The sequence below is a fragment of the Thunnus albacares genome, chromosome 5, assembly GCF_914725855.1.
Source record: "Thunnus albacares chromosome 5, fThuAlb1.1, whole genome shotgun sequence".
Classification (NCBI taxonomy): Eukaryota; Metazoa; Chordata; class Actinopteri; order Scombriformes; family Scombridae; genus Thunnus; species Thunnus albacares.
The window spans coordinates 19,776,623-20,064,980 of record NC_058110.1 but is presented as its reverse complement, the minus strand read 5'-3'; the positions used below and the strand labels follow the sequence as shown (position 1 = coordinate 20,064,980).

Sequence of the window (288,358 nt, the reverse complement as noted above, 5' to 3'; positions counted from 1 at the left end):
GTGAATTGACACTGGTAGGGATCAAAATCTACACAATTAAAGGAATAACTCATTACTATCAGAGTCTCAGTTACTATGGGACACTCCCTTGGCACTGGTGTCATCTGAATCCCTGTCTACTAGGAAAGGACTGAGGAGAGAGCAGGTGATCAGGTGTGCGACAGACTGTCATTCAAGTAAAACAACATGTAACCAGTGCACACAAACACGCATAAACAGACACAAAGAAACCCGTTTAGTTGCACAATTCAAAATAAACATGTACAATATACTTTTCTTAAAGGACACGGCTCCATGATTTTCAATATTTTACTTATTGTCAATACATCTCATGTGCAGAACCAAACCAACAATGAACTGATCCTACTTACAAGTATTGTGGGTGTATCCAAAGACTGATATATTGTATTCCTCTGTACCACAGACTAGGGCTGACTGATAAATCGTATTTTCATCGTCATCATGATATGAACATGTGTGATAAACACATTGCAAAAGACTGCCTGGAATGTGATGAATAAGAAGTCATTTTATTTACACGCGCCATGCATGCAGAAGAATGCTCTACTGTGTTATTAACATTATATCTCTAGAGGTGGAGAGCAGCCTCTCTCCTGCACCGTTAACTTCAGGGAAAGCCATTGTTGTCCAAGACGCTGAGGGGGCGCAGGGTTTTTAAGATGAAACAGACTGAGCACTGAGTTATTTTCTTCACCTCAGAGTTGGTTTAAGTTGTTTACTGCTGTAGTGTATGTTGGTCAGCTGATCTAATTTGTTACTGCTGGAGTTTGCTGCTCCTCTTCGCTAACATTAGTGTCTGAGTGACGGCATAGAAAGTTCAAATTATATTTCACATTCATCTTGCAAAGGGAATTGTTTAATTATTAAATCAAAAATGCTTGAATGCTTTTTCCTTTTTTCCTTATCTAATTTTCTCTTGATTTAGTGTTTCCGTATTTCACTTTTCCCTCTCACCCTAATAAATCTCTGCACCTTGTTGGGCAGAGTCGAGGGCCTTGATGATTGTAATGGGAGACATTACAGTCATTTTAAATTGCCATGTTTAATTTATATGTATTTAATTATTTAAATTGTTTTCTCACAGATATTTTTTTACTGCACGGTAAAAGAGGTTTTTGTTGAGTTTACAATAAATTGTTTTAAAAGGAGCAGGGGAAATTAAACTTTAATTTCTTATAGTTATAATGTTTTATTTAAATGAATGTTCTGTTTAATTGTTAAGGTATTCATGTACAATTTGTTAAAATAGCATGTTCGACATAATTTATTTAATCTCTGGGCTATTCAGTGTTTGGGGTCTATGTTAGCAATCTATCTATTGAAACAGAAAGAGAAAGGAACCGTATAGCTAACATGCACACTTCAATATTTGTCGCAAGTCATATCGTCATCGCAATATTGAACAATGTGATTGCACATAGCAGATTTTCCTCATATCATGCAGCCCTACCGTAGACCTCCGTTGCCAACCAAAAACTATTAAAAAGGCAGGCGCCAAAGCACATACATGGGAACATGGCTCTGTTTACAATGTTTTGCTAGCTTGTTGTACTACATATCACAACCTCGACTTTGTACTACATTGATCATTTCTCAAGGAACATCAGAACAAAGTCAAGAAGTTTTGATATGTAGCACAATAAACTAGCGAAGCATTGTAAGCAGAACTGCATTCTCACGCATGTGCAGTGGTGTCAGCCTTACATGGACCTACTCTATGATGACTGAAAATGTGATCGCTGCTATTAGTCTTTGGAGCCTGTTCTCAACAAACTAAAGTAACCTCTAACTTCATAGACGAAGGAACATGTCACCCAGTGCAACAGTGTGGCTAACTGACATGTTTTTAATAGTTTTTGGACAACATCAGAGGTCTGTGGCACAGAGCAATATGATATATCAGACTTTGGATACACATACAATACTTGTAAGAAGGATGAGTTCATGGTTGGTTTGGCTCTGCACCAGATTTGTTGACAAAAATATAGAAAATCGTCAGCCACATCACAAGTAAAGCGTAGACTGAAATGCATAGTCAGATAGATACAAAAGTCAAGGAAGAAAACATCTTTATTTTCAACAGTAGATGCCCTATATTGGTCTCAGCCCTCTCTTGTGTGGTGTCTCATACATTTGGCTGCTTTTAGACACAATCAAATCTAATTAGCTTTTTCAAATCTAATTAGCACTTTATATGGTAATGTCACTGATGTTGTGCATTAATTACTTGTGTGTGGCCTATGAAAAGTCAGCCAAGTTTCTGTTTACCAACTGGAAGCTGTTTAACAATCCCAGATATAGTCATTTTAATAAACAAGAATACAATGTTGGTTAATTAAATAGGTTAAAATGGTGGATATCGTACGCCTGGTTAATACTCACCACTTATGTGACACACAAGCATGCCAACTGTGCTCTAACATCCTTGGAGTACATCCACAGTTGTTTTTCAAAGCCCTTTGGAGAGGTTCACTATCACTGATGGCGTGATTAGCTACTAAAGGTGATATCACATCATATACACAAGGATTGGCAGGACAGCCTTGACAACAGACTATTGACTCTGTCGAGGCAAGGGGAGGCCACAGCCAAAAGTGCTGCATGCTGCTGCTGCTGAACTTCACAGACCACAATGCAGTGACCAGACTAACATATTGTTTTAGAGTCTGAAACAGCAAGTCAGGTGGTTTGTTGGACTAGAAGACAGGATGTAGGAGGTACATGAGAGGAAGAGAGCCAGGTACAAGAAGCTAGTAGTTGATGTGTCACATGCTATTAACACAATCAAAAGCTGACGGTGGTCGTGACTGCTCTGGTTCTCTCCATCTCATCCTGTAACACTGGCCTCATATTACGTGGGTTTTCTTATTTAACAATTTCTTTGCTTTCAAAAGTTAAAAGTGCGAGTTAAACACGGTGCCTTATGGTAATTATATTTTATATGTTAATATTATGCAGTGTCATATTTTAAGACCTAAAAACAATATTTTAGACATCTATAGCAGCAGCCCTTTTCTGATTTGGATTTGAATGTGGTGCAAAGAAAGTTTTGAAGTATTGCTCTACAAAAATCAATGGAAACGTGTTTTTGGCACTTCAGTGATGAGCTCAGGCTGCAGGATTAGTCTGCCATTAACATTGAAACTGCCTGCCTGTGTGGTTCACTGTGCTGTGGTCTGTTTCTGTGTGTGGGAGGAAGAAACAAGAGAACTATAGTAAGAGTGAGGTATAACAAGGAGAGATAGAGGACGCAGAATATGAAAATCAAGTCTGACAAGCCAGTCTGCCCAGCATGCCGACACCTGCTGAAGGAGCAGACACATGCCATGATGTACAAAAGCTGTGTTTTGAGCTGCATTTGTATCTTGCATTGACTGGCCAACAATAGGTTTGCCATTTAAAATGTAATTGACACCAGCCACTAACAAGTGCCTATGCCTACCTTCACTGTAAACACTAATTTGCTTTTCAATAATTTGCTTATCAAACCAAAAGGATGACCTTGTGCATGGAGAAACCCACTGATCAGGCAGAATCAGCCTGTAATGCAGAAATATCTCTTTTAATAACCTCTTTTAAAAATGACCTGCTACGTGCAGCCGTTTCTAAATTAATTCTTTTCTTCAGTTTTATACCTTTCTTCCTTAATTTTTTCTTTGTTTCTTTTCTTCTTACTTTCCGTGAAACCCACCTTTTTCCTGGCCTCCCTTTCTTTCCATTTTCCTTCTCTTTTCATCCCACTTTCCTTTCTTACCTCCTTTCTCTTTTTTCCTTTATCCTTACTTGCCACTATTTAGCAAAATCAGTCAGAAATATGGCCCTACCTGTGGCAAATCAACTGCCAAGACTGAAAGAATCGCCTCTCACACTAGAAATATCACCCTGCCTCTTGCAAAACAACTTGCAAATATTATAGCAATGCCCTTCTTGGAAATAAACGTCACCCTGCTTCTGGCAAGACAACCTACGGATCATTTGCTCTGTATGCCAGAAATATCTCTCTGCCTTTTGTCAAAACTTACCTGCCAACCTGCTATTCTCCCTCCCTTCCTTCTCTCTCTCTCTCTCTTTCCTTTTTTACTACTTCATTTCTTACCTTTCCTGGCTTTACTTCTTTAATTCTTCCATTCCTCCTTCCTATTTTTCTTCTCTGCTTTCATCCCTTTTTCTCTTTTTATCTTCTCTACCCATTTTCAACTTTCCCTAATCCTTCCTTACTTTTTGGGGCCCCAATTGACTCCCATTCAAAAAGTGTCAACTTCTCTCTAGAAATATGTCATAATTAAGTCAATAATTTCCTTCAAAGAGTCATTATGGTCTCAATCGCTAAATTTCGGCCCTCTAATAAGTGTGCTGGTGGTCATTTTAGAGATTATTGCTCCATTAATAAAATTTGGAGACTTACAGTAACCTTGATGTCTGCTGTGTGGGTGTTGATTGACAGCTGTGATTGACAGTTCACTCACCTGCTGTTCTCCCTGGCTCTGGAACTCGCACTGAGTGAGATTATTGTCACAATATGTCAACAAGTTAAATGTTACTTAATTATGATACCTGCCCTGTTAGCACAATTTAGCTAAAGTAGCTAACATTAGCCCAAGTGTGCTCTGCACGGTGTTCCCAGTAAGCCAATGTTCACTTCGGTCTGATGCAGCGGGGCGTGTTTCCAGAGCGTGAAAGGCAACAACCTGAACTCCCTATTTGGAGGGCCCTGACTCCAAACAGAAAAGATGGCGCCAACCTAAGCAACAACTCTGAGTTCCAAGCTGGCTCCAGTGCAAACAAACGAGTGATGTCACACCTCGCTACGTCCATCTTTATATACAGTCTATGGTCAGGTGATGCACTACAGTAGTGTGGCCACTACATCAAAATCACCTCACAGCCCAGCACTGTCCGTGAGGGCTTGGTAACCACCTGTCCCTCCTTTCTCCTCCCTCTCTCCACAGCTCCTCCTCATTCCTCCTCCTTCTCCTCTTGTCCTTTCTTGTTTTCTTCCTTTCTATGCAGGGCTTTGTATCTCTTTTAACATTTCTTTCTCAACTCGACTCAACCCTCCTGCATGCCAGATTTCCTATAGAGGGCACATGACCGACATGTGCACCCCCTACTGTGCTGGGTCAGTGCCCAAGTGCTGACCCAGCACGAGTCAATTCCTACTCCATACTTCAAAAAAAAACCCTCTTTTTCACTTGAGCCAACATTTTGACAGATAAAACAACAACTAATAAATATAAACCTCAGTAACTCATCTGAAATTGTTACATCACAGTCCTGAAAAGGCCTTTTTAGAGAGATATCCTGCAGAGTTTTTCATGTTATTTGAAAGAGCAACAGTATAACAGAACACAGCTTGAGTCCTGACAAGTGTTACGGGCCTGAGTCTACAGCTTCTTTGTGTATGTGCTGTGTTTCATCTCAAAGGTTTGATCCCTGAAGTCCACTGAATGCATTATAACTAATGATGTACTATTTTTTTGACATTTTACTTCAGCACAAGATAAATAAATGGAAAATTGTGTTCCACATTCATATTTATATGTACTTCCATTTCCCTGTGATGCCCTGTGATGAACATATCATGGTTGCTTATATGAAAGTATGTGATTTTTAATACTTACAACTTGCAGATGTTTTTTTTTATCAGTCTGATATATTTTGAGTAATCATATTCACCAAATATTTGATTATGGGACACTGAGGATTCAAAATTTGGGCAAATGATGGCTGAATTTTTGCAGCGTTTCAGGAGCCATTGAAAACTGGGCACAGCAACTGTCTTTCCCTCAGGAACTCTAGAGGGTGGAGTTCAGGGTCATCAGGAAGAATTCTGCTCACCTGGGGCCTCATTTATAACTTGTATATACACAAAATGGGGCTTGAAAGAGGTATACGCCACTTTCCATGAAAAACTTGTTTTTATAAAAACAAATTTGATGGGAGAATGTGCATACCTGTATGGAAACTCTGACTCATGCAAACAAACATTTGGGAGACGGGAAACTGATGCAGATGATGAGGTGGTGAATTAAAGCCAGACTGTATAATGATTCCTCTCACACAGTTAATTTCACTTCATATCACAGATTAATTATACATCCACTTTATCGTAAACATTCAAACCAGCAGTGTTATTTGTGCTTGTGCTAGTGAGCCATAACTATTCCATAAGCATCTTTCAATTTTAAAAGATATAAGCCAACTCAAATCTCAAATCAAATTCCGCTCAATATTTCATCAGCACTGTCTCACCATCACATTCCCAACCCCCAGAGCACAGAGGAGAGGGCCGGGCTGTATGGTGCTCACACTCTTGGTCAGCTGTGGAGCAGCACAGCTGTTGAAATGAATGATGCCAGGATGTGGCAGGTGGCAGGATTCTGGAAAGTCTGGCTCACGTTTCCCCAGTATTAAGCATGAATATACTGATTCCTTTTCACCTCAACCTTGTTAACTAACTGATGATATTATCATCATCATTTGTAGAAATCCAAGATCATATCAAATACCTTTAAAGGACGACTCCATCTGCTTTCCTTTCTGGGTTTTTCAAATGGAAATGCCCATTCAGCCGTTAGCAAACGGCTCACACACACATACACACATGAAGTTCGCTGCCAGTGTCTGTCTAACATACCTGCTCGCTGTAAGTTAGAGCGTGAAAAATTGTCCAGATGTACTACGAGCAATGTTGCAGCACTGAGTCTGAGTGTGTAAGATGTTTAAGGAGTGGAGGGACAGACAGCTGTTGAGTGCTGAGAGCTCTGGAGGAGAGAGCCGGGAGCAGTGCCAGAGCTTCAGGACAAATAACACCCGCTAGTCACACCAGATTCTGCTCTGATCCAGAGCCTTTTACTGGCGGGAGATGAGCTCAGAGTTTATTTTTTAAACTTTGAGCAGCAGCAACAGTGAGTGCTCAGTCTGTCTATGTGGCTACTAGCTAAGCAGGCTAGGGGTTTATATTGGTTTATATGTAGCAACATCATCATGCAGAAACCTACATCAGGTCACGGCACTCGATGCCTACTATGAATCCTCCATTTAGTGCCAAGAAATTGTATAAAAATTGTACATTCTTATGGATTGAGTTGTACAGCCCTCTAACCCAGGTTGTAGAGGTTGCAAAACAAGCCCATTCAATGGAGCTCATCTGCAGGCACTGTTATTCCACCCGATCTACTATGCACCTGAATTTGAAATCCAGAACTTGGCTGACCAGAGGACCCACTCAGAAATATTTTCCTCACTGTCAACGTGTTAAGGTTTTCTTTTAATGATATCATTAACATTTCTTCACACAAATACACGGAAGTGTCCTTGATAACTCAACAATACGATAGGTTCATGTTAAGGCCTTCAGTTTTAATTATTTCTCCTTCGGTTGTGAGAAAGATTTTTTTTTTTGTCAATTTTTGATAGCAGAGGGCTAGGGAAGTGTATTGTGTTGTGGGCGGACTCAAAAAGAACTCAAAAAATTATGTACCCGCCTTTTAAAGAATTGCAGAATAGAGCTTTTTAATATCTTCTAATACTGTGCATATATCACCATGTACGATTTTAGTTTTCATATAGTTTTTGTGCATAAAATCGCTGTAGTGAACACGACTGTGCTGTCAGGCGCAGAGTGCATTGGAGACACTATGATGACACACCTTCTCCAGTCACCGCACATCTTCACCACCTGCACTCATACATGGACTGTGTAAATGAGAGAATACAGTGTTTATTGTATTTTAGATACTGAGTGTGTGGTCTCATCAGTCATGCATGTGTCCATATAGCTACAGTAGATGTTTAACAAAATACCAAGCGGTGACCTTCGGTGTCCCTGTATCTCCATTAGTCCGTACCCTGACAGTTTGCAGCAATGCACTTCTTGGCATCTACTTCCATGTGTGACCATGTTGTTTAATTTCGAGAATTGTTTCATTTGTTGCACTGAAGGCATTAACAGCTGTTGCAGCCGTCAGCCTCTCAAACTCTCTTCTGTTTTAAATACTGTTGCTGTTCTCCACAAGAACAACGTACATTAATATTGAGGGCTTTTGCATCGACCATTTAAGGTCAATTGTGGGAGTAAAAGGGGTGTTGAGGTTTGTCCATGTGCGCACATTTTCAAGTTGACTTTTGGATATGGATCCAACACGCTGTTTTATAAATGAGGCCCCTGATCTGAGTGGCTGCTAACTAGACTCAGGGTCAGTCAGTTAGTCTCATTGCCTCTTCTGACTTCCATTATTTTTTTAAGTTTGTTAAGTTTGGTTATATTTTTCTTATTTTCCATACAACACAGTATCCTTCACTGTATGTATTGGATCACAGACACCACATATGTTATAATATCATTGCATCTTCTTCTAAATGATTAAATGTGTTCTTTGATAAATGATGAGTGATCTTTCCCCTTTTTGTTTTTCTTTTTTGGCAAGGTTGTGACAAACTATAAACTGATCATCTCTATCTATTTACTTTGTTCTACTTTTTAAAGATAATACAAGATAGAATTTGGTTCCTTCAGATTTTTTGGTTCTGGTAGAGTTATGTTGTGTGTATTTCTGCAATTTATAGAATTTGGAATAAAATTCCTGTTTGTTATTTATCTGCAGTTTGAACAGAGAACTGAAGACAATTCACAAGCACCCCACCTCGGAGCTAAAGGGTTTAAGAGGAGCTTAGGGACTTTTGACCTTGGATATTTTGTAAACCTCCTTGCTCTTGACAGTGATTAATTTCAGGTAGAAATACCAGGTCACAGAGGCAATAAAGATGTATGTTCACTGCACAAAACATGAAAAGACGGGTACAAGCCATTCAGCCTACCCACTGCTGATAATGGCAAAGTCTGTCAGAGTAAAAAAGATGTGAACACTATCATTGTATCATCAACACAATACAGTACATTATAAACAAGAGATATTAATCATTGTTAAGCACAATAAAATCACTTTGAGAGACAGGCAAGTAATTATCCAATAGACCATGTTTATGTTGTGGCTCTCTGACTTAATTCTCAAGAGAATGAAGGTTAATGATGCACTGCCTTGTTTACTCGCTTGCCTGTTTTAGATGAAAATTCTGCCCAAGTTAATTTTTCTATATTCTTACATGTTGACAAGAAGTTGGTAATAGCCTTTGAGGACATCCCAAAATGATAGGTCATACAGTATATGGGTATTCATCTTTTTTTCCTGCAGTGTATGTGAGTGTGTGAGTGTGCATACATGCATCTAACCTTTATCTGTGCATGTGAGGAAATATTTGGACAAATTGTACTTTGATACTTTGGCAACATTGTTCTTGAGACCTTCACGCTGACGAAGCCCTTTGAATTGAACTGATAATTAAATATGATATAAAGGGCACAAGAAGAGCCCCATTCCAAAATGAGAGAGCCGCCATTTGAAAAATGTGACACCCTCTCTGACACAATGATTGCTGGCATGAAAGTAAAACTCATTACAGAATATTAATGAAGATATTAGCCATCAAAATAGAATCATTTCTGATGAGGCTATCAATCATCTGTATTCTTTAAATATTTAGTAATACATTTCAGGTAACAAAAAGGATATGATGGTGTGGAATTACGTTTATAATCCCAGTTGTTCCATGACAAAATATCACTCTATTTGTGGACTTATGATCAATAATCACATATAGCTATGCTATGTATGGACTTGATAGATTATCACTGATCCTTTGATAGAAGGCTAGTGATGGCACCATTCATACCACTGTCATAGCATCCCTCCTGGCTAGAAATGTTTTGTTCTAAAAACAGTCTGACAATGTGACATGCAATGTTCTGGTAATGTTTTCAGCAGAAAGTTTTTTTTGTGTCTAGAATGTTCTACAATAATGATAATGTTTGCTGATAATCTTCTAAAATGTTTAGTGATAACATTGTTAGAACATTATGCCCTAACATTATTAAAACGTTTTCAGCAGCAGGTTTGTTTGTTGTTTTTTATTTTGTTTTTTTTTCAATGTTCTCAGAATGTTATTATTTTGGAATCTGATAACGTGCTTTACAAACATTATACAAATGAATAACATTATGACAACATTCCTGTAACTCTTTAAACTTTAAATTCCTGGGTAACTGGTCTGACCACTGTGGTCACTGTGGTCACTGTCAAAAGTCTTTCAACAGAATTACGTTTTTCATTCATTTATTTAGTATGTGCATGTGTGTAGGTGAGTGTGTGAGTGTGAAAACATACTAAACATACTGTCTCTGCATAAAAAAAGTCATGACTAGGTTTAACTCAACATTCTGCTGCTACAAAAACCTGGCAAAGCTCCCGAACAAATGCACTATTTATGTTCAATTTTTGGTATCATGGTACAAATCAATAAAATGATAAGAAAAAAAAAGATGTAAAAAAACCCAAACTTTGATCTGACGATGGTGTGTGTGTCATGGTGTGTTTATGTAGTTGAAAGGTGTTTGTGTTGCATATTTGTTGATTTAGTCAGAATCTGCAGACTGACAACAGTGAGGGGCTTCTGCTCCCCTCAAGTTCTGCTGCATATTTGTTAGTCTGAAGCATCGATGGACTTTCAATGTCCTCAGTCATGGGTGGTCCACCTGCATTATGACAAAAATATTAATTAAAATCAGAATAATTTCTGATTTATGAGAAGTCTTTTTTTAAACTGCAACCAGCAGCTAGTACAAGTCACTGCCCGATGGTTCTTTTATCCGTCTGTCTATCAGTCTCAAATCTGAATGGTGCGATAAAGATTTGTGCCACTAAGCATAAATAGTGGATGCTGTTGCCTTTCATGTATGTAACCTCACACAAACCTACTATAGCGATTGTGGTTGTTACAACAGGATAGCATCTGGACTAAGGCAGTTAATAATTCCTCACAAATTCTTCATTTTAATGCTATACAAATGATCAATTATTTATATTTATAACTAAAACAAGACAGAAAAATGAGCTTAACAGTGAAAACTGGTAACTCCATTCTAGTCACGGGCAAGGTGGCTTTGAGATCAATTTTTCTGACAAAGGAATAGTTTCTTTGGTTTTGACAAATGAAAAACTTCATTTGAAAATGTGCATTCTCATCTCCAGAGTCACCAAAATGCAATTTATACCTTGTAACTTCACAGGTAAGTGAGCAGCAATGACACTGCAAATTCACTCCAAACAAAGAACCCACCCTGCACCACTACACACATTCTTATTTGTTGCATATCAATATGCTCAAATATCATTTTATTGGAACTAGAATTCATACAATACTTGCCCAAACTTAAGCCTACCGACAATAAGCCATCACACTGTGCATCATAACTCACACATGCCATCTCTATGCAAGCATGCAATATCTGCTCACAGCTTATCACAAATTACTTGCTTTTTTTTTTCCAAAAGAAAAATGGGGTGACATCAGATTTTTTTAAGTATCTTTTTTGAACAAATGCTTAAACCTGCAGTGCAGGTTACAGCTTTGGAAGACTATTGTAGAGGAATAAAAATAGAGGAAAAACATCTCAGCTACGTTTTTTCACATGTCGACAGTCCCTCACCTGACGCCAAAACTTGTCATGATGCAGCGTGAGCAGCCAATCCAGGTCCTCTGATGAATTTGGCATGTTCCAAAAACTCCTCCACCTCAGCGGGAGAGCTATGTTCTGGCAGAGGCTTATAAGGCACAAAATATCGCTCCTTCCTTTCAGGTGCTAGTGTGGAAAAGATATCACAGGGTTTGATTCTAATAAACTGGTTTTCATGAGAGGGCTATTCCTGGAGCACCACAGGCTGCTGATTAGGGGTGTAAGAAAATATCAATACCCTTGAGTATCGTGATATTATGTTTTGTGATACTGTATCGATTCTCAAAAACACTGTAATCGATTTTTAATTAATCGTTTACATACAGAGATTCGCATCAGTAGTTCATTTTGTGTTGACAGCATGCTGATGATGTACAGCTAATGGAACGGCTAACGGCTAACATTAAACAAGTGGATGCCTCTCAACTCACTCTGGAGCAAGTTCTCATACTGAAGTTACCACCAACCTCAACTCATGCAACCAAAATAACTCAATAGTCAGTCAATACTTTCTTTCATTTGCAAAGATATGTGCCCTCTCAGTGTTGTAGAGAATGAAAGCTTCCAACATTCGGTGAATACAATGGAGCCTCATTACATCACACCCTCCAAACAATGCATCGCTAACATCACTGTGCCCAAGTTGTACCTGGAGGTAAAAATGAGTGTGCTTTGACATGCAACGCTTGGACATTGAGGGCCACTGAATCGTATGTAACCATAACAGCTCATCACATAAGGTGAGTGGAAGCTGGACTCGTATGTGTTACAAACAAGAGCGATGACTGACACCCACAAAGGAGAGAACATCGCAGGGTTACTAAAGGAGGCCGATACTGAATCAGGAGATCGGAAGCGAAAGATCCCATCATTGTAACAGACAATGCATCCAATATGAATGTCGGAGCTGGACTTACAAACATAATGATGTTTTGCACAGAAAGTACTGAAATTACCAAAAGTGGTGCAACTACTCAGCAGGATCAGACATGTTATAACCCTTTTCAGACGCAGCACCACAGCCAGCCACCAGCTAAAACACAAACAACACCTACTCCATCTAGCAAAACACAGGCTGATCACGGACGTTGTCACAAGGTGGAACTGCTCTTAAGACATGATAGAAAGATTTTTAGAACAACCAGCCATCGAGGCAGCACTCCTTTAACCAGAGGTCAGAAAGAGTGAAAAGGATATCTTCACACTGAACGAGGCTGACATCACATATGCCGAGGAAGTGCTCAAGGCACTCAAGCCAATGAAGGATGCCCAGGGTTTCCCATACATCATTTATTTGTGGTGGCCTGCCACAATATCAACATTGACCGCCACATATTGATTTTCTTTTTTTTTACTATTTAAAATGGGTCAAATCTTATTACATTGTAGAACTGCGCGCAGCGCATTGATTCGCTTAGCCCCTCGCTCTCTCTCTCTCAAACACAATGACAACAGACCCATCTGTGAATAGCCCCTCCTCTCCGTGCACACTCTGAATCAAAACATGACCATGCGCGGGAGTAAGGATTGTTGTTGACTTTTTCCCACAGAGAAGACGGCTGGCCAAATTCCTAAATAGAATCAAACCAGAGTTCATAAATGGTTAGTAGCATGAACACCTATATCCAAAACTGATCCATTCAAGTTATAAGTTTCTTTAGGTTCTTAACACAACACAGTCAAAATTCAGCTGGGTTGTTGAGGCTAGCATGCTGTTGTTGTTTAATGTTCACCATCTGACTGTATTTATTTTTTTGTTTCATTTGTTTGTTTTCCTGCAAGCACTTTTACTTGATTTTTTTACTGATATGTTAATTCCTTTGCTCAGATTGCACAAATATGTAGTGCTATGATGTTGGATGTTAGGGACTGTGATAAATACAAATGCAGATCTCACTGTTCTGATTTCAACTTTTTTTACTCAGATTTTATGGATATGGTGATTTGTTTTTTATATTGACAGTTTTCCTAAAATTAAATTTAAAAAATCTCATTATATTTCCTTACTTATTACAGTATCGCAATATGAATCTAACCCCTGTATCGTGATACGTATCATATTGTCAGATTCTTGCCAATTAACAGCCCTCTTGCTGATGAGGTGTAACAACATGAGCAGAGCTGACTCACCAGTGCAGTGTGCTTCTCTCCCAGCGGGTCAGACTTGGTCACCTGCTGCTCATCCAGTGGCACTCAAGCACAGGCCAAGGTGTCTGCTCCGCAAATGATTTCTGAAAGAAATCATACCAACAAAAAGACATTTAAAATATATTTTGGTACACAGGTGTAGTACACTCAGTTGGCATTTTATAGATACCCCTCGCTGAAACCAATGCAGTGCAATACAACATTTTATTTTACGGTCATTTAGTCAGTAGTTTGTGGTGTTGTTGAATTGTATTGTGTTATATTGATATAAATAGAGTGGACAACATATAAGAAACACCCCTCAGTATAATTCTTCACATCATCATAAACTACAACCTCCAAAATGACCACTAAGTTGAATCAACACTTATTTAAAACTGTTTCAACAAAAACACAGTGCCTAAGCGTTATTTCAGAGCACCTAGTCAAATGAACAGAAAAAAAAAACATGCTGAGAGTTTTCTACCACATTTTGATATCATTTATGGTCATGCTAGCTTCTCTGAACGGCACACACACCGCAGTGGAGACAGTGAACCAGGTGAAGATAATGTTTTACTCAAGTTGACGACAACTCGACACTTGTCACTGTAAGTGCAACAAAAACCCTGTGAGTAAAAAGCCAATAAGAGTAATTTATCAAACCACATGTTCAACAAGTCTGAGCATGTAGAAAAGTGATATTTCCACCTGCTTTGCCCACAGTCTCCCATCCAACGCTGGTATGTTTTACACAACCACAGCACACTTATTAAGTTAACAGCTAATTGTTATGAACAAGCTAAAACAAAAGCTGTATGTATGTCACTGTACAATATCTTAAACGTAGTCAAATTCTTCTAACTTAGCTACCGGTTGAGTCGGCAGCCCCACCTCCCAAACCAACCCCTCCTACCTCCACCAGTGGTACCTGTTGCAGTAAATCACATCAGCAGCAGAGGGAGGAGGACAGAGGACAGGAAAAGACTGATAGTGACTAATGTCTGTGTTCCTCATTTTTCTAAATTTCATTCAGTATTTTGATGCCTGAAATATTATTTATTTTATTGACATTTTAGATTTCTTTCCAGTGAGATATTGAGTTACAGTATATGGTGATTTTGCTGTGGTAAACATTACTGTTGCTGCTTTAGAAACAATATTTATTTATTTAAAAAATAAATCAATTCTAAGCCTCTTCTGAATTGATTCTTTTTTTTAAATAATAATTTAAAAACACCAATTCTTTAGTAATGAAAAAGAACCAGTAAGAGTGTTGATAAGGAACCAAACTGATGAGTGCATGGATAAGATAAAATTCTAACCATACCCTTCAGCTGGTTACTGGCTACACTCTGACTTCAAATCCCTTCACTATAAGCCTTGTTTTTACCAATGTCATTTTGTGATTATTGTTTTTTATGATGCACAGTGCAACTACTTACTTTTCAGGCCAACAGCACTTCATCAGTGAGTATATCTGTTTCACTTTTCTTCTTGATAATGTCTGAGTGTACTGCGAAAAACTACAACCTGGGTTTTTTTGTTTTTTTTTTAAATACTGTAATGATAATAGTCCAAAATTATGTAAAAATGCAGTTTTTAGTCAAATACCCCCCCATCACATCTACAGCACCTAAGCCCTCCAGAAACCTGGGGAAAACCCTATAATAAACTAGTAAATGAGTGTATTGTTATCCAAAACACTGTTGTAATATTGAACAGATGTTGCTGTCAGCTTGTGTTCAGCATCTGTATGTGAAAAAGAAAAACTATCAAGGACATTGGCTTGTCACATTTTCTTAGTAATCATTTTGGACATTTTGCTATTCTTTTCCCTTCATATGACAGTCAAGAAGGTGTCAACTAGCCCCAGTTTGTGCCTCACTTTGCATCAGAACTTAAACATGCAACATCTATGAAACCCCCCCCCCCCCCCCCCCCCCCCCCCCCCCCCCCACCCCCCACCCCCAAAGTTTTAACGAATGTAATCCAAAATCCAGCTGGACGGAATTAACAATTAAGAAAGCACAAAGATGGTCCGGTTAGAGGGAGAAAGCCCAGCTGGTGAAGGACCACAGAGAGCGGTGTTACAAATCAACTGGTTTTCCTGTTAACTTGTTACCTTTGTTTGTAAACATTAGGCGTTTCTCATAGCGACAGCAGATGTTCCAATCATGGAGAGGAAATGTTGCTGACCTTGCATATGCCTGATTGTGATATTATTGTTATATTATTACATCACTCATTATTCTGTCATTTTAAAACCTAAAGATAATATACAGTTGTTTTTGCTTTGAAACAGGCTGTTTGGGTATATCGGTAGTTCTCAAAGCCAGTCAGCCATTGCTCAGTGGTGTAGCACAATGTACCGTAAATTGTCCTTTAGATTTAACACCTGGTGTCGAAACCCGGGTAGGGAGTTTTTATTTTGAAGAAAATCATCAAAATATGGTTAAGAATATGTCTGATCCCAAAGTTTCATTGAACCCCATAAACCATAAGCTGAATTAATCAGATGGATAGTCTAGTCTATGAAATTATGAGTGATATAAAATCATAATCAGGCATTTACAAGGTCAGCAACGTTTCCCCTCCGTGATTTGAACATCTGCTGTTGCCATGAGAAACTCCTGATGTTTACAAACAAAGGTAACCAGTTAACAGGAAAACCAGTTGATTTATAACACCAACCTTCCTGAGTTAGTAAACAAACCGGGTTGGACGTGCAGGCCCGTCGGTACCTTTTAAAAACGGCGCCACAAACAACACACCTGCTTGCCTGTGCTTCATTCAAAATCAATATTAAAGAGCAGTAACGGCACAAGTTATTTGTATGGCATATTTTAAACATATTTATATTTATATAAATATAATAAATATATTTAAGTTTTTGAACAGCAGTGAATATGTTAAAAAATGTTCAGAATGACTAATTTTGTTTCCTACTGGCTGCAATGTGATCTTATTGTCATGGCTGTATTTTATGCTTTGATTTATGTTGTCCGAAACAGACATTCAACTTGGGCTAATTTTGGACCAAATCAGAAGGACTGCAGTCCAATTTTTAATGACTATTTTTAACAATAACAATTTTTATATTAATCATCTGTGCACAAAATTAAAATGCCCACTTCCAACAATACTTGTACAAAATAAATAAATAAATAAATTCACATCCAAATGAGTTTTAACCAAAACTAACAGTGTGTTCGGGAGCTCCAAATGAACACAATAAGTCAAATATTTGCAGGCTTTTACCAGGAAGTTGCCCTTGAACAAGATAAAACAAAAACAACAACATATTCAAATTATTAATGTGGGTTTAGGAGGACCGATCCCCTGAACTGAATCCAGTGCTTCACTCTCTGTGCATGTTCAAGAGTACAATACAAAAATAATAATAATAATAACAATATACACTATGTGAAAAGGAATACATAAATTTAGTGTTGCTGGTGTTGGCAAAAACACATCAAATAGCTACATTTATTCCTCCAGAGGAAGAAGCGTGTTTTCCAAGTTACTTTGTAAATACATGTCTGATACATGTCAATACTTCCAAAAAAGAACACAAAAAAACATCAGAAATAGATCTGACCAACATACACTCAATTGCCAGTTCGTAGGTCTGCCTAGCTACAAACTTCCAATAAACCCAACCTTAATGAGGGTTAATCATATTTAGTTTTTGTTGAGACAGTTTTAGAGAGGTGTTGATTCAACTTTATTGTCATTTTGACACTATAGATTTTGCTTTGTGCTTGTTGTAAAACTGTATTGGATTATACTGACCTGCTTCTGTTTAGTCCACCCCATTTATTTCAGTGAGGGAAGACTAAATATTGATAAAACCTCAATAGCACACAATACAGTTCAACATCACAAACTGCAGCCTCCAAAATGACCATCAAGTTAAACTAACACCCCTGTAAAACTGTCTCAAAAACATTGACAATTGTAACATTCATGCTGATTTATTGCAGTGCTGTTTTATTAAACTGCATTAGTTTTAGCTACCCAATAAAGTGCCAAGTGTCAACAGTACAGCTGCTGTATGTTGCACAACAAAACTTTACAAACACATAACAGCGCAAGATTTCCTGTTGAATTTGAGGACAGCCTAATTCCTCACATTTTTTATTTTTTTTAGAGACATTACCTTCAAACTGGCTTTCATCCAGCTCAAGAAATATCTTTTGAAACACTTCAAAAGTTTTTTACAGTTCTTTTGGGTAGCTGAGGTTGAATGTATATATCAGCTCCATTAATGAGGCACAGGCTCTGGGTACATCCAGGTCTTTCAGGACTTCTGTTCCCTCAATCACAATCTTTGCACTTGCTGGATCAGACATTATGGCACCTCTGGTTATGACAATCAGTTCATTGGTAATATCCCCACCATTATGGCATAAATAGGTCAGAATCAGTGTCAGTGTTTTAATATTTCAAAAGGAGACTAACACAAAGTATGGCATGCCTGAAATTAAGTGTCTGATTTGCCTACCGACTGCTCTTTGAAGAGATCTTTTCCCTTTTCTCTGAGATACACCACTAAGCCACAGATAGCAACCTCTCTCCTTCTTTCCATAGAATCATCCTGTGAATAAGAAAAAAAAAAGTTAAACTGCTGATGGGTTTTTAATAATTACATCACTGGGGAAAAAGACTGAAGGATGAGGTTTATGAGGCCTGGACTGTACTAATTACCGGTCTCTACTGTGCTTAATTATAATCAAATAACAAATTGATCATTTTAAAGAAAGCCATTGTAACTCAATTAATTAGTCCAAATTTTCAATTTTATTTATGTATTATAAAACTCCAGGTAAAAAAAGAAAAAAGAAAAACAGCAAAAAGTCATTACATTTACAATTAATACTCCACTATTCTGTTTCTTTGTCCTGTTGAGTTGGAACAACATTGATGACCCAATGTGGAAAAATGTAATAGCAAATTTAATTTCAAGAAAGTTGTTAAAGTTAACTTTGTTATTACATTTACTCTGCCTATCATGTTCCATCTCACAATTCATTTGTTTTCTGCTTTAGTATTTATAGTTTTGGTTTTAATTGAATTTTTTTTTTCTTTGCCACTTGGGAGCAGAGGATAATGCTGTAAAAAACATCTGACATATTATCCCCTTATAAGTGTCAGGGTTGCAAATAGTTGTCTTTTAACACATCCAGGAGACAATGAGCAATGTTAGTAATCAAATTGTATCTTTGGCCACCTGTCAAATTTAAGTCCAATATTCACTCTCCAGTGACACTGAGCCAGCACAGCACTACCCATAGCCTGAGATAATGTATAAATCATGATCAACTACCCCAACGTAAGCTATTAGAAAAGTGGATTATCCTATTTGAAACGAACTACATTACAAGGACATTATTTTCAGGGAGTATTCGTCCAGTTTTGCCATTACCAGTGTTGATCCTTCTGAATTCTTCATTTATCTGTATAAAAATAAAGGCACAAATACTTCATTCATTGATTCAAAACTGTAGTGCTTACAGCTTGTGCAGCATCAGTCTTACAGTAATCTACTGTATATAACTTACGTTGCCTTTGATGCTGCAAACAATATTGGCAAACTATACTGCAAGAAAAAAATCAAACCTTTTTAACTATAGTGTTTTTATGATCTGATAGTGAATCCTTTTAAAATAAATGTAAAGATTTTAAACTATATTTAAATTGAATTAATCTTGCTGTCTTAACATGTTGCTGATTAATGAATCTTTCCAAATGTCTGACAAATTGTGTTTGGATACTGACCAAAAATGTGAAATTAAGGAGAAAAAAAAAGTAATGAAAACGTTTCAAACAGAAGACTACAGACCCATTTTACTGATTGCCAACTTAACAAAATGAACTGCCTACCTATCACACATCATGCAGCAGATTGTTAAATGGAAAAAACATTTCTCACAAAAGTTGTAATGCCAATATGTGTAATTATAAAAATTGCCTCTAAAATGTTACAATATGGTTCAGTTGTGCAAAGTATCAGCACATAAAAATGGCACATACACAATGGCAATACTAGCATATTTTTACGTGCCAGTGTTAAGCAAATTAATGTGATTAAAATCACTAGCTTATTACTTAACTAAACCTTTTCCAATGGCATTTCTACAATGTGGTGTCGGCTTCCCAGTCCACGTTTTCAGATTGCACTTGGACACAGAATATTCTTTAGCTGTGGCTCCGTTAACCAACTTAAACGTCACATAATAATAACTCTAGGGCTTAAACATCAACATGCATCAATTTAAAATGAAACGTGTAGTAAGCTACATTTGTTACAGGTCTAACATTAGTCATGAATGTTGGCCCACGCAGCAGTTGTTGAACAAACTTTCATCATTTTAAATTAAGATGAAGCAAAACATGTTATTCTCTTACCTAACGCTACAGAAGTTCAGTGCCAATTAACATCAGTCTATAATTTCAATTTTAGTCTTGTGTAAAATCAATTTCTTGCACTGTGTGCTTATAAAGTTAGTAGCTTTTGCAAATAAAACAAAGCAAAAATAGTTATTCACAAAATGACTTAGCCTTAAAGGACCAGTGTGTAAGATTTAGGGGCATCTACTTGCAGAAATGAAATATGATATTCATAAGTATGTTTTAATCAGTGTATATTCACCTGAAAATAAGAATCGTTGTGTTTTCATTACCTTACAATCAGCCCTTTATATCCACACAGAGCGGGTCTTCCATGGTGCGCACCATGTTGCACCACCATGTTTCTACAGTAGCCCAGAATGGACAAACCAAACACTGGCTCTAGAGATGGCCTTTCATGTTTTTCACAGCTATCGTAGGTTCTTCTACACGCTTGAAAGGGAGGGGTTGAGGGGAGTGGTACTATGATGGTTGCAATTTGCAAACTAACCTCTAGATGCCACTAAATCTTCCACACTGTTCCTTTAAATGATATTCTATGCAAACCCCTGTTTCTCCCCCTCCTTTCTCTTGTGGCAGGCAAAACAAGTCCAGGCAAATTCAGCTTTGTTCTCTGTCTTTAAAGGATGCTCACTGGATATACAAGTTGCACTAACTTAATACTTTTCTGTTGTTAAGTGAAGGGAAAAATGTTTACTCAAAATCGAGTTAGAAAAGTTTTCTTTATTTTCATTTTGACCAATTTAAAATAAGTTGTCAACTGACTAAAACATGTACATGTACATTTTTTTTAATGCTGAAAAAGCTCTTGATTTTAAGCTACACTCACTAACCCCATGAATCATTTCTTAGAGTGTTCCTCAACTACATTGCATCTACAAGTCAACATGGATCATCTGCACAGAGTTTAGCATGTCATTCTTTCCAGTCACATTATGCCAAAACTATTGCCTTTGGTCAGCTTACCAGTATATTTCAGCCAGAGTACGAGGAGATAGGAGAATAAATAGGAGAGAGACTGTGCATTGAACATTATGGGAATGTTTTATAAAAGTAATCCAGTGGGTGAAGGTAATCAAACACACATCCAGTAAGTGAGGTGCTAGACTGAGAGAATTTGATCGCAAAACCATGAAAAAATACTTTTATTGAGCAAATACAACGTTTCAATCCCAAAAGGGATCTTTGTCAGGTCTCAAAGACACAATGCACAAAACCACCCCCATATATAAGATCAGGACAGACACCTGCACCTGATCTGATGGACTGATAATGAGGACATACATCTAATCTGATCTGACCTGACTTGATATTTTATTGATAGTTGTATGTTTGTATATATCTAAGAACTTATGTTTTATGATAACTTCTGCTTAATTCTGTTTGTTGTAAAGCACTTTAGCACAAACCTGATTTGTTTTTTTAAAGCGTTCTATAAATAAATTAGACCTTGACCTTGTCTTTGTTAATATATCACATTACAGGAACATTTTATAAGAAATGTTCTGTCATCTCAGGCCTCAATAGCACCTTCAAAACATTTTTACAAATGTTGCATTGAGAATGCTCTTCCTTTGTTATCATGTAACATTGTGCGATTGTTTTATAAAAGAACATTGTATAATCTGTTACCTCAACAATGTCCCCAAAACATCCTCAGAATGTTGCAGGCAAAATGCTCTAACGTTGTTAACATATCACATTACAGGAACGGTTGATAATAAACTTAATTAGAGCTTATAGGTAATATTAGCCAATGTTGTGGGAAGGTTCCCTGCTAGCTGGGCTATGATGCATCAAAGGTGATCTGAGGGGCAAAACCCAAACTCATCTTTATATTTAGATTAGATATTAGATATATGAACATACAGACATGCATTCACTTTAAATCAGTTTATCTTCAGTCAAGCATCACTGTGTGTGTGTGTGTGTGTGTGTGTGTGTTTGTCATGTTGTGGGAATCACAAAAAGCAAGTTCCCTTAAAATAAATCTTTAATTTTAGGATGAAGACTGGGTTTAAAGTTAAGGTAACTTTAAGGTTATGTTAAGGTTAGGGTTAGGCATGTGGTGGTTATGGTTAAGATTAGGATAAGTCTCCAGGAAATGATTGTAAGTCAATGTAATGTCCTCTAAAGTGATGAAAACACCACTCTGTGTGTGTGTGTGTGTGTGTGTGTGTGTGTGTGTGGGTATGGATATGCTGCACTACTGTAATCCAACAATCCTACCTCATCTGTCTCTGTCTGACACTGGATATCAAAGCCAATTGGCATTCACTAGATAGCAAACTAAAGCTATGGTGATCTCTTGCCACACATGTATCACCCAACCTCATTTGACCGTGGATTTACAGATAATAGAAAATATTGTGTGATATGTATGAACATACATATTTGTTGATTCTCTTTTTTGGATTGCTTGACAATGACCTCTACATGTGTCATCGGTGAAAGTCATTTAAATAAAGGAGTTTTAATGTTCACCGAGTACTTCAGATCTCTTTATTGCCAGGAATTCTACTTTCTTCACAAGGGTAAAAATAATTACCCTTAAATTATTATCACATCACTTTTTCGCCTGTATAATAAAATTAGTTTTAGCTAAAAGCAGCTGTTTTCATCATGTTTGTAGGATGAAACAGGTGCTCTCTTATTACAGCGTGTTTCAGTGCATTGTGTTGAGTGCTGTGCAGTGGGGGCTATTTTAACAGGGAGAATAAAAAAAACACAGTGCGGCGGCTTTCTCAGGCAGGAAAACGAGTGCTCTTCCCATCACTCTAATGAGGATGGATAGCATTCTGTTAAGCTTCGCAACCCTTTTGTCACAAACACAAACAGTGGCTTTATGAATCACAATCGCACAGGTCTGAATGGGAAACGGCAGAAATAAATCGCATGCATCACTGAGGGATGGTAAGTAGATGTATTGTCATCATTTGAATGCAACGAGAAAGAATAGCTTTGTTGTTGAGGAATCTGTGTGGTTCAAAGTTAGCTATATTTATGTTAGTGCTGCATGGATAAATGCTTACCTGTACCTCCAGGGGAGGTAATTTATGTAGGAAATGTGATTTATGAATAATATTTATGAAAATGGATTTTATTGGTTTGAAATATAGCCTTCATTTTTTCTAACACTTAAATAAACTGCAATTTATATATTTACAGAGAGGATATAAAACACTTTACATAAAGTATGACAATACACAAACATTCAGGCTAAAGGTCTAAATGTCTATTTAGACTTTTATTCTATTTTTCAAATTGCATATGTTTTTAATGGTTGTTTTTGTGTAATACTTCATGTATACACATAAGAAAATAGATGCAGCAGCAAGGAAAATTGTCTGGGAGCTTATTGATAGCAATGGCTTGGTGGTCTGTTTACTGGCATGTCAGTTGTCTGTCTAAAGGCCGACAACAATAGGGAAGAAATGTTTTAAGATCTGTCAAACAACTGAATCAAGAGTGTATAACAGCAAGGGATGATGTGCCCATATGAAATAGACTTGACGGGGCCAAGGCTTCCCACAATCATCCTTATTTTCTATTTGGTGATGCCAGCCTGCCCAACTATCACAAAACATTCCATGAAATATTTGTTATGAAGCAAGTTACAATCACATGGGAAGGAAGTTTGCCAAGAAACTTTGTTTGCTATTGCAAGTAGTCCATCTATGTTGCTGCTACTTTATGTGTAGGTGGGTCAGCTTCAGTAACAAATTGGGCTTTACAAGGGGTGAAGATTTTGGCTAAAGAAGACTGAATGGGCTGACTACTCAGCAGACTATTATCTATTGAGAGGATTAGAGCTTAGGACATTGATATAAAAGATATTGTTGAGGGTTTTGCACAATGCCGAGCTTATAAGATGCAGTTTTAAAAGGTGAGTGATTTCTTTTTCAAAGGGAACTGGGGTTTCTGATCAGCTGCTATATCAACCTGTTAAAGCTCATTTAAAATGGATTGTTGCTGACTGTGTTTGTGATAAGAATAAGCGTCATACAATAAGTGCATAATACTATGTCACCTGTGTACAACTTTATGTCTGATGTGTTTTGCTGTTCTTCTCTTACTGACATATAATTCTAACAACAAAGATGTTCATTTAATTAATGAGTGTATTTTGTGACTTTTACCTAATGCTTGTATTGGTAATTTTAATGAGACAGCCATGCTAGTAGCGCTGTCAGGCTGAACTGTGAAGCACAGCAGTGCTTTGAGCAAAATGCTGACATCAGCATGCTAGTATGCTCACAATGACAATGCTAACATGCTGATGTTACGAAGGTGTATTTATTTACCATGGTCACTATCTTAGCTTAGTGTTAACATGCTATTCTTTGCATAGCACTAAACAAGTACAGCTGAGGCTAAGATGAATGTCATCAGTTTTGCATTTGGTCATAAGGATTGGACAAATTAAAATTTTGACATTATGATGGCACCAAAGCTATTACAATTCATCCTGAGGGAGGCATGAATGTCTGTACCAAATTTTGTGCCAATGCATCCTGTAGATGTTGAGATATTTCACTGGTTAAATGAAAACTTCTACCTGCTGGGGGAGTTAGATTAAACAAAACTCAGGGGATCAGATTCATCCTCTGGGTATTTTGGGTCTTCGCACCAAATTTTATGACATCAAATAGTTGTCTAGACATTTTTCTAAGAACGTTGTTGAATACTAAGATGTCAACCTCAGTGGAGCGCTAGAGGACCACTCGGTCAGTAGGATCCCTCCTCTGGGGACTATGTATGTCTTTTTCCAATTCAAAAATTTATGGCAAACCATGCAACACTGTAGATGAGGAGTTGAGCAGTTTGGATCAAAGCAGTGACCCGACTGGCAGAACAACTGACAAACAGACTGACTGTTGCAGTGCATGCATGTGTGTTGTCTCAGGGCAAAAAGTGGAGGTCCCATTCAAAAATCTTGCACTGTGGCCCTTCATAGCCGAGCAACCGCCACCTACACACACACACCTCAGATATAAAGGACCTCTGTGTAACGGTGCAGCTTGAGCCGTGACCTCCTAAATCAGAAGTGTGTGTGTCAGCCACCGTTCTGGCAGTAGCCTATTTCACAGGGGATGTGAGGCTAATCTCACTGTAATGACTATTCTTGGCCATGGCATCACACATACATGTATTGGTGTGAGTGTGTGTGTAGCAGGTCAAAGGCTTCAGATAAATCAAATACCTCCATTCACTCTGTTTTTTTTAAATATTGCAGTTCTGACCATTTCCTTTTTATTTATTTTTCTTTTACCTTCTGAAATAGACCATAAATCTTGTCAGACACCCAGCTACTATATATTCTCTCTCCCTGTCTTATCTTTCCTCTAACTAATGAATGAAGAGCAATATTGATCAAAGCTGACGTCCAAAACTTCACAAACAGCAGGATTGGGGGCATCCATTCGTTCACATTTAACCACTTACAGAATAACAGGTGGCATCCAGGTGGTGTGCTGTTGGCAGCAGTCTTCCATTCGGAGGTCATACCAATGTCATGTGTCCTAAACGGTAACTGTAAAGATAGAAATCCGCTGTAAACATCCACATACATCTACTAAATGGCGATATCAAGTTAATGGTCAATTATTTATTTCCCGGAAGCTTTTTTAAGCATATGTGTGCACTCGAGCCACATGTTGAAAGTGCTTTGCCCCATGTACTCAGTATGCAACGCTGTGTGTGTGTGTGTGTGTGTGCATTAAACTCTGATACAATTTCAGCTGTCTGAAAATGAATTCCAGTGACACTACAGTCCCTGTTGTACAGCTCTGGCTGGCCATGGTATCCGTCTCAAATAGCATTACGTCTCAACATGCATATGACCTTCTCACAGAAATGTGAATTTTTAATAGGAATAAAATTGGCCTGTCGTGTCTGCTTGCTAATGCCCTGTATTATTCATGAATGAAGCAATAATGTTTCTTGAACTACAGTATTTCTTACTTTCTGTAGCAGCTTTTCATACTGCACGGCTGTGAGATATGAGCCTTAGCTTGGACTAGATATTCTCATTTATAAAAAGGCGCTTGTTGTCTCTCTAGTTTCCCTGCTAATAGGAGAACAATAGTTGATTTAAGATTTAACATTTGTTATTCTTAGAGTCTCTGACAGCCTGATCAATATTTTTGAGCATAAACAAATCTCTTCTGTAGCAGGAAAACATCCAAACTCTGATCTTGGAGAGAGACCAGCCCACTCACTGTCTTTCTCATCGGTCATTGTCACGAGTCACATAAATCAATGGTTTGATTGGCTTCTCTAGGGAATCACAGATTGTTCCAGCACATTTGTGCACACTTATATACACAAACACGTGTGCACACATACAGCAGAGTAGCAGACGCACTTGAACACACGCTCTCAGCTCTACATCAAAGCTTCACACTCTCATTAGTATGCAATACAGCCAATCTCCACTTAAGAAATGGGTTGGTAATTGATGACGTTATCAGTTCTGCAGCAGATGATGACGAATGCCATTACTAAAAGCACTCATTCAGTTGGAACACAGCAAGTCGGTTATTATTCTCCTATCTGTTTGGAGAGTTATTTTCTGTCAGAGACACCATGTCCCAACAGATCTTCAAGGAAAACAGCTATTAGGGTCTCACCATGCCATCCGAGGCTTTCACATCCACCCAATTTTCCCTGACAAGCAACTGCAAATACCCAAATTATTTAAAGCAGCGAGAGATTTTTTTTTAGCTTTTGAAGACACCCCACCCTCAATCAGCCCCCAACTTCCCCTAAAGCACAATCGATGCTTACCAACAAGGTTGCCTAGCACCAGTTGCTTAGTAACCACCAGCCCATTGCTTTCTACTACAGAACGTCTCACTAATTCTATGTCAGAGCTAAATTTAGAAGCGCCTTTGATTTATCCCCCTCACTGGATTGACAGAAGTTGGCTGCACAGAGGGAGTCTTTCTTGAACAGGAGCATGCTTGATTTTAACTCTCAGCGCTGTCTTCCCCATCAGAAATCAAAAAGCTGCCACCTATTATAAACAGGTACAATTTCAGTTTATCAGTAGCAAGATGGAAAAATGATTCAGTCCTGTCACGTGCAATTGAATGCTACTGATTACAACCATTCAGATGTCATTGCTGCTGATCGAGAGATAAAGAATAATAGCTGCCATTATGTCACTCAATAAGACAGACGGTTTTCTTTACTTTGTATACAGTAAACACAACAGCATCTTGATTTTCTTAGTTGATCAAAGCCCTCTGTGTGCCTAAAATTGTAATACTGATGCTGTCAAGTCTTCCTGGTAAGCTGCTTATTCAGATTTTTAAAGATGACACATGATTTGTTATATAAAAGCGGAACAGGGGAATATTTCAATTCAGAGAAGAACAGTAAATGTAGATGTATATCAACAATGTGAATAAAACATATCTAACACACAAGGTCAGCTTGAAAAAAATGTGATTTGTCCATTATTTTAAACACTGACGCACACACAGACACACAAAGCATTCGTTCTGATCCCTCAGTTGGATACCAGCTATTTCACCAATTGTCTTCCCAGGCCTTTGCCAACACAGTAGACTGACAAGTTAGAGCTGCTGACACATCCTACTCACTCCTCTAAATTCAGAGAGACAGAAAGGGAAAGTAAAGAGAGAGGGAGAGAGACTGAGGTAGAAAAACAAGTGGGGATGCCAAGTAATGAAACTGTAAATGTAATTGAGCAGAACTGAAAATGCAGAAGCAATGGCTCATCACGTCATTGTCTATGAGTCCTCCTTATGTTAATGAACTTTGAGCGAAGGGTGATGTCTGTTTTTTGTCTGTTTGCATAAATTGTATCTTTTTCTCTGTGTGTGTGCATGTGTGTGTGTGTTATCAAGACGTAGTAGCCTTCACCTTCTTGCTCTCTAGACATCCATCAGTGTTTTAATCATTTAGATAGGAGGCGGCGCCAGAAGTACCACTCAACAACCTGTATTACAACACACAGCAATCACCGTCGAAACACAGATTTACATACAGTGCTTCACCTCGCTTTGACTGTCACATACTCACAAAAGGTAAAGAGAATGTACAAGATGCCAAGCACGGCTTCTTATGAATATATGGAGCATGCACAAGAATTTAGTGGTGTGATGGAATTGTATTTTACAGCAGACAATGCAAATGTCTATTAAGTGCGGTACCTGAATGTAAACCATAACATTGGTCTCTTTGAGATTCTCTGATTATTCAGAAGCTCATGTAACTGTATTGATTCTTGGCCTGAGCTAAGACACAACGTGTTCTTTCTTTCTGTCTTTCTTTCTCGTATTTCCCTCATACTGTATGTGTTTATTACTTGATAACACATTCATAATCATTTTAAAACTCCTCCATATTCACCCTTTGTTTAGCACTTCAAAGAAATGATTTAAATAGTGTAATACCTAAATGCACTGCATCATTTTTCAGAACTTTAAGCTCAGTATGCAGCGTTGATCTCTTATTGTTTGTAGGGATATGAATTGCTATAGAAATGGTCCTTTCATATTGCTCTAAATGCTTGCAGTCTGTGTTATTTGGCCCTTTAGAAAGCTTTGCAGAGGCAAAATCCTCCCGCTATGCCAAGCTAATATGGCCAACCGTGCTGAGCTGCTGACTATAAGCCTTTGAATTAAAGACAGGGAAGCATTCATGCTCATTTATTTCCTAAACTATGCAGAGGACGCATCGTATCACTGCATTAAATGTTTTTTTTTTTCAAGACAGCTTCTTCAGCCATTACACCATTTTACCATCATTAGATTTCTATGCCACAATCAACATTTTCCTTTCAGTTGAGCTAAGTGTGGAGACCTTTTGCTAAATGTTATGATAATTATCTCCAGCTACCCATACTGAATGATAATGTTGCTGATTTGATTACAACACAGCTGTCATCTTCTTCAGAGACAGAGCCAGGGACACTCCAGATTGACAAACAAGCCAAAATTGAGGTAAATTGACAGTCACAGGCATTTACAGTTAACAAATATTACATTAGCAGAAGGTTGTGGAAGCATGTTGGATTAAAAGAGACAGGTCATCAGAATCTCAATCAGGACTGTGTGAACGTGTTCCCGCAGCGCTGATGGAGCAGTTAACAGGTTCGGTCTGTTTGTGCTCCTAAGGTGCAGTGACAGTTTTATCTACCATTTCTTTTCTGTGCAGGGGGAAATGAATGGCCTGCCTAGGACAACACATGCCATGTTCTCATTAGTAAGATAAAGCATGGTGTTTGATTTACTGACAGAGGTGGTGGTTGGCTTGACTATGTCATGATGTGATACTCAGGCTGATGTCATTGCAAACAACCCTCAAACATTAAATAAATCTGTTTTTTATGGTTGTGTTTGAAAGAGTGATGCTTTTCCCCTTCTGTTTTCCTTCCCTTTCTTCCAGAGGTGTTTGGTACATGCATAAACAAATTTTCAACACAGCATCTTCAAACTGAACTTACAAAACTGAATTAACATTGTCACTGACCAAATCATTAGCTTTTAGCAGTAGAGCTCCCCTAACTGGTGGCTGAGAGCACCATTATCAGTTCAGCATTACTTCCTGGTCAAAAGCCTATTAAAAGAGTTGGAAAGCCACCAAAACAATCCCAATGTGATAACAAATACACAGTTGCTGAGCTATTAACCTTATTACAGGACTAATTATCTACTGCAACGCTAGTGGCACTGTGAGGCTGTACTTAGGCCCAGTGGTGCTTTGAATTTAATGCTAACGTCACCATGCTAACATCCTCTCAATTACAAGAATAACATGATGATGTTTAGCAAGTATAATGTTTATCTTATTCATCATCTCCAATGTACTATTTAGCACAAAACATAAATGGCAAAGTCATTAGTTCTGCAGGTATTTTGTTTTGGACAAATACAAATTTTGACCTGATGATGACATTACATAAAAAGTTTATGGATGATCAAAGTTGTTCCAATTAATCCTGTTAAGAACATGAATGTCTGTACAAGATGTCATGGCAATCCATCCAACCGTTGTGGTGATTTTTCATTCAAAGGTAAAAATGTCAACCTCATGGTGGCTAGAAGAAAAGTCAGGGGATATCTCAAGTCATTAGGATATCTCGTGTGGGAACCATGAATGTGTGTGTGAAATATCATCATTGCTGAGATATTTCCATCTGGTCCAAAGACTGACAGACTGCTTGTATCAGCCTAGTTTTGTACTGAACTGAATACAATAGTTTAAATCTACAACAGACTGATTCTCTAAGCAGTAAGAATCAGTGCAGGGCTATTAACAGTGATATCTTAAGAAAAAATGAACAAAACACACAGTCACTATGAAACTGTGAACTGAAAAAGAAATTATTCAAATCAACAAGATGACCTGTAATGTCCACCTCAACTTTCTTCTTCTCTCTAACCTCTCCACACTACTTCCCTCTAATAAATGGAGAGGACAGCAGCAGAAGGACAGATACGTCAGATTCCCTCAGTGTTGTCCAGCACCCTACCAAACCATGACATGTCACTCTGGTCCGTGTTGCCATGGCACCAGGCCGCCCTGCTGTCAATGTGCACACGCCAGAGTTCTTTGACATATACTGTGACATGACAGAATGATTGTGGCGTATGAAGAAAAAAAATTGCCTCTGCTGAACAAGATAGATTTAAGAGAACGAGACAATATACTGTATTTTATTACATGACCTCTAAAGATGGTTCACTGACTCATGTCAGTCAGTTGTCACAGAGCAATAGACCTTTTTCACAGCAGGTATATCAACATGTCATAGCAGAAAAGCACAGGTGTAGCTAATAACATTAACGATGGCTAAGTTTCGCTAAGTGTCTTAGTAAAAGCAGCTTGCACTGGCTCATGTGAATGAAATCCAGCCACCATTAATGTTATTAATTACACCTGTGCTTTTGCTGCTATGACATGTTGATATACCTGCAAAAGGTTCGATTGCTCTGTGACATTAAGTCAAAATGTCTGCTGTGAAAATGTCTATACCCACCTCCGGTTCAGACATTCAGGGACTTGAGGTAATTAAGACAAGTGAGTTGAATTCAAATCAAGTGAATTCAATTGAATTAACAAATTAAATCAAACTGAAGTCACCTGAAATTAATTAAATGCCCTTCTGAACTGAACTCTGCTGACTCTATTTGAACTGAAACACCATTTGAGATAGCAGCAGTTTATCTGTTGTGATCTTCCTGCTCTGCTCTTCAGCTCTGTTTCCATAATGAGACCTTGAGAGGGCCGGTTAGGCTGTCTGTAGGTAATACAGATCAGTGCAGATATCTACACTCTTGGCTGATTGCTTTTCTTTAAATCAGTCTGGATGACTTTACCTCCTCTTTCCTCATGCTGTGATTTCCCATGAGTTCTACCTTTCCCTGAAAGATTGTGTGTGTGTGTGTGTGTGTGTGTGTGTGTGTGTGTGTGTGTTTGTGTGTGCTCAAGCGTGTATGTTTGCATGCGTAGGTATATGTGTTTCTTAGCACTATAGGGTTTTCCTCGAAAACTTGCTGAAAAGGCTGTCTAGGGTGCTATGAAAGAACACTAAGCCATGCAGCTGCTGTTTCAGTCGTTTTATGAAAACAATGACACAAAATAGTGATTGGTCAGTCAGCCACCACTCCTAACCTCTATACAGCAATGGTATTTTGTTAGTTTATACTTATTTGAACCACAAAACTGTCTGGCTGAGTTGTTTATATGCACTGCTCGAATCTGCTAGAATAAATGATATTCCTACTCAAATATTTTTCTTAAAAGCACAGTCTGTGACCCAAACGTAAACAAAAGTGTCATACCACCAATACCAGCTGAACACTATGGGTCTAAACTTTTTGATTGATCAAATTTTCCCATCGCATGCAGAAACACATGCTTTGTAAAAAATACCTCCATGACAGGCTTACATAGGTTAGTAGTTTTTTTTAATCACATAAAACCATTTGAAGCACACAGATCAGGTTCTACATATCATTTAATGTGATTTACAACCTGACTTGAAGGCTATACATCATTTAGAAGTTTCAGGGCAAGAGTTACAGGCTATGTTAGTACTGTGGTAACATCCATGTGGCTGCCTCAAACAGCCTTATGGTGGAGAGGAAAAAGAGCTGGAGGGTGGAAAGGTCTCAGTGGCGGAGCAGTGGGTTGAGAGCACCTTACAAAGGCTCGGTTCTCCACATGACACTTTATGGCATGACCTTCGATCACAGCATGACTGTGTCTTTTGTGCTGTACATTTTCGAGCACCAGCTAAAAGCTTTTCCAGGCTCCTTTGAGGAAATAGATTTGGTCATGGAGAGATGAGAGTGACACAGAAAAATAGAATCTATACTCTGAAATCTACAATCTCGCCCTCTTTTCCTCCCTCTCTCTCTCTCTCTCTCTCTCTCTCTCTCTCTCTCTCTCTCTCATAGTTTCTCTCATGCTAGTAAAAAATTGTGCGAAAAACACCCCTGTGCAGCAGATGGATGCAGCTGTAGAGAGCTATTTACGTTCCCTCAATTTTACGTTCCCCAGACCTGCCTCTATTCATTTCATTTTTCTCTCCATGTCATCCCTTGTGTTCTCATTTTCTATCTTTTTTCTCCCATACGTGGGTGAAAGAGAGCAGCAGAGTCAAGAATATAGGGTTTACTTGAGTTTATTTTTGCAGAAGACAGGCAGTCAACTCCATTGACCCCTTTGTTAAATCACTTTGACTTTTGAAGTTTTGTTGTGAATGGCATTTGCTTCCCTAGACTTTACTTTTACATTACCATTTTAAAATCTGATAATGAGTAAAAAAAAAAAAGTGTCAAACAACATGTGCACCCATTTACACATGAAGTGGGACAGATTGTTTGTAAAAATCGGGGTTACTGGGAGATAATTGCAATAACATGGCTGTGGGTCATTCACTGATTATATCTGCATATCATTTATTCCAGTCACGGAAGTACAGACTCTCCCCTGGGCTGGAAGAGAGTGATGTCTTTATAGAAAAGACAGCTTTTATCCTTTGATCCTCTTTATTGACAAGCAAGATGGATCAGATCAGAAACTATCCTGTTTGCTGCAACACTGTATGTGGAGACTAAACTTAGCAACACCTCTGCAAGCCTCCTACAGAGTCCTAGAAGTTACACACTGAAATACTCTGTGTGATCTGAGCATGTGTGCGTAAGCTTTCATGTGTTTGTATGAGTGATAGAGAGGTTTGCTAAGCAAGAGGCATAGTAATTAGTAATCATCTCACCGTATGTTACATGCAGGGCTGTGCGTGCCTGCAGTGGCAGCTCTAGAGTGATGCAATCGAAAAGAGCAGAGAGAAACAGTCAAGGAACGTGGCCGGACTGCGAAAATGCTGCTATGGAAACACATTAAAAAAACAAACTTCAGGTCATGCATGAGAATAAATAAAAAATCTAACAAAAGAAACAACAACAAAAGGGAAAAAAAACGGTTTTGAAAAGCAAAAGTAAAGAAAAAGACATTCAATTTGTGTTTTATACAATAATGAACCTCTCTATCTTCAGGTGGGTGGTCTCTCTTTTAGTGCCAATGTTCTCTTTGTCTGGATAAGGCAGTTGTACCAAAATGTCTTTTTATGTGTGCATCCCAAGTGAAAGCTCACTGTTTATATATACATAACATAAAAAGTAATTTTGCTGATTAACTCAGAGAGTTTGTGAATGTTTTGATCTGATGTTGGTACTAGATGGCAAGTCAGAGGATCGACATAATCTTGAAGAATCATCCCCTGGAAACTGTGAGTATCAACCAAGTTTACTGGCATGACTGGACAATTGTTGTCGGTATATCTTGTGGTATAATGTGTTGGATAGACAATATCGTAACAACAGATGCAATGACTGACATCATCATCCCTAGTCTGCACCGCTCCCTGCAGGAATGAGAACACCAAGGAGGCCAGCAGGCTGATTTACTGTCAAAATAAGAGACACAAAAAGTTTCAAATGTCAGAAATTGACACCCCCTAGCAGAGATTTATTTCTAAGTAAAATCATCACTTTTCCCTTCTGATAACAACTGAGTCATTCCAAAACCCAAAAGTCATTTCAATCAAAATCAATGAAAGTAGTTCATACTTTAAGGTGGATCCACTGCTTTTACTTTACACAGTAATCTCTGCAGAAGGGTACTTGAGATTTTACAAATATATTAGGTACATCTGTACACGTGTATTGAAAGTTGATACGGTTCTGTCCCAGTCTGGCTCTATGTCCCTCCACCAGTCAACTAGATGCCCTCAGGCTCTTCTGTCTGTTTAAGACTAGACTGAGTAGGAAGAAGGACAGATAAGAGAGCTTGCAGATTTTATTCAAGGGCCACTTGAGATACTGTTGCTTGCTAATTTGGCTCTCGTAGGTGTAAATGCTAAATGCTAAAGTGGACTGAAACACTAGTTATGTTATTCAGAGCTGCAGTTGTCCTTTAGTTTGATTTATGTCGTTACATGCAGCCTTAATATGCAATCCACTCCGCTTGACAGAATGATATTTTCATGTTTTTGTCACTAGCAGTGTATGCTGAAGTTTATTTTGCTGTGTGTACTCCTTGTGACTTGTGCACTTATTTAAGTTGTGTTCATGTGAGTTCTGGGACGGTTTGTGCATGGTTATATTGTGTTTTCTGGATTTTTTGGTTTTCTGTTTGCTCTGTGTTTCCCTTCTGTGTTCCTATGTTCCACACCTGCCCTGCATCAGTCTCGTTAGCCCTGCCCTGCTCCCTGTGTCTTCCCCAGCCAATCAGCTCCTGGCCTGCCCTTTTCTTCCCACCTGTTCCCTGTTATTTCATTAGTTCAGGTTGTATTTAAGTCCTGATTTTCAGTTTAGTGTTGTTGGATCCTTTGTTCTGCTCTGCTTTGTTCTGCATTCTGTTTTGCTCTGATCTGCCAGCTTTGTTTTTGCCTGCACAAGCCTAAAATAATGAAGTTATTCTTCAGCTTTGCTTAGCTCTTTGTCTCTATTTGACACAATATTATAAACAACTTTCATTATAATGCAGCCAAGTACAACACCACCACTGTATAGCCTTAAAAATTAGTAGATTTTAATCAAAACTTCTGCACAAAAAATGAACATTATAAGCTTCAAAGATAGGATCTATTGAAGGGTTGTTAGGCTGGATTGCGTGAGATTGTTCAAGTGTTCCTAATAACTCAGTAAACATGCTGTGTTGGGAACGTTTACAAAGGGGCGGCTTTATAAGAGAAAAAAACCCACATGAGCAATGTTGTCACCCTGGTGGGGTATTTCATCAGTGTGAGATTGTGCTCATGTACAAGTGTTCTCCTTTTATTGAAGTAAGTATAGCACATACAGAGAGAGATGTACATGGCTACCACCAATACACAGTTCAGTCAGAGACACTTGTGTCAAGGAATACAGTTAGACTGTTTTTTTTTGTTTTGTTTTGGTTTTTTTTTGAGCTCTCAAAGAATCTGAGCAGCAACAAGACTTCTGTTACTACTAACTAATCCCCCTTTCATGAAAATACATGGAATCTTAATTCAGTCAGTGAACTTAATCAATAGATTAAAAAAAAACAAAGTGTAAAAATTACTGTATTTATGGGACTGCCAGAGGTGCTGACAGGTGGAGTTTGTTACCTTTGGACAGAGCCAGACTAGATGTTTCCAGTCTGCTAAGCTAACCAGCTGCTGGCTGTAGCCTTACATTTGCTGGACAAATGACAGTAGTATCAATCATCTCATCTAACTCTTGGCAAGAAAGGGAATAAAATTATTCCCCTAAATGCAGAACTATTGCTTTAAGGTATTAATATCTCAAAACATAAATGTGTTACGTATCAACTGGTTCTTTCCTGGATTTCATCTGTTTGGTTTGCCATGTGTTGCTTTTTTATTGTGTAATTTTATGTGTGTGTCTAGTGTTGCAGCGTTCAATTATTTATGTGTTTGTTCTTATGTTCGCTCACATCTTGGGCTGTTCTAACAGGCAGCAGAGCAGTGTCAGAGAGGCATTAATAAGTCAACAACATGGCCTTATATCTGACACATAGACACACACATCGGTGATTGTCGCTGTGTTGTGCACTGTGTTCAACAGCAGCAAAGAGGATTTGCAAAGGCAATAAAAGCACACAGGTTCACACAGACAGAAACAAGACTCAACTAACATCACTGCATCAAGGACTGTCTGTCCAAACAGACAAACATACAGCAGCACTGGGTAAAACACACAAACACACACTCTCATCTGTGTGTATCTGGCAGATATTGGCCTTAAAATGAGATACAGGGTCATGCTGGATATGATGCAAATTTTTTTTGTTTAAATTTTTATCGTGTAAATCATTCAAATACACTAGACACTATCAGATTTTCGATCAGTGGTACCAGTTAAAAATATATTACTTCTCCCCTTCACATTGATCAAAACTTAATGTGCAAGCACCACTGCTTACATGTGTGTGTGTGTGGGGGGGGTGTGTACCGCTGCTACACATGTGTTCCCAGTGTGGCAATGGTGATGATGGATGGTGGGTCAGCATGGGAGACTGTGTGATCCATGAGCAGTGTGAGTCCATCACTACACTGACAGGCTAGGCTAGAGTATGATTAATCCCCGCTTCCTCTGGACATTTGTCATAAAGCTTTGATGTTATACGTATTTCCCATAATGCACTTCTTTCCATGCTGACGATAAGGGATTTGATGAGAATGGTATGTGAAACAGCTCAACAGGCATCCTTATAAGGGCATTTTGGAGTTATTAAAAAATAATTTCTGTTTATTACAACTTGGGTCTCATTTTCATAGTTTTGGCCATCATGTTTATCAGTTATGATTACATTGTGCACATAAAAGTAACTGCTGACATCTGGAACGGCAACATTGCTATGGCGAAGTCTGATGGAGCAGAAACAAGAGCAGTCAGATGTTCAGAAAGGCTGTATACAAGCCAACACTTTAGAGAGACTATCTGAACAACTTTATTGGGAAGTAAAATTGAAAGTGAGTGTATTGAAATGTCAATAATGATCCTTTATGGCTTAGAAAAACTATGTGTGTGCACACAACTAAAGCAAGAACAGTAGGTCAAAGTCGAACCAGGAAGTCAGTTTGTAGGTAAACTGTGATGAATGTTTCCAATGAACTGCTCATGTTTCTTTTTAGCAATGTCACAGCGTTCCCACCGTAGACTGTGTAAGAATAATAGACGTAGTCTCCGTGATGTCACCCACTGGTTTGTGGAGTCGCGTTTTGAAGCCTCAAGTTTGGCATTTTGACCATCGCCATCCTTGATTTTTGGAGCCAGAAGTGATGAGAAGTGGCCATATTTGGACTAGAGGGTGGAGCTGACCTTAACACTAGCAGGTAGCTTGGTTAGTAGGGATTTGAATATAATATAATTAGAATATCTATGTTTGTTGAGGCAGCAAAATTATTTACATTTGTATTCGTATAAAAGTGGAAAAAGTTGTAAAGTTTTTATTATGTACAGTTTTTATTGCGCTTTTAATTTTAAAATAAGTGTTTATGAATAAACTATTTTGCTAAGGAGGTCCCCACACTGGGTCTCAAACTCTAGTCTCCTAGATCATAGACAACTGCACTGACTACTGAGCTAATACGAAGTGCATCACAAATGCAATGACAGAGACAGCACAGTGTGTAAGAATTTCCTCACTTAACACTTTTCATTTATTGCCTGTTTTTTTTTTTTTACAACCTTTGTGGAAAGGAGAAGGGGAACAACTGGTCCCTTGACAGCACTTCGCTCATGTCAGCAGCTCAGCTTTATCTCTAGAGAACACCCCCAACTCCTGGAGTGATGTCCAAATAAAGAAATGTGTGTCATGTAGCAGGTGGATGTGACTCTCCTCATTGAGACCTGCTGATTGACGTAACAGCAGAGCAGAGGAGAGAGAGTGAGATAGCAATGTAACCGACCTGTGCACTGGTATTTAACATGTTTTTTTTTCGTCCTGAAAACAAATAAAATAATAATAAAAGTATTTGTATGAAATACATTAAATAAATCTGTGCTTTGCCGAATAACACATTTGTATTTGGGCCCACCACTATTGGTTAGCACGTTGCATTTACATTTTATGGTTAATTGTGATAATGCTAATCCTAATTTTCGCTAGCCAAAAACAGGCTTAAGACCATTAAAACAAAATGTACTTACCAGAAAAATTGAACATCCGATTCTTTATAGGTTTTTTTAATACAACCAAATGCTGAACAAGACCAAAATGCCACAATTAACTTTCATGAACTGAAAACACACTGGAATAGTGGCGGCTACAGCCATGCCTATAATCTGTCAATCTGGGGTTACGCCATGATTACATTACCCAACCAACATTGTTACCATGGTGGCAACTTGTCAATCACAATGTAGCCACGCATGTACCGCTTTATCATCTATTTTACTCTAAATGGGACCGTAATTTACAAAATGAACATCATGCTATATTCAAGAAGAATTGAAACTAGTGATTGAGACCATAAACGCATTAGGAAAGTGTTTACTGAGGTAATAAATCAAGTGAGAAGTAGGGTCATTTTCTCATAGACTTCTATACAATCTGACTTCTTTTTGGAGCCAGTGGAGTCGCCCCCTGTTGGCCATCAGAGAGAATGCAGGTTTAAGGCACTTCAGCATTGGCTTCACTTTTAAGACCCAGAGCTACTCGCTTGGTTCCCACCAATATATGTATATTTACGGTGGTATTATTATTATGAAGAAGAAGAACATAAATAAAAAATACATAAGATCAAAGTTGTAATGAGCCATTATTATCCTTTAAAACTACCTCAGTCTTGTTGGCTTTGATACAGGACTTACCCTTACAACTGTTCCACTCCTCTCATGCACTCTGACAGATGTAATTGACTCTAACATCAGAAGCTAACAAGGTAAGCCTGGTTGGTGGTGGACCGTCTCTAATCTGTTGTGTTTGCTGCTCTCTGGTTGTGAGGTTAAAGAAGGGAGAAGAGAGAATTACTAGATTTGCCATCAGAAAATCCATGTAGGGTTTGCACAAGCAACAGAGCACAAATCCAACTAATGCATGTTATAGGACCTTTCTGTTCCCTCCTTTGGGGATTAGAGAGTCTACCTCTGAGGGGCAATGTAAGATGAGTGTGACACACATCACAGATACACACACGTATGCAGACACATACAGGCACTCAGACATCAGATAAATCCATAGCGCATGTGTATGTGTGTGTCTTATATTTGAAAATCCCAAACTAGGATCAATGTCAGAATGACTGACACAGTTGGGGGCTTTGGTATGATAACAGTTGTGTCATCCTATACATCTCAATAAACCCCAGACTCAGTCATACACACCAGCTGCAGGCAAGATACAGAAACTCTCTCACACACACACACACACACACACATATAGAGAAGCAGGGAGAGCAAGGGAGAGAATCACAATGAAACACAGTGAGAGACAGACACATAAATAGACATTGTCTTTTATTAGATTCAATAGTGCAGTAAATGGGGAGGTGTGGTCAGACATTTGTGATGGCTGTCTGTTCAGGTAACCCCAGCCACTCCATGGACATCTGATTGTTTAAATTGGCACTGCAGATATCACATTGGGATAAAAGTGTCATCTGAATTGTGCTGGGTCTTGTAAAGATGTCTGTCATCCATATTGCTGCTTTGAGACAAAAGGATTAAGAGTCTAAAATTGAAATAGGAGGCATAGTTGTGTTCTTGCTGTTCTGCTTTGCATCAAAATGCATACATTGACAAATAACGTGTGCGAAATATTTAATCAATAAAACGATAGTGAAAGAAAAGGGGAGGAAAATATGCAACAAAAACTACTCACCCACCAAAAGAGATTGACAAACCTGGAGTCCATCCTGCAGACACAAACAGCAATAAAGTTTATTGTTTTATGGCCACAGCTATCATAGATCTCAGGTCATCAGGCAGTTTGTTCCAGGAAACAGGACAAAAGTAACTAAAGGCACCCTCATCAGAACTGGATCTTATTCTTGGTACAGTTAGACAAGCACCATTAAGTTCTTCATACAATGTTTTTAAAGTTGATTCTGTGTTATACTTGGAGCCAGTGATGTGATTTAAGTACTGGAAAAATATGTTCAGCTTTGCGTGTAAGCATGAGGAGTCAGTGTGCTGCATTGAGTGAGCTGAAACCTTGCTATTTCAGCAAAGAGAGCTTTACAGTAATCTAAGTTGAGATTAATGCATGAACCAATTTCTCGGAAATATAAATCCTCTAACTTTTTAATATGTTTTATTCAAGTGATAAAAAGCTGCCCTACTTATCTTGCTGTTGTGACTTTTCAAAGTTGAGAATCCAAACAATTCCAAGGTCCTTTAAAGGATAAGACTCAAACTGTATAAAATACCATTTATACTATTAACAAGTATTGCCTTTGTAGTCACATCCAAATATTGCTTATGCCTCTGTGACATACTGTAGACCTCTATTGTTATCCAAAACCTATTGAAATCACATGAAAGCATGATGTTCCATTTGGATGACACATACTTTCATGATAGAAAACATGTCAGTGGTATAATTCAGAATAACATCCAATAATATGGTGACATGGGCTGACATTTAAAAAAAAATGTGGTGCAAAGTTTAAAGTAAGAGAGAGACAAAATAAGAGAAGAGTGAGAGAAAATTAAAGAACATAATCTCCCACTTACAAGTGAGAAGTTGAATTCATGAGAAATAAGCATATCCTATTGTGAGGAAGCCTAATCAGAGTGGCTAGGAAGGTGATAGGAGGAGACTTGTTGAATGTGTATTTATTCTTTGCAAAACAAGTGTCTCAAAAAAGTAATGAATACAAGCAAATAAGTCTTAACTGTCTTAACTCAGGATAACTTAAATTTAGGCCTGTTCACATCCACAATTATCTATAACTCAAGAGACTCAGGACTTAAATTAATAAACAATAAGTTAACTTGTGTGTCTTGATTAAACCAGAAATACAGATGTAAATGTAACAACAATGCTAAACACAAACAAAAACTGGGATAGTATGTGGAAATAATTCTACATATAGCTACTAGCTAAACACTCAAATGACAAATATGGAAAGGAATACAAAGTGTAATGGGGACAAATGATGTAGTCTCACTCACTTTGTCACACCTATCTTTACTTACTCTTTAGTCAGTATGTTCCCTGACTTTGTCACTTTCTCTAATTTTCTCCTGTTACACTGCATTTTACTACACTACACGATGCCGTCTTGAAAGCAGCTGACTCAAGAGAATTGTGGGAAATGAAGGCAAATTCATTGTGCTTTGTACTTTGTAATTACCACTTGAGGCCACAGTGGCCACTGTTAAGCAAAAGTTAAGTCACTTTGAACATTTTCAACAGTTGTCCAAGTGATTGTACTTTGCCCTCACTTGCAGATCCTCATATGAGATTTTATGCATTTAGATTTTAAGATGTCAGAGTATGACTGTGCACTTTCTTCCGTGCATCTGTCTGCGTGCCTGTGATTTTGTTTTAGCATATCTGTGTGTGTGTGTGTGTGTATATATATATATATATTTGTGCTAATCTCGACCCTACTAGTGAGCAGTCAGACAACAAACACCACATCCTGAAGCCAGGCGCCTGTCCAACAAACCAACAAAACTCTAAACCCTTCAAAACAACCCAAAAATGGATTGAGAGATTAAGAATCCTCATCTCCAAGCAGCTTTCACACGTTCCAAAATGCCCTTGGTATTAGAGAGCAATCTGCAAATATGACCCTAAAAAGCCCTGGGTGTATACAGCTGCAAATGCAGCCAAAACACATATGCTGTTTTTGCCAGTCAGGCTCTATAACTGCTTAAATTTATTCTGAACAGACACACATATTATATGTGCTAAACTGAACAAGGAGGTTGATTCATATGTTGGTGCACATTCACTAATTCATTACTCAACCTTTTGGGCAGTGGTTCTCAACCTGGGGGTCAAGAACCCCCAAGGGGTCGCAAGATAAATCTGAGAAGTCACGTCATGATCAACAGGATATGAAAACAGAAAAAAAAAATTCAGCCACACACATTTTTTCATTTTCCTCTAATCTTTGCTCTTTTTCTTCTAAATTACTGCTAATTTTTTTAAGTTTTTGGTGGAGCTACACAGAACCTGCACTGTAAGCAACTAGATTTTAAGACCAAAAAAGTTGGAATCCTGCTTTAGGGCACAGAGTGAATACATCAGGTGACCAAATGGAGATACTGTTAGGTTTTGTGACCCCCAAACACTACAAAGAAGGTTAGATTAGAAAGGTTAAATGGTTGAATTTAGATATATAGGTTGATCAGTTTACCCATATCATGTGCCATTTTATTATGTAAATTCAGTGTTAAGCTAATTTTTTTTAAAAACTCCATAACTACTGCAATACTTGAGTGAAAGTGGTGAAATGATGGTTCTGTAAACGCTGCACTTGTAGAATTAACGGTGCCATAAAATAGCAGTCAGATAAGGACACAGCTCTGACCAAAGCTTTCTGCCCTCTGGCGGTGTCAAACATCAGCTTGGCACCACATGGAGCTGGGATTTAGAATCACTAGTAACTGGCTCTGGACCTCTGAGAAATCCTTCGGAAAGGCAGCCGAATGTGGAACAAGTGGATTTAGTGGATTCAGCGATTTAGCACATACCACTTATGGCAGTGATAGAGTCCTGGTCTTCATGGTCTTGCCCTTTACAGTGGAGATCTATGTAGGTTTCACTGCCCTCCCTGCTCACACTGCACTTTGCTCCGACTTCAAGTGTCAGACAGGAATCAATGTAATAGACTCTCAAGCTTTCCGGGCCCCAACACCAACAAAACTCTGGGCCAGTGTGAGCCCAGTGTCTGACTGGAGTAGGATCCTGCTTCATGTAGTGTACCAGTGTGTGTAATCAAGTGTTGTTGTGAGAGAGGGAACGACAGGCAATTTAGGAATGATTAAAAGCCACTAAATCACCCTGTCACTGTACTATATATGAGTGTGCTGTAAATCTGTGTATGTGCTTGCTTGTTTCTTGGTACGTTTTTTCCCTGCAAAGTTGCCTTTCATCACAACAGCTCGCTTGGACGAGCAGCCATAACTCACTGAAAGTGGCCGCCAGACGGAGAACATGATTTCCTGTCTAAATTAATGGGATAGATTGGACACCAGAGTTGGCATCGAGCAAGTAAACATTACACGCACACTCAGAAACTTGCATCAGTTATCTCTGTCATTCTTGCATACATATTTTCCATCTCTATCCCTCGCCCTGCCTCTCCTCCTTTTGTTTTTACCTTTTAACAGAGAAAAGAAACTGCACTCACATCCCCATTTTCCATCACATAAATACATGAAATATAAAGAGACAGACGGTCCAAACTCTGCGGTGTGCTGTCACAGTGATGCAGGTGTGTGACTTTGCAGTGGCAGAGTCGGGACGCAGTCACAATGTTACTCAGCTCCCTGGGGTAGGGGTTGAAGGGGGAGATCCCTGTACCTGCTGCTGCACAGACACATTGCACCAGCCTGACTGCCATTAGCTGCCCCCAAATCCCCCACCCCAACTCCAGTGGCTCCTCCTGTTAGAAACTGGCAGAGGTTATGCATCCGGACTGATGCTCAGGCGACTTAATTAATTGGCAAAAGGTGCATCAGCCTGCAGAGAAAAGCTACAGAGGTACAGGGTTATGAGCTACTAAAAGCTAAAGAAAACTGATTACAAAGTGCATACCCCATCATTTCATTTCATCTGGGCAAATTGTAATAGAGTTGGTGGATGTGTTGTGAAATTAATAAGGAACCATATTATATGACCTTTTGAAAAGGAGGAAAAGGTTATCTGAGAAAGACAAGCAGCTGTTTACATCTTACTTTTCAGCAACTCCCTGCTGCATGATGTTAAATGTTACCCTGCACTGCCCTCTGCTGGTACACCCAAGTCTCTCTGGACAGAGTAGGATGATAATCATATGTGAGTATTTGCTAAAAAAGCAGTCATAACAAAACATTTTAATTTTCACATACAGATATATAGACATACAGCTTCTGGCTGTGCCTCTAAGTTAGTGATTGTGCCATAAAGTGACTTTGCTTTCAAAACTATCAGGCTTTACCAGTCATCTGACTTCTCTCCATGTTGCACATTAAACATCACTTCCTCCTGTCCAACTGCTGCAACCAGACATTCTCACCTCTCCCCAGCATGACTCACCATGTAGTACTTATACATGCACAGCAATGGGAAAGACAGGGATACACATAAACACACACACATGCACACGCACACACTCCCTGGTTATAGAAGGTGACATTCACCAAGCTGCTCGCCAAATCACCAGGCAAGCCAGGGTGGTCACGGCTGACTGCACAAGGGCGCAATTAACTTCGGGAGCCTCCTGACAGTTCTACTACTGTATGTGTTTATTTGTGAGTGTCCTGAAAACATTTTTACACTGCTGTTCAAAGTTTGCACATCAAATTGACTCTCATTGAAGAAAATAAAACAGCCTGGTTTTATTAAATGGATCAACATGCACTTTAAAAGCAGGTTTTCACACATGTGTGCAGGCATACACATACGCATATGTGTGGTTTGGTGTGTGGGTCTGTTACAAATCAGGTTTGTCATCTGGTCAGATAGGCAGGTGTCCCTTCCAATGTCACAGACTCTCTGAGGCTCAGAGCTGACAGGCCTCTTCATTAGCAGGTCGATTAACATTTCCCAGACAACATCTGGAGGACACACCAGCCACCTAGTCGCTATTACACACCTCTTAACTTTCCCTCTCCTCAGAATAACATCAAAAACTATGTAACTGCAGTCTAATGACTCCATCTTCAACTTGTTCTGAATGTCAAACTGCATTAAAGCATATAATTGAATGCTGTGGGGCAAAGTACCCAGTAGCAACTTAAGAACAACCATCAGAAATGTTAGCTTTGGACTTTATATCAATCAGTCTGCAGTCTTTTATATATATATGCACATTATTCTCCGTCCCTCCTGCTGCTTTGTGTTTAGATCTCATCATCAGCTTTTTTCTGTTTCTTACGGCTTCTCATCAATACCTTATCTGTCTCTTGTGGCCTTCTCTCACCGCTACTTGGAAACTCATCTTTACAAGATTGATCTGAGCCAAACAGAGAGCAACGGCACTATTGCCACTCAGTGTAGTGCTGGAGGCACACAGGCGTTTGCAAAACTGTGGGCACAAACACAATGTGTTGACATTGATACATTCACATGGGATCACAGAAATACGAGAAAAGAAATGAGGAAAACAACTCTATTTATTCTCAACTGACCCAGCCACAGCCAAAGGCAGACTCTTCACATCACAATTTTTTTTTCTACCAACTCAGTTGACAGGTGAGGCTGTCTTTTTGTGATTTCTTGATGGATTTTTCTTTCTTTTGTTTTATTTATTTATTTCTATAATCACAGAAACAAAGACGTGAGCATGAAGCAAGGGAGACTGATTGTGTGGTTGACAGGAAACTAGAGAGTTAGAAGACACATTGACAGGTGAAATGATTTTCATATAGAAAAGACACTGCTACTTGATAATATGAATGTTGAATCTGTTTCAGAGTTTGCCTTGGTCCAGTAAAAGGCTGGTTGTTGTTTGTAGTGAAGAAGGACATGAAAGAAGATTTTATGGGTCCGTGCATAAATAATTTGAACAACCAGTCTGGCAGTGAAATGTCTTTCTATGCTTTGGCTGATATGACCTTCTTTTAGATACAGCTCCAGCAGGATTGTGGCCTTGGTTGTAAAGATGTCACCCATGTACATGGAGCTGATGGTATTTGATAATGTTGTACCTTTCACCTGCAGTCTGTCTCACTGTGCCTGAATCAGCAGGCAGAGAAGACACTTTTCTCTCCATTTGCAGGCTTGTACTCTGTTACTGATGTTTTTACTTTGGTTGATTTTATCAATCGTGATAAATCCTGTTATCATCCTCTGATACCACTGGGACTAGCTGGGAGATATGACAAATATTTATAATACATTACTTTTATTGGGGTTCACCGTTTTCACAAGGAGGCATGATCACATGCAGTATTCACATGCTGGTTTTGTGTGTGTGTGTGTGTCAGAGAAAGAGATTATTCTAAAATTTTTAGTTTTGCAGTACTTCAGAGCGCAATTCAGTTATTCATTCACAACCTAACTGAATACAATCTGCCTTTTGACTTCTGTTTTTATTTAAATTCAATTAGTCTGAAACTTTATCTAAATATTTTTTACTTTTTTCCAGTTTGTACTGTTGTGTAAAAAAGGCTGGTTTAATTTGATTATTTCAATGTGTTAATGTTGAGATAAACAGTATGTTGTATAATTGAGATATTTTCCGCCATATTGCCTGGCCTTACCACACATAATTTATGCTTTACTGACACAGGAATTACCTATAATCTTGAATATGAGCTTTTTCAGTCTTTGTTAACATTTGAGTGAGCGCCTTTTGAAGACTGTTATATTGTATATCCATTTGAAGATTGTAGATAAGATTGTAACATTTCCACACTCTGTCAATCAATGGGATTTAACCATTTCATGCACTTTCCTAGTAGTTCTCTTTTTACTTTATATAACATTTCTGGTCCTAAATAAAGTCCTCACATGAAACTGACTGACGCAAGAAACGGACAACAGCGATTACAGCCTGGTGTCGATGACTAAAGGTCGGCAGGTATTATTCTCTGACTTCAGATCTATTTGTCAGGTTTATCAGCAAATAGACCAAAGTTAAAAAGACTGTACTGTGAAACATGATGCAGTATAAAACTTGGTTGTCAAAGTGACAAAATGCATGGCCTTGACATTTGACCCCAAGCAAGTATTATTCACATGGTTGGGCAGGGTGGGTGAAAGATAAAAGCCAGAAAGAGGCTACGCCTAGATGAACCCACGTAACCAACAGATCAATAATAATAATCACGAATGAAAAATGTCATGATTGATGTATACTTTTTCCTTAAAAAAAAAAAAAAAAAAGATCATATGGTCCTATCTGAGCTAAGACCACTCATGAATTTATATCCATTTGCCACCCCTTTGGACTTCTGGTGTCAATTTTCTTACGGGGACATTTAATTAATGGGTGGCCCTTTTCACAGTTTGATATGTCACAGTAGGAAAAGTTAAAAGTGATGATGGCTAAATTCATGGCATACTGTCCCAGCTAATTGGGACACTTGAATAGAACAGAGTCATTGTTAAGGTTATTAGTAGCACCTGTGCTTTTTCTACAATGACAAGTCAAAATGTCTGCTGTGAAAAGGCCCCTTTAACAGCATGCCGTATTTCACATCACTCAGACGGGAATATCTGGTAAAAATACTTGTGTCTTTTATCATCATTTCTTGTCGTTGCTCTTCTTTCAGTCGTTGCCTTTGTTTGGAAGGAATAAAACACGTGGCCTCTACAGTACATCAAGTTATTTGACCTAAACCAACTTTCAGACCCTATCTGTGAAAAGAGAGAACAAAAAACATATTCAATCAAAGTTGGAGGTGGACATGGGGTCTCTACATGATTACATGAGAATGTGAAAGACTTTCTTCTTTTATTCCCATTGATAACTCCAACACTGATACACACAATGATTTCCAGTAAATCCAACATTGTTTCAACTCACCCAACATTTACTCAGGTGAGATCTTTTATTTAAATTTAATTTCCAAGTAATCCAATATCATAAGAGTGCTCTTTTAATAATTGATAATTAATATGAAGATGAAATTACATGTGGTATATAGACAGTAAACGCTCTTTTGGGAAACACACACCTGCTACCTATGAGTGTTACCAAGTAGGCTACACTAAAGGTAATTTAAGGTAATGGTCACTACACTACATAGACAATTCAGTAGCAGTACAGAAGTAGAAGTGATCCGACTGGACCAGATTTGGACTGATTGTCACGTTATTATGTTACGTAATTGCTTGTTACGTAACAATGTTTTTCACTGCAGTCCGGCCAGCCTCCACCTCGACAAAGACGGTCAAACTAGCTGAACTTCTTTTGCGGTACGTATATATACCAGACATTACGGTAAGAGCGTGTAAGAACTGATGTCAAAACTACAGTCATGCTCCGGTGAACATGATTTCACATTCATTCAGTAAATCAGTCAGTCAATCAATAATAAATAAATAAATAAACAAACATGAATTAATACTAAATAATAAATGAAATTGATAATAAAAATAATAATAATTACCGCCTGCAAACTGTATTTAGGGCTCTGTCATTTCAATTGTGTGAGTAATTAGTAAAACTCGGTAATAATGAATACATTTCCAAAGACCAATCTGAGTTTTAAGCACCAAAATGACAGACACTCATTGAGTAACTTCCTGTTTCCACAGACCAGTTTCACTTCATGATAGCAGAACACCTCAGGGTTTAATTTCTCATTTAGAGCCCTCTAAAATGTGTAATGTCATGTTCATACCTAGCCCCATATTGTTTGTTATACTATAACAACATCCTTTATTATTACAGGGACACAGATAGGAGGTGGAGTATGTCAGTGTGAAGCGTTACATGTGACACATGTCTGAGTAACAGGAATCACTGGGGAGTGAACTGGTTCGCCAACTGTTTGACCAAAAGTAACAGTGAGGAAACCTGAAACGCCCAAGTTGCAATAAAGAGTGATTATTTTTGTATTACTGTCTTGCACCCTTGAAATGTAAGTTCTTGGTTTTTCAGCAGAAGTAAGTGCTGAGTGCATTTTAAAGTAAGAATACGTTTCATGTAGGTGTATTGATAACTTTTAATCATTGTGCTTCCTTGTGAACACCAAACTTTTTTTTTCCAATATGTGCTTATTGGCTTTTAACATTTCTTTATTTGTTTTGTTTTGTTTTGTTTTGTTTTGTTTTTTAGATCTAATGTATTTCAGTTGAACTTTTGAATTCACAACACACAAATGTTTTCCTATTTGGTTATTGTCATGCAAGTGAGCGTGAATGTTAGGCAACGGAGAAATGCAGACAACCAAGGCAGACTGGGACAGTTCAATAATTTATTGCTGAGGAGTGATGACAAGGATGAAAAGGGATTTAAGGGCACAAGCAACAGTTCCAGCTGTCTGCCCCGGCTTGTTCCAGGTCCTCAGCGTCCTGTGTCATGGAACCATCATTCACATTTGTCACATTGGATTTATAAAATGACAAGGTGGAAATCTCACAGATGATTCTCAGGGTACTCTCACAAATTTAGACCTGTCAGTATTTTTGAACAAATGTTGCCCACTACGCAACTACAGTATATATACTTATTATTATTATTACTTATTACTATACTAATTTTCATGAATATTAACAGTGAACAAATTTAGTTTACTGTCAATATATCAATGTATCTAAATACTCAGCTTCACAGTTTACATTTTCTACTACTGTTCATCTTCAAATTCTGCTTTCACAGCACCTGCAAAAGCTACTACAAATGTTACTATCTTACAGTTTAAAGGCAATGGAACTAATATGATATGCAGCCTTTATCCCAGTTTAATCCAAGCCTATTTGTGCATTGCCCCCCTCAAATAAATGGAATAATAGTAAACCAAAAAAAAAAAAAAAACAACAACAAACAAAAGCAAAAAATCTTAACCAGTTTGTCACTGGAGGCCCAGATCCTGGAGGCGTTTCCATGGAACACGTGGCACAGTTATTGACCAGATTGAACACTTAAAATATAAGTGCAAATTAAAACCTTCAGCCCAGGTTGTGCATTAGCTGAACAACTAGCTTCCAGTACTTTTAGTAACTACTGCAAAGACTGCATTAGTTTCTGTTTTCTTTTCTTATTGAACAACAAATATCTATAAGTTCAAATAATTTCAAAACACACCATTTCAAGTTGTTCCAGTAATCATTTAAATCAGCCCTGGCTTCTTGTTCATTCCCACTCTGCTGTCGTGCTGCACCTCACCTCTGCCTCTCTGCACCGCTCCCCAGCTTAACATCCATTAGCCTTCTCCATTCACCTGCTCACCTGCTACACTTACCTCATAGATCACTTAGTATATAAACCCGTCTGTCGTTAGAATTTGGCAAAGTGGTTTACCTCTGTGTAATTCCAGCCTTTTTGGACATGTTCTACTGTCTACATGTCTACTGTTTTATGATCCTTGACTTCTCTGTGGATTTCTTTATTTTTGGCTCCTGTTTTTGGTACATTTGCCTGGATTGTTTGTTTTCTCTGGCTTTCAACTAGACTGTGTACAGGCTTTTGGATTTTTGGCCATTGGACTGTGTAGACAAAAATGTATTACCTAACAGTTTGTTTTCTTTTATCCTAATATTGTCTTTTCTGTGTCCTGATTAAGTTCCTGCTTTTTTTGTATGACATTAAGCTCTGTGCTGAGACAAAATATTTTACACTGATTAACAGATCTCTGTGTGTAAACTCTACTTATCCAGACTTTGACAAGCTTTCTTGAATTTTCATGCGACTTAAATTTATCAGACACCTTCCAACGCAGACAGAGATATTACACTGGCACAGGTGTTGAAGGGATTAGCCAAATAGATTGAATCAGATTGTACTGTTAATTAGCCTGTCCAGGATTTCCTGAGTTCTATCCACATTTGTTGTCACTCAGACCTCTTGATCAGCCCAGCCCACAACCCGCTGTTTTAGGCTTGACTTAATGTAATAGTATTAAACCTTGTTCTGACTGTTTATCTTCAGAAGAGATTTCATGATTACTGTGAACTCTCTCGCCGCTGCTCGGTGAAATGCTCATCATTACCATCTGTTTTCCTCTGAAGCTTAAGTAATGATTATTTTCTTCAAATTGGAACCTGAGTTTTCTTCTACAACTGATTTGCCTTATATCTGCCCGCTGCCTTGTGTGTTTGAGTCCTGACAAAGCTGCATTTAGGTAAGTATTCCTCCACACCACACACAAACACTATCCTTACAAACCTGATGCATTTAGTATCTGTAAAACCATTGTTTTTCTCTCATTTCCTTTTTGGATTCCCCAAAGCCGATGACTAGAACAGCTGGAAATGCCTTTATCACTGCTCTTGCCATCTAAACAAACAAATATTCAGAACATCACGTGTGCCTGACTGTTGCACAGTGCAGCTGTTCTAAGGCAGAATGACATTAACCAAAATAACTCTTATTCACTCATTCACAACTGTTCTTGTATCTGATTATCATATAGCAAAATATAATTGCACAGGTAAAACTAAGTTTAACAAAGACATGGACTTAATTTACAGACAACTGTGTGTACATTCAAAAGAACTTACCATAATGACAATGACACCACAGCTACTGTCATCCCACTGAACTGGATGGCTCAGAACTTCTTTACATTTTATGTCCACCCACTCCATTTTTCATGGCACTTTCTCCTTATTTTCAGGTACTCACTGTATGTGATTTATGATGACAAAGTTAATAAACTTTGGAACAAAGCAGACAAAGTTTGCTACATATGATCCAAATTGTAACTGGATCCAAACCATATTCTTATGCATATTACATTATGATTGATATTTAAAATGCACCCAAATAATCTTCTCAAACTCTTGAGTTCTCTCCTAAGTCCATATCTTCATTCTCCCCATCCTACAAGCACAAAGGATCACCTATTACCTGTTGAACAACCCTGAATGTAAACAAATGATCATTTATTTTGCTATGATACAAACTCTTTGTCATATTTTTGTGAATGAATGAATGAATGAAGTGTGAATTTATAAATGCAAAAACCAAGCATACCAGCAGTGGATTTGTCATTTGAAAACATAAAAACATAAAATACCAACTATATCTCTAAATTCCATGACTGTAAGCATAGCTATTGGGTTGCTACTGGGTGTACCTCACGTGTGCATGCTCATCACTGAAAGCTCTTCTTTACCACCCTCCTACTGAGGAGGGCCCCACCTATACATCCACACCTTGCACATAAGTGCCGTGCCAATATTGTTCTGCTCCCCAAAGCAACTTCAACTTCAAATTCAGGGAGCAGTTGGGGCCCCCCACCCTAACAGGCTCTGTCTACACTCCTTGAATCTGGAGACACAAATTGTATCTCACATTATATTTCATGAAGGGCTTCACCCTTTAGGGCTCTCACTATTGGTATAAAGGTTGAAGCTGGATGTTGGTGAATGTCCCACTGGCTCACTGGGACCATAAACATAACACCTCCAGCAGCCCATAAGGGAGGCACACACCTGACATGTGCACCTACCTACAGTCACACTGAACAGCACACAACCATTAAAACAAATAGCCCTAAATGATGTAATGCTGATTGATTAAATGAATAAATACCTGATTCGTCTGGCTCCAAGGTTATATTGGTGGTCTGCGGTCATTCTGAAGTTTCTAAATGACAGTCTGAGGTGGTGTACTGTCATTTTGAAATCAGATCGGTCTTTGGAAATTTAGTCTTTATCATTAACTAGGTTATCACTAACCTAATATTATTCACAAACCTGTGGTGACTGCAACTATAATTACTCTGTTTGTTTCTTTGTGTCTCCACACCCTGAAGAAGGCTTTAGGTGTTTTAATTACTTTAGCCCACTGAAATAAAGGCCTTTTATTTTTAAACCTACCTTGAGTGCCTGGACCTGGATTTTTTCTGCCATTTTTTTGGTCGTAATTTTCTTCAGCTCTTCTTAATTATTCACATAATTGGAATGACAATGCCTCAATTTTTCTCTAAAATACAGTTTGCATGCTGTATTTATTATTATTTTTTAATTATTATTATTGTATTTATCATTTCATTTTATTCATTTTGTTTTATTTACTCATTCATTTATTCATTCATTCATTCTTTATTGACAGACTGAATGACTGACTGATTTATTGAATGAATGTGAAATCATGTCCACGTTTCCTTTCTTTGGAAATCAGTTTTTACACGCTTTTACCGTCTGGTATATACACCTACCGCCAAACAACTTTGGTTTAGTTTGACTGGCCTGACTGCATTATGTTTTGTCTTTGAGGGACCGCCTTCACAGGGAACAGTCAGCTGTGGGAAGTGATCGACCGCAGTGGACGGAGGTGCGCACAAGAGGAAAGATGGGCTACTTTCCAGACTTTTCAATCGAGACCTGGACTTTAATAGTGATTGTCATCACTCTCATCGCAGTGTACGTATATCGTTTACCTCTGTCTTTTGAAATGCTTAAAAACGTTTTTTAAAAATGAACCAATTCCACCTTTAGATGGCCGAGGGCATAACTAATTAAATTGGCTGTTTACTTTTGTGACAATCCTCTCTGAGTGGAGGCTGTGTGTATTTATATATATACTTTCTAAAAGGTGAAATCGTAGCCAGAGTTGCTGAGTTGCAGAGATGAGGAGGGAACTATATAGATATAGATATATAAAATCTAATGAATCATCTTTCCATTGCAACATCAGTACGTAGCAGCAGAGCTACGTCATTTTGGACTGAAGGCGACTACCGTATTATCAAAGAACTTAATGGTAGAAACTCCTGCCTACAACGTGCCGTACAAAAGAAAACCTAGTTCTTTCTGCTGTCATGTGCCTCCACTGAAATGGCCTGTGTTGAACAATGAAAAAATATTATAAATATGCATACTATTAAAGTTATTTAATTATGAAAGACTCAGCAGAAATTTGTAAAACATTCATTCAGAATTTCATTTATTAAACAACAAAAACTGAAATCATGGGTTCAGATTTATATCATAACATAACATAACATAGCATAACTTTTTTCCCTGCTTCTCAGAGGAGCAAAAAGTGAGCAATGGACATAAATGGAAGCAATGTTTGTACATTGCATCATATGCAGCCTGTTGATCTTGCAATCAGCCGTAACAGTACAATGTACAAGGTCAAACTCAGTTGTACAGTTGTCACAGTGTCAGTGAATTCTATTTTAGGGTTTAATTTTGTCTTTCTCAGAAGCAGAACATGAGTTAATCTGTAGGTCAGCTTAAGCAGAAGTAGCTTTAATGACATTGTGATCTTTTATAGAACAGGAGGTTAGATTAAATGACATTTGTAATAACAGGTGGATTCTGTCCCCATTTTTTTAATCCTGCTTTTAATCCTCAGGTATGGATATGCTCCATATGGCTTTTTCAAGAAAATAGGCATCCATGGACCCAAACCTTTGCCCTTTATTGGGACATTTCTGGAGTACAAAAGGGTGAGACACATTTGTCAGATTAGTACAGTGATCTTACAGGCAGGACACGCTGCTGATAATGGTTCTGAGGGTTTTGATGACTTTGTCACTTTGTCTCTATTTTACTCCTCAGGGTGTCCACATTTTTGACACAGAATGCTATAAGAAGTATGGAAAGTTGTGGGGGTAAGTGAGTTTGCATATATTCTTTGATATTAATGAAGAACATATCATGCCATACATTTCTTATATCGTGCTCCAGGCTGTAACCGAGTTGCTAGAATGTCTGCTATTGCATTTCAAGGTTGTATGATGGCAGGCAGCCTCTATTGGCTGTTATGGACACAGCTATGATCAAAACAATCTTTGTTAAGGAGTGTTATTCTGTCTTCACCAATAGACGGGTAAGTAAAAAATACTGTAGGGGTTAAAATTCACAAGTTAATACCTCAATACTAATCCAAAAACATAATGTAAAGAAGGCTTTCTGTGTTTATGTTTGGTTTAGAATTTTGGCCTAAATGGACTATTAAGAGATGCTGTATCAGAAGTGGAAGATGAGGAATGGAGGAGGATTCGCAGTATACTCTCTCCATCATTTACCAGCGGACGACTGAAAGAGGTTGAAAAGCACACTGCAGACTTTTGTATTATGGATTATTAATTTTTGTCCTGTATTCGGAGATTTACACTTAAACTGCTTGATGTGTAAGCAAGTATTTAATGATTTAATGGTTTTGTTATTTACTTTTGGGCAGATGTACTCAATAATGTTGCAGCACTCAAACAATCTGATCAAGAGTCTTCAGAAGAAAGTAGAGGCGGACGAAGTCATTGAGGTTAAAGAGTGAGTAATGAAATGGGATTAGGGTGTAAACTCTTTTATGCCGTAAATAGAAAACAATATTGCTTAAACAAACATTTGGATGGTTTAACTTTTTTTGTTCCTTTTCTTATTCCAGAGTAAAAGGTGTTATTATAGTTCGTTGGAATTACATGTTTTCCTTTCGCTTTTGCAGAGTATTTGGACCTTACAGTATGGATGTAGTGACCAGCACTGCCTTCAGTGTCGACGTCGATTCCATCAACCATCCTTCTGATCCATTTGTATTGAACATTAAGCGAATGGTCAAGTTCAACTTCATGAATCCCTTGCTTGTGCTTGTTGGTATGTCATACATTATGCTGTAACCAGAACATCCATCTTGTCCTCTTGAGCCCTGCATTAACTGTATCTTCTCAATTCTCATTGATTTCAGTTCTGTTTCCATTTTTGGGGCCAATATTTGATAAGATGGATTTTTCCTTCTTCCCTGCTGACGTGGGCTATTTCTTCTACAACTTTCTGAAGACAATCAAATCAGACCGGAATAAGAATGAACACAAAGTAATTTACTGTTGCAACAATGGATTTGATGTTGGTTGTTGGGCAGTGTTTTTATTTTGGGTTTACAGTCTTTCCCTTGAACACAAAACGCAAAATCAAAATAGGATTTCTATTTGTTTTGTTTGGCAGAACCGAGTGGACTTCATGCAGTTGATGGTGGACTCTCAGATTTCAGAGAACGAGAAAGACAATACGAGCCCCCAAAAAGGTAGAGAAAGAAACCAGATGGAGAAATTAGTTTATTTATTTATTATTTTCTATGTAGTCATTGCTGAAGGAAAATACTTGCTGTTAAGTGGCTTCCTGTTTTTTTTTCAGTCATTGGCAATTAGAAGTTGAAGTTTAAACAAAAATACGAGTAACCTTTAAATGTTAATCTACAAATATTTTCATACGAATGCCCTCTTTGGGGCATCTTTGTTGGTGTTGACAAGTGAGGTCAAAAGTCGATGAGTGAAGTCAGGTAAGTATTGGACCAATCAATGAAACTATGGGGAGTGTATGACAGGATTTACTGTGTCTTAAAACTCTTGAACCTTGTGAACAACTATTTAAATTGTTTTGAAAAGCTTCATATTTATCCAGCTAAGTGCCAATGAAGAACCACTGAATACCATAATCATCCACTCAGATATCAAAAAGGCTCATGTTGACTGAATGATGGAAAGAACAGACAGTTTAACCTACTTGAAATGACTTTTGCCCCAAGCTAATGCTTGTTGTGTCTTTTCATAACACAAAGTTATGTGCTGGACTACCAGGCTACTAAAAATGTGAATCACACCCATGCCCTGCTTTTTGTTCCTACCATGTTAATGGTAATGTTTAAACTATTATCATGATGATGATATGTTTTTGAAATTTATGTATTGGTGTTGCAGGGCTAACTGATCGTGAGATCCTTTCTCAGGCCATGATATTCATTTTTGCTGGCTATGAAACCAGTAGCAGTACACTGTGCTTCATAGCCCACAACCTGGCAACCCACCCTCACATCCAAAAGACCCTGCAAGACGAGATTGATGAAACTTTTCCAGAGAAGGTTACTTGAGTATTTTTGCACTGTAACTGATTTTTTTTTATCAGCAACTGGTTCTGTGCTTCCAACTAAGAGCTACATTGTACTTGACATCCCTCTAGGGTCAGCCAACCTATGACAGCGTGATGCAGATGGAGTACCTGAACATGGTGGTGAATGAGTCAATGAGACTTTACCCTATTGCTAATCGCCTCGAAAGGATGGCAAAGGCTTCTGTGGAAGTTAATGGTGTGACTATCCCTAAGGGAACTACCATCATGGTACCAGTTTACACTCTCCACCGTGACCCTGCTTTATGGCCTGAACCTGAGGCCTTCAAACCTGAAAGGTACTACTAGATTAATGGCAGGTAAGGGTCAGATTTGACTAAAAATTAATTTGGCTAATTAACTAAATATATTTGTTCATGTTCTCTTCCAGGTTCAGCAAAGAGAACAAAGACAACATAGATCCATATGCCTTCCTACCATTTGGAACAGGACCAAGAAACTGTATTGGCATGCGATTTGCACTGTTGATGATGAAGTTAGCCCTAGTGGAGATCCTTCAGAACTTTAGCTTTGTCACCTGCAAGGAGACAATGGTGAGTTGACATTTGACAGTGGATTGACAATTGAACCTTTATAGGGCTTTATTTGTGAAACTTTTTTTTTGTTGTCCTAGATTCCATTGGAGCTGGGAAATGATGGATTTACGACACCAAAGACTCCCATCAAACTGAAGCTGAAGCTGAGAGAAACTGCCGCCGATTCTCCTTCAAGCTAACTCTGATTATCTGTAACCTGGAAATTCTCACTTAAATCTGCTTCTCTATCAAATCAGGCCACCAGTTTATGTTGCCTGAAGTACCTCTTTTAATCAAAATCACTTATATTCTTCTAAATTGAGATTGTCTGTACTACAAGTACACTAACTAACCTCTCACCTGCAGGCATGTACGCTGTACTGTTTAATATGGAGGACTAGTCAAAAAGGAGCATCTATCTATAGTCTAGACTCCACTTACAAAATGTAAGGGTAACTTTTATGTTTCACTTTAGACCATTCAAATATATTTCAGTATACAAAATGATTTTGAATACTACTGTAAGGGCCATGTGCATAACATATTACACAGCATTTTCTCCACACATAGTATCTCCTTTCATAGCATTCCTCCATGTAGATTGTCTGGGTTAATGCCACATGCAACACATCCCATTTACTGTGCTGGATGCAAAATCACAATGATGGATGTATTTGAAAGCAGTTCAATGTTATGCCTTATTATTATTCTTGTCTCTTTTTTACATGATTGTCAAGTTTCAACATTAAGACTGATGCTTGTAACCCACACCTTTCTTTCTGACACACAACTGAATGATAATTAGTTTACATCTAGTCAGGTTTCACAAAATTTGAGCACTGGCACTATCATTTTTACTGAGATTTTGAAATATTGAATTCAAGCACAGAATTGGTCATTATTTTTGCTGTATATATATATATAATAGAAAGCAAATACCAAATAACATTTCAATTTAAAACGAATTAACAACTCAAGAACACAGTTTATATATCTTGCATACTTTCAATAAGGAATTCAATTCCACATTCAACCACACGTTTGCATTTCTCAATTTCAATAAGAAAACTGTGAAGTGGAGCCAACCACTTGGCTCCAGAAGTTCATTTCTACTAAGCAGACCACTAGTGATGTTATTATCCAGATCTACTAACAGTTTTTTTTTCTACATGTATTTTAACACATTACACAATCTGTTGTAATCGTTTTGATATCTCGAATATTAAATCAATCAAGATCTGTGAAAATATCATGGCTTTTCTATAATTTCACACCTGGATGTCAACTGTTGTTGCTTTTACTTTTCCTTGGTTATTTTTAGAGGTTGAAGTCTTTTATAACATGATAAAGTTCTAAACAACTGTTAAAAAATGAGCAGTGTAGAGAGTTTTCGTTATCCAGTTTGGCCTGTTTCCATGTGATGTGTTTGGTGCTCTTTGATCCTCATTTCACTGATTAGAGAGGGTGGAGCTGAGAGCTTGACATGAAGTTCACCCTGAGTAGGTTGGGTTCAGCAAAGCAGGCCTACACTAAGAATAGATGATTATCTCATTCCCTTCCACTGGTCTTCCAACTGACATTGTTTGTTTGATTTATTTTGCATCTACGCACACTCACACACCACATTCTACTCACGACATCACTGATATGCTTACAATCACGTCGTGTGACTTAGTATTTAAATTATCAAATAAAAATGCTTCCACTTTATTTGGATAATAATGAGTCTCCCTGCTTTGTCAAATTTTTGAGAGTGGTGATGACAATCCTGTTTAGTGAATTGTAGTTTTAGTCAAACTAGATGTGCTTACTTTGAGAATGTAACAGCAGTGATGGAAATGCACTAAGTACATTTACTTAAGTATTGTAGTTAAGTACAATTATGAGGTACCTGTACTTTACCATTTCTATTCTTGCGTTACTATTTTACTTCTACTCCACTTCAGTTACTTTACAAAATTAGATTTTACATTCATATGTGATGTAAAATTGCATCATGTTAACAATATATGATGCAATGTTACAGATTAAATGATCTTAACCAGCTACAACTTTTAAATTCTACTAAGTTATAATGCATCAGAAATAATCATTCAATGCATTGATATTGTGAATGCAGGACTTGTAATTGAGTACATTAACGTCATTGTATTGCTCATTTTACATAAGGATCTAAATACCTCCTCCACAGAACTCCTTTCCATTTTATGTCTACCCACGCCATTTTGTCATTTTGGCACGTTCTCCTCATTGTCAGGTACTCACTCTATGTGATTTATGATGGAAGTTACTTAAATTTAAACAAAGCAGAGAAAGTTTGCAACATATGATCCAAATTGTAACTGGATCCAAACCATATTCTTATGCATATTACATTATGATTGATATTTAAAATGCACCCAAATAATCCTCTCAAACTCTTGAGTTCTCTCCTAAATCCATGCCTTCACTCTCCCCATCCTACAAGCACAAAGGATCATCTATTACCTGTTGAACAACCCTGAATGTAAACAAATGCATCATTTATTTTGCTATGATACAAACTCTTTGTCATATTTTTGTGAATGAATGAATGAAGTGTGAATTTATAAATGCAAAAATCAAGCATACCAGCAGTGGATTTGTCATTTGAAAACATAAAAAGATGAGATACTAACTATATCTCTAAATTCCATGACTGTAAGCATAGCTATTGGGTTCCTACTGGGTGTACCTCACGTGTGAATGCTCATCATTTTATTTATTATTTCATATTAATTCGTTTAGTTTTATTTGTTTGTTTGTTTGTTTGTTTATTCATTTTTTATTGACAGACTGAATGACTGACTGATTTATTGAATGAATGTGAAATCATGTCCATGTTTCTTTTCTTTCGACATCAGTTTTTACACGTTCTTACCGTAACGTCTGGTATATACACGTACCGCCAAACAACTTTGGTCTAGTTTGACCGTGTTGTTTCGAAGTGGAGGCTGGCCTGACTGCATTATGTTTTGTCTTTGAGGGACCGCCTTCATAAGGAACAGCCAGCTGTGGGAAGTGATCGACCGCATTGGACGGAGGTGCGCACAAGAGGAAAGATGGGCTACTTTCCAGACTTTTCCATCGAGACCTGGACTTTAATAGCGATTGTCATCACTCTCATCGCAGTGTACGTATATCGTTTATCTCTGTCTTTTGAAATGCTTAAAATTTAAAAATGAACCAATTCCACCTTTAGATGACCGAGGGCATAACTAATTAAACTGGCTGTTTATTTTTGTGGCAGTCCTCTCTGAGTGGAGGCTGTGTGTATTTATATAGGCCTATATACTTTCTAAAAGTGAGTAGAAACCAGGAAACCAGGGACTTGATTTGGGGGGCCTAAGCAAACTCAGGCCTGGGACCATATTTACACCTTTTTTGGTCGAAGATGTAGATCTATTTTCTTAAGTACAACTATTAATACAACAATATAAACATACTCTGTTAAAAGTCCTCCAATCAGAATTTGACTAAACATGCAGAAGATTTATCAAAAAAATGTACTTAAGGTTTGATGAAGAGGGAACTATATAGATATAGATATATAAAATCTAATGAATTATCTTTCCATTGCAACATCAGTGCGCAGCAGCAGAGCTACGTCGTTTTGGACTGAAGGCGACTACCGTATTATCGAAGAACTTCATGATGCTAGTTGAAACTCCTGCCTACAACGTACAAAAGAAAACCTAGTTCTTTCTGCTGTCATGTGCCTCCACTGAAATGCTGTAATAGGGACTTATTACAATGTACAAGGTAAAACTCAGTTGTACAGTGTCACAGTGTCGGTGAATTCTATTTTGGGGTTGATTTTTGTTTTTCTCAGAAGCAGAACATGAGTTAATCTGTAGGTCAGCTTAAGCAGAAGTAGCTTTAATGACATTGTGATCTTCTGAATGACTCTATAAGAATACAGGAAAAGAGTTAAACTTGATTTGGTTTCATTTTAATTTGATTCATAAGAAATAGAAAGGACAAAATAGAGAGCACAAAATAAATATTGTTTTGCTCAGGCGCAGACTTTACTACAAGGCAAGGAAGATAAGTGCCTATGAAACACATAAAAATAATAATAAAAATTCTAACTTACATATACCATGAAATGACTTACAGAAGGCCCCAACTTTTTCTTTTATTGTTTATGTTATATTATTTATCTGATATACATTTTACATTTTGTTATTTGGTGAGAGTAAAATTGTCTCTTTCACAGAGCATCATCAAGATAACAATGATCTTAGAGTGTGGAACAAAATTTACTCTCCCTCCCTCTCTCTCTCTCTCTCTGGGCGTGTTTTATCTTGTGCTGCTGCTGCATCCACTATGTTAGCCTAATGGCATTATGGTCAGACTTGTGCCATGCAGAAAGTGTTATGGAAATGTTATTTGGTCCAACCCAGTAAGATTGCCATTGTGACTTTGACATAAAAACTTAACTCAGGCACTTATTCAGATATAAAACCTACATGATAAATTGCCATCAGATTAACATAGAGGGGACATCTGAAAGGGGCTTTAGCCTGTACAACCCCACATCGTTCTGATAACAGGTCAATCAAACAGTAAGTGAAAATACCTGTGTGGGTGCACAAAGTGTGTCTAAGGGCTTTGGGTCAAGCTACTAGTCCTTTATCAAGTAGCATAGAGACAATGTGTCCAAAATTGTTTACTTAAAATCAATGTAATATAGCCCACATGTACTAATACATCTTTAGGCTTATTTTATAATATTTTTCCTCACACCCTGTGTAAGCTTGAAAGTTGGCTGTTAAAAGTTTTGGTAATGTGAGGTTAAATCAATCAGACCTTTTTATGAACCCGTTCCATACTTGTAGCAGACATTTTGACTAGTCAAGCACAGGCGTAGCTAATAATATATTAAGGCTGAATTCTAATTTAGTTACACCTGTGCTTTTTGAGTCACAATGGTAAGATTTTATGGTGCTAAAAAGTATCAAATCAGCCATAGAAACATCTCCATCAACCATTTCTGCCATCCATCCTGCGGTCAGCGTGTTAAAAAATATTCTAGCTGTCCACTGCTGCTTTCTACATGAAGGATGAAACTACTTTTAACAGCTCTTTCAAGCCTACAGGGGCTCCTTATTTAATAGAAAAAGATTTGGTTTGGAGTAGCAACATATGATCTCCGGAGAAGGGATAAACACCCTCTGTGTAGCTCGTTGAACCACCCTCACTCTGCTCGCCTACCATGATTCCTGTGACTGTATCACAGAAACACAACATGACTCACCACAGATAAAGTGGGAATTCACTGAGGCAAAATTACATAAGGGCTGTAAAACATGTCATAAAATGGTTGGGTTGAATGTTTACTACTGTAGTTTTACAGTTTAGCTGACAAAATAAGGAGAGTTTAAAAGTAGTTGACAATTTGAATAAAATGAGTAAAATAAAATAATGCAATAAAATAGACAGGACAATGACAGGAGGAGAGGACAATCTTTTTTTTGTGAGACAAGTATGATATCAAGTATATATAAGTGGGTATATAAAGTGAGTAGTCTTTGTAAAACAAACAAAACAAAGTCCATAGTTTTTATAATAAAAATACTTATATAAATTAGTTCATCCTTCTTACATTTATAATAAAAAAATAGGTAATACAATAGAAAATCTATACAAAAACAAAAGAACAGGAGGTTAGATTAAATGACATTTGTAATAACAGGTGGATTCTGTCTCTGTTTTTTTAATCCTGCTTTTAATCCTCAGGTATGGATATGCTCCATATGGCTTTTTCAAGAAAATAGGAATTCCTGGACCCAAACCTTTGCCCTTTATTGGGACATTTCTGGAGTACAGAAAGGTGAGACACATTTGTCAGATTAGTACAGTGATCTTACAGGCAGGACACACTGCTGATAATGGTTCTGAGGGTTTTGATGCCTTCGTCACTTTGTCTCTATTTTACTCCTCAGGGTGTCCACAATTTTGACACAGAATGCTATGAGAAGTATGGAAAGTTGTGGGGGTAAGTGTGTTTGTTTGCATATATTCTTTGATATTAATGAAGAAAGAACAAATCATGACATACATTTCTTATATCGTGCTGTAACCGAGTTGCTATAATGTCTGCTATTGCATTTCAAGGTTGTATGATGGCAGGCAGCCTCTATTGGCTGTTATGGACACAGCTATGATCAAAACAATCTTTGTTAAGGAGTGTTATTCTGTCTTCACCAACAGACGGGTAAGTAAAAAACACTGTAGGGGTTAAAATTCACAAGTTAATACCTCAATACTAAACCAAAAACATAAAGAAGGCTTTCTGTGTGTGTGTTCGGTTTAGGATGTGGGCCTAAATGGACCGTTAAGTGATGCTGTATCAGTAGTGGAAGATGAGGAATGGAAGAGGATGCGCAGTGTACTCTCTCCATCATTTACCAGCGGACGACTGAAAGAGGTTGAAAAGCACACTGCAGACTTTTGTATTGTGGATTATTCATTTTTGTCCTGTATTCAGAGATTTACACTTAAACTGGTTGATGTGTAAGCAAGTATTTAATGATTTAATGGTTTTGTTATTTACTTTTGGGCAGATGTACTCAATAATGTTGCAGCACTCAAACAATCTGATCAAGAGTCTTCAGAAGAAAGTAGAGGCGGACGAAGTCATTGAGGTTAAAGAGTGAGTAATGAAATGGGATTAGGGTGTAAACTCTTTTATGCCGTAAATAGAAAACAATATTGCTTAAACAAACATTTGGATGGTTTAACTTTTTTTGTTCCTTTTCTTATTCCAGAGTAAAAGGTGTTATTATATTTCGTTGGAATTACATGTTTTCCTTTTGCTTTTGCAGAGTATTTGGACCTTACAGTATGGATGTAGTGACCAGCACTGCCTTCAGTGTTGACATCGATTCCATCAACCATCCTTCTGATCCATTTGTATTGAACATTAAGCGAATGGTCAAGTTCAACTTCCTGAATCCCTTGCTTGTGCTTGTTGGTATGTCATACATTATGCTGTAACCAGAACATCCATCTTGTCCTCTTGAGCCCTGCATTAACTGTATCTTCTCAATTCTCATTGATTTCAGTTCTGTTTCCATTTTTGGGGCCAATATTTGATAAGATGAATTTTTCCTTCTTCCCTGCTGAAGTGATGGATTTCTTCTACAACTTTCTGAAGACAATCAAATCAGACCGGAATAAGAATGAACACAAAGTAATTTACTGTTGCAACAATGGATTTGATGTTGGTTGTTGGGCAGTGTTTTTATTTTGGGTTTACAGTCTTTCCCTTGAACACAAAACGCAAAATCAAAATAGGATTTCTATTTGTTTTGTTTGGCAGAACCGAGTGGACTTCATGCAGTTGATGGTGGACTCTCAGATTTCAGAGAACCAGAAAGACAATACGAGCCCCCAAAAAGGTAGAGAAAGAAACCAGATGGAGAAATTAGTTTATTTATTTATTATTTTCTATGTAGTCATTGCTGAAGGAAAATACTTGCTGTTAAGTGGCTTCCTGTTTTTTTTTTCAGTCATCGGCAATTAGAAGTTGAAGTTTGAACAAAAGTACGAGTAACCTTTAAATGTTAATCTACAAATATTTTCATACGAATGCCCTCTTTGGGGCATCTTTGTTAATGTTCACAAGTGAGGTCAAAAGTCGATGAGTGAAGTCAAGTAAGTGTTGGACCAATCAATGAAACTATGGGGAGTGTATGACAGGATTTACTGTGTCTTAAAACTCTTGAACCTTGTGAACAACTATTTAAAATTGTTTTAAAAAGCTTCATATTTATCCAGCTACTGATTTTGGCTGGTAGTTTAAGAGAAATTTGACAACATTTCCGGCACAGCTGCCATCTTTTTCCACTTTTAAAATTAGAATAAAATACCAGTGAAAAACCACTGAATGCCATAATCATCCACTCAGATATCAAAAAGGCTTATGTTGACTGAATGATGGAAAGAACAGACAGTTTAACCTACTTAAAATGACTTTTGCCCCAAGCTAATGCTTGTTGTGTCTTTTCATAACACAAAGTTATGTGATGGACTACCAGGCTACTAAAAATGTGAATCACACCCATGCCCTGCTTTTTGTTCCTACCATGTTAATGGTAATGTTTAAACTATTATCATGATGATGATATGTTTTTGAAATGTATGCATTTGTGTTGCAGGGCTAACTGATCATGAGATCCTTTCTCAGGCCATGATATTCATTTTTGCTGGCTATGAAACCAGTAGCAGTACACTGTGCTTCATAGCCCACAACCTGGCAACCCACCCTCACATCCAAAAGACCCTGCAAGACGAGATTGATGAAACTTTTCCAGAGAAGGTTACTTGAGTATTTTTGCACTGTAACTGATTTTTTTTATCAGCAACTGGTTCTGTGCTTCCAACTAAGAGCTACATTGTACTTGACATCCCTCTAGGGTCAGCCAACCTATGACAGCGTGATGCAGATGGAGTACCTGAACATGGTGGTGAATGAGTCAATGAGACTTTACCCTATTGCTAATCGCCTCGAAAGGATGGCAAAGGCTTCTGTGGAAGTTAATGGTGTGACCATCCCTAAGGGAACTACCATCATGGTACCAGTTTACACTCTCCACCGTGACCCTGCTTTATGGCCTGAACCTGAGGCCTTCAAACCTGAAAGGTACTACTAGATTAATGGCAGGTAAGGGTCAGATTTGACTAAACATTTATTTGGCTACTTAACTAAATGTATTCGTTCATGTTCTTCTTTTCCAGGTTCAGCAAAGAGAACAAAGACAACATAGATCCATATGCCTTCCTACCATTTGGAACAGGACCAAGAAACTGTATTGGCATGCGATTTGCACTGTTGATGATGAAGTTAGCCCTAGTGGAGATCCTTCAGAACTTTAGCTTTGTCACCTGCAAGGAGACAATGGTGAGTTGACATTTGACAGTGGATTGACAATTGAACCTTTATAGGGCTTTATTTGTGAAACTTTTTTTTTTTGTCCTAGATTCCATTGGAGCTGGGAAATGATGGATTTACGACACCAAAGACTCCCATCAAACTGAAGCTGAAGCTGAGAGAAACTGCCGCCGATTCTCCTTCAAGCTAACTCTGATTATCTGTAACCTGGAAATTCTCACTTAAATCTGATTCTCTATCAAATCAGGCCACCAGTTTATGTTGCCTGAAGTACCTCTTATAATCAAAATCATTTATATTCTTCTAAATTGAGATTGTCTGTACTACAAGTACACTAACTAACCTCTCACCTGCAGGCATGTACGCTGTACTGTTTAATATGGAGGACTAGTCAAAAAGGAGCATCTATCTATATTCTAGACTCCACTTACAAAATGTATGGGTTACTTTTATGTTTCACTTTAGACCATTCAAATATATTTCAGTATACAAAATGATTTTGAATACTACTGTAAGGGCCATGTGCATAACATATTACACAGCATTTTCTCCACACATAGTATCTGTTTTCATATCATTTCTCAATTTCAATAAGAAAACTGTGAAGTGGAGCCAACCACTTGGCTCCAGAAGTTCATTTCTACTAAGCAGACCACTAGTGATGTTATTATCCAGATCTACTAACAGTTTTTTTTCTACATGTATTTTAACACATTACACAATCTGTTGTAATCGTTTTGATATCTTGAATATTAAATCAATCAAAATCTGTGAAAATATCATGGCTTTTCTATAATTTCACACCTGGATGTCAACTGTTGTTGCTTTTACTTTTCCTTGGTTATTTTTAGAGGTTGAAGTCTTTTATAAGATGATAAAATTCTAAACAACTGTTAAAAAATGAGCAGTGTAGAGAGTTTTCGTTATCCAGTTTGGCCTGTTTCCATGTGATGTGTTTGGTGCTCTTTGATCCTCATTTCACTGATTAGAGAGGGTGGAGCTGAGAGCTTGATATGAAGTTCACCCTGAGTAGGTTGGGTTCAGCAAAGCAGGCCTACATTAAGAATAGATGATTATCTCATTCCCTTCCACTGGTCTTCCAACTGACATTGTTTGTTTGATTTATTTTGCATCTACGCACACTCACACACCACATTCTACTCACGGCATCACTGATATGCTTACAATCACGTCGTGTGACTTAGTATTTAAATGATCAAATAAAAATGCTTCCATTTTATTTGGATAATAATGAGTCTCCCTGCTTTGTCAAATTTTTGAGAGTGGTGATGACAATCCTGTTTAGTGAATTGTAGTTTTAGTCAAACTAGATGTGCTTACTTTGAGAATGTAACAGCAGTGATGGAAATGAACTAAGTACATTTACTTAAGTATTGTAGTTAAGTACAATTTTGAGGTACCTGTACTTTACTATTTCTATTTTTGCTTTACTATTTTACTTCTACTCCATTTCATTTCAGAGGTAAATACAGTACTATAGTACCCCACTACAATTATATGACACCTTCTATTAGTAGTTAGTTTACAGAATTAGGTTGTACATTCATATGTGATGTAAAATTGCATCATGTTAAGGATCTAAATACCTCCTCCACCAGCGTTTAACAGTAAGCTTAAGAGCATTGCCATTCATGCCATCATGTTACATCAGCTGTACCTGAAAAACACAAAGCCAGAAAAACAGAGACAAGCTCTGGCATGATGTGATATGTAACTGAAAACACCAGCAGGAAGTGGTACATAACAGATTGCACATAAAACCTGTTCGAGTCAACACTTCAGTTTTTTGTGCCAGTGCTTTCCATGTTTCCTAATTATTATGGGAATCCCCAGAGAACATGAGACTGAACTTTGACTGAAATGTGTTAGAGCCTCATGTGACCTGGGTTTACAAGTACTTTACTATGGAAGGAGAGGCGGGTGTGTACAGAGTTGAGAATGTCAGGTGTGTTGTGTAAGAACATTGGGAATCTCAACAACAATGACTGTGCACAATTTGGAACAGATCCTTTGACAAAACATCTTGTCTATCAGGTTTCTGTTCCCACATTTCAGTCAGACCAGGGTCATACTGTAAACAGGTAGAAGTCACAGAGAGACAAAAGAAGGAGAGGTAAAAAGCTAAGAGTATTCAGTGCCAGCATTTTTTAAATTCTATTTCACAGAATAAGTGGCCTACTTACTTTTAAAATGTCCATTTTTTCAAGGGTCTGTGACCTCTTTCTCCCACATTGTATGCCAAAAACAGCACTTCCTACTGCAAAATTTTACATTTCATAATCCCCTATCTCTGTGGCAAATGAGTAATATTACTGACACACAAATGGAGTGTTCATAAAGCATTTCCCCCCCCTACCCTAATTTATGAATGCATCATAGATCCCACTTTACATAAAATGTATTATCCACTAAATTAGACAGAGGGATTTGACTGACCCACATGAGCTGCAATATCCGATCAGTTGAGGCACAGTAAATTGTGAGAGCACGCTCAAATCATGTAATGGTTTCAAATGCGCATGCTCAAACGCCTAGATCTGATTATCAGCTACTGGTAGGCATGCGGAGCTCAGGGCACGGTTGTGATGCTGCCATTTGGCCATTAAGGGGAGTTGAAACACCATGTGAGACAGGCTCTTACCCATGATGCGTCACTTTTAAGGGTGATTTCAGATATAACCTGTTCTACGAGTTTTTGAAATAAGTTTAAGAATTGTCTGTGCAGGAGCAACAATTTTAAATCTATATTTTTATTAAGGCTCCTAGAAGACACAATTCATAGTCGGAGGGTATTCGTACACTTAAAACTGCCCATCAGATGTGGTAAACATGCACTTATATTGCGCCATTTGGCCGAATCTGCAGTAAGCTCACAGGACTCACACTGAGACACCGTGCGGGAGTCCACACTGGACGTCCGAAACAAAGAGGTTTATCACACGGACCCGGGAACGCCTTTATCCCCGCCCCCTAGCGACAAACCTGGCGGTCATTGGTCAGATCGCTGCACTACGCTTCTTTGATTGGCTGGCGGCGTCGTCACTGAACGTCTCCTGTTCACAGTCGTCTCAGAGCAGGAGCGCCTGTGACAGTGGGCTGCTTTGATTCATGCTGTCGAGGGGCCACATTTTTGGGATTAGCAGAACATTAATGCGGCCAGAACAGAGCGCATGAAGGTATGTTTACACGGAGGGTTGCGGGAATATTTACCTCTGGCTTTCAGAAAGTATACCTCTAATTTAATCGGGTTTTTTAGTAAGAAAGCAAAATGCAAAAGTCCTTAGACAGGTCTCTGACCAAATCTGGTATTTTGCTCGTACTGTGTGGGGCTTTGTCATTTCTGGTTAAGTGAAACTTAAATCCACAAACTATGTAGTATTATAATAATGCTAATAATCCAAAAGTGTTCTTTAGATAGTAGATAAGAGTAACAAATTGCTGTGATTCAGGTTTGTGTTGAGTTCATTTTCAGGCTAATGGGTGTGAGCACTAGAGTGATATTGATGCAGTATTGATTATGCCATTATCACTCCAGGCAATCTATATACATAATAGCTATTTTGATGTTTTTTTGTGATGTCTGTGACATTTAATTGAAGTGAATGTTGCCAAGATGAAAAATAATGACAGTCCCCTGTGTCAGACAAAGGGTTAGGACGGCAGGTGGATCCTCTGCTGTTTCTGAGCAACCACAGCAATCATGTATTGCTTTGAACACACTGAGCAGTCTGTTCTGCACATTGATCACAGCACAGATTCTTCCTGGCTTCTCAGCTAGTACAATACAGTTTAACCCAGACTTTTGTTTGCTACCTGAGACCGTATTAAGAAAGCAGAACGGTTTCTAAATGCACACAAGCAGGTGAACACACAGAAGCAGTGTGACACACAGGCATTTTTTGGGGGGGGTGTTATATGCTGCTGTTTTAACTTTTTCTGATTTGCATGACTATGACTTGAGTTGACCATTGTCACATAAAGATATGTGCCAGTGCTCACAAAGCTAAACTGCAACACTGCCACTTGAAACCTTGAAGGCTATAGAGTGGAGCTTAGGGATTTACTCTTGAGTGTCGACTCCCATGGTGTGGGCATCCCTGGAATGTTGGAATGATTTTTCATGGAAGCTGATCTACAGATATCGAGTGACACAGAGAGTTCGGCCTACATTGACAGCAGGCAGCTCAAACATACACCAATATCTAAACTAACAAATGTCAGTTTGTGTGTGTGTGTGTGTGTGTGTGTGTGAGTGTGTGTGTGTGTGTGTGTGTGTGTGTTTGTGTGTTTGTGGGCGGACAGGACTGGAAACCACCCTCGCAATAAATGTCAAGTTAGTAGCCAGTAAATAAATACTGATTCACACTTTGTTGCTGTGCTGTGAAAGCATGGTGAGCCACAGAATGAATGAGGAATTTTGGAGAGACAGTGAATCTTCTGGGATACTTTAGCCTGATAGTAAACAGTACTCTGGATATACAACGTTCACTGGCAGTGAGGAGGTGAGGAGACGTTTGTGTAAAGTGAATATACTGTAAGAACAGTTGCTTTAACTTATACAGATTAAAGGAAAAAACCTATGATAAGAATCATATGCTGTGCCCTTCACAGTCAGCAACCCAGTTGAACGCACATCTGGCCGACATGGTGGCCAGCACTCTCCACCATCATCAAGACACCAAATGAGGGAATATATTTCAGAGGAATGGTGTGCACCACTCTACTGGAATTATAGAGACTTGTAGAATCTGAGGAACATTGAAGTTGTTCTAGTAAAATGTGTTGGCCCAAGTTCCCAACACCTTAATAAGACATTGACTCCCTCTGTATACAGCATGTAGTAAACCAGTGGTCAGCAAGTAGGTTTTTCAGGGATTTCCATTACCCGGCATAGTAGAAACAGAGGCCGACATGTTTTGTTTATTTCTTTTAATTTATTTAAGAATAAACTTGATTTATAACAGGATTGTATCTGAGGGTGGATTTTATGTGAGGGCTAACAGAGTTACAGCTTATTTTAATTTGGCTAAAATGACTCATACGCAAATATACGTCTCTGTGTTGCACTTCCAGACTAGAGATGTACTTAACTGGTTATCCACCCATGACAAACAGTGGCCTCCTTTTATATATGGTTGATTCAAAATCTGTGGTTGTTGTTGCCTTCGAATTTCTGTTAGGCTGCCACATATTTGTTTTTGTGATAACACATCTGCTATGGTCAAATGGGCTTAAGTTGTGGAAATAAAACAGAATTTAGAATTCACACATTAAAATTTAATTTGGGGTAGGTTAAATAATTTAATTTTGGCTCCATGCTCTGTTCAAATAGCATGGTGCAACTTGGTTTTAATGCCTCTCTACGTGCAGGGGCAGTATTAGTAACAAGGTTCATTGGGATTTACACAAGCCTTGTATTTATTTTGTTATCTACAATAGATTTGTGAAAATTTTGACATAAAACTATGAAGGTTTAAACTTAAGCTTTCATCAAGGGGCCAAATATTGTTGCTTTTTACTCCGGATTTGGCCCACAGGTCGCTATTTTCATACAAGGGCGTCCTGCATTCTTATTTATCGTCTGTTAACTTATTCATGGAGTGTGAGTGTGAGACCCATTTGAGGTGTAAGAGAGAGACAGGCTGATCATTGTAGCCTCTGTTATCTGACTTGCCAGCTTGCACATACTCTGTCAAACACACAATTAACACCCTGAGGAGCAGCCGCACTATTATAAAGCACTGATCATAATCTGAAAGTGACTTCACCCTTTATTTAAAAGATGAAGTCAACTCTGAGATTGTGTATTTTGTCTTATTCTCAATTTTAAGCATGATGTCAGCTGTGTGAGGTGTGTTTATGTCTGGCCCTGATGACTAGAATAGACTAGGCTGATGACTCACAGGATACAGAGTGGAATGGCTAAGATGTTTCAAACAATCACATTCGCACAATAGTCTTGTGATTCGGAGTACACTGAACCTTCGCAGTGGGCATTTGGGACTGAATAAAGCAGACGACAGTCCCTCAGCAACTTAACATGCAGACATGCTAATGACTTCCTGTTTATAACCTCGAGCATAGCCCATTGAGGCCACAGATGGGACCCCAAGTCTCATCCTATATCAGCTCTGTGCTCTCACTGAAAAATGCACTCAGACAAGCCACCGTGTGTAATATTGAGAAGCAGTTTTATTTCTTAACTCTGCAGATCACTGTGATTCATTTTATATTCAGTTACTCCTTTTTGTAATGACACCAGGTTTGACAAGGCGGTATCATACAGTATTAATCTAAATCAATCTCTCTCTCTCTCTCTCTCTCTGTGTCTTTTTGTCTTTCTGTTCAGGAGGAGAAGATGAATGTGGAGGCTCTGAGCAGAGCAGAGCTGCTGACTCTCCTCAGTATTTTGGAGGGAGAGCTGGAAGCCCAGGATGTCGTCATACACGCCCTGAGGGTGAGTTAGCCATTACAGGCGACACACACTAATCCCTCCACAGACTGTGTCATACACACTGCAGGACACCTCACATATATTTAGGAGCAAACATGCAAAATTATAGCTTGAAAAAAATATATATTATAGCCATCCTTAAATTAAACAAAACACTCTGTGACTGTCCGTCTTTATTGAAGATGTCCTTAGGTGCTAAAATTAACCTGTTTCAGCATTACACCCCCAAAAAGAATGTCAGCCAACTGGGAGGGGATGTGTAAACAGGAAACTGCGGAAACAGAGCTAGTAAAGACAATAGCACAGGAGCCATTCTGGTTTCCCAGGACCTTTATTCCAACAGAGCATCAGCATATTGCTAGTCAGACAAGTCTTTTTTTCACTTGTTTTCCATTCAGGAGCTATTCAGACTTAGATATGTCCAAATTATATCTAGATCCAGTTCACTTGCAGTTCATGGTAACTCAAATGTGTCTTGAGTGACTATTTGTGCTCACATTTGTTTAAATCTGGGAAACTCCCCAAAACTGCCAGAAACAAAATTTGCCCTCAACCAAGGAGGAGGACTGTGGTTTCTGTTTAGTACTTTGACTCGGCTACATACTTCAAACCCTTGTAAGAGTTGTTTGGCTTTGGCATATTAGCCGTATCCAACTGTGTTTGAAAGCCTAAACACAGACTATGAAGGCAGTCCTTCATGGCAGTCAGACACGCATTTAGAGTCACACTATGCTTCATATGTGAACACAGGAACTCGGAAGATCTCTGAAAGTTTTGAGGTACAACGTGGATCACCCAGCTTCACACTGCGAACAGCTGCTCAGACATCACTCAACAACAACCTTGTCAGAGGCGTTTGAAGACTATTTCTTACTCAAGCTTGCTCAGTTGTTCCATTAATCCTCAGTTCCTCCGCTTTTTCTTTCCAGTGAAAGAGCATAGCTTTCCTTCAGCTACAATGCTTTGTAGTGTTTGAGCCTAGTCTGATTGGCTCTCTCTGTGTCCCTGATTGCTTTTCACACTCATGGCTGCAGCAGCTGCTCCATGCTTGGATGAAGCTGCTTAGACCCTGAATGCTTGATTCATTGTCCGAAATAGGGATTGGGGTTATAATGAGGACATGTAGCTGGCATGACTGTCTTGTGTTTCAATATTTAAGCCTTGATAGTGGAGTTTATCTAGAAGGCAAGCGAGGTTGTAATAATGAGAGGATTCTAGCGCTGGGGCCTGAAGGGAAGCTGTTGCAACCACACCAGCTCAGATGCATCTTAAAAGGCATTTGTCCAGATCTGATGCATACAGGGTTTGACCTGAAACTCAACGCGCACTCACAGTCATCCCCTCAGGACGAAGGTACAGTCGCCTGGCTGTCTGTACTTATTCCTCTTTCCGTATCTCTAGCTATACTGCTTTTTTTCCAGCCCCTTCCTTTCCTCCCTCTCTCTCTTCCTCACACACAGCCACATTACGGGGGGTCTTTCATGTTTGACCATGACCCGTGTCCTATTTGCCCACTCACACACACTCCGTTGGTCCCTGGTGGGCCAGTTAGAGGCTGCCGTGTTTATTGTGGAGAGGATGTACTGTATAGAGTTGTAGGCACAAATCACTGACTTCCCTTGTTTCCACTGGGGGCCTGTACACCATTTTTACTGACTGGTCGATGTTAGGGCTGATTGTGTGTAGACATGTGGCTGCAGAAGGGAGTGTCAGGGGGTGAGAGCAAGTTAATGTGCATCCAGGAGGCCAAATCGTGCACTGTCTGTCTTTCTCCATCTTGGCTGCTTTTCATTTTCCACTGATTTTAATATGCCACAAACTATAGTGTGTATAACAATATTATTGTGCAGTTGGAGTTCTCCTCCTAGTGTTGTCAGTCAACATGCCGCGTTAACCAAACTCACTGTGTGCCAATAATGTATAATTGCATGTGAGGATGAAAGGCAAAGAGGTCCTCAAATCCTCTCCACTCTTTACCAACTTTAAATATTTTCCCCTCTCAGCAGCAAGTACTTGGGATGCCTCCAGATTGCTCGGGACAACCGCACTGAGGCGCTTTTTAACCCTTCTTTCACCTTTGAAACTCCTGAAAACTTGGAACTGTCTCAGCGTTTGCTTACTCATAAAAATGGCGTCACCTACGGGACTTGTCTCTACAGATTCTCGATTGTGCTGCTCTTGTGCGCCAAGGACACAGATAGCAACAGTTTTACCAGAGAAAACATTCCTGAGAACATGACACCAGAAACAGGTCCTGCATTCCAACAGGAGTGGCATATCTGTTGAGTTGATGATTGTCAATATGTACTGTATAAGGAAAGTAAAGCTATTATTATTTTCTCTCTGTCAGTAATAAATAGAATAGAGCCAGTTCTCAGCTTAAAGGAATGCCGGTTAAAGAAATGAAAGTAGACGTTGGCCAGAGCCTTGACTACAGCTCCTGCACTTTGAAATACTCAATGAGGGAGCTCTTGAGTCTGTCCTTAGTTAAAAAAAAAAAAAAAAAGTGAACACAGTGGAAAACAAACTTACAACATTCAAACAAACCCCATCGGAATATGTGCCATCTGCGCTAAGGGACCGCTTCAACTTGTTTTGGACTTTGACACAAAAAGGCTTTGTGGTCACGAGTACCCGTAGCTGGGAAACAATTAATGTTATTTGGCAATGCATTTAACTGTTTTTGTTTACCCACCCCATCAGGTTTGTGTGGTTAAAATGTTGCGGTCAATCTCTGCAGGACTTGTTTTGTTTTTCATATTATGTCATATCCTGTAATCCTAAAATGCTTTGTCTATTTTTGCAGGGTGATGTGTTTTCCTAACTCCATAAACAATAGAGCCTGGCTAGAGTGTACTGTTTAGATAAGATTGTATATTCTGTTGCTCTACAAAAATCACTGCCCAATTTGGACATGTTGTCAAGACTAGTAGGTGAAAAATAAGATATAAAAAGAGTTTTTTGCAGAAACAACACAGAGGGTAGCCTTAAAAATAAGATAATACCTAATGTAACACTGTTCTATGATGTTAGTGAAGTGCTTTCATATCAACAGCCTGAGCCTGAGGCCTACGAGAGTAAAGCTCCCTGACCTGAAATTGCTCAGATGACATCAAAGCATCTAATGTAACTTTCTTGCTCTTATTGCACAAAATACACACACATACATACAGCACATCACACACACAATTCACAATAAGGATGCATCCGGGTAATGTTTTCTGTAGGATGCCTTTTTATGGCAGTCTCTCTAATCCATAAACTCGACTATAAAATAAATGGTCATATCTATAACAGTAATAAACTCACTTGCTTGGACAATTAATTGCCCAAGCAGTTTAATTTTTGACTCTGCAGTTACAAGAAATACTGGAGCACTTCCTTGTTGCACCTAATGACGTGTTATGCCTTTCCAAAAGCATTGCCTGTCCAAAGGGTGAGAGCACCTGCTTTCCGCATTCATCACTAACCACTGATGATAACATTTGAGGCAGTTAAACATTACTTGGAAGTTATTTTATTTGGCGTCCTCCAGTTATCTCAGTGCCATCTGTGGTTAGTGTGTGGGTGGGAGGTGTGGAGGATATGGCTTAAGCCTTAAGCACACACCTTAGCTTACACTTCAGAAAGCATACACTTAAAATCTCATCTCTCTTTCTCTCTCTTTGTTCTTTCTTTAGGAGAACAAAAGCATGCCACTGGGGCGGGTACCCTACACAAGTGAATTATCCTTTAAGTCTATTTTTGTAACCCTCGCAGTTTCTACATTACTGTTACCTCATAAATAATGTTATAACCAATATTGAGTAAATCAGTGTACTACCTTTCCACTACCTTGCAACAGTGGCATCATCCCTCACCAGCTTCCCACACTGCCAATATAGTGTTTGAAGGGGACAAGCTGCTGCAGGGGCTTGAATGCTGGTTTCTGTGACGCTTAGTGGGGCCTTTTCCTCTGCACCATCTGGGCAAACTAACCATTGTTACCTTATCTGACTGAAGTAAACATAGCATTAGGTTAGGCTGAATTTGGAACAGTTTTGCACCTTAGCTATTACATTTGGGCCCACTATGTGCTTATTATAGTAAATCTGTGAAAAAAGTACTTTTTAGTACAAAAATGTGTGTGTGTGCCTATTTTTGAGTGTCTTATTCCATTTCACACTGCTGTGTTCTCTGAACCGTCTGAACGTGCTACTAAATGACTTTTTAAGACTGATATGGTTTGCTTTGAACATATAATGTAAGCCCCGTTTTTTGCTTTTACGGTAGTGAAGTTCCTGGACAGTATTTCACTGCCAGTTTTGAATTTATTTGTTTCCCTTTAAACAAAGCATGCAATGACATAAATGATACAAAATATATGCAAATGGACAATATTCACCAGTTTTTCATTTCCCATAACGATTAACCACAGAGGACATTCTGTGCAATGTCAGTGAGTTCACAGTAACCGTTGATGGAGGCCCAGCTACTATGCAACAGTACAGCTGGTCAGTTTAGGACCCACAGGACAAATGTTCTCATCGTGGAGATCTTAGTTCATGGGAGTGCATTTTTATCCAAAGAGATGTCAGGACTTAAGGCTCTACTTATCAGTATTTTCTAAAATGATTAATGTGAAAATCATCATGAATCATCACCCAACTCTCTAGCACTACAGAGCTTCTCTTTCAGCCTCTTTTAGCTAATTGCTCACTGCTAACCGACCCTGTGCCCGATGTCAGAAGGCAGCTGGTTCAGTAAAACAAAACAAAAAAAAAACCTCTGATAACCCATGATATATGCTAATTGCTCTGCACAAACCTCTGGTCAAAATTAGTGACTATGTAGCTGGTGAAAGTTGAAAATCTAGCAAGCTCAGCTAGGTATGCTGTGTTTCTCAGGTTTCGGTAGCGACTAAAACAGAGTTAAAAGAGAAGTGAATATGGAAGTTACATTTGTCATGTAGCCTGAAACGCAACCTCTAAATAAATCCTAAAATTGTCCTGTGTCTCCTGGACGTGTAAGCAGCCAATTGTTTGCTAACACATTGTCCATAACGACTTTATGGGGTGATAATATGTCGGGTCATGTCAGCTTGTTGTACCGTTGTTGTTTTTTTCCCTCTAGTGGCCAAAAATCAATGAATGCAGCTTTAAGTAGTTACATTTGCTATTTGGTTTTCCCAAATCAATACTACAGACACTTCCCTGTCAAAGTGTTGTGTAGCTAATGATATGTTGTCCTTAGCTTGCTACTTAGCTTGTCATTTGTCCCCAGCACCCAAGGGGAGTAAAACACCAAACTCTTTTTCAAGTCTTCATCAAAACTACAGTACATACTGTTGGGTATGTTATTATTTCTTTATTCTTTATTTTTCATAACTAGTACTAGAGAAATAACTTCATAGTGCAGTTAAGGCACAATAGGTGTGTAGTGCTTATCTTAATACAAGAGATGAAATGATTAATTTGAATGTTGAGGATATTTTCTCACTTTACCATTTCTCATTTGCTATGAGTTTCCCCCAGCAGATTGTTGCTAATGTAGGTTTTGCATTGAGCTCTACTGACCAGCACCAACAAAGTGGGTCAGGGCCCTTTGTGTCTGTTTGAGTTAGCAGCCTCACCAACTCTGCTAAATTAAATTTGACTGCCAGTGGATTGATACCTCTGACCTGCCAAGGCCTGTTATTCAACACAGCTGACAAGTGGTTCATTTCATTCTCCACTATTTAGTAGAGCAGATTCTGTCCACTCCTCAGGAGAAAAAAACTGCATCACAAAAGTCATCATCTAGGAAAACACTAGAGGGTCCGCAGCTGACCTACTGTCCTCTTTTCTACTCCTTGTTCTTTGCTTAACATGAATCATATTAAGCATATCTGATTTTCTACTCTCAGACAAACAAATACACCGCATTGTGCTTTTCATGCACTGCAGGTTAATAATCACAATTCTGCATTAAAACAACTTATTTGTTTTGAAATAACCAAAAGTTGGAGCATCCCATTGCCTTCTTGTTGTGAAGACACTTGCATAGGGACTCCTTAAGTTTAAGTTCCATGAAAGAGGCTTTTCATATTTGACAGGTCCAGTCCTGCTGTCCTATTGTCTCTGTGTGTCTAACTGTTCTACCAAAGAGCGGACTAATTCACCAGGAATGCATACTTTTCCCATAACCCCCACTGCAAAGCTTCTGGACTTCAGATGTTACCTTGGAAACAGTTGGTTATGCTAAGAACCATATGCAGCATGGTGCACACACATAGGGCAAATGTACGCCGGCTGCATGCTCACAGATGCACGCAAATAACAGATACTCACATGCATATCCACTTATCCTGATTTTTATAGCAATTACATTTCTCTTTCCTTCTATCACAGTATTATTTAGGAGTCATATTAAAGGCTTAACTGTACATTTGTAACAGGAGATATGCACCCGACACCATTCAGAGCTGTAATGTTGTACATGCCAGCTGCTGGTTTCATTGTGTGACCGTCTTTACTGGGGCTTATTAAGGAAACAAGACTCCCTGGCTCTTTTCAGCTCACACAAGGGCATGATTGTGCCCCGAGGCTGTAGGTAACTGGCTGACAGAGAATTGGTACAGGTGAAAAGCATCAGGTTGTCTTTCACACCTTGTTACAGCTGCAGGAAGGCATTATAGGATACAGGCTGTTGAATGAAACTGTAATTGAAAAAGTCACAAATGTAGTACACCCGTTTTAGAAGCTAAACCGTTGCATGAAATTGTACAGGGATTCTTACATGCTTGATGCAAATTCAAAAACATATTTAATGATTATGAGACAGTGGACCAAAAAGGAAATTGAGAGCATATCATTTATTCCTTGCTGCTGCTTAGTTGTGGAGGCATTTGTCATCAGTGGTAGGGCAGAAATGAGAGCTTTGCAGTAGGGGGAATTTGCTTGTTGTGTCCTCTCATAAAGGAAAGCACACTCTGTCATTATGATCAGAACTATCCCGAGAAAACCAAGAGAGACCAGACCCTATAGGCTAAAACTGCTACACACTAACACACACACACACACACACACACACACAATTCAATCTAAGTCCGTCCCTTAATGATCTGTTATTACAGTTATTTAACTCAGGAAGCTGCAATTCTGTCTCCAGATAGATGAAGAAGCTTTACAGCTTAACTCCAAATCCCAGCACAAAAACAGCATGCACACCGCCACAGGTAAACATACACACAGTGGCTTACACACACATACACATCTATATTCACTTACTAAGGGAAACAGAGACACACACATTTGTACCCACTCTCACACATTGAAGCCTACTGGGTCAGACATGGAGACAATGCAAGAGACTGAAGGCATTGAGACAGTGTCTTTGTACGAGTCCTGTAATCTCTTCACTGAGGGTCACATTCTTTGTTCAGCCGGAGACAGAGCCTCAAATACAGCCTCCTTACTGATGTCCTCAGGGTGTGTGTGAGTGTGTGTGTGTGTGGTTTTGCACTACTGCATTCTAGTGGTGCATGTGAGAAAAAGAGGCTGACAGAAAGGCAGAAGTAGAGAGAGAGAGAGAAGCATTTTCTGAGAAATGATGATGAACCGGCAGAGGAATGCAGTGCAATGCATGTTTGGGCAGGGGGATGACGGGGGCCTGAGGAAAGGGGTGTCTGATGAGGACTGCATGGGGAGACAGCGATGGGTGTCCCGAAGGCACGTGGAGTGAACTCTGTGACATGTGCTTACATCACTAGCACCGCCAGCTGACCCCGCATGGCTCCAGAACTCAAACCTAGTCACCGCACGCAGTTAATAAGACCTACCGATGATATATCAGGGTGACCCGGATCGAGGTCAACAAGGCCGTATCACCTTTCACTTCATTTCATATCATCCCAGCCTCTTTCTCTCAAACAAGCTTGAATAATGTATGAGGTAAAGTGAAATCACTTAAGCTGCCTGCGATAATTGTCCCTCAGGATCTCATTTTAACCATTTAACTAGTGTAATCACTTTTCATTCACTTATTTTGTTTTAGTTGAGGTATAATCGAACTGCTTCATTAGAAACAGCTCTGTGTGTGTGTATATGTGTGTGTGTGTGTGTGTGTGTGTCTTATTTCATGGCCCCGTCCTTCATCCCTGCATCCCCAGGGAGGAGTTAACATCTGCCCCTGGTGGGGGTGGACAGCAGCGCCTCACCTCTTTGTGTTTGGGTTGAGGGGAAAGACCATCTGCTTGTGCTCACCCTGACAATAACATCACTGCACGCAGATGTCCTGCACACACTCACACACACTCCCCAGTCTATGTTTGATGGTGATACGGATCCCTAACGTCATTCACTACAAGTCAATCTTCTCTTCTGCATGACGTGCTAAAGTGTGTGTATCTATGCTTACATACAGTGTGTTTGTGATGAGTTACTGTGCTGATATATGTTTTTCTTGGCACGGGCAGTGAGGCCTCATTTTATCTTCTTTATGCATTTTTTTCCTGTGCTGAAAAAAAGATCTCATCCTATCAAATCCATGCACTGACATACACACTGTTCATTTTTTCTGCTCAGTCAGGACTGAACATGTTCAGCCCACAGGGACACATCTAACACCTCTGCTTTTCTTGTTACCACTGGGTTTTAGCTACACATGTGAATGTATATATGTGTTCATCATTTGGTATCATTTGGCATATAAGTACAAGTTAACGGAACAAAACAATATCTGTTTGTGTGTATCTTCTAGGCTCAGCACAGAGATGCTTTCGTCCAGGAGCGCTACGGCCAGTATGACCTCAGCGATCCATTTCTGGCCCTGCAGCGAGACAGCGAACCAGAGGAGCGCCAAAGCACACTCACCCAAACTCACACACACCTGCAGGGCCGGGCGGTGGGCCCAAACCCTCTGGCTGTGCTTAAACTGGTCATGGCTCATTGCAAGAGGATGCAGGAGAGGATGATGGGACAGTTGGCGGCTGCTGAGAACAGACACAGGAGGGTAAGAGTCAATGCATGCTCATACACAGTCATGAATAGACACTCTCACACATTCAGCCTCAACTCACCCCGTCTGCATTTCAGATTGCGTGTGGGGACAATTCTGCAGCCACTCAGGAAGTAACACTGGGGCTTACACTTATACAATAGGCTTGTTGTGTGTGTGTGTGTGTGTGTGTGTGTGTGTGTGTGTGTGTGTGTGTGTGTGTGAATATGTGCGTGTAGGTATTTGTCTCCATGCTTCAGCCACTGTAAAACTGGCTTTGGGGTGAGGCAGACAGAAGCCGCACCCAGGGCTTAGAGGGGTGATATGAAGCTTTATCACAGCAGAGCTCAAGGTCTGAGAGTTCATGTGAGTCTTAAACAGCCAACCCATCGAATTAGTCAGAGGCACAGAGGCAATACTGGTGGGCTAGGAACCCTCTTATAAGAAAAAAAAAGGTGTTATGTCAAATTCATGTGCCGAATCCTGCAACAACACACCTGTCTGCATGACGTGTCATCTAATCGTTTTATTTGTCTGTTCGTTTGACAGATGATAGCTGATCTAGAGGAGGAGAAACGACGGCGTGCCCAGGACTCCGCGCAGAGTGACGATTTCGCCTTCATGCTGCAGACAGAAAGAGACAAACTCTTGCAGCAGGTGTGACTGACACACAAAAAGCAGACAGTGTATTTGCTATGCTGTCGTACTGTGTGTTTATGTATTTCTATGTGTTTATGTTTGTCTCAGCAAAAGCAGTGCTCACAGTTCTACTTGCTGATAGATGAGCACATCAGGTGGAAGAGATTTTTTTTTTACTTCCACTTCTCTTATTTCCCTCTCCTCTGCTTCTCTGCACAGTGTGCTCTTTATACTGGTAGCTGTGATTTAAAACCCAGCGACTGAGCAGGAAAGCATCAGTGGAGCTCCATTGTGTAACTCTGTAGGGTGGAGAGGGCTTTGCCTGTTAAAGTACAGATGCACACACACACACACAGGCACTGCTATGCACAAGCACAGGGCTGTTTCATAGGAAACAGAGGAGGAAGAGGCCATTGTTTAGTTGTCCAGCAGTCATGGGGCTTTATGGCCTCAGGAAACCTGAGATAATGGATGTCCATGTCTAATGTAAGGTCAGCTCGCGCACACACACACACCGCGAGCACACCATCGGGCACTGTACAAACTTTGCATAGGGGCCTTATGTAAGACAGGGTTCCTGAGTGTCTCTCAGTCTTCCTCAGCCTTTCCTGCCTCTGTTGTTTTTTGTACACTAATCACACACACTATGATTGTATTTCATCACCTCCCATTTCCTTCTATTACTCATCAAAGCTTTTTAAGCAGCACAGTCACCCTCTTATGACCTCATGGCTAACTGAGGTTTCAATAAACATGCCTTGCGAGCAGATCATTCTTTAAAAAAGAGAAAAAAAAAAGAACAATTGCTGATTTAAATGTAGTTTATTAGACAGTATTGAGTGTGGATAGGGACCAGAAAATTGGGAGAGAAACAGGGATTGATATCCTACAAAGGATGTCAGCCATTGTCCAAGTGAGCTCAATTTTTATAAGCTTTGTGTCTATTAAACCAAATCCAAATAGAAAGAAATAATGTCCATTTGAACATATGCAAAAAGACACTGTTAGTTACTACCAAGTCAATTGTAGTATAGTTTTAATGGGTTTAGTGCAAAATATATATACATTTTATTATACCTTAAAACTGGGAATGTTTCTCATCCTGTGTTGTATAGGTGTTGCATATGTAACAAAGCAGTGTTCTTTTGCCTCCTTGTGGTCAAATTTGGAAAAACTGCTTTGCCTGACTTGTATCTTTCACCTTCTCTGTCCAGCTGGAAGTTGAGCGAGCAGCAGTGCGGAGGTTAGAGAAGGAACAGGCTCAGGCGGTGAGCCAGGTAGAGGAGTCACTTTCCCAGCAGCAGCAGCTTTCTTCAACTCTGAGTCTGGAGCTCCAGAAAGCCAGCAGCCAGGCCCAGGAGGAGGCTCAGAAGGTCTCCCAGCTCCACGCTTTGCTCCAAGAGGAGACCAGCACTGTGGAGAAGCTCCGGGGGATCCTTGAAGATGAAAAGAGGAGGGCAGCCCAGCTAGAGGCTATGTTTGAGAGGCAGCAGGCTGAGTTTCACACAGAACGAGAGCAGATGAAAGACAGGATCAGCAAAGAGGAGGAAAGGAGTAGGGAGCTTGAGAGACAAATTGGGGAGCTGAGTAAGAGGTTAGCTGAAACTGGAGGATGTAAAGAAGAGGTAAAGGAGGCTGTGGCAGATGTGAAAGAGTTGCCTTCCAAAATGATGGTGGTGTCCACCTCTGTTCAGACTGAGCCGGATGGAAAGATAACTGCCACTCCTAAAACCACCTCACTGTCAAAGGTCAATGGCCATCACATGCTCAAAGAGACAGAACTGACACAGGAAGGGAGAGGAGCAGAAAATATAGGGGTGGTGGAAAATGGGGGAGGAACAGCTTTGCATTCTCCTCTCCATCCTCACCCTCATCCTCCCTCTCCCTCCAGCACAGCCTCCTCTTCCCTCTCCTCTTCCCCCATTTCCTCACCTGTTCTGGCCAAACGTCTCGGCAGCCCAGGTTTCCATCAGTCCTCCTACCAGGCTGGAGTCAACCAGCGATTCCAGGCCGCCAGGCACAAGTTCCAGACCCAGGCTGAGCTGGAGCAGCAACATCAGGGCGGCCCTCTTTCCCCCAGGGACCTCTCACCCACCACCTCTTCCATCCCTCCTCCACCAGAGAACAGCACAGCTAAGCAGCTGGCCCGCAACACGGTAACACAGGTGCTGTCCCGGTTCACCAGCCAACAGGCTGGTGTCAAGCTTGCGCCAATCAGCAGCTCTCCGTTTGGTACAGACTACCGCAATATAGCAGTGTCTCCTACTGGGGGGAGATCACCTTCTTCAGGGCCTCTATCTCCGGGCATCCGCTCCCCCTTGACTCCTCGCTCAGAGAAGACCCATCCTCCTCCGATCCCTCCCAAGAGGCCAGGCATGAGTCCGACTCCAGGCTCCCCAAGTCACACTGCACGGACCAGCCTCTTCCCAGAGCTGACAGGGAACTGTGGGCAGAGTGGCCAGGAGGGAGCCAAGGAGCCAGACCTGGTTTTATCTTCTAGCAGCTAACAGCCAGGACATACAAACTGATAAATAAGTCAGGTCTAAATCAACAGCTACTGTAATATTCATTTACTAGCTCTTAAACCCACATCATAGCACTCATTATCAGTGGTAAAGGATCCAACTAAACACTTCAAAGCTAGCCTGTTTCAAACAGATGCATTTAAGAGTTTGTCAAATCCTACCTCTACACCACAACCTGAGAAACAATCGGAAAAGAACTAGAGAACTTCTATTAAGTTTGCTGTCTTTATTCCTTTATATAAAAAGTTTGAAATTTTAGAAGGAAACTATTTATCTGTTTTCCGCTTCAACCTTATGTAAAGGGTGTTGAGAAACATTTTTTTATAGAGACCAAGCTACAGATCTGTTTGTTTTGAAAAAGAAACATTAAGATGATAACATGAAGATTTCATAGTAGAACACTCCTTTTCTTTCCTCTGAATGCTTAAACTGAGAGTCCGGGAGCAATAAAGACAACTTAAGTCTGATTCAAAACCATGTACTTAGTATAAGGAAAATAATGAAAGTAGAGCATAGCAAATGTGTAGCTGACACCAATCCACAATAAAATAGTGAGTAGTTTAAATGTTTTTCTAATTCCTTCTTAGGTAGTTTAACAATATTATACTGTAAATAGATTAAAGAATTCACATTTGATTCTCTTTTAAGTCTATGAATGCACAGCTTTTGCATGTGTGTTGTTTTTTTCTACTACACTTGTCATGAGTACACTGAATCTTGTTCTTGAAAAGGGAGAGCACACTTTGCACTACATTACTGTAAGATATTGTATGTCTACAATTTTATTTTTTATTCAGGGACAGTTAATCTCTGCTTCATCCAAACCAAGATGGACCATGTGTCATGTTTATGTCATAACTCTTTGGGATATTCCGTCCATGAACATAATGGGGACTAAATGTTTGATTCTTGCTACTGTAACTGCTGTTTGTAGATCTGTCAAATAATTGACATAGTACTGTGTCTCGTCTTAACAGGTGTTAAACAGATTCTTTGTTTTCAATGATGGCTAATTACCTGGCTTCAAAACCGAGAAAGAAATGAAAGTGACTCATATTTTAGTCAATCAATTGAAATAAGTTGATTTATACACTACTGTTTGTCTGTGAGGGGCGATTCCCTCACATATTCATATCATGAACACCTGCAACATCCAGTGCTATTTTAAATAAACTGCCCAAGCCTTAAAACTTACAGTGTGTCAAAGCTTTTCTATTAAAAGTTTCCACAGGTGATCCTCTGAATCTTGACTTTTAGGCCATGTGACAGCATGAAATGAAAATAGCAATCTAGCCAAGATGTTCAGTCCATTTATTCGTACAACAGAATGGGGCAGTACAGTCTTGAACTTTACAGTATAACTGATCGGCACACAGTTGTAGTTTAGTGTGAGGGTTGAACACAGCACATAGTATAGCTAACAAGTAACTGATCCAAAGTCAGCCTGCTTAGACGTAATGTAACACAGACAGTATGATGTGGCCTTGCAGAAGTCATGTAACATATATATATATATATATACGATCTTGCCTTACATGGCGACTGCTTTGCGTTCACTTGGCATTGACCAATACACATATTGTTACAGTTAAGAGTGCAATATTCTAAGACTCCAACAAAAACCAACGTATTAAAATAGAAATTTGCATACATGGGTTGGAGGATGGAGTTCTTTACCATAGGAAAGAGATTTTGGCAAATAAATCTTGGTTAATATGAGTATGTTTCCTTTCACAAGGAAAAGCTGTACAGCAATGGAGGTGGTGATGCCAAAGAGAACAGAATGTATTTTACTGTAGATACAGAAGCGTAATAGTCGCTTTATCTTATTTCAGTCATCATAGCTTGCATGGGTGGATACACATACATCTGGGGAGCACAAACAAAAAAAAAAAAACAAACATTCCCTCAGCCCTGACAGACACAGACAAACATACAGGTCTACAGTGCAGGAACAGAGCTATGCTAAGGATCATGCTACTGCTAAATGTTAACAGCTGCAAAAACTATCAATTTAATTATCATAATATAACTGCATTCCATCTAAGTTATGTAATACTATAAGGTTGGGACAAGTTAAAATGTCAGTTGACTGCTATTGATTTTTCCTGTCAGTGTTACCGATACACCTGATTTCCAATTCCACCATACATGACGACCTCTAATGAAACAAAAACGTTCACAAAATTCATACCTCCCTGTTCAAAAATCAAACCCTGATATATAACGGTGTGCTTAATTTCTCTCATCAGCTGCCTTGTGCGGTCCTGGTTCCTGTCCCTGTGTGCTGTGATCACCACTTTGACATAATGATCACAGTTTGTTGCATCAATTTGATAAAGAAAAAAAATGTTATTTTAACTTCTGACATCTGAATTTATGAAGGTCTGTAATTTCTTGGATGGCCGAAGAAAGATTTACTTCTTCAATGTAGCAGTCCTGAGCACAGCCCTGCACACTGACCCAACACAACTCTTTCACAACACATTCAGAAGTAAACCACTTTCTCCAAACCATGATTATCTTCATAACCACAGCTTCCTTAGAGCAGACAGATACCTGTGCCTAGCAGTCTGCAAATCTTCAGTTTTGCTTCTTTTTTTTTCTTTTTTTTTAAATATTAATTCCTTGCCCCATACTGATATAGTTTTGCTTTGGTAAGTCCTTGCGCATGTATAGGTGGGTTGTGGGCCCAGTGGAGTGTGCATCTCCCTGGTCAGTCCCTGACCTTCCACTAGGCATTCTGCATCTCCTTGCCAATTTTGTAACTTAGGATCTTATTCCAATCGATCTTAGTGCGTGTGACAGGCAGCTGGCGACGCAGGGCTTTAAAGGTGGTGTCAGACATGGTCTGGTAGTTCTCACTGATTGCAGTCTGAGGGCAAAAGTGTAGGGAAACAAATAAATATTTAAAAATGTTCTTCTTTCAAAATGTTTCACCTGTTATCTTGAACATAAAAAAATGAAATGTATGGTCAATAAAAAGGTATCTTACCTGGTAGTCATTTTCAGCATTCTCGATAATGTCAACAAATTCCTTGGCTGTCTGGCTTTCATTCTGTTTCAAGAACACACAAAAAAATCAGTCACCTCCTTAGTACATAACAGGAGCTGACACAACCAGTCTAAGAGTACGTAACATTAAGTTCAAACCATGCTGAAAACTGCATTATTGTGCTCATGCATACATTTTTTTACTTACATTTACTGGTATTGATTCTTCTACTTCCTTATGGCTAACCAGCTGCACATTCCCATCTTCATAATAGTGTACCTGGAGACAGTGAATCTAAATTAGCTTGCGTTTTCCTCTTTGACTTATTTATCGTTCATGCACATTGACTTTAACTCACCTGGATTTTCAACACTCCCACCACCTGAGCAGTGGACTGGCCAATGGTAAGCTTCCACTCTGACCTACAGCGACCATTCCTGTGTTAGGGAAATGAGAAGAAACCCTGCATTATAATCAGACGGCAGCATCAGGAACCATTATGGAACTGAGAGAAAAATGTTCATCAATGTCCTTTGTGATATTTTAAATATTAGTAATGTATCCTATCAGAGATACATATTGTAGATTAAGATAAGTTTATGAACAGCTGTTTGCAGGAAAGACACTATACCAGAAGTTTTTGGGTTGAAACTGATGTCCCTCAATGCAGGCTATAATAGTTTGCTGACCGTCAACTGTTTTCCCATATACCTGCAACACACAAACGCATGTATGAGTAAAATGTAATCTTTATTGCTTAGATTATTTTCTAACAACCTTTTGCGACCCTCACCGTGCAGACTCCAGTAGGGTAGTGCTCTTTGACGTAGGCACTAAGGACAGTATCGCAGGCATCTCTCCAGCCTTTCAGGGCTGTCTCTCCTTCATATGGCTGCACGTCGCTCACCTCTTTCCTTAGGTGGTCGAAGCGGAATGAGAGACGGTTGCGGGGGTCCAGGAAACGTCCCTGACCCAAGTCACCATGCTCTGTAATCAGGACCTATTAAGTAGGGAAATTAAAGATTGAAAAAGGTCTGGCTCTGACACTGCTCTTCTGGAATAAACAAGGAAAACGTGAGGATGAAACTTGCCGGCTCATCGTAGCCTTCTAGTTTGGCAGGAGTAAACTGATCCATGTTGTACTGAGCGAAGGAGCTGGATGAATAGGATGGACACAAAGGTACAGTAGGCATTCATAACATGACACCAAAAATTCTTTCAACAAATGATTAACACTGACCATGTCAATATTACTCACTGCCCTCATCTAATAATAATAAATAAACCTCAATCTGAAAATATATCCCACTAAATAGATGTTAAGGGGTGTTGAACTGTGTAACTTAGGAGTATTCTGATGTTTGTCATAGTTGAGTGTTACTTACTGTGACGCCCCCTCCCTGAGGAGGTTGTCATTGTTGAGAAGAAGCCGCACATCTAGCAAGACAAAAAGAAACCACTGGTTGCATAGTACTCTTAAAAGACAAAACAATAAAGCATTACTATCATAAGAATAAAATACCATATTAAATGCTGTACAATTATCACAGGCATCTTTCCACAAACAGCTGCTTCTTACCATTGAAGACTTCGTTGAACTCTCCTGGAGGGGCGTGAGTCACAAAGTTGGCTGCTATGCGGACCTACGGAAGCATATTAAATGTGATCAGTTAATTCAGTCATCATGATAATATGACTTGCTATACAATCAGTACAAAGGACACTACAGACCAGTATTTAGCTATAATTAGTAAGATTTTCACTTTTCAATAAGAAAAGCAAATCTATACTCAATCTTCAACATGTCTATCATCAAAAATGTAAAGATTTGCTAATTTAAGGGCACCACTCAACTGTTTAAAGCCCCCTTCCGCTCAGAAATTAGTTTAGAAGAAGAAGGTTGTTTCAACCTTCATCTGCTGAGGGGATAAATTTTCTCTGTGCTCACCTTAAATCTCAGTTTAAAGAAGTTGCATACTGGACCACAACTGGCTCCAAACTAGTTTTATGATGTCATAAATCACCCTCCTAGGCACACGTCTTAAACTAAGATTTAAAGTGAGTCCAGAGACACCTCACACTCTTCAGCAGATGAATGTGTCAAACTCAAAACATTAAAGTGAAGGAACAATAAGCAAAACGCATTTATGAGTGGAGGGTAGTGTATGTACGAGCAGGACTTTATGACATTGCAACTAATAACTAACTAAAATAACTGAAAAGACAATCAGGGTCCAAATTAAACTCATACAAGTGCAATGCGGAAACTTGATGCCTGGTGTTCAACACTTTCAAAATTAAAAATTTGCTTATTCATGTATTCTGGATTTTAAAATGAGGAAGAAAGTGTAGACAGAATTTCAATGTCTATGTAGTAGGAGTAGATAATTACATTTTTTGTGGAAAAACCTCAGAAGACATAAATTATTATTCTAAGCAAAGTATTTTTATATACTTAAAACATGCCTGAAGAGCATATTTAATGAATACAGATTGGACACTGAGTTAGGAACGGCTACCTCGACTATGTGTCATGCCTGTAAAATCATGACATCATCTTGTCTTCAATGTTTTCGTTCAATAGACCTGTAACCTTAAAATGTCTCTTCATGTTATGAAAAGTATGTGGCCACCGTTGTTTCTAGCTTTGAAACCGCCCTGTTGGGTCATATAAGGTACACGGAACATTTAATAACCTTCCCTTGCAGACAAGACTATGCAAAGTTTGACAATCATAATAATTTGAGCTTGTAATGTGTCCACTGCCACTTGTATTACGGAGGGTGTCACTATCAGGCTCCATCTAAACTGTAGACACCCATATCCTGATCTCAAGTCATGTGAGGCCAACAAGTATTCGAGCTGCAACTGAATCTGTTTGACCCAGAAATCCAAAAGCAAAGTAACGTTAGCTGCTAATGTTAGCTGTAGGAGAAGAATACTGTGTAACACCGCTGCATTTACAGCAAACTAACATTGCAGCACAACTTTTGGGAAGTGCTTCTGTTAAAATTAATTTAAGCACAACTATTAAAAAGTTATGAAGTAAGAGTATCCAGTGTTCAACCCATCTATCAGCGTTATAAGCCTCAACTAGCATTGGCTAAATGGTTAGCTAATGGTAGCTTGAAAAACACAAGTTTATCTTTTCGATGCGTGACCTAATAATGCCATTATTCTTCTCGAAATTTAACCGTTAAATCGCGACAACATATAACAGTAGTAGCGCTCCACCAATAAGACAAAAGTGTGTTTAGCAAAGAATGAAATTGTCTTCAGACCTTCTCTTCATCTGACAGCGGCTCCTCAAAGTCAGCCATCTTGGCTCTTTGTGACCCCACCCACCCCGCAGCTGACTGACAGGACCAGCGCGAGCGCGGCGGTTGTAACTTGTGTCTCGTCAAAATATGTCTTACTGTGCTTAACCACAAAACACCACACTCTGATGTTTCAACAATTGTACATCAGCACAATCTAAAATAGCCCAAATACTAGAGGGCGTTAAAAGGTTTTTTGTCCTCTGCTTCCTGTTGGGCGTTGCGCAGGAGATTGTTCTACAAAATAAAAGCATAGGCGTAATGTGTTATTCATGTAATGTCGGAATAATCGGAAAAATGAGTTCCCATCTGGGAAAATTCACGTGAACGCCTCATGCGGGTAGCTCCGAGTCTGAAAAGTCATAGAAACCAGTGCAGAAGTGCCATGCACCTGCATTCTCTCTAATGGACAGCATGAGGCGGCTCCACTAACTCCAAAAAGAAGTTTGTTTGTATAGAAAATTACTAACTTCTCTCACTTGATTTATTACCCCAGTAAGCACTTTTTTAGTGAGTTTAAGGTCTCGATTGCTAGTTCCAAGTCTTCTTCAATACAGCATCATGTTCACTTTGTAAATCATGGTCCCATTTAGACTAAAATAGACGATGAAGCAGGGTATGCTGTAGGGCGTGGCTACCTTGTGATTGACAAGTCGCTACCATTGCGGTGCATGAGGTGCTGTAGTTGGACCCTGGGAGCTCCTCCCCAGCTCCATGTTCTTGTCCAAATATGGTCACTTTTCATCACTTCTGGCTCCAAAAAACAAGATGGAAATGGTCAAAATGCCAAACTCAAGGCTTCAAACTGGGAGTCCACAAACCAATGGGTGACATCACGGTAACTACATCCATTATTATTTTTACTGTCTATGGAAGGCCCCCTCAAGTTGGAACAACAACTCAGAAAGTCCAAAAAGATTTTGGCAGACGACTTGCCGAAAGTTCAGACATCATATATGCAGAAACATGGCGGATGAAAGTAAATGTTTGCATGATGGCAAGAAACATTTTACTAATTCATGTATTGCATATCAATTTTTTGCTCACATGTGATTTGTAATATGGTATTAGGTTGTAACCATTAGTTGCTGTCCACGTAGAGTGACCTAGATAAGTTAGAAAAGTCATTTATTAGCATTAACCCTGATAACAAGTCACGTAAAGCATTATTTTTTATTATTATTTTAGTAGTTCTAAGGAATGTACTGGTGCAGCAACAAGTCTGGGACAAAAAACAACACATCTTCTTTGTAGCATCCATGTTTTTTCCATATTACGACATAAAAACTCATGAATACACCAAAGTCGGAAAAACGACCTCCAAACTCAGGAAATGGGACCATGAATAGTAGTCATTATTCAATGATTCAATGATTCAAGGAAGGATTCAAGGATCATTTATTTGCCAAGTATATAAATGCTTGATTCAGCTTTCAAAACACCAAAAACATGTGTATTCAGTAAAAAAAATCTAACAAATACCATATGACATAGACACTGTTATGCTGGGAGGATTCAATAAATAAAAATCTAACAAATAAATGAAAATCTAACAAATAACAGCAGATAGCAGCAGGTCTGTAGGCTGAGGGGGTCCTTTTGTCTGACATTGTTCTGAGTTGTCTGATTGATGTTGTAGGTTACTATATTCTTATTCATCATTAATTCATTTAATTTGTGTTTTTTTTCCCTTGGGAACCATAGACTGTAATATTTATGGTTGTATTTTGCCATTCACAACAGGAAGCTGTAACAGGTCTTGTGTATATTTTTCACTACCTGTCCAGATAATTATAGGCCCATAGCGCTAACATCACATATATACAGGACCATGATAATAACAGAAAGAGTAACATACCATACAGAAAAAATGGCTTATTCTCACCATGTTAGAGTGGATTAAGAAGAGAGCGCAGTACTATAGACCCCATTAATATGCCTGGAATCTGACATTAGGAAAGCTCAAGCAAATAAAGAGGGAGTGGTAGCTGTTTTCTTTGATGTAGAAAAGGCATATGACATGATGTGAAAGGAAGGTCTTTTAATAAAATTAGATAATATGGATGTTAGTGGTAAAGTGTATAATTGGATAAAGGATTTCATATTTGGTAGGTATATTTGGGTTTGTGTTGGGAATTCATTTTCAGAGAAATATCTTGTCGAAAATGGAACACGTCAAGGCAGTGTAATTAGTCCTCTGCTATTCTCAATCATGATGAATGGTATATATAAGCAGTTAGTACAGATATTGGGAAGTCACTTTTTGCAGATGATGGGGCAATTTGGAAAAGAGGAAGAAATATAGAATATATCATAAAGAAAGTCCAGGAAGCTATCAATGAAGTTGAAAACTCGTCTCTGATGTGGGAATATAAATTATCTATAGAAAAATCCCAAATTGTCTTTTTTACAAGAAAGAAATGACGATATTTGCCTGAAACTTTATAATTAAAAATTAGGAAAAATAAAACTTTTAAAATGCATTTTTTTAGGATTGTGGTTCGATGTATTGCTCACACGGAAAGGTCATACTGGCAAAATAGAAGATAATAGAAGATAAGATGCTTGATGGGTACATTGCATTGCGGTTGTGTTGTGGGGCAGTCAAGTCAACGCCTCTGTCAGCACTTCAGGTGGGAAATACCTCTTCAGTTAAGAAGGAAACAATTAATGGCCAATTATTGGGCAAATCTGCAGAGCCATAAAGATTTACACCCTACAAAAAAGGTTATAGACACGTGTTAGGAAAGCAAAAAAAATCAAAAAGGACAGTTTTTGCACTGTAATTTCAGATATAACAAAGGAATTATAAGTCCGTGACTGGGTAATCAGTCAAACTGTTTTAATGTCAGCTGTTCCATCATGGTTACTGCCTCAACCAATAATTTGCAGGCTTATGTGAACACAATACTCCATGAGAGGTATACTAATGGGTCTAAAAAGCCAGAGAATGGAAAAATAAGTAGTGCATTTTATGTCCCAGAGTTGAAAGTTAAGATGACCAAGAGAACAACTGACCATCATTTGCAATCTTAATATATAATTATGAGGCTAGAAATTGATGCACAGATTTTATGGGTACCAGCTCACGTAGGCGTCCAAGGAAATGAAACATTAGACCTTGTGGCCAAAAATGGATTAAAAGCAAATCAAGTAGAGGTGGCAATGCCAATAAGTAAAGCAGAAACCAAAGTTTTCATATGGAAAAAAATCAAGATTCAAAGACAGAGGTTATAGGATAAAGATACTAAAGGAAGACATTTGTATCAGATCCAGCAAGAAGTCAGAGAGGGAAGGTCACTGGGGAAAAGAAGGAAAGAAGAGTGCCTGATTAGGAGGATTAGACTGGGACACACTAAATTAAATTCATCTCTACACCTCATTGGGAAGCATCCAAGCAGAACATGTAATGTCTGCAATCAGATGCAGAGTGTGGATCATGTAATTCGTCTCTGTCCTAAATATGCAAATGAAAGAGAGAACATAAAGGGATTAAACACATGGACATTAAAACAATCTTCTCAGATAGCTCTGGAAATTTGGTTTTAAAGCATGACTTCACCTATCTACAAAATACAGGACTGATAACAAGGATATAAGAACAATGTAATACGACAGTTGGTGGCAATAATGCTCCGCTCGGTTGCAATTCACCATTAAAAAGAAGAAGAAGATTATGTTTTATCCAACATCTGCAAAATAATGGGGAAAATGATAAATGAAAGGTTAACATATTATATAGAAAATGAAGGATATATATCTAAATACCAGAGTGGCTTTAGGAGAGGAAGAAATACTACAGTATGGATCCAGCTTTATGTTTAGAACATGAAATTAGAAAAGCACAGGTAAACAGAGAAAGTGTAGCGGCTGTCTTTTTTGATATAGAGAAGGCATATGATATGATGTGGGGAGAGGGATTATTAATCAGACTTTGTAAATTAGTTATCTAAGGTCGAATATATAGATGGATTAAGGACTTTTTATTAGCAAGATTAATACAAGTCAGACTAGGAAAGAACTATTCAGGAAAACTTGTTGAAAATGGAACACCTCAAGGAAGCATAGTAAGCCCTTTATTATTAACCACAATGATAAATGTTTTATTTATGGAAATAGAGAATGGGCCAGAATTTTAGCTTTTTGTGGATAATAGGGCAATTTGGAAGAGGGGAAGAAATTTGGAATTCATTGTAAAGAAACTGCAAGGGGCTATTACGAAAGTAGAGAAGTGGTCAAATAAATGGAGTTTCAAATTTTCAAGAATTGGTAGTGAGATAAAACTAAATTATATAATCAAGAATTGGAGAGAGTGAAACAAGTTTTTAGGGTTATGGTTTGATGAAAGAATTACATTGGCTGTACATACTCAGAAAGTAGTGGACAAATGTAAGAAAGTACTAAAGGTCATGAGGTGTTTAGTTGGAAGCAAATGGGGGGCACAGAAATGTGTTGAAGGCCATATAAAGTGGATTAATTAGCTCAATATTAGATTACAGTTGTGTGTTGTATGGATCAGCAGCAAGCACATCTCTCTCAAAAAGTTAGATAGTATTCAGTATCAGGCTTTGATATTATGCACAGGTGCATTTCAAACAACCCCAGCAGAAGTATTACAGGTGGGAAAGGGAGAAATACCACTAGAAATGAGAAGGATATAGCTATCACTGAATTACTGGGTTAGTTTACAGGTCCATAGTCAAGATCACCCAACACAAGACACTTTAAAACCTTGTTGGGAAAAGGAGAGAAGAGAAACAAAAAGCTTTGGATGGACAGTGACACAGAAAGAAACAGAAATTAAAGTATTTCAATTAAACTTAAGTCCAGCAGTACCATTGCCAGCAACACCACTTTGGATATTCTCAGACACCACAGCAGATTTTACAGAAAAGAACAAGGATAGGGAGTTTATTTATAATTCACATACCATACAGGCATATATTGATAGCAAGCATCCAGATCTACATAGAGTTTAGTTAAAAAGGAGTAGCATTTATTGTTCCAGAGTTTCATCTCAAAATAGGGAAAAGTATCAGTGAGAAATTACCAATTTACACAGGACAAATGCTTGCAATATTGTTAGCAGTGCAGTTGATAGGGTGTACAAGACCACTGAGAGCAATCATTTGTTCAGATTCAAGCTCACAAGCCAGTTTACAATACAGTCATTCAGACAGCAGACCAGGCATTTTGATAGAAGTACAACAAACATACAGAATTCAAATAATTCTTACAGTAATAATTTTTATGGGTCCCGGCACGTACCAAAGGAAATGAATTGGCAGATAAGGTTGCAAAGGAGGCCACAAAAAAATAATCACATTGATTTGGCAGTTAGCTTCAGCAAGACATAAATCAAGAGCATTATTAAGCATAGATTGAAGGAAAGGTGGCAAAAGCAATGAGAGGAAGAGAGGAAAGGACGGGGGTTTTACAGAGTTCATAGGAAAGTGGGAGAAATGACGTGTGCAGGAAGGAACAGAAGAGATAAGACAATAATATCAAGACTTAGATTTGGACACACTGTACACTAGTACAGTACACTATTAAAAATAGGTAAACAATACAGGTAGATGTGAATACTGTGGGCAAGAAGAAACAGTAGAGCATGTTATGCTACACTGTCAGAAATATGAGGCAGAAAGAAGGCATGTGATTCAAAACCTCAGAAAGATAAAAATACACTTTTATCTAATAGATATTCTACAAAAGAACTCAAGAAATGGGCGTTATCGAGCCCTATTCCAGTATCTTAGACTAACTAATTTGATTGAGAGGATATTAGTATTTTTTTAATGAATCTTGTAAATACTAGACTTTTTGATCCACGCTCCATACTGTACCAGCTGGTGGCGGTAATGCACCAATTCGTTGTTTGTCAACCGCCAATAAGCCTCAAAGAAGAAGAATGGTTTCCAACGGGTGGACGTTTGCAGACTAGCGACACACACCGTCCTGACCATGGAGTCACAGGTATGATAACGTGCTTGGTTTTTTTTTTGGTTTCCGAAAAGATAACATACCCTGCAAATATACCTATTATTTATATGAAGATGTAAGGTTATAGTTAATTGTTGTGTTAATTACGCTGCCACTGTTTCTGTTAATAACTTAATTAACTGTTAGCTAGCTGTCAAGTCAGGCTAGCGAATGGACATTGATTCGGTTGTTCTTGCTGTCAGCTGGTACAGGAAGTTCTTGGTCATGATCATAATCCGTGAACCATAGCTAGAAGAGAAACTAGCTTGTTCACTTAGGTACTTTGTGTATCTCGTAGCAATCACTTGGTTTATTTGCATAACGGCTAATCAACGAGCTTCTGTGTTTGTTTTGTTCGTGGAAAACAGTGTAAACTGTGTTATCTACGAACTTATCTATGGCTGGCTAAGTTAGCTTCCCAGCTAGAAAATGAATAGGGCATTGTCCGCTGTGAGACCGCTTGTATTATTGAAGCGTAGTTTGAGTTATTCTGCTGCATGTTGTCAGGTGATGAGCAACCCCGAGGAAATTGCCAGACTCTATAGAGAGCACAGCCTCTTCCCTTCCTTGAGTAGGGCAGACGTGGGACCTGTGATCACCTCTCAGTATGGAGGCAAATACAGCAACATCTACACAGGTGGGTGTCTGTGCCATACTTAGATGTTAAGATCTCTGTATAGTCATTGATATTGATAGCATTTTGTTTATTTTCTTCTGCAGAATGGAGCCAACGTGATCTGGAGAGGAATGAGAATGTCAAGTTTTGCCGGCAGTACATTGTATTTCACGATGACAAGTCTGTGGTCTTCTCTGGAGCCTCAGGAAACTGCACTGAGATCAAAGGAGAGTATGTAAACATTTTGACATTTTATCTGGAGTGGGTTTGAACAAATTCTCATAGACCTAACCCTAAGCGAAACTGAGCAATGTCAATGTGTTTCTCCTGACAGGTTGCTAAGTAAAGATGCACCTTCAGGAGAAATGAAGGCTGTCGTCAGAGAGTGCTCAGTCAAAGGAGAGGACAAACAGTTTCTCGAGGTTTGTGGCTCTCTTTCAGCTTCATCTGCATCATGTCTCTCACCTGACCTTATTTCTCCTTGCTTTTTTGTTTCTCTGCACATCAATATCTCTGTTGTTCACAATTTTCTACATGTGGCCTGTGTTGTAAAACCTCACAACTTTATATTTTGAACCCAAGATCTTTTACTTGTCTACTTGTCTCTCTGTGATGCTCCAGATCTGGAGTAAAAACATCAAGATGAAGAGCATCAATCTAACAGCCCTAAAGAAGCATGGCAAAGTCTATGAAGATGGTAAGTTATCTTGACAAACAGGTTAATTGAACTGTATTGTTACTTCCTCAAAGTCTTTCTCTTCCTGCTGAAACAGGTTTTTGGGGCGGGACATAGCATGATAAGGGATTAATCTCAAGTGTAAATTAGTGGGCTGTCATTTATAGAATGAATTGCAGTTTGATTCAACAGTATGGGTGTTGGCAGGATTGTTAAAAAATTAGTGATCGCTTTATTGGTTGGACCTTTAAGTTTCACCTACTCATGCAGCATGGTGCCTCACTAGTGCCCATTTGATGGGATATTTTTCTGTCATTTGAATTTACTTGTGGTAGTCCAGGTAATAACCACAGTGTATTTTGTGTCCATAGAGCAGTTTGGCTGCTTAGTTTGGTCCCAGTCTGAGACCCACCTCCTGTATGTGGCAGAGAGAAAGAGACCCACGGCAGAGTCCTTCTTCCAGGTGTGTAAATAACACTGGATAAATCATCATTGAATCACATAGAGCACTGAACTGCTGCACTGCTCTCAATAGGTTGAAATTTTCAAGCATGTTGATTTTCACTGATGTCAAAACTGGGGTTGTGTTCAGCACTGCCAAAAGCTTGTTGTACAGTGTTTGTACAAGTTGCTACTGAAGAGTTTATGAATGCCATTCTGAAATTGTTAGATAATTGAAAACAAAACTTAAAATACATATGATTATTTATAATTTCCTCTATTGTACACTGATGGTTTCAGCAGACCTACATCCCAACATACCCATCAAACTGGATCAAAAATATCTCAAAGGTTGTCGAAAGGAATCTTGTTGTTTAAAAAAACAAACACACTTGCAAACAGCTGCAAGATTTTTTCATTGTGAATGCATCTGAGGTATTTTCCATCACACCACAAAAGCAAAATACCTTGACATCACTGATCACTGAGATACAGTATGACCAAGAGCAGTACAGCACTAGTTTTCTGTTCTACATGTGATTTAGTGTTGATTTACCATTTCAATGTCATTAATAGTTAGCCCTGATTCAGCAAAAAAGTAATTACTAACTGGTGTATTGTCTTTGTCTTGTTTTTCACTATTATAGACTGAGTCACCGGAGTTGTCTTCTATTGGGGATGACGAGGAGACTATGAGAGTTGACAAAAAGGAAGCCGTCAAAGTGATTGCAATTAAAAGTTTTGAAACACAAAACTATTTCACTGTGCCAAGTTTTAATCAAACATTCTCAGATGACATTCCTGCCTGTCTAAAGTTGTTGTGTATTTTCTTTTGTTTTCCTGCAGGGGGAGCAGTTTGTCTTCTATGAGGACTGGGGAGAGACACTAGTTAGTAAGAGCTGTCCAGTGCTTTGTGTTTTGGACATTGAGGGTGGCAACGTCTCTGTGTTGGAGGGAGTGCCTGAAAATATCTCACCAGGACAGGTGGGTACAACAGTTTGTGCAATGATACATGAGTTTATTTTCATATCTGTGTACGTCTAGTGTGCTCATACCCTCTTGATCTTGCTGTTTCTCTCTCTTTGTCTCTCTCTTTGTCTCTCTCTGTCTCTGCAGGCATTTTGGGCTCCAGGTGACACAGGTGTGGTGTTTGTAGGCTGGTGGCATGAGCCTTTTAGACTTGGCCTCAAGTACTGTCCCAACAGGAGGTGATTACTGTTCACATTGAGCAGAGAGAGTTAAAAGCTGGACTGTTCACTAGCTAATACCAACAGAATGTCCTGTTTCCCTTTTCTCTGTCAGGTCCTCTTTGTTCTATGTGGATCTTACTGGTGGGAAATGTGGTAAGTGATTGTTTGTTAATTGAAGAAGTGTGCCTTATTTCTAAAGGTCATTCAGCTAAATAAGATATGATGATAAATGTCCATCCTGCTCAGGAGACATTTCAGTCAGTTGTAATGTCCTGTTAGCTATCATGTTATTACATGATCAAATAGGACTTGTTTACCTTTTTGTGTTCAGCATTGTAGACAACAACATGATAAAACATGACAAGTTAAGCACCAAACGTTCACAACTGTGATCCTTGATTATGATTAGGAATATTTTTAGGATTGAACTATTGCACCTGAGTTAACCATTTCACACTGATTCATGAATTCCCCACCAGATAACTGGTCTTGTGTAAAATCGTTATATCTACCATATTAATATTGCAGATATTCATGTGTATTGTATTTGTTGTGTCCCTCAGAGCAGCTGTCATCAGGCACTAGCGCAGTGTACTCCCCCAGGCTGAGCCCGGACCAGTGTAGGATTGTCTACCTGGAATGCTCTGTCTATGGACCACACATGCAGTGCAGCAGGCTGTGCATGGTAATACAGAATGAAGCCTCTTTGCCACATGAGACATGTTTATTTTCCCTTCTTTACTAAGTGCACTGTCTTCCCTGAAAAGAACAAGTAGGAATGGATGTTTCTTCACACAGTGCACCATCTTGTAGTTTTCTTTGCTGTTGGCATATAGAGTTGTTGAAGCAGAAATACATTTATCACTCAATAAATGCATTTGTTTTCTTATGCTTACCTCTGTGCTTGTTATTTCTAGTATGATTGGTATACAAAGAAGACCTCAGTGGTGGTGGATGTGGTGAAGCGACCAGGAGAGGGTAAGCAATACTTAGTAGCGACATGAATGCAACCTTCTTCTCTAGATATTAATCTTAAAATGAGATTAAGATGTATCTGTGTGTATTGGTGTGGCTTTACAGATGGCTTTACTGGTATCTACAGCTCTCAGTTGTCCCCTCATTGCTGGTCAGCTGATAGTCAGCGTCTTATCATTGCTTGTCCTCAACGCAGCCGCAAGGTACTGTCAATTCCTGGGAAATGGCATGTTATTATGACAAAAATGAGATAATAAAGCTTGGTATTTTTTCTGATTAATTTATATTTTGCATTTGAGAAGTGTTTGGACTGAGAACATTATAATCATTCTTTACCTGGTAAAAAAAAAAAAATGTCATTGTCTCTCTTGTAGGACCTATTGATGGTGGATATAAGCACAGGGAGCGTCACCTCTCTGACTTCGAGTGAGTCACCACATACATTTGTCAGCCTTGGTGTTATTCACGCTCAGGTCTAGACAGTCTTGTTTACGGATATTTGTTGTTGACAGTTTTTAATGGCTGATTTGTTCACCATACAAGTGTTCTGGGACTGCTTGAAAGTCAAGCTGTGTGTGTAATGATTTTTTCTGTCTGTAGAGTCTGACATTGGAAACTGGTGTCTGCTGAACATCGAGAGAGATCTGATGGTGGTTAGCTGCTCCTCTCCAAACTGCCCTCCGAGTCTGGTAGGATCAGTATCTTAATTCGAAATGGCCTTAATTTGAGTATTCAAATTTTGATATATATTACACACCAAGTGTAGCGCTGCATTCATTGAATTGACCTGGCATTTTCTGGGATCGGGGTGGGGGTGTGATGTAATTTCTATGTCCAGAGGGTGGGTTTCCTTCCAGCCAGGGATTCTCAGGAGGAAGTGGTCTGGGTTACTCTGGAAAACGCTCAGACGTTGCCAGATATTGATTGGCAGATCTTGACTTTCACCCCTCCTCCAGATGAAGACAACAGTCAATACCGTAAGAATAAAAATTCTGTACTTTAGTAGTATCTAGACAGGACTTAAAATATATTGGTTTTTTTCAGTAGACAAAATAGGTTAGAAAGACTTCTCCTTACGCTGCAGCCCAGTACAACACCACCACTATATGATGCCTAAAACATGACCACAGAATTGAATCAACACTTTTCTGACAATCAAAAAAGTGAAAATTAGAAGGTCTCAAGGATAAGATTTATTGCACATTTATGGATTTGGATTACATTGGCTTAGACAGGTTTACTAAACTGGTACTTATGTACTGTACATGTAAATAGGTTGATAATATCTTACTGTATATTGGACCCATGAAAAAAAGCGTATGTAATCTTAATGAGACTAATTCATTTTTCTGTATTCTAGCTGGCCTTGATTTTGAAGCTCTGCTGATTAAACCAAAGGAGGTGACGGATGGAGTGAAGCTGCCTCTCATTGTCACTCCTCATGGTTGGTTACTCTCATTATGGTTGTATAGCCATTTCTTATTTTCCAGTGCAAACAAAATAAACAGGTAGTGTTATAGTAGTGTATAGTTAAAAAAGTAAAACACTGATAGGTGAAAAAATACATTAAGTAGATTAAAAACAATTTTTTGTCTGAGCAAATAGGCAACTTATTTTCTTGCCTACATTGATCACAAATACTTTGTTTTCAGAAATTATTTTCTAAAGACAAAGTATTTGCTATGAACACATCGGTAATTTGTTACTTTATTGACGCATGCTTACCCGCATGTGCAGTATTTACTTTATGTAGTATCCCGAAAAAGCCAAATTAATTTTAGAAATAGATTCTATATCTAAATGGGTACACAATATGCTTAAATTCAGAAGTAAGAAGCATGCACTATTAATCCATGCTGAATTTATTTTTAGATTTGAATCTGTGCTGGGATTTGTTTCTGTTAAGTCAAGAGCACAGATAAGATTGGCAGTGCCAAAGCTGGTTGCTATGACAATAGTTTCCTTAGTGAGAAAATGTTTTATCATATCCTCAAAATCAAGGTTGTTGTTTTTTTTCTTCTTTGTAACAAGCCTCATAATCCTGTGAGATGTTTTCCATATTTTAATTCAACAGGCAATTTAATTTCTGACAGTTATGCCCCACATGACTAAGCACAGAAAGATTATACAAACTGTCAGTCTGTATTTTACATTTAGTTTCTTTGACTTAGGGGGTCCTCATTCAGTGATTGTAGCTGACTGGATTCTGTCTTCTGCTGTGCTGTGCAAGATGGGATTTGGTATTTTACTGGGTAAGTTCAAATGTTAAGGTAAAGTGCTTTTATGTGTGACACCTGTTAAGACTATCATTCATTGACAGGATATACATATACTCTATGCATAAAAGAGGATGAGCAAGGTTCACATCCTCTCTCCTGCAGAAGGGAGATAGTTTGTGGTTGGTTACTTTGCCAAGGTGTCAGACTAGGAAAAGTATTTATTATACATTTCTTTCGCCACTTCAAGACACTACATATTTTTTCCTATCTTGTGAACATTTAGAGAGCTCTCATACTTTAGGAACATGCTGCTTTCAGCTCTCAGCTATAACCAGTCCATCATCAGTGAGAAATGATTTTGAAAACTATGTATTTCATGTTTCATCCATCCTATCCAGGATCCATGGAACATAATTGCATATTAATTAATCTAATTTTTATTTTGAAAATCTTTCAATATTCATTGCCAATAGTTTTGTGATTTGTTTTAATAGTTTCTTTAGTTTTGTTTCATTGGGGATGTAGCTTCTCAGTATATCCATAATCTGTCGGTCTGTTCAGTTGGCCCAGGGATTGAAGCAGCAACCCTCTGGTATCTAAACCTGACGCACTAGATGGTTTGTTACACAGAACCATCTGAGAAGTTTTTTTGTTTGTTTTTTTTTAGTGAACTATCGTGGCTCTATTGGGTTCGGCCAGGACAATGTCCTCTCATTACCTGGCAATGTTGGCACCCAGGACGTCAAAGATGTTCAAGTAAGAGAAAAAGCTGTTTAAATCAATGATAATCAAGTTTTTCCAAGTCATGAAATTGATTAGCTCTAAAAGTATCTTTTGGTCTGACTGGTAAATAATATGATTTCCAGTGTTGCTTTATTGTGCTTTATGTCTTTGTTAATACTGTTGAATTAGTTGGCTTCTATATTTAGTTTAGGTTGGTTTCTATTTGTCATGGTTCATAAGAGTAGCAGTTTTATTTGATTTTTTTTTTTCTCTTATTTTTCTTCCCACCAGTTTGCGGTTGAAAGTGTTCTCAAAGGGGGCCAGTTTGACACGCAGAAGGTGGCAGTTGTTGGAGGCTCCCACGGTGGTTTCCTGGCCTGTCATCTCATTGGCCAGTATCCAGGGTTCTACAAGGCCTGTGTGGGTCGCAACCCTGTCATTAATTTGGCCTCTATGATCGGCAGCACAGACATCCCAGACTGGTACATCTTGGCATGCACATTCCCTTACTCATGCACACATTTGTTTATAATTTTGTGACTGTGTCAGTATTGTGCAACTACACATCTGTGATATTTTATTATCAGTACCCCTGACATTCTGCCCTGACAGCTGTAAGCGAGTGAGTGGGATAAAGGGCGTTTGTCTGCCTCACTGTCAAAGAAGGAAGTCTTCAATAATGCACGCAAACCCTGCACGAACAAAAGACCTCAAAGCCATTCAGGGGTGTGATTTTATTTTGTCTCCCTGTTGATGTCGAACTATGATTTTTTTTTTTGCAGGTGCATGGTTGAGGCTGGCTACAACTACAGTACAGATTGTCTACCTGACCCTGCTGTTTGGGAACAGATGTTGAACAAGTCCCCAATCAAACACGTCACAAAGGTATGAGTATTTCTGTGTATGTTTCTTGACTGTGAGTTTATTGGTGTTACTGGTCTATGTATTAACCTTTAGGTAATCTCTCATCAAGGTACAAACACCAGTATTGCTCACCTTGGGGGAAGATGACAAGCGTGTGCCTAGCAAGCAAGGCATTGAATATTACAGAGCTCTGAAAGCAAAGCAGGTCCCAGTCCGGTAAGCAGCTTGTCTTAGTAGCATGTTTTATTGGTTATGTCAGATATGCACTGCGTAACAGGGCTTTTATTGTGCATTCACTAATGCTCTGATGTTTGTTGTTTTAGTTTGCTGTGGTATCCTGGGAACAACCACTCCCTCTCCAAGGTGGATGCTGAGTCTGATGGATTTATGAACATTGCTCTGTGGGTAACTCAACACTTGTATCAGTGACGGTGCTCAAATAAATACATGGTAATGTGCTAATGTTGTTGTTGCTGCTGCCAGCAAAGATAGCAGAATACTACTGTGCGTTGAGGGATATTCTGTTCCTGTTTTCAGGACAGTGTGAGGTCCAATCTAAAGCCAAAGCATTTAAAAGTGCTATCCAACCAGAACACACCTTGTGTAACTGTACTTGTAATCTATCTGTGATTATGATGATTTCATATATGGTGCCACAGTGTCTTCCAAAAAGTAGATGGGAACTAGTTTTAACATACAATTTGAATAAAGGCTGTTTTGATTCCTCAGAAACACATTTTTATTGATAATGTTAATAATTTTTTTCACTACATACACACATAAAATAAAGGGCTTTCCAGTGTGTTAGTTGTGTTTGAGGTTTATATTAACAAAGGAAATTCATTTAATCAGTCTTTTCTCTGCTCACTGTTGCTGTTTGTTTTTTTTTTTTTTTTAAATCTGCTCTTTTGATTTCATGATACAGTGCACTTAATAAAGTGATTGTGAAAACACTACCTGTGTGTGGAGGCCATTTGTTCAGATTGAAAGGGATTATCAAGGCAGGTGATAAAGTGTTATGACTTCCTTATCGTTTCTTTAGTACTCATAGTGAATAAAGGAAGTCATCCAGCTTTGTCCACAGATGAAAAAACCTTTATCTCTCTGTCCTTTCTTATGGTCTGTCTGTACCGTCAACCATTGAGTAATTTTGACTACATACAATCGAAAGTTTTTGTCATGAAGGTCAATACTGTTTTAAAAATATACAGTAGTCTATGATGATGTGGTATCTGTATCTGATGGTTCTCTGCTTTTGACAAGATACGTCACATGTTTTGCATCAGACTGCTGTATATATGACCACTTGCTTTCACTTCTGCATTAGTCAATCTGGTTTCTAGTTCCTGCGCAGACTTTTGGAGCCACTTTTTAAGCTGTCCTCTCCTCAGATGGATTAAACATTGCTTCATCTGGCTCCTCATGAATTTCAAGATGTGTGCTACATCAACGATGGTAAGTAAAATAACATTTGTTTAGACCTTTCCTTAAGTATAATATATTTCACTGCAAGAAAATACTGTACCTACTCTTAATAGTAATAATGACAATTTTTTTTGTATAGCACTTTTCATACATGAAATGCAGCTCAAGGTACCTCATGTAAATTGCATAAAAACATTTAAGGTATTTAACAAATCAAAGGTCGCAAACAATGAAATACAATATTGATTAAAATGTTCAGGGAGATTCAATAAAATAGGCAAGGCAATAAAAATATAAACAGCCTGCTTAAAAGCAAGATTTAAAAAGAAGGTTTTAAAATGTTTCTTAAAGGATTCACTATTGTTACAAGACAAAATGGATCAAGGGTTTTAAAAAGCCAGTGTGATTTTTTTTGATCTTGTGCAAAATTAAAGGACAGGGTCAAAGTTTTTCAAGTTTGTCTTAAAATAATATTTATGTGCCCATATGAACATCGACATATGTTTTTCTTGCTGTAATCATTCCACCTGTTCATACTGGCTATTAAAAGATCCATTCTTGATGTGCTTTCAATGTAAGTGATAGGGGACAAAATCTACAGTCCTGGTTCCATGCAAGAATGTGTTCAAAAATTTATCTGAAGTGTATATGAGGCTTCAGCAATCCAAATAAGTCAAATCAATTGGATATCTGTCAGATTTACAAGGTACTTACTATAAAGTTTCCTTTTCTAAAGTTTCCTCCACTGAAGCTCAACAGGTAAACTCCGGGGAAACACAAAGTGGGAACTTAATACTAAAAAGACTGTTACTTTGGAAGATATCCACTTGATTTGACTAACTCAGATGGCTGAATTGTCATATAGGCTTTGGGCAAACCTTTGAATGTATTTTTGCACAAAAAGGAGGACTGTGGATTTTGTCCCCCATCATTTACTGTACATTGAAAGTGCATTCGGAAGGGATCTTTTAACAGCCAGTATGAACACCTGGAATGATTTCAGCAAGTGAAACTTGTTTCAATATACATATGGGCACCTGAGTATTATTTTAAGACAGACTTGAAAAATTGTGAACTTATAATTTAAAATGCCTGCTCGATTGTATTTTCTGAACTATCAACAAATACCTGAAATTAATTTAAAATTGATTTCCTTTTTTTCAGGCTCTGTTGAAAAATATCCTCATCCTCATTCAGCTTCTTCGACTAGTGAGCACCATAAATACCATCTTCTTCCCATGTGATACTGATGTGAATACCACTGCAGTAGACTGCTATGAAAGACCACTCATTCGTGTTCCACTTATCAAGTCTTCCACGGTAGTGTCACTCAATTTAAGTCGGACTAAGATACAGCAAGTGGGGCAGCATGCTTTCTCACATGCCCCGAACCTTGAAACTCTGAAAATAATGGACAATTGTCAGCCAGGTCACCTGAGAACTTGGGTAGACCGCTCATGCAAATTGGAGATTCACCCTGATGCCTTCAAGGGCCTAAAGATGCTTAAATTTCTGTATCTGTCAGGAAACAGCCTCACCTCTATACCCTTGTTACCTGAAAACCTAAAAGTTCTTGATCTACAGAATAATAGCATCTTCCACATTATTGAGCCTTTAAAAACTCCACATCTAAAGGAGCTCTATCTCACCAGGAACTGTTTTTATGCAAACCCTTGCAACCGGTCCTTTTACATCAGTGAGAGGGTTTTCAGAGAGCTCCCTGAACTCACAATTCTTACCTTAGGGTATAATAATTTGACAGCTGTCCCTAAAGGGTTGCCACCCTCACTGACGTGGCTGAATTTAAAAGAGAATACAATTACAGAGGTCTTAGAAGGAGCATTTGCCAATCTTACTCTCCTACAGTATTTGAATATAGAGTGGAATTGCCAGCGTTGCGACCATGCAGCCAGGCCCTGCTTTCCTTGCCCACAAAATCAACCTTTACACCTACATCCAAACTCCTTTTATGCTGAGAACAGCTCCATCAACTTCCTAAGTTTGAGGGGAAACTCTCTGAAAACATTTCCAGAGGGCCTTTTCAGACCTTTAAAGAATTTAAAGAAACTGGACCTCTCTGACAATCTCCTAGCATATGCCATACAAAATGGTACCTTCTTCCGCGACCTGAAGGGCCTCACTTGGATTAGCCTTATCTATAACTATGAACCACTGAGGACATTTCGAGAACTGAACCTCTCACCACATATTGGCAATATATCTGGTCTACAACATCTTCTTCTGAGCGGTAACTTCTTCCACAGTCTTTCAAGAGAGAGCCTTCAAGTTTTGTCAAGACTTCAAAATCTAACGACACTTGAACTGAGAATGAACTTCATTAATACTTGTAACTTGAGTGCTCTGGGAAAGTTACCTTCTCTCATTCATATTGACCTTTCCCAAAACATGCTTAATTTCCTTCCATGCTGTTCCAGTCCATCCTCTGAGATTATGACACAGCAAAACTGTCAGAACCAGAATTTGTATACACATGAACTTCACGACCCACCCCTTATTCTAGTAGATCGAGAAGTCACACATGGAAGCGACATCTGGGAATCAAACCAATCAAATGTGCCGGAAATATTGGAGGACAATGTGTTAAACTTTTCATCACTATGGGACTTTAAAACCAATTTTTGCAAATATAATCTGACGTTTGATCTGTCTCAAAATGACATTCTGTCTCTTAACAAAGATGTGTTTGTAGGCATGGAAGATGCTGTTTGTTTAGACCTTTCCTTCAATTACATGAGCCAGACAGTGAACAGTGGGCTGTTCGTTAACATGACAAATTTAGTTTTTCTTGATTTGTCATACAATAGACTTGATCTTTATCACAGAGATGCTTTCAGTGAGCTTAAAACAACTCTGAAGGTATTAGATATTAGTAACAATGAGTTTCACTTCAAAATGAGGGGCATGGGCCATCGTCTTGAGTTCCTTCACAACCTGACTAACTTAGAAGTCCTAAATCTGGCAAACAATGGCATTGGGATGCGAATAGATCAAAGGCTGATCAGCAGCTCTTTAAAGTACTTCTACTTTAATGGAAACCACCTATATATCATGTGGGAGCCTGACAACAACAAGTACACTCATTTCTTCCAAAACCTGACAGCGCTCATGTACCTGGACATCTCTAACAACGGGCTGAAATCAATTTCACCAGAAGTGCTGTGCAACCTCCCAGGAAGCATTAAGTTCCTCAACATCAATGACAATCTGCTGAACTATTTCCCATGGCAAAACATCTCAGAGCTCAGCAATTTATCACACCTGAACCTGAGTAAAAACTACCTCTCTTATTTGCCCCATAAAGAGATAAGATTTGGAGCATCTTTTTCTCTTTTGGACCTTAGTCACAATCGACTTTATTTTATTCCTGAGGAGTTTTTTAAAAAGGCAGAAAACTTGCATATTCTCCATCTCAACCACAATCAGATCAAGGAGTTGAATCATCAGTATCTCCCTGCCCCTTTTAAAAGTGGTAGTGCCCTTCAGACACTCACCTTGCATGCCAACCCCTTTAAATGTGACTGTGATACATCTTGGTTTGCAGACTTTTTGCGTACTACTTCGGTACACATTCCTTATGTCACCACACATATACACTGTGAATTCCCCGAGTCCCAACTGGGCGAGAGTGTATTGTCTATGGACCAGCGTTCCTGCCAGGACATATATGGTAGCGTAGCATTCCTCGTCAGTGCCTTCTTGGCTGTGATATTCACTGTTCTGCCCCTACTTAAGCATCTCTATGGATGGGACATGTGGTATTGCTTACAGGTGCTTTGGGCAGGACATAAAGGCTACTCTCAGCTGGCTCGTAGTGATTCGCAGTATCACTACGATGCTTTTGTCGTGTTTGACACCAGTAACCGGGCTGTGAGAGACTGGGTCTACAATGAGTTAACTGTCCATCTGGAGAACTCAGGTCACAGGAGGTTTTGTCTCTGTTTGGAAGAGAGGGATTGGATTCCTGGGCTTTCATGTATTGAAAATCTACATAATGCTGTCTACAACAGTGTGAAGACGGTATTTGTGCTGTCCAGTGGTGTTAATGGTGGTGAGACAGTGAATGGTGTGATCCGCCAAGCTTTCTTTATGGTTCAGCAGCGGCTTCTGGATGAGAAGGTTTGTTAAATTAACTTCTTTTTTTCTTTTTTCTTTTTTTTTTTTTTTTAATTTGCTATCTATCTAATTCTTACTGAATTGTTGCCATGTTTCCACATCACAAAATTATCTCTGATTTGATCCAAATAGGTGGATGTAGCTGTGCTGGTTCTGTTGGATGAGATGTTTCCCAAACTGAAGTACCTTCAGTTGAGGAAGAGGTTGTGCAGGAAGTCTGTGTTGTCCTGGCCGAGAAACCCAAGGGCCCAACTTCTTTTCTGGAATCAAATAAGAATGACATTGTCATCAGATAACCTCAAATTCTATGACAACAACATGAGTGAAAGTTTTATATGACTCCCTTTGAACGGCTTATACAGAACACCTGGGTAGCAAAATAAAAATGCACCTACTTTCCATGACCTCATTTTGGAGAACCAGTCTCTTATTAATGCTATCACATCCATAATCTTATTCTGACAATACTTGATTGATGTTTGATGTTAAATCTAAAATGTATTAATTCTTTAGTGTAAATATTTAACTTTTAAAGATTATGTTCTGTTGTGTTATCTGACATTTTGGCTGCTCTGTTGTTTGTCTTAAATGTTTTTATTTTAATAATTAAGTGCTTTTGATTGATTGATTTTCTATGAATGCCCTCTACTGATGTTTTTCCTATTTTTTTCTGTATGATTTAAGTATTTTTAGTGAATTAATCCTTGTCTTCTCAGAGAGTTTGTGCTGGGTAGGGAAGTGTTGCTGTTGTTTGCTGTAATGTTAATGGAGACATTGTACATTGTACATCGACAAACTAATATTGGGCCATGTAAATAAACTTGAATTGTTTTCATGTGGATAGCGTGATTTCATAAGTATGGTAATATTATGTAAAGTTATATACCCCCCCCCCCCCAGTTTCAGTATTTCACTTCACTTTATTTAGGTGTTTTGGTTGGGAGGAAATGAAACTGGTGATTGATTCTTACAGGGTACAAACAACTGCATCTGCTGCATGTGTTGAAAGTAAGAAAAGGTCGACTATGATTTCTCAATAAGTTTAAGGGGAAAACTCGGTATGGGTCTGTTGTATAGCGATACCTATTTTCTAGAAGCATCAGAAAGCATGAAAGCTTTACTTAAGTAATTTTGCAGGCTGCTGACCAGAGGATACTTTTGAATGAGGTGCATGCATATATATTGAAAGTTATAACAGATTTGACCAAGAGAAGGCCTGCTGCGTGAGCAGTGCAGCTTGTTGTACTGTATTCTTATTTTAGCTTGTGGGTTGGGATTCCAATTTCATTTTTTGTCTCATGGTCTGGAAACTCCATTTGACAAACAGAAACCTCTGACCAAAAATAATTCTTTTCAGTTATAGTGAGTGAGTGAGCTGAACAGCTGCAGTCCACTTCTAAACTGTTGCATATTAGACACTAGCTGTGGTTAAGATATAATTTCCATCCATTTAGTGATGTGATGTAATTTTAGGTACATTCTAATACTGTAAAAACAAACAAATAAAACCCTCAGATTCATGAGATTAAATGACTGATGGCTGTCAAGATATGTTTTGTGTAGTCTGTATGGAAAAGTATTATGATGCTCATCTAATTCGCTTGGATTGACATCATAACTGTACGTTTTCAAATTTACTGTTCGTGTAGCTGACACCTTGTGAGTGCCATGCCCATCTGACGCTCATGTAGGTGTATGAAAAAAAGGAACCCTCCAATCATTGCTGTTGGCGCTGCCCCGCGTAGGTCGCGCAAGCGCCAACTAGGGAGCGCGCGCCCACGCGGACCCGATGGCAGGACAGGTCATGAGAGAGCTGAGCCGATGAGATCATGGAGCCTGCGCCGAGGTCGGACAGGGTACATTTAGGACTTCACGGTGATGGAGAGGTGCCTGTCCGGTAAGGCAAGAGCAGGGTTTCTCCTTGCACATCTGGACTTTCTGGCATTATCTGGCAACATTATTTAAACAAACGAAACTGTGTGCTTTCAGTTTGTGGTGCAGATTAATTATTATGTAAGGTACCAAGCTCGAACTCACGTAGCCGTGTGCATATGAGCAAGAAACTAATCCTTCATGCCGTGGTCGTAGTAGAGTTATTCTGAGTCTGTGTCCAGTCTGTGCAGTAGCATGCGCAACGACCGTTTTACTCGTGCCACCCATAAAATATAGCGGGGTGTATTTGGTAGTTTTAACGTTATATTGGCAGCATGTTGAGCTTTTTGAGAGGGGCTTGTGTATACAGTATGTTATCATGCAAATCAACGCTGCTGCAGTCGGGATGGTGACACCAGTTTTTTCTTCACGGCAACAGCTGGCTGCCAACTCAGAAGTAACTGGAGAGGCTTGGTCACCGGTATGAAGTGAGATGTTTTCTACTTGTGGCATTTTACTTAATTATTTATTTATTATTATATTTGCATCAGTCTGTGCTTTCTTTCTCTCCAGTTTTGTCGTGTGGTCAGTGTGGGTTGGCAAGGAGGTATGCAGCTGCGTAAACTGACCAGTTACACTGATTTATGATACCTCAGTTTACGCCAACGATGACTGTGGACAAAGCTTCAACAGTAGCAAGCTAACATGTTTGCAGTTTCCTTGTTTTAAAAGGTTTAAACATAGTTGTGCGTTTAGTTTCAGGCACTATTATTTAATTTTTCACTTTAGATATAAATGTAACATTGTACCAAATTGTACTCTGACTTGGTGCTTCCATCGATGGCACATAAAGCTAAATTCATTGTCTCAAACGATGGATAAGGGATTGACATCTATGTTATGACTGACAAGAAGACTTAACCAATCTCTCAGTTGCATCCTGCCTCCCAGCACCCAATCCTCTTGGATTAGAGGAGGGATTATGAATTGGATTTGCCTCTGCTTTGCAGACAGTCCCCAATATCTGGTCCATCATGGACTGGGTTGTGCTTACTTTGATTCCCTGAGGATATGTGTTACCTACTTGTATTGCTGTATGGCTTTTTACACCTTGAAGACAACACATTACCCTATATCATTGAGTATGATACATACTCACATGCTTATTTTATCCTAATATGGGCACGGTCATAACATGCTGCATTTTTGAAGTATGATTTAGCCTAAATTCCAACTGCCTACTTTTGTCCTCTATTTTTAGTGGAAGCCTAAGGTACCAGTATGTCTACAGCCTTGATAAAGTCTGATGATGAGTTTTGTAAGTGTCTCAGAGGGATGCTAGATAATAAAGACTGGTCTTTCAATTTCCTCTGCAGTCTGCCATGTATATAGCCAGTTACACTATTTTTGTTCCTGTTTCCTTCAGACCTGAACAGGCATTTGAATCCATGAGCTTTATGGTGAGTAGATTCAGAGCTGTCCATGGTGCTGAAATGGTTAAGTTGGTCACTCTCCCTGTTTATCTCTTTCACCATCTACTGTGGTGATTGTGGAAGTGTTCTGTACATAATGAGCAAAAGCCTTTGAGTGGCCAGTGTTTCAGTACCACTGAGTATCAAAAACCATCAAGGAATGCTTGCATTGTTGGCCAGATTTGTAGCCTTGGTTACCTATTCTTTGATTAGATAGTTCCTGATTTAAATTACAATTTTACCAATTTTAGGTCTGTATTTTTGGGGTTTTGCTTTGGAGAAATACAGGTTTATATTGCTCAAAGCAAAGTAACAAAAAGTAGTTTTGGTATCAGCATTGAAAACAATAAAATGGTATCTAGCTGATAACCAGCTGCTGCTTGTGTTGTTTTTATTAAATATGATTTGATTGTTTTTCTCTCAATGTTTGTCTTACTTTTACCTGTCTAGAATCCATGATGTCCTGTTCTGTAGCTGAAACCACAAGACGTCTGGCCTGTGTGTCTGGGAGCCCTGTAGCCAACAGTCACTGCCACTCTCTTCTAATAGGACTAAATAAGACTCAAGCCCTAAACAATCAGAGATGGACAGGTGAAAACTGAGATGCCAAGAGGTGGCCTTTATTTTAAACCTTGTTATCCTCTCTGGTTCCTTAAAGGGACATGAAAATATTCACAACCTTAACAGTGTCCCCTCAGATGTTGTCTTTTGCCATATAAAAAAAATGCCTTTAAACATTAGAGCCAAGCCAACGCAGAGCAAGCTATCTGCTGGCTCAAAGAGCAGTGGGCACACCGATGGCGGAACATCTCATTCACGCTTTTCAAGATCCCCTAAACAGGGGAAAGGCAAACAGGCTGTAAGCTCAGCACCAGGCTCCCGCTCAGGGCTAGAACCAGGCTCTGTGTCAGGAGGTTTGCCTGCACCAGCGCCTAAATCGGCTGGAGGTCAAGGGTCAGCGACAAGGCCAGGTTCAAAGATCAAACCCGGCACAACAGCAGACAAAGGAGCAACCCGTGGTTCAGCTACAGCTCCAGGGGGTAAAACCCTGTCTATGGAGAACATCCAGTCTTTGAGTGCTGCCTATGCCACTTCAGGCACTATGTACCCCTGTGAGCGGGATGCCTTGGAACCCTCTGGCGGTTACCCCAAAGGCACCATGACGCTGGGCAGGAGCACCAGCCGCTCCTCCTACACTGGCAGGACAACAGTTATGGGCAGCAGCCCAAACATCACCTCCTCTGGGCTGCATCACCCATCAGACCACTATGGAGACCAAACCTTGCTTTCTGCTGGGACTTCCAGTCTGCGGCGCCAGTCTGGGAGACATCCACAGGCACTGGATTCGTTTGGACGGGGAGAAGCTCCCACGTTTGATCTCCAGGCTCAGCTGAAGGAGCTGCAGAGGGAGAACGACAACCTGAGGAGAGAACTGGATGGAGGTAGGGATGGAAGGACAGGCCCCAGCATGAACAATGTCAACTTCTGGAGTCCGGATGTAAAGAGAGACAAGGGGGTTAGGAGGGAGGACGGAGGGAGGACCTCGGTTCTGAAGGACCATTACAGGACAAACCAAGAGGATGTACAGGTGAGAAGACTGACAAATTAAAGAGTTTGTTTCATAAATACTATATTTCACTTTCCACTGGTTACTGCAACAAATACTCAACAACTTCAGAATTCAACAGTGAGTCACTTTCACACCAGCAAGTCTATTAGTCACATTTTTCAAATGGTGGAAATCTAATTTTGAAACAACACTCTTTGATTTGTCTGCTCACACATCACATTCAGACTTTTTGTGTTGACCAGCCCATTTCCTCTGCACATCATACCTCTCACATCATACCTTTTGTTCCTGCCTTCAAGGTTGCATAGAAAGGCTTCTGTGCAGTTCATGTGTAAAGACGTTTGCCAGGCTCAGCGCTGTCTGTGTTTCCATGGGAACATGCCCTATTGGCAGCCATTAGCCAGATTCTAAAAAAACTCACAGCTACTCCTTAAGGGATAGTGACCAGTCTGTCCTGTGCCACCTCTCCCTGGAGTCTGGCCCACTCACTCTGAGGTGTTATCCATCTGTCTGTCTTACTGCAGAACTAATGTAAATCTGTTATTTCTCTGTATGTCCTCCTTCTGTTTTCTGTCATGCCGGCCCTCTGTTTCTCCATTTGTCTTGTGTGGCATTTTACTTACTTGTGTGTCTGTGTTTATCTAGTGGACAAATAGTGGTATATCTCTACAGGAAAATACCTGGTCTGTAAGTCTTTATAAAATATACTTCATCTTGTTTTAAGAATCTTTTACATTATACAGCTTGTGTAGTTTCTGCTGTATCTATTTATCTCTCTGTCTTCATCTTTCTCACACAAGCATACAAAAAGTTTAATCATATCTGTACTCTTTGCTTCAACCCCTCTTTCTTGTAACCAAGGAGCCACCTCTGCATTTGTATTTATAGCTTTTTCATCTCACATTGTCATACAGTGTGAGGACACTATGACACACACACCCACACATACACACACATTCTTCTAATTTTAAAACCAAAAATAAAAAAATAGAATGTTTGAAAATGAATGTTTTTTCATTCAGGAAAATAGTCATTTCTGTTTGTTTTTTTATAGAGTTTCGACTAATAAATATTTCTCAAAACGTGTCCTTCGACGAACGAAAATGCGCTAAGATCTGCATTTGCCACTACCCTTCTCTTCTTTAAGAGAAAGACACATGCGCACACAACTCGCATACACAAACAGATACACAATTTTCACCTTCCACAAAATAGAGGAATTTCAGTAAGCTTTGTAGACAAGAAATGTGTTTGCTGCTGAAAATGGTTCGGTTACCAGTCTTTGTGCATCTACAGGCTTGTCCTGACTTCACCCTGTCTGTAATAGATGGATGTATTTGTCTGTGTTGTGCACCTTCAGACAGACCCATTCAATACTAGCATATTACTTGTTTTCAATTGTCGACTCATTTTTTCTTTCCCACACTAATGCTCTCTCTCTCATACTGTCTTTTTACCTTAACCTTCTTTTTCTGTCCCCCTCGTCTTGCACATGTATTTATCTACCGAAACCTCTTACAGCACCTTACTTGTAGATTTATGATCTCATAATCCTAATGTACCTGTAGATAATTAAACCATAAATACATACATACATGTAAGTGTAGATCACTTGGTATTTCATATGAAAATATAATAGGCCATTGGAGAAAAAAAATCCTGTACACTGTCCAAAGCTCTGATGGAATCCATTAAATGCAGAAGTTATGATGCATCCTTTTGCCATATGTAACCTGTCAGAATATGAAAGAACCCTGATTTACCAGTTTTTTGTCATGCTGAACTCAACTGTCCTTGATCTCTCTCCTGCATTCTAATTATCACCATCTGTAATGTTTCTAGTGAATTTGATACGAGTGAAGTTCATATAGAAAAACAATGTGAAATACGCCCATTAGTGATGTGATTTAATATCACTTTGATTATGTTGTTGCTGTAGCCTAGTATGTCAGTTTGTTTTACCTTAGCTGATATATCTTGCTGACAAAACACAATGCGAGTCATCTAGCTTAAAAAGAGCAAACAAAAACCTTTAGGCGTTCTTCTTTCTCATTCTCTCTCTCTGCCTTTCTCTTTCATCCTCTTTCTCTCACTTGCTCTTTCTTACAGACATACACACCTAAGGATAGTTTAGCGCCAGCTGATTATGAATGCTATGTTGTTAGCAATATTGATTACTCATTAAATTTTTACCAACCCCTTTTGTCTTTACTGGCCCTCACAGTGTTCACTGCTCTATTGTATAGATAAAGAAAAAACACTCTGAGTCCAGTTTCTCTCAATTAAAAAACAATACCTTATGCAGAGGATGCTGTTCTAACTCTTATCTGCTGTCACCTTGCTCTCCTTTATCACCTCTATCCCCCTTCTCTTCTTTTAAGTGGTCACTTCTCTTCTCTTTTTTTCTTCTCCATTTCTAATGTTTTTTGCCCTTCGAGACACTCTGGGAAGAGTTGAGTGTGACAAGAGAACTTTATAATTAGCATAAGGAATGTCACCTTTTCTCTCAGCTGCAGCCACCAGAGTTGTCCCCTAACCATCTGTTTGTGTGTGTGTGTATGTCTATGTGTGTGTGTACACTACATATGTATTTGTGTCTACAGTCTCAATGGTGTGAGTGTGTGAATGTGTGTGTTTGTGCGGAGGATTGTCCACCCACTCTGACTTGATATTCAGTGCTAGCTTGTTGCATTGATTATCTGCACTCACCCTCGCCTCCCTCCTACATCTCAACTCTGTGTCCTTGGTGCCGTCTACCTTCTGGACTCGAGCAGAGGAGTCACGATATTAGAGGAAAAATTGGTAATAGCTTCACAGAGATGAAAATTTAGGTGTTTAACTTCCGTTTAGTGTTTTCATCAATGAATGTTTTACATCTCTATGTGATGTAAGGTGCAGTGTGTATTGTCAGTTTTTTCCCTTTTGTTTGATTTCCTTACAGCCTTTTCTTATCCTGCTCAATCATCAAGAATGCTCTGTGTCCATGGTTTCAAGCACAGAGTGAATTTCCATTTGCCAATCAGAAAAGCTGAGAGCTGTGAATATAAATTAGCATATTGTATTTTGTATTACTTTGCACTGCAGCAAGTGGTAAAAGCATGAATGTTGAATGAAATATGTTGTCCCCAACAACATTTTATGGGAGCCTGTTTATGTAGCTTAGTATAATTGTTCAAGTGGTAAATGTATTGACAAATCCTTCAGTTATTGCATCTATTAACCTCCTCAATCTTGCTCATCATTGATGTGTCCATCTTTAAAAGCTCATGCTGTGATGACAAATATTGTTTAAATCCACCAAAACAAAACAAATTGTGATTTAAAGCAGATATCTTTCCAAGGTTTTTTTTAATGCCATGCCAATTTTGACCTATTAAAGACTAAATTCTTCATCATTATGTTTTATCTGTGCACTGATTTGCACATTCCTTAACTGCATCCTTAACAGATTATTGATTTGTCAATTAATTAATTAATTATTTAGTGGCACAATTGGGTCCTTGTTAGACTCACTGCTTTTATGCTTGGAACTGTCACCGATTCTTTTTGAGGTTCTCTATAAATTTGGAAAAAAAAAAATTGTTTTCATAAGTTGCAAATTTGTTTTCATCTGGAACACCATCACCATTTGTCCTGTCTTTCCCCCCCTTTGATGTTCATCTCACTGCAAACAAACATGCCACTTGTGCTTTCAAGCATAGTACATTCTATGTATTTTGCCTGTGTTTTGAAGAGAAATGTTGCCTCCTCATGGCCAAAGTGTGTAACCATCACCCAATAGCGTTCCAAACCAAAGAGACTTAAGTATTTTACACAATGGTTTGATATTTGGGGCATCTTTTTCCTTTTTGCTTTCTCTTTGGGCTTTATGCATGTGTGTGTGTCTTTCTTATGTCAAATTTCTCTGCTGCAGCTTGGGGATATCAGAAGAAACAAGGTCTGTTTTAAGTGCCCCACCATATATTTTTTATATATGTGTGTTATAAGTTAATTAATGTTTTATATGTGTCTATACATGTCTGCTGTGTTTGTTATTGAATAAATAGGCATTTTATCTTTATCCACTTTGTTTGTAGCAGCTTCCACTAACAGTTCAGGAGCTTCAGGAGGAGCTGAGGGCTCACAGGGAAATGAACAGTCGCCTACAGCACCAGCGACAGCAGGGGAACTCTGGCTCCTGTCGAGAACTCCGTATGGACCAGGACCACAGAGGGGGCCTCAGCCCTGGCCCCAGCTCCAGACAAAGCCCCAGCAACCTCCACAGTCCTGGACCAAAGAACAGCCCGAGAGCCAGCCCATCCAACACCTATAATCCAAGGCAACAGGAAGCTGACATCATTATTCACAGCCCTGGTTATGGCTGTAATACTGCAGTAGCAACACAGAGAATCAGCCCAGCCAACACCCTTCAGCCTGGGCCGAGGACCAGCCCAAATCAGCCCCTTTACAGTCCTAACCAAGGTCCGCTGGTAGTGCCCAGCTCTAGTTCAGTCCGGCCCTGCAGCCCCTGCCAGGTGCCCGGGTGTGACGGCTTCTCTTCACCCCCTCCTCTGGATCCGTCAGAGGAAAATTTCTTCCGCCTGCAGTCGGAGCATGAGCGCCAGGCCAAGGAACTGTTCCTGCTGAGGAAGACCATGGAGGAGATGGAGCTGAGAATCGACTCTCAGAAGCAGACGCTTGGCGCCCGGGACGAGAGCATCCAGAGGCTGCTGGAGATGCTTCAGGGCCAAGGTCAAAGTCAGGGACACTGGGGCCGGGGACAGAGAACAGGCATCATAACTATGGCGGCGCAGGAGGCTGAAGCCCAGCTAGAAAACATGCATGTGAGAGAGGTGTGTTTTTCTTCCTGATATTTTTAATGTTTTAAAAAATGAATACTAATAAGTAAGTAATTCCAACAAAAGGGCTAGGTAGTATGTCAATATTTATCATTTATCATCTATCACTTAAATAAGATCATTGTAGTTTTTTGACATTACGAATTATGGTACACAATTGTGTTGCCTGTGTTAATAATAAAAAAACAATTATTAAGCAATTAAGTCGGATACATCCCTGAATGGTTTTGGAAATATTTGAGAGCTGAATATGAATTAAACATAACATTATACATTCTAGTGCATGAAGGTTACTAAAAAACATCAAAACGGCACGTGATTTTTGATACTAAACAGATATTGTAAACTATATTAATGGTTAACGTGATATTTATCATCACTTAAATGCATATATGATCTATTTGTTTTATGTGTTTTTTGATTTGCATATTAATTAATGCAATTAATTAATGCTTTGCTTGCGTTTGTATGTGTGTATTTGTTTGCACATATGTGTGTGTGTGTGCCTGTATTATGTAGAGTTTGGGAGCAGAAAGCGGCTCAGCAGGTCTTATCAATGGGCCAGATTAACATACGGAGAGCCCTAAGCCTATGTTCAGCCATGTAGTTTTACAATCTGACTCTGTTTGTTTGTGTGTGTGTCTGTGTGTGTGTGTGTGTGTGTGTGTGTCTGTTTTCCTGGGTATGCACATGCTCATATGGCAGTTGCTCGTATATCACTTGTCTATGCATTGCACATAGCATTTAGCATTTATTCTACAGCATGTGGTGTGGAGGGCCCTTTTGTACAGTGCAACTGAAAAAATATTCAACTGATTTTATTTATTTTTTTATTTTTTTTATATTTTTGCACCCATCAAAAATTCTCAATTAAAATACAAGAAAAGACAAATCTTATTTGGTAAGTTCATGCCTGACTCTTAGTTAAGACCTTCCTATTTTTTTTCTGGCTTACACTTCCGACTCCATTTTATTGATTGTGAAGAAATGAAAAGTGCCAGACCTCTAGTGAGTGGTGGTATAGCACAGGTGTGTCTGTCTCCAACGCCAGGAGGACTAGCAGTCGGCTGCTCTGTGCTCCTCACTCCTGCCTTGTTTATTTTTAACTCCTAAATCTTCTTAGCCCTTAATTTCTCTACCTCTCTGTCGCTGTGTGTGTTTGTACGTTGTGTGTCTGTGTATGCTCCGCTATTGTTTGTGATGTTCTTGTTTTTCCGCCTATGTTTTGTTTGTATGCCTCTATGTTCGCAGTGCCTAGTCAGAATGATTGCATGTGTGTGTGTTTGTGTTTGTGTGCGTGTATGTGAGCATGCGTGCACATCTGGGGCCTGTCGGCTTAGCGTTTCTAGCGAGGACACTCCCTCTCTGGGCTGCCGATGGCTGATGGGATATCCACCCATGCCGGGTGTTTGGTCACTGTGGGTGATTTTGTCAGAGAGGAATGTGGGTGTCTGAGCCCATGCTAATGCAACCACTCCTGTGCCTGTGTGTGTCTGTGTGTATGTTTGGGACCTAACCATGCTGTGTGTGTAAGAGGTGAGTACCTGTTCACACACGCTGTCTGTGTCTGTGCTATTTTTAACCGCTTGACAGCTTAACACATACTGTGTGTGCTATGGTGGAGGGGGTGACTGGTACTGAGAGGTGAGAGAGAGAGTGGGGGAGAGATGAGAGAAAGAAATGTTTTTCTAAGGTAGAAAAACAAGCTGTGTTTGTCTGAATATTAATGTATGATTAATGAGGGAAAACACTCTGACTGCCCTGATTGAAAAGAGAGGTGATTGTTGTTCTTTCGTTTTTCCCCTCGTCTCCTTCTGGCCTCCTCTCCACTGAGGTTGAGATGGTGCTATGGAGTCTGTGTACACACACACACCACACATAAACACACACACACACACACACATAGACACAGACAGAGGGCATACAGGTTCGTTTGCACAGTCTGATGTGTTGACTTGCTTAGGTGATTACAGCTCAAATTGCAGCTAGTGATGCGGTTAATTTAGCAGATTGTTAGTCAAACTAATAACCTTGCTTAAAGTGAGTGAAACTGATGAGTTCATATGCTGTAGAGCTATTTGTAGGTGTATTTGTATTGTGTAGATTGTGTATCAGACGTCAGATGTTAATATTTATCAGTAACGCTGTGTGTGGTTTATTACATACAGGTAAAATTAAAATATATGTTTTATTAATACTTTAGAAATAGTTAAATAATAATACTAAGCTTGTCCTATGATCAACATATGGTCTTCTAGAAATTGTAATGAGGAGCAGGAAAGCATATTCAAAATAGTGAATAATGTAGTGTTGATGAATAAAATGTATTTGTCCAGTTTAAAAATAATAGGAATAATAATGATTAAAATAATTAAAATAGAACAATAACAAATAGTCAGGATTAATCAAAATAGTTCCTGGCAACTGAGCTACTATTACACATTCAGTAGTGAATAAATGAGAAGAAACAGTTTCTTGATGAATCTATAGCAGAATCATAACAGTGTCATTATTCATGCTATTGTGTGTTTTTACTACTTCTGACACTTTTAACATTAATTTATCAATCAAAAATTTTTGTCTTTTTTTGCATTCCAAAAATATATTCACTGAAAGTTACATATTCCAAATCCACAAAGAAATGTGATCCAAACACAGTTTATTAACATTGTGTTAAAGGACGATCAAGTTGTTTGTCTGTTTGACGCTCTCATCAGTTTGTAGTTGGGGTGAATACAAATTAATTGAAAGATTTCCATGCAGTGATTTAACGTTGAGACATGGTCTTCTTCCTGTGAATGCCTCTTGCCTTTGTTTATGTGTCAGAGTAGTAATTTAGCCTTACACTTGTCATAATTAGCAGAGGCAGGGCTGTGATGGTAGTGCTGCCGTTGCCTCTATTAGGGGGCACTAGTCTTAGTTCTTTTGATTAGCTCCAAAGGAAACCAGCCCAACTGTCTTCCATTACTGCGCCCATTACTCTCTTTTAAATGACCCAGCTTGTTTAGCTTGAGCTGAGATAATAAATGCCTCCATTTTCAGTCCACCTCTCCTTTTATTTATCCTTCAAACATGGCTGAGGGTGGATGGGGGGCCCTTTTACTGTTCTTTTCCGGTATGACGAGAACTTATTACCTTAGATTTACATTTACATGATCTTAATTTTGTTTTTCGTTTTCCCATATGTTCACTGAAGGGCTTTTCGTAAGGAAGATGGGTGTAAAAATGTAAGTGCCCGTGTATGTTGCAAATTAGAGAATTGAGTCAGGGTCCACAGAGAATGGAAATCTCTTTTTGTCTTTTCCGATTTCTCTCACAGTTGTACCACTCATGACTTACAGACCATGGCCAGATGTGAAGTTACTTGAACCAGCTGTCTGTGTTTATGTCTGGACGGTATGCTGGTGTGCAGTGTGTATGGATATAGAGCTCACTCCATCACTCCTTCACCTGCTGATGTATGTTGTCAGGGGATGGTGTGTAGTCCCGTGCTCTTGCTTGTGTTTTCTGTTCAACTTTGTCAGCTGTCAGACTGTCTTAGCTGCACAGACAACTTAGAAACACTGGCACATCTATGTCAGCCAATTTACTTGACTCTTGAAATAGAGATGTAACACCTCACTTACACAACATTGCCATCATTTGTTAAAACAATATGGAACCCACATATAAAGTAGTTTGTTTGAGTGTGGCATATGAGCTTTCATCTAGTATGTTTACTGGCAAATGTACATTGTTTCAGTACCAGCAATATCCACAGAGTGGCAGTGTTCTATCAGAATTTAACTACTGTGGCCATTATGTACCCTAACCCTAAGTTATGTGTGATGGCACACACACACATACACAAACACACACAAACACACACACACGCTGAGAGGCATAAATCTGGGCCTAATCGACTCTCCCCAGCCGCCAGGTCTCTGTAGACCCAATAATAACAGCCGTTCCACTGGTCTGTTCCTGTCCAGTCCTGACCTGCTGCCAAGGGCGAGCACACACACACACACACATGCGCACACACACACTGTGAGATTTTTACTTGGAGATGGCATATCTACTTTCATATGCATCGCACTGCAGATTCGACGTCGTCCTTAGGGGCACTGGATAGAGTTAAGGCCCCTAAGACTGGGTATGTAGCATTGCTCTACTGTTAAGAACGTAAGGGCAAAGCACTTATGGCTCCCCTGTTTTCTATAGTATGACTGGCTTCAGAAGTCCTGCTGCTGTTTTTGGCAGGACCTCTGTCTATCCCCCCCCTCCACTCCACCCTCCATCTCTCAAACACTGATAAAACCAGAAATTTAACTTTTTCAAACTTTCTAGCGCTCCAGCATGTCGGTTAAAAGTGGAAGCTCATGTCATCAGTCTTTTTTATAAATCCCTTTCCCACTTTTTCTTTTGGCTCACTTTCTCGTGCCACCAGCTAATCAACTGCAAAGTTTTTACGTCTTCTCCTCTCTCCTTTTTTTTTTTTCATCTGTTTGTTTGTCTTTGTATGTTCGTTTGTCCATCCACATTTCCCACTCTCTCTTTCTTTCTCCCCAGACTGATATGCTATCTGCTGTGGTTAGGTTAATTGGTGAAAGGCTGGGCTTTTTAGGGCTCCATTCTTGATTGGCTACTTTCAGCCTCCGCTAATGAAGCCCCCTCTCGACTAACATTAGAAGACCACTGTAAATACCATCAGCAAACACACACACACACACACACACACACACACACCAATGCTCCCTTCTCCCCACCACACCCCGGGAACCACATACTCGCCACGCTCTGTTGATCTCCCAGAATGTTCGAGCGGAAAAGTTTATCGGGACAAAATTACACCCCTCAAACCTTCTCCTCACCCCCTCCACCCCTCCACCACCCCCCAACCCCTCCCTATTTTTCAGCAAGGCTTTGATTCCCTCCGATTAGACTTTTGTCTTTTCAAACAGCCCTTTTAAGCCATTGAGCTGATAGAGACATTTTCACATTTGCGGCAAGCAAATTTTTCCCTTTTTCTCTCACTGATGGAGAAGGGATGGGATTGTGATTGATGAATATGTGTGTGAGTGTGTGTATGTCTATGTAGGATCTGTGCATGTTCTTGTCTGCGCGTAGTGTACATGACACCATTGCCTTCAGGCTAGAATTGAACTTTTTGACCGTATCCTTCTCTCAGGATGCCAGCACTTATTGCTATAGTGTTACTTTTGATCCTATTCATTCCATATGCTCAGTGCTCTGACACATGTGGAGCAGAGATGACAGTCTTTGATGACATGCTCTCCTGCATGACTTAATTTCCCCCATTGAGGGACACCATGGTTTTGAGAATTGTTCTCTTAACCGTTGTTGATAAGGAGTTAATGCACACACTTTCTCAGAGGGACAGATAAATACTTAAATGTGCACAGGCAGACAAAAAGACAGACAAACACACACACACTGTGACACATTAATACACATATGGTCAGTAGAAGATTAGAGTTGTGGCAGCAGTGGGCATGCCAGTCTGTGGGAGGCATGCTCTGACAGCAGTAATCCCCTCCTTATCCACATCTTACATGGACAAGAGGATAAGACCCATGTCTCCTTTCATTTCAAATCACTGGGAGAACTGGGAAGAATGGAAGCAATGGGAAATCATGGAAACCTGTTACCATGATCTCCCTGTATGTCCACTCTTGCTTTTTTAGTCATTTTTGTGTCTAAGAATGATGAGAAATATTCACGAATACTGACTGTTGATTGCATTTCAGTTTCTCTGTCATTTTATTCATCTGTAACTTGGGATTGTGTATCAGTCCCTCTGGTGAAAGAGGCAATTTTGCTTATTTTTCATTGCCCCTGCCGACCTGTTAATTTTCCTCAGAGGTGCTACATATTAAACATTAGTCAGTGTGTGGGTGTGCACTTGTATGCTTGTCTGTGTTTTTGTAACCCTTTTGTGTACCATAATTCTTTCAATTTAATATGACTTTTTGCATTCCATTGCATTTTTTTTTAAAACCTTATTGAATGAGGAAATTCCACTGAGCATTTTGTCCTTTTCCAGCAGCTGTCTATAACATAATCAGGCAGCTCCATACTGTATATTCATCCCTGGAGCTTCCTAGTATTACAATAGTCTTCCTTTGCTGGAGCCTTGTTGAATGGCTTCCTTAGAGGCATCCAAGCAATTCACTTTTTCCACCTACTGTATATTTAAACACATTTTCAGTTACCCCAGGTTTCTATGACCTCCAGTTTACTTGTGTTATGGGGTAATTTGTGCATAAAATATGTATAGATCTGTTTTTTTTTTTTATGAAGCATTATGTTTTGTAATCATTCACACACTTATACCTGCACAGAGAGTGTTTGGCGAGTGATGATAGCAGATATTTTTCCTTTGTGACCAGACTCAGAATCTACAGGTGGATGCTCATTGGGTGGTGAGGCTGATTAAAGCTAAGCAGCAGCAGCAGCAGTAATGGTTGTGGAAATACTTGCAGACCAATGAGGCAATGGCAGCATAGGCAGAGTGAAGGGACAGCTGAGTATTTTTGACAGTTCAAATCATCTTTTCCAAGGGTGTGTTGGTGTTGCTGAGAGGAGGGCATGCCTCATGCAAATATATAAAGTGTAACTTGCTCACAGCTTTTGCTCCATTTTTTGCTAACACTCTTTTAGGCAGGTGTTGATTGAGCTCCATAATAATGATTGAGGCTTTTGTAAGTGGTGATTTTGTAATTTCACTGCAATATAATGAAGGTGTTTCAAATACACAAAATAGTACAACATAATGCAACCAGGAAATGGTCAGTCCTGATATTAAATACTACAATAATTTGAAATGTTTCAAAATATTGCAGGACTCACGCTCCATGTAGTTGAAAATCTTTCAATTGCAATATTATTCTTTCTCCCAAATGGACTTGGCCTAATGCCTTAAATTTTCCCCGTTCATTGAGTAAGTTTAACTTTCTGTGTGCCAGTATGTGTGTGTGTGCCCATTACCTTGAATGTGTGTGTGTGCTTTTTTGTAGGCATAGTTGTAGGTCAGAGCTACCTTTAATTATTGATAGAAGAAGCTCAGCGCATGTGCTGGCAGAAAGTGTTGCTAAGCAGGAGCTTTAGCATGCCAGAGACATCTGCGAGAGAGACACAGAAAACAAGTGAGATATAAGAAACAGAAAGATGCAGACTGAAAGAGTGATAGAGACAGATTCAGATGACCTATAGTTGACTGTGTCTCAGAGAGACTGAAGAAGAGAGATCAGAGAAAAGAGACTTGAACGCCTGCTGTTAGAGACAGGAAAAAGTCCTCAGGAGAGCATCAAACCAGGAACCAGCTTCAAGATAATAGGAAAAGTATATTTGAAAAACAAGATATTTTTAGGGACAGTAGAACAATGTAGTAAAAAGGACAGGGAGAGATAGAAACTGGGACTGGTCAGACTGATCAGTGTATCGTTTTAAGTGGCTCTGAAGCCGTGGGTGTCAGAGAGTGTTAAAGATGATGAGCCGCCAGGCTTATTTTTACCGGGTCCCTCCTCAGGAGCTTCATCGTCGGAACCAGCTCCAGGCCGATCCGGCCAAGACCAGGGCTCTGCAGACTGTCATTGATATGAAGGTAGGAGTTACTGTGAATCTTGAATCATCGAGAACAGGCGACATTTTAGGTAATAATGTGCTACGAGGTGTGAGTGTGTATTGCTGCAATTGATCAGTTCTCAGCTTCATAAATGTGAGTGTCTTTTGCTGTTTATAAAACCAGCAGCTGTAGAAAATGTGTCGATCTCCAAACAAATTTGAGATCAGCGAGTTTAAACTGCGGTAGGTGTTGTGATAAAAAAGTCAGATGTTTTTATCCTGTTTCAGCAGTGTAGTTCACTCTTCCAGTTGCAGAATGTCCTCTGGTTTATTTTGATATCAACTTCATACCAACAAAACTTAAATTATTGATGAGCACTGCTGTAACATGAGCGCTAGTAGAGGATACGGCTCGGTTGTAAATGTAGACACTAACATACATGCACAAACAATTTAAGAAACATTGTCTTACTGTTGCCTCGTGTCTGTATGGCGGCCATGCCCAAGTAAAGTCCATTATTGGCCCATGCAGAGTTGAGCACTTATTCAATTTGTTTCAAATGTCACATATGGAAGCTTTCACTCTCATCTCAGCCCTTTGAAGTCGTCAGAGCTGTGAAAAATGCAGTTGACTCCACATGTGTCTGCGTGCACACCCACACACAACGCATATGTTGTGTTCATTCAGCAAACGCTTGTTCCAAAAGTGGCTCCTTTACAGCAAAACCACAGTTATTTTTCACACATACTTTGTGATTTGTCTGCCTATTAACAAACTGCACATGTGCTAGCCCAGGATGCCCACAGTGCGTTAAATGCAAAGCCTGACTGTATTAATTAGAAAAGGCAAAACATTGCCAGAGGGATTAGACATAAGAAAGGTGTTAGAGAGTGAAAGAGACAGAGAGATACAGTAACAGCCTTCCTTTGGTGATGCTGTTGATGAGGAAGAGATATTTCCCTGCATTGTTGCTAAATAAAACTATCTCCTGTTTTGCTAATTTTTTAAGTATTGATGCAGCTGAGGGAATTCTGCATGCTCTTTGTCCTATGAGCATGTAATGTTGATACTGTTTTTTCCAGTGTCTGCGTTGTCTGTGATGCTGCTTGTCTCTAAGTGGTGTATATTTTCGCTTTGTGATTACAGAACACCTCCCCTCCTTTCTGTTTTGATCCTGACGTTATCTGGCAGGTACAGTAATGAGTGCTGATCTCTTGATCCTTCTATCAACTCAACATGGACCACAAATATACAGCATTTGTGTTTTCCTCTATCCCTATCATAAATCCCTCCCTGGGATGGAATTCAGCACCATCGTGTAGCTCATGTTACAGCGGTTTTGAGGCCAAGCTTTTATTAACATGTATTCATATTGTGCTGAATGTTGTTTTTGATATTACCCTCTGTATTTTCCTTTGGATTTGCCTTATTTCTCTTCCTGTGGGTGATGTTTTTCTCTCCTTTCACTCTGGAACAAAAACAGATAGCAATCAGTTATTTTCATACAGAAATCAATGTGAAGCAATGGAAATGATTCAATAGCGTAGACTTTGGGTGGGCCTTTTTGTATTGTGTTGAGTGTGTATGTATGTATGCTTAGGGTGAGGTGGTTTTATTCTGCTATATGCCTGAATGCCCCACTTCAACTGTTTTTGGGGTTAACAATGAAAGTCAACATCTTTGCATATACTCTTTGCGTGTGTGAGTGTTTGTGTGTCGGTGTGTTATATATATATTTATGCATTCCTGTTTGCATGGTGTATGTGTGCTTGTGTGTTCAGGATGGTATATGCAGCACCGTGTTCTAGGCAGGGCTGATGTCAGAGGATGTAATAGAGGTCAGATGCTTACATGTTGCCTGTGGTTTGTGCTGATGGCATCATGCAATCTGCTTCCATTTATTCAATTACCTTTCTCTCCTGTTCCAAGGTTTAGCATTTAATGTATGTCTGAAACCATGCAGCTAAACAACCTCGGGACCTGTCCATGACAGACCCTTCCATTCCCTCATAGATACTGCAAAGGAAAACATCTTGGCTGTACACAATTGCTGGCCAAGATATTGCCTCTGTTTTTCCATGCTTTCTAGTCAGATATTGGGCTATACATTAATAGGTTATAATCTAGATAGAGGATGCCATGAGGTCTTTTGTTAATATGCTGTTGGGGCTGTTAGTGCTGTTTTGCAATCTCATGTTTTTCTTATTTCCACGTTGTAATGGGTTATTTTGTCACAGATCAAAAGTCCAGTGATTGTCTCAAATCAGCTTCAGTTTTGATATATCTCATATAGCTATAACGTTTATCCAATCAGGTATAGATGGGGTTCGCGGGAGCTGCAAATGATCTTTTGTACAGCCTCCTTGAATTGATGTCTGTCTCAGCTATTTCATGCATAGCGTTCCATGACAACAATAAGTAAAAATTTCAAGGCCAATATTCTCTTTCAGATCAACATCATTTTGTCAACCTCCTCTCCCTGTATTTGGGCTTTTGCACATATTTATTTTAGATTAATAGTTAAAGAGATCACTAGATACATAGATCATTGTTTAATCAATAACATGTAAGACAGGAACGCCCTTATTAAAGTCCGGGACTCAAATCTTACTCGTTGCCTGCCTATTGTCACTGGTGCAGGACACCAAGATCTCTTCCCTGGAGAGGAACATCCGAGACTTAGAGGATGAGGTCCAGATGTTAAAGACCAGCGGCCTGCTGCACTCTGATGACAGGCAGGATGAACTCAAGCAGGTGGAGGTCTACAAGAGCCATTCTAAATTCATGAAGACTAAGGTAGTGTCTCTGCATGCTACCTGAGACGACTCCACACTGCATGACCTGAGTGATGCATGTTAGTCTTAAAACATCATTAACAAGTGCATGAGAAGCTGTAATGTGCATGTCTCTTGTCTCCAATGCATGCTCATGGGCAACTAAGTATATGTTGGGAGAGATATTAATGTCAAACTGCAAATTACAGCATGCTGGCTCTTTCTGGCTGCTTTATTGAGCTTCTGAAGCTCCCGTGTTGCATGGATACCAAGAACTCCTACGCTTCTAAATGTATTTCTTCATATCTAGTTTGGCTCTAATTCAAAACATTTATAAGGTTTTCTTGCTTCCATGAAGTTCTTGTGTACCTTATCCACATTATCTGAGTGATGACCGAACATTGTACTGCTCTCCTAACTGCTGACTGTTCTGATGGAGCTAATTCAGGCCATATATCTGCTTACAGTGCAGTGTGTCTGTTTACTGTACTACCTTTAGCTAGCAGAAAGACCTTAAGAAAGGCCTGACTTAGACCCAAGCATACTGGGTTATCCATTGGTACATGTGTACACCAGTGCACAGACTGACACACGCACACACATTTGAATAGGCACATGAACAGAATATACAAGATCCATGTTGAAAAATGTAGTTTAAGGTTTCAGAGTGTTGCCAGCTGAGTTTCAATGATGGCTGAGACCGATGAGAAGTGCCTCATGTGAAACAGTTTTTCTCTTTGGTTCATTAATGGTGCTCTTTGTAGGGCCCGTTTGTCATTGCATCGGGGAAGTTCCTGATGCAATCATAAAAGAGATGTTTTTATGAATGGGGCCCTGACAGATGAATGTGAGCTTACAGCGACAGAGGAAAGAACTCTTTCCTCACCCGTACTGACCTGGGATGATATACATCACAGTGACAGTCCTGGCTCGCTCTCCCATGTCTCATCTTTCTGCATACAGTCACACAGAAACACAGAAAGACACCACGCACATGGATATGCACAGGCACACAGTTTCATTCTATATCTTTGAAGTGTTTAGGGTCCTGGTCTTTCAGCAGTGGTGGTGACTGGTGTTGAGCTGAGACAGTGATCAGAGAAACCAGAGAGGACAGCATCCATGTCCTCTCTGGTTTCCGCTCTGGGCTTTGATCTACTCGAACACTAGAAAGTAGCTTCTGAGAACATGAAAATTTGTTCAAGTATGATAAGTGGGCATTAGAGCAGGTGAAGTTTTTTTTTTTAGATAATCATGTCTTGCAAAACTTTACCAAGCATAACATTGAGAAGCCTCAGCTTGTGGTGGAGTGTGATTGAATACACAGCCAGCTGGGGAAACCTTGACAGTTTCCCAGCTGGCTGTGGTCCACAGTTTAGTGGCTTGCTGTCTTCTTGTCTTTGTGTCTCTGTAGGAGCAGGCCTTGTCACCATGTGTGTCTTCCATCAGACCAGCTCCCACCTTCCTACTCCCCACCCAACAGCCTTGGATCACAGAACAAGCAGAAGTACCCCTTTCATTAGTCTGAATTTGAATTCCTTGTTCCCTTTTTTTTATTAACAATGACCTTTCTGTTTATCACATTATTTTTAGTCCTCTCCCTTCCCCATTTCCCAACTTCTCTTTCTCCATGTCTTTCCATCCTTTCAACTCTGTCACCCTGAGTAACTTTTTGATTCCTCCTCACCTTTTGGCCCCCTGTCTCTTATTTCTCTGTCCCTCTTCTCCCTGCTCTCTTGTTCTCTTCTTCGCTCTGTGACCAGAGATTGATTGGCCAAGCTCAGGTCCAGTCAGAATTCCCCTGTTATGAGGTCAACCCCGCTCACACAATTAGAGAAATCTCTCTTCGAATCAGCTTTGTGCATTTTTGGCACCAGTAGCTAGCCTCAGCATAGAAACCTCCCTCTGTTAGTGCATTTGATTTCCTTTGTGGTTTTTCTGACATGCTCTATATTGCCTTCCTTAAAACAATCTGTAATCTGTCAGCTATGTGAGTGTAATGTTGCCTCTCATAACTCTGTTTGTCTGTGTATAGTTTCACCCTTGGGCTATTTTGCTTGGTGTGTCCATAGAGTGGACAGTAGACCCTGGAGTCCCCTGAGTGAGAGCTGATAATGTAGGGCTGGGTGATAATATTGTCATGTACCGTCCCTCCAAGTAAATGTATCATGACACAATTAACATACTGATATATTATAGTTTACAATGTCATGTCTAAATGAATTATAGCAAGTTAAATTTTGCCAAATTGTGTCACAGCATGAAATCTTAAATATGTCCGACTTTCCTTTTTCCAAAAATGATAGGGTTCATTAAAGTAAAAAATGAAAAACAATTCAATGTTTGACTTTTTACTACAGCATGTAATTTTTAATGCTGTGATAGTTTTTAAAATCACATAGTAAAATCACATAGTATTTTATCCATATTACCCATTCCTATATTAGAGAGTGTGTCTAAGCATCTCACTGCATTCAAAGGAATGTGTGCTTTCAAAACACTTGTTCTGAAAGTTCTTTTAATGAATGAGAAAGAGAGAAAAATTGGTCAGATTCAATAAGATGCACTGAATCTGGTCACCTAACTCAAAATGAGGTATGTGCCCTCCTCCCATTTTAAATCAGTGTATTAATAGTTCACATATTACTTGGTATTTGCTTTTACATCTAAAGTCTGTGTACAGCATGCGCAAGTACAATCAACAATATTCCTGTGTGTATATGCATGTGTGTTTGCGTGAGAGAAAAACAAATTTCTCTCCTGAAAGTTTTTGTTATCTGCAAGTATATCAGTCCAGTCAATGATGACTAAAAGGTTTTCATAACAAATATGTATGTGTGTGTGTGTGTGTGTGTGTGTGTGTGTGTGTGTGTGATTGCCAGATAGAGCAGCTGAAGCAGGAGCTGAACAGGAAGGAGTCAGAGATGCAGGCCCTGCAGACCAAACTAGAAACACTGACCAATCAGAACTCAGACTGCAAGCAACATATCGAGGTGCTAAAGGAGTCGCTCAACGCCAAGGAGCAACGCGCCAATACACTGCAGACAGAGGTCAGTACGCACACACAGACACACACACACAAAATCAACAGATGTACAAACACTCACAAATACTCCCACACATACGCAAACTTTCACCAGGATGCACTGAACCACTCCAGCTTCCTGGAAAACACTTGTAAAAGATACACACAGCCTCACACGAATGTGAAAGTGAATATGTCTGTTGATCGCTACAATAATAACAGCGGTGAGGGCCATAATATGTGAAGGCTGTTTTCTGTGGAATCACAAGAATTAATAAATGATTGCATTGTAGTGTGTGTTTCCTGTTATGCTCCTCTTACTTCTACTCTTCCCTGCTTTTATATTTCCCTCATTGGCGCTTATTGTTTGCTTGTTGTTTTTAATGGCTAATTCATCAAAATCAATGAGTTTTTGTAGTCCAGGGACAAATAGCCAATATTGGTGCATTTACATTGATGTCAGTCTGAAAAAATGTATGGTCATCCTAACTATACATAAACAATCCTGTCTTATTCAGCCTTGGTTTCTTCTCTTTCTGTTTTTCTAATGCACATTGAGGTGGGTGGAAAAAAAAAATGTCTATGCGTGTGGCTCCTTTAGTCCACTAGTGGGCTTGTGTGGGCGGGTCATTTAGTCAGAAGGCTGTAGAAAGCTGGCAGCTTTTCCTTCTTCATCTTTGAAGTTTATAAACTCTATGGCTCTAATGATTTTATCACTGCTGTTAGGGATGGAGGCGGGTTGTATGTGGAGAGATGGAGGTGTATATGTGCGTGTGGGGTGGCGGGGCGAGGCGGGGAGCATTTAGCATTTTTCTCCATCACTCTCTAGACTTGGAACTGATACTTTAGATCTCTTTGTGTTCGGCAGTTGAGAGCAGCCTGCTAACTATGTCCACTCATCATTACAGGAAGCAATTTGGGCCAAAATTAGGCCTAATTGTCCTTACATGTGCAAGGAATTTTGGCCCTTGCAGTAAGCTGAATACATCATACTTAAAGGAATTGGTTTTCAGTGGGTGGTTTTGTGTGAGTACATGTTTTTGTTTGTGTGTCCTACTGAAATGGCACATAAAGAAATTTGTATGTGCGCATGTGTGTCCTTTTCACCATAGGTATAATTTTATGGGGAGACAAGGAGACATTTCACCCCCAGTAATTTTATATTAATGAGGAATAATGTCATATAATATCATGATCGATCAGATCCTTGCGGTTATTGCAGTTATTAGATGACGGAGTGTGTCCTGTGATGTAGCGCTTGTGATCCTTATCTCCAAGTGGTTAATTATCAATGTTCTTTCATTTTTCAGAGCTGACTCTTTCATAACAGAGCCAGCAGCAATGTTCAGCCATGTTTTGGCTATGTTTCTGCTGTACTAGTCATATGTTAACACATAACAATACCATAAATATTGTGATATGACAACTCTTTTATCACAATAATATTTGTACTAGTATTATCATGACACCCATAAAACACCCCTACTGGCAGTCATATTGCCAATATCGGTTTTAAGATGCAAACTTTTTTCATAATATATTAAGAAAACTATTTTAATTTAACTCATTTTTAGATAATATACTTTAATATGCACACAACTTAAATCAACATGATCACCTCTTCAGTGTAAATCACCATTGAAGTTAACATTCCCCCTTTTTGAATACAATTCTGAATACTGTCCAGGTCAGGATGTCATTTTAAGTTTCAAAGGGTTAAATATAAAGTGGGTTATGCAGTGTACTACGCAAATGACCATTATGCCATTAAAACATGTTATTTTTACTGGTGAAGACTATAATTGTAGTAGTTTGAACCATTCCAGTAAATGTTTGTCCCAAAGTTGAAATGCCCATGAGTGGACCGGTGTGTGTGTGTATGTGTTTCTGTCAATATGTGTGTGTATGCATGAACGTGTGGGTGCATGACAAGGCAACGATACATAATTGATTATACTGCCCCTGACATGTGGGACATTTCTGTGCTCCGGAGCTTGCCTTCTTCTCACTTGTCATAAACAGACGGGCTGTAATCAGATCCGACCGTCCTGATCACCGCAAACACACACACTCATATACACACACACACACACACAAAAAAAAACACATACACTGTCAATGGTGATTGCTCGACTCTCATCTCCAGTCATGAGAAGCTTTTTCCTGCTATTGAAGTGGCCTTTCCCCTTGCTTGAGGAAGGCTAGGGTTTCCTTGTCTAAGTGGGCAAACCAGAAGATGAGTAAAGCTATTTAGGGCATATGAGGCCAGCCTTAGCCCTTCATTCCTCTACCGTCTGTCAATCATTTGGCTAGAGAGCTCTGTCATTCTCACAGGATCTCCCTTCTCACCTCATTCCTTCCACTCATATTATTACTTCATCTCCCTTCAGCAGTTTGTTTCAGATTTCCCACACCTCATTTAAAATTCCTCAAGAGCCCCACATTTCCGTTTTGTCTCACTCATGACTATTGGCCTATCATACCCATTCCCATGTACTGTATATGTATGTGTGTGTGTGTGTGTGTGCCAGGTGGGTCTTATCGTGAATGACAGTGATTGGTACACAAAGGCACAAAGGATCAGTAATCCACTCCCACATGCCTTCCAGACCAGCAGCATCATCTCACAGACACTTGTCTCTAAAAGCAATTCACATCAGGATGAGACTGAGAAGGGACCGGCCACTGAACAGAGCAGGCACTGTGAACAAGGGAATGAGAAAATGGAAGTGTATTTATTTGTCACTCAAAGTTAAGGACAGCTTCCAAATGGGCGTGATTGAATCCGTCTCCAGATAACAGAAAATGTGGAAAATAATGAGTGTGCGCTTGTGTGTCAGCATTGTGACTCTGCTGTCCACGTCTGTGGAAACTTAACCCTTTAATACAGTAGGTGTATGTGTCTTTGCTGCCCCAGTCAGGACAATGCAGGGCTGTAACTATACTCCAGCAGATCAGGTAACCTATCAGAGACCTTCCTGCATATTTAACCAGCAAGAGACAGGAACAAGCCACTACTCCAGTAGAAAGGGGTTTGCAGAGGCTTTTTCGTTTTCTTTGAGAACCTAATTTCGAAAATGAAACTTGTACTGAAAGAAGCCAAATCAGACTCTGTTAAAACTTGTAGGCATGATGTCAGTTTCCCCAAATTTGCGACATTTAAGCTGCAATTTGTAAGTTGAGATAATTTCCTCTTGCATTAATTCTGACTCATTTCACTAATCAAAACAAGTTTCATACCTGCAACCCATGCATGAGCACGCCAGAGCCCTGCAGGACAGTTTGCGAGTGACAATCATTTCACAGTGGGACACTGTTACCATTTGCAGTCTTCATGTAAACAGTGCTTGCACGCAAATGGCTTTTATGAAACCATCCTGTTTGTTTGAATCAACTGTTCTTGGTCACACTTGGTTTCTATGTCACGCTGAGGTCCAGAGTGTACACTGATCTGATTTGAGATTTCAGATCAAAGTAACATTCCTTCAAATTCAGATTTTATTGACTCAAGACAATGGTTGCATGGTATGGAGTGAACAAAAAAACAAACAAACAATACAATCATGATAAAACAATGGCGCTCGGCAGGAATGAAGCGCAACATGAACTACTTAAAAACAGTAGAACATTCCTCAAGAAGGCAGCTAATTTTGGCTTATCTGACTATAAATATATTGTCCTTACAATCTTACATTCAACCAAAATATGATACCCCCAGGCAGTTCTCACTGCAAAGCTTGTACACCCTCTGATACCTATCCAGGCCTTTATATTTTCCTGTGACCTTGGAAATTCTGACTATGACCACAAAAATAGCCTGTCTGTAATTTTGTTTTTCATACAGTATGGTATTTTTCCATGAGCTAAAGATAAGGCAAACCACATTCATTTAGTATTCTGCATTACCTGGAAAATCCTTGGTGATACATATACTCCAGAGTTATACAAGTTAAGCAAATAGCTGCATATTACCTGAAAGAGTTTAGTGTTTTTACTTTCTAGCAGCCTCCCCCAAAAGCCAGTAATTCTCTCCATAACTGTAACACAGACTAGGTTTCTTCCCAGCTGTCCATACTGTCTGTGTTTCAACATGACTTGTGTCTTTCACTTGTTTAACTCATTCTGAATGGTCAAAGTCTGTGCGAATTATATATGCTATATAGTAAAATTATCTAATATGAACACTGGTCTTTATGGGAGGTGATATTGTGGGGCTGTGTTGTAGGGTAAATTACCCTCAAGTCAATCACAAGTCATTGCATAAAAGTAACTAAATGACGATAATACAGATGTATGCATTACATTGTTGTAGTGTGTGCATGTACAAGACACAGAGGCCTTATTTATTCATTAGAGAAATTTCGATATGCTTTCTACTGCTACACATGGTTAATGCCAAATATTGGCCTTTGAACCAACCTATAGGATTTTACACAGAGTAAGATAAGAGGAATATTGCCACCTGCCCCTACAATTCCTCATTACAATGAGATTACTGTGGATAATAAATTTTCTAGAATAAAGCATTTGTATCTATGGACTGGATTTGGTGCTGTTAGGTCAGTCAGCTTGAGCTTTGTTTGATGATACTGTGTGATACGCCCCAACACCTCTCCTGCTATCTGTGTGGGATCCTGCTCCCCACTTAGAGCAAAAAATAGGCCTTTGTGGTGTGGCTCATAGGTTAAAAGGTACTTCAGAGATTCATTTAGAAATACTTGAGTGTTCGGTGTGACCTGCCTTTGCTGTCTTCTTTAGTGGTAATTCTAAGTTATTACCTTCAATTTTTGATGCCACAAATCATGTTGTATTTGATGTCTTTGGCAGATATTAAGATTTTCATTTTGCGAAGGTCGACATGCTTTGATTTACATATTCTTCACTTGAGGCAAGCATTTTGCAGGTGGCCACTTACCCACACAGGGGAAATCCAGGCTCAGGGTGCTTAAGTCAAAGTCTGCATCAGGCACATAAATAACGCTGTAACATTTGATATTTCGTTCCCCACCGAGTGCCAGCTGAAGCGTAAGTAGCAGCACGCCTTCGGTGCACGTTTTGCATGCGGCAACATGTCTGTGTTTACGGAGAACACACTGTGGTATTTTAATTCAACTTGCTCGGATGTGACCTCAAATATCTTTTATTCTCTTTCATCGCCAGCGTTTGCAGTGTGTCTGCCAGAGGGCCTCCGTTGAGTTTTGATTCTGAGGTTGAGGTGTAATGACTCGAAGAAGATATAAATGACTCAAAAATGACTTGCTAACATCAACCCTAGCAACGGTGACGAATAGGGAAAACAAGAGGAAAATAAAAAAGAAATTGGAGTGGGAGAGGGAAAGAAGGATAGATGGAGCGACAGGAGGAAGTGAGAAGTGAGAGAATAGAGTTACTTGATGGCTGTGGAAGGCTTTGGGCTTTTGTCAGTGAGCAATTCGATGGTACGGTGTACTGTGGTCCCTGCTGGACTATTTTTGTTGATCTTTCCTTGTCTTCTTTGCTGATTGATGGTCCATATAGGTAGTGAGGCGGAGAAAAGATGTGGTCTCAACCTGGTTACACTCCACCCTGGACTCTCCCCCCGCTGTGTTCTCTCTGTCTGTCTTTCTTTCTGCCTCATTCTCTTTTGCTTCCTCTGTCCAGATTTTCTCTTCCCCCATAATATCTACCTCCATCTGTCTTCCCTCCCCCAATTTTCATCTCCTCTGTCCATTCTCATCCCCCATCTATTGAAAACCACTGCAATGAAGGGTGTATGACATATTAATTATAGGTGACAACCCGATGAACTCTCCAAAGACGACAATGAGGTGGTTGGCATAAGCAAGTAGAAAATAGGTTCTGTTTTAATCTGACCTCTAAAGTCAACTTCACATTTAAACCCTGGACCTTCAGTGATGGGTCCATCCAACGGGACCTGGTCCCAACCATTGCAGACCAGATATAATATGACCTCATTCGAACTTGACTGACCACGGTCACTATTCTCAGGCCCAACAGCAGGCTCCCGGGTTCCTGGGGTGGTGCGGTTTGGGATGCATTGTGAGCAGCAAAGCATTGGGGCCCCTCAGAACAAACATGGTACGATCCAAAATAAAGCCCCCGCGAGTTCTTCAGAGGCCATGTGGAAAAGCCATAAAGTGGAGTTATAGGGGTCAGAATGGGGATGAGACTTTTAATGGTTTACACAGGGAATGAGGTAAATATGTGCACGACTGAAGGAAGAGACAAACACAAGTGTGACAGTATGCATATTCACATTACAATACACACATTAGTGTTGCCATTCAAATACACATAACGCATGCTTCAGCTCAAATGATGCGTTAAGTTTTAGGACATCTAAGGTAAATTTTATTGGCGTGATGATTTATCCCACATGAAGGTCTTTAGGAAGTTCATTATGGGGCCAGAACAGCGACAGTTAAATTTTGGCATTGAAAATAAAGTTTGCTATTGAAAACAAAAGCTGAACTGAAAAAGGAAACATTGGCACTTGTAGTGGAAAAAGTTGTATTGGCACTGAAATAGTTTCACTGAAAAATAAAACACAGGCACTAAAAAAATTACAATCTTATAATCTTACATTTTTTCTTCATGTCTGTCTTTTTTCAGTAGCAGTTTTTTTTTTTTTTTTTACACTGTCAGTTGTTTTTTTTTTCAGCGTCACTGGTTTTCAGTTTCAACTTTCTGTCACTGTTTTGGCGTAGAGAGCAAGGCCCTTGCTGGGTCTACAATACCCAGTATGCCTTGTGGTCCGACGAAAATGTCTGAGGGCGATGGCATCATGGCCGAGATTTTGAGCAGCACTGTTGCAATTTTCGCTCTAGTACTGTTAATATGTATCTTTATTAAGATTTCATATTTTTTCAGGCGAGACAGTAACCATGCACATTCCCAATATGTGGTCAGTTTATCCAAATAACGCCTGTTTGTAAATCTCCTGCAACGTTTTCGGAGATGTGAGGAGCTGCTGGCCGGGAGAGACCAGCCAGTCATCTTGCAGTAGCAGCCTGAGTCCTGCGTTGGGAAGAAAATGATCCAATGAACTGATCTGTGCAGCTCTTTGGTGATTTACTGCTCACTCTAATGTCTCTGTAGCATTTTGTCGTGTGATATAATTTTTCTTTTGAAAGATAAATGTTGGTTTCATAGATGAAATCTAACAATTGTAGCTGCCACATTAGTTTGTCTGAATGTAAAGTGAAGGTTCATGTTTTTACTGGACATAACAGAAGTGCTACCTCTGGGGCTCTATATATACAGATATCACCACAATTCAATAAATATAAATATATTAAAATGAACACACACACACACAGTAATGAGGGTTTTACTTGGTCTCCTGTCAGTTAGTGGTAAGACAGCCAGAGACAATACGCTGCTTTCTTTTTGTTTCCCTCTACTCAGGGTCACCCCGCTTTGCTCAGACCACTTAGCCTCTAATTTAATACCCACATATGGACACATTTACACACACACACACACACACACTGACACACACAGATATACAAAGAAACACTTACACAAATATGCAGTACCACAAGAATACAGTCGGAGAAGAGTTTACACTTCCACTTACAGAAAGTTCAATATTTGTTAATGGGAAACCTTTCTGTATAGTCTCCTCTCCTCTCCTCTCCTCCTCTGCCTGTTTTTCTTTCTTTCTTTTTTTTGGCTCCAATTCTATTCAGCGCAATTGATTTTAAATAAACAATGACTTTGAGGGAGTTCTGATTTTCTATTTTAAAGGGTGTTTGGGGGTGTTAATATCCACATCGTGAACAGCTTGGGGGTATACATAAAACACAGCAAATCTACACCGTTCAGTGGATGTACATGCAACACTCTCAAATTAAATCAGTTGAATTTTATTTATTAATTTATTCTCATAGTCATAGTTTAATTTCAAATTAAATTTATTCTTAATAGAATAAAGAATTAAAAGAGAATTGCCTTGTTACTTACAGGCACACTTTATGACACAGCTATTCAGAATCATTTGATAAAGTATATCATTATCATTAAACAGTATATCATCTTCCATACAAAGGGTATGATAATTTAAAATGCCTAAATAAAAACAAATCAAACATGCATTTAATCTGTCATAATAAATGAAATATGTATGTTAAGAGGGCAGTTATTTAGCTTTCTGTCTTTAATAAATGATTGAATTGTTTTTCATTGTGACATTATTTTTTCCATGCCACATTAAAATCAAACAAAGTGAACAGGTGTATTGTATTTCAGAAAAAAAAATTCAAAATCCTCCCAAAATAGGGGCACCAATCAAGGTTTTACAGGATACACAGCAAGCAGAAGACAGCAGGAAGCTAGTCTGGGTTTAGTTAGCAGAATAATGTTATTTAGCTTTATTTTATGCTCAGGTTTCATCAGAAAATCTAAATTCTAAATGTTTTGTCTGTGCGATAAGCTCGCGCTTAATTTTGCATAACTTTATTACAGAATGATTCAACAAAGGAAGAAAATTAAAATATTATGTTCCTATATGCCTGCTGTCCAGTTTAAATTCTAATCTTGCACTGAGTATAGAAAGTCGTGTAGAAAGAGTGGAATGTGAAAGACACACATACCTGTTGGCTACAATGTCATAGAATGCAAAGGGAACTGCAATATACCTTACTTATAAATGTTTTGGTCTACACCATTTTATCTGGCCTATTAAACTGTATCTTTATATGCTTGAATCCTCTCTTCCCTGCTGACTTTTAGAGCAGAACTAAATATGACTGAATTCTTTGTTGCACCTTAGCCTTATTTATGTTATTTGTACGTGCTGAGACTAAATTGGAAATGTGTTGGTGAGGAAGGAAGTAAAGTTTGTGTTGTTTTGTGCTGGCTATTTCAAACATATTGATACTGTTCATCCAACCTATCTCTCTTGAGCTAAAATCTGTACTTAAAGATACTGGGTGTGTTAGACTAACCAGCAGAATGACAGACACAACTAAACTAAAGAGACTTTTTCACTTGTTAACCAAGCAGAAATCAAGCGGATTTCAGTGCACCTACTGTACTGTAGACTGCAGACCTGCATCGTTCTCCACGTGTTCGCCAGAGTGACTGTTCAGTGTGGTTTGAGAGGAAATAGATTCCCTGGAAACAGGATGTAGCAACTGGCATGCAGTGCTGGAAATGATCAGGAAAAATAATCAAAGAAGGAGCAAGTGTTAATGAGGGGGAACGCCTGCAGCGTCTCTTCCTTTATATGTGCATGTGTGTATCTTGTGTGTGTCTGTGTGTGTGTGTGTCTGTCTGTGTGTGTGTGTGTCCATCAGTGGTGGAGGAAGTAATGATGGATGGAGGGTGAAAGAGGGATTGAGACAGCTGTGTGCAGTGAGGGTTAACATGAAGGTACTCGGGGTGAGTCCCCTACATATTCTGTGTCATATATCCATGCACTGGTACAATACCAAAAGCATGGCATGATTGACTTTCATGCTTTGGCAGAAAACATTCATTCATTCTGTTGACAAAGATCCTTTTGTCAGTGAATCCTGGGAGTTCTGTGTGTGCGTGTATTCGTCCTTGTCTATTTTTTTCTACATCTGCGTTTTCCCATGTTCCCTCTATAGCCTGTGGCCAGACAGCTGTGTTGCCATGGTTTTATCAACAGATGTTGGAGTGTACAATGAGACTGTGCCTCTCACTCCACCCTCCAGCCCCTGCTGTGAGGCAGTTTACATCCGCTTATTATCCCGAACCAGCCCTGAGGTTATCCGTCTATTATACAATTCCTGATCAGAGCTCTGACTACTGCCTTATCCCCAGCTTTGATGACACACCTCAAATGACACCCTGCCTAAGCCCCAGGACAGGGAATGTCCTTCATTTCCGTACAGATCAGCCCCGGTGTCGTCATGTCTGGCGTGTCCAGCTCAGGTGGAGAGGAAATCTTCTCCGTGTATGTGCTTGTAGATACAATATGTGTGTGTGAAGTGAGAGAATCCAGAACCAGTGCAAGCTTGTGAGGAAGCTCTTGCTGTGCTCACAGTTGCTCTGCAAAGTTCTTCAGTCTTACATTAGACATTGTAACTTCCACCTGCACCTGTGCACATGCACATACACGCCAACGTGCATGAATGCGCTCATATGAAAAAATCCCACTTTGGTCTTCAGGCTGTCTAACCGCACAACCTTCAACAGTAATCTCCTGACATCTATTGGAAGTTTCTATTGCCTCATCAGGAAACTATGGATCATTTAACGCCACTCCTTCTCACATCTGTGTGAGGAAAAGTTACCCACAGTCAGGTGCTTATACACCATCTGTGGGAGGCAGTACAGTTTATATACTGTATACATATGATTTTTATGAACGGGATTGGCCAATTATTCATTCACCTTTTAGCAATCTTTGATAATTCAGACATTAGCCAGAGCGAAAGCAAAACTAACAACAATTGGCTGTTTGAACTCAGCAGTCCACATTCATTCTCTTCCTTCTTCATTATGTGAAGTGTGTGTCGTTTTTTCGTTGATGCACATTTTTCAATGAAAAGAGATATTTCAATTATTATAGCTGGTACGGGAAACTCTCTGGTGGTCTCACGTCATCTTGAAATGAAATAGCCTACCTTCTTTTTGTGATATAATCCAGACTTGGCCACATTAATCGCTAGACAAACATGAATTAGTCGAATATTATGTCATAAATTTAGATGATTAATTTCACAGCACAGACCTTTAAATAAATTAAGTCTAATGGCTGCCCTCTACTGTATTTATACAGGCTGGCTGAATAGCACACACAGCTGTGTGTAGTGTTCCGCAGCATCACCAGCAGACCTAAGTACAGACATCAGATACACTCCACCAGACCCACTGTTGGGATTTAAGAACTTTATAGCTGCGTTGTCATCTGAACTCCCATTTAAACTTCTTTGAACAGCAACACAAAAAATGAGTGAAGCTCATGGTTTGCATGTATGAAGGTTAGAGTTTGATTGGGAGATTTGTGATCATATTAGCAATGTTCTCAACCTACTTGTCTACTGGCAGTATTGGCCTTCCAAGCGGGTGAGTGAGAGTGCAACTGTTACTGTGTGAGTATGCAAGTGTTGGTTCATCCCCAGGCCTTTGCTGTGGTCTCCCCATCGTCTCTGGTTCTGCCGTTTTGACTGTGGTCTACTCATATAGTCCCCATGTTGTTTATTGCGGCCCAGAGCCGACGTTGGGCCCGATACCTTTGCAGATTCGCCTGCCAGAAAAACTTTTATGATGAAATGTGAGGCAGGCAAAAGGGAGGTGAGGACAAACAGAGAAGTTGTTTTCTTTAAGCCTCTGTTTTACTTTGCTAACCAGTGTCCAGAATCCACATTTGGCTGTCATTGCAAGAATGAGAGAGGAAGTCAAGGAGAATGAGTGTGTTTATGCATGTGTGTGCATGCTTCCATGTTTTAATTTCAGGTACATGCATGTGTGCATGTAAGAAACTGTTGAATAAACACACGTGTGCATGCACGCTTTAGAGCGGTTATGAGTTTGTGACTGTATTCGTTTAAAGAAATAACCACATATTGCCAAGAATTAATAGTTTTGCAACCACAGAATCTTGAAAACATATCAAGGTCATTTTTTAAAATGATATGGTGCTGAGTGAGGAGCTGGAAAGCCTAAGTTGGGTTTTGGGGGAAGACGGGGTGATATAGATGTGTTTTTAATTCATCTATTCAGAGGAACGCCTCAGTGCAATCTTCAGTGTTCCTTTCGGATTTGAACTGGACCAGACTGGACAGCAGTGGGAACTTTTACCTCCCTTCCTTACCTCTCTCCTTCTTCTCTCATACATTGAATAAAAAAAAACTTAACTAAACAATAACAACATTGTAATTGCAAAACAAAATATCTTCCCTGGAGTCCAGTTGTGTAGGCATAATGAGTCTTTCGGTTGTCTTGGAGACTGTAGGAGTTCTACTTTGTGTTTGACCTCTCTCGCATAGACACAAATACAAATCCGCACTGAAACGCACAAATCTACAAATTCCCTGTCGGAAAATGTGGGCCTGTCCCAAAGACAATCTGGACTGAGGACTTGAGGGATTTCTCACACTGACACATCACTTTGTCTCGCCGCAAGACCTGCACCTTTAAACGGCAATAGGAAAACTCCCGGAGAGTTTGGAGCATGGCTGGAGGGATGGAGTGTTGAGAGAGCAGTAGTTGTGGCGGTGTGAGAGAGAGGTGTTGTTGGAAGAAGACATTGAGAAGAAGGGGACTAGAGGGAAAAAGAAAATTGGAGAGGAAATTGAAGGAGAAGAGAGAGGTTAATCACCTTGACTTGTGAGCTGTTATCTCAGCGTGTGTGCCAGCTGATAAAGCCATACAGTATTTCCTGTAACAGACATACTGATGGAGTAGTAGTTTTAGCCAGCAGAGGAGCAGGGTGTCAGTGGTGTTAATATGCTCGAGCCGAATGCTCAAGGGAATTCCCATCATCTCTATCCACTTTGTTTCATTCTTTCCTTTATCTCTACTCCTCAACTGTACTCCTCTCCGTCCTTCCATCCCTCTCTCCACCTCTCTTCATCTCTGTCTCCTTGTTTTTTTGTGTCTGGCAGCGGTGAGTTCTTTAAGAGGGTATTAGCAGGGCGTCTTTACACTACTATCACAGCTTAGAGGGCCAGTGCAGGTGAGACAGCAGGGATTTCCTGTTAGGCCTCTCTGCTACATTCTTGCTAAATTGCTCCTTGCCAGGTTGGGTTGGAGGGGAGGGGGTCTCTCTCGCTGTGTTTTATTCTGTCTCATACACACAGTGACAAATACACATGCGCACGCACACGCACCCTCGTGTAGCAGAAAAGAAACATCAGCACATGATGATGTGCAGGCACTAACATACTGTACAGTATGTTCAAAGGATTAGTGGTGTAACCCAGTGTGTGTGTGTGTATATGTTTGTGTGTATGCCAGTGTGGAGTGAGGAGGACAGAACAGGGCTCAGTATTAGACTCTGGTTGTCTGCCAGAGGAGCAATATGAGATAAATACTTCACCATCTTACACCTGGGGGTCCTGGCCTGCTTCTTATGCTACTACTTGAGAGGAGCCCTCTGTGTGTCTGCAGCCTGCATGGTGCACTCTCATTTTACACACAGAGACACACACACATACAGGCAGGTAGGAACTGACTGTGGTCCAGCACAGCCATACCTCTCAGTTGTGTTCTCGGTATATTACTGCATTGCTCCCAAACAGCCACGGAGGAAGTATTCAGATCATTTACAAGTAAAAATAGCAATAGCACAATGTAAAACACAGAAATAGTAAAAGTACAAGTAGCGTTCTTAAAATATCACAAACGTCACTTGTTGTTACAGTGGAGTTGCCTGGAAACCAATGCTGTAGCAGAGTCTCTGCTATACAAAACAGTATGTAACTCTGCCTAAAATCACAGATCGTTGTTTTTACATTTCTGTTTGTGTACAGATAAAACAAACAAGAATAAATTAATTAGTCAGTTTTAGAGGTTTTGGTAGGTGTATGGATAGAGGCAGGATAGCTGTTCCCCCTGCTTCCAGTCATAATGCTAAGCTAGCTCCATATTTAAGGCTAGACATTAGAGCAGTACTGTGTAGATCTTCTCATCTAACTCTCAGAAAGAAAAAGGGAATAACTATATTGTCCAATAAGTTGAACTATTTGGAAGAAGAAGAATATGGGGAGAACATGCAAACTCCACACAGAAAGGACCTGGGACAGCTGGGGTTCAAACCCAAGACCTTCTTGGTGTAAGGCAACGGTGTTTACCACTGAGCCACCATACTGCTGTCTTATTATTATTTAACACGAAGCATTTAAATGTTGTAGCTGTTTGAGGTAAATTTTAACTATTTTCTAAACTGTCAGGTAGTTTAAAGGTATAATATGTAATTATTCCACATTAAAATGTCTAAAAACAACTAGACCTATGTTATATATTTTGTTGAGCTGTGTACTTACATTATCCCAAATGTTCCCAACAATGTTCAAACCCAGAGAAATCTGTAATTTAATCAACAAGATAATACATCGGCGTTGTGGTTGTTCCACAGAAACTGTTATAAATTGACGTTTATTCAGTTTTAAGCTACATTTTCATGATAAATTTAGGTCGCTTTTAACTATATCTTTTAGCCGGAAGAAGGATTTTAGTCATTGCACGTCTGGATCTTAAGTTATCAGAGAAATAAACTGGGCAAACGTTACAGAAGCTCGGCTAACAGCCCCTCCAGCAAGTCCGGTGGTCACCAAACATCGTCGGAGAAATATTGATTTTTTAGGTGAAACAGCTTTAATTAGTATTTTTAACGATTTTAATCTGAGTGTACGTTTGTGTCTGGAGAGGAGGAGACCTCTGCGGATAATTCGGCTCCCGGGAGAAACCGACCAAACGTCTGGATCTTACGTTATAAGAGAAATAAGCCGAACAAGTGTTAGCAGCAGCTCGGCTAACAGCCCGTACCGGACGTCCGGTCATCGCCATACATCTAGAGAGGAGGAGACCTCTGTGGGTAATTTGGCTCCCGGCAAAAACATCCCGCATGATTAACACTGGAGTAATCCTATCCCGGTGAAGCTGGTTATACATCACATGGATGTATAAAGAGAACTGGATACAGCGTCGGAAACGGGGCCCCGTTCATTCCTATGAAAGTTGCTCAGTGGTGCATGAAGCAATAAAAAATCAACTTCCCGGTATGAAAGTACCCGGATCTTCCGCATTGTGCGGCCCATACAGCATGCGGACTAGTGACTTTCGTTTGTTCTCTTTATACATCCATGATTTAACAACGAAGACAACAACTCCCATGATCCCTTACTACTTCACACCGTCATCACACTCCATCCTTTGTTATTGTTTTGATTGAGAGACCCTTAGCGGCTGAAATTACATATTGTGCGTTTAATTTATTGTGTATGTAATGATCATATATTTTATATGATCATTGTATGTTTTGTATTTTTGTAACTATCACTCACTCAAATGTAAAAAATACAATATTTTTCAATATAGTGGAGTAAAAATATAAAGAAGCATAAATTGAAATAATCCACTAACGTACAAGTACCTCAGAACTGTACTGAAGTACAGTACTCAACTAAATGTACTTCATTACTTTGCTCCCAACATGCTGCCTCCTTTTATGGATTTCCTTAAGTGCCCTGTGAAATGGTTGAGAGATGAGCTGGAGAGCACAACACAGCCTGTGCTCTAAGTGTTTTCACACCATCCCCTCTGTGTCCACGTAATGCCTGTTAAAATGCCTGTTAACAAGCCCTCCCTTACTGCTTCCCTTTATCTATATGTGTGTGTCTCTTGAAATCACATAAAACACACATGCACAAATTAAGTTCAAATGGGTTCACTCATTGCGCCATGGCAAAAAGTGCTGGAAATGTAATCAGGTGTTGAAGAGCAACAGAGGAGCACATAGTATGCTCATGACAGCAAGCTGAGAGTGTGTTTCTATGTGTGTGTGTGTGTGTGTGTGTGTGTGTGCGTGTGTGCACGCCACTGTAGGCGGTGCAGCAGAACACTGATATATGTCCAATACGAAGTTCTGGAGTGAGCTCAGATATCACTCATCTCATTGCACACAGCCAGATACGGAGGATTTTAATGTGTGAGTGTGAAGTCTGTGAGCAGTCTGATCTGCGGCAGTGCTGGTCCAATCATACAGCACAGAACCCTCAATAACAAATGATGGGACAGGCTCCAGCCTCTCCTTCTCTTGACACACACATACTTTAACTGCATCAGTCCACAGTGGTTCATTTTATGGACATTAGGTCAAAGCTGAACTTTTATTACTTCCAAATTTCAACAAGTAAATGTGTTGAGATGTATCATTTCCAGCACTGAATAGTAACATATGGGCCACCTGACTGAGGTAAAAAAAAAAAAAAAAAAATACTGTGTAAGCTTTCTTCTATTTCTACCCCTCTGTCTGTCAGTCAATCTTTCACAGATTACTTTCACCCTCTAAATGCCTGTCCATCAGACTGTCTAGCTAAACTATAGAATATGAATATTGGGTTACACTGTTTCACACACACTGTGTCTGTTACTGTGTATAGGTCTAACTCCCTATTCTTCTGTCTGTTCTTGTTTCTGTCTGACCTCATATCCACACTTAACATCTTATCCTGGTCTGTTCTAGGTAGATGCTCTGCGTGTGCGTTTGGAGGAAAAGGAGCAGTTCTTGACTAAGAAAACCAAGCAACTACAGGACCTGACTGATGAAAAGAGCACACTAACTGGAGAGATCAGAGACATGAAGGACATGTTGGATGTCAAGGAGAGGAAGGTCAATGTCTTACAGAAGAAGGTATGTACATTCAGCTACTTAAATTATCATATAGTATCTGTACAATTGTTGCCTTCAGTGTGGCCAGACATATTAAAGTACATATTAATCAAGTAGATATCAAAACTAATTGCTACATTTTATTAAAGATGCACCAATCAATATTTTCATGTTGACAATGGATGAGGACAATATGTATGTGAAAGGGGTCGTCTGTAGTGACAAACTCAGAAATTTATCACTTGACTCTACGGAGCATTTTAGCATCTTTGGCTCAATGTTTTGGTTTTCCGGCCCACAGCTTTACTGTTTTGTTCAAACTCACCACTCTCATCAAACTTGTTTCCAACTGCAACTGTTTTCAGTGAAATAGCTTTGATAAACCCACACAACCAGCCCGGCACTGAATGGCAGACAGACAAAATTACTGGTAGTTGGTTAGCAACAGTTGGTTAAAAATATTTTTACAGTCTGGTGAGGTGTGGTGCACATATAATGCTAATTTCTAGTGCAATGTTAATATGTATTAAGCACTGCTAAAGCATGCTGCAGCATAAGATGTGTGTAAAAGTTCAAAAGTCAAAGCTTTAACTCACCATCAATGAGAGCCTTGCGCCTGAAATCATATCGAGGTGTTATGTTTGTGAGTGACAAGCACAGTGTGTCAGTGCCGGAGCCTTGTTTTGGTAGCGATCGGTGCTAACTTTGTGGAAAGTTCAGGGTATTCTGACTTAACTTAGAAGGGAGGGACAGATAGCGATGTAAAATAAGTCTTCAATCCTCCGTTGGGGTTTTAGCACCAGTAGTTTGTTCTCTTGTTCTGATGAAAGAAATGATTGTGTTGAAAAAAAAAAAGGATCACATATCCATTCCCTCCTGATTCTTGGGACTTTTGCAGAGGGGAAATACTTCTTACACTCTGCCACCAATGCGCATAGGTGATCACACAAGAGAGCTGTATTCTCTTTTTCTGACAGACGCTATGTTTGAAACATGTCACAGACGCCTCTTTCAACTCTATTTGCTCAAGAATATAGTTTTGCTGTAAAAGCAGACATTTTATCTGCCAATCTAAATACTGCTGACATCATCCCCTGAAGTGAAAGATTGTTGAGCTTGTTGAAGGGTAAAAATATATCACATAAGTACATTTATTTCACCATCCAATAATTGACTGTTACATGGTCAGCCAGGGGCCACAAAGATATTTTTTTTCTTCCTTTTTTAATTATTTTTTGGCATTTTTTGACAGTCAATATTGCAGAGAGTATTAAGTGCACAAGCTTTCAATACACTGCTGAGCTCTGGTGATATATTATACTTACAATTATTTCAGGATAGATGACACATACTTGCTTTTTCACTGGGGTAGTGAAGTCAGAGAAGTGGCGTGTCACTGCAGTGGCTCCATCGGTGAAAACACCAGAACAGGAGTCCCAGCTCAGTCATCATCCAGAGCCTTAAATATTTCTTCTCCAGTAGTTTTTTTTTTTTGGCAGGGTTAAGGCACACAGTAAATCCTCTTGCAAGTCATCTTGATATATGTATTGGACATATACTGCCATATACACCTGCTCGCTCTCTCTCTCTCACACACAAACACACACACACACACACATACTTTCTCTCTCTCTCTCTCTCTCTCACGGCATGTTTCAGAGGCCTTAATGACTTTTATAAGGTTAGCTATTTAGCTGTGACCACCTGTGGTGCGCATGTTGGCAATTCCTCTATAGACCAATTATACACACATAAAGGTCCCCTCTCAACTTCCTTGTTTCCTGTCATGTCCTCAAATTAGATCTCCTTCTCTCTCCTCCCAACCTCCCCCTTGCTGGGTTTAATGAAAAAGGGCTCCAAAGGTCATATGCAGTACCATCAATCTGCGTGTGTGTAAATGTGTATGTGTTTGCGTGTATGTGTGCGTGAATATTTTCAAATGAATTATTTCACAATTTATTTAAGGCAGACTTCCAAGTGTTTCTTTGTAAGGTGCCTAAACATGACCTTTACGTGCACCCTATACTGTGTTGAACCCCTTTGGGTTCCACATATAGCTCTTTATGTGAGGCACTTAATAAGCAGATAAAGGCGGCCTTCTGCTTTCTGACATTTCATTCATGTCTATTTGAACTTTGCCTTTATTTCGCGGCCAAAGAAACGTTTCCTGTAGGATAGATTCATTTTGGAGGCACTTTGTTGGAAATTTAAAGTTAAAGTAAAAAAACAAAATGCCTTAGTTCACATTTTCATTCCTCCATGCCCAAAAGTGATGTTAGGTTTGATGATGACTGGTTTCTGGTAGTTTTTTGCTCCTCTATTAATGCTCTCTGTCTGCCTCTTAGTAAAAAGTCTCCATCTGTCTCTCTATCCCTGTGTGTTGTTGAATGTAAAGGCCTTTCTAAAGCCAACCATACAATACAGTACAGTACAATACAGTATTTTTTTATTTAATTTCATTTTGCGATCTCAGTGGGAATCAGCTTCAAGCATTGGATTAATGTTTTGAATACCTCAAAACCTCCTGGCATCGTGCGGCAGATTTACTTGGATGTGAATAATGTTTTTCTACACAACTACAGCGTCTCTCATCTCTCATAGACATAGAAAGTTTCTGTAAAAAACAAAGTCATTGTGGTACTTACCACCAAGAAAGGTGGGTCCTATAAAAGTTCCATCGAGGATGTTTCAAATTACTTCTTGCAAATGTAATGGAGGCTTTTCTCCTCAATTTGTTAATGTGTTCAGTACTCAGGGCCTTGTGTAATGAAATAACTGCTTCTCAGCTCACCACAACTCTCTTCAACCAGTTCCATTATGATACAAAGAGTTGTAAATTCTATGTAGGCATCACAATTGTTGGCAGTTGTCTCACAAACTCTAGTTAATACAAGGCAGAGCTCAATATAAAGCAGATGCTGTCTTATTAACATTTATATAATAATAAAATATGAACCAGCAAACATCAAATCCCTTTTTGAAATTAACATACAGTGCCTGTGTTTTTTAAAGGGCAGTAAATGCTGCAGTTTCATTTCCTTCTCACACTTTAGGCACATTTTAGGCCATCGTAGAATGTGCGTTCAGAGGTCTAAGTTGTTCTTTAACAGGCTTAGCTCGATATCTAGGAGGCTCAGCTGTATTTGATCAGCTTCAGCTGTAGCCTGTGTTTTTCAGCTGTAGTTTGTTTTCTCTCATCTGTACTTCCTCAGCTTTGAGCTGTGTGTCATCTTCTTCAGCTGGCCTTTGTCAGTTTAATGCTAACAGTAGTACGCAACATACGCATATATGTTAGCGAAAGTGGAGGAGGGTTGTAGCCACCTGCGCCGAGAGATGATGGAGAGATAGAGATGCAGAATTGCTCAAAATCTAAAGTTGTTTAAAAAATATACAATAGTAAGAAACCACAGAGCATTTATTGTTATTCACCTAGTTTTGAGCTTCAGTGAAAAATTTGGATTGTGATTTACTGGAATCAAATGTGTTGTCAACATGCTGTTTCTAGTTTGCATAGATTCTATCTTCAGTAGAAAGCACTTCCAATGAAAACTGTTCACAGTTGAGGCATGTGGATTACCCAGACTGAGCTGGACATTGTTTCTGGAAATGATGTTGCCGTACATTTTTTATGTGTATTTTTTCAATGCTGGGAGCACAAATAAAATGTAAAATTCCATTCATCCCAATCGTATTTGGTTGGTTCCAGAAAACATGGCCAAATTTACTACAATGATATGTGTTTCTAGCTACCTCTAGAGGATGTGAGAAAATATGTTTTTTTGTAATTGGGGTGAACCAACCCTATAATCTTTCATGACTAATAATTCCATGGTTATGTTTCTAACAGGAAAAATGTTGTTTTGGTGACACTGTACAAATGGAAGTCATAACTTACTATAAATCTTAGTTCAACATAACTAACACCTGGGCTTATGTTAGTTCAGGGAGTCACATATCCCTTTTCTTTACAAAATACATCTCTTTTGACATCCTTCCATACACTGTGTATACCCAACATCTCTGTTTGATTTGTTTTGCAACTTTCCAGTTCCCCAGCACTTATAGGATGCTATAACTTACAGATCTATGTACAAGGAGAAAGACAGAAGTGGAGCTTGGAGTCATAACTTGTTTCCTTCCTAATTTCATACTGTGTAAGTCATCACATCTCAGTTGTAAAAGACACAGACAGACACTTTGTATTTAAAGTCCTCCCAGCTTTTTCCTTAAACTAACCGTATTTAAATGTCAAGGGTACATTTTCCTCACTAAACGAGGACGTTTTTCATATGAAAAAACATTCTCCGAGGATCAGCTAAATGTGGGCCAATGGAGAAACTTAGTTAATATATTGATAATAAAAACCTTTGCTGTGGGCAGGTGCTGCTTTGTTTTCATGACACAATGTAATGAGGTTTAGCTCAGACCATTTAAAAGTTGATTGAGTTGCAGGCCTCCTCCTCATAAAATCATCAGCTTTGAATGAGTCAGATAAACACAGTTCATAGAGCTATTAATCTTTTATGTATGTTCCCCCTCTGATGAAAAGATATCTATACCAGACACAAACACACACACACACACACACACCCACACACACCCACACGCACACAAATCTTCCTGGACAGCTTTGGGAATTAAAATGACGCATCAGTATTATTAGAACAAGCTTTCTATCTTCACCACAAACAAGTCCAATTACCCACCACCCAGAGTGTGTTAGTGGTGATGACAAAGGTTCATGACAGATAAACTAGTGCACGATAATGTGTTTCTTGCCTTTTTTTTTGTGTGCGTGTGCGTGTGAATGGGAACGTGTGCATGTGTTGGTGTGTATGCATAGTTGATCTCACCCCAGTCATAAGGAATTGACATCTGGAGAACTAAGAGGAAAAACAGTCTGTAGGATGTTTATGTAGGTGTAATATAAAATGGGACGGAAGAGGTAGAAAAAAACTTAATGTAAATAACAACAGGTCTGTCTGTCAACAGGAGTCTGTTTGGTGAGTTGAACTACAGTTTGTGGATGTTTTACTGTACATTTTTACATTCTTTGCATTCAATGAATCATACCTGTCTCCCCTGATCCTGTGTTTTAGATGACTTTACTGTACTGACTTTTTATTTTAATTTTAAAAATATATGTGTTTTTTAAAAATTGTTAATGATTAGTGATTAAAAAGCTTGACTGAAGACACACCTACATACTCAATTCAAACAAATGTAACAGTTTGACACATTTAAGTTTGCATCGAGATACTTCTTCATGTAAATAGAAACGAGAGTTTCTCAGTACAGCCACACTTTCATCTGTTAGACTGCTTTGACTTTGAAGTTTAAGAGTCTTTTGCTCCCATCTGTGAAGTGTGGAACTTTTGAATGGTAAAGTGCCCTTCTTTTAGTCCCTCTTTGGTGCTGAAATAATTCTTTAATAGAGCAAGTGATACCTTACATGCAGGCAAAATGACTCCCAGACTGCCAGACAAATGAGACACAGATAGACACAAAGATAGATCAGTGCTAAGCACATTGATATCTCCAATGACCCTTTTTGAAATGATTATGGCGCAAGACTGCCCTAAATTACAGTATCACTCATTAGTGCCCTATTTTCTGTCTCGGGAAAGTATGAGGATTGTTATCTTTTCCTACGGGCCTCTCCACAGACAGTCACTATGACTTACAGCATGGCACCATGATGTCATCGCTGTAGTTTGAGCCCTAGAGTGATCCTAATAGAGGCTGAATTTAACTAAAAATAATGAGCAACTGGTCTTTAGATGAAAAAAAGAAAATGTATATTCTAGGTTTGTGCGGGCATTTTCGGTCTTACGTATCACAACACAGAACAGTAGGAGCTCTGTTCAAGCCCTTGGTCTACGCGACCATGACCAATGCATAATGATGCATTTATTTATTTATTTTTTCATTTTTAGTTCCTTTTTTTTTTTTTTTTTTTTTTCTTTCACTGGGGGGCTAGGGGTGTGGGAGGTACACATGCAGAGACGGTTGTGGTGTGGTTTTGGCATACATGTGTTATTCATGTTCAAACATTGTGGTCGTCTCAATCCATATTCATGCTTTTAAAAAGCCTAGCTGTGTGCATGGAAGTATAGTATCCCCTGTCATGTTCCCTCCCTATAGCAACCACAGACAGGGAGATTCAGTTACGTCTGCTTTGGCTGCTTTGGGCATATATGTGTGTATGTTTGTGTATGTGTGTCTATATAGAAGGATGCCCTGTACACCAGAGTCTCTGTTAGTTATGATAGTGTCTAGCAGGTCCCCCCTAGACTTTCTCAGGGGACCCAGCTCTGTTTCAGTGCACCCTCTGCCACACTCTTTCAGCACTTGCTCTGGCCTGGTGTCATCAGCACGGCTAGGGCTTTCATTATGAAGAAAAGTAGAGAGAGAGAGAAAGTGATATAGAGATAAATAGAGATGTTCCCTGGCCTTCTACATTTCCTCTTTCCTCTCCCCCACCTCACTCTCTCTCTCTGTGGAGCAATTGCTCTTTACTCTGTCCATTTTTCATAATTTTATGAGCTTTCACTTTTGTTGAAATACGCTCCGTTTTCCCGTCCCTTGTTGAATAAACGGATGCACACTGTCTAATGACAGTCTTCTGTTAACATTGTAATAATTTTAGTGAACAGCTACACCTATTCAGCATTTTGCTGACCTTATTTTTCCCAAAACAACCTTCAGTGCTTCTTTTCTCTCTTTTCTCTCCCTCCTCCCACATGTTTTACACACCGCCCCAAAACAACAGTGGCACTGTTGAATCTGATGCATATGGATAGCGAGGGGAAGTGCTGCATGTTGATAGAAAGGAAAATATTAGTCCAACATTGGCACAGTGTTTATTGTGTGTTTTGTGTGTGTGCATATGTACTGTGTATAGACAAATGTGAACATTGCTTACTGCATTTAGAGTTTGTCCAGATGTGATCATGACAATGATCACTCTCGCCAATTTTAAACTACTTCCCAACACAGTCATATAATATGTGCTGTCGTTTAAACAGATTTTTATGTCCAATGACACCCCATTACAAGTGCAGGGTATCTAACCTCAATACTTTTTGAGTACTGACTGAAATGGGTTCACAGTAAGGAGTATCGAAAACTGTCAAGTGCTGAAATTTGCAATTGGATGCTCTGTCAAATTCTTATTTACTCTTATTCTTTGGTCAGATAATTCAGAATCTAAAACAGGAAACCTTTAACACTGATGACCTGGGAAATGTGTCATATTTTGATAAATGACAACAGGTTTTGTAGTTTAAAAAAAAAGGAATTAAAAAAACATATCAGTTCTGAAACTCAGGTTTATCATATTGGCACTAGTCTCAAATGTTTCCAAAAGATACCCAGCCTTAACCGATGCTAAATGCTAATAAAGATTATAAGGTTTGAGGGGAAGTGAAGACTACTGTCTTCATGAGGTAAATAGTGAATTATTGACAGACATACATTACGTAGATACATTGTAGGGCGTAGGAATCCCAGGTGAGTGATTGTGTGTGTGTGTGTGTGTGTAACAGATGTATTTCTCAGAGATCCTTATAGATAACTCTTGACTGTATGTGTACGTTCCTGCATGTGAGCGTGTGTGATCTTGATAGATCTGTGATGAGGCCACCAATGCCTTTCATCCTAATGGATTCCATCTGACCAATCACAGCACAGAGACATGGCTACAGATAAGCCCGTCGGAGCTGGGGAGGTTCCGGTAAACAGCCTGTGATAGGCCCCCCTGTATCCCCCTCTGCTCCTATCAACAATCAGCCAGGGTTAATGGTGAGAGCCTGAGGCTGGCTGATTGGAGCCAGGCTACACATCAGTCAAGACAAACCCAGTGTTGGGCCATATGTCAGGCTCCAGCTATTCGAGTCCGCCTTCTGCCTGACCACAACACCTGCACTTCAATTCAAGAAATCAGACGTGTTTGATGACTTCCCCACTTGATGAAGAACTTAAGCCTGACTGTATCCTGATGATGACACAAGCCATAACTCAAGCTGACCTGTTTCGACCTAACCTGTCAGCAGTCCAGTATTACTATTTTATACTTGAAGATCGGAGACAGGCACTTCAGTTTCTGTCTAACCCTCTCAAATGAAAGTGGGTCACAGTTTGACCCTTTGTCTCCCAGTTGAACCTTATTACTGTTTGCTGTATTTGACCTGTCTGACCAGATCACTGTAAAGTGGGCCAGGGTCAGAAGCTACAGGCCGACCAAGGCTGCTGCCGGGTGGCCACATTTCTTTCTTTCTTTCTTTCCTTTCTTCCTTTCTTTCTTTCTTTCTTTCTTTCCTTTCTTTCTTTCTTTCTTTCTTTCTTTCTTTCTTTCTTTCTTTCTTTCTTTTTTCTTTCTTCCTTTCCTTTTCTTTCTTTCATTTTTTCTTTTTCTTTCTTTCTTTCTTTCTTTCTTTCTTTCTTTCTTTCTTTCTTTCTTTCTTTCTTTCTGTCTTTCTTTTTTCTTTCTTTCCTTTTCTTTTTCTTTCTTTCTTCCTTTCCTTTCCTTTCTTTCATTTTTTCTTTTTCTTTCTTTCTTCCTTTTCTTTCTTTCATTCATTCATTCTTTCTTTCTTTCTTTCTTTCTTTCTTTCTTTCTTTCTTTCTTTTTTTCTTTCTTTTTTTCTTTCTTTCCTTTTCTTTCTTTCATTTTTTCTTTTTCTTTCTTTCTTCCTTTTCTTTCTTTCTTTCCTTTTCTTTCTTTCTTTCTTTCTTTCATTCTTTCTTTCTTTCTTTCTTTCTTTCTTTCTTTCTTTCTTTCTTTCTTTCTTTCCTTCTTTCTACCAGATCAAAGCTCTGCTGTTCCCTCTCTCCAAAGCGGAGAAAAAGAAAAGAATTAATACTAATGGTGCTGGGAGCAGAGGAATAAAGCGTCAGGGTAATTACCCAGCAATCACTGCAGCATTCCGCAGCTGAGGGGGGCAGAGATAGGGTCTTGAGCCTAAAGAGCATGGACGTGGATCAACTTGGCCAGCACACACACAGACACACTCACACTCACGTACAGCCTAGGTTGCACAAGTGCAATCTGTCTTCATTGAACAGCTCTGGGTCTGCAGCAGTCTCTCCCTGCTCATTTTGCTCTGTGGTGGAGCAGGAGAAATCACTATGAAAACAACGCTCGCTTCGTCTTTCTCGCTGCTTCTATGTCATTGTCTGTGTGCATGTCTGCATCTCTGTGTGTGTTGCATGTATACATGTGTGTGTGTGTGTGTGTATTGGTTTCTAATTGATATGTATGAATGCAGCGGAGAGTCCGTGTATGAATGACTTTCTGGAGGAATGTGTGGGGAGAGGGGGAGGATGTCTGCTTGTCATGTGTAAGTGCTATATGCAACCCCCATCGCCTGAACCTGGCCCAATATTCATGATAATAATCACAGCTTGATTGTGTGTGAAAAATATGAATTTAATCGATGGTAATAATTCAGGTGCATCTGTAGTTCAAACTTCGAAATATGTTTGTATGTCACTCAGTCATAAAAAAGTCAAAAATGTTCAACACAAATAGAAATGATTGTTTTTGATGAGGCTATTATGTCAGTGAAATAGCTGTTGAGTTTGCACTCCATCCCCATGGCCTGCTGTGGAGTCTGTGGTTTCTATTGTATAAAGCTTCATCTGTAAAGTGACCCTTTGAGAGGATTTGTTTGCTTTGTTGCTGGTTACTGACAGTGCAGACATTCAGAATGTTTAATTTATGCTTACAAGCGGTGTTACAGTGAAATAATTTAATAAACCTTTGCTTCTCAACCGCCTTGCTGATGGTGGCAGCTACACTTATTTGTTTAGGGGATCTTATCTGGAATTCCTTGTCTCCCTTTTGTTGTTTTGTCTGCATGTAGTTATTTTTATTTCAAGTTTCATTTCACCTTTTATGCAACATTGTATAAATTAAATTATATTAATGCTATTGGTAATTTGTTGGTGAATTATAATCTCTTGTGAGGCAGAAATCCAAGTGCCTTGATTACTAAATAATGTATTTAATTTGGAGAATGGTTATTAGAATTATCTTTGAGGGTGTTTGTAAAATTATACAAGAAAGCTAAAGCACATTTATGAAAATTGATAAATCGAAGTCTGTCTGTTTGCTTTTATGTGCTCATGCAGTCAAATGAAAGTGTGTCTCACTGATGGACATGGAGTGCCTTTGTATTTCTGAACAGGCACTCGTGGTTAGGAGCAGAATGAATGCTGGGGCAATGGAGAGAAAGCTGCTGTGAGAATCACAGGCCTCAGTCATAATTGTAGTGGAACTCGTAGAAAATTCTGTTGCTTTCGTTTGCTCCTAGTTTAACATAATTTTTCCTTGGCTATAGGATGGGGGAGGACCTGCCTATTTGATTCGTCAACACTGGCTCCTGCGTATGCATGGTCTTATTCGGTTGGAAGGCATGGGTCGTTTGGTAGAGGCCAGCATAGCAGATATAGAGAGACATGCAGGCACGCTAGCAAAGATGCACGTACACAGTGGCACAACACATTTTTTTGTGCAATTGTGCCCTGCCCTCCTCCGCAGGCAAGTGTTGGCTAACAGATCAAAAGAGCACTTTTACTTCATTGCTTCATTCGTGGGGAAAGACTGTGAGACTTCTTTTGCTCTCTTTGATGTATAGTTTGGAAGGGAAAAAAAAATCAAAAACTGTTCTGCAGCAAAAATAAAAAATGACCTTTACTTTTCGTCATTTAGAAAAGTGTGGATGATTTCAGAAACTCAGCATCGTACTTTGAACCTCCCTTCTCTTCCTCCCTCTCTCAGGCACCACTCGTCTTATGAAGTCATTGTGCTTGGTCGTTCCGGACGATAACAGATGAGTAATGACTCCTCGAGCGAAGAAGCATGACATCAGGAAGGTCATTCGAGGGGAATAGGGGAGAGGTGTCATTTTCTGCTGCTTTAGGGGGTCTCTGTGTCGTGATGTCCCTTCACATTCCCAACCAGATGACTCAGCGGTCTGTAGAGATCTGGTGGGGACTCCACAGCCATGATTAAATGGCAGCAATTCCTTTTCAGTAGCTAACTCTATTCATTCAATGTAATGTTGCCTGACATTTTTATGCTTAGCTGTGACTCTTAATCAAAGCAACGCATAATGAGGTACCATAAGTAAAATATAGGACCACTGTATCACACATCTCACAAATATGGAGTTCACTTATACAAAGAACCTACAGAATTTGAGTATCCTCTGTGGTTGTGTGCATCTATCCTGTCCTCATACATTGGATGCTTGGAAGACAAAACATAACATTTTTTTTCTGTTTTGAATCAACTCTCAGGAGTTGTCAAAGTGGCTAAATGCGCCTGTGGCAGCAAATTACCACATGGGGGCACCAGCTTACACAATATCAGTGCCTCTACAGTCTGCCGATGTTCCCCATGTTGTTCTGTTTCACAGGCAGAGATGGGGGTGAGAGGTGATGGAGGGACGAGGGTTAAATGAAGTGCAAGCGCACCCTCCTCACACCGAAAAGGTCACTGTCTTCCCTTAGCTTCATGACAAACTGTGTTTCTCTTTGAAAAGCCACATCTAAGAGCTAAGAAGCAGGAGGAAGTTTATTAATCAGGAATCAACAAGATGATGGCAGGGGATTAGAGCAGTATGCAGGTGTACAAGTTTAAATATACCGTAACACGCACATGCAAACACACACATACAAACATCATAAAATCCCAAATTTAATCTGTACATGCTTTACTTGGAGAGCAACATGTGACTGTGGAGCACTTGAAGTAGCAGTATGATACTTCCAATATGTAGTCTTTCATCATGTTTCTGTTGGACTGTGACCTAGATTTCTCTGGGGAAGTACATGCTGTGTTACTACATATTGTTCAGTTTGCGGTTATTGTCCCTCCGTGTGTGTGTGTGTGTGTGTGTGTGTGTATTTGTGTGTGGCTGTGTGTGCGTGCGCTTGTGCATGTGTATATGCATACATGTCAGTGCCAGGGTCTTTGGGTTTTTACAACTGTCCCTGTCATATTTTAGAGGTGATGACAAGCGCAGAGAAATGAGTTGCCTTTCAGAGAGGGCGACCAATTATTGTTTGGTGTTTTTATTGGTCCAAAATAGTTTTAAAAATACAAATGATTGTACTTTTTATGGTGGTCACGCTCCACGCTGGTCTCCTTTGTGTTCTGCAGAAATGATTCCTCTGGAGGCCACAGAGTTCTAGTTCTTAGCTTGGATGGAAGACAGACGGGTCGACTGGGTTTGTGGTTCTGCCCTGGAACAAGCTGCTTTTAGATCACGATTTTTTGCCAGGGACACTGGGCCTGATACTATTTCACTAACTTCTCTCCCATTACATTAGAACTCAGCTTGTCCTAATCATGATCAAACTGTGCAGGCTGCAACCACAATGCAACATCAAGGCTCCCAAAGGATTTCAAAGTCCACTGAACAGAGAAATTTGTTTTGTTGAGAACTATTAACTTTACATAAATGTGTGTCAGCTATTGTTTGAGAATTTGAATTCCCCTCCACTTTGAATATTTGTCTTTCATTGAAGAATTAATAAATGCCATTTTTAAAAAAAACCTTTTTCTTGTATGTTTTTATCACTGATGACAATATCACAGTCCACTAGTTTCACCAAGTAGTTTATACAGGAAGTCATAAACAATATGACTGTGGCCAGCATCACCAAGTTTATTTGTAAGCCATCTTTGTTCCCACATATTTCCAGTGAAATACTGCAATCATTTTTTAGAATGGTAGCTACAATGCCCCCCTTCCTGCATCCTTCTTTTTACATAATGATGTCAATGATGATTTGTCGATTAGTCAACTACTATTTTGCTGCTGACTCATAAAGACGTGTAGTCATGACATCTCTAAATCCCACAGCCACCCGATGTTTTAGAGTACTTAACTGTTCAGCTGCATTTTGGAGCTACAACTGTCGATAGCATGTGCAAAGTCAAGGTCAATGAAAGGTAACTGCACATCAACACTCCCACTTTTAAGGGGAACCTGGTCCAGTCCTATCAGCATGTTGATAAAGTTATCAGAGTCAAAACAGTAAGGCGGTAAACAGTGGGGAGCCATGTGTGTGGGAGGTGGCTGAAACAGACGTCATGGTTTCTCAAGAGGATACATACTCCCTGAGACAGACAGTCCACACCGCAGTGCCTGGCCCATAGAGTCATGGTAGCTGCCTATCGTAGGTGGTCTCCTACAGCGGGAGGTGTGTGTGGTTGGAGAGTGGGATGACATATGCACAGCGGTTTAATGATAAAAGCCTCTGTGTGTGTGTGTGTGTGTCTAGCTGTGTGTCTTTGTGTGTTTAAGAGAGATGCGGGAGTATAGTTTGAGGAGCCTCATACACTGAGAGATAAAATGAATGACTGCTGTTCTCATCATAACAACCAAGCTACTGGAAGAGAGGCCCCCTCTCTCCCGAAAAGGCATATGGCTGTCCTGTGCCTCGCCTGTCCACAAAAGGCATTTCTCCTCTGAGGGTATGTCGGGCTTTGAGAATTCTGACAGAATTCCTTGCCCTCTTTCCCATATCCATGACTCACATGACTCGTTCTCATCCGCCGGTACAAGGTTTAAGTTGTGTTGAACGTTTTCTGCACAATTTCACAGAAGGCCGAGCGACGCGGCTAAATATTTCATCGGGGGGTTGTTATTTTGTGCGACCAGGCCAAAGCAAACTTAAGCCTGGTGAAGAATGTAATCATTTATCTAAGACCAGGGGCGACATGCTCAATTTGACCTGAAATAGGGCTCTGTGGTGCCCACAGGGACAGGGAGCAAGGGTGTGCATGAGTGCATATGTATATGTTTCGGTGCGTATTTAGTAGAACAAGGTATGTCAAAGCCTCTGAGCTGCCACAACGAGAGGCCAAAGCGAGAAATTTGGTTTGTTTGCACTTCCTCCTGTGTTTACTTTTATGTGGAGATAAGCATGTTCCAGCATCAGTCTAGTGTAGTCTGTCAGCTTTCACCAGTGCCCGATGATGTGGAGATCGTCTATGTTATAATGTGTGTGGTTTTAGCACTCAAGTAAGTGCCTGCATCCCTAGGAAAATAAGTGAAACCTCTTCAGACCACTCACTTCAAATGAGAGAAACATAAGAGGAAAAAATGAGGAAACCTATATAACACTCAACTCTCTCAGTCTCTTTCTCTTTTACAGTGCCCATCCTAAAATCCCATCTAACACACCCATGGTAATCATGAAGTACTGGGAATGTTATCTGACTATGGCAGTGTGAAGCTTTCCCATCATTCCCTGAAGGGTTTATTGTCCCTATCGCTTATGGACTGACCTACCAGAGCCTTTAGCTTGGTTGTGTAATGACTGTCATTAACCTATCAAGATCTGCCGAAGGGTCCTGTCCACTTTTTCCCACCCCCTCCTGCCACTTTCCCTCCATTGCCAAAACCAAGATGGCTCCCTTAAACCCTTGGTCTTGCCCTCCAGGGAGCAGAGAACACCAAAGTCTGCAGTCTAATTGGATTCATTTGTAAAATAGCTGTGGAGATTTGAACATTATCTATCTATGTACCCATGACTGGAATGTAGCTTATTCTCCCCACTGGGCATTTTTACCATGTCACCATTTCAGTTAAAATGTGGTCTCTTGATAGCCTGAAGTGCTTTTCTTGTTTTTATTGGATTCTCGTGTTCATTAAATAATGATTTCTTTTCAGTGCATATGACTTTCTTTTGTACAACAAAAGCCCTGATCTGAAAAAAGGACCACTTGGGTCAAATGTGTTATTAATGCTTTGCAGCAGTGAGTGAGTGGTGCTTTGTCTGTCTGAAGAAAAACCATTAAAGAAGACTGAGTTGGAAACTGCAAAATACAGTAGATGCTATATATTAGTGCATAGATCTCAAAGAATCTCAGGGAGACTTTCTAAATGGAACTTCCTTTTTTCCAAAGATGATATTAATTTACACTTAAGAGGAATGTAGAGCGTGCCTGTGGGAATAATGATAAGCCACAAGCAAGTCACTATGTCCTGTCACCAGATGTGCTGTGCCTTTGTAACTGATTTGTAGACCTCTTGAGTCTCATTGTATTGCACTGTGTTGTACCTCCAGCTGCATCTGCTAGTGTTTTGTTTTGGTACAGCTCGGAGCGTTTTGTGTTTGTGTGTCTTTGTGTGTGTTTGTGTTCATCAGATAAAGGCTGTTGAACACCACAACTGGCTATTACACCACCACTTCAGCGACATGAGGTTAGCCACAGAAAGGCAGATGCAGAGACAAAGCCCCTTAAGTCAAAGGGTTGAATTAACTCTTAGTACAATGCTAAACTGGTACTGAGGCTGATTTGGTCGGACTGTCCAACGGCTTTGTTGTTTACACGTCTCCAATAAGTCTTCTATGCAGCAATAGAATAAACTTTTTCTACTCTCTATGGATCCAACCATAATTGTTTTGACCAAAGCCTTACAGTGGAGGCTTTCATTGCAGCTCATCTTTGAGATGCCAGGCCAGAATGGAAGACATTACCACAGGAAATTGGAGAATGCAGCCAGTGGCTGAGCACACTATTCAGTGTCTAGATTCATCTTCTAGATGAATCAGCGGTCAATGGGATAATTTCTTTCTGTGGTACTTTGGTACCACAAGGTCTCTAGTCACAATTGTCCAGTCAGGTACATTGTGCTTCTGCTACTTTCAAGTTCAGTCTAAATTTTTCTGCCTTCAGTTGTTGTGTATTTGTTTCACATCAATGTGCTGCTTATATGATGCCCTCTCTTTCTCTGTCCTTCTCTCTCCAGATTGAGAACCTGTTGGAGCAATTAAAGGATAAGGACAAACAGCTGAGTGGGTTGAGGGAAAGGGTCCAAGGCCTTCAGACCGATTCCAGCAACACAGACACAGCTCTGGCCACACTGGAGGAGGCCCTATCAGAAAAGGTACACCGGATAAAGAGAGGGTAAAGATAGAGGGTAAGCAAAGTTGACAGTGACCCAGTGAGAAAAGAAACTAAAGTTTAGTGTTGATGTTGAGGGAGGTATTGCGTTGTGAGGAAGGTGGCTGGTGTGGATGGTGTGAAGAATAAAGCATGCTATTGACGCAGAGGCTAAAACTTCTTTGTCAGACAATAAACGCTCACAAAATAAAATCATTAGACCACCATTCGGTCTGGAGCGGTCTGGAAATTTTTACCCATTGAGGCGCACTGGTCTTTCAGGAAGCTGGTATATGGCATGAGGCTTAATTAAGTTGCATACTTTGCTATGACTCACTGTCATAATTTACTGACACAACCTCCTAATTTATAGACCTTGGACCACACTAGATGAGGTCCTGTCTGAAAACAGTGAGGGAAAGAAGGAGGCACAGAGAGAAGGGAGGTCTAAGGTGAACATAGACAGAGGATTATTCCCTGTCTGTAACTGTGCTGAACGTAGGGAGTGAATGATCTATAGAATAAGAGGAGGATAGAAGTTTTGAAAGGGGGAGGAATGGAAGGATGGAAAAGAGGAATGGCAGAAGAGGCACAGCCCTGATGGAAGAGGTGGCCTCAGAATTAAGGGAGGGAGAGGTCAAGGAATGCAAGGGTGGAGGCAGAGAAGAAAATGAGTAACTTCTGCAAGCCATTTGAAAGAAGAAGAGAAAGAACAGAGCCGGCAAGAGAAATACAGTTAGAATGCATCAGACAGGGATGAAAATTCAGTAAAAGATAACACAGTCATGCATACATAGAGGAAAAAAATCAACTGTGATTGTAACATAAAGAGAGAGATAGTGCAGACATGATGTACTGTAAAGTCTCAATGGGACATGTACAGCCCTGGTCCAATGTTAGTGTAGTATCAAGTTTGTATTTAACTCTGTTCTCTGTGGTCTATCCACAGTTCAATTTGATCTAATATTGGAATTGCTTTTTTAAACTGGATTGACCGGTCTCCATAGCCACAAATAATAATGAGTGTTATGCCCCTGAAAAATGGGGAAAAATACGGACAAGAGTGAATGATAAATGTACAAAATACAAATTACTGTGCGAAACATATCAGCACATGTGTCCATGTGAGTTCATAGCAGACACAAAATAGTGGTCTCACTTGGGGCAGTTGCAGGTTTTACTCTGCTATTGAGCGCAGGCTCTGATCGCCATATACACTTTACAACACTCGACAGAACTTTACACTAACTTACTCAAAATGTTACATAATCACTCACTTGACACACGTTAAATTATTACAAACACTTTAACAGCGTAAATTACTGACAAAGTATCTGAAAAACAGGGAGAAATAATCACAAGAGTAACGGGGTGATGTTTCCTCGGTGAGAGCGTTTACCTGAATGAGAAAAATTTCCTTTAGGTAGAGACAGGAGAGAGAAGAGAAGACTGGAGACAGAAGTAATCAATGTCAGGCTGGCAGATTAAGACCACTTTGCAGATCACTGATAATACTATCACAGCTTACATGAAACAATAAAGAATTAAATGAACAATTCCATTAATAAATTCATTTTTAGCATTTTAACCATTTTTGAACATACTACAAATTTTTATTGTTTTAAACACAATATTAAGGCTTTTAACAACCCATATAAATTGTCACTCATGAACGTATGATCTTTTTAAACTTACAACAGGATTTGAACCTTATTACATACCATGAACTTACTATGAGTATATTATCTTTTACCTTGTCACACGACCACAGCACTGTACATACAGTAAAAGTGCACCGAACAACTGCCATATGAATCCAGGTGCACTAAGCAGACTTATAGTATTCCACATGAGCGGATGGACTGGATGTTGGTCATAAACATTCAGCATTTGTTGATTTCTGGCAACATGAGAGAGCATCTGGTCTCCATAAAAGCCTCACCTCAACACTACTGAGCTAGCGAGCCGCCACTAACACTAAAAGATGAATGGCCTCGCTGGCCACTGTGGTGTTTTGTTTTCAGAAGAATGCATAGCATTTCATCGCACAGGTCATTTACCCAATAAAACCCCAATGATTTTACAGTATTCCCTGGTAAGTAAGTTACTTTCGAGAAGCATGGAAAATTCTCCTCACCCGAAAGAGTTGGAATGCTGATGCAAATTCTTGCTTTGAATAATGGTTTTTATTGTTTTTTTCTGGTCTACACAAGCTTTTAGAAATGTGTTTATGAATTTGGACTCATGGTTACAGAGTGCCAATGATTTCTAATTGGAGACAGGCTTTCACACAGGGCAGGTTTGATGTTATATACTATACTATCATGACCATGAAGATGTCAAATTCTCGTCTGGCAGTATATACATTACCCTGAGCTGACTGGCTTCATTTCAGAGTGGCTCCATCTTGCTTAGCTTTGTTGCATGTTTAAAGTTGTTGCTAGCACACATTTGTTGGTACTACATTAAAAAAAAAAAGATTGCTTTGGCGCTGGAGGCTAAAAAATGGTTTCCAATTTACATGTTTGTTTGTACTGGAGGCTAAAAGATGGATGCTAGTTTACATTTTGTTGGCACTGGCTGCTGGTTAAGAGTTTATAGAGTTCCCAGTTAGGGCAGATGTGGATGTCCAGCTGTACTGCTCGTCTTTCAGTGGCTGCCTCATTTTTATGTGTTTATGTGTTCATGCGTTCCAATGTACACATACTGTTTGTGAGTATGTTTGTGCTTTTGCATTTGTTTTTAATGTATTTCTTTATGCAACATTAGCTTCTCATTGTGATCTGGCCTGCCAAGAGTATTCTCAAATTAGGAAACTATGAAGAAACAGAGTCAATAAAAGAGTTTAAAGGAGCTTTCCTAAACAAAATCTGAGTGGTGTGTTTAACGTTCAGTTAGAACTACACATGGAAAGAAATAAACGCTGCTTGCAACATTTCAAAAGCTGATGTCAAAACCTTGTCAAAGTTCAAATTGTTTCGACTCTGAACATTGCATCTCAATGTTTTTTTCAGTGGTTCAGTGGCAGATGTAACATTGGTGCAGCCAACAAAACTCTCTTGATTAAAAGTGAATGTCTTTTTACACTTTGTCAAGTGCTTTGACACTGATCATGTGAAAGCAGCTTAAGTGGAATCAGACACAGGGTTGATTGAGTTCTTAACGAATATGAACCGATATGTATGCTTGCACTGCTGCACTACCACATTGAATGTGTGTGTGTTTGTTTGTCTCTGCCTTACGAGGCTTATTTCTCCTTTTATTTCCTTTGTGTTGATTTTTATTTAATTGAACTGCACTTAATTTATATCAATTCAATCAAACATCTTTCACTTTGTGCATCCAGATGTAAGTCGATTAATAGCCTATGTCCGCTGATGTGTGTTTATATGTACATTCTGTATGCAACACACATGGACTCACACAGAACATAGATGTTTTTGCTTAAAATGATCTTTTATCAACTAAATTTGTTTTTGTTGCAGACGGACTTTGAAATGAATAGCATAATGGCACAATAAACTGTAAATCCCTTTTCTGTGTCGGCCCATCTGTTTACCCAGAAACCACTTCTGATGCAGCCTACATATAATTCAGCTGTGATGAGGAGAACGTTGGCGAGCTTTTCAGACTTTGTGGTCAACACAGGGTGTGTGTAATGTGTTTACAAGAGTGAGTGTGTGTGTTGCTAATCACACACCCTGTCACAAACCTGCTTTTGGAGCCAGTCGCTAGCCACAGTACTGTGGTTCTAATTAACAAGCTGGGGCATTGTGCCCATGCCGAACCCTGTATTTTAGTGTGTATGTGTGTGTTTTCCTGTCTGTGATATTATGTGTATTGTGTTTTGTTTACGTGTGCTCCACACTTATGTCTCATAGAGGCAGGTTTTATTATCACATCCTGGTCTCTTTCCCTAAACCCCAAACATCCTAGAGATATTTCATAATGTGGGGAAAACACCCAGGACCTATTAGCCATGTGGTCTCTCTCCCTCGCTTCTCTCTCTCGCCCTCTCTTCCAAAGCCCACTATGCAGTACTGTACTGTGCCAGGTCTAGTTAGTGGCTGTATTTGTCCAATTACCCAGGGGTTTAAAGCTGCCAATCATGCGGCGATGCCACATCGTAAAGCCCCATTGCTGAGCTGTGCTCTGTGCCTAAATAAACACCTGAATAAACACCTTGATAATCACTTCAGTCCACACCTAAACACACACACATACACCTTTGCACACACCTACTACACACACCTTCCATGCTCCGCCACCCATGGCGTGGACCTGGCCTCGGGCCAGTGCCCAAAGCCGTGGTCCTCCCGCTGTCCAATATGATTAGAGAATAGAGAAAATTATGATGAAAGTATTCCAACTTGGTTTATCAGTAGGTAATGTAGAGTTGCTAGGAAGTGATCTACAGTACTGTCCAAACCGCCAATAAATCTGTCTCTGTCCCTCAACCCTTCAGTTCCTCCTGCTCTACTTGGCTCTGATCTCTCTCTGTCCCTGGTATTATTTATGGTAGTATTATTTATGATGGGCATTTATGAGTTTGTCTTTGGCTGCACTTTGCAAAGCATGCTTTTGAGCCTATTCAGCAAGACTGCATGGCTCAAAAATTTCAGTAATGATAGGGAAGACCTGCATCACACAGGGCTGACAATCTTTTGCAGTCTGGAAGCAAAACAACATCCATTTTATAACATGTCTTAAATGTGAACAAGGTTTTATGCAGATTATAGCTATCTAGGCCTTTGCCATATTCCCACTCAAACTTCTTACTGATTTTTTTTTTTCCCCCATCTCACTATCTCAGGAGCGAGTGATTGAGAATCTCCGGGAGCAGAAGGAGCGGGAGGACAGGGTTCGACTGGAGGAGCTGGAGCAGATGAAGAAGGAGAACCAGGAACTGAAGGACAAACTGTTAGCCGTGCAGCCCCAGAAAGTGTCCCAGAGTCAGCCTGCTAATCCTGTGCCGACCCAGAACCAGAGGCTTGATGGAGAGGTCTGTATGGGGAGGGGGTTGCACATCTGTGTGGTCAATAACACCTGAGGAACAATTGAAACATGGAATATTGAGGGAGATAACATCGAAAAGTGTCTGCTGTGTGTGTTTGTGTGTGTGTGTGTGTGTGTAGTATAGAGTGATGTTTCATTTTTGGTTATTGTTGTAATCACTTCTTAATATAACATGGAACCTGAATAATCCAAAAACAATATAACACACGGGTGAAACAGTGTGCATGTTGATACAAGCACTGTACACACTCAAGATTGATGGTCTGGTATGTGTGTGTGGACTGCAGACAAACAGACATCAATATTTCATCGTCATCTACATCATAACAGACTTGCACATACTGCACCACTTGTGCCAAGCTCTAAAATAAGCCCAAAGACAAAATTTCACAGACACCATAAAACAAATACTAAGAAGTACACTTCTCAATACCTTTTACTGTTAATACTTCAAACGAACATCATGACACTTTATTATTATTTTTATTGTACAAAAAGAATTAAAAGAATTTACTTTTACAACCACTCTGCAGTGGTTGTAATGTGCTACTTGTACCCTGTATTTACATTGCTAACATATACAGTAATAGTAATTCCACTCTCTTACCTCCCTGTGAGCATCCACACTATTGTTGGCAACTCACAAGTAAAGGGCGTTCCTGCACTTTGTCCCACAGGATAAAGGGATGAATTAAGAGAGAGTGATTTATGAAGGTAAAAGATCCCTCTATCCCTGTTCAGGTGCCAAGTGAGAGGCCTTGCTGTCTTTTTTCTCTCTCTTTTTCCTCTCCCAGGCTTACAAGCCAGGACAGACTCTCGTCCTGCCAGAATTTATGAGAATGTTTTCTTTTATACTCATAAAAAAAGCATACACACATCTTATTCCTCTGAAATGATATGATGTGATATACTGAATGTTGACGCGGCACCACATGAAAAGGACAGCAGCTCAATAAGCCTTTGTAGTGAGCAGATTCACACTCCGACAGAAGTGTTGCCATAATTGGGCTATTTTATGTACTTGCCAGCAATCAGACCTGTTATGTAAACTTAGAGATTCTTCAAGAAGACAGATGATGTTTGTGTGTTTATATGAGCTTGGGTGTGTGTGTGTGTGTGTGTGTGTGTGTGTGTGTGTGTGTGCGCTTTGCTCTGTGTGTGCCTGAGCATGCATGCCAGCACAAAAACAACTGTGTGTGTGTGTGTGTGTGTTGTGTGTGTTTCTGTGCATGAGTGTCTGCATGTGTTTGAGTATGTTGGTATGTTTGATCCTATTGTCGGGCAGTGGACTGTGACAGGTTGTGAGACTTTAATACTCAGTAGGTCAGAGGTGAACTGACATGCTGCCTGAGATTATTCTGATCAAACCGACCTACCACACACACACGTACGCATTCAGTGCCATTGAGGCACGTCATCAGCCAGTGTATGACACGATTGACACTGACTGCCACGTGTACTTTTAGGTTCTGTAAATACTTTAATACTATTGTATTATAGTGTTGTTTCGAATCCCAGAATCCAGTGCACAACAAAAGCTTCGCTGTGAGGTGCTGCACATGGTAGAGATCCAGCAGCACTAAAACTCAAATGATAGTCAAATAAAACTCAATTGACAATTCCAAGCAATGGTCGAATGCTTCACTTCAATGCAACCAGCTGCACTCTTTTCCCCCCTGGCGACTGGCTGCACTGTCGCTTTGAGGGCCCTGTGGTCGCTCACTTTGGTGAGGACGGTGGTGGAATTGACTGCATTCTGAAGTCAGGACAGCAGATGTACTGGTCATCTTCTGCCACAGTCTGAAAACCTTTTCAGATTACACCTCGACAACCCATGCTATGTCTCATTTCTAAAAAGACAATGAGCAAAAAAAAAACCCCAAAACCTAAAAACCTTAGCTTGAACTGTAGCATTGAACACGCTTTAATGTTTTTGTTTGAGGAGGTTAGGCTTTCTCATGTTCCTATCAAGTCTGAATGCACTTATTGTAAGTTGCTTTGAACAACAGCAATAAAATGATGTGTTTTGCTATATGAATTCATCAACTCTATACAGAAACTACACAGCAGAACGTGCTTACTTGCTGTGATAAATATCCTCAGCAAATTAGCTAAACTGTCCTTGTGTAACTTGTGTTAATGCTACTAGAACATAATGCTGTTGCTGGGTGAAATGGTTGCTTTTTGCACAATGTCAAAAATTTTATTATATTTTATTATTTTCTGTAAACCTCACAACCATTCGTGATATATCGAAAATGTTTTAGAAATACGTACATTAATCCAATAGTTGTACAATGTTACTACCCAAATCAGTGTCCTCATTTGACTTTAATTCAGAATACCTCCAAACATGGACAGGACAGTTCTACACAGCCATTTTCCTCTCAAGCACATGTAGAGTTTGTGTTTGTCATCGGGTCGTGTACTCACAGTGGCCCACTCACTGTATCTGCAGATGTTTGTATTACTCACTCAGTCAAGCTGTTAGCAGAGCTTTTTATCTTGACCCCAGAGCTCTGTTGACTTCACTGCATCCTCATCCTCTTCCCATAAAACAGTATTTGTTGATCCCGGGGTTAATAAAGGACTTCTGGAACTAAACACTGGTTCTTCAAAGAGGAAAACAGTAAAGAACCTCAGGGAATGCAGTGACCTTTCTGAAGTGGGTTGGCTTAAATCAGCGAGGAGGCACCACACCTTAACTGACTTTTCAATCCTATTGAAAAGACAGTTTAGTCTTTTCAAGCCTGGCGCATGTCGTATCATCTTACATTTTCTTTTTTTTGTTGCTTTTTTGTTGTTCTCCGTGTCTTTTTGATGATAATATGGAGATAAGACCAACCAGACAATGATTTTTGACTGATAGAGCAAGTATGTAAAGACTGATATTACCTTAAGGTGTCAAAACTTTTTTTTTTTTAATGCTACCCAGCCTTGGTGCTGTTGGGTAGCCTCTGACCAAACATTAAATAACCTATTGTAAAGCCTGCTGGTCACACATATTTAACTTATTTGTAGTATTTGCACTTGAGAGAAATTTCCAGGTTTGATAATAATGATTTCAATAACCATATATGTAATTTTATCTTTACCAGTCTTCCCCCTCCTGTTATAATATCACTAATTCCAGTTGGGCTTTCTCTCAGACCCTGCCTTGCACTTTTCTGTGTTTTCAACTGAAAGAACATAACAAACTTTGATCCACTTAAGCCTAATGCATTTTATATTGGCTAAAATAGGACTTGGTTCGTGTGGACAAGAGTATGGGGCTAGGTGTGGAAGTAATGGGGGTGAAGAGGAGGTAAACAATGACTATGCTTGCCATTCCAGAGAGTCAAGTGTTTCCCTTTTTGTGCAGGATTTAACCCTTAGTTCAGACTCATGCAGAGATAAAATTATAAGGCTCTACAAGGTCTCCCTAATCAAACATATGGACATACTCACATACTGTCGGCGTGTGAGCAAGACACAATACAACAGAGTCATCGTTTGTAATGATAACAATGTCATCATTGAAATTTTGAGTCAATGTTATTGTATATTTTAATATTTACAAAAGCGTTCCCGCAAAGCTACCTCATCATGCATGCCTGTATCCTGCAGTAAGTGCAAGAAGTACGACCCCCCCCGCCCCCAATCCTTTAGCCACGCTCACGCTGTGCCCATGGCTGTATCACGCATATGCAGGGGACAACTTGAGCATCTTGTTATCTGGTGGGTTTGTTACAATTGGAGAGATTGTTCAGATTGGCTAGTGGTAATAGTTAACAGACACTCCTTGGGGTTTTTCTAATGACAGAGTCAAGTAGAATTACATGTACAGTCCCAGACTTATCTAGACCTGACAATAAATTGTTCAGTGTGTGTGCGCGCGCGTGTGTGTTTGTGTGCTCGTCTTCACTTGATGATGTTTAAACGAGTGGCCTCAGCTGTCTCAACAAGTTAAACAACCTTTGCAAACACAGTAGACGGAGAGAGGTAAAGACCAAGAGAAAGAAGGAGAAGTCTAGAGAAAGATAATTCTAGGTTACAAACTTCCTCTGGGATATTTTTCTCTGAGAAGAAAGAATTCATCAGTGTTTTTGTTTTTTCAACATTTACTTAGAAAAAAAAAAACTGGAGATGCTTGGTGGTCTCATAAAATCGCAGCCAAACAGAGGTAGACAGTAATTTTATAATGATAATGACTGAACTCCAAAACTCTACATGAAGGATGCCCCAGGGAGGCAACTGATAGAAGAAAACCACAGAAAAGCAGGCGGCAGAGGAACCAGGGGGTGATGAAGGGATGAGAACGGATGAGGGTACAGATTGGTTCTGCTTCAGATAGATTGTGACCCTAACCACATATTCAGGATTGACTTACCTTTTCCATTTCAAGGCTACCCGTGTGAGATGATCTCACATCTGTATAATTCTCAGTGTCCAATCTTTCAGTTTGAGACTATATTATAATTTTAGGAGTATTTTTGCTACTTACACTATATTTCTCATTTCTTTCTGTTTTCCCTTGTTTGCACTAATGTGTAGGTGCCAGCAAAAGTAGATGCGCTACCAGCTGTGAGCCCCACGGTAGGTTCTTTTTTTAGGTTATTTTGTGCCTCTTGTTTGTGTGTGTGTGTGTGTGTGCAGAGGCCCTTTTAGGACACTCAGTTTGTGTCAGCACTCTGTTGCCAGACTTGGCTCAACTTTAATCAATCTAGGCTGTATTTTGTCACGCTGAGCTCAACATCCATCAGCCCTACCTGCCCCTTGTCATTTTCAGTTATCCTTTGCATTCTTAGCTTTACTTGGTCAGCCTGAGGTGCACTGTCAGCCTCTTTTTTGCACTGTCAGCCTGAACTGCACATTGTCAGCATCAGCTGTAGTTTCAGCTGAATTCTTACATGTTAGCTAACATATTTGCACATATAAAGCCACTATAATGCTATCATACTGTGCTAACGGTTCCAGTCTAACAGAGGTTAGGCTTATCACTTATGAACATATTTATTGTACAAGTATTGTTATAAGGCACAGCTTTATGATTATGGTTCCCATTTTATTATTAACTCAAAAAATCAAATAAAATTATCTGAAATGTTATGCCAAAATTGTGTCAAAGACGAATGTGTAATTGAATTTGCTGAAAAAGTTTAGTTTTTTTAAAAAAAATCAGTTTATTACATTTATTTGTCAGGTATATAATAACATATACAAAAGAAAACATTCATCCCACACAAGTAGAAGAGATTTATTGTACCAGATTTAGCTAGTAGCTAATTTCCATCTGCAATCCCTGGGCAGGTAGACACAAACACTAGTACAACTAATGCAATTAATACAAATATAAGGTCAAAACAAAGGACAGCAAAGGCTGATGGTTGTTGAGATAAGTGCAACAATTTGCAATGTAAACTGAAAGTTCAGTTAAGTCTAACAATGATCAAAAAAAGGGCAGTGCTTGAAAAGCTGAGTCTGATTTGTCCTAAACTGATGCCTGTATATATGTGTTACTGCATTAATAATAACTTATTCAATATATTGTGGCTATCTGTGCACCTTATGTATCTACCCCCTCTGTGTGTCATGTCTCCCCTACAAAGACCCAGAACACGGAAGAAGCAGCGCGGAAGTGTCCGGACATCACAGATCGTCTGAGGCTGCTGGAGCAGGAAGTGGCTCGCTACAGAGAGGAATCTGGAAAGTCACAAGCTGAGGTGGAGAGACTGATGGCAGCGCTGAGGGATGCTGAAGTGGACAGATCGGGCAAAGAGAAAAAAATTGCTGATCTTGAAAGGTGAGGGTCAAAAATTCAGTAACATTCATATTCATCACGAGACACCATCTGTGTGTCCTCGGAGAGCAGTGACCGGATCTTTGTAAGATCTCAATTCATTCCTAAGTGCTGTATTTATAAAGGAGTAATCCACAAGACATAAACTGTCTAGATTGTGTCCTCCCAGCACTTGAAACCACTTCCACGCTGTCATGCTTTTTGCCTGATGCAATCACACTCAAGAAATGCATGCTGTGACCAATATACATGTGTTGCTTTTAACAATTTGGCTAAATGTTTTGTCATTTGTTTTTGTGTATCGATGTCTGCAGACCTGGGTGAGTAGACACTAAGTGTTCCTGTTAAACATACCATCTAAATTCAGCCAACACTGTCTGTGGCCATAACTCTTGACATCATACCGTGACTGTTTGGTTGGTTTTAAACTTTCCCAGGTATAAAGTTGGAAATTGGGGCATTTTGGCTTAAATCTGGTTCCCAGGAAGCTCAGATTTGACTACCCCAGTGGGATAGTAAATGTATGATGCGTTTACAGCAAACCATCACGGTCCTCATTCCTGTCAGAGCAATAACACAATGAGAGGCTATATATTTTCTGATTTATGTCACTGGAGACGTACATTGTGTTGTGTTGAGTGCTTAAAAGCTGATTCACATTACATCGCTGTCATGAGTGCTATCATGTGTGTTTCCTATTATCACATTCTACATTACTATATATTTTGTGCTTTCACCTATGTATGTGTACACTCATCAGATTTGGTTGGTTTCTGTCTTTGCATGTAGTTCCTGTAAATTCACACAGTAAGTGTGTTTGTGTGTGTGTGTGTTTTTGAGCTTGCCAGGCAGGCAGCCAGCGGCATGCCAGTGGGAGGTGGTGTATCCAGCCCAGACACTGGCTGTTTATACTGCTCTGTTTATTACTGGCACAGTGCTACTCAATTATCATCTGATTTATGGATGGGCATGGTGTGTATATGTACCAAAATGAGTGGTTGTTTAGTGCCAACACAGAGGTACTGCGTGTGAGTGTGTGTGCGTGTGTGTGTGTGTGTGTGTGTGTATGTGTATGTGCACTCGTGCGCATGTATATTTCCTTTGTGTGTGTGTGTGTGAATATGTGAAAAAGAGGCAAAGAAAGCGGTATGTTTTTTGTGTGTTTTGGTGGTGCAAATGTGCATTTGTACATACTGTGTATCTGAACATGTAGCAATACTTGTGTGTAGGTTAACATGTATGTAAATGATAGTGGATGGTTTCCCAGTTGGTGGATCTCCAACTGCAGTTAAGAACACCATGAGTGTGAAACTGTACAGTACATGAAAGAACATTTTTTTTAACACACATTGGCCCCATCAGGTGTGTTAACGCTAGCTATGGTTCTGAATCGTTTAGAATGAATCTGGATGGGCTGCATGTACTGGATCCAACACGGTTTCCTGCCTCATTCATTACCCGTTTTACAGACTCTCCACTTTGGCACGGAAACTGTGTGCTGACTCAAACTGTGTGGGAACGCATGAGCATCGAGTATAATAAGGATACGGTAACTCCCGCAGAGTTTGTTCACACAGTCTGCTCTCTGTTTCCATGTGTGTGTGCATGCGTCATGCCTCTACCTCCACCTCTGCGGTACATGTGTCTGCTGCTCACATGCTGCAGACAGTATGCGTATGTAGATATATCTGTGTTTTGTTTATGTGCGCACACATGCACACACACTTGTGGGACAGGACAGTTTGGGATCAAGTGTTTGAAGAGTTTCTTTCCCCTCAGCTCGTACATCTTATCTAGGCTGCTGTCTCATTAGTGTCAAGCAGTCACTCCTATCAGGCTGACCCCCCTCCTCTGGTCAGCGTGCACGGGTCAGAGGTCACATGCAGGGCAGCAGCAGGTTATCAGAGGAGGATCCACTGCAGCCATACACTGCCAATGTAAACATAAAAAGAATTTGAATAAAAAGAATATGAATTTGAAAGTATTAGCACATGAACAAACCTACACTTTGTGTTTGTGTGGCTGCATCGGAGATAAGTGAGGCATCAAGCTATTTTACAGTACTCATGATCTCGTGACATTATCAGTGAAAGTTCTGATTAAACAAAGCAAACACCAAACGAGACACGTGTGTATTTTACATGTGTGTGTCTGTGCACATGTGGCATATGACAGCATGGGCGGACAAATGTCTCCATGTGCTGATTGGACTTCTGTGATCAGAGTGCGCGAGTGTCTGGGCAGAAGATGAATGTCTTTTTAATCAAAGTGTTTCTGTTGGAACTGGGTCAGATGACCTATTAACCACTATCTGGATGAAGAGAGAGAGGAACAGATGAGGAAATAGACACTTTCTCATCCAGTTGGCAACGCAGCAGAGAGAGTCAAAGATGAATGTAGCCAGCGGGTCATTGTAATAAATACCCTCCAGCACAGAGAAGACTCTCACAGTTATTTCATAGCTCAGATCTTCTAGTGATCTACTGTTAGTTATAATAACACATAACATTAGGTAGTTTATGCTTGGTGTAGGTGTTATTTCTAGCTAATCTGCCCAAGTGATCAATGACACTGAGCAGTTTTCGGTGCAATGCATCTGTATCAGCACACAAATAGCTGTTAACACTGATGCTAATAGTTGGATTTGTTAAATAGAGCTCTGAAAGCCATGGTCACTGATCTTGTGGAGCATTTTGTGTAGATATGGAGGACGAAAATGGAAAGAAATAATGTATTTTGTCGCCTGACATTCGAGGAGTGAAGCATTCTAATCTTTTCCCTGTGAATTCAATACAATATACAGTAAATAGCACTTTGAAGGTTTGTCCTGCATCGTGTTTTTACAGTTTATGCAGTTCGTAACATCTAAAAAAGACAAGAGAGTGGTTATTTTTAACACAACCAGTTTTAATTAAGCTTCAACATCAGGAGTAATTTAAGAGGTTGTTAGATTCAAGCATCTGGAGTTGTGACAAAAATCTATACTAAAATGAAAGTTAGAAAGCTGCTTTATATCTTTATAAGTTGAGTGAATATAAAGCGTTGTTTCTTTTTCCTTCCCTCCTTCTTTCATAGCTATATATTATTACTGCAAATAGTGGAATTCTTATAGTCCTCTCAATGCTGTCCTATAGTTTGAATGGTTTCTGCGGTGATGTGGGGGCTAAACTTTGAAAAATAAATCAGCCTCCCAGTCTGACCATATCACAGCTACTGACGTGGTAAGCACTCTGGTATGTAAGGGAGGGTTTCAGGAAAAGGGAGGTGTAAGTGTGTACTATATATGTGTGTGTGTGTGTGTGTACATGCTGTATGTATGCATATGTGTGAGTTTGCATGTGTGTAACTGGGGTGAGACTGAGGAGAACGCATGCTGGTATTGGGATTGGCATTGGTTTTGTTGGCTGGGAGGAATCAGCGGTTGTTGACAGACAAATATTCATACACTCACAAACAGCCAATTGCACACACATAAACACACACATATCATTTTGGGCCTCGTTCCTATGACCACAATTAAACTCCAGATGTTGGAGGCATCAATCCTTTGAAAACACATGCACACTTTATGCATGCACACAACCTCCAAAGTCTCTGTTTATAATATTTCAACATGAAAATGTTTGTAAACAGTGTGCATTTTTGTGTGTATCTGCAGATGTTCAGACTATTTGAACGGCCATAGGTTCAAACATGACCTGTCAACTCCCTGTTTCACTGCAGAAATGTTACACCTGCACCAGAGAGGAAGCGTTTCATAATGCAAATATCAAATACATAGACAATACCCTACGTACAATGAATCATTATTGTATTCTTCCTTACATTTAAGCATGTAGACACACAAACAGACTAACGATTTCTTCTCTTTTAACCTCCTCCTGGTTTCACCCTGTCAAACACACACAGACGGTATATCGGCAACAGTGAGATGGTATTTGTATTGCGATAAGACATATAAGCAAAATAAAGCATCTATCGGTAATAAACAGACCTGTCCTGTTTGGATCTCTCAGCACTACATCAAGACAAGCGCCTCAGATAAAACCTCAGACTCCCAGTGTTGGGCCAACCGCCTCACGCTAAACTTTCATAGCTCCCCTGTTTCTTCTCCTTCTTCTCCTCCTTCCTTTTACAGTACCCCTTCTATTTTTGCTTTACAGAGAAAATTTATTTAATTCAGATTCATATCTGCCTTTTATTCCATATATTGCACAACCCTGAGTAACTGCCTCAGTGTGTCCCTGTCTGCTTGAAATCAGAGGATTTTGTTCCACCCTGTTGTTTATTAAAAGAGAAGAGAGAGAGACAGGGCTAGAATTAAGAGTTATGAAAGAGATAAAAATCTGTTTTTTTTTTCTTAAAAGGTTATTACTCTTTTTAACTTTTTTTTTTTTTTTACCCAGGAAAGGACAACTGAGAATGCATACTCTTTTCCAGCAACACTCTCTCTAATATTAACCTAATATTCCCCACACTCACATCGGTGTGACCGCAGCTTCCTACTGTTGGTCACTCGTCAGCTCTCAATGTGCCTCGCTCAAGGGCACGTCAGATGTAGTCCTCGATGGAGGTTGGAGGATCATTCATTCATTTTATTATTCTAATTAAAATCAATTAATAATTAATAGTTAATGAATCTATTAAAATGGAAGTTCTAAGTGACAAAAAAGGAGAGGCAAACAAGAGGAGAAATAGAAGAAAACAGTAATAAAGGATCGGTTCACCATTTCTTTCACCAAGTCGTCTTAAAACAATAGTCAAATGCCCAAATACACATTTAAATAGTTTTTTCTTGCTGTAATCATTCATCCTGTTCATACCGGCCATTAAGAGATTCCTTCATAATGCGCTTTCAATATGAGTGATGGAGGCCAAAATTCATAGCCTTCCTTTTGTGCAAAAATATATTTAAAAGTTTACTTGAAGCTAATATAAGGTTTCAGCCATCCAACTTAGTCAAATTAAGTCACCATCTTTCAAAATTACTGTCTTTTTAGTGCCAAATTCCCTCTTTTTGTTACGATCCTTCTACTGCAGCTGAACAGGAAAACATGTCCGTCGAGAAGCAAAGAGGGATTTTTTTTTTTTTTTTTACTAAAAGGACTGTAACTGTAATTTGACTAACTCAGATGGCTGAAGCCCCACATTATCTTCAGATAAACTTATAAATACATTTTTGCTCAAAACGAGGACTGTGAACTTTGTCCCCCCATCATTTACATTGTAAGCGCATTTGGAAGGGATCATCTAATGGTCAGTATGAACAGGAGGAAAGATTATACCTGTTTCAATGTACATACAGGCACCATATCTTTTTTAAGACAGACTTAAAAAATAGTGAACTTATCCTTTAAAGGGGTAATGGAAAAAGGGAGCGAGAGAGATACAGTATAGAAGGAACGATAGAGAAATGTGTATAAAGAGAGATATACAAGGTAAAAAAAACAGCTGTGCTTTGACAGCCAGAAATAAAGCGGAGCTGCTTATGTTGGAAGGCGGATGTGTGGAGTAGTCCAGGTGGAAGAACCGAGAGGAAATGTGAAAAATTACTTATTACGCTCAGTTTAGGAAATGGCTGGATTCATGCACAGTGCTCTCTCTCACACACTCACTTCATCTTCCTAAGAAATGTCCCTGCAATAAAATACTTCTTTCCCCCCATGAATTTACTCATTTCAGTAATCAACATATTACAGTTCTCCTTCATATTTTCCACTCACACGCAGCCCAGTCCATCTTCTACTTATTCACACTCTACATGCCCTCATTTGCCTTCACAGCGGTCAAAACACTTACTTCATTTTGCACTGATGGCTCCATGCGGGTATATCAGCTATCAAAAGGGACCAGCGTGTCTGCTGGTTTATACACCTGTGCCAGTAGCAGCTATGTGTGATAGCTGATATGCCCTCATGGCAAGTTTGTTCTCCATGGACATGCATCTGAGCTTATAAAAACACACACAGAGACATCAAAGATCAGAGTATAAACAGATTCTTCTCCTCCTCCTCGCTGTGTAAATATCTGTGCACATGTACATATGTGTGTACATATACTTCATTCATGATAATAACAGGATTCGGTGATAATCTTTATTTATGCGGTGCTTTTCAAAACCCACTCGTAAAAATGATTAAAAAAAAACTTTTAAAATCAACAGCAGAGTTGTTTAAAAAAGAAATAAAGAACTAAGCTGGAGACATGAAACGACAGGCTTAATAAACTGACCAGCCTTGTGTGTGTGTGTGTGTGTGTGTGGGTGTTTATGGGGGAGTAATATCAGATATAAAGACTGATATAAATGTTGAGTACTCCTCTCTTGCTCTGTTTTCTCCTGTTGTAACAAACATTTCCTCAAATGATTTGAAAGATACTGTTGAGTGTGTCTGTGTGTGTGTGTGTGTGTGTGTGTGTGTGTGTGTGTGTGTGTGTGGCTAGGTGAATGTGTATTAAATTTATTCATCATCTTGTTAAGTATGTTTCAGATTAATTGCACACCACCATCACTCATAAAAGCTGACATGCACACACACACACACACACACACACACACACACACACACACACATACACACCATTCTAAGGGCAAATATTTGCCCACATGTGGGGGCAGCTTGTAGGTTTTGCCCAGAGTAAACACACCAGTGTGGATGTGGAATAATAATGTGGCGCGTTTTAGCAGCTGCTTGGTCACAGTGTGTTTACAGTGTTGGAGGGTTCTCTTAAGCGCTAATTTGTCACTGTCAACTTTTCTTGCATTTTCTTTGTATTTTTCAAAAAAAACAATATTTTGATTCTATTTTGAGAGTGTTTGTGGGGAGATGTGGATTGTGCATAAGTGCAGCTGTGTGTGTCTTATGGTCCGTGTTCATGGGTTTTGTGGCTTCATGTGTATCTACGAGTGAGTGTATTTGTGTTTGCTTGTGAGTTCATGAATATTTCTATATACAGTACTGTGCAAAAGCTTTAGGCACTAAGAGTAAAGGGAAGATGCTTTCAAAAATAATGCCACGAATAGTCTTTATTTATCGATTAGCTTCATACAAAGTTCAGTAAATAGGAGAAACCTAAATCAGTTCTCCACAGTACACTTGCACACAGTTTTTCAAGGTACTTGGCAGCTAGGTTGTTCCAAGCATCTTGGAGAACTTGCCACAGTTCTTCTGTGGATTTGGGCTGTCTCAGTGGATACATCTCAAGTCTCTTAATTGCATCCACGTTTCCCTCACTTGCGTCTTTTCCTTGTGTCTTAGTCCCTCCCGCTGAGGATGCATGGAGAGACGAAAGGAAACCATGCGAGGAGAGAGGAAACGAAGAAATATGTTTTTAGAGAAATGAGGCGTCCTTTCCTCTGAAGCGTTATGTGAATTCAATTCAATTCTGATGACGGCGGCAGCTGATTAAAACCTATACATCCATGATCACAGCTGGATCAGCTGTCATTAGGCTTTAACGGCTGTAGTAACTTTTGATGGAGTTTGTGTCTGCACAAATGTACTGAGCTAATACTAATAAAGAGGCACAGTTATCACTGTCAGAGCAGCTGTTTCCCCTCTGCAGTTACCTTTTCAACAAAGACCTGAACATGAATAAAAACCTGCATTCTGTATTTATACTGAGTATACAGAGGTACAAGAACCATTTCTAATGGCACAATTCATTTATGTTATTTATTAATTTATTAATTAGTTGTCTGTATTTATTGATATTCTGATTGTGAATTCATTATTTAATAACCCAGAAGATGATCAGAGTGTCTTTCAAACACTGGAAATGATTTATTAGGCTAAATGTTTCAGGGAATATTGAAATTACGTAACTCATATCAAACCTGACGCTCAGGAATTTTCAGCTTCACATGTGACTGAATGGAAATGGCAACAAATTATGTAAAATATGAATGTGTTTAAAAAATGTTTCTTGCTGAGAGACAGACTCTGCCTGACTTTAATTTTGCCCATAATAAAAGTTAACGGGGGAAACAACAGATCATGAAAAGAAAATTCTTTCTAATAAATGAAGAAAGTTATTTATGGTTCTTTTGTTGATCAGACCAACAGTGAACAGATGTTTGACTAGATAGTAAATCTAAAAACTAATATAATACAAGATTTAAGGAGTGATACACTTAAGCGGTTATCTGTAATCTGTCTCTACTCAGTGATGTTGTGATGTATCAGATCAGTCTGATCAGCTGCAACATCCAATTGATAACTGATTTCCAATAAGGGGGCGTGTCATCCAGTAAAAGACTTTCATGAAGGCTGCTCTCGGGTATCCTCGCTTCTCAGAGCAGAAATAAGAGCTTTGAGACGGCCTTCAAAATGGCAGACCAGAACAACTTCCAGTTCGAGTGAGGAGCGAAGAAATATGAAATAAGAGACTTGAGATATACCCAGTGTCTTCTGTCTTTTCATGTAATCCCAGACTGAGTGGATGATGTTAAGATCAGGACTCCATGGTGGAGGCCATACCATCTCTTGCAGGACTCCCTCTTCTTCTTGTCAATTAAAATAGTTATTTTTGACTCTGTCTGTATTTATGGGGTATTTATGCTGCAGAATAAATTTGGGACCAATCAGACGCCTCCCTGATGGTATTGCATCATATATAAGCATCTAAACATCTAAAGTGCTTAAAACTTTTGCAAAGTACTGTTTAAACTGTTTATATATGTTTGTGTGTGTGTGTGTGTGTGCCAAAGTTCTGGCTAAGTAAGTTTGGTAAATGACAAGCAGCATGTCTGAATGTGGAGGTAAATACACAGTCATCCTGGCTGGTTGATGTGCGGGTGAGCTCAGTAATCAGCACCTTAGCAACGTGCAACACTGACAGCAGATTTATTATGTGTGTGTGTGTGTGTGTGTTTCTGGCAGGGTTTCTAGACTTGCATCAGTTTATTTAAAAAAAAAAAAAAACACAAGCCCTTGTGTGTGTTTCTGTCAACTGTAGCCTCGCCTCTTGCACGTTTTATCTTCTTTTGAGAACGTGTGTTTATGTGCGTGCACATGCCTGCATCTGTGTCTGCGTGTGTTTGTGTGTTTTGTCGTTGAAAGATTTACACAGCAGTGTCTCACCTCCATCGGTCATGTCTTGTCATGTCCCAGTCTGCCATGTTAGTAAGACTAGACACATGTACAACCTCTGTACCTCCCTGCTTTACTGTACACATTGTAGTTCTACTGTTTATCTATATCATGCGACATGCAGGCTTTGTTTTAACTCTGAAGGTAAAGAAAAACAATACAATAAAACAAAAATTATGGGCAAAAGAATGTTTCATATGTACAGTAGGTTTCATATTTTGGGTGTCAATAGTACTTTAAATAGTAAACTCTGGGAAACAGAGGTTAAACTTAAAATGAAATTAAATAAAAAAAAAATGTATTTAAAGTAAAACAGGGCCATTGTATATTGTGTACAGCGTGTGCATACATATCTACATAGATGATATACACCATTGTCATATTGTGTGAAATACAAATGTCTTGCTGTAATCTGTGATTTTATTGATAGATGCACATCTTACTTAGCCTCTCATTACCTCTTGTCATGTTTTTCTTCATCTTTCTGTAACTGAAGGCAAATCAAGTCTCCTAACATCCAGAAGCAGATGGTGCCGAGTGAGATGAGGAAAGATAACCTGACAGATGGACACCCACACTCTTTATCGCAGGTTTGAATATATATATGTGTGTGTGTCCCGCGGCCTCTAATTTATCTCTTCATCACCTCTTCATCCTAGAGAGTTCAGATTGGCTCAAATTCATTTTTCATGCCCTTATTTCTATTTTTTTCCTCCTTACCTCTTTTGCACACCACCCCTCAGAAAATATTACTTTTTTCCCCTTTCCTCTATCTCTCTCTCTCTACATTTTGTCTTCTCACCCACTCTCTGTATAATTTGGCTCCTAAGAGCAGAGAGAGAGACAGTCATGCCTCCTGCCCTCCCTCCTTTAGTGCATCTCAGAGTCGGTCCTAAGTGGAAGAGACAGGCATTTAGTCCAGCAGAAATCAGCTCCATACGCCTGCCAGGAACAGCAGCACAATGGCTCAGATGGGAATAATAAAGGACTGAGTCAAGTCAAGCAGGAAAGAAGACCTTGATGTTCCTTTTTTTTTGGATAAATTAAGTGACGTAATTTGTATAGTTGCATACTTCCTTAGGTGTCAACATGAGTGTCAGCTGTTTTCTCAATAGTATGTGTGTGTGTGCGCACATGCTTGTATACTAGCCTGCAGAGCTATGCAGAGGTGTTAATATGCAGAGTGCAGCTATGCCAGGTTATTCCCACAAGACCGATGAAGTAGAGTACACCTCTCTGTACCTCTCTGCCAAAAAAGCCAGAGCCCCTCTCACAGTCTGTTTTTGGTAGAGCTATTTTGTTATTTTTGTGTGCGCTGGCAGGCAGCATCCAACATCCTATTTCCTCTTCTAAACAGTGTCTGAGTAGCAAACATTAATATTGCTACAACCTGGAAAGAGACATGAAGTGAGTGCCAGAGTGAAAGAAGGAGGCACAGGGACAAGTGCAAAAGAGTAGTGTAATTGATGTTAGGGAGTGGGATGACGTCCATAAAAAGAGTCAAAGGGATGTTTGAGATTAAATGAGGTTTCAGAGGTGGTAGAATTTTTTTTCTGAGGTATGTATTACATGTATTACAAAACTAGTGTTAGAACAGATGCAGCTGTTCAAGCTCAAGATCAAGTTTATTGTCATTCATCCATGTCAGAGCGATACTGGGTTTTTGTGGCATTACTGATATCAGTATTTGAAAGTTTAAAAGAAATCTGATAACCATATACTTTATTGGCCAATTTTTACTTTTGTTTTTTTTTTAAATAAACCCACTATAAAGTTTGTTAAAAAATGGTGACCAAGAAGTGCACTGAGCAGGACATTTTACTGTTGAAAAAAGACATCTGTCAGTGCTTTCTAGTGGACAAACTTTGTAATGACATTATTGGGGAGTCAGCAGTACAGAGGTGACAGGAAACGAGAGGAGAGAGAGAGAGAGAGAGATGGGGAAAGACGTGCTACAAAGGTCCTCAGCCGGATGTGAACCCAGGACGGTGGAGTTCAAAGTTGATGCATCAAACTCCATTTCTCTGCATTGCGATTTCTTCTTTTTTATTAACAAGTCAACATACTGTATAATACACGCTGATACAATATACTGCATCTGTGATAAGCATGCAGCGTGTTTCGGGCTCTAATCCATATACAAATCTACAGATGAACAAAATGTTAGTCCGCTCTGGGGCCAAGGTGCAAAAGAACAACACAACAATCCAGACAAAACATTTGACAATAACAAATGAGCGAGTCCCCGAGAAGCTTGTGTAAATAGAGCAAATGCAGCTGTTCAGAATACGATATGATATACTAAATATCAAGAGTTTGATTATATACCGCAGCAATTTATTAAAAAACAGCAATACCGTAGAACAAAATGTAAGACTACACAAGACCGCCATTCCAGCTAACTATCTATAACGATGACATGTTATAAATGAAGTATGCAGTCTGCATATTGTGTTTGCTCAGCAGTCAGGTTGCGTTGTGGCCTCTATCCTGCTCTTTTTTGCCCTGCTCTCTCTCTCCATTTATCTGCGGGTCCATCAGGAACACAGCACGCTCCGAGGGTAAACACAAACAAACAGGGCCTTCCCTCATCGCTCCTTCTCCTCATCCATCCAGGAGAGTTTATGTGGGATGGAGAGATAGCATCTCTCCGCTCCATCGTCTCTATCGCGCCACGCTGCACTTCACAAACACAGAGAAAACACACATCGGAAATGTTCACTTCAAGCCTTCGCACAGGCCTATTATTTCTCTTTTATCTGTAACAGAGAGGCTTCGGCGACGCTGAACACCCCCCCTTTGTTGAGTCACAAGGATTTAAGAGACTCCTTTTTTTTTTCAAAATCTGTGGATGGTTATGAAAGATACCTTTCAAGATTTTTCCCACAGTCTATACAGCAGTTTATAAAAAAAAAAAAATCACTCCTTGCACACATACTTGACATTTTTAAAAGCATGAAAAAAAGACACATAGAGGTTGATGCTGTGCACAAAACTTTTTTGACAGAGACAGAGACAGATGTCTGTGTCTGCCTGGATCAGGCTATGTGGGTAAGTGGTTTGCGTGTGTGTGTGTATGTGTGTGTGTGTGTGTGTGTGAAGTAGAGGATCATAGGTACACAGCTGCTGAAAATGTGCATTCTCTCACTGCCTGCTCGTTTATTTTAGTGATTATAATCCCTCCATCAAACCAGAAAGGGCCAGACTCCATAATGATCCTCCCCAAGGGCATTAGGTGATGATTGGTGCTGCAGAGGCAATTATCTTTCCATTTCTTCCCACTCCCTGTATCTCTCTATCTCTCTTACACTTGCCCTTTCTTTCCATTGCTTGTATTCTTGAAAACCAGCAATATTCTCTTGTTACTAATAAAACTCACATAACGCGCAGACATGTACATTCACACACACACACAGACAGACAGAAACAGCTTTCTGGTTAGGTTTCACTCGGGGGTCCAGCAGTGGCAGCCCCATCTCAGTGGGGTGTGTGTGTATAAGTGTGTATGTGCGTGCATATGTGTGTTCCTGTCTGTTGGGCGGGGTCAGACCAGAACTTGTTGATTCTGGTGCATCGAATTACTGCCCGTCTGTCACATCCAATTACAGCTTTGGACTGCTGACGCACACAGCCTGCCTCTGTACGTGTGTGTGCGGGTGTTTGTCGCTCACCTCCAGCTGTGTCGTGCTGACGTGACGAGCCACAAGTATCCGCTTGTGATTTGGCTGACTTGGCACTATTTTCATCACGCTAAGGGATAATCCCATTGCTGCTGTATCCCAGTTATTTAATATTTACTATTGAGTTTGAAGGAACTGTAAATCATCAGAGCTGGCTTGATATACATTTCTGTCTTTTTTTTTTTTGGATACTGTTACCACAACACTGAGTATATGCTACTTGTACCAACTCAAAGCTAATTTTCTCCTGTTTTAATATTTACCAGTTTAATAAGCCATTCATATAGATCTTGCATTTTCCTGGCACTGTCTCGTAACTTTGACTTAACTCTCTTCAGTTTTCCGTGCGTTTAGCATCTCCTTTTTCCCCCGTAACAATGGATTCCCCATGTGTGAGCCATGGCACTGTTTAGCATGGACCTCCGCTTTACGCATTGCAAAAATTGGTCTATCCGGCGTGCTCTCAGACTTACTAATGATATTAGACACGCATGTTCACATCGAGCTCCACATATCAGCTATATACCTGCAAAGCTACTATTCTTTCCAATGTTTCCATTCAGGATTCACTAACTTGCTTTTACAGAACATGTCTGAGATTAATTGTTTAAGAGCGTGTCGCAAGGCTCACATCTAAAGATTTCAGCCAAGGAACGGTCATCCATCACAAGGAAGTCCACAATTTCCTTTGTTTCTGTCTGGAGAGGGTTTTCAATGCATCTTCACTGCTTCCAACAACGTCTGTTGCTCCAGGCAAGCCTTCTCGTCACTTGTACCACATCACGTTCGTTATCTTGATGCCTCTTCTACAAGTGTCTTATCAAGTTTGTGGTGTTGAGGCGTCCCATGTCTAATGATTCTGACCCTCAAAACACTCACTTTGCATTCTGCCGTTTTGTTTTGATGGTAGGTAGCTGCCTTCACTCTCATTCAGGGTTTATTGGTCAATAGTTTATATCAGAATGCGACTTTTATTTTATTTCTTATAACACCTGATCTTGTGTTTTTGGCAAAATCAGATTGGTGCGTCTGTAGATTGCAGCAGGGTGTTTTGCAACAAGGATACACCCCCCTCCCCCCCCCCCGAGTGTAACTGAACTCTTGCTTGAAAGTGTCTCCTTGCCCGTGTGACTCCAAGGCTTCTGCTCTGCTACTCTAAGTGTGAACGTGTGAACTTGAAGGCAAATCAACTTTTGAGGAGTGGGAGAGAGAGTAAAAAAAAAAAAAGAGAGAGAGAGAGAGAGAATCTGGGGGTTTATTATTTCTGTCCAGTGTTTTCTTTCACAGTTCCATCACCCAGTGTGGAGAGGGATCCTTTTCCCACTCACCATAGGTGTCAGAGCGGCCACACACAAACTGTGCATGTGAACGTGCACACTCTACTCCACACACACACACATGCACACTCACAGTGCACACACTCCATATGGATGTCGGCAAAGGTCATAGCACTTACACAGTCTCTCTCTCCATCACTTATCACTCTCCTCTGTCTTGGCTGTGTCTCTTTCTAAGAGAAGTCTTGTTTCTTCTCTCACCACAGCTTTTGACTTCCTTAAGTCTTTCCTTTCTACATGGACTGGATTCCTTTTAGCATAGGGACCAACAATTACACCTTTTTTGAAATTATCTTTTGCTGGTATGATCCCAGTGTGAGAATATTTTGATTGTGAGCTTTTAAAACAAACTCTACTCAAAGAAAAACACTCTCTCCCTTGGCTTTTATTACTTTTCTTCCAACCCCCGTTCCTTTAAACTCGACCCACAGCTTCCTCTTTCAGCTTCCCAGGATGCCATGCGGGAGACGGCGGAGCGGATCAGGGATTTGGAGAAGGCACTGAGGGAGAGCATGAACACCTCCGCACATAGGGAGGCGCTCTGGGCACAGGAGGAAGCTGCCCGTGTTCAGGCCCAGAGACAGGTTGACCTGATGTTACACACACTGATGGAAGACCAGCTTACATCTATTTTCACACCTACACACACACAGAGATAATCTCATGCATCCCTACATACTATAGGCATCCTAGTCTACCTTTTAAACTGGTCACCTAGGACTAAGAAGGACCACTGAGAAAATGTAATGAACTTAACTGCACCCTCATGTGGCTAAGTGTGTAACTGCAGGCAGACTGTGGTCATTAAATGATCCTTAATCGCCTCATTTGTAGCTCTTAACCAACAAATATCATTATTACAAATTGGATCATTGTCTTTTGCTTCCTTTCTGTTATTGTCTTTTCTTCTTCAGCCAGTTTTTATTCTCTAAACATGTTTTTGTTTATTTTTTTTCCCCTTTCCTGACTGAAATTTAAAACTGAAACAAAACATTCCAGCGTCTTTCATTCATTTTCTGTCTCTCATTAAGTTTGCTGTTGCATGCTTCAAAATGTGTGCATATGTTAAGTTTTTGTGTAATCAGAATTCATTAATGCAGATGTAGATTTTAGGTGTGCAGTCTTGATGGAGGACAGGCTGCCTTTTAACTCTTTATGTCCTGCTATCTATCTGTCTTTCTAACTGCCAGCTGGTCGGTCTACATCTTGAAGCGTATCCAAAAAAAGTGTATGTGTGTGCATGTGTGTGTGTGTGAGCGTAGGTGTGTCTGTGGTGGGAAAGAGAAACAGGGCGAGGGAGTGTGTTTCCTCTCGGTGTGAGTGTGCATTTGAATGAGAATGACCTTGCATTACTTATGAGTGCCACGAGTAATATGAGAGCAATCGGCGGTTAGGACAAGAGCTAAAGTTTTGAGGCAGGATGGTGGCTGTACTGCTTCAAATACACGTACATACTGTATATTCCCTCTTCACACACACACACACACACACACATTCAAAGACAGAAGCTGATAGAGGAGAATCTAAAAGATGAATAGAGGAGATTGGTGGGCAGAGCGGCAAAGTGAGAGAAGGTCAAACTCAGTTTAGATAATTCAGTGAGAGCCAATGCTAACTGTGGCTTGGTTTTTTTTCTAATGTTTTCCTCCTTTTTACGCAATTTCTGTACTTTACACGCTTGACTTACAGTCAGCATGGATACTGTGTTTATCAAACAATATTTCGATCCAGTGTCCGAAAGAAAAGCATATTTGTGTCTGCGGGACTTTTCGCACGCACAGAAGTGAATGATTCAGCTTTGACCTAAGTTTACCCATGTGTAGTCAAAGAATCAGGGAAATCCTTTTCTAACTTGTGACATGTTAACACTCATTGACCCCAAAAGCCATAGTCAACTTGCTTTCATTTCAAGACAATCCAAACCTTACACACAGAGAACATACTGAGCCAGTGTGCACTCATGCTGGCGACTGCACTTGACACATATTGAGCCATAATAGAGCTGCAGTCATGCTGTCGACACTAGAGAAGATACCCATTTCGCCTGGAACTCAAGTCGCTCGGTCCCTATGATGTTAACTGCTAGGTGCTGTCAACGCACTGAACTTTGTGAGCCAAAATGACGTCAGCACATACGGAGGCAGCGAGTCAACATGCCATTAACATGCAGTTACACAGTTGTCAGTCAGCTGCCGCTCTTGCCTCAAGATTACGGAGAACAAGAGGGTGTTCCGGGCTGGTTGCTGGGGGAATAGAGAGAGGGACAGGTCCTTCTGAAACATCACCTGACCCTGGCACCGTTTCAGAGCGCCTTGCCAGACTCACATTCTCACATTTTTCCCCCCCTCGTTTTTTACTTGATTTTCCTCTTTCTTCTCCCCTCTGTCCCAGAGTAATCAGTCTCATGATGTGTAATGCGCTGAAAGTCTTCCATCAGCCTGACCTGCTGAAATGGAGCATGGGTAATGCCCTGGGTCACTTTTCTTCACATCCCCTCGGTCTCTGCCACTCTCTGTCTCTTGTCTTTCTCCTGCTGTCCATTCATCGTCCCGAGCCTTGTTCTTTCCCATCTGCCTTCTTAAGTTGTCTCCCCCAATTATCTCCACGCTCTCTCTCCCTTTCTCTCCATTTCTGTTGCTGTCTCTCTCCCTCTCTCCCCCTCTGTGGCGTTTGAACTAGGCCTTTGAACCAGCAACACCGACGCAAATGGACAAGAGGGATTTGGCCCTTACCTCTGAGCCCCCAATCAGCTTAGCAACTAAAAGGGCTTTGGGCCAGTCTTAGTGAGCCTTAGCCTGGCTGGGGGGCTTTGCCTTGAAGTTGAGCTAAATTAGCACGCACAGGCTCACCACTAAGCTGATTAGGTCCCTAATTTCACTAAAATGCATTGTATTCCTTATTAATGATGTGATTGTGAAGTGAGGGCGAGCCTGGGTGGTGGACTAATGGGCGACTGAGATGGGGGAGTTGGAGCATGAGGGTTGATAGACATGTGGTGGGTGTAAATGGAGTTGTGTGTGTGTGACCCTTGGCTTTCAAGATGAAAAGAGTGGCTTTGGGTTCTTTTAAGCCTGAAACAAGACATCAAACATTAAACGTAGTGTGATTTTGGACAGTTGGATGTCTTGTTTATGTTGGGTATATTAACTGCTGGATACTTAGGAGGTCAGTTGTTGTTGGCAGGGGTATGGGGTGTATTTTATTTAAAACAATGCTTTGATATGTTTCCTGGAAGTTATGACTGAAAGTTGTCACTTTCCCACCATTGCAAATTTCTGTATTCCCTACTCACTTTGCTTTCACCCTTTCTTCTCTCACTCCATATGTGATATTCATGAACAGTCAGTGTGCACATTATCTGACATCTGTGAAACACACCTAGAAAACCGGCGGAGATGGAGAGTGTCCTGAAAATGTGTGAACGATTTGGCCCCTTCATAAAAGAGGCCCATTCCTTTTTTCATGTCCTACCCCATGGAGTGCTTTCCCCTAATACTCCTTTTTTTTTGCTTCTCCTTCCCTTTCTTTCCCTTTGTTCATTTGAGATCCAACACTCAAGAATCTATTATTTGACTATCTTATATCACAAATCTGCAAATCATCAGAATTGAATAAAGAGAAATTAATATTCTTGTGGTCTTCCATTTCCATCATCTGAACATGCCTGCCTAGTACTGCATCCTATTGTGAAGTACTTGTTAGACAATTACACACTTCCTGTCTTAGGATAATGACGCCCTCAGGTCACATCCTGTCTGTCAGACACTCAGGTTGGACATGCAGGACTGCGTGGCTGGAGGGCATGTGTGTGCAGAGGGAGGAGATGCATGCATTATATAGGAGAGCATTATTCTCACCTGCTCTAAAGTAGAACCACACTTGAGAGTGAGATAAAATAAGTGGAGAAAGGTGGAGGAGGAGAAGGAGCCCTTGTTTCCACCGCAAGCGTTAGCGGACATATCATTCAACTAGCCTTTGAACCTCAGTAATTTCACCTGCTCTTTATTGTCAACTGGTCATTCATTTTCATGTTTAGGAAGTCATTTCACCACCATCCAGCTCCTCAGAAAGCATCATGCACACATACAGGCATGCAGACAGATAAAAGTGTACATAAGTGTGCATTTGATTATTTTATCATGTCACTGTGTACATGTGTGTAACTGTACATGTGGAAGTGTAAAATAGATCTTGTATATTGACTTTTAAGTAACATGTTGCATGATTTAATGAACACTTCTTACATTTGAGAGCTTTGTTTGGGTACCCTGGTAAGTTTTCATACTGTTTAAACGTGTGTTTGTGTGTGTGTGTGTGTTTGTCTGCACTTGACTAGTTGGAGGAGCTGATGGGGGCTTTGGAGAAGACACGTCAGGAGCTGGACGCCACAAAGTTGCGTCTGTCCTCCACTCAGCAATCCCTGCATGAGAGAGACGGACACCTCAACAGCCTGCGCCATGAGAGACGCAAACAGCTGGAGGAGATTCTGGAGATGAAGTTAGTCTCATATTCAGCCATCTGTCTTCACAGTATTTATATCCTATCTATCTACTTTAATCTACCCTACTTACCTATTTTTCCTCATTCAACAGATGTTACTCTTTTCATGTGTCCGTAAACAACAGTGCAATCAGTGTAGGCCACACAGAATAATAATCACATGCTGTGTAACCGTATGCTACAGTATATTCTGCTCGTTCATGGCTCTACATTTCTCTAATCAGTAAAAGAAAGACTTCAATGTATCAAACTCAATAATGTGAATTAATTAAGCTGCGTTTGCATAAAGAGGAAGAGGCTTTGCACATAGTGTGTAATGTAATGCAGAGCAAGAGGTGCTGGTAATTAAAGTAAGACATACAGTCAGAAAAAATAAACTACAAGTGGTTGTGGTAGTGACTGCACACCCGGCCCATAAGATCAAGGATCTTTTTTTTAACATTGTCAACATATTTCCCTCAGCGCTTTATCAGGAACATTGTCATGGCCCTACACAGCAGTTTTGTTGCTGCAGAAGAAATCCGTGTGTCTACTACTGTACTGTGTTGGGCGAGTTTATTGGCTCACCTGTTCACATGTGCATCTGTGCATGTGTCTTATATAGACATCAGTGTCGAGGTGTGTTTTGAAGTAGGATCAGCCGTTGTCTATAGCTGCCTTGTGAAAAGTTACATTTATTGAGGACAGGTGGTGCAGCCTTGGACAGCAGGTTTAGAAAGATATGTGTGTGGCTGTTTTCTTTTTTTGTGTGTGTGTGTGTATGTCTGTGTGTGACAGAAGAGTTAAAGAAGGAGGAAACTAAAAGAAAAAAAAAGTGTGCAGGACTGGATGCATTTCCATGTGTGAGTGTGTGTCAGTGGGTATGTATGAAATGTGTGAGTGAGTTCAGTGATCTGTCAGTGGAGCGGCTACATGTGTGTTTGCTTTGAGCGCTCTGATTGAAGGAGCATGGAGCCACATATCTGGTTGTCATGTGCCGCAGAGAAATGCCTTTAAAGTCAGCCACTCAGTACAGTACAAAAGGGAAGGCTGGCACACATGTATTGAAAACACATCTTTTAAAATCCATTATGCCTCGCGAGCCCCTCTGATCACACTAACTTTAAAAGAATGTGTGTATGCATCTGTGTCTGCCTACAGTATCAGAGAAAAAGAGTGCCCTTGCCCATATCATACACCACACACACACACACACACACGCACACACACACACACACGGGTGATACAAACCATCTTCGTGTCTGTTTCAGTTTCCACCATCCAAACATCACCAGGGATGTTTAGCAGAGGAAATGTATTACATATGATACAGACACAATCCGTGCTTCTAGGTATATACGTGAAATTACAAACATGCTCACAGACCTGGCATGTGAAAGACACTTCTGCACTTTACTGGCACTCGACTTAAATCATTATTATATTACCATTAGAGAGATGTCTGAGGAAGACGGTTAGTGTGATGGTTGGTTGACATATTCAGCAACAAAGAAGTTTGGGATTCTTTGCCTTTGTGTTCAAAACTTTGACTGGTTACATGTCTACACTGGTAAGAGCTAATGGAAGGGGCACAGGGGGCACGAGTGTGTGTGTGGTCTCTTGTGCATTCGATTCTGTGTGTCTCTGTGTGTATGAAGAGGTCAGAGGCAGGGGTTTGGGGTCACTGATGATGAGGATTAAAGGACTGTTGAATTGCGAGGGGCGAAGCTTCGTGAGACTGACTTACATCTGAACAAGCCACAAAGATACGCATGCAGAATGTACACACAACCTCAGTGGAACTCACATATAATCACTCACGTCTGCAGACATGCACATACTTACACAAACTTTGGCTTTGTGCTTAAAGGGGCCATATTCCCACAGCACAGCTCTGGTCCAAGTTAGCACAGAGAAAACTAAACAGGAAAGATAGGGCAGAGAAAGAGAGGTAACAAGAGAGAGAGTGAGAGAGAGAGGGAGAGGAAGGGTGTTAGAGTAAAAGCAAGAAAGAAAAAATAGAAAGAAAGGGAGAAGGAGAGGGAGGGGAGGATAGAGTGGAGGAGGGTGAGGGCTACACAAACTGAAGTATTTCAAATCTTAGAAATCATGAGAGAAGTTTGATTGCATGCCAAGTTTCTCCTTCTCTCCACTCTAATGTGGCATTTGTCAAGAAGACCAGCTGAAGCAAACCATGTGAAGCACGTTCCCCAGTGAACTGGGTAGCTCTGTGTGTGTGTGTGTTTCTTAATGTGTGTGTGTGTGTGTGTGTGTGTGTGTGTGTGTGTGTGTGTGTGTGTGTGTGTGTGAGCCAGAGGGAGAGAGAGAGAGAGCAGACTCTTGGCTTTTCAACACTGTTAATGAAAGAGACAAGAGGGGAAAAAATCATTTTCAATATCCTCTCATTGCATGCTGGGTTTCCTAGCTTGTATTGTGTATGTGCCTGCGTGTGCTTGTGTGTGTGTGTGTGTGTGTGTGTGTGTGTGTGTGTGTGTGTGTGTGACTGAGAGAAAGAGAGAGAGAAATTTTCATATTTGCCTTTTTCAGATATAGAGCTGAATGCTTGATGTATAAGGAGCGGTGTGGGTCTGCTCTATCACCCCACACCAGATTGAGTTTCCACCATACTATACAGTATTCACACACACACACAGACACAGACACAGATGGCCTCCAGAGGAGCTAGTCATTAAATGAGTCTAGGGTCACGGGGTGTAGGTGCACAATAGAGAAATTATGTGCTTGGACATTTTGAATAGCTAGTCATTGAGATGTTTCCATAGTCTGAATGGGATAATACTACATGCCACAACATCACAGTGGCTTACTGAACCTGATCCTCCTGTAGACAGTGGGAATGTAGCTGATATTATCTCTGTTTACATTTTAGTGATGGAAAATGATGATAGAGCAAAGAAAAGGTAGCGGCAGCTTTGAGGGTGACGCATAAAGAGATGCCGAGTTGACAAAGTGGAAATTTTTAGAAGCAGAGAAGGGGCGAGTTGACGATTTGAGAGATGGAGGGAAAATCATGCAGACATTTAGTAGAAAGACTCTGCAAGACAGTAGAAGGAGGAAAAGAGAGAAGCTGTAGCAGAGGGTTAGGGAGGAAATAGTAAATGATGGAGGAAAAAAAAGGATGATAGATTAAGGGAGTGATTGATGGAGGGGATGATTGATGGTGGGAGGGAGGAAGGGAATGATGGAGGGAGTGGTGGAAGAAAGAACAGGAAAAAGATGGAGTAGAGCTGTGAAGGGTGGGAGGGAGCAGGGTCTGGTTAGCAGAGAACGGTTAGAGAAAGAGAGGTGGGATGAATACAAAGACAGAAAAGTGGGTGAGATTAGAATGACTGAACACAACATACCATGCGTCAGCAAACACCTGCACCGAATCAGATGATAAATAACATTGTCATCCACATGTTTCATCCACATTTTGGTTTGCTCATAAGAAAAATAAATATCCAGGTATTGCAAAATGATTCTCATGCCAGACTGAGTTGGAAAAGTTTGTGTATTCATAAAAGAGAAGATGTACAAAAATGGGCAAATGGGCAAAGATTTTTGAGTAAATGATGATGTTAGGTACCTGCTTTCACTTAATCTTCCTGTGTTTTGTTTTACACTTCCACTCAGACAAAGACAAAGAAAAATAGTCCTGTTAGAGTGTTTGCTTACAGTAACTAACAGAAAAAATGTGTTTCAGTTTTTTTGTTTTACCAGAAATTTGAACAGTTGCTTAAATTTTGTGTAATATTTCGATATAAACAAACCTCTAGTGTCATATTTTAAGTTCCCTGTACTTCTACTGTCACAAAATATCTACTACATACAGTATATCTAATGCTCACTCCTTCTCTCATGCCATTAACTCAGCACCTCCGCGTGAAGGGAGATGAGCTATTCTACACTGTGGAAATGTAATAAACCCAAACCTGTAACCCCGAAATTCAATTCTGTCCATGAAGTGTATTCATGTATTCCGTTTGTTGGCTAGTTATAGTAACCCGTGGCATAATAAAGCTTAAGAGCAGTAGCGACGTTATGACTTTCAAATCCCCGACGTAGACATCCTGTCTGCACAGTGCCATCGCCATGGTTACGCTGACTAAATACACAGAGAGACCAGCTGTACTGGCAAGGTCATGTCCCTGCTCACTGATCTCTCCGAGGGGCCTGGACACACACACATACTGTATGTATGCCATGTGCACTCACACGCACACAAGGAAACACATTTACCAGCCCCCGCCCCCTCCCCAGGACAATAATCTCATTGTAGACATCATCATCATCAAATACATTTTAATGATAAGTATGATCGAATGTTCAACAAATCAGGCTTTGTTGATTAGAATTCAGTACAGTAGCATAATGTACATATATTCAATGCTTCAAGATCTAACAGTCATCAAGTGCATTTTGATGTACAGATACACATATGTTCAATCTGGCTTTTTTGAATTTATAGAACTACTCACTCAAAGGCTCAGTGGATCACCTCTTCCCGTAATGGGTCCCCACAGTGCAGGATCTCCAGGAAATGTCATTGTGGAGGTGCAGAGGCTGCTTGACCCATTGCTAATTCCCTCAATGGTCACACTTGCAGCAGGGCTGTTGTTGCAAGCTGCTGCTGGGGACTTCTCGCTGTCCAGGCTGCTCGCTGTCACAATGGGCGAGCCATCGCTAGCTCCCTTGTATGCGCTACTGGTGTCCAGGCTGTTCCAACTGCTAGTGAAGAAATGTCATCACCAGCTGAGTTGTCCTTGTTGCTGGTAGCTGCCTTAGTAGAGCAGTTGTTAACAGTAACAGAAGTGAAGAAACTACCTATTTTCAGTATATATTTTAAATTCTCTGCCTTTCTGATGTCTTAAACCATTTTTTAATTTTTGTTTGGCGCTCTCACATAGGGCAGCTAAGTGAGCGCCAGGCTCCAGGCTTCTCCGTTTTTTAATTGTTTGAATGCAGGCTGAGGCTACCCACGTCAACGTCAAATTTACGTTGATTTGGCATCACCTTTGACCTTTATAACTTTGCATGTTGATGCAGGCTGACCAATGAGAGGAGGGTCCGTCAGCTCGCAGTTGCACGGTCGGCCTGTGTGAGTAGGCTACAGCGGCACCAGCAGACAGAAAAACGAGATCTAACCAGATATTCTGTTTGTGCCCTGGGACCTCTAGAGGTTTTGGGCCCCTCAGCAATTGTCCTGTTGCCCTTAAAGTTAATCCAGCCCTGATACTTACACCAAGAAAGTATATGTACACATTGATATATTTGTTTTATATATTTACATACACAAAAATGCATGCAAATACACGTATATGTAGTGTACACAATGCAAACACAACCCATGTATTTTTGAAATCGCATTCACATCGATGCCCACCTGCAAAAGCTCACATTCAGTCCACCAACAGTGCACAGCAGCACATAAACAGTCAGAGCCTTTTGTATGCAAGGACTTAAAGTTGCTGCATACGTGTATGCAGATTCACACACCCACATACACACAAGTGTGGTGTTACAGTGCAATTGTTTTGATAGGTGATGATGAAACATAGAAGGTGGCTGCAGTGTGTGAATGGGATTCTCTGTACTGCTGTGATGAGGAGGGGCTGACCACACATCACCTTCCTCTCTTTCTGGGCAAGTTTGCATGTGCGTCGCCTCGTGGGAACTTGGGGCCATTCATCATGTCTGTCTGTGCTCCTGTGCCCTCTGACATGCGTGTTTACCTTCGACATGTGTGTCGGCTGTCGGGCCTGTAGGTGTGTTATTATGTCAGGGCCTAGGCATGCTCCACCCTACTCCTCCACCTCCTCCTCCTTTGAGGTTTTGTCAATGGAGGGTTTCATCACATGGAAATCCCTGCTTCTAAGTCCTTGTTCAATACAGTAAGGTAATGACAGACTTCTACCTGGGTCCCATACAGTAAGCTTTAAAATATTTTACACTTGTTTTCAGGCTGAAATCCCAAATGATCCCAAATTCACATCAAGGATCATTGATTACAGGTTTAAACAAGGGGCTACTAAGGGTATTACAGCAATAAGCACTATATTTGACGAAGGTGTAACCCAGACTTTTCAAAAATTTAATATTTTATTTTGAGACTTTGAGACCAGATACAAGTATAGTTTTGGTGAATTGCTTTCAGTGCTGTATCAAGGTTTGGTGATGAACCAAGGAATTTCTACAGGGTATTTTTAGAGATAAATGAGAAACAGAGCTTAAGATGGAAATATCTAAAGATGTCTGGTACAATGGTACGACATATAACCACTAGCTCCAGGCCAGAATTCTGTTGGGAGAATATAAAAGTGGATCCTCATGACAATCATACCGAAGACTGTGCGGAGAGAATGAGGATCACACTCGTGTATTCTGGGAATCCAAGAAAATGGGCAATTATGGGTAGTGTTGAATGTGATTTTAGGTAATGAAATACCCAAGACATGTGTTGTGCTATATTTAGGCGATTACAGAAGAAAATATAAAACATAAGGAATGATATCTTGTTAAATTTCCATTCGTGGCAACCAAGATGGCAATCACTAGGAAAGGGTGCTAAGTGGACCCTCCTACCATAGGCCAGTGGACTTTGTTAAGATACATGGTGATATGAAAAGGCTCACACATGTTCTGACAATTCAACTATTGGGGTTTCATGAAAAATGGACCACTAAAACCTCGGTATAAAACATTAGAAGAATTGTATTGGTATATTGTTTACCTCGTTGACACTACTTTTGGTGTTCCTTCTCTGTCAACAAAATTTAAAGCTAAAAAAGTTAAAAAATAAAAGTTAAAAAAAAAAAAGATTATAGGACATATTAATGTTTATGTATACACTGAAGCAAAATTACCACTTAAAGTAGAGAGAGAGTAATAGTCCTGAGATACACCTGAGAAGTTTGCTTCTCTGTGCTCTTCAGCTAATGGAACTGGGGGTTAAGGGCCTTAAAACTTCTGGCCCATTTTTCTCGGGCCATGTTATTCTCTTGGACTGTACTCTGTAACCCTTGTGATTTGAGTTCATTTTCTCAGGGTTTGGCTGTTCTATCAGCAGTTACAGCTATTTTTTATCACTACGTATTAATATTTTATTGGTACTTACATCCACAATTGTATTTAGGGAATTGTGCCACACCAGAAGTATGAAGTTTCATGTCCTGTATTTCAAATCAAGTTTTGTAAAACTGGCACACCCTCTGTTTTCCTACAGTACCGTAACAGCTGGATTGCTGTCATAGTGAAGAGGATTTGTGAACACTGGGCATTGTTTCCTTAAGAAGTGACTGGTAGGTTAGAGTCCTGTGAAGTCGATGTTGAGCTGACAGATGCATTGACGATCAGAAAACATCAGTCAAAAAAGGGGGGATAGCTCATTCATGAGAGTGTGTTTGGTTAAACTGATAGACAGAGATGGAAGAGTCTTTCCAAAGGCTGAAAGAACTTCTCTTGAAACTGACATAGTGAAGATGGGGTGAATGTGACACTCAAAAACAAAAAAGAATGCAGTGATTGACAACCAGAGAAGAAGATAGGGAGGCCACGTCAATGGGAAGATGTTGCATGTGGAAACCGCATTCACCGTCATACTGACTCACACTTTGCCCCAGCAGAGTAAAACCATTCTTTCATCGTCTCTCCTCACTTTTACTTCATTACTCCTGCACCGCTGAACTCTTTAACTTCCTCTGAGTATTAAATGCTCTCCCTCCCTCTCCCCTTTTTTGTCTGTCTTTCTCTTGTTCTCTCGTTCTATCTCTGGACGGGTGGAAGAAGGCCTGGAATTTATCACACATACCTAATAATTACTATCACAGGAAATGGTCCTGAGGAAGTAGGTGCACTAGCCCTGCTAATTAGTGTCAGTCGCAAACACACATACACGTGCACATAACTGAATGCCCACACACACATACACACACACACACACACACACACACAAAGCTAATTAGTGTCATTTGACTTGTGTAGAAGTCTCGGGAAAGCTCAATCTGATTGGCTTTAGGGAGACTAACACCCCCAAGTTTTCCCAGTTGTATAAATCTCAAGACTAATTGATTGGAAGTCCTGTGTGTATGTGTGTGTGTGTGTGTGTGTGAGCATTTAAGTGTGTGCATGAGTGGGCAATATATTAGGTGGGCCCTGCAGGCATAAAGAGGCAGCCCAGGACACAGCACCCAGAGGTGACCAGTGACGGCCTCCTAAATGGCAGTCTTGCCCTCAGGGTCATCAAAGGAATGAGGAGAAGGAAGGGAGGAGGTGCTCTAAATGCAGATAGATAGATACGGTCATGGCACTGAAGCAAAATTTAATTTTAAATTTGATTTATACAGATAGATGGACAGATATACGGATAGATAGATGCACGGATAGATAGACAGCAGCAGAGATGGAGCACAAGGGATTAACTGCAAAGAGCAGCGGTTTCTTTTAGGAAGAAAGAGGGATGGGTTGCTCTAAATGCAGCTGCATGTAATATGTTTTTTGATGTGCTGTGTTGTAAAACAGCCGTTAAAACCGTAGCTTAGTGAAATGCCCTCATGGTTTACCATTACGGGCACATGAAATGCTGGTATACCCACACAAGTGAATCAGTGGAGCTTACTGGTATATATTCACACACTGTAAACACCTTTAAGCCTCTGTGGTTTGCGCACACACCTGAGCTCCCACTCCTGTTTCTGTCCTCTGTGGCTTCTCTAGCTATGTCTGTCTGTCTGTCTTTATCTGGCTATGTGCATCTTTGACTTTGTGTCTGTGTCTTACTCTCCCTTCATTTCTCACAATTTTTACATCAGGTAAAATCAGCTTTATTGGCAGAAAATTGAGGAGTCTCCCTCCTTTTCTGCAGTTTTACCTCTACGCATTCTCACAGTTTTCATCAGTAAGGGCAGATTCTCTGACTATTTGTTGGTTTGACCAGAATCTTATTTGCCCCACACGTCTCTCAGCCTCACTTAGATGATTCCCAGGAGGTTTTAATAGAGAACAATAGTAGAACGGACCACTTCCCAGCACTGGGCTGTTCCAACACTGCACACCAGTCAGCATTCACCACAGCAGCCCCTGGCACTTCTGGATTGTGTGTGTGTGTCTGATCTGGTTAATTCAGGGATGTAGACCCAAATAGTAATTATCATTATGTACTTCTCGGCAGCGGCAGGAAACAGCCCAAGCAAGTTTGGATGTACGTGTGCATCCTTGCTGATGATGCTTTTGAATGTGTTTGTGCGCACAGAACAACATGTGCATACACGAATTTGTCTTTCTATGTGCGTGTGTGCGTGCGTGCATGCTTGTGTGCACATAAGAGCAATGATGTGAAGAGCATGAGAGCTATTAGCAGTGAAAGATAAGCAGATTGTGCCAGTGGCTATGTGATGATTTTTCCTGCTCTTGTTCATTTGGTCTCTGGTAAATGGAGACATACTGGAAACATGACTGTTCTCTTGGGGCCGGTGGGTATCCAAGTTTAGGGCTGGAAAAGAGAGGAGAGAAGAAGAAATGAGAGGAGAGGGGGAGAGAAAAGGAAATTGAGGGAGAAGAGTGGAAAGAGAATAAAAATGAAATCAGAAGAGAAAGTAGGGGTCAATGGATTTAAGCTCACTACCAGGATTTGAAATCTTTTAAAAACAAAACTGTATTTGTCTTTATTTGTTTGTGGAGATAAAAAATGACCACTCACAAGCATCACAGACACTGTTAACTTTCACAACTCTGCAATAAAATCTTTGTCTCATTTTTATGATATCAGAGTTGACGTCCAAGAAAAAGTGAAGCAAAACCCACGGAAAAGAGAAGGAAAGAGAAAAAAAAAAACACAAAATGCTAAAAACCCAAAGTTTATTTGAAGCAAGCGTCACATCTATACAAAATGGCAACCGCGGTTTAATCTGTGTAGTCCTTCATTTTTAAAGCTAGCATCAATAACACAGAGGAGGCCTTCATGTGGGTGGACAGACTGGGTAGGGACAGGACTGGTCACCACTAAACAAACAACATAAGAATCCTGCAGAGACAGGAATGGCTAGAGGGAGTGTGAGCAAAGACAATGGCATGACTTTCAGGCTGTAGATGAAACAGAAAATAGACAGTGTGTGCATGCGTGATTGAGAATGTGGGCATTCATGAATGTATTGATATGAGGGTTATGCGTGTTTATGTCTGGAGTAATTTAAGTCAAGATCAGAGAACTGTGGAATATGTTTTGTCATTTTAGCGTACAATATTCAAAGCTTGAACGGGACAGTATGTGTATACCCTGGCATTAACTGAAACCTCAGTTTTTAATATATATACATTTCTTACATTATTATTCTGTAGGGATGAGGCGGACTGTCGCAGAGGTTGTGCTGGTGCGTCTCTTTTCATTCCCGTCTGTGTTTGTGCTTGAACTGAAGTGTCCATCGATGTATTTTGCATCAAAACCCACACTTTTTCTCACAGTCATAACTTAAAATGAAAATAAAAATGCACCTTATAACGTCAGATCTTTCCTCATAATTATTAGATGTAAAATTTCTATTCAGTATCAATGATAATGCAGGCATTTCACTTGCAATACAAATTAAAGATAAGAAACAGAAATGAATAGAGGTCACAAAAGCTCCTCTTTTATCTCATTCACATACAGATATTTGCTGTGTTCAGTTCCTTTGAACACGCATGCAAAAAGACCCAAACAATTGTAAATTATGCAAAACTTTGTAAAGGAAAATCAGAGATTTCTTTTTTAAGACATTATACCTGATAGAAAATAACTGCTGAAAACATGTGAAAAGACTGAATTGTGTAGTACTGAGTTAGAGCATTAAATTGTTTTGCACCGAGCTCCACAGTAATTTTAACGTAACGATGATTGATGATGGTTTACTTGTTAACTAGTCATTAAAGTTACATTTTTACTGAAGTAAGTCCATATTTACCCACAAAATATGTGCTGAATTAAACATAGGCTCCTAACGTTACTTTATTTTTAAAATATCATCCATGTTGCTTGCCTTACACCTACAAAGCCTATTTTAAATTTTGTATTTTTATTCAGGAGTTTGTTATGAGCATTGTTAACTCAGAGGCTGTTCTTTTGGGCCGTGCTGTCAGTGCTTTCAGTGGACATGCCCCTAGCGTTTCAGAGCAGAGAATACTGCTTGTTTTTCCACAATTTTGAAACCTCATTTTATATACTTGGCGATTTTTTTAATCATTCATATTTGGCTGGGTGGTTAATTTCACATTTTTCTGTGGTGAGACAAACACGGAACATATATTTATTATTTCTTTACACAGACTTTAAAGTTACAGTGAACTGTAAACTTCTCTGGCAAATAACAATACATGGTGTGCCTAGCTAAGGCCTTGAGCCAGGAAATAAAGGGATTGAAAACCTTGCAAAGGGTTAATTTTACACGGATTAAGCAGGTGCACTTAAATGTGTGTGTCTTAAACATACATACAGTCGTCACACATGATATCACTTCAATGTGGAATCAAAAAAGAAATATTAAAAGTAAAACCCCTCCCTTTTCCTCTATCTCTTACTCTCTCCATCTGTCACACATGCACACACACACTCACAGTAACGTGCACTGACATATCTGACATGTCTCTCGTCCATTCCAGCCACAGGTCTCCGAGTTCAGCATTCACTGAAATCAAATGTGTGTGTTTGGCCTTGGGTTACACACTCGATTGAATTAGAGAAACGGTGCACACACACACACACATACACACACGCACGCACACACACACACACAGCCTCACAGGGACACAGATCTCTATTAAGTTAAAAAAGAGAGTTGAGTGTCTTCTTCCATCGCAAGGGCTTTTATGTGATAAGATCGGCTCGGGGTGCTCTCCTATGCAGGATTCCTTAGCACATCAAACAACAGTAAACCACATCACAGAGGCAGGAAGAGCTCAGCTCCATTAGCCAGCCCATAAAGAACATGTGTGTGTGTAACAGGAGAGCTAAGCTAGCCACTACAAAAGGTTTACACACATAAGACAAACATACCGAGGTATGCAGCCCCCTGACATACTCACAAATTGAAGTGCAGTTTGGTGCAAGTGCACATACACCAACATATGCTCATCGACTGTGTCATAGATCTTGTAGTATGCACACGTACACACATAAATATACCTGCATATTCACAAAATTGCATCTATACACACACATATATAGAAGGTTCTGACTTCATCAGTATCTTCTGACTCCATTCTACATTTCATTCATTCCAACTGTGTCTTAAGTTTAAAGTAATACTCTGGCTGACTCACAGCCCAGACTGGAATAATGGCCTGGTAACATAGTGACATGAAAAAGCAAGAATTCAGGAATCTGTTCGCTGTCCAGATGGCAATCATTAGCTTTATTAGTACACAACTGGTACAGACATACCCCCAACACACAGACACACACACACACACAAACACCCTGCCCCAAACTCTCTCTCTACAACTGCAATACAGCTCCATTTCTCTATCCTGTCCCTCACTTTTTTTCAAAGACTGACATCTCTCTTATAAGGTGTTTAGTGACAGCAGGGCCTAAGAGACATCCTAATGCATCTAGAGTGAGTCAGAAAAACAAAGAGAGAGGAAGAGAGGGGTTTGGTGGGGTAGAGGGAGAAAGAGGTTGACCCAGATTGAGTTTACCAGTTTTTCTTCCATTGATTTAAAACAGATCTTCACTGGGTCTGCTGTCCAAGCCACAGGCAGTGAGATATCACCCTCTACTCAGACTCCAGAGGATCTGATTCAGACTAGATGTCCATCAGTTACTGTGTCTGCCCTTGCTCTGCCATGAGAAGATGTCTTAATCATCTTCTGTGCAGGAGAAAACATCTGCATTTTATGTTTCAACCTGCGTCAAACAATAGGACAGTCAGGAGTGTATCGTCATAATGTGGACAGAGACAAATTTCTCCTATTGACAGTATGAAATGGAGACATAGGGCCCACCCGGCTCTCTGCTAAACCATCCTAATGTGTATTAATCCAGGGGATTACACTGCCTGCTTGTATTTCAGCATTCCCGTGCCAGTCAGCGATGTTCTACCCACTGAGGTTAACATGTAATGCTGAAGATGACATACGCACAAACAGTGTTACTGCCGCTGATGCCACACTGGATACCAGTGGAGACCTAGCACGCAAATGGTGGCATAGTCCTTGAAATGTGTGGTAGAAAAGGAGACTGGTGGATGGCGAGGGGGAAACAGAGGGTGTTTAGAGAGGAGTTATGCACTATGGCAGGCCCTAATTGCTTGCGGCTCCTGTTGTGTGTTTGGCTTTGTTTGAGCATGTCCAATATAACCAGTCACAGGGGAGCCTCCGCCAGAGCAAACACACACACAAACACAGTGCTGAACCATAGAGAAGGCTTTTATGGTGTTGAAGACTTCAGTAACATGACACCTAAGGCAAACACTGAGTAATAAAGCAATTGCGGCACATTGTTTAGATCCTCCTTCTGGCATGGTTTGTTTGTCAGACTCAAAGTGTCTCAGTTTCCTGACATCAATGTCCTGACATGTCACTTTGGAAGCTCAGTGCACGATAAACACACATGCATGTGCATGCACACATTGGCAAAGGCAGCACATGTGCAAGATAAACACACTCATGCACACACACACACACACGCACGCACAGAGAAGCACATGCCCACATGTATCTGCACGCACGTCGCACTGCAGACATTTTGACATGTCAGTCACAGTGTGCTTCGTGCCAGTGTTTCCCCAACCTCTAAGCAGCTTCCTGGTATGTCTTGCTGCATGACTGCAGATAAAAGAGCAATAAACATTTCTTTTTCTTGCTCGCTAAACTTGTGTTCCTCACATGCTCCTCACCACCTTTTAAAGTTGCTGTTCTGTGACACGGACAGATTTTCATGTCAAAATGTTTGTACATGTGTCTGTATCCTTCGCAGCAGAGTCTATTTTGGATCTTCTATAGCTCCGAGGTGGTCTGCAGCCCAAAGAAACTTTTCTTTTCTATCTCAGTCCCTTGTCTGCGTGACTTTCTTTCTGCACTCTTTCAATATGCCTCCTTCAAAAGCCCAGGAAACATGAAAACACAGCTTCATTCTCTCTGTTGTCTCTAACAGTGGCAGGAGACCTAAAAATTCTGAAAGGGACAGTGTATTCAAAATATTTACAACACACTCGCACACATGCAAACAAATCTGCACATCTGTACAGACACAGCAGGGGCCAGAGCAGGCCCAGGACTATCATGGTCTAAGTCTATTCAGATTCAGTCTTACATATTGTAGTGCTCAGAGGAAATGGGAAGACATTCTGTGTATAGATCAATCCTGTGATGTTACTCTATGATAGATCAGTCAATGAACATTAAAGGCACATTGAGAAGCACCTGTAGCCCATAAATATATATATATGTAGAATTGTCTCTCTGTCTTAATTCATAACCTCATAGAACACTGCAGGAAGTCATTTGGTCAACTGCAAAATTACATCATAGTGTCTAAATTGTATTCTGTAATAGAGAGCAGAATACAATTTATTGTTAACCAGAGCTGGAAATTTGTCCACAGCTCCACCTCCAGTCCAACTAAATTCCCATATAGTCATCCCTTTGTGCAAATGTATTGTTTATATTTTGTAATCAATAAATATATATATACTTACTTAGTATATATATTTACTGTACTTATATGTACTTTTGATATCAGAAATGCCCTTTTGCTCTCAGCTGCTGCAGGGATGTTTGATTGACAGTAACTGGCAGGCTGAGGGATCAAGAGTCAAAGTAAACAAACAAGCGCTGCATCCTACAAGGCATGGGCACACAGTGTATTGCTGGCAGTGTTGTTGAAGAGAAAGACCCACACCAGCATCTAAATGGACCAAAGTGACATTTACAGGATACGTTTACATGCTGTTTAATGTGCTCCAGCTGACCAGCTAATTAGCTATGGTACCTAACCTACAGACTGATGTTAGCAGTGCACTTTTCCCTGGTTGAGTGTTTGTTCGGTTGCTCGTTCAACAAGCTAAGGTGCAGGACAAGACATGTGTTAATGTTTGTAAGTTAGATAAGAAGGGGACTCAAACAGGAAAGCTAATCTGGTTTGTTGTTCAAGGTCTGTGGCTCTTGTGTTGTAAAGCAGGCTGCTGCCTGACTTTCAGTGTGAGCATCTGCCAGTGATAGAACAGCACTGTTACTACTTTAAGCGAATATGGTTTAAATTAAGCAATTTGATTGGCTGTATGGAAAAAAAGTTTTCCATCTATGTAGAAGGACTAATGCAAAGATAGGAGGCGCCATCATGAAACCCAAAAATATAAAATGTAAATTTCTCCCTTTGAGTTTTTTTTATTATTTTTTTTTCAAAGCAGAACACAGGGCATGTGGTTTACAGAACAGATGTGCATGCTGTAGCAGAAAAAAAAACATGCAATTTAATTTAAGTCGGACTTTAAAGACCAAGCAACAGACTGACCCACTTCTTTTTCTAGTAGCTATGTTCTTGCAGAATTCAAGATATTTCACAAATAGCCCTAATATCAGTACTATAGTTAAATCAAATTATGAGGATAATTGTTTTGTAGATCATTTGGAGGTAATTGATTATGGGGTTCAACCTGTGACCCATGCCAGAACTTTCTCATTCACATGTGGGGTATACCCGATAAAGATGGAATGTCATAGCTGAATGGCATTTAGAAAGAGGTCAATAATAGTGCTGTTACCCCCCCAGATGTCTGCACTGTGTGTTTTTTGTTTGTGTGTGTGTGTATGTGTGAGACAGTACAAGAGGGAGCATACATGAGGAACTCATTTAGTTAATGATCCCACTCTCACCCAGAACTCTTCAACGTTAGTTGAGCGCGTCCCCGTCTTTACATCAAACAACACATCGTAATACTCTAAACTGCCGGATCACAGCATGCACGCACACACGCTCCCACACACTCAGATTGAAGCAGATGCACCGAGCCTTGTCACTCTTCTGCATATACACACAAACACAGAAACATCATTTGAATTTATGTTTACATTTCACATTTATGTAACACTCAAAGCAGCCTGACTTTTATTTAGCGCAACATTATAACAAACGTTTGTCCTACTGAAAGTCCGAGGATCATATTCAGATTATAAAAGAATGTTCTTTTAAGAGTCCAGAGCCAGAAAAAGGAATAAAGACTTCTTCACTTTCTGTCACACACACACACACACACACACACTTACACTGCTGTATGTAACCATAGCCAGCAAAAGGACTGAGTGGAAGCCATTGTTAAAATAACTGTGATGTAATCTACCAAGGGAGCTGGCTTGGCTGTGTATGTGTGTGTTATCTATCTGGAAATCAGTGGGTCTGTCAGCAGCATCTGACTGCACACTACCACTGGTCTCTTTATTAAAAACCAGACGTATGCTGGAATCCATGCACAGGTGTGTGGGAGCACCAGCTGAGCAATTCTCACAGTTCAATACAGTCTGTGTTTATGTGTGTATGTTGTCTGTGGATCTGTTTATATTTTATGCGTGTTTGTGGGGAAACGGAGCAGACGGCAGACAAAACATAACAAAGACAAAAGGAAACTGGACTGGAAAGGTCAAAGAGGGAGTGTACTCTTTACTGCAGTGATTACAAGGCACACACTTTTGCTGTTTCATGCTTGCATGCACGTGTATGCTGCGCTTCCACCATCCATTTTCATATGCTCGTAAAATTTATAAACAGGCGCACACTCAATCTTCCACAAACAAAAAGTGTCCCCGTGGCATGACTCCAAGTTACTTCAGTGTGTCTTCTTCACACAAAACTTATTCCCAACAACTATACTTTATAAGTAGGGGTATGTCTCTATCGGGAATTCACACCAACTTACAAACAAGCGAATGCAATGACAAAATAGACTCAATGTACCAGAGGCATGATCTGTCTACACTAGCTTCAACGTACAAATTACCCAGATTATAGAGCGGTGTAGGTGTATACAGTATGTCTGTCTATGTGTTTTTGCGAGAGAATGTGTATGTGAGTGTGTGCATGTGTGTGATGACTACCTGTGTGTCCTGAGTGTGGCAGGTACAACGCACTGTGTGTCTTTTAATGCCGGGACCCATGACTGCAAGTTTATGTGTGGGTCTGTGGGAGTGCGTGCATGAACGTACTGAGATATGTGTGTACTTCCAAGTGTGTATTCCTGTGTGTATTGACAGGGAAATAATAGTGAGGTTTTTTTTATCAGAAGGCCAGGTAGTAATCATGTTACTCTTTGATCCCATGATCCTCACTGATCTGTCTAAATATACACCAGACCTGTCCAAACCTGGCTACAGTTCCTCTAATCAGCACCCTCACCTAGCCCTCTGTGTGTGTGTGTGTGTGTGTGTGTATGTGTGGACCAGGTATTTCTCATGTTGTGGGGATGTAAATCTGTTTACACAGTCATGTTTTGGGGACTCGCCTTCCTTATAAGGAAAAAAAGCAGGTCTCCTTAATGTAAATCATTAATTTTAGGGTGAAGACTTGGTTTAATGTTAAGGTTAGGTTTGGGTTATGTTAAGGTTAGGGTTAGGGGTTAGGCAAGTAGTGGTTATGGTTAAGGTTAGAATAAGTCTCCAGGAAATAAATGTAAGTCAATGTAATGTCCTCTGAAGTGATGGAAACATGACTGTGTGTGTGTGTGTGTGTGCACGTATGTGTGTGCATGCGTGTGTTTTGGGTGTGCATGAGAGACTTTCTGTCTCTTTCTCTGTGTCTGCATCTTTCATAATTTCTTGCTTTGAATGTATTTTTCTCCCTCCACACTTTAAAGCACTTTAAAGCCATGCTAATGAAGTCTTATAAGTTAATATGTGGTCAGAGCGTGTTTGCGTTGCAGACTGTAAAGAGAGCATGTGGTTCCTGCCACTTCGACACAAAGCAGAGCAGTTTGAGCTTTTTTGTTTAACTTACATTTTACCATCCTTCATTAAAAGCAAACTGTTAACCAAGGTTGGTTGGAATCAGAGGATTGCTAATTATTAGCAGATGTGTGTGTGTGCTCAATCTACTGTATGTGGTCATTTATGTGCATGCAGCTTTGCACATGCCTGTAAGTACTACTTAAGTCTCTCCTCCCTGTACGGCTTTATACTTTGGCTCCATTACAGTTTAGCTGCAAATTAAATATTGTTCTGCATTACTTTTCTACGTTTTTGACAGTTGCAAGTACGATCAAATCAGCGAATGATCATGATGATGCATTCTCATGTCAATCTACCCAACAGATGTGTAAAATTAGCTCCACCTAAAGCAAAGTAATGCATCAGTAAAAATAAAACAATCACAATAAGAATATAATAATAACACATATAACATATAATCATGAGGCCATTCTGTGTAATGAGTAGTTTTACATTAAGTTTTACTCATGTACAGTACATTTTGATGATCATACTTCTCTACTTTTACTTGTGTTAAATTGTGACTGTAGGACTCTTACTTGCAGTGTAATTTATTATTTTTACATTGTGGTTTGCACAAAGTTCTTGCACACCAGACAGAAGTCTTATAGACACGATATATATTAGTAAAAAAAAAACATGTTTTTCTACTATATAACAAAGTTTTAAACCTATTTTTTACTTTCTAAAAACCTCTCTCACAACGTTTCGTTATGGTTTAGGTTTCATTCTGTGAAAGGAACAGAGCTCTCTGCTGGAAAGACGGGCACAACACATTGTGGGTATTGTAGTTCTCTGGCGGTGCTGCTTTTATAAAAGTTGAGCTCATGCGGCTGTGATTGGCTGATGGAGTGTGGGGTGAATGTTAGTGTGACCTTGCGTGTCCTTTACACACTGACGGGAAATCGACTAGTCCAAGCTCCAAGGAAAGCTATAATAAAGAGTAATACAGGCCAAAAGCGCGTACACACATCTCCTCTCTCACGCGCGCATACGTGCACACTCTGCTTGCACAGAGTAAAGTCCTAGCTGTGCTGTAGTAACCACATTAATTGGGTTGTGTAATTGTCTGGCAAAGCATTGTGGGAAACAACCCATACAGATCTGTCCCTTTACCTCAAACCACTTTTTAAACATGGACTCCCATCGTCATGACAGTGCTATCCAGGAAACTGCTGAACATGTGTGTATATGTTTGTCTGAGTGTGTGTGTGTGTGTGTGTGTGTGTGTGTGTGTGTGTGTGTGTGTGTTTCTGTGATCGCCTGTGTGTGTGTGTGTGTGTGTCTCTATGGCTCCTTTAAGGGAAGTGAGTGTGGTGGCCTCCCATTCCACCGCATGTCGGCTGTGGTTCAGCTGTGGTCCACCGCCAGGCCCTACATTTGGAACACAGAGAAAATACACCAGGGGTACTCGCTCCCACTGTTTTCTGGACCCGTCTTTCATCGGTTTGTGTGTGTGTGTATTTTGGGTACACGTTTGTATGTGTGTGTGTGTGCATGTGTTATAGTGCTGCACTATGTTGTACTCTTTGCCCCTGATATTTTAAGGCTTTTTGGCCCCACGTCATGAGTGTGCGCTGTATTTCCAGGCTGCAGTTAGATGACCGGAGTGAGAGAACCCGTACAGAGGACAGGAAAGGCAGGAGGAATGGGGAGAGAGGAAAGCAAGGCGGGTAATTGAAGGGTTCAGGGTAATACTTAGGCCAAGGATGGCTGTTTCAACGTGTTTGCATAACCTCCTTGAACTTAATATTTAGCCCCACTCTGGAGTGAGTATAGGGCTCGACAGAGCCAAATAGAGAATGATAGAGGGAGAGAGCAAGCGAATGATAGAGAGGTCCAAGTCCAAGGCGGAGGTGATGCCATTCTCTTGTCCGATGAGTGGCTCCTCTCTTTGATTAGCGAAAGAAAGGGAGGAGAGAAGGAGTGATGGAATGAGGATGGAGAGAGAGAAGTACAGCAGATTGTGGTGGCCTTCCTGTCGGAGAGCCTGTGATGGACTATTTGACAGAAGGTTATTTTAACACAATGGAACACACAAGACAATACAGTGGACCTCCATTTTAAATGACGCAACACAGAAGGTGTCCTCCTGGTATTTTCAGTTTACATTACTGACAGTTTAGAGTAGAGGCTTTACTGTAGCTCCTCTCACTCCGGTACAGAAAGACAGAAATGTACTGTACGAGTCAAAAGTTTGGACACACTTTCTTATTCAAGGGAATGGGAAGATGTGTACAAACTTTTGACTGGTACTATGCATCATGTTTGGCAGTTTGGCTTTTAACAATCTTACAGTGATCTTACTCAAAGAAAGCTTGCTTTAGTTATATGTATTACAATGAGAGAGAGGGAACCAGAAAAGATGACACAGAATCCTCACTTTTAAGTGTTTCAAGCGCTGAAACAAAAATGAGAAGAAATAAACAATTCTGGCAACTGATTACTTAAACAATAATCACTAGTCCCAGCTTTTTAAGTGTGAAGATCTGCTGCTTTTCTCTGGTTGACCTCACTTTAAAAGAAATGTGTTTGGGTTTAAGAATGTGTGTTGGAAGTTATTACTGACAATTTTCTTAATTTTGGACATTTTATAGACTAAATTAGTTACAAAAAACATTAAAGCAATAGAAGGTGAATGTGACAGCTCTAAATTCTTGAATCGGCCATCTTATTTTCTCTCACATGGTATGACCTCAACAAAACCCTCTCCTTTGTCACATATTGTATAGTTTCATCGTTTGATGTTAAAACAGTAGGGAGGAGGGGGTTGTGGGACAGTGCTCTGGTTGGATCAGAGACAGACGAAGGGGACATAACTCATCAGTGTTTATACTGAGGCCTTAGTGCTCCGTCTTAACACGCTGCATATGTGTGTATGTTTCTCTCTCTCCCTGCACGTGTGTGCGTGTGTATGTGTGTGTGTGTGTGTGTGTGTGTATTCTTACAGTAGTGTGACTGGAGCAGTGTTACTCATTTTGTGACCCTCACCTCTCTCTCAGATGACAGGGAGCTTTAAACAACCCAGCTGCTGTATATATGTGTGTGTGAGTGTGTATGTATGTGTGTGTGTGTGTGTGTCTGTACTTGTGTCTGACTGCGAGGCAGGGGAGCACTACTCGTGTGTGGTACAGCACAGCCCCCTGTTTTGTTCTTGTGCCTTGGGGAGACACTGTCAGTCAGCTGAGCGACGATAAAGACAGAAAACAAACCTCCCCTTTAAAGAGAATTGTAAAACCCTGCTCAGCTATCGGGATGGTCCCTGGAGGTTTAGGGTCAGAGCTCACCTTATTGGTCGACGCTGCGTAGGCGGGCTTTGTGCCAGACACCTTTGGTGAATGGCAGTGGCTTTGACTGATCTGATATGGATTGTTTTTTTCTCAATTTGATGTGAAAGGCCGAGGTCACAGAGGAAAAAGCACACCCACACACACATTCAAGCAAACATGGGCAGACATGTACCCAAGGTCATCCATATGAGAAAAAGCTGTTGGTAACATCACAATCATCACTGACATCCCACTTAACCTTGTTTATTTATCTATGCTGTTTTTACAACAACAGCAATCTATCTGACCCCTTGGTGATCCATAGAAGGAGATGCAATGAAGCTGTAAGTGAGAGAGGACTTTTTACTAGTTGTTCTATCAAAGACTGTTGGCAACCTCTGCTGGTGTGTATTAAAGGAATAGTTCAACATTTTGGGAAAAACGCTTATTTTCTTTCATTTCAAGAGTTAGATGACAAGATCAATACCAATCTTATGTTTCTGCATTAAATGCAGACCTGGAGTCTCAATGTGTTCAGCTTAGTTTAGCATAAAGACTGGAGGCAGCGGGATACAGCCAGTCTGGCTCTGTCCAAAGTGAAAAATACACCTACAGACACCTCTTAAACTTATGAATTATCACATCCAAATCCTCATATGAACAGAAGACATCAAACTGTCAATCTGTGATTTTAGGTGGAGTTAAAACAACAGTTTCTCCAGAGTAGTTCTAACATCTCTGGTTTAGTGCGCTCTAGTGTTGAGTACAGATTTTGGTCTCGGTACAGACACAATGGTACCAAACCTGGCAAACTCATTGCAACAATAAAACGGAGGGATGCACAAGCACAGTCACTGCCCTAGACTGTTGCTTGCCAAGAAATAGTTCCAGCTTGTAACTTCCCCAAAAATCCCAAATGCGCTTTTTTTTAAAAAAAAAAAAAAAACCTTTCTGGTTAAAAAAACAAGATATATTGCATTAATTATTCATCTTTAGAGATGTTGGCTGGGATATATTTAAACTTTGCCAGGCTAGCTGTTCCCCCTGCTATGCTAAGCTAGGCTAATCATCCAGCTCTGCACTTCACACACAGACATGAGATTGATATTGATCTTTTAATCCCAGTCTCTTGGAAACATATTTTCCAAAATGTTGAACAATTGCATCAAAACAAATGAGTTTTAAATGGCATCCTTATGTCTTTTAATAGTGTCAATGCATTGAGAAGTCAGTTTGGAGAGAAACTTAGAATGCTCTCTTCATTTCATTTGTCTGCATGCACACACTGTCACACACACACACACATAGCCACCTGGTCTCGCTCTCTGTCTGGGTCTCTCTATCTCTATCTCCCCCCTCTCTCTTGCTGGAATGCAGCGGTGGCCGTCTGGTCCTGCTCATCTCTGGGAGCAGTCAGCCATCTCTCCTCGTCCCTGCTCCCACTCTAAACATTTGGCTAGTTTTGGCAGATTTGTTGATTTTTGTCCCCTCGTATTTTCCCTCTTGTTGCTGTAAAACTGATACATACTCTTGCAATTAGACCACCACCCCCCTCCCACCGGTCAGAGTACTAGTGTGGGAGTGGGGGGTGAGCAGAGTAAGTGGGTTGTATATTTTATTAGTGAAGTGAAAACACACACAACCTGGCCCAATTCTGGGAGAACCATCTGCTGTCTTGGATTTTTCTTGGGAAGCACAGCTCAAGGTTAGCATGTAAAGTCTAGCATTCTTGCTTAAATCTCAGGATTAGCATGTAATGTCTAATATAACTGCTCAGGAGAAATATTGGAGTTGACATGAATTTCCAAACAAGACAGGCATGCATGTATTATTTGTGGTGTGTGTGGCTAAATCCTATCTTTTAGATTAAGATAAATATAGGCTTTAATCCAGGCAAACACACTGAAGGAAGTGGGTAATAGGTGGATCTGGCATGTGGCTGCAGGTTAGTTGCTACGGGTTAGCATGGAGCTAATCCTACCAGAGGTAGCCAGAACTTGGACCTCATAAAAATACATTTAACCCACATTTAGAGTTGAAACACAGATTTAGCATCTCAACTGGCTTTGCAGTAAGCTTACCAAATGAAGCCAGAGCGTGTGTTTTATGTTGGAAATAGACATTTTCCCTACCTCCTCAGTTGTAAATAACACAGTGTTCCATGGCCATAAATAACAGTGTCACTCAACCATGCCCCATTCTCATGTCCTCTGCTTGCTCTCACCACAGGCCTCCAGTCCTTCGTAGCCAGGGGCCCCCGGCCCTGTGCCGCACCTTCACACACTCACAATCAAGGAACAGCCATAAAATGCCCGTGGAATGTTTCTGCAGAGCCGGACAGTTAAGTGGTGGAAAAGGCATGATCACAAACTAGAAGAACTTATAATGGATGTCCTGGGAACTGATATTAGTAGGCTCCCCATGTTCTTGCTAACAAAATACATCACACATGCACACAAGGACATGAAAGGACAAATGTGTGCACAGACAGGCAAATGCACGCACACATGCACACACTGCACTTAGGGGCAGACAGTATTGATGGTTCCCTCGGGCATCACACGGACGCATCTGTTTCTGTCCCACTGACTCTCCACACTCATAATTTCAAGTAAGTCATAACACAAATTATAAACACATATCCCTCAACCGTGACGCCTAGGAATAACAACATGAAGTGCGCTGAGCTGATTTAGGGTAGGCTGGGACTCTTAAATCTTTACCTTTGCTTCTTTCTTCCCTTCCTCCTCTCCTTTTCTTCCCTCTTTTCTCTCTCATGCAGCACAGGTGGCAGTCACTCTTGTCAAAAACACACTTTCCCCGCTTCTATTGTCTTCAAATTTTGCCATATCCTTGCCTTTTCTCAGCTTTCTCTCCTCTTTCACAGCCACAATATACCTCCCCTAACATCCTCTTTCTTTGACTCTGTTTTGTGCAAAAGTACGCGTATGTGTTTATGCTCACTCTTAACCCCATCTTAACCCCTCATCACTGAGAAATCTGTCTGACCTGCCAATCTCCCATTTGCTCTGTGACATCACAGTCCTTCGACAGCAGCCCCACCTCTAAGATGTCTTCATCAAAGTCCTCGCTCCTCATTTTTCATTCCTTTGTCCTGAATATCTCCTTCTGCCTCATGTCTCTGAACCCTTCTTTTCTTCCACTCTTTGCATTCCATATTTTCTTTCCATCCCATCTCTGCTGACCTGCCCCCCTCCTTTTCCTCTCACCTCTCATCGCATGGTCATGTACTTTAGCCATCCATCTCCCACCTCTGTAGATCCAAATGTCTCAATATGTCCCAGGGACCATGAAGGTTCAATTGGAATCACATGTTGTAGTTGAGCTGAGAATTTCACCCCTTATAAATAAGATGTCAGTCCAGCTTTTGCTATTCTACAGAGAATTGCATGCTCTCTCGCAATCTTGAAACTAAGATGGCATGTGACATGTACATAAATGTACAACTGTTAATGTGAGCATTATGTTGATCTTGTCAGCCAAAATACTGTTATCTCGCAGAATAGAAAAACTAAAGTAGATGAGATTTTTGACACCAGACAGACAGCAGCGGGATTTATTTGTCCTTTATTGGTGTGCCTTATGACTTCTCAGTGCATGTGGTCTGACTTTTATGAAGACTAATCACAAGTTCTTCATGAAAAACCATCCCATTGTCACCCTTTCAATTGGAAAGGAAATGAAGATAATCCTTTGTTTGTCCAGGACACGCCAAGTCTAGGTTAAGCAGGGAGTGAAACAAGAGGGGAGGAAAGAGAGAGGATTCACCCACTCAAGATCAGCTAGCAGATACAGCACAAGCATTTGTCTTAGTGTGTGTGTGTGTGTGTGTGTGTGTGTGTGTGTGTCTGTATGTGTGTGTCCCTGATAGATGAATCCTGTCGGCTAGATTCATGTACACTGTAAGTGTGTTCTACATCGAAGGCCAAATGGCCACTCAAATTAGATGTGATTAAATACTCTAGTGTGATTCAGGTTCAAAGACTGTTAGCAATACTAATCAGCACACTCATGCAGACACACACACACACACACACACCATATGCACACCACGCTGATTGAGGATGTGGGAGACAAAGTTTACTAGCTGGCTAATCATAATAATGCCCCTTTTTTATTGTTTTAGGAAGACATCACTCAGCAGAATCCCGCAGTACCACTCAGAGAGCACCCACAGGGAGACAGCGTTGTAATCTGTTGTGTTAATGTAGAGACTGGAAGTGATTTAACTTGCACTGAAGCATGGCAGCCACTTTGATTCAAAGGTTTAATTCTGTGTGCTTCAGAACATGCAAGGGTCAGACAATAATTCACTTGGGAGGTCTGTACCTGTGCTAAGGAATGTAGGTGATATAGATATGTCTTCGACAGACAGCAGCATATGTTTTGATCATAAAAAGGACAACATAATTCTTTTGGAGTAGAGCTTCCTTGCAGAAGTCTACAGTCGCTGTTATTCCACAGAGAGGGTTAGCTTGCAATGGTCTAAAATGTCAGAATACACTGGCTTTTCTTAAGCTGGAGAGCATCATGAGACAATAAACACTCTGGTGAAGTGTCCTTGAACAAAACACTTGAATCTCTACAAGCTCCAGCGTGATTTAATCAAGCTATATTCAACAAAGTATCACGTCATTATTATTTTTATTTTGTAATTAATCAGCAGCAGAGACAACTTGATGAATGGGAGTAAAACAATCCTTGATAAAGAGACTCAGCGGTGGCCAGAAAGAGATGGATCTCTGTTTAGCTCTTTCAGATGCGTTCACAGAAAAGATAAACCTCCCCTTTAAAACTAGGGTGGGGGTGAGTGCCCTTAACCTTTCACCACACTAATTTCTTCCAACATATTGGTCCTGCACTTAATGCATCACCCACCAGATTCCTTGAGTATTCTAAAAGTGCAGACTCATTCCCAACAGTGACCATGTTATTCAGTTTAGTGCGCAATTATTCTTTGTGTATTTTTAGATTCTCAAGCCGTGTTTGCATGCAGATAATTCCAAAGGGGACACAAAGTGTGGGTGTGATAATACTGGGATGTGATCCGATGTTGGAGTTTACATGTCTGGCAGTGTGGTGTAAAGATGGCCATCGGTTAGAGCTGTTAATCTGACACATTGTTTATGAACTGGGACACATTGTGCTGCATTCCTTGCCCATATATGACTCTGTGTATCACCTCTTCACTCTATTTAACACAGCTAAAGATAAAGCAATGGAACTGGGATTGCCATTGTGCCATACTCCAAAATGTTAAATTCATCATTAGGTTTTTTTTAGGCCATGGATGTGAAATCGGACCACATGAAGAGGGATTTAAAAATCAGTTGCACTGTTGCTTGATTTTTTTTTTTTACTGTGGATTTCTTCTGTGAATCTTTTTAAACATAAAGAATTATTTTCCCCATTTTATATTGTGAATGACCAGGTCAAGCAGAATAAGCCTACAGTCTAAAGCTCTAGTACAAGTCCACTGTCAGTCTGTGCAAGTGTGTGTGTGTGTTCGCGTTACAGTGGGCATTAAAAGAAATAACAGCGGAGGTGTGGGGAGACGAAAAGTGTCACGTTGGTCCTGCTCCGTGATTAATGGTGTGATTAGCCGCTCCGATCCATGTCAGAACACACATTCATGCGCACGCAAATACATGCGCAAATGCGAGCACACACTTGAGCACACACAAACACACAGTGGCCTATTAATGGTCTTGAATGGGAGAATCCAGAATCCAGATGCGGCGTGCAGATAATTGTACTAAAAACACTAAATGCGGAGTCCCAGGCCAGCAAGACTTTATTCTGAGTTCAGCATGTTTATTTTCGCAATTGAGTTATTTCTGCAGGGACTTAAATCATGGAATAAAAACACTCCAATGCAGGTCAGTTTTTAATTGAGTCCAAAGTGTATTTTGAATGCAGCCTTCCTCCTCCTCTTCCTCCTCCCCTTACCTCACACAAACCCACACATTACCTTACCATGCTGGTTTAATGCCCTCCTAATTTCAAATGCAATTTAAGAGTCTGGAGTTCAGCCGTGTTATATTTATCCAACTTAAAATACCTTCAATGCCTACACACTAGTTAGACAGCTTGAGACTCCTGCGACGGTCATTCAGATGAACTTTACAAAATAGGCCGATTATATGCAGTATTCTCTTTCATGTGTCCGTGTCTCCTTTTCTTTTTTAATCATACTTTTTACAGTGTGCCTGGGGTCAATGGCAGTGTGTGTTTGTCACAACACTGGATTTACGACATCCTGTTTGACGATGAGAGTAGTCATCACCAATCTGCTCCCAAGACGCAGACTTTTCTTGAAGGGTTACGCAAGGCAATCCTCCTGTGTCTTGGGGGTGTAAATTTGTATGTCCGGTTCTGTGTATATAATGAATTTCATCTGCACCTGTGGAGTCATTTCCCTCCCCCACCCCCCACCCCTCCTTTGTATATATACACTCACACACACACACACACACACACACACACAAACACACACAAACACTGTGGTAACCAGCGGTCAGAAAAGGAAGATGTCATATCCTCCTCGGTCTGCTCTATTACGTCTATTACATTATTACGTGCTTGTGAGTCACACAGTGGTACCACTAATACCGCACCTAACAGACCACTTCAAAGATTGTCTTTTCTGTGGAATCTGTCTGAGTTTAAATGAGCTCTGGAATGAGTGAGTTTACTGTGACAGCTGCTCATGTACAAGGGCCCACAGCTACAGATGTGGGTGCTTTGTGTCTGTACCTCTTTGCAGTCCACCTGTCTGTTTTCTACTTATAAAACAACTTTTCATTTTTACTTTGGAGAATAAATATGAATCATTTTTAAAATATTTTGACCATTTATGTTAACATTCCTGTTAATCTTTTTTTTTTTTTTACCCTGTCTTACACTGTCTTTCCCACTCTCACCCCCTCAGGCAGCAGGCTTTGCTGGCAGCCATCAGTGAGAAGGATGCTAACATTGCCCTGCTGGAGTTATCCTCCTCCAAACGGAAGAAAGCACAGGAGGAAGTAATGGCTCTAAAGAGGGAAAAGGACAGGCTCATGCACCAGCTCAAACAGCAGGTACATCCACCACACCACACGCGACCACCAAGCTAGTTATACGTGCGGATATAAGCGATTAATTAAACTTACAGCGCTCATAGACTAAGAGGTTGACTGGTCTATGCATGAATCATATGGTGCCTGCCCTTGCGGTCACCATTTGGGACAGATTCTGGCTTTTTTGAATCAAAGCAGGGCTACAAATTCAAACCTGCTGGAGGTCGTGAAGCCTTGCCTGCATTAAAACAGCCTCATGGGCAGACTTTTGAACTTTAAAACCAGGAGCAGATAGAGGTTAATAATTCCTGGTAATAAACAGAATAGACTTCCCCGCCTCAAACCACAGTAACTGTATTCAGTCATCATAAGCCAAACCAGTCACACAGGAGCTGTGATTCCAAATACAGGCACAAACACATGAGGAAAACTAGTGTTTTAACAACAATGTTGCAACCAGAGTGATTAGATGCAATACACTGGTATCACTGGTGAGTCACCAGCATATTTTTCTGATTTATATCTTCTGGTCAGCTGACGCAAAAGCACCCCACACACTCACACGCATACCTATGCACCCACACCTATTTCCCATATTGCCCCAGTGCTCAACATGGCTGATGAAGGTATGTGGGTCATTAAGGTCTGGTCAGACCACATCAGTGACTGAGCTAACATGAATGCTAATGATAATGAGCCAACAGCAGGGAGTCCACATATACGGTCTCCTGAGTCACAGGCGCTTCTGGGAAACATTGGTGCATTTAAAAGTCAACAGATGCAGTGGCTGGGTGTGCATTTAAGTGCCAATCTATGTTTGTTCGTGTCTCATAAACGGTAAACAGTTCCTAGGGGGTGTAATTCCATTCTAGGAATTTCAAGGAAAGCCTATTATCTGTTTATCGCCATTGGATGCGTCATGTTTTCCCGTTGGGTAACCAGCAGTTAGTGTGCACCTGATGATGTGATGAGCTCTAATTGCAATGATGTTGCCTCTGGGCCTGGGGTAGAGGAGTGGAGAAGAAAAGGGAAAAGAGGAGAAGAAAAGAAGGAAGGGATGGGAGAAGAGTGGGCAGCAATTACACAGATTTTTTTTCTTTGTCTCCTCTTTCCCAGACATGCATACCTGGCTTCTGAAAAGGCACACATGCATGTAAAATCATGTAAATACTACCGCTAAGTGCAAAGGTATACCAGGCAGTGTTATGGCCACCTAGCACTAGGGCTATAAAAGTATGGGACTTTGTAAACTATTCATGTGTAGGAGGTTGTAAGGTAAGTAATTCCTATAGGGAGTCCTCACACTACTTGGGTTCCTTTCATTCCATAGAATGAGCTCTCTGGAGGTTATGTTGTTCAACGTGACACACACCCGCTCTCTGTCTTCTGACCCATTGACACACATATTAGGATAGGTTGCCTTCCTCAGGTCCTCAACAGCCAATGGCGGAAGGAAACTGACCAGGAAATGCCAAAGAATTATGGGACTCAGAGTCTCTTAGGAGAAAGCTGATCTGGAGACAGCAGATAGATTTACAGATAGCAGTGCCCTATCTGACCTCCCCACATCCCATTTTTGGAACATCGTGTGTGTTTGTGTGTGTGTGTGTTCATAAAGCAGGCGGTCTAAGATAAACTTTCCTTTCTCAGACAGTTTGCTAGCCTTTGAGGGCGAGCCACACACTCACACTAACACACACATGAAAAGTGTAGTGTTTAGACTTCCTGAGGAGAGAGTCAGAACAAATGTGTCCCCATGTGGGAATTCTCGGAGTGGTCCCATCCTAGTGATGGATGGCCAAACGTCTCTGGTGCTTTGAAGCTGAGAAAAGATTAATTTGTAAATCTCAATGGTGTGTCATTTTCAGTGACTTTGCCTCTCTCTTGCCTCTCTGTCTCACTCTCTCCCTTTCTTTTTGGACACACTTGAACATCCATCCTCCCTCTATGCTGAAAAGATGGATTTTGTGTTCTCATATGTGTGCCATAGACACAGGCTTATGTAAAATAATCTGCCTGCTTAGAGCTGGGTCACTGTGTTACTCAATTTTTACTGGGATAGCCTAGCAATGTTGCACACACACACACACACACACACACACACACACACACACACACACACACAGACCGGATCAAAGAAATAAAGAATAAAGAAAGTGTTGTGAAGATTGTGCAGACTTTCCCCATCTGCCTTTGCGTTTAAGGCCTGTCTTGTCAGCCTTCTGTGTCCATATGTGTTAATAAAACTCTGCTCTAATCAGGACAGGCTTATGATTTACAGAGGGCTCGAATTGAGGTTTGGATGCAGCTGCGAGCACAGCAGAGGGATCATCACTGCCATGTTACGCCAGCCACTGCACTTTGATACACATGCAGACACAGACAGACATACAGTATAGGAAAAATGTGTTATGGTATGAGATGCCAATGTCTTCAATGACTTCTCTAACCATAATGGATTCTTCCTGTCCTCTCCTCCCCTCCCCTTCCCTCTCTTTTCCTCTCCTCCCCTCCCTTCTCTCCTCTCCTCTCCTCCCCTCCCCTCTCCTTTCCTCTCCTCTCCTCTCCTCTCCTCTCCTCTCCTCTCCTCTCCTCTCTTCTCCTTTCCTCTACCTTGCTCTACTCTTCCTCAGTAGTGCCACCTGTGCCCATTCCAGGCTGCCTGATGTACAGGCAGTCTGGAGGCCATTATAGAGCTGTTTACTCTGCAAAACCACTAATTAACACTAATTAAAAGACACACATTCCACTACATTTTATATGCACACACCTAATTTGTACATGCACACAGGAAAATGTCTGTAAGAAGAGAGTATGTGTGTGCATTTCCACATGTGTGCCTGTCTGTTTGAATGAACTGGATAGCCAAATGTGGGGTATCCTGACTAGGGTTGGGTATTGTTTGAATTTTATCGATTCTGATTCTGATTCTGGTTCTTATCGATTCCCAGTTTCAATTCCAATATGGTAAAAAAAAAAGAGATCAAATGTTTACATAACAAAAATATCTTTATTTTTGTAAATATTCACTTTGACTTTTATTGTTTCATTAAAATAAGTAAATTCAAAGTATTTTTAACAGTTAGCTCATACTTTTTCTTGTGGACACTGTGGTATTTGTCACTCCTCGGTCTTCCCTTTGTTGCTAAAGAGAACAGTGTGTCATGGCTTGATATCTCTAGCTCTACTGGAGGTTCTCACAAGGCGCTGGCTGATGACACACTTGAGCTTGGAGACCACAAGACATCAAACACTGAACATTCTTTCAGATTGACACTGTGCTGCCTGAAATGTTTGATCATATTTACTGTGAAACCTGACTAAGGCTGAACAATAAATATCTGCAATATTTGTTAAAGGTGAAATGTTTGTCAAAATACCATTTTAAATTAAATACTGTTGTGCTGCAGAGATGTCCTGGCCTCATATTCTACAGATTTAGCAAAACATCTTTGTTTGGTACAGATCCCCACAAAAATCACACAATAATCACTTTAAAGTCAAGATGAAATGAAAATTGCCTTCAAAACCATTTTAGATTACATCCTTGTCATATTTTTCAACAATAACAATATATGCACCCCCCAAAAAAATCAAAATCCACTCATGTTTTCTTCTTGTAAAACAAAATATAACGTGCTTACATTGCCATGAACCAACCAATTTCAATCAATAATATCATGACATTCACCCATCAATCAATCTTTAACTTTTAGCAGCACAGAGCCAAGATCCATTACGACACACCCACTTTTCAACATTCAAATCAAATTTCTCCCAACATTATGTCCTGCCTGTCTATCCTGTTTCACTCGGAAATATGTCACGATACGTAAGTTAGATACTCTCGAAATGCCGTTTCATCTGGACTTTAATATGTTTTTCAATGAAAATGAGAATGAAGATGTAAAATTTATCGTTCCCTCTAATATTGCAAATCGGATTGCAATTGCAATATCAGTCAAATTAGATATTTTTTCAAAATCGTTCAGCCATGAACCTAACTTACAGCTAATTAGCTTCCCACATGCATTGCACTTCGCCGTGTTGTTTTCTTTAATAAAGCAAAGCCACACTTCTGAACTTTTACCACAGTCCATCTTTCACTACTGTTGTGATGTTAGCCATGCACGCTCATATCTGAACAAATCAACACACTGTTGCGTTGATGCAAGACATAGACAGGTCCTGGCAGATAGCCATGTCCTTGCAGATATATAGCCCTTGTTTGCAATAATAAAGGGTTATCACCAAATTAGATTCGCTTCTAATTTGGAATTGGTTTTCGGTTCCCAACCCTAATCCTGACCACACAATCAGACTCTTCCAGAAGCAACTCATCACTTCATTGATTTGTGTTTGTGTCTCAGTCATTAAATATGAAATACACGCACATACACACACATGCGCACTTTTGGCTTCTTATGCTACTCAATATTGTTGTAATTGGATGAACAGGAATAAGTAATGTGGTTCTTACTAGATCAGCAGCAAGGACAAAGCTTTTTTGACCCTATGCCACCCTCTGAAAATATTTCTCCATGACAGTTCAACTATAGTATTTAGCACTGTACAGTAGAAAAGTCTAGATGGAAGCACCTACACAATTGAAGCAGTACAGTGGATTCATCAGCTGCATGGTACTGTATATGATAGTAATTGTCCTTGTCCTCAATGACAGGTGTCAGCTCTGTAACTGTTGCATTGAGGCCGGCCCAACCCCACCCAGCCGCACCTGCTAGTGTGAACACCTGAGGTCAAGGAGGGCCGTACACCTCAACCTAGCCTTTAACTGCTCTAAACACTGGTCTGGTGTCTGTCTGAGCCTTCCTCACTCTTCATCTTTATCTCTCTCTCTTTCTTTCCCTCTCGCCAGGGTGTCAGTGTTCTCGCCTTATCTAAGTAGCTCTTCTCCAATTTAAGCTAATTGCTAACCTCTTTAATACCAGCCACATCCTCTCCTGTGATCCTGACTGGCTCATTTCCTCAGTCATTAGGCCTTAGCTCCTTATCTCAGCGGCAATGTCCCCAGGCCGCATCTCCCTCCTATCTTCGCAGCTGACTCAGGCTTTCTGTCTCTTACTACCATGGCTGTCTTTCATTTAAACAAGACAAGCCGCAACATTTTGGAAGAGAGGTTTGTGCATATATTTCCTTCGAATCATCTTCATCCCATACACAATCCCACCTCCTGTTCTTCAGTCATGTCCGCCCTCAGGGGGACTATCTGTAGTTAAGGGAATAAAGCTGAGCCTGTCAATACATCTGCACCCACTCTGTCTCTGTCTATCTCCCAGACAGCTGGCCTCACTGAAGTTAAGCTGATTGTTAATGTTAGTCAGCCTAGGCTGTTATCTTTCTCCAAAGCAATGATGTTGGCAGTATGACAGCCTCTTCCACAAACACTCACACAGATGCGCCGACACACACACACATACAAACAAAGGACACACAGTCATACTTGCCCATTTACAGGCATGCAGAAAGATGCATATTTGTGTGTAATTTTAATCAATGACATCTAAAATGTGAGTGCTTCACTCGGGCCAGAACGCCTGTGGCCTTAGGCTACATGAAACACTCACTAACTGTTCTTACTATGATTTGTCTAATCCAATTAAATGATAATCTGCAATATGGTTGACATTTGACAGCCTTACGATATTTTCATCAGGCACTCCGACTCACTCAATTTATGACCTGTCAAGTGTCGTTAGCGGCACTGTTTTTATCATCTTTGATGCTTTCCCACTAACCAAGATTCCTTCTGCCTAATCAGACCCCGAGAACATTTTCAAGGAACAAATAAGCAGTGTTGGGGTAATGAATGGCCTAGTCTACGCATGTTATAATTATACATTACAGAGTTTCTTGTTTATCTCCTTTTTTTGCAGACTCAGAGCAGAATGAAGATGATAGCGGATAACTATGAGGAAGATCACATCCACCCCCAGCATCATCCTCACCATTCTCACCACTTGCATCCAGCAAATGTGCATCACCGAAGCCTGCCGAGAGGGCCCCCCCATGCCAACCACAGACCCCCTATGGACCAGGTCAATATAAATGTACACACGCACACACACACACACACAAAGGCACACTTTCAACCGCCAGCCAACCAGTTTAAAGCCTGTGCTTGTTTACACAAGTTGACATGTTGCGGGCTCTCATCTTCATGCTTTTAAAGTTGATGCAATTTCATATTTGTCAGCGCTGCCACCAGTCAGCTGTGGTCAGACCAGGCAGCACAAAATTTCCCCTGTCTCTTCTCCCTCAACCCCGATACTTCCTGCCAAGTCAGAGTTATTCATATCATTTAGATAAGGGGCCTGAAGGGGAGAGCTGCCAAATGAGCATTTATGATCGATGGGATCTGTATGCGAGATTAGTTTATATATCATTCATCTCTCATACGAGCTCCTTTTGAGTATCATATTCAGTCTTGTCTGAGTATCATATCCAGACTGCCCTGAGGACAGACTTAATGTGTCTGTTTGAAGACAGCTGAAGAAGAACAAACTGTTATTGTTATCAGCACAAAGTGCTTGTGTGCATGGCGTAGGCATGTGCATGCTTGTATATGTGTGTGTGTGTGTATATATATACGCACATTTGGAGATGCACACCTGAGTCTTTGTTGACACTATGTAACCAGATGATATTGCTATCGGGAGAAAGCAGTTTTCAAAGAATGACAGAGATGATTTCACTGTCTTTCCATTAGCTGATAAAAGCTTCTAGTTATTTAAATGCATCCCAGCTCTATTGTTGTCAAGAGGCTGCAATTGGGGGGGGATTCCAAATTATAAAGATGAAATGCGTGTGTATTTGTTTGAGGGTTTAAGACAAATACTTGGGGATTTCCACTCGAGTCTAAATTCCCACATCTGTTCTATCAGATATGCACTATTACATGTTTCTAGAATGTCTCTGAAACTGCTGTCTAAATTGGAGTCAAACATGCACTGGGGATTCCCTCCACTTAATACCTTCCAAACACGCGCACGTGCATACAAGCACACAATCCCGTCCATGCATCACCCCATGCTTAGCTGTAGGTAAGAAGACAGCATGGCTGGTTTTAATATTCTTTAAGCCAGTTTACATCTGTGTGAGGACTCTATTTTTGATTCCTAAAAGAATGTGAGGGTCTGGTGTTGACTGACATCCATATGCACACTTTTCACTCAAGAATCTCAGACACACTTGAGTTATACAGTATATTACAGTAGGGTATATTTTTGAATTATTTATGAACATTTGCATCCTTTTTCTCAACTAAAGAATGAATCTGCATCTAATTTTAAGATATTTATGGCATTCACACTTTAGTATATGAACATTAAGAGTGAGGAAACTGATCACATGGAACATAGCTTAACACTTAAAACCACTTTATAATCCCATAAGGACCACTTCTAAATTCTTGCTGTGTAGTTATAGGTTATGTTATGTTATGTTTCATATCTAAATTGCTAAAATAATATTATCGAGCCATTAAGTCTCTGCATTGTTCTATTGTATTGCAGAATACTTGTAACCATGGCAGGCTTCATATTAAACTGTGAGCTGCAGGGGGTCACTTTTTAGTATCACACATTACCCCTTTTACTTTTCACTTATAAATATCTTTCCTGCAGTATGGCTACCCAGTACTGTTTTACTGCAGCAATGTTTATAGTGTTTGACATATGAAACAGTAGCTCTCTCCAAGTGATATTTCAACTTTTCAAGTTGGACTGAAAAAGCCTAGCAAAGAAAGTATTATTAGGGTTGCTGGGAAATATTGTTAAGAATGTAGGGAATAACAAAATAACTCATAAATCTGTGTTGATTGGCTGAATTATACTCTTAAAAGTTGAATTTTTATGTCTATAAAAGGCAACTGTGACAGTTCACGCGTTACATGCGTTTGAGGAAAAATGAAAAGAAAGACACTGTATACAAAAGTGTCGTTTTGCAAATGACTTAGATCTAGCCAAGTATGCTGACACCAGGCATGGGAACAAAATGTCTATATCAATGATGTGTATCAAGATGTCGTCACCCCCTTCTGTCCATAAGCTACAGCTAAACAGATTATTATTTTGGCAAGTTTTTTCTCTGTAGCTCTTCCTCTTGTGTCAAGCACACACACTTCAAAAACAACAAACAACAGACCCTGTTGGCAGAGGTCAGTCTCACCTCATGGCTTTCCCTCATATTTGATCTTTGACCTCATGGGGAAGTTCAGCAGAGGTCAGGGCAAGGGCCCCGAGGTGTGTGTTTGTCTGCGTGTGTGTGTGTGTGTGTGCAGTGTTGATGGGGTATGTCAGGTCACACAGTCTGGATGTCACTAAAGTCCCTGAATTGAGACTGTTTTCCCTCCAAACACAGGACTCCACATCTCCTTTAATCTCCTTCTTTCATCTAAATGTGATTAATTACTCTATTTGTTTTTCTTCAACACTTTGTTCTGTGTTTCCCTCCCTTTCCTCTCTATTATTTTGTCTCTTCTCCATCTTGCTTTCTTTACTTTTACACTTTTTTTGCCACTCATTTTGTTTTATCATGCCTCTTCCCCCTCTTTTTTTTTTTTACTCCTTTAACATCACAGTTCTTCCGGGTGTATTTTCTTCCCACCCACCTCTCTCCACGTCTCCCTGTCTCTTTCATTAATCCCTTCGGTCCCTTCTCTCCTTCCATCTTTCCCATTGCAAATGTAATATTGAGTGCGGCCAGGCCGGTGGTTCAGTGCATTGCTGGGTCCAGGAACGCCACTAGAAGGATGATTGATGATGATAATGATAATGATGATGAAGAGGGTCTGCATGCTCACCCCGGAGACCACAATGGATTTCCAAGATTCAGCTAGTGCCATGAATAACATGAGAGCAACCACACATTGCATTTTTTTAATTTATTTATTTTATTGCATTTGCATTTGCTCACATACACATCACATGCACACCCAGCTGGCACATTCAAGACATGTAAGCATAAATGCATGCACTGGAGTAGGTTGTCCATACAGCCAAACCACATGTCATTCAAAGCTCATTGGTACAGACAGTTAGTGGGTCCATCCCAATCCTCTAACTATGCTCCCTGTCCTCTACTTAATCTGTGATGGACTTCAGAAGAACAGGTGAAATCTAATTGTAGGAGACAAGCATAGGAAGTGGATTTAGCCTCATGAGATGTTCTCCAGGTCTGTGTCTCAGCATGGAGTGTGTGCAGTATGACGGGCATGTTGTGTCCATGTTGTTCTCATTTAGCCATGCCAGCACCACCGCCAGATACTTGGCAGCAACCTCGGAAGGAAACAGAAAACAGCCATAAAGTGTTTATCAGAGTCAGAATTATACAACCTTTTCTTTTGGGTTGTTGTTCTTTTTTCTAAGCCTTAACATGCTGCCTGCTTCAAGTTTATGAGAAGTAGCACATGGTATTTGGCCTGTTTGTGTGTATGTGTGTGTGTGCGCGCGCCTGTGTGTGTGTTTAACCTGGCAGAATGAGTGGTTATAGGTCTGGCTCTGTTTACAGGGCCTGTCACAGCCATTCACTGCATGCTAGCATTTAGCATCTAGCATGTTCAACTGAAAGGCCATTATATCTATAGCTTAGCTGCTTACTGTAGGTGTAGCCTACTGAGTTTACCGAGCTTGTCACAACCACTCAGTCCACCCAAAGTCACCGTGGACTGCAGCCAAGACCCTTATGTTTTTTGCTCTTGTGTAGCATTAACACAGACTCTGCTTTGCCGAACTCTAGTTTAGCATTACGCAGGCAAGGGCTTGGCTATAGTGGGCTGCCAGCTCATGCTAACCATTGTAATGTTAGTGTCTGAGTGAATTAGCCTCCCTGTTAGCAGGGCTCTTGTCTGCACAGTTTCAGCCCCAAGGAAACCCCTTGTGTGTTTAGTTATTGGTTCCTAACAATCACAGTGCGGAAAGCATTTCATGATATCATACATAGTTTTTCTGAATGAGGAACATGAATAGGATTGTTTTGATTAAAACCCAAAGGGGGTTAGGAGGACCATAGGCAATGAGACTCTACTTGTAAAGACATAACCGCTGGGCCGGAGTTTGTACAATAAATACTTGGTTTTAAAGGGAAGCCGTCTTTAGCCACATACATGCAATTTTTGGTGTCTTTTGAAATTAAATTATTGACTACATGTAAACTGTAATTATTAATGGATGGATAATGACGGTTACATTTTTCCCTTCCTTTTCTCTCAGGATGATGAGGAGGGAATATGGGCATGATGGCCATCACCGTGGGAACCCTGCATCCATTTGTTCACAGTGAGTTTCTATTGCACAGCTATTGCCACATTTTTCTACCAATTTTAGAGTTAATCTACTCCTTGCCAGGGTGTAGTACTATACTGTATATCTGCTCCAGATATTTTAATGATCTCCTACACAATAGCCTTCAGTGGGCTAGAGTAACCATTAGCCGGGAACATTGATGGTACCACAATAACCACACCATTACCCAACTCTGACAGAAGAGAGTGTAATAGAACCCGGCTCCTTTTCCCATTGCTTATGAAGTTCAGTCAAGTAAAGAGCCTCAGTTGATTCAGAGGTTTATGGCTGCCTTTCTGTTAAAGCCTCATATGTTGGTTGTGCCGCATGCTGTGCACACACTCTGTGGCCATATAGGTAACTGTGTGGTATTAGATCTATACACACCAAGCAGCCTAAAGCGAGCGTACAAGGGTCCAGAGGTGATAAAAACGACACAGTGAGAAAAACCAGAGATGGACGAGTCTGTCTCTCTGCGCTCTGCTTTTTCAGTCATAGTAAAATTTTACCGCGCTACCCCACCCTGTTGTGTGCCAGTGTGTGGGGTAGTTAATTACAATACAACACAGAACAGTCATGAAGCTTTTTTTTTTTAGGCTGCAAGCTGAAAAAGCATAAAATGAAGAATGCAGAGTCATAAAGGATAATTCCTGTTTTGGGGGGGTTTATATCGAAGCCCCCCCATAGACTCAAGATGCCTTTGAACGCAGACGTGCAGAAAGAGGTCTGTGCAGGGAGGGTTAAATTTTGCTCCGAGCTAATACATGTGTATGTAAGAGAAAGAGAGACAGAAAGAAAAAAAAAAAGATTTATAAATATACATGTGAGAGATGAGAGACTGAGAAAGAGAGACGTGGAAAGAAAGGTAGAGAAAAAGGGTGCTTATGTATTTATGTGGGAATGAGAGAGAAAACCAGGCATGGTATACTCATAGTTTCCAGTGCATCTCATTCTTTTCCCCCAGTAATCCACAGGTGGACCATCACAAGCAGATTCTCTCTCTAACCTCAATATCTTAGTAGTTGTGCACTTTGCCCTAGCACTGCTTTTGGGATTAAGAGTCCTATAGCTTGTGTGTGAGCAAATGGTTTGTCTTCCTGCAGTGTAAAGCTTGTGTGTGTTTAGTCGTGATGTTTGTGTGTGCGTTTGCAAGTGTGTGTATGTGTGCAAGAGAGCATTGCTGAGCTATACAGTGCCGGAGCAGCCCACATAGCCTATAATCCAGTCCATGTGTGCTGAGAATGCAGCAGTGTCAGGATTCACCGTAATGAAACAGACCACACTGCCCCCTTTCTCCCTCTCTTTCCATCTCTCCATCTTTTTCCATCACTTCTGTTCTTTCCACCTCTCCCCAGATTTTAGCATGCACTGCTTTAACGTATATTCCTTCAAGGTAAACCTAGACTTGGACCCGTGACTAGCCTACTGCTTCAGTATCTCCAATCAGATATCGTGATGGCATGTGTATACATGTGTGTAAATGTGTGTGGGTGTGTATTAGTTCTTCTTATCCCAATCTAATAGAATAAGCCAGGCACATTAGCCTTTAGCGCAGAGTGGTGTTGTGGCTAGCGATATCAGTGCTGCTCATCTATCCACTGCTGTTATTCTGGCAGTGCACTACGTGAGCGCAGCTAACGTGTATTAGCCATCCTCTATGGGAGAACAGATGGGAGCCATTTAGCGGTGTGTAGCTACAGCGCAATAAGGCCAGACCTAATCCCCATATCCTGTCCCTGAGTGAGCCCTCCCTAATGTGAGCAAACAGAGATGACAGCACTGATAGACAAATAGCCGGGGATCTGTGTGTCTGTGTGTATGTGTGTGTATCAGTGTCCTTGTATGCATGCATGCTTGCTTTGATTGGTGTTTCTTATGGATAACCTTGACTCCCAGTGCGAGGCCACATTTTGAATTCCACACAAACCTAAGTGCTGAGTTTAAGTTGGCAAGTTCGAGTTGTAAGCGTCCAGGTGTGGATTTGGATTGGTTAGCTATGGTTCTGTCTAAGAGAACACTGGGCTCTGATTGGCTCATTGTGGTTGTGTATGTCCTGCTGTTGATTACAGAGGTTTTGTTTACCCTCTTGGCCTCCCAGACCCCCCTTTAATGAAATAAGAATGTCCTTTTGGACAGAGAGCACAAGAGAAGGGGGTTGGAGGAAAAAGTGAGAGAGAACATGGGGCCAGAAGAGTGAAGCAGAGTGGGGGGAAGAGGTTTTCTGGAAACATTATGCTTTTATCCCACCGTGAAGTTATTTGTACTGAATGAAGCGAAAAGAAGCTGAGAGGCTTTCCAAGTGGGGACAGAAATATGTTTGTGTACATGTGTGTGTGTGCATGCAGGAAGGAGTGAGGCCTTGTTCAGGTTAAAACAAGTCAAGAAGATGGCTTTCATTTGCCCATGCTGTGTTTGTACTGAATGCAGTGTTTGTGTCTACACTGTGTATGTCTGTAAGTATTCCACTCATGTGTGTATGCAAGCCTTAAGCAAATCTGAAAGTAGAGTATGAGTTCAGGGAAAGTGAGATTGGGCAGCAGATTCTTAATCCGATTTATTATTCTGAAATACTATTTAGCTAGTGTGTCACAGAAATGCTCGTGCTTGTCTCTCAGTTGCCAGACTCTGGCTGTTTGGCTCTACCTTCAAGCCCAAGTGTTCCTTACTACCAAAACTGAACTGACAGCTTATGAAACTCATGAACTCAAACAACTACAGCAACCATGGAAGCAGGGAACTGGTTGACAAGAGGTTAGATCCCCCACAAGCGGTGGCCTGTGGGAGGCGTCTGGTGGCCCCTTTACTTTCTGTCTGGAGTTTTGTGGGGAACTGGAACACTAATAGGGACACTATGTACAGATAAGCCCATTATGATGTGTTTATCCTGCTGAGCAAAAATAAGTTTAAAGCAGGATTTATCTTGTTAAATTATACCTTGCTCAGTGTAAGTACATTTACTCAAGTACTGTACTTAAGTGCATATTTGAGGTACTTGTACTTTACTTATGTACTTATACGTATCATATAAGTCCATAAAACTTACTCCACTTAAATGATTTGACAGATATATTTACTGGTTACCTTACAGATTAAGATTTTACACACAAAACATATGATCATCTTATGGAATATGATGCATTTTATAGATTGAACTACCCTATAGTTTAGAGAATAATTGAAATGGACTCACACTCAACACATTAATGCATTAGTAATGATAAAAATTTAAATCCAGTAATATAGTGTGAAATAATACGACATTTACAGAGGCCATTTTTTCTCCATCATGAAAACTTTTACTTTTTGCTAATGGAGTATTTTCATAGTGTAGTATTACTACTTTTACTTCAGTAAAGGATTCCAGTGGTTTTTCCACCACTGCCCTTACTGTATGCTAACCCAGTATTGAAATTAAATATAGGAAAAAACACAAACTTTAAAAGTTTTCATAGGTCCTATAGAAATCTGAAAAAGTTAGTTTTTTTGTAACGGTTATGCTTTTTTTTCTTGTAAACAAAATAAAATTTGGCCATATAGTCTTCTTTTCATTTCTGTAGATTTCTTGATTTATGTAATTGAAATTGAGCTTCAAATCATAAATGCAGTGCACCAGAAGTGATTCAATAATGGCTGTTAGAGGTGACGTTAGTTTTCCGTAACCACAGTTCTACAGCTAAGATCACAACAGTTTTGGCCTGCAGCAGTTGAGATGACTCTTCTTTTTGTGGGAAATTAAATCACCTCTTTGTGTCAGCAGTTTCATAGCTATAATGATAACAGTTTACAGTTGAATGTCTGTTTCTCATATCTTTCATATTTCCTATTTTTCAACAGTAAACAATGCTTTAAACATCATGTTTATCATGTTTATTGAATTATCATAAAGTTTTAAATCATGACTGGCCTCCAAAGAGAATTCAGCCATTCTGCCGTCTTAAATGGACGAGCCGGCCCTGTCACTTTTTCTGCTCTGTGTGCCAGGTTGAATCTCCAGTATAAACAGCTATTACCCCACGCATTAATTAGCTTGGCTGATGGCATGTATTTTCACAAGTCGCCTGAAGAAATATCTGCACCGTGTTTTCAACACAACTCTGTCAGGAAGCTATTCTGTACAGTCAGGAAACAAAACAAGACAATGACACATGCCATCAAAACAGTAAACTACGTCCGTACATTCAACTTAGGTTTTTAATAGGAAGTTGTCATTTACTTCACTTTTTTTTTTTTGCTTGAATGTATTTTGAAAATTGCATTTCTCACTGGTCATAAAAGGTCTTAGTCGGCTTTGAATTTGACTTTCTTCAAGTTCAACCTGTATGTATGATTGTGTGTAAGCATGTGTGCACGTGTGAGTACGCGCTTGTATTTGCATATGGGTAATGTTTGGTTTTGTGGGTGTCTCTTCGCACATGTGTGTAGCTGTGCTGCGCCGTGTCTCTTTGGTGACCAGTGAACCACAGTTTGGGGGTCAGAAGAGGCGTCTGACCGAGGCCATCCCTCAGCCAGCTGTCAGCATCATCAATCTGTGAGGTCAAAGGTTGTTCCACTAGGTTTAACATGAGTGGAGAGAAGTCAGCAACACCTGAGAACTGACATCTGAGTGTGCTGTATGTGTATCTATTTCAATGCACCCTGAACCAACACCTGGATTATTTTCCAACCGCCCCCCCTCTTCTTGTGAACGTGCAAAGTGCTGTGTGTCTGTGTGTGAAGAGAAACATGGGCAAAACAATTATGTTGTTAGCATTCAAAAATGACACCTCCCATGACATTTTGACAGCACAACCATGTCTAAGACTAGTGGGTTCTGTAGTTCTTGAAAGATAACAAAATATTTATCTTAAAAGTGCTCAAATTTTACCACCAATGCAGTTGAAACCCCATTATTAGTTTTTAAGCCAGACAAATTAAAGACGTCATCTATGCAATAATACATTGTGCAACGGAGGCAAGACAAACACAACACATTCCAATCACCTTGGTCATTTGTTTACTCTAGTTATACTTTGGCATTATGATTAATTGATGTATTGAACTTCAAAAAGGACACACACATTATTACATTTAAGTAGGCAAATGAAAAGCAGTGATAGAGTTGCTTTGTCACTGTCATGATGTGAAGCTGTAGACAGACAAGACCCAGAGACACTTCTTCAGCCCCAGCAGACAGAGGAGGAGGTGGTGGTGGTGAGAGGAAAGGAAGGAAGGGCAATGTTATGAGACAGGCAAGTTTATTCCTGTTTTTTTTTGTGGTTTTCTTGAAGTTGTGTGAAGGAGAGGACAGTTAGACACCTGATGTTTGGATCATAAGGCACTTTGTCTGAGTAAGCTCCCTTTCCCCACCCACAACACACTCATTACACACGCTAAGACAAGGCCACACACACAATCCCTGCAAATGTTCAGGAACGAAGATTAATAGTCTGGTTTTGTAATTCTAGTACCATGATCACCGGTAAATCCCCACTCATCAGTGTTTGTCCATGCTGTGAAAATTTGAATGCATGTGCTCATCTAATCGGAATGAATCTACATGTGGGCAGCACAGCAGGTGGAGGGCAGCACAGCTAATAAATACAGATCTGAGGAGCTTGGCAGTCAGTAGATTGTCTCATCTCTGCTCAACTGCCCCCTTATAGGTCTGCTATCCACTGGTGGTGATTCAGAGGCCTCTCCTCTAACGCTCACTTCTAGAGTCATAGATCTTTCTCTCACCCAAACCAGCCAACTCGGACCAAAATAGGATTTGTCCTTTGGTCGTTGGTCATGGCCTAAGTCAGCATCCTCTTCCAGCCACAGTGGGCATTGAGCCCGGGCATCATCAGGGTTCCCGCGGATCCTTAAAAAGTCTTAAATTAGACTTTCAGAATTTAAGGTCATAAAATGTCTTCAAAAGTCTTTTTAGTCTTTTAATGTCTTTTTTAATTATGGTAGGTCTTAAATTTTGAGTTGATGCCTAGTTGCATGAGAAATATACTGAGACTCAGTACCCCACAGGATTTACTTATTTAAATATGGTTTGGTCTGCAGTCGTGACTCAGTCCAGTCCAGCTCTTTCTTTTTGTGATAATTTTTTTTATTGGTTCTCGACAGGCTGCCACCTGCTCTCACAAAGGTAACAGGATTAACTAATGTAAAGTGTAACAGTGGGACACAGTTCATTGCGTGCAAAAATATCCCCATTAATATTGTCAAATTGATTTCAGACATAAAGTTCAGCCCTAACGTGCATTCGTTTTGCTGTGGAAAGGGTATTAAATGTTCTCTGCCAAGGTCTTTAAAGGGTCTTAAAAAGCATTAAATTTGATTTCAAAAAGTGTGCAACACCCTGATTATCACTACAGATGCAGCCGCCTAGAACTGCTGGCTGGTCCATAACAGGGCCCATACACATCTATGCTTACAGTATCTGAATGGAGAATGGATATATCCGGCTGGCAGCCGGCTGGGGGCAGCAATTCTGAGCGGCTGGTACTGTAGTCATGGTATCCAGTGCTATCCAGGTTATTTTAGTTACTTTTATTTTAGTTACTTTGTAAAATGAGTTTTACAGTAGTATTATTTAAGGATTTCATTTTATCAGCAATTTAGTTCCAGATTGTTTTTGTGAGATATTGATATATTTGGAGAAAAACCAAAGAAGAAACAGTAAACGACACAGGGCATTTTGAATTTTGGTCCCAGCACTTTTTGAAGAATCCTCTTTCACACAGTCTCATAGATCTTCCCGATTCAAGAGATGATGTCAGTGTCTCCTCTTTTTTTCTTGTGTACTGCTCAGTGCTCTGACCTCACCATCTTAAATAAGTGAAGCATGATGCTACAATGAGGTGGTTAAGTGTTTCTTCCAGTCATGCTTGTTTAGTATTGTTAGCTAACTTTAGTAAAATTTAACACTTGTTGGGTGTTTCAGTTCAAGTGCACAAACATGTCTGCCAGAAGACAATACACATTTATTTTTGTTTCTCAGGTATTTAAATGAAATTACACTATAGTGTTTTCTCATTTATGACCACTGATTCACTTGCTGAGTTTCATAATCTCAGATTAGCTTTAAGTAATATTGATCCTCAAAAAATGCCTTATCCTGATTGCTTTAGTATATATACAGTATGCAAATTTGCATGGTCTTTTAAACATTATTGAAACAGTCAAAGCTATTGGATACGGTATGTCGATATGAAATATTCTTACTGAACCGCCTCACCCTCCCCTCTCTGTCTGGACAAGCCAGGTGTGATTCAGTCTGTGTCTGTAAACTCCTTTCTGGTTTGCTCCTTGTGCTGGCTCAGCCAGCCCTGTGCTGACTGAGCCAGCCCACAGTCATAAATCAGTACACCTCAAGCTGTCGCTATTTTTCACCTCTTTTTCCTTCCTTTTTTTCTCTCCGTTTAACTCTTTATCAGTTATCTCCATCGCTTCTTTGAATCCCATTGCCACAAGATACATCCAAGTATTTTTGTGGCTGGCTGACAGAAACCAAGAATATTAGAAATGCAGATCATTGTGTGTGTTAGTGTGTGTGTGTGTGTGTGTGTGTGTGTGTGTGTGTGTGTGTGTGTGTGTGTGTATACGTGTAAAAGAGAGATCGAGAAAGAGAAAAAGATAGAGAGGGAGATCCTGGCAGGATTATAAGGGTGTTTAGTGAGCTTATGGAGATGGCAGCACACAAAAGCCCTTCCCTCAGGAGAAACTCGCACCTGTGGAACCACTTGGGAACATTTGTGTGTGTTTGTGTGTGTGTGTGTGTGGAGGGGGAGGGGGGGGGGTGTGCATGCATGTGTGGGTGGTTGGGTGAGAGATAGAGAGCAAAATCATTGTGCATAAGGGAACTCTCAGTGGGATGCTCTGGAGGTCAGATCCCCTGTTCAAGCCGGATTACATCCCAAAGAGAAAGTCTGAACATCCACAAAGAGGCACTGATGGAGGGAAGTATAGGGATTTGGAGACAGAGAAAGGGGAATCACAGCCTTTTCACTTTAAACCTGTTATTTTCCTCAGACTTCCTGTGCTCCCCTCTCTCTCTCTTTTTAACAAACACACATAGACACATGCACACACACACACATACACACACACTGAAAGCACTAAAAATACCACACAGCCTCAGGTCTTGGGTAAGGCTTCTGTTGTTCTCCAAACTGTGTTTTTAACATATAGACCCACCCCTAGGCTGCCAATCATAGACGTGGCTGCTGCTCGGAGGCAGGGTTAGATACGGGGGTGCTGTGGGAGGGGTGGGTGTTGCTACAAACTGGAGGATTCACACCTGCTGACTTTACTATATGTGACCCTTGATCACTAGTGATATCATACCACTCACCCAAGGATATCACACCCTGCAACATACAGCACTTTTGATGCCTCAACTCCGGGGCCGCTGCACACACACATATGCAGACATACATACACTTAAATCGCCTAATAGAAAGCTAACATTTATGATCAAGATTGACACACATGGAAACACTGTGGCGGAGAAATAACACTAAATGTATTTTAATAAGTAATAGCAGAAGGAATTTCACTATTTTCTTTCCCTATTCTAGAAATGTCAGAGCTGCTATTGGACACTCCTTGTAGAATTGAAGAGGAAAACTAACAGGAATTTACCTGTTTCCTCTCACTGAAAGTCATCCCAGTGCAGAGTCAGCGCAGAGGCTTCATAACATGGGCTATCGCGGAGCTACTGTAATAACATCAACAACCTCTGGACTGCCACTCAACATTAAGGGCTGACCACTAATTAGGCCTCGTATAACAGTAGGCTGCAGTTTATTTCTCACGCTAGCCCAACACTTTCCCGAAGGTCGTCCACATCTAGGAAGCTTGTAAAAAGTGAGATGTGCTGTGTTGCCATTTGTCAAAACAACAACACTTCCCTTCATAATTGATGTCTTGCGGTGTAATTAGTTATGATAGCCTTCTCCTCCTCAAAAGAGTCACTGACATTCTATATCAGTGACCTTTTTAAACCTGCATAATGTTTGTTGAACTTAGGCTTCAAATCCCAAAATGGGTCACAGGCCTTTTTGCTGCAGGGTACCCATATGACATGGGTAGTAAAATGTTTTAAAGCCCCTGAGTCTCAGGGCTACAGAATAAACTTCTCATTTGGGCCCCACACTGAAAAAAAGTGTATAAACCCCTGGCCTTAACGAAAGTTAGTCCAACACAGCTCAGCTTGTTGGGCTGAGCAGTGTGTTTTCAGCCAGGTTGTATTTTCCAGTGAAACCTTAGAATTGGATGCCAGAGTGGCCTCTTTCTCTGTCACTAGATCAGCTCAGACAAGCAGATTAGTGCTGTAGCTGCTCTGTGTGTCCCTCACAGCTTACTGTATGTCAATGCTGTAATCCTTGTCATCGAACCAATGGGTTAGGCCACGTTTCAAGGGTGTCTTTCCCATACATGTTCATGTTTGCACTTACACTCACATGTACACATACATACAACTTACACATGCGCTGTAGAACTCACTCTCCCTGTCTTTCTCTCTCTTTCTCTCTCTCTCTCTCTCTCTTATCTAGGCCTGTGGAAAAGCCACACTTGTACGATGACATTCAGCACAGGATTAAAGCCCATGTAAGACCCTCCTCAGCTTACACTGCCGCTGCCAAGAGGGGATCTATACAACCACACACTCTCATGCAACCGTGTACACACACTGGCAGAGACACAACTGCACTCACGCACACACATACTGTAAGCAGGCAAGCACAAACTTGTTTGTGTTCACACACACACACACACACACACAAATCCCTGCACCCTTGTTACTTAGCATGTTGTCCTCTTGTTACTCCAGACCAAAGGAAGTCTATCTCCTCAACAAACACAGTGAAACACACAGTCATGCACACACACTCCTTACACACACACACACACACATACTGACATCCTTTTGTCCCGCATCCCGCAACTATCCTCCTTGGTCTTCTCTCTGAAACACAGGTACCCTTGCCAGGAATGAGCCCAGACACCAATCCCATCTGTCTGCAATGGAATCATGGACCCCCACCCCAACACACACACACAGACACACACACACACACACACACACACACATACACACATACTGTATGCGCCAGGACAGACAAAGAAATGAACATTTACAGTGCAGAGAGGGGATAGAGAGTGGGGATAGATTGAATACAGACTCTCTGGGTTTAGTTGTGCTAAGGCCAGACATGGTCAGTACCTTAGTTAAGATGCTGCTTTGTATCTGGGTCACATTGTGTATATGTATCTTATTTTTTGTGCATGCCTCCAGGGGTTAGTTGGTTGGGTCTGGAGAGGATTCTCATTGGAATGCGTTGTGATTGGGATAGACAGCGATCCTTTTCTGATTGGTTGTTTATCCCCGGGCTTCCACTTTAGGGGTTGCTTTGAATCAGTGCATCGCTGTCACTCCCTCTCCATTTCTCTCTCTGTTTCTTTTCTTCTCTCTTTCTATCTCTGTATCTTGTAGAGTGCCGCTGGCTGTGTGTTTGATGTGAGTGTGTTTGACGGGCTAAAACAGAACCAGCAGTGGGCTGCTCTGTGTTTCTGCCGAGCCAGCGATGCTCAGTGTGGAGACGGTTGCCCACAGTAACCTTAGGTGCTAAGTGGTCAATTACAATGGGCTTTATCAAAACTGAGTTGTTGGGTTGATACAGAGTTATGTCTCTGGCCAGAGACTTTTTTGCATGTCATCCCCTTCAACCTCAATATGAGCAAAAAAAAATGGCCCATATTGAGGTTAAAGTGTAGAGTAGTGAAATCTACAAATATTGTACTTATGTCTGCAACTATCTTATCAATGAATCAGTGCAAGATTACAAATCTGACCAAACATTTAATTGTCAGTTTTCCATACAATATGCTATAGACAAATATGGCGGAACCAAGAAGGTATTGAAGTTTGATACGTAGTTTTATTTGTATCATGTCACTGCTCTCTGATGCTTCATCTGTTTGACTGAAATTATAATACTGGCTGCAGTATTTCATTCAGACTCCACTGTATTGACATGGAAGGCCTAAGAATATGATACACATTAACCTCCGATATTGGAGTTCTCAGAGGAACCACATTAACCTTCCTGTGACACCCAACTGGGTCTTTAAAAACGCTGCTATCACCCACCTGTAATTAAAACTATGTCGAACGTGAACTGTACACCAGCTGGCAGAGGGTGGGAGAGAGAGGTAACTGAGCAAGAGAGACTTGCTTGATTATGCCTTCTCACAAAAAGCAGAGTAGAGCATGGCAGGATAAAACCTAACACCAGTCATCAATAGGTGCCATTGTACTTTCGCTCCACTCTAATATCCTATCCAGGAGTGGCCTAGCCTGTCAGAGTGTGTACGCAGCAAGGCTTCAACCCTGCAGCTATGGGATTAGCTGTACTGCTGGGTGGTCCTCTACCTACTGATCTCAGAACAGCATCACAGTTTACTGCGCACTCATTCTAGGTGTCAGGATTATGAATCAGGTCAGGCCTCTGAGGTACGAGTCGGACCACTGAAAGCTTATTGTACTTGATGTTTGGCTCGATATGTGTGCATTTACATCTTACAGTGAGTTCTGTGAACTGATGATCAGAGAAAAGCCTCAAGGTTAAAGAAGGGGTCTGGTGACTTGAGGGTTTTTGGAGTGAATCCCCAGTCTGGTTGGGAAAGATTGGCTGGGTAAATGTGCTGCGCTTGAGCTCTAGTGTTACTGCTCAGTGGCCAACATTCGAAAGCTGCGGTTGTATTATGCCGCGGTCAGACCAGAACTGGCAAGGCGAAATTTACTAGCACACTGTGGCAAACAGCGGGCAAGACAGGAAATAGTGTGGGCAGGGTTGCAAACATAAGCTAGCCAGCTAACATTAGCATTCCTCAAGTTGAAAATCATCCATGTTTTTATCAGACATTTAATTTACCCCGTCCTTGTACTCACTGCCAGCCATGCAGATGCTGCTTGTTTTCATTTCCCATGCACTTATGCAAACATGAAAAGGCAAAAAATCAGTACCTCCTGGATAAAAGGTCAATCTCACCCTCTCTCAGAAATTGCCTAGATGTTGGCGAGTCTTATTATTTTGCTATTTGGAAGAGGCAGGTGAATGCATCTTGATCTCTTCTTGACTGTGATCAGGGAGAACATCTTGCTGTGCCAATAGTTACCTACCAGGTAGAACTTTTACTACATAAGCTAAAGGTTAGGAAAAAGACAAAGAAAGGTTTGTGATATCTATGACGAATGTGTGATGCTATAGAGGAGTGATAATCATAGGCAGTTGGTAGCTCAGAGTCATGGCCAGTAGTCATTTGTTTTTTCTTTCTTCCTTGGCTTCCATCCTTGAACTATTCACTTCTGAGTGGTTAAGCTGGTCGTAATGAGAACAGAGCACTGGTTGGCATTTCTTGCAGACACACACACACATGTACAGACCCAGCACATGTTCTCCATAACAGAAATCCCAGAGACAGACAGGTAGTGTGACAGGAGTAGAGCTGTCGGAGGCCTGGCGTTCTCCCCATCTGAAGGGATGGGAGCAGAGGACAATGTAAACACTCTGTCACACACATAAACAAGACCCCGCTCAGGTTTCACTGCACAGTTAGAGAACGCTCACCCTCTCTTTTATAGAGAAAGTATTTGTGTAATTTGTTTATGTGAGATTCCATAGCCCTAATGGGGAAATGGCTTTTTCGGCATCACACTACACCTGAGTTCAATTTCACTAGCTCTCTCACAGACAGATCGTAAAGATGGCATACCAGAGCGGACGCGATCTGTCTTTCCCTTCTGCGTCTCAATTTAATTTCTCAGCTTTCCTCTCCCTCAGCCACATTCTTTCTCTACCCCCTCCCTCTCTCTGTTTCTCTCTCTGTTTTTATCTCTCTTTATAAATGATGGCCATGTAGAGTAATTATTCAACCAATATTCAATAACAGTTTGACATCTGTTTCATTAGTAGGATGTTTTGCAACTGATAATGTAATTTTAAAGCGATGAAAAACTTTTGTTTGCATTTTGTTCATATTTTAGAAGAAGAATTTGTGAACAGGCACCAAAAATGTGACACATACTTCAGAGCTGTGAAACATAGCTCCTAATTAGCCAGAGCCCCTAACCAATAACGCTTGTCTGCTGAAATTGAAAACCAACATGTGTGCATGTGTATGGGTCAAGATCTTTTTGGGAATACAATTCAAACAGCCATTTCTAGAAAAAACCAATATTTAAAGTATTTATTGTTTAATGCTAATGATATTTCCCAACCAACTGTACTTACACACACCAACACACACACACATGAATGTGTTCATCCTTGGCCAGCTTGAACCTCCTGCTACTCCAGCAAGATACCATGTGTTTAGCAGCACCAAAAACAATGGCTTAGCAGAACCTCCTGCACCGCAGTGCAAATGAACTGAAGTGCAGGCCAGAGAACAAGACCCAAACATGTGTTTGCTTTGTTTTTGCCTTCTAATTACATATACACATAGTTATTTCTCTCACACAGTGCGTGTGTAAAGTGTGTGCACATGGAAACTGTGTGTGTGTGTGTGTGCGTGCGTGTGTGTGTGTGTGTCTGCCTCCCTTGAAACGCAAGGCTTTGTGTCTGGAACTTGTGTGTTTCACAGCAGGCATTCCATTCAGACTAACTCTGTTTGCTTAGGTAATAACTAGGCTTAGCCGTAATTTGTTTGTGTGTATGTTTGCGTGTGCGTGCGTGCATGTGTGTGCATGTGTTTGCGTGTGTGTGTGTGTGTGTGCGTGCATGTGTGTGTGTTTGCGTGTATATGTGTGTGTGCACGTTCAAAGGAATAACTCCCTTGCATTTTACACATTTACACAGACAAACCCGTCCCTTTGAACTTGGAAACAAGCCATCCACAAATGAATGCTTTTTTGTGTCTATTCTTGCGCAAGTCGTGTTTCTTTCTCCCCTTAATTCCCAGGTTTCATTTGCTCCCTCAAGATGGCAATTAGAATAACTTTGGCTGTTAAAAAGGCTTTGCAAAATACTGCCTCTGTGCACCAATAAAGTTCAAATACACTGGTCAGCATCATTTTCATACTGATAGGCCTCATTGATTTTGTGGGAGGTTTTGAAGTGTAACACATACACGCACCACCTACTGAGAGCATATTTCTCCACAATACCAAGGGTCAACAAGGGCCAATAATTGCCAGTTCAGCTAAGGAGTTGCCAGATCTGAGTTGTTGCTGCCAACCTGTTAGTCCAACACCACACACGCAGACACACACGTACTGAGATCACAGCGGGCCAGTTTTATCAGTGATGTCAGCTGTTATGTCAGCTCAGTCAGCCTTACGTCTGCCTCATCCTACCACCGCACACACATACACACATGCATTATCAACTGATGCACTGATGTCAGAGAGAGAGAGAGAGACAGAGAGGGGAGATACTGATTAGATTTTGTGTATTTTGGATGAAGCAGCGAGTTCACAATTTCGGGCTTTCATGCAGTTCAGATGGGCTACGACCGCTTTGTGTGCGTTGATCCTCCAAAATAACTTCAAGTGAGTGCATGTTTTTATGCCTGCATGAGGTCCACCTTTGTTGTACGTGTGTGTCTGTGTGTGTGTGTGCGCGTGTGTGTGTGTGTGTGTGTGTATGTGTGTGTGTTGGTGGGTGGAATGAGGCAACATACCGTGACTTTATCATAGCAAAGCAGAAACAGTATTAACAACTGGTGAAAGATGTTTTGTGGACATTTCTCGGATTCCCTTTTGGTGGAAAAGAAAATGGAGAGAGATGAGAAGGAAAGGGAGAAAAAGAGAGAGAAGTGAAGAGAAGGGGAGAGATGAGAAGAAAAAAGGGGGAGTCAACAGAATAATGAATAGCTATAGATATTTCTGTGGGCTTTAAACTGTGTTGCTGTTCAGTGATCAGTGTAAGCCTCCTTGTAGTCATTCTCTTTGTGGCAGGTTTGAATTTCCAAACACAGGAACTGTTGCTTGATTCCCTCTTTCTTTGTATGTGTGTGTGTGTGTCTCACATTTACACACACATGTACAGATGTTGGATAGTTGTTTGCTTTTCTTGCCAAGCAAAAATGCTTTCTTCTTTTTGTGACCTGCTTTTTGCGTTACCTGACAAGTGTGTGTACGTGTGTGTATGTGTGTAGAAAAATGGAGAGAGTGAGCAAGTGCTAAACCCAGTTCCTTGCCTGAGTGCTGCTGCAAAGGCCCAGGTTGACAGACAGGATTGAGAGTGTCATCCCTGGGATTAAACATAATGAGCAAGATTGACAGACAAGACAACATTGCGCACTTACACAGACATTTACGCACACACATACACTCTAAACACACGCACAGAAAGGTACACAGGCAATTATAGAGAGGTGTATCAAAGTGCTGGGGTAAGGCCCTGTTTAAATGCGTGTGAGCAGGCCATTCCATCATTACCTGCACGCCTTTACAGGGAGGGAACGGGGATTATCTCTTTTTACTTTCACTGTATCATTTTTCCTCCTATATTTTTTCCCATCACCAATCTCCTTTGTCCTCTCTCTTTCCTGTTTCTCATTCGTGCGTTTGTGAGTGTTTATGAGAGTTCATGAACTCTCTTTGAGTCAGGATTGCACTCTCTGGTGTCTGGACTCCTCTGGCTTGCTGAGCCTAAAGATGGCACATAATGTTTGTTGGGCAGATCGTTGCGTGATTTCTGTTCCAGTTTTGGCCAGTTAGTGTTGGTTGTTCGGAGATAAAATCAGTAAGCGTGTGGTTTGCCTTCTTATCATATTCCTGCCCGTTGCTCTTGTGAAGATTAGTTGAAACATATTCAAGTTTTTACAGCTTGTGTCTAAGCTGTCGATAATCATCTTTTTATTTTTCAAGATGATTTTTTTGGGGGGGGGGTATTTTTGCCTTTATTCGATAGTGGAAAGTGAAGAGAGACTTGAAACAGTGTTAGAGAGAGAGGGGGGTATGATATGCAACAATGGACCACAGACTTTGCAGTTATGTGATACACATCTTAACCAGTAGGCTGCCAAGGCACCCCAGATGAATCACATTTTAAAATAGCTGAAAACAGCAAGCTAATGGTAAAATAGTGTGGGGTCCTTTGACTAAGATTTATTTTAAAATCCAGTTCATCAGGTTGTAGCAGCTCACCTGAAGTTTACTTCACACTGATAAGGTCCACTCTGAAAATTAGTTTTAAAGTGTAGCTTTTTTTTTTTTTACTTTCTCTGCCTTTTCCACACAAATTGCAGCTTTAATTAGCAAGACAAACTGCTGTAAATAGATGTCTGTTCCTGTTTATGTATAGGAAATTGTGAGAATTTGTGTTCTTGTGGCATTTCATAGCTTGCCTAACGGCTTTAATCAGACTCTACTTGTGGTCCAGTGTGCTCTTCTCTGCATTTACTCTCTTGTTCAATCTGTTTTCCTTTGTGACTCTCAGGACTGAAAACAAATGTGTAAAACAGTGGTCATTATGTGTTGTGCGTCTCATCTTTGTAGGTTTCAATATAATCTTAAAGGTCTGCTCCTAGTTTATAGCATTCAGTCACAACACACGCGCGTACACACACACACACACACACAGAAATTCAGAAACATATTTGTCCAAACTTATTTTACCTTGCATTCTTTCAATCTCACCCGTTTACCTGTTTGTCAAGGTTTGGGTCTGGAATCCATGTGTGCCACAAAACTTCAAAGGACCTTTTTTGTCAGAAGATCTTGTCCATTTTTAATCTATAATTGCCAAGTGGCAGCTTACAATCTCTGTCCAATCAGATAGCAGCTGATAAGTGTGGCATGTAGCAGTTAGCTTGGCACCCGCCAAGCCCTCCTGGCCCTCCTCCTAGGTGCATGCTTGTCGGCACAATGTGCACTTGAGACTTTGCAAGATTCTTTGAGGGGGATGATCAGCTTTCATCTTATCACTTTGCACAGTGACACTGGCTTCAAAGAGCGCTGGTCATTTTTACTGGCACTGCAGTATGTGTGTGTGTGTGTGTCTGTCTGAGCTATCGACACATTCCCAGCAAGCTGTTCCAGGCTTTAGGACTGTGTTTAATGAAGGCAAGGGCATAGCTTCAAAGAGCTGCAATCCAATCTACATGTGCAGAAGTACACACACACTCATGCACACACAACACACATACATCTCTCCTGGCTAGAATGAATGAAAGAGTTTGAAGTCAATCTCTCAGCCCAGTCTTGTAATGTGGCAGCGTACTTCTTAAACTTTATAAGATGACTGAGAGAGACAGATGAATATCTATGAATGTGAAACTTGTGTGAGAAGGAATGAGAATTTTTTTTTAAAAAAAACATTGCACCAGTTCACCTGTCTTTGAATTCAGAGGTTCACCTGTCTCAACTGAAGGTTTTTTCTGCTATCAGCGGCTCAGATACATCAAGGATTGTGTCTAGTTTTGTGCGCACTTGTGTGTGTTAGTGCATGTCTCTGTGCTGTGGTTTACTCGGGACTTACGAGATTGAAGGTGACATGTGCTAAATTGGAAGAATGATGAAATTTCAGAGCTAATCTGCAAATTGTGGGAACTAAATTACATAAAGCTTAGACCTGGAGGGAACCTCATTCCACATAATATTGCTGTCATTTGTAACAGTCACCTCACACTCAGTAGATTGTTGCTGTCAGCTGAAGAATTTCTATTTCCAAAAGGCAACTTTCCAGCACAAAAGATAAGTCTCACTTTGAGATGGATGCTGATAACTTTTTAAGAATTACCACAATAGTACAACAGTCTTTGCAGAACCTGAACATGAAAACTTCTAACAGTTACAAGTTTTTTTTATGAAAGCAATAGAAGGTTTTTTCTCTGTTTGGAAACATGAGATAGTCCCAGGCCTAGGATTGACCCTCAAACCATTTGTTGGAAATCCTTCATGCTTTAAGGTTTACGAGTGTGCATATGTTTGAGTTTGGATCTTTTAATGTGTGTGTGTGTGTGTGTGTGTATGTGTGTGTGTTTGTGTGTGTATGCACGCACACATGCATAACTCTGTGTCTCTGGTGCCTTTGAGGTGTGTTAAGGTGTGTTTCTCTCTTTGATGTCTGGCATTGGGTTTATAAAAGGGCTGGTTTTAGAGGCACGATTTTTTTTCGAAGTGTTGGTGCATGTATGCGTACCCGTGTGTGTGTGTGTGTGTGTGTGTGTGTGTGTCTGTCGGCCAGCAGAGTGGATGTGGTTCACCTTGCACTGGCCACCTGTAAGCCATCGACAGAAATTAGCCTCTTTAGTCTTGATGGGTTGCAGAACAGAGAAGGAAGGGGCGGTGAGAATGTGGTAGGAGGGCTGTTGGTGGGGGTTTTGGAGAGGTGTGTGTGTGAGTGTGTGTGTGTGTGTGTTGGAGGATACTTGGACGGACAATTTTGAAAACTGCACTCTCACTGCGCCATCATAAGACAGAGAGAAGGGGAGACAAGGTATATACTATACAATAGAACCATTTGTTTCTCATTTGTCTTCACTGTCTGGGGATCTGTGTGTGTGTGTGTGTGTGTGTGTGTGTGTGTGCGTGTGCGTGTGTGCGTGCGTGTGTATATATGTTGTAGTTATTTAGCTCTGGTATTCTGGCCATAAGCCCAACCCTGCTCCACTGTTCTGCTCTGACTCTACTAAACACACACAACCTGGACTCATTACATTCAGTAAACAAGTAAGTCATTAATACCAGCCTGCAGGCTCCACACACAGAAATACAAAATGTATAGTGCATGTGCACACTCAGGGACACACCACCAACCACGCCCCTTCTCACTGTGTCCAAGGCTCCTATTGGCTGTGGGGTTTGGGAGAGACTAGCGAGACTAATGATGTGGTCCTTGTGTTCCTGCTTCCTGTCCTTCGCTGGAGGACTTCCTGTGGCAGAATCATGTCCTGATTACAGTCTACATCTAAGACCCCTGGAGCAGGACTGTTTTGTTCTGATACACACACACACACACACACACACACACACACACACACACACACACACTCACACTCACACACACAATAGATATAGAATAACCTGTGTCCCTCTCGTCAGATATGTGATATTATTGACCAGGAGCACTGGAAATACTCAGCATCTGTGTTTACTTCTCTTTTCTTTTCTCTTTAAGTTTCTCTGTCTGTTTCTGGTTTTCTACCTCCCCTTGTTGTGTAGCCAGGAGGTTGTTTGGTGTGATGAGGGGCTGACTGGCCCTATTGTGTTTTACTCACTGCTCTGCAGCCCAGCCCTGGCACCAGACCTCACAGCTGGCCACTGATCAGCAGGTTGGTTAGTTCTGTGGGGAGAGCTAAACAAACAGTGACTTTTTTTCAATTGTAAAATCAATACAGGTTGACTAGTGTCAAATCTGAGAGCTAGGAAACAAACCTTTTCTTTGTCTGTGGATTTTCAATGAGGTCTACCAGTTACAGAATCATAGCAGCGGTTTTGCTTTTTTAGCCTCGTAGCTAAAAAAACCCACATATTCTTACATCTGCCAACCATTTTGCCAAGAATACAAGAAGATAAGATTTTATACTATCCAGACAGCCATTGGGTTTTAATTCATTTCACTACAGTATGAAAATCGGCTTGCAGAACTAAAACTTGTATTACTGTAGATAGGTGATCCATTATGTCTTTCTTCGTCAAAGTCGCATTCCAGCAACTATTTTGAAAACGGAACATTAGGATAATATGAGATGTCAGAGTTAGTTGCCAAGAAGCACCTTTTTATTGGGAATAACAGGAAAATTTGCATTGGCATTTTTACAGCCTCTTAGTGTGCTTATTGTTTGTCTTCTGAGTTTGATATTCCGACAACATAGCTCATGAACTCAGTGCTTGTTGGCAGCTGACTCTTTGTTGTTGGACCGCTGTCCAATGCGTCACAAAGTAGAATTTCCAAAATGGTCCCTGCATCCAGCTGAATTGCAATGCATCATTAAGGTAAGTGTTCATAGACGGATTACCTGTCTCCACTAAATTTCAAATATCTACAAATTAAATTTCATACAACGTTCATACAATGTTCTCATGACCAGAAACTAACGGTTGCCTGTAAGATCAACAATTAATCCAAAAACATGGGGGATGCTTTAGGAAATGGTCAGCTGTAATGTAAACATGATTTTGATTTGTATATAGAAATTGTGCTTAAAACATGCAAAACATACAAAAGTGTGATCTTATTAACAGGGTTGGGTCCAAACAACTGACAGAAACTGGCGTGATGTAATAATCCCTTACTGTTGTATTAGTAATTTTTTACTTTTTGTTTAGCAGAAACAGCCCTATTATCATGATGAACCATCTCACTGTTTAACAGCTCAGGCCAAGTGTAAAGTTGTCATTCCTCATCTGTGCTTTGTAGAGTGGGAAAAGTGTGTGTATGCTATGTGTGTAGAGCCACTCTCCAAGGGGAAATTGTTAGCAAATGGACTCCAACTGCTGGCCTTTTAGCTTTGCAAACACAACCTGAAGGCCTCTCCACTCAACCCCCCCCCCCCCCCCCCCCCCCCCCCCCCAACCCTCCCACCCGCTACAATCAATTCACCTGCCCAACAACCCGAAGGCTCTTCATCCCTCCGCTCCCTCCCTTCCTTCCCTTCTCCCGTTTTCTATTGCACTCCCACTCACTAAGTTAGACATTTCCATACCTATTCATCATTCCCTCTCCCTCCCTCTCTGTGTCTCCTTCTTCACACACAGAGTCATTCCTGAGTGGGTAAATAGAGTAAATTGGGGCTGACCCCTGAGGTTAGCAGAGGCCACGCTCTCTTTTCATGCCAAAGCCATCTGAAGGCTGATTGGTTGATTGCAGTGCTCTCCGCTTCCAAAAGGCTCCCTTGTGCTGCTGTAATTGCCCTATCATGCCCGCGCACATACATCCACATGCTTATCGCACACACAAATGCGAGCATGCACGTACGTACATGTAGACGCGCACACACACATTCTTACAGCCAAATGACTTAATTGGTGTTAATTGCATAATGACAGTAGTGAATTGGACCTGGGTCAGAGGTGACACAGGTTTGAGTGGAGAGGGGGATGGAGAAAGGATGTTGAGAAGATGTGAGAGGAAGGCTGGCACTTCTAGTCTGTCTCTGTCTCTTTCTTTCTCAGTTCCAATACTAAGCAATCCTTGACCTGATTGCAAATGTTGGCCCATGGGGATGACACACACACACACACACATACACACACACACATACAGACAGCCCTTTGTGGTGTGAAGGGATGCTCTATACATTTAACACAAGGATTCAATTTGACTCAGTCAGCATCTGTGGCTGAGTGTGTGTGTGTAAACCAATGTGTGTGTATTTAACTATACCAGCAGAGTATGTTTGTGTGTGACTGCCAGGGCAGCTGAAAGGGCTCTATTGGTGAAAACGTTTAAGCCATCATCATTAGAGAGTTGTTGGTACAGAGGTGTGTTTTAGTGAAGGACGTAATTGGCCCGTCATAGTGCTGTGTAATCTTCTCATATTCTATGAAAACAGCAAAAGCTATTGGCCATAATGGGCATGTTTAAGGTGGGACCTTCCCATGTTAAACCTTCAGCATCTTAGCTTGATACAGACTGGGACTCAATAGCAGAGAGAGAGAGAGAGAGAGAGAGAGAGAGAGGGTGGGATGTGTAATGATGAGTGTGTAGGTGTGTACCAGAGGGGCCTGCAGTCTCCATGCTCTACTGTACACATTTATTTCCCTTTTATTTTATTTCATGGTTATTTCATGGAAATCACTTTTCTCTTGTGTGTGTGCGCGTGCGCGTATGAATGCAGTTTAAGCCCAGTATATACTGGATTGCGTGATTTCAAAACCAGAGCTTTCTCAAGTGGAAACACTGCCTCGTCTGAGACCAGATTTTTGTGAAAATGTCATTGTGTATATGCATGCATGCGTTTGTGTGCATGATGTCTGGACTCTACTGCAATTAAACGAGTAGGCCTGTGTGCACGTACGCTTGAATCCCTAAGTGTTTTTTTTTTCTGCAAGTGCATGTGTCCTTGTGTGTGTGTGTGTGTGTGTGTGTATGTGTCTGTGTGTGTTTGTGTGTCCTTGTGTGTGTGGGAGTTACAGTATCCCCCATCCTGCTGTTTATAGGAGGGAGTGAAAAGTGATGGAAGGTATGGAGAGAGATGGGCCAGTGATGACATAGCCTTATGTTCACCCCCTCTGGATATGGCCCACTCTATATTAGATCTATCCATCATAAGGCTGCACTCGAGTCCCACATGCTTCCTATACCATTTGTAGCTAGATGTCCACTGTACATGTGTTAGTCTCATCAATGTTCTACTCATATGGTACATGTCACGCTCATACTTGTAAAGTCTGAATGTACTTTGTCCTACCCACTACATATTTAGCGTATGTGTGTATGTGTGTGTGAATGTGTGTGTATCCTGTATTGACTCTCTTTAAGTGGTTTTTCAAAGCTCAGATGATAGATGTATGGTTTTCTACAAGTTCCGCAGAAAGGCTTCTCCACAGGCTCATCTAGACACAAAAGAAGCTGTCACTCTCTGTGTTTCTGATCTCACTGTGTGTTCATTCAAATGTGTGTGTGTGTGTGTGTGTGCGCGCGTGGCGTTGGTGGTTTGTGTGTGCGTGTGTAAATGCCTCTGTGCGTGCCGGAGCTGTCACCTGTTCTCGACGAGGCCTGTCTCTGGGCGAGCCTTTGATCTGGTCGACAGGAGATTCCTACAGTGTGAAATAGCCCCGGCCAGATTTACTCAATGAAAGAGCAGGTCTTAACCACTGTTATTACACCCATTTTTTTTTAAACATCACTTCTTGTTTCTGTCTCTCTGTCTCTTGTTCTCTCTCCCTCTCTTATTCTCTCCGTCTTGTTCTGCCTTTGTCATTTGCTGCTTCCTTACATGTGCTATGAATGTGCTCACAAGTGTACATAAATCTCAAATTGGAGGGGATTTTCTGTAATATTTACTGCCGAAGACATTGCATTCAGTCATAGCTTGAGTCAAAAAGCCACTGACTCATGCAGTCAAAGCCAAGGTTACCCTTAATATTAGTAAAGAACAGGTGTGAAGTAGATGTGGAATTAAAAAGGACAGCAATGTAGCTTCTTCTCTTTATTCTCCTATTATTGTTTCCACACGTGTATAAGGAGAAACTTTTCAACGATGCACATGACATTGTTGCGTGTTTGGGTCGATGTGTAACTGAACAAAGTCAAGAATATGAGAAATGACACATAGTACCTCAGACTGTCTCTTTATTGCTCTGTCTGACAGGAGAGACAAGGGAAACACGTAGTCCCTCACTCCCTCTCTGTCTCTGTGCGCTGACTGTCTGACTGTGTTATTTCTTACAGGTGGTTGGGCGTGTCTGTCTGAGCTGTTGAACATGTGTCAGAGCCCAGGTGGGGAGAGACACAATGTAATTATCCCAGTGAAACACTATCCATGTAACACAAACACTATACACATGTGTACTGGCAGTTACAGGGGCTGATGCTAATTTATTGTGGTGAGCTGTACTATGTTAAGTGTTCCATTCTGCAGGACACTAACAGAAGGGGCAGAGTTGAAGGAACGGGGAAAAGAGGTGGTAACATTTTTTTTTTTTTTCTAATGCAGAATTAGTCTCAGACCGAAAGAGGAGGAATCAGACCTTTAGTGTGGAGCTTTACTGTACAGTACGTAGCAGAGCTGGTTGCCAAGCCAAGCAGCGGGTACAGCGCGGCCGGGGCACCCCAGGGAGCAATCTCTGTTTGCTTAACCACCGCTGGGCACATTTACCACTCAGCTGGCTTGTGTAACCATAGAAATATTATCCAATATAGCGATCACATCTCACTCAAAATACACATTCTTAAGGTTTGAGTTCACTGCCCAACCACTTTAATATCATATAATATGTATCACTAGTTATATTTTTCATCCTCAAGTGTTTATGTGTTACAGGAATTAAAAGCAATAATTACTCCAAAAATTATATATACAAATCTAATTATTGGGTGTGAATTATGCAAATCTTTGCTAAATCACCCTAAGTTCTTATAAGGCTACTGAATCTACTATGCAATGTCCATTTCATGTGTAGCAACTATTTGGGTTGACTTCTCCTTCAACTAGGTAAGTGGACTGAGATGGCTGTCACCCGTCATTACAGCAAACTGGGGGAGAGAAGTGGGGTATGCCAGTTAAACAGAACTACTCAAAGATGTGGAGTAATGTGAGTGATGGTTGAAAGTCACAGCCTGTGACCTGAGAAAGCTCCTACTAAACATCAGCACATGACCTTGCTTGGGAGGCCTGAATTCTTTCAGCCTTAAGCCGATACTATTCCCAGCAACACCCAGACAAATGGACCAAGTTCACACACATACGTTCGCACACGGCAACATTTCATACTGCAAATTTTATGAGTCACTGGAAGTCTGCGCACACCTCACTAAATCACTTTTTTCACAGGTCGTTTTAATGCAAACTATCAACATCTACTTTACTGTCATGATATCAATAAGATATTTGGAACGGCACGTCGGGAGTTTTCGTTATCAAAGTTCAATGAACCAGAGTTGAAAAGTGATCCTGACTTAGCCTGCACATCAATATTCTACATCCACACTTTCATAAACAGAGTGAGGACAGGTTAACATATATTACAGTCCCTGCTCCACTCTATATCACCCCTCGCTATCATAACAAAGAGTATTTGCTTTGCTTGTGCTAGCCAGTGCATCATAACCTGTTGCATTAATCCCACAGCAAGACTAAATGTTAAATGCTGGCCCTGTCAGTGTGGATGGCTCTATCAGCACTTGTTTAATGGGTACAGTGTGTTTCAGCAGTAAATATCACAAAACTATAAGTCGCTTTGTCAAAACTAATGAGGATTATTTACTCTCTATCTGCGCACAGAGCCAAACCTCTGTCACTTTCTACGATGCTTATTTATGATCAGCACTATCTCCCTTTAAGTTTCACTGGCAGGGCCTTCCATAGTGTCGTACAGAGTGCTCCAAAGGTTGTTAAAGGTTCAAGATGGTTGCACAAGGAGTGTCAGTGGTTCTAGTCAGAGTGAAACATTTTCATGTTTAGGGGTTTACAGCACTCTAGAGACCTTTTAGAGTTTTGAGAAGTCTCAGGAATCATAACTGGCTCAGATATCTTAACTGTTTTTCACTCAAATGTGTGTGTTTCTGGCCTCCCTCTCCTGTCAAGAGCCCCTATAGCCTGTTTCACCAAATCTCGCTCAATGTCTTTCCCTCTGTCTCACCCCCACTGCCCCACCGTACACCCTATCTCCCCCCCTCCAGGCTGCAAAGGTGGGTATTTCCCCCCAAAAAAACATTCCTCTTTTGTGATTATCCCCCTTCCTGCTCCTCTCACTGCCACACAACATGCCTGCTGGCAGTGGGACCCCACAGCCTGGCGTACCTACCGCACATACACACACAAACATATAGGCACACAAAAAACACTCGTCTCTATTTGATCTGACATTCATGTGTATTTAAGGAATCCAGCTAAGCTAGGAACGCACCATCATTTAAACCCCAATCAATGTTTTCCTTATTCTCTCTCTCTGAATTTTGCACAGCTCAGAATTGGAGACTTTAAAAGTAACTGTTTGGCATCTTTTTTTTTTAAACATGCTTCCTCACCCTTTAACTCACACACTGACACACAGGTCAGGCTGAGGTAGAGATCACTAGCAGACCACCAGGCATTGTGAAAAGCCTCCCTCTTTATCCCCAGCGTATATCCTATGTATCTAATATCCTGGGGCTATACTGACCCCAGGAGCAGCAAACAGATTCGGCCAACAACATGATTGGTTCTTCCTGAGACCGGACTTACTTAGGTATTAAGCACCACGCTGCAGCTGTGCTAGCACAAACACACTCACTCCACTTGACATCCACCTCGACTTTGTCACTCTGTCTCAAATCCTGTTTGTAAACCCATTTTGCACTTGGTTTAATAAAGAGAAGTAAAATAGGCAGTGCCTGTCCGTGATATGCAGGAAAGAGGCACACACCTTCTAAAGAGAGAATAAACCACAAAACAAAATCTGTTAACCCCTCATCCAAGGGGAACGGATGAATAAATGAACACATTGTTAACATTGGATGGGCAGAGGCTCTAATGTTTGATGACCAAACACAAATCTTAGCTGACTATGTAAATCTGTGCCTGAACTTGTCCACCTCAAATATTTGTAGCTACTGAATAGACATTATTATCAGATTTTGTTGATACAAGTGTCCCGCACACACTCACACATACTCACACGTAAAGATTCATAGGCAAACACACACATATCCACGTGCAGGCGCAGGTACACGCAGCAACACACACACTTACAATATGTAAAGGTGAGCTTGTTTTTCCTTCAGAGCAGATTGAGATCTGACGGATCACATTTATTTGCTTAACTGGTTCAAGTGATCCTAAATAGATCCGAGATGACCAAACCAGACCAAACCAAACTATTTTAAATCCAAAAGTCCAGCTCTATTGTCTCTGTGCCCATTTATAGCAAGCACACATTCACACACATTCACATATTAGGCTCATGTTCAAAAATCTCTGTTGCTATAGCTCAGATGACGCTCAGAAATCACACTTTTTCTTATTCATCTGTGTTACGCCCGTCAGTCAGGCAGGGACTTATAAAACACAAAGTGCAGTTTTCATTGCCTGTATTCTGTCAAATTTGTGTGGTCATTCTCCACTTTTAGAAATTCAGTTTCTATAGAAAAACAGAACAGGGAAAAAAAGATGCTATGTCTCCAGCCTGGTATGTTAGAAGGGCAAATCAGTTAAGAGACGGAACTGAACTATGGGCAATAAAGAACAGATGGAGAAACAGTGAGTCTGTGGGCAGTGAGAGGGAGGAAGAGACTTGCTGGGTCAGGAGTAAGGACTGATGGGTCAGTGGAGTTGGTGTCATCTTGAGAAGACATCAAGAGGAGGGTGGAGCATTAATAGCGCACCAGGAAGCAACAGAGGGGTGACTACTTGAATGACCATAGCAGTATTTTTTGGGGACATGCACACACATAAACATAAATATGAAAAGGAAGAAAAAGAGGTAGAAGATAAGAAACATTTATGGTGCATAAAATGTGTTTCTGTTTGCTGTTTGTGTAGCAGCAGGACTTTCACCGCTTGTCTGGCTCGCTGTCCTTCTTTTCCATCTTTCAGGAACAAGGTCTTGACTCCAACCCACACTGTATCTCCTGCATGGAAACTTTCCTCCCTTATAAAACACAAATATGAATTATGACATCATGTTAGACATGTCTTTTGCCCACATTTATGTGTGTGGGCGTGTGTGTACACTCTTTGTGTTTAAACGCACAAAGAAAGCCAGAGAGAAAGTCTTAACGTATGCGTGTTTTTCAAAGTGAACTTCTGTAAACGTGGTGCGTGTGTATGCATTTCAGGGTACTAGGTCAAACCTTCAAAGCAAAATGAATGCCACCACACACCCACACCCCGCACACCAAGCCCTCCATCTTCCCTCCCATACCCGCATAAAGAGTGCACCATAGCTAGACTTGCATCCACTTTGGGGTTTTTTCTTTTTTCTTTTTTCTTTTTTTCCGAATGGGGGTGAGAGGCTGTTACCGTGTCAGTTGGCATGGCCTCTTATCAGACCATCAGACTACCCTCAGATTCTCTTTCCAGATGGAGGTGAGATAGGGCTCCAGAGGCCCGGACCCCCGCAGACACTGAGAGCATGGAGGCCTCCCCTGATCTCCTACCTGATGGAGGTGCTTTAATGTGGGCTCAGGTTTCACTTGTCTCCCCTGCCTGGCTGGGCCTGTGCTGGTGTCTGGATGCAGGCGCGTTCAAGGCTCTGCGGCCTGCGTTCCGATGGGCCGCCGCTGCTCCACAGTGAGGTTTAGCTCCAGGTCAAGGTGTTGTTATGGGACACAAGCTCACCAGGATCCCCACGCTATTCTCACTGTGAAAAATCGGTACCGTGGTGGGTTGTATACACAGCCATACAGGCACTCACAGGCATACTGTTTGACACAGATGCAGCTGGTCCACAGTAGAGTTCTCGACATTTCTCTCAATAACATAAACACTGCCACTCATACTGTGCTCAGAGCGAGAGAGGGGAGAAGAGAAAGAATCTTGTGATTTAAAAAAAAAAAAAAAAAAAAAGGCTGAAAGGAGTAAATGAGTGAGATTAGTCGGAGATGAACTTCTGAGTGCTAAGAGAGACAGATCAAGAGAGAGAGAGTGGGGGAGGAGGAGGAGGAGGAGGAGGCGGAGGAGAGGAATTTGGGAGCCAGGAGATAGAATTCCATGCACCTTTTATTGTTGTTGCGCAGACCTGTATTTTGGACCTGCATGAACATTATGCACCTTTTATGAACATAGTTTCTTTTTCGCCTTGGGGCATTTAACTGATAAATGAATATTTGAACATGTTGTGCCAATTATATTTTTCTCCCTCCCTTTTTGATATCTGTGCCTTTGTAGTGTGTGTGTGTGTGTGTGAATCTCAACATGCACTTAAATGTTCGTTACTCAGTATAGTACAGTATAGTACATGTGCGTGTTCAGGGGTGCTTGTGTCTGTGAGAGCAAAATGTCAAAACAACCTCCACATTAGGAGTAGGCACTGCAGATTCCACCCGTATCATTTGTACATGGGCACACCTTGGCTGGACTCAGGGAACTCACCACCATTCCACACAGAGCCCTCCATCATTCCTCAAAGGATTAGAGACAAAAAAAAAAAGAGAGAAAGGGAGAGGGGGAGAGTTGGAGGGAGGGGTTACTCTTTTACCTTTCGAAGAGGCAGAGTCTTTTCTATAATTTAGGTGAAGTAATAGAAATAATAGAAGTTTTCAAATTGCTACCAGTGTCTCCTTCTGTGTTTCTCTCTCTCTGTCTTTGTCAATTTCAAACCAGATGTCACTTTGATGGAGCACAAAGAGTGGATGCACGCTAGTGAAGCAGTGTTTGAGGGAGAAGAAAGCTCAGAAATGGCACATGTGAAGTATACTCACTTACAGATGCACGCTGCCTCTCTGTGGGAGTTTAATGAGATTGATGCGTGAGATATATGTATTTTTTTCATCAACAGTCAACTCCACCTAGTGGTGTTTGTGCTGAACAGATTTCTGGCTGCAGCGAGGTATGAACTGTGAAGGGGAACATTACACCGGCAATTGTTTATCTGCGCGGAGTCAGTTTACCCTGAAATTGTTGGAGAAAGGAGGATCGATACTTAAGTTGTGGATATGAATCCCTAAAAAGCTACAAACTGTGTAGATAGTGTTGCCTCTGAGATCTGGCTCAGTGCCTTTGTGGCACGGACTGTCCATTGCTAGAGAGTAGTTGTAGACTGTGTTAGTAGGTCTCCTCAGCACCTCTTGGCCTGGCATCTGCGAAGCTTGCTCACACTTGCTTTCACCCAGCATGTGTTTGCTCAGATGAAGGAAATTATGTAATTAGCCTGTGAGGGATTGTTTTCTTTCACTCTTTACCCCCCCTTTTCTCCTGCGCTCTGTCTTTCTTTCCCTCCCTCTTTCTTTTTGCTCTCGCTCTCTCTCTCTTTCTAGTCCTATGACAGCAGAAGATGGTTCCAATTCAATCCGTGCCACACCTTCCCCTTCCTTCATTAATTACTGGGGACCTTCAGTGGAAGAAAATGAGCGCTTGTCATACAGAGCCATCTTAACTGTTGAACGGCTGCTTTGTGAAACATCAAAGAGGGAGCTGGAGAAGTGTGTGAGGGAGTGGAAATGGAAGCTTCGGGTGTGCGGGGGGTTGTGTCGGGGCTGGGTTTGGTTGGGTCGGGTTGTGTGCTGGGAGATGGGTGCAGGGGTACACACGGGCAGTATGGGGGGGAGGAAAACCTGGCATTTTGCTCTCTAATTCCAGCCAGCCTGGAGCGCTAAGAAGGGCCTCACTGTTGCTCTCTGGATCAGCCAGGTATTGCTTACATAAAAAGCAAGTGAAAACAGCTGTAGGGATAATTAGCTTGATTCTCCATTACATGCCATGAGGGCCAATAACTAAAAAATGGAGTTTTGTTTGGGTTAGAGCTGCAGCCCCAACCAGGAGGAAGTTGTAAAAGTCAGGCAGAAAAAAGAAAGAGAGGGAAAAAAGGGAGAAATGTAGGGAAGAAAGAGCGAGCTCTTGAAGCAATTGTTACAGAGAAGATGTTCTCTCTTCCTAGGACGACTTGATGTAGACCATATTTTTTAAGGGTTTTAAAAGGCTATGGTTTCAAAATGATTGGATGGGCATGTGTGCACAGATCTGGATCTTGTTTTTACTCATCTAATATGTAATCTGAGTTTCTAGTTCATGGGAACGTGTGACATCAGATCAATGATTTGGAACTGGACCAGATTTTAAGTGCTTTTTATCACATTTGCTGTAATGGATTACCTTAAACACTGCACCATCACTGAGCACGCTGAATCACCATTACAGCATAGACTCCACATTCAATAAATCAGACATATGATAAGAGTGGTGATATGTTTTGTCATTGTTTCCATTGCAGGGCATTTTGTCATAACTGGTTTTCCTCTGACCTTCTTTTCCGAGGTTAAATAGAACATCCTATCTGAAAAATGATGTTTTCTGTGGTCACATACTAGGTCTGTATTCACAAAGTATCTCAACAATTTCATCATTTACTACTCACACAAAACAGTTAGAAAGCCAGTTCAGTTTCTAGTTGTCACTTCTCTCTCCCTTCCTATATTTCACCCCCAAAATCTGCCCCATTCATACCACCGAATGGCTGGTTTTACATCTCTCCTCTCGGTAGGGTGAGGTGAAGGGGGGCAAATCTTTGTACTAGTAATTGAATTTGGTGTGTTTCTCTTTTTTCTGTAGGAGTGAAAGAACACCGACCACAGGGTAATTCCAAGTGAAAGAGCAGCACTTTAACATTGGTGGTCCCAAAACTCTGCAAGGATCCATTTAACAGGCAGTTTATATTAGTAGCACTTACAGACAAGAAGGGGTTTGGCTGCTCACATCCAGACTCTCAGGTTTGATATCCATCCCTTATGACGAAGACAGACAGATAGACAGAAAGACAGACTAGTACATTTCTTGAGGATTTCACCTCATTTAGATTACCTGGAATTTCAACAGGGATATTGTGCATGTAGATACACAACACTGGTCGCTGGTCAATCTTAAAGACAATATACACTCTGTTTAATTAACACAGGGGTACCAGGCTGTGTAAATGGGTTTTCACCCCCAACTAGAACTCTGTTTCTGCAGTGGACATTTGCAAATGTTGGTAAGCCAATCATTTTCCTGTCTCCAGAAGCAGACTAAACCAGTATTAATATGAGAAAGTGTTCACCCTGTCTGATCCCATCATCAAGCACACTGAAAGTGGAGTAGCGGGAAGGAGGATGAGGGTTACGCAGGGAGTAGAAGATAGGAATGGCTGATTGGAGTTAGAAGGAGATGATGGCAGAGTGCTTTGAGGGAGAGAGAGAAATGATCGTTCACTATTTAAATGTACAATTTTCAGTTCAAGAGGACGGTATAATCGTGATCTAAATCCAAGCAAAGCACAAAAGAATCGTGTGTGTGTGTGTGTGTGTGTGTGTGTGAAGAGGGAAATCCATTAGCAAGTGTGCTTTTTCCCCTCCACTAAACCTACTTTAAGTGAAGTGGCTCAATATGATAATGGAAGGGTTGCGTCTGATCTGTCTGAGTGAGTGTCAAGTGTTAATGTTTTAGTTTTATCAGTAGTCATTCCTGTGTGCATTCAGGTCAGAGTTTGGATATTACAGTACAATTTATCACATTCCTACCCATCCAGTCCTCATGCAGCCTTACTGCTGCACATCGCATGTTTGATCAATGAAATCTCCATGTGTGTTTACCACTTTGTGGCTAATGTCCTCTTGTGCACATCACCTGCAGGTATTTTATATCATCACCATTGCAGCACTTGAAAAATATCCAATGGGACAAGTGATTTAATGGAAAAGTCTGAACACGAACAGACAGAACAGCTTGTTTAATCTCAGTTGTTTTTAATCAAATGAACTCACTTCGAAATTTAATTTGAATCCAATGTCAGTCTTCTTTGTTCCTTGTAATTTCTTAAAGAAGTGGAATGGTAGCAGTGAAAAGGGCAACCACACACAGTTGGAGCTACTTTGAAAAACAGTATACAACTCGGTAAAATGTTCTCTTTGTGCACTGCAGCATAAGTGTGGCTGGCTTTTCTTTTTTTTTTTTCTTTTTTTTCGCTGCCTTTAGCAGCTGATGATGCAGAAAATTGTGGACAATGACCTTTGGGCTGAAAAGGCTTTAAGCAGCCTGTCAGAGCCATTTGAGCTCACTAAATTATCCAGAGCATGGTTCTAGCTTTCTTGGCTGATATAATATGCTTTGCTTTGTCACATGTTTCTAAAGCAGACACAATCACGACCGCAAGTGCAGCACTTTAAACTCTGGAACATAAAATTCCGTATAATTTTAACACTCTGTCACAACTCGCTGACATGCAAAATAATCACGGGCCGATAAGCGTACACACGTTCATGACCACATAGCCACACATACTTCCTCATTAACAACGCGAACACAGACGTCACAAGTGAGTTTGTGTGGTGAATGCGTCTGTTGTGTGGAGGTAGTGAGGTGTTGACAGAGAAGAAAGAGGAGCAGTCTTCAAGCACATCCACAGGCAGGTCGTGCTCTCTATTATGCCCTGCCGGGGGCCATATTTGTTGATTCTCTAGCACCAAATCATTAATTTAAGTGCAGACGACGGCAAGGAAACTTGAGAATGGCGTCCAACACACATACACAAATTCACACACACACACACACGAGCGTGTACATGTGCAGACACACATTTGGACACACGTAAAAGCAGGCTTACATGTACACACACACACACAACTTGTGTTGCATAACAAATGATGGCACTTTAATTGCTGTGCCTGTTTATTTACTCCCGGCTGTAATGGATGGTCCTTCTTTGCCTGGCAGCCAATCAGAGTGAGACAGGAAGAGTGTGACCAGCCCTGCAGAACTGGACACATTCCATGCAATTTGACATTCCTCTTCATACTCAATACACTCTTAGTTAAGATGTATCCTTTAAACTGGTGACACTCTTTCGTTCAAGATTTGACAAGAAGTCAAATCATCTCCATCTAGCACATTCCCCAACTTAACCCGTGCATATCTCTGACCATCAGCATACAAAGTTTTAAGTTCATTCGCGCTGTCCTCTCTGAGTGACTGATGATAACGTCTTCGGTGATTGGTAGTTATTTTGGGGCCTGTTTGCTCAGCCAATGAGGCGCCCCCAGCGTGCTAGACATACATCATTGTTTCTGTTTTTTTCACAACCTAACCCTCAGGAAAAAAGTGAGTTGTTGCTGACTGCTGTGCGGCCTGAATAACAGACACATTCCAATAGTTTTTTTTTTTTTCTTTTTTATTAATGAGCACTTGATGTTTGGGCTGCTGCCAACCGCATTTAGAGCATTCTTAAGGAGCACTGGAGACTCGCCCGACAGTTAGAGGAACAAAATGGTCAAGCTATAGCTAAGAAAACGAAACTATCTCAAACTATCTACGCTGGTCCTGATTATCTGAGTTCTCTTTGCTCATTAACAAGCAATGTAATTGTGTGAGGTAACTTTTTAGGACACGACTGAGGAAATTAAAAACAACTTAAGATCTTTGGCTTGAATCTTCATACTCCTGTGTGGATTTTAGCATTTGTTTTTCTTTTGTTTTTTTCTAATCTTTGTGCGTGACCTCTCACACTAATGCTTATTCTTGCTTTTTCTTTCCACAGCTGCTTGGAGAGCCAGGTACCAAGAGGCTCAGGAGTTTCAACTGCAAGCTACACACATTCAACCCACCGTCACCACATATAAACACACATAAACAGATATAGCCTACACACGCTCCAGGAGCCACCATTGCAATGCATTTCTCTTCTTCACTGACAAATGCCATGGCCCCATTGTGGGTGAATGTCCCTCATCAAAGCATCAGTCTTCAGTGTGGAGCTTCAAGGTATTGGCAAGTGGTCCGCTGCCTTCATTTCCCTAGCTGTTTTCAATAGACTGGGAGCTGGATTCATTTTACAGTACTGCGGTGCTACAGAGCTCTGGCTTCACATCAACCGACAATCACTCCACCACTGTCGACTACTAGTGTGGCTAAGCTGAGCCAGCGGAACTAGCCGTAAACCCATGCCAAGCCCGGACTGGTTTATGGTGGCATGAATGTGTTTACTTCTACAGCTAAATGTCGGGACTTTTGTAAATATCACAACATGGACCTCAAAATCCACAATCCACCGAGACCTTCTTGATGTACCGTGCCAAAGGAGATGTCCCTGTCTGCTGAAACAAATTACTGAAATGCGACTGCATCTGAATCATTTCTGATCCAAGACTACCAGTAAACCACCCTAGTTACTCATTTGCTTGTCTATCTCCTACTTACTGCGGAGAGATCAACAATAAATGGCATGTTTAGGCTGAAGATGCCCCACAAAACAGTTTGAGGATCAGCTTACACCTTCTCTAAAAATCAGGACCTTAATTAACAGGAAAAGAAATAAAGCTGACCTCAAATCAGCCAGCTTACTGTAAGAACAGTCTGTTTATACATTTCTCCTTGTGTTCCTTTTAGCCTGCTGTGCATTTGTTTAATGAACCAATATCATGTTCTGTTTGCTTTTCTACATCCGAAACAGTTTTGAGTGCCACTCTTTCTTTTTTTTGTCTGAAGTTGTAACAGCTGTGTGTGACTTATACTGATGAGTGATGTGTTATTTTGTTGTCTATTTATTGATCCTGTGAATCTGAGTGGTCTAATCTGTTTATAATGAAGTGACTTGCGTTTTACAGCACTGTGTCGTTACTTTTTTCACTGTACTGGAGCTTGACCTGAGGTGACGATAATGTACAGTATCGTTGTGTTTTGATTCAACTGTAAAACAGTATTTCCATCGGGCCCTTACCTAATATGTACAGTTTTTGTACTGTGTGTGTGTGTGTGTGTGTGTGCGCGTGTGCGTGTGTGTGTGTGTGTGTGTGTGTGTGTGTGTGCATGTGTGGTTTCGTGCTGCTCTCATGATTGTGATGACTGTGAAAGTTTAGGGGTAACGCTATTCACCCTTGACTTGCTCTACAGTGTTTTGCAGTGGTCAGCTTGTTTCTGTTGTTTGAATAAAAGTTGTTTGCATAAGAACACCAACATGTGTTTTATCAGAAAGACAATAATGTGAACATTGACATCGACAGTGTTATTGGTAAATTTGAGTGCAACAATGGGTATTTTCACAAGATTAAAGTTTCACCGCCACTAATGGCAACTACAACAATAGACTCTTGCACTGCCCAAGAAAGAATTCTTCCCAGTTTTCATGGTCTACCAATTCTTTCTCTCTCTCTCTCCCTCTCTCTCTCTCTCGCTCTCTCTCTCTCTCTCTCTCTCTCTCATAAACTCAGCCAGATGTTGCCCAGTTTTCTTCCTAGGGGAACAGGGGGGTGGGTGGTTGATGGAGAGGGGGTGGGTGGTTGATGGAGGAGGGAGGGTAGTGAGACATCGTGAGGGAGGAGGGGGATTAGAAATGTGGCCGAGCATGTTTTAAGTGTGCTTTAGCACAGTCGCGACCCCTCAGCATCCACCGCGGTAACATTAGCTGAAAACAGAACTCGTGCGAGATTTGCAGGCACTTCACACTTAATTCAGCCACAGGTATTCGCAGTCATATGTGAATGCAAATGTCGTATGAGGAGTTTCATTCCTAAAGTGCTCGTTTTTGAAAAATCTGACAGAGTCAGAAAAAAAATATGTCTCCCTCTCTCTCTCAGTTCAATTTCAATTCAATTTGCTTTATTGGCATGACTGCATACAATACAACTTTGGCAAAGCATATTAACACCAACTATACTACTCTCTTTCTCTGTCAAAGCATTATGAGTCATCTTAAAATACTGGGGGATTGAATCAGCTGTGTATTTTACTACTGATCATTTTTTATGATTGTTTTTCACTGCACACACACTGTTCAGAGTTGTAAAATGAAGCTCTCGTACAGTTCTGTTTTGTTTTTATACACTAGGTAATAAAAAAAAATAAATGCATCACATTGTGTCCATATAAAGTGCATCAGACCTGCAGCCTGGCTGCATGCTGTAGCCTAAATGTGGGACTGAAGCCATAAAGCTGAGTGTGCTGAATCATTCTTCATCACATATTGTCAGTTAGACTCCCTTCATTTAAATAAGGATTGAGGGACTCTTATTGATTTTAAATGAGATCTTATGCTACAACAAGATTAGTCAAATAGGAATGTCTGATAACTTATTTCTCCCTCTCGTTCTCCTCCCTCACCTGAGGCAAAAGTCTCTCTTTGGGCACACAGCCAGATATTCAAGTGACTGCACCCTTCTATTAATTTTTTTAGCATTGTTTTACATCTTTTAAAGACTGTTATTCTATCTCTATTTCCTCAATCCAGATGAAATTCTGTCCAGCGCAATTGAAAATAAGACGACTTTTACTCTTGAATGCCTTCAGTGTGCACAGACTGAGAAATCTACAGTGACACATGTGAAACTATTAAACACTTTGCCCTCTGACACCCATCATCGGGTTCATTGAGAAATATCGAACTGTAAGCCTATGGATTCCTGCAGCATGTTTTGAGATAATGTACCATAAAATAATAATTACCATAATGACCGTAATGCTCGCAGGCCTTCAGGTGATGAGAGCAGCCTATATAAGCACACGATCTGGACCTGCTTGTCTTGATTTTACTGAGTGGTAACTCGATCTGCTGCCAGTGAAAATCCTAACTCTGCTCTGGTATGGATAGGGTAATAGCCTCGGGTGCTTTATAAGTTTATTTTAGGTAATAGAGACGCTTGTTTTGTTACAGCCTGTTCCGCCCTTCCCTCTGTCTCCTGTCCAAAAATTCACCTAAGTTACACTCAAATTCCTTGCTTCTTGAAAGTTGGTGACTGAAAAGAAGAAAAAAGGGTTTTGAGGAGAAACGTGAAGCGCATGCGCCATCTGAAGGTTTTGCGCTGCGCATCCATGCTGCAGTGTGCTAGTTTGTAAGAGGAGGCGACTGAAGCAGGTGAGAGAGAGAGAGGGAGAGAGAGAGAGAGAGGGAGAGGGAGAGAGAGAGAGAAAAGCAGAGAGGGAGGGATAGTCGGCGATACTTTTCTGCACTTCAACACACACAGACACACAGACGGTGTGGGAGGAAGACAGACTCCGAGTCTCAGCAAAGCCGCTGTTGTTCACACGCTGTGCTCTTTTCCTCCCCCTGGCACCGGGCGCGCTCGCCAAGCCGCACTGTTTGGAGATAGTCCGCGCGGAAAGTTTTTTGGAGCATACTGTCTGGAGCCGATTAATTGTTGCATCTGTTTTTTTTTCGAGGCGGATGACTTACTTTTTTGCATGTGAAGACTTTTAACTCGGGCTGAGGAATTGTCAGAGTCGCTTTTGCACAGAAATGGAAGGTAAATTGACAAGTCGTTTGTGGCGAGGATCACCGTGTGGATCTTTCCGCAGGTAAAACGCGCTATGACCTGAGCGTGTGAGCGGCTGGATTTAATGTTCATAACAAGATTTTAGTCTACATGTTTTTTTTTTTGCTTTGATACAGTTTATCTGTATTGTGGAACAGTTTTTCACTCGGATAGGGAGTAGGCTATAAAAGTAGGCCTCTTTTAATTAGAAGCGAATCGGCAAAGTAGCTACATGCGACGTTTCAGCCAGTGGCACTTTGGGTTGCCGTAGATATTTTATTTGTGAGTAGTTACCGCAAAGTCACGCACTGATTCTTTAAAAGGAACTGATCATTTCCCCACACTGTCTTTGGACATTTTATATAGCCCGCTGCTTCCTACCAGCCATCTGTTTGGCGCACGGAGCGCATTCACTGATTATTGGGCGTCCGTGTTCACCAAAACACCAAAACCTGAAGAACTCTCAGCTGTAGCATTACACTTTCTTCACCCCGACCAAGCACTTTCCAGCAGATCCGGATAAAACGGCGAGACTTGTCTTCACTATCGTGGAAAAGGAAATCTTAAATCCACCTGGCCTGCACTGGGATTATTGGTTTGATATCGTCTGCAGAAAGTGGATTACAACTTCTAACGGACTGTGCTCCCTGGTGAGTAGTCTATAGGTCTCCAGGTTCACTCAGTTTTCCACTCAGCCGCAGTTTATCTTAAAGAGAGGAAACTGTGTCTGTCAGTAGGACCTGTTTTGGAATAACAGTGATTCTTGGATGTGGACAAAAGTTCTTGACAGATGTGATGTGTGAAACATGCTGTCATGCATGTCAGTGTCCTGCTGGGCAAATAGTCTAATGAATTGAAAGTAAATTAAACAGAAGTTATTTGATATAAATTGATACATATAACTATTTTTTTTTAAAGTCTGTTTCCTTTCTCCATTGTTAACGGACCCTTATGAAAGTCAGGCAAAGTTCTTTGTGTTGCTTCTTCTCATCAAATCCTTGTACCTGGCTCCCTCTCCTGGTTTTTTGAAACACCAGGGCGACAGGAGGCATAGCTGCTATTAAATCTATTAACTATTTCACTCAATCAGTAAATTATGCTGCCATAAAGCTTTGGAAAGGGTGGAATTTTTTTAAATTAAATTGTTACACGAAAAAAATATTTTTTGCCTACCACCCAACACATTCATACCCTCCACAAAGTTCAAATTCAGTGTCAACATGCAGATTATCCTACGGCGTAAAAATGGAAGTCACACTGTAAATTTAGTCGCTTTAAAAAGAGCCGCCATTCACTACAAGTTGCAGTAATTTTACACTCATAGCACCCTGATGCTTTTCATTAAGATCTCGCAATTATCTGTCACTAAAATGACTCATGTTTTATTGCATTGTCTTTGTATGAATATTTCAGATAGTTTGGCCAAAGGGTCCAGAGAAAAGAAATATGACCAAAAGATGAAATAATTTCAGACACTTTTCTAATTAAAATCGATAGGCTACTTATTTTCTTTTGCTCTTAACTTTAATGTAAATCGACTTAGTCCCACGACCTTTTGAAATAGCCTCTAAAATGATCCCAGAGCCCAAAGTTTTATCATTTTGTCTATAATTGTTCTCTTCCTGAAATTTGTTCAATTTGATGCCACTTTTACTGACAGAAATGAGCCTGGTAGTCATCAGTCATCCGGTCAACTCCTATGAATACTTTACTCGGGTCAAATCGTTTCCAGGGGTCACGGAGCGCAGGATTTACGCAGTTTGCGGCGAGGATGCCAAATCCAGGAATGTAGCTTTAAGAGTTAAAAGTAATAATAGTTAATTGATTAAATTAGTCGTGTACGGTGCTGAATAGATGCAGCCTCTGGGAAGAATAAAACAGTTTTAAAATATACTAATTCACAAATAATAGTTTGGTCTCTATTTTGTCCCTTAAAACGAGTAATTACTCTTCTCTATTCTGATTGGTTGAGACTCGGGCGTTAAATATAATTAAGTAATAAACAAATAAATAACCTGTGGCTCCATAACGGGCCATTTAAATATGAATACACACAAACTGGTGGGCCGATGTGTCACTTACCTACGCTGTTTTGAGATACTCCAGATGAACTTTCCTGTTTGGCGCAAAAATAATTTACATGAGTATCCGTAAATTTAAAATGTATTTCTTACTCCGCTGCATGGCGGGAGTAACAGCTCCAATTATTTGGTTTAAAATCAGTGTAAAACCGCTGCCCTCTTCGGGTTATTGCCTTAATTTATGTGGAAGCGCTGCAACGAACATAACATAACCTCACCAACTATTACTGAGTCAGTGCACAAACTGAAAGCACATGCTCGTGTCTGTGTGTTTCTGTGTGTGTGTGTGTGTGTGTCTCTGTCTGTGTGTCTGTGTGTGGGGGGGCGCGCGCGCGCACGCGCTGGGTGAGTGATGGTGAACTTGGCCTTGTCTTTAATGAGTATTAGGCAGGCCCAGGTCTCCACGACTCAACCCTGGAAAATAACGCAGCGTGACAAATTAGAGCTGCTCTCAGTCCCAAATTCACACACGGCCCAACTGGAAGGCTGGCACACCGGTTGAACTCGCAAATTCAGGGGTAATTATTTTAACTCATTTTCTGCCTACATGGCAGCCAAACTATATCACCAGAGCCACGCAGTTGTCTGAGGATAATTGACATTTTTTCCCCCTTTTGACTCCTTGTAGCTTTCGTTAAGCAAAACCCTGCACAGTGTAAGCAGGCCTGAGACCACCATCCGCTGACGTGGCTCCTTGCTGTGCGCTCCACATTAAATTAATAAATATGATAATTAATTCGAACAAATCTGAACAAATTATATATTTAATTACCCCAAAGTTCCGGAAAAGGAAACAATTAAAAAAAAAATCAAATGTCTTCAATTTAATTTCCGTGATTTTGAGCCTAAATGTTTCTAACTTTATCATACGAATTTATATAAACATTTAATTATGATTTCCTAAATATATCAGGATGCTTCTTATTTACATAACTGGACAAAAATTGAGCAAATACAATCAGGTCTTCCACAGAATGAAAATGGAACAGTACGGAATAAAAACAAAATTATGTTTTATTTTAAGCTCATGTTTTAGATCTTATTTCTGCTTGTGTCAGCCATATTTTCATTAAAACGGAATCATAATTCTTGGATCAAATTTAAGATTCAGTTTTGACCCTAATTTCAACAATATGTTGCCTAAATTGGATTTCAAATAAGAAGCACAGTAGCACACACACAATATCTGACTTGGTTTTTTTTCTGCCTGTCTGTTTGTATCTCTGTGCTTTGTGATTCTCTGTCTCTGAGTAAAGTGAACTGTCAGGATTCAGGAATGTGTCTAGCTGGGGTTTCATGGTCATTGTGTCTTCCCCGGCTGCACGTCTATCAGTCTTACGTGATTCACACACACAGACCTACTGCCAAATGACTGCTCTGCTGTGCAAGCACTGATGGCCCCAGGGCTCACACACATACAACCACAGTGCTGTTTGCATGTAACAGAGAGAGTGTAAATACACAGCAGAAGAAGATTTCTCCACCTATTTTGACATCACAGATATGTGTCTTTTTCTGTATTATGCACAATAAACTGTAAGACATCAGTAGAAGCAGGCAGACTGACCTGCATCCTGTATTCTCTGTACTCCCTCAGATCAGCAGCAGTATGAACCTTGGACTGGGCTGTGTGTGTCGGCCGGTGTGCTGGCCCTTTGGCAGCGTGTTGGACTCCAGACACTGCGTCTTTGCCCTCACACTCCTCACACTCCTCATGCAGGTGGTGGTGGAGGCCAATTCATGGTGGTAAGTATTAGTTTTCTCTGTGTATGTGCAGTGTTTCTTTGTGTGTCTTCTTAATTTCTGCAAAATATGTCTTTATGTGTCTTTACTTGTCTTACAGTAAGGAGAGATTGTGAAGTTTAAAAAAAAAAAGGGCATTTTCTTTTTACTCATAGATGAGCCACATTTGTAATTGTACAGCCTAAAAATAGAAAAAAAAGCCAAAACAGTTAGGATGATTAAAAATGGTCAGTGCTTGTATTTGTCTTTTGCCTAGTTTTAGAGTCAATTTCGGGCTTGTGTATGCGTGTGCGTGTGCGTGTGGGTGTGTGTGTGTGTGTGTGTGTTTAAGTAAGCCTCCTCAGCTTCAGTTGCACCACATATGAAGTAATACAACATGCTGACTGTAGCACATTAGCGTTTCAGGAAGACCTTTTTTCTCCCTTATTTTCTTTCTTTGCATTTTGCCAAACCAAAATTATGAATATTATAGAAAACATAGATTACTGTGGTTTATGAGTCGGCGTCCAAATATGTGCAAACACGAACACCGTGTGCAACTGCGTGCATGTGTTTATGTGTGTGTGTGTGTCTCTGTGTGTACACACACGCGTCCTGCTGCTATTAGGAGAAAAGTCTATATTTGAACACGCTGCTCTTAAACACAGAGTACTTCTGATAGGGGAAAATAGTGTTTACCAGTCACCATAGAAGCACTACTTTTAAGCAAATCACAACTCTTTACATCCTGTGGCTGTGTTTATGTCTAATTGTGCAATTGTGCATAATTGTACCTCCCAACCAGAATGCTTGTAGAAGAACATGGAACATTTGAGTCCACACTTCCTGTGTAACATTTATATTTACTTCAAATGAGCAGATGAAAGCTAACAATGACGTCATGTGAAGATGACCAAATTATATGAAAATAATAGTTTATACAATAATTTGTAGAGGCCTTATTCAGATAAACATTTTAATGGGCTCAGCTCAGCAGGCGACTACATTAAAGTTAAAATAATGAGTTGGATTACGGACCCAGCAGAGGGCTCGCACATTACCACAGACCCTTTTTGGAAAGCTGAGTTTGGAGCATAAACTGTGTGTGTCTTTCAGTTTCCTCTTTGAGAGGACACACAGGTGTAAATGATTTAGAATGTCGGAGCAGTGCGCCTGAAAATCGTGTGTGTGTGTGTGAGAGAGAGACAGAGCGTCAGTCTGCGTGTGTGCTTGAGCATACAAACAGTGTGTATGTTTTTTTTTTTCTTCTGTGTGTACTTCTGTGTATATGTTGTGCGAGTGTGTGTGTGTGTGTGTGTGTGTGTGTGTGTGTGTTCAGTCTGCGTTCCCTTGCCTCTGAATTTCCCCAGTCGATCGGGTTACACTGGGGGCTAATTGTCTCTCTCTTGGGGCTCAGGGATGGGCTGCTCTAATTGTCCTGTGGCCTGGAACCAGATGCTCATAGTGGTGTTCCTCTCTCTCTCTGTTTCAACTGTGTTTGTCCCTCTCTCTCTCTCTCTCTCTCTCTTTCTCTCTATAGAAATCCATTTTTGCATCTCTCAAACAGGACTGAACCATATGTCGTCCTATGTGATAAAAGAGTAGAGCATTCATAGCCTGTCTGCGCAGTGCCTTGAGTTGGTGTGAGCAAACGTTATCGTGAAATACACTTTAGCAAAAAAGTCAGAAGTGAGATAAAATAGATTAAATTAAATGAATATAATATATGCTTAGTCAGCTAAATGCTATCCTTTTTAAGACAGTGGTTTTCAACCTGGGGTCAAGATGACAAGATAAATCTAAAGAGTCGTGAGCTGACTAACGAGTCATTTTCTGCTATATAAAATATTAAGTTTTTACTTTTCTCAGACCTTTTTCTTGTGAAATACTGGAGAGCATTGCCTCTTCACGCCGCTGAAAACTATAAAAATAAAACGGTCTGAGTTGGGACTTTGACTCTTTGGTTGAACTGCTCACAGCTCAACAGGTGAGGAATCATGTGTAGGCATATCTTTCTATAAAATGGCTTGGAATCAATGCTTTAAGACGTTAAATACTAAAATGGTATGTTTGTCAGATTTGCTTGCCTTTTCTTTTCCTTCAGGATTTCTTTATTTTACTCCTCTACTTGTACTTTAAATTCTCTTCATAATTTCCTTTTATCCTCCTTTAAGCCTCTTTTCTGCTCTGATCTTTGCTTCCATTTACTTTACGTGCTTGGCCCCAAATACTTTTCAGTCCATTGTCATTAAGAGTGCGCAGAGTTTCACTCCATCCAATAAACAACAGCAGCTTGTTTCACTGATTAACATAGCTTCAAGCCCGAGAGGGAGAAAAATAATCAAGTTAAATCAGCTGTTGATTGTGAATTTGGCCTGAAAACTCTCATATATTTGGGTCATAATTGCACATGAATTAAAACAACTGCATTCTGTTTCCCACTTCTCCAGGTCTCTGGCCATGAACCCTTTGCTGATCCCTGAGGCCTACATCATTGGTGCCCAGCCTCTGTGCAGCCAGCTGGTGGGCCTGTCGCAGGGCCAGAAGAAGCTGTGCCAGCTCTACCAGGACCACATGCAGTACATTGGCGAAGGTGCCAAAACAGGCATCAGAGAGTGCCAGTACCAGTTCAGACATCGACGCTGGAACTGCAGCACAGTGGACAACTCCTCTGTTTTTGGACGGGTCATGCAAATAGGTAAGAAATAAGGAAAGGAAGTATAAAATGGCATGTATTCTTAAAAACATGCACATGATCACGCAGGACATGACTATAGATACAAACACAGAGTGTGCAGTGTACATATTCATCTGTACATTCCATTTCTTGCCTTTCTTCATTCTCCCGCTCTCTGATTCACTGTCCCTCTTCTGTGTGTGTGTGTGTGTGTGTGTGTGTGTGTGTGTGTGTGTGTGTGTGTGTGTGTGTGAAATGTATGGGGCTGCTGATTCTCAGCAGCTGTGTGGAGGGAATAGTTGGTGGGTGAGGTTGCTGGATAAATCACATGTGGCTTTGGCCTGCTAAACCAGCTCCCGACATGGAGCAAGAGGGAGGCAGAGAATCTGCTTTTGCCCTGATGAATGGTAGACAATCTTAACACACACACACACACCCACACACCCACACACCCACACTGGCACATACTATGTGGAGCTGGACTGTAGCTGCCCTGTATTTACAAGTAATGGGAGTGCATTGAGTGTATGCCACACTATATCACCTTTTTAGAGATTACAGTGTGTGTGTGTGTGTGTGTGTGTGTGTGTGTGTGTGTGTGTGTGTGTGTGCACATGTACAGTACCAGTCAAAAGTTAAGACACACTTTTTCATTCAAGTGAATGGGAAGGTGTGTCCAAACCTTTGACTGGTATTCATTCTTGGATCGTATCATTTAACAGGGTTTGTTTTAGTTTTCTTTGGATTCACCTTCATTTGCCATCACCTCAGGAACAAATGTAAAGGTGGTTTACCATTAGGGTATATTGATCATAACTCTTCAGCCAAATTAGTATAAATCTATAAAATGTCCCTGTTGTGATCATAGCAGAGTTGCAGTAGTAAAATCTGAATGGATCCCATTTTGTAGTTTGATACCAGTCAACGTGTGCTTGTGGTTCTCACATTGCGGAGCTTTTTAAGACTCCTCTTTAGTAAGACATGCAGAGAGGTGTGTATTTTATTAATATAGGTACTCTTTTAAAGGGTCAGTTGACCCTAATTCAATTTTTTTTAAACACAAATTTTCTCATTTACCCATAATGTTATATAACCACATCAAAAGTTTTGGTTTTATTTGCGCAGGTTGTGAAATATGCGTCTCTGAGATTTTTGCTGTCTCTTTAATACAATAAAAGGAATAAATGCTGAATGGAATTTTATTTGTGGTGCTCACAGCTTTAGAAATAACATTTAATTCACTCAACAGCAACTTCTCTTTTCAGAAGTGATGTTCCTGTTACTCTGGATAATCCACAGAGCATGCTGTCAACAGTTTTAGAGCCTATTTCCTTTGTAGAAATAAGTTCCACTGAAAACTCATCACACCGAGGTCTGTGGGTGATACAGAGTAACCAGGGCGTCGTTTTTGTAAAGAGAAGTTGCTGGTGAAAATTTTAAATTTAGCATTTCAGTGTTGTGACCATCCCGAACAAAATTCCATTGGAGTGGAGTCAGAAATGTCAAACCTCAGTACATAAAACCAGGCTATCTGCATGAATAGATATTCATCAGAGGTAGACGCTAATGTGGCTTTTTTTGTTATTTAAGTCAACCTAACCTTTTAATGTGCTGTATTTGTGAACAAGCCCTAAATGACGTGTGTGTGCGTACATATGCTTGATGTGTTTTACACTATTCTTGGTGATTCTGTGTCTGTCTGTGTTTCCACCACCTCCAGTCTGGCGCTGCCGTCTCCCTCTCGACAGATCAGTCTTAATAGAATCCTCATCAGCAACCGTTCTCTCATTCCTACTCTCCCTCCCTCTCCCTCCCCAACATTGCTCCCATCCCAGCCCACTCTAGGCCAAGTAAACATGTTCTCCCCTGTATGTCTGTCTGTCAGCTGGCTTAGCACACCACTGGTGATTTAAATTTGAGCTCCGGGGGGTGCTGGAGTGGTTGGGTTCAGACCTTCTCCCCTGCATCGCTTAGCTTTCTCCAGGATGGGGTACAGCAGTGTGGGAGACGACAGTTTGTCTGTCTGCAAGTCCACTATTAGGCCAATATCCTCAGGATGGATTAAAAGTTGTACTAGACTAATAAATCCCCAGCTCTCTGATCACGTCATGCCAGAATATTCCACCTGGATATCATTCAGACTTTCCGATAGGTTTCTTTATCCAACTTCTTTCTTCTCAGTCATTGTCTTTTTCTGTATCTGCCCTTTGTGCGAATGTGTCTCCTTTTTCTATTTGGCGTCTCATTTTCTTTTCTTCAATGTCTTTTTCTTGACTTATCTTTCTTCTCCCTCATCTCTTTTTCTCCATCCATCTGTTATCGTCATTATAGCACGCTCTCTAAAGGTTTGGCGCAGCAGGTATATGAGCTGTGCATTTTTATTTTGTAGCAACCCCTGGTCTTCAATGTCAATTTGTAGCCTCATTGTTTGGTCTGCTGTTTCTTCTTTGGTTGCTTATCTCCTCATCTCGGTTTTCTCCTCTAGTCTGTTGCTTTGTCCAGTGGTAGTAATGGATAGAGCATTTGGTGACAGCAAAAACTGCTTACGTGTAATTTTTTTTGTTCTTCTCCTAACTCAGTGGGAGTTAATGAGCAACGTCTCCAGAATCAGTCAGTCATGACAGATAAAGTAAAAGAGCCGTTGTCACTTCCAATTTAAATGAAAATGGGAGCTGCTTGTTAAAGAGGATCTCCGTCACTGGAGGGCGCTCTCCTCTCTCTGGCTGAAGCCCAATAACAGCAAACCAGATTCCACTGTTGAACATGTTGGTGATGAGGAGCCTGCAGCACTTGGCTCATGTGCTCTGTAATCTTAAGTGTATGGCGAATGCTGTCATATGACATCACATCTCATAACACTGTAAAAATTCTTAAAGCAAAATGACAGTGGCACACATTCAGTATAAAATAAATATACATGCATAACCTACACAAATGGAAGCAGAGGCTGGATATGCCAGAATGATAAAATTGCATTTAGACATTTCTCATTTACTCTGTGTCTTCTGGTGTCAAATGTGACATGATGTTCATGTTTGTGTGTCTACAGGCAGTCGAGAAACGGCATTCACTTATGCCATCAGCGCAGCAGGGGTGGTGAATGCAGTGAGCCGTGCCTGCAGAGAGGGGGAGCTGTCCAGCTGTGGGTGCAGCCGTGCAGCTCGCCCCAAAGATCTGCCACGAGACTGGCTGTGGGGCGGCTGTGGAGACAACCTTAACTACGGCTACAGGTTCTCCAAGGAGTTTGTGGATGCTCGCGAAAGGGAGAAGAGCTTCCCCAAAGGCTCGTCTGACAGCGCCCGACTGCTGATGAATCTTCACAATAACGAGGCTGGAAGAAGGGTAAGACACTGAGATTACATGCATGACCTCACGCAAAGATCTTTAGATGTCATCAGATAAGAAGCAAATGGGGAGATGGAAACCACAGGCCCCAGAATTAAACCAAGCGGTGATAAAAAGAGCAAGATGGAGTTGGAAGTGAGACAATCCAGGTCAATCAGATGAGTGTCCACTGATCATCTGTGTAACAGCTCTGTCTGTTCTCCTCTCCTGGGGCTTTGATCTGTGGAGAGATGGGATCATTGAAGGCAGCTCTGGGGTTTCTTTTCCTTTCCAAACATCTTGAAACCACCTCAAAGGAAACGTAATGCCAGATATCTGCTGCCAGGCTGTTCTCTTTCAAGTAGGACAAATGAGTGGACAATGTTTTATTCAGTTCACTATTGGAGACATGGACAGGATCATTCAGCCCCTTATGGCAACGTGATGCAGCACATTGTGCCAAAGTTCGACTGTACAAATTAGAAATATGAAGCATGTGTCACCTGGCCTTGTAAATTCTCTCCGGTCTGCAGCATAAGTGTTTTTTCAAGCTCTCCATTTGTTTATTAATCCATTTGTTTCATTTTTCTTTTCTCTCTTCCTCCCCTCCTTCCCTGTCAGACGGTGTCAGACCTTGCCCACGTGTCCTGCAAGTGCCACGGAGTATCAGGCTCATGCAGCCTTAAGACCTGCTGGCTACAGCTGGCTGACTTCCGCAAGGTTGGCGATGCACTGAAGGAGAAGTACGACAGCGCAGCAGCCATGAAGCTTAACACCCGCGGAAAGCTGGTGCAGATTCACAGCAAGTTCAACGCTCCCACGAGCCACGACCTGGTGTACATCGAGTCCAGTCCTGACTACTGCCTGAAGAACCAAAGCACAGGCTCCCTGGGCACAGTGGGGCGCCTTTGCAACAAGACCTCAGAAGGCATGGATGGGTGCGAGCTGATGTGCTGCGGCCGTGGTTACGACCAGTTCAAGGCCCAGATAGTGGAGCGCTGCCACTGCAAGTTCCACTGGTGCTGCTACGTCAAGTGCAAGCGCTGCACCAAAATCGTAGACCAATTTGTCTGCAAGTGAGAAGAGGAGTGTCGCCTGTGTGTGTTTGCTTGCAGACGATGGGCATACATCTGTGTGTATTCATGAGCGGAGGAGCAAAGGAGTTGAACACAGAGAGAGAATGGAAGAAAGAAACTATATAAATTATATTTATAGAGTTAAACAATTATGCCATTGCAAAAAGACTGACTCTTTTTTTTTTTTTTTTTCAAAAAAAAAAATCTTATGTCTTCAGAAACTGAGAGTATCGTGAAATATTTATTTTGAGATTGTTATGATTTATTTTGGCCCAGTCATCACTAGCTGATTTTAACCCCTTCAAGTGCCTAAAACTGGCTGGAAATCTTCCACCACCCCTCACAACCCTCACTCTTTTTTTTTTTTTTTTTTAAATTCCAGAAAATGTTCTTGTCAGATGGGTCACACTGATTGTAAAATTGGACTGTGCTTCCCATTTCCTAACAAGAGTAGAGTTTGCTATTTGAGGCATAATCAACAAAGCGGTCCTGGTTTGTTGTTTGGGTACGACTGTGTTGAGAGGAGAATGCCTGTGTGCCGTAGTGTACGGATGTGTTTTCATGGGCCCAGTCCCAAACCAGCCTTCACATCCTCACCAAAGTCTGCTTGTCCCCTCTCACCACATATAAAGTGAGGAACACTGTCGGTTCGTACAAGTCCTTGGTGTACAATGGGTACAATAAGAAGGCTGTTTTGGGGATTGGGCCATTTATTAAGCTGTCCCAGAAGCCTTAGAGTTCCCCAGGTGCTGCAACAAGCCCTCCACCATTATGCACTTTGATACAGAGGCTTAAACCTGTCTGTATGTGTCTGTTCAGCTGTTTTTTACTACAGTGCATCGGCAAATATATCAATATTATAGCCTACATTGTTTTCAATATTAATTCAGATTATCCATTTAACATTATTCTACAATACTTAACATGGTTTAAATATATATGGGCAATGTTGTGGTTACAGTGGTGAAATACTCCATGTTGTGTGTATATAGTATGTCTATCCAACCAATCAGTAAACTGTATTTATTTTCTTTATCCAGATCCTCCTTTGAGCTTAAAACAGAAAAGCATCATCTCCACCATAGATCAATATTAAGTCGGACATTCCCAAGTTTTGAAGTCACTTTTTTAAAAATTTGTTCTCACTAATGCGGCTCTTCACTGTGTTTGTAAAGGGAAATGCACCTTATTGTTTCGAGAAACACAAATTCTTTCTTCTCACTCATGTTCAGCTTTACTGTTACACACTTGTATATCACAGATGTTCAGATTTTTAGCATCGCCAAAGATTTCCAATACCACTCAGTTAACTGCTCACTATCCCTGTGATGATTCTCAATAGACAAAACTATTTCTACCAATCCAACTATGTATATTTATAAGCTTCTCCATGAATTTGAGGTTTGTTAAACTTGTGTTATAGCTGATATTTTGTTACTTTTTACAAATTGGCTCAATGCTCTACTTTGTTTCAATAAATATCAAATGTAAAACCAGCAGAGAAGTATTTACTCAGCTTTACTTTGTCAAGTTTTGTTTGTCTGTGCCTTTGACTCCTTGACATAAAACCTGTCTTTGCTGCATATACATTACTAAATAAGTTTATCCTCTTGAAATGTGTGTGCCTTAATAGAGATTTGACCACTAATACCATGAAATACGATCTAACTTTCCCTTTTCTTTTAAAACTAACGGCATTTCAAGGTTCCTCTCAACCGGTTTCTGTACATTCTTTTATTCAGTCTTCTTGCCCATGGGCAGATTTAGTGACAGTCAAACCCACATTAGATGACAGCTGTTTTAGGCGTGTAGTGAACAAAGACAAGGAGAGTTTGCTTGAGTGCTTTTGAAGATGGCCTGAAGATTGGGTGTCTCTCAGGGGGAAGGTTGTGGTTGTATTATAAGCACCCCTCAACAATCCAATGACAGTGCATCAGTAAATGGAATGATTAATCATATTGTGTCAGGAGGATAGGAAGAGGGGGATTTTTCAATGTGGGGAATGAAGCCTGGGCTGTCTGGAAGACGACTGGGCCTTGTCAGAGACTGCTGGAGCTCAAGAGGAGATGCAGAGAACAGGAGAGGAGATTGGGTAATGAGAAACTGGGGATTACATGAGAGGGGAGTAATAAAGAGAGGGGTTGTGAGAGGAGAGGCCCGCGGGAGAAGAGCAGAGAGAAAGCGCTTTAAGGAAAGTAGAGCTGAAGGACTGCCATTACAGTGTAAACGGTTCTGACATTGACTAATATTTACACTGGTAAAATGATACTGACTTTAGGAGCACATCCCATATGTGACCCCGTCAATTGGCCCCGTGTGTGCGTGTGTCTGCACACTTGCGTGTGCACCCACTTGCGCAAAATGTGTTACATCATGACAAGTGTTTACATTTTTGATTGGTGTCACGTAGGCCAATAAGCAAAGGCAGCAAAGGAAAAATACAAGGTTAGCAGAGAGATTGAAAGAAGGTAAAAAGTTTTAAAAAGAAAAAGACTCAAAGGAGAGCAAGGCCAGTGAGACATTTTACATATTTGAACCTTCTGTCAACACCAGGGTTTATAAGGATATGAAATCACCCTTCAACTTTGAATTTCTTATGTACATGAAGGTCAGAAACTACTTGCACATGCTGGACGAGGCTCCCTGAATGTGAGTGAGTGACTGACTTCATACCAGCAGGACTCTTCTAGCTATAGCATAAACAGAAATCCAGGTGCAAAGCAGGCTGATACAGCAGGCGGAAGAAACCTGAAACCCACAGGTGCACAGGTATGACTTACCTGACACGCTCAGTCAGAGAAAAAGGCACAGATACTTCCAAATGTTCAAACAAAAACGGTTGGACGTCTGTTCTCGGTACTGCTTTCTCCACCTGCCCCTGTCTCTGCTCCCACCTAGCCTGACAGATAATGCGGGCAACTGTGTAAATATTTATACGCCTGTTCTGCACAAAACAACACTGTCTTTTCTTGGCTGTGGTCATAGGGTGAAAGGTTGTGATTTGGGTTTTGCACACATGATTACTCGTTCACCGCAAGAGCACTTTGTTGCTTCACAAATGCACACACACTTAAGAGGAGAAGGTGCTCAGCAAATATTTTAAGATGATGTAAACTCCTTGGTATCTCTTTGACATCTGCTCCTCACAGTTTATCTAAGAAAACAACAGCCTGTCTTAAGTGAGTCTTCTTCCATCCAGCTCACATTGTTTTCATATTTCTTCCCTTTTTAATCTCCCTCTCTCAGTGAAAATAAACAGAAACAAATATTTAAAGAAGTATTTTTTTTTATCCACAAAAGGAACAGTTTGATAGTTTCAAAATGTTGAAATATATAAAGAACTTCTCATATTGTGTGTTTGATGCTTGACTGCGTCTGCGTCCGTGAGTGAGTGTTTTTGTATTCATGCAAAGGTGATAATTATGATGATGAATAGAATAGGCTGGATAAAAACTGAGGTTGACACAGCTTACCAAGTTGTTTTTCTCTATTCTTCTTTCACTGCATTAAAATTCCTTCGGAGGTTCTTCAGGACGATTACGTGACAAGTTGTGTTTTCCTTAAACAAAGCAGCTGATTGATATGAGGCAACCTCCTTCTGCTGAAGCCAGATCTACTGACCACAACTTCGTAGATTCATAAATATTTTGTTGATTCTGTTCCTGCAGTGGAAAAGGCTGAACCGATATTCTACTGTAACTGCAATATACCGAGCTACACATATTGATGTACTACGTTCATGCCACCTTTTACCATCTGTGAAACAAAACCTCAGCTTGAACTCTCTCCTATCCTTTTTTTGTAACCATGCAATCTCATGGCCATGTGAATTCTTGGATATATATATGAGTAGTCTTACTACTGTTCATATCGCCACATCAAATCATGACTTTACTTATCTAAACTGTCACTGCAGAAAACAAATCTAACTGCATAAAACACAATCTTACTCTTGATCAGTGCTGGCCAGCTCTCTGCTCTAAAGCCTCAAAAAACAGAATACATGAGCTGTCAGTTCAACAGCTCTGGCAAAGCTCATCTCTCCAAGCCAATGTGGAGCTTGTTCCATTCCCCGGCTCTTACTGTAAAACTCTCATAAAGCTACAATCGGGCCAAAATGAGAGCGCTCCGCAGAGCTGCATTTAGAGCTATTTGAGATTGTGGTTGTGTGTTTTAGAGAAAGAGGGCAGGACACCACACTGTGACGTTGCAAACAGTCTGGATTGGATCAGAGAGATGGGTCGGTGCCACAGAGTTACCGGCTCCCCCTTCTCTCACTGCCAGTTCTATCCCAATGTCCCCCCAGAAACCACTCGCACCACAAGTTGTTTCAATGGGGCACAACTCTGACTGAAAATAGAAAGGTTATACATAGAGGTCACAATTTCTCAATGTGCACGACTGAGGCTTTTGTGTGTGTATATGTGTGTGGTAGAGAAAAGAGAGAAGAATGATTACTAACATAAATCAATATCAGTTCAATTACTGTTCTCATCCTCACAAGTTTTATTTCAGAAGTCAGTTTATCTTACTGGTTTAAACAGGTTACCCCGGTTACCTAGTTATAAATTACATCTCATATTATCATAACTATTAAAGCTTTTAGTTCCTAATACATCTGCAAAGCAGAAAAATAGAGGATATCCCATGAGATAATTGCAATTGGAAATGTAAACATAGCAGAATAGCTGTTTGTGTGTGTGTGTGTGTGTGTGTGTGTGTGTGTGTGTGTGTGTGTGTGCAGCACTGAAATAGCATAGTGCACTGCAGCTCGTCTTGCTTTATTGCTCACAGATGTGGAAACATATTCACCTTCATTGGACAGTAAAGGATTCCAATCTGTTATTCTGTCTTAAAATGTAATAAAGAATGACCATTTTGCCAAATGAAGGTTTTCTTTATGGGAGCGCTTTAATCGAATTTACAGAACTTTTATGAAAAAGGTAAACATTCATACTGTGGAGTATTCCACTCAGACATTTGATCTTCTGTTCCTATATATGCTGATGCTCTATATTTCTGTCATCTCACCGCTCTGCTCTGCTCTGACACAACTCCATTTTTAGGTCGGTGTATATTACATACACCCTCACTGTTGTTGCATCTTTGCGTTATGGCCTCTTCGGAGTAGGCGTGCGATATATTACACAATGAGACATGTTTACAAGCCCAGAACAGACTTACTTATTTGTGGTTTGCCATGGGATCTTCTCTTCCTTTTCTTTTCTCCGGGGGTGGTGGTGATATGTGTGTATACGTGTGTGTGTATTTGTGTGTGTGTGTGTGTGTGTGTTTAGCTCTGCCCCACAGGGAGCTGAGTGCCAGGTCAGAGCCAGTAGCTGAGTGATTCTGTCAGCCTGCTAAGCCTTCGTGGATTACAGTAAAGTGGGCCCCTGGGGTTGCTCTGACATTAGCGCAGCTCTGCCCAGTTATGGTTAAAGTATTGTACAGCAGTTATTGAGCTTCCTTTTCCATCTTCATCCTCAGTGTCTACCACTAAACTACATCTCCCATGTCTCTGCACACTACCTGCAAGAGATGAGCTGAATTGACTCTAAAAAGTTGTACAAAGTGCTGTACAGGGAACAGGAAAAAGGTAAGAGATACATATAAAAACAGATTCTAGATATCGATAGACACATTGTTTGAAATGTGAGAACTTCGGGAAGCTACAAGATGAGTGCAACCTGTTACTTGCAAAAAAATAAAAAATAAAAAATAAAGTACTCTTTTTTTTGCAACCTTTTGACATGTTCACAGCGTAAAATATATAATAATTTAAACAAGTTAAGTTAAATTCACTGATTTTACTCTCTGTAGGAAAATTCTGAATTAATATATCTCTTTCTTCAAGTTTCACCTGATTCAACCCTCGGTCTTGCAGAAGCAGAATTAGTTCCTCTGCATAGAAAGCTAAAAGGATCAACTGCCTTCATTTCGAAACTGGACAAGAACAGGGATAGAAGAAAGAGCCACGGTTGCTGCAGTAGATTCATGTCATACATTACAATTAGCTGAACACACTTACTGTCATCGCACTGAAGAGTGAAAATGTAAATCATTTTTTAAAAAACACACCGGGAGGAAACGGCAGAGGAAGCTGACAGACAGTGACTGATGCTCCACTGGTCTCTAAGATGAAGTCATTTGCTTTAATGTTCATATTAATGAAGCGTATCAGTGAAGTGTTGAAGTTCAGGTTCAAGAGGGATCATGGTGAGTCACTGGCCACTGATGGCAATCAATCACCTGAGAGCTAGTTGTCAGTAATCCCCCCTACCAACCTG

At 40.4% G+C, this 288,358-nt stretch overlaps 8 protein-coding genes and 3 long non-coding RNA genes across 23 annotated transcripts; 7 read left to right on the top strand and 4 right to left on the bottom strand.

Annotated features, from left to right (window-relative positions):
• Positions 1 to 11,482: 11,482 nt before the first annotated feature.
• LOC122982785 lies at positions 11,483 to 18,311 on the bottom strand. The gene is made up of 3 exons (XR_006403533.1): positions 18,228 to 18,311; positions 13,724 to 13,824; positions 11,483 to 11,719 (listed from the first exon to the last, which is right to left on the bottom strand). It is a non-coding gene; the product is annotated as an uncharacterized LOC122982785 (long non-coding RNA).
• Positions 18,312 to 39,627: 21,316 nt separating this feature from the next.
• On the bottom strand, positions 39,628 to 41,477 carry LOC122981878. Its single transcript, XR_006403354.1, has 3 exons — positions 41,308 to 41,477; positions 39,989 to 40,022; positions 39,628 to 39,838 (listed from the first exon to the last, which is right to left on the bottom strand). It is a non-coding gene; the product is annotated as an uncharacterized LOC122981878 (long non-coding RNA).
• Positions 41,478 to 53,137: 11,660 nt separating this feature from the next.
• Positions 53,138 to 58,561, top strand: LOC122982435 (cytochrome P450 3A27-like). The gene is made up of 13 exons (XM_044351703.1): positions 53,138 to 53,308; positions 54,249 to 54,342; positions 54,455 to 54,507; positions 54,626 to 54,725; positions 54,830 to 54,943; positions 55,080 to 55,168; positions 55,341 to 55,489; positions 55,581 to 55,708; positions 55,838 to 55,916; positions 56,590 to 56,750; positions 56,849 to 57,075; positions 57,168 to 57,330; positions 57,411 to 58,561. Exons 1-13 carry the CDS (start codon positions 53,238 to 53,240, stop codon positions 57,510 to 57,512), a joined length of 1,530 nt encoding a protein of 509 aa, XP_044207638.1. The 5' UTR covers positions 53,138 to 53,237; the 3' UTR covers positions 57,513 to 58,561.
• A 1,708-nt stretch (positions 58,562 to 60,269) lies between these two features.
• On the top strand, positions 60,270 to 66,613 carry LOC122982433 (cytochrome P450 3A27-like). Its single transcript, XM_044351702.1, has 13 exons — positions 60,270 to 60,463; positions 63,073 to 63,166; positions 63,279 to 63,331; positions 63,451 to 63,550; positions 63,650 to 63,763; positions 63,900 to 63,988; positions 64,161 to 64,309; positions 64,401 to 64,528; positions 64,658 to 64,736; positions 65,496 to 65,656; positions 65,754 to 65,980; positions 66,076 to 66,238; positions 66,318 to 66,613. The coding sequence occupies exons 1-13, from the start codon at positions 60,393 to 60,395 to the stop codon at positions 66,417 to 66,419; spliced, it is 1,530 nt and encodes a 509-aa protein (XP_044207637.1). The 5' UTR covers positions 60,270 to 60,392; the 3' UTR covers positions 66,420 to 66,613.
• A 2,696-nt stretch (positions 66,614 to 69,309) lies between these two features.
• Positions 69,310 to 86,757, top strand: LOC122982154 (CTTNBP2 N-terminal-like protein). The gene is made up of 5 exons (XM_044351225.1): positions 69,310 to 69,426; positions 72,600 to 72,707; positions 81,423 to 81,674; positions 82,209 to 82,316; positions 83,513 to 86,757. The coding sequence occupies exons 1-5, from the start codon at positions 69,421 to 69,423 to the stop codon at positions 84,803 to 84,805; spliced, it is 1,767 nt and encodes a 588-aa protein (XP_044207160.1). The 5' UTR covers positions 69,310 to 69,420; the 3' UTR covers positions 84,806 to 86,757.
• Positions 86,118 to 91,260, bottom strand: capza1b (capping actin protein of muscle Z-line subunit alpha 1b). The gene is made up of 10 exons (XM_044351226.1): positions 91,100 to 91,260; positions 89,398 to 89,461; positions 89,204 to 89,255; positions 88,910 to 88,973; positions 88,612 to 88,818; positions 88,450 to 88,529; positions 88,177 to 88,255; positions 88,026 to 88,097; positions 87,819 to 87,881; positions 86,118 to 87,698 (listed from the first exon to the last, which is right to left on the bottom strand). The coding sequence occupies exons 1-10, from the start codon at positions 91,136 to 91,138 to the stop codon at positions 87,558 to 87,560; spliced, it is 861 nt and encodes a 286-aa protein (XP_044207161.1). The 5' UTR covers positions 91,139 to 91,260; the 3' UTR covers positions 86,118 to 87,557.
• A 5,747-nt stretch (positions 91,261 to 97,007) lies between these two features.
• On the top strand, positions 97,008 to 105,777 carry apeh (acylaminoacyl-peptide hydrolase). Of its 2 annotated transcripts, XM_044351898.1 has the most exons (23): positions 97,008 to 97,111; positions 97,625 to 97,754; positions 97,838 to 97,964; positions 98,068 to 98,155; positions 98,355 to 98,430; positions 98,781 to 98,872; positions 99,498 to 99,572; positions 99,697 to 99,834; positions 99,967 to 100,058; positions 100,153 to 100,193; positions 100,604 to 100,725; positions 100,958 to 101,018; positions 101,121 to 101,218; positions 101,390 to 101,441; positions 101,616 to 101,704; positions 101,854 to 101,992; positions 102,376 to 102,459; positions 103,187 to 103,267; positions 103,902 to 103,990; positions 104,249 to 104,439; positions 104,740 to 104,842; positions 104,931 to 105,037; positions 105,145 to 105,777. In XM_044351898.1, exons 1-23 carry the CDS (start codon positions 97,100 to 97,102, stop codon positions 105,248 to 105,250), a joined length of 2,193 nt encoding a protein of 730 aa, XP_044207833.1. In that variant the 5' UTR covers positions 97,008 to 97,099; the 3' UTR covers positions 105,251 to 105,777. The 2 variants fall into 2 exon arrangements, with proteins under 2 accessions (XP_044207833.1, XP_044207832.1); XM_044351897.1 differs by lacking the exon at positions 97,008 to 97,111 and having other exon boundaries at positions 97,294 to 97,754.
• A 394-nt stretch (positions 105,778 to 106,171) lies between these two features.
• tlr9 (toll-like receptor 9) lies at positions 106,172 to 111,182 on the top strand. Its single transcript, XM_044351895.1, has 3 exons — positions 106,172 to 106,276; positions 107,411 to 110,383; positions 110,513 to 111,182. Exons 1-3 carry the CDS (start codon positions 106,244 to 106,246, stop codon positions 110,717 to 110,719), a joined length of 3,213 nt encoding a protein of 1,070 aa, XP_044207830.1. The 5' UTR covers positions 106,172 to 106,243; the 3' UTR covers positions 110,720 to 111,182.
• Positions 111,183 to 112,165: 983 nt separating this feature from the next.
• LOC122982584 (ERC protein 2-like) lies at positions 112,166 to 268,900 on the top strand. Of its 11 annotated transcripts, none has more exons than XR_006403498.1 (21): positions 112,166 to 112,277; positions 114,175 to 115,312; positions 119,371 to 120,126; positions 127,664 to 127,738; positions 128,846 to 128,890; positions 130,340 to 130,495; positions 131,888 to 131,980; positions 133,356 to 133,523; positions 149,661 to 149,828; positions 165,581 to 165,718; positions 170,528 to 170,716; positions 175,264 to 175,305; positions 176,319 to 176,512; positions 186,095 to 186,188; positions 191,047 to 191,199; positions 194,952 to 195,112; positions 223,262 to 223,409; positions 229,283 to 229,444; positions 233,618 to 233,683; positions 243,220 to 243,274; positions 267,486 to 268,900. XR_006403498.1 is itself a non-coding variant. In XM_044351978.1 (21 exons), exons 3-20 carry the CDS (start codon positions 114,449 to 114,451, stop codon positions 233,642 to 233,644), a joined length of 3,633 nt encoding a protein of 1,210 aa, XP_044207913.1. In that variant the 5' UTR covers positions 112,166 to 112,277; positions 112,692 to 112,740; positions 114,175 to 114,448; the 3' UTR covers positions 233,645 to 233,683; positions 267,486 to 268,900. The 11 variants fall into 11 exon arrangements, 10 of the variants coding, with proteins under 10 accessions (XP_044207913.1, XP_044207915.1, XP_044207916.1 ...); XM_044351978.1 differs by lacking the exon at positions 243,220 to 243,274 and adding an exon at positions 112,692 to 112,740; XM_044351980.1 differs by lacking the exon at positions 243,220 to 243,274 and having other exon boundaries at positions 119,374 to 120,126.
• On the bottom strand, positions 253,579 to 267,566 carry LOC122982586. Its single transcript, XR_006403499.1, has 3 exons — positions 267,484 to 267,566; positions 259,850 to 259,857; positions 253,579 to 253,590 (listed from the first exon to the last, which is right to left on the bottom strand). It is a non-coding gene; the product is annotated as an uncharacterized LOC122982586 (long non-coding RNA).
• Positions 268,901 to 270,685: 1,785 nt separating the features above from the next.
• wnt5a (wingless-type MMTV integration site family, member 5a) lies at positions 270,686 to 283,567 on the top strand. Of its 2 annotated transcripts, none has more exons than XM_044352714.1 (6): positions 270,686 to 271,182; positions 271,558 to 271,841; positions 274,870 to 275,018; positions 277,445 to 277,692; positions 280,721 to 281,013; positions 281,617 to 283,567. In XM_044352714.1, the coding sequence occupies exons 3-6, from the start codon at positions 274,882 to 274,884 to the stop codon at positions 282,073 to 282,075; spliced, it is 1,137 nt and encodes a 378-aa protein (XP_044208649.1). In that variant the 5' UTR covers positions 270,686 to 271,182; positions 271,558 to 271,841; positions 274,870 to 274,881; the 3' UTR covers positions 282,076 to 283,567. The 2 variants fall into 2 exon arrangements, with proteins under 2 accessions (XP_044208649.1, XP_044208648.1); XM_044352713.1 differs by having other exon boundaries at positions 270,686 to 271,234.
• The last annotated feature ends 4,791 nt before the right edge of the window (positions 283,568 to 288,358 follow it).

Excerpts from the sequence above, each read along its gene's own strand:
- LOC122982433 (XM_044351702.1), top strand. The coding sequence starts at position 60,393 with ATGGGCTACTTTCCAGACTTTTCCATCGAGACCTGGACTTTAATAGCG. Across the intron at positions 63,167-63,278 it reads CATTTCTGGAGTACAGAAAG|GGTGTCCACAATTTTGACAC; the intron begins GTGAGACACATT and ends TTTACTCCTCAG. Across the intron at positions 64,737-65,495 it reads CAATACGAGCCCCCAAAAAG|GGCTAACTGATCATGAGATC; the intron begins GTAGAGAAAGAA and ends TTTGTGTTGCAG.
- wnt5a (XM_044352714.1), top strand. The coding sequence starts at position 274,882 with ATGAACCTTGGACTGGGCTGTGTGTGTCGGCCGGTGTGCTGGCCCTTT. Across the intron at positions 277,693-280,720 it reads TGGACGGGTCATGCAAATAG|GCAGTCGAGAAACGGCATTC; the intron begins GTAAGAAATAAG and ends GTGTGTCTACAG. Across the intron at positions 281,014-281,616 it reads ATAACGAGGCTGGAAGAAGG|ACGGTGTCAGACCTTGCCCA; the intron begins GTAAGACACTGA and ends CTTCCCTGTCAG.
- tlr9 (XM_044351895.1), top strand. The coding sequence starts at position 106,244 with ATGAATTTCAAGATGTGTGCTACATCAACGATG. Across the intron at positions 106,277-107,410 it reads TGTGTGCTACATCAACGATG|GCTCTGTTGAAAAATATCCT; the intron begins GTAAGTAAAATA and ends CCTTTTTTTCAG. Across the intron at positions 110,384-110,512 it reads AGCGGCTTCTGGATGAGAAG|GTGGATGTAGCTGTGCTGGT; the intron begins GTTTGTTAAATT and ends TGATCCAAATAG.
- LOC122982584 (XM_044351977.1), top strand. The coding sequence starts at position 114,449 with ATGCCTTTAAACATTAGAGCCAAGCCAACGCAGAGCAAGCTATCTGCT. Across the intron at positions 170,717-175,263 it reads ACCAGAGGCTTGATGGAGAG|GTGCCAGCAAAAGTAGATGC; the intron begins GTCTGTATGGGG and ends ACTAATGTGTAG. Across the intron at positions 176,513-186,094 it reads AAAATTGCTGATCTTGAAAG|GCAAATCAAGTCTCCTAACA; the intron begins GTGAGGGTCAAA and ends CTGTAACTGAAG.
- LOC122982435 (XM_044351703.1), top strand. The coding sequence starts at position 53,238 with ATGGGCTACTTTCCAGACTTTTCAATCGAGACCTGGACTTTAATAGTG. Across the intron at positions 54,944-55,079 it reads CCAGCGGACGACTGAAAGAG|ATGTACTCAATAATGTTGCA; the intron begins GTTGAAAAGCAC and ends ACTTTTGGGCAG. Across the intron at positions 55,917-56,589 it reads CAATACGAGCCCCCAAAAAG|GGCTAACTGATCGTGAGATC; the intron begins GTAGAGAAAGAA and ends TTGGTGTTGCAG.
- LOC122982154 (XM_044351225.1), top strand. Across the intron at positions 72,708-81,422 it reads TCGTCATACACGCCCTGAGG|GCTCAGCACAGAGATGCTTT; the intron begins GTGAGTTAGCCA and ends TGTATCTTCTAG. Across the intron at positions 81,675-82,208 it reads CTGAGAACAGACACAGGAGG|ATGATAGCTGATCTAGAGGA; the intron begins GTAAGAGTCAAT and ends TTCGTTTGACAG.
- capza1b (XM_044351226.1), bottom strand. The coding sequence starts at position 91,138 with ATGGCTGACTTTGAGGAGCCGCTGTCAGATGAAGAGAAG. Across the intron at positions 87,882-88,025 it reads AAGAATCAATACCAGTAAAT|AATGAAAGCCAGACAGCCAA; the intron begins GTAAGTAAAAAA and ends TTCTTGAAACAG. Across the intron at positions 87,699-87,818 it reads ATGCTGAAAATGACTACCAG|ACTGCAATCAGTGAGAACTA; the intron begins GTAAGATACCTT and ends TTTTGCCCTCAG.
- apeh (XM_044351897.1), top strand. The coding sequence starts at position 97,547 with ATGAATAGGGCATTGTCCGCTGTGAGACCGCTTGTATTATTGAAGCGT. Across the intron at positions 99,573-99,696 it reads ACAAAAAGGAAGCCGTCAAA|GGGGAGCAGTTTGTCTTCTA; the intron begins GTGATTGCAATT and ends GTTTTCCTGCAG. Across the intron at positions 104,843-104,930 it reads CAATCAAACACGTCACAAAG|GTACAAACACCAGTATTGCT; the intron begins GTATGAGTATTT and ends TCTCTCATCAAG.